This window comes from Sinohyriopsis cumingii, chromosome 8 (assembly GCF_028554795.1).
Source record: "Sinohyriopsis cumingii isolate HCF-2022 chromosome 8, ASM2855479v2, whole genome shotgun sequence".
Lineage (NCBI taxonomy): Eukaryota > Metazoa > Mollusca > Bivalvia > Unionida > Unionidae > Sinohyriopsis > Sinohyriopsis cumingii.
The window spans coordinates 66,439,481-66,727,838 of NC_142968.1; the positions used below are offsets into that span (position 1 = coordinate 66,439,481).

At 34.0% G+C, this 288,358-nt stretch overlaps 2 protein-coding genes across 2 annotated transcripts in view; both read right to left on the bottom strand.

Moving 5' to 3' along the window:
• Positions 1 to 13,177: 13,177 nt before the first annotated feature.
• On the bottom strand, positions 13,178 to 217,461 carry LOC149793724 (hemicentin-1-like). Its single transcript, XM_089969043.1, has 31 exons — positions 217,404 to 217,461; positions 216,636 to 216,929; positions 209,042 to 209,341; positions 204,776 to 205,111; positions 196,171 to 196,461; positions 192,459 to 192,755; positions 183,697 to 183,990; positions 181,518 to 181,814; positions 177,866 to 178,162; positions 168,138 to 168,431; positions 115,795 to 116,070; positions 112,162 to 112,449; positions 97,457 to 97,750; positions 94,297 to 94,584; positions 87,334 to 87,627; positions 82,071 to 82,358; positions 76,052 to 76,351; positions 74,387 to 74,638; positions 65,695 to 65,976; positions 63,207 to 63,332; positions 60,653 to 60,716; positions 58,683 to 58,727; positions 57,792 to 57,836; positions 53,258 to 53,314; positions 46,255 to 46,308; positions 43,291 to 43,341; positions 37,794 to 37,853; positions 35,605 to 35,664; positions 28,456 to 28,518; positions 26,733 to 26,801; positions 13,178 to 20,813 (listed from the first exon to the last, which is right to left on the bottom strand). Exons 1-31 carry the CDS (start codon positions 217,459 to 217,461, stop codon positions 20,468 to 20,470), a joined length of 6,360 nt encoding a protein of 2,119 aa, XP_089825169.1. The 3' UTR covers positions 13,178 to 20,467.
• Positions 217,462 to 276,206: 58,745 nt separating this feature from the next.
• The window catches only part of LOC149793725 (cell adhesion molecule CEACAM16-like), a 12,759-nt gene continuing 607 nt past the window's right edge, over positions 276,207 to 288,358 (bottom strand). Inside the window, exons 2-7 of the mRNA XM_089969044.1 lie at positions 284,965 to 285,036; positions 284,480 to 284,582; positions 281,768 to 281,898; positions 281,064 to 281,226; positions 278,150 to 278,292; positions 276,207 to 276,395 (exon numbers count right to left, since the gene is read on the bottom strand). Of these exons, the coding sequence (XP_089825170.1) occupies positions 276,207 to 276,395; positions 278,150 to 278,292; positions 281,064 to 281,226; positions 281,768 to 281,898; positions 284,480 to 284,582; positions 284,965 to 284,976 (741 nt within the window). The 5' untranslated portion in view covers positions 284,977 to 285,036. The remainder of the gene's footprint in view (positions 276,396 to 278,149; positions 278,293 to 281,063; positions 281,227 to 281,767; positions 281,899 to 284,479; positions 284,583 to 284,964; positions 285,037 to 288,358) is intronic.

Below are 288,358 nucleotides of genomic sequence, written 5' to 3' on the forward strand. Positions count from 1 at the left end.
CATCCTGTATGCAGAATTCGACAATACCATAGAAATCAACAGTTTGAGAGAAGTCATTCTAGACTATTAGAAGTCATGGAAGACTGTTATCCCTCTTTACCTAGTGGAGAAACTTTAGACATGGAATGTGAGGAGACCGTGGAAAAGGAAGAAGAAGTGATCATGATGAGGTCGAGATGGCCAGAACAAGAAGCCCATTTAGTCTCCTGTTTTGCCAAACACTTGGTCGACAAAATGATTGAATTGATCAAGAAAAATTGTTATGGATGGCAAAACGATCATCCCAGTCAAATTCAACACGATAAATGCCTAATGTTAAGTCAATAAGAAAAATTGGACGAGTATCTGGACGAAGCTTGGAGTCTCATCTCGAACAAAGACGTGTTGCACCAGTGGTATAAAGACTTGCGTGAACATTCTTGTCCACCATTAACCACTCAAGAAATCCATCGTATCGAAGCTCTCCTGAATCAGAGTGAGGAAACAGAACGAATAACCGTTTATTCTTCAGACATTTTCAAGCAAAAAGTCAGGATCGAATTGACGACTTATTATTACCTGTGAAGAAGAAGAAAAAAACACACACAAATCAATGGATACCTGGGAACTTTATTACCTTTTGAACCACAGTTCGTATACGGCTTCTTGGAATCCTGTCGTCTGTGCTAAAGATGAACTCCCTCATCGCAAACCTAAAGACCATCAAGCTTACGTGATCAACACGGACGACAGTCATCTCCCAGGAACCCACTGGGTAGCCGTCTACTTTCCTCAAGAAGGATGTGTGGAATATTTCGATTCGTACGGATTGCCACCTTTGGAAGACGATATCATCGACTTCATGAGAAGAAATGCTCAGACCACCCGATTCAATAACGTGAAATTACAAGGCACAGATTCCTTGGTGTGTGGACAGTACTGTGTGTATTTTCTGCATCATCGCAGCCTGGGCTATTCCTTAGAACATTTAGTGACTCATTTTGATCCTCGTTCTTCTGCTAGAAACGATGTGAAAGTAGATCGATGGTTTTGTGACCATTATGCTTATCTTTTGTCTCAAGCTAGGAAACGTAGTGTCCATCAATGGCCTAATGGTTTCCAACAGTGGAAATCACAATTTCATTCACAACGTTGTCAGCCCTGTTTAAAGTAAATTGTCAATTGAGAAAAAATGTTTGTGATTTGAAAAAAAATTGTTTGATGTTATAGTGTTGGATTATTGTTAAAAATGTTAGAGTTGTTGTTGGTTAGTGTTAAGTGATTTTTGAATAAAAAATGTTGTGTTTTGAAAAAATGCCTTTGTGGTTTGTTTAGCTATAAGAATGTTGGATAGATGCTCTTTCGTTTCTTACTATCCCTCTCATGACACTCACTAAACGTTGCGGCTCGAAAACCGTGTGGGGGATGTTTTCCTTCACGTCCGCGCTTTGACTTTAAGAACCGGGGTTGTTTCCAGTCTAACCATCCATTGTCGACTCATCCTCCTAAGAAGATGTGCTCCAAACTAGCTAAACTCAACGAAGCCTATGTGAATTTGCATAGGGTCAGACACAGTCTGATACCGAAGCCAGAACAAATAGAGAACGTGAGAATGTTAAAAATCACTGAAGACCTGATAGAAGAACTCTTCAGAGAAGAAATGAACAGGGAAAAAGAAGAATGGACAGAGAAGTACAGACTTCAGAGACAGCAGCAACAGCAGCAACAACAACAACAGCAGCAGCAGCAACCTGAAGCTGACAGAGGCTTTGTCGATTGTCGTATCGACACCAAAGAGTTCTTCTTCTCTTTCCGAAGAAGCAGACCTATCGCCAAAAAGTCTATCCTCAGAGGACATCGCATTCTTAGAAACTAAAAAAGAATGCCATAGCAAAAAAAAAAAGCAGCCCTTTTCAGGGCTACCCAATACTCTAGAAAAGAAATAACTATTAATTTGCCAATGTGTGTAGGTAGAGTAGTGTGAATATAAACACTAACTCTTTTATAAAAAATGTGAGGGTATGTGTTTGTGTGTTTATGTGTTTGTAAGTGCTCACGTAAGTTGGTGTGGATAGTAGATTAAAATGATGTCTTTTTTGGTGTTTGAGGTGTATATTTGGGGTTAGATTGGATTGGTTTTACGCATGTGGATAGTCTATTGAAGTGATTTATAAAATTTTTAAAATAGTGATGGGTAGCATAAAAAAGTGAGTCAGTGTTTCTTTTAGGTCCGCACGTTGTTTTTTGGTCATGATCTAGGTAAGATCAATTTTATGTTTTTAGGGGATGTTTTCCTTCACGTCAGAGCTTTCAGTATAAATTGAAACTCGTTCGGCAGTCCAGCTACCCTTGTTGATTGATCAACACCGCCAGAAGAATGAACACCAGAATTGTGAAACTGTTAGAACTCCAGATGCACCTGGAATATGCCAGGCGCATAGTAAACGAACTATCAACGGAGGCTATCGTAGAAGAAGCAAGAATAAAGAAAGAAGAGGAGGAAAGAAGAGAGAGGGAAGAAGAGGAAAAGAAAATAGGAGAGAGGATGTCATACAATATTCCCGAGACAGAGGATTGGGGTGCTGAAGCGAATCATCCCGCCTCTGCACTCTCAAGACAAAAAGTAAAAAGAGACTGGAGTCAAAGATGCGTGTGCGGCGCCAGACCTGGAAGGTGCAACCATTAGATAGCTGCATCTGGAGTTCAAAAAATAAAAACCAACAGCCCTTTTCAGGGCTACCCAATACTCTAGAAAAGAAATAACTATCCATTTGCCAATGTGTGTAGGTAGAGTAGTGTAAATATAAACACTAACTCTTTATTCATAGTGAGAGTGTATGTGTTTGTGTGTTTGTTTGTAACCGTTCACGTAAGTTTGTGTGAATAGTAGATTATGGGTTTCTTAGCGTATGTGGAGAGTATAGTTAGGGTTTTATTATATGAAATGAGAAAAGTAGGGGGATGTTTTCCTTCACGTCCGTGCAATGCTTGGTCATGATCGAGGTAAGATCAATTTTATGTTTTCAGGGGATGTTTTCCTTCACGTACGCGCTTTCACTACAAAACTAACAGTGTTGGTCATTGGAGCCCATTCTACGGAATAAGCGAACAAGAAGATGCCAGCAGCTTCAGCTTTATACAACGATCTTATGGGAAGTTGGTATTGGATGGTGGATGGATTGAGTGTAGTAGAAAGGGTTGAACAGGAATGGAGGTATGCAGTGACAAAAGACTTCGTCTCAAGACAAGTAACCAGCCTCCACTTATCCGTAAATATTGTAAAAGAAATGATAGAGGATGAGGAGAAGAGAATCAGAGGTTTAATTAACCCACCGTATGTGAAAGTGGGGAAGTTAAAAGAAGCAATAGATCATGTGATGAGTGCAAGGTGCTTTCTAGAAGACATTGTAGAATGGACAGATTGGTGTTTCGCGAAGTGGGGGTTAGAAAAACTTAAGAAAGTGGAAGAACTGATGAGGAATGTGCTGACCGAAGAGGTCAAGAAGATCAAAGAAAAGTGGTCAAAGGAAAGAAAAGAAGAAGAAAATAAAAAAAAAAAGGATGAATTGGAAAAACTGAACACAAACTGGATGAAAATCCAAGAGAAGTTCCGGGCCATGGGCCACCCGGACTGGCTGCCGGAAACAGAAAAGAAGAAGAAGGGGTTGATGGACAAAATAAGAGGATGGTGGAAGAAGTTAAGAAGTTAAAAGAAGAAGAAAAAAACGCAAAGGCCCTTTTCAGGGCCCCATATTTCTCGAAAAGAGATAGCCTTTCCATTGCCTACCCCTTTTTTATTTTTTTAATTTTTTTTAAAAAAAATATTTAAAAAAAAATCCCATGTTCAATTTCCCTTGACGCTATAAAGGCCCACTTTAGTGAAGGCCCTTGACGCTATAAAGGCCCACCCTGTTTAATTTCGTTTGACGCTAAACTGCCCCACGATTTTTTTTTTCTCCATGTTAATTTCCCTTGACGGTAATCTTACCCACGATTTTTCTCCATGTTAAATTTCCCTTGATGGTAATCTTGCCCAGGGGTGTTTTTAATGCTAATTCCCATTGACGGTAAAGTGCCCCCCTTCACTACTCATGATGTCCCACCCAGTCACATTATCTTGACACCAGGCCGACCAGTCCTAACACTAACCTCTTAATGATGAGCGCCAAGCAAGGTAGCTATTAGTACCATTTTTATAAGTCTTTGGTATGACTCGACCGGTTTTCTAACCAGGGACCTCCCACATTCGAAGCGGACGCTCTAACCACTTAGGCCACCGGAGCGGTCTCCGGCAATTAGACTTCACTGTGATATAGCAAGTTTCGAAGTAGTCCACTGCTATGGAGAACACACAAATCATCTTGATTTTAGCGTTTATAGCAAGAAACTGTCCTGATCGTCCATGACCTTTTGTGTTTAAAAAAGAGATTAGTGTTTTGTTGTATAATTCATATATGAATCCCTTTTCGCTCTGGTATGTTCAAATTTAATGTTGATAGTGGGAGCGATGATTTGTGTTTACCATACTTCGTCTTTTTCAAGCCGCTTTAGACGAATAAATCTCTCATACATGCAACATTGTTTATATTGTGATTTTTAGAGTGTTTAATATCATTTGTAGAGTGTTTTACATCCATCCCAACACAACGAATACTTGAATATAAAAAATCCCACACCATATCTATTTTACAATATGGGAAGTGTTTTCATATTTGTTTTGCTAGCTCGGGGTCTATGGGTAAGATTGTCTGGTCGTCCTAATACAAAATAGGGGTTTGGCTCAGAAATTCCTTTCATAAGACTAGTGTTGCAACGGACAGAGACCTTATTTACATATGTGAAAAATGATTGCATCCATGAAAAATAAAATACCAAATCTATACAATAATGTTATTTTAAATTAAAATACATAAACTATAGATAAATATTATTCAAAATAAAATACCAACATTTTATAATATTGTTATTTAAAATATAATACCAAAATTATAGAATAATGTTATTTAAACGTAAAATACATAAACTTTAGATAAATATTTTTTTCTACATTAAAATACCAAAGCTATAGAATAATGTTATTTTAATTAGAATACCAAAACTATTGAATAATGTTATTTTAAATTAAAACACCATAACAATAGAATAAAGTTAGTTTAAACTAAAAGTGTTCAGAAAATTGTCAGACTTAGATTCAGGATTCCGAAACCAAAAAGTGGGGTTTATGTAGACCTTTCTGGGGTTTGAAACTAACATTTGTCCATTAGCCAGAGATTACCTGTATGAAAACTTCCTCCCCAACTTTAACAAGATTCCAGGTGGAATTTTACAGAGGATTTCACCTAAAGCCTAGATTCCACTTAGTATCACTTTTAAGTTGATTGAGGGTAGAATATGGTACAAAATAGGCAAATTACTTGTTCTATTACTAGGAGGAATTTATTCCACCCACTAGGCGGATTTCGTTTATTCTGCCAAATTATCCTAGAGTCCACTAACATTATCACCTTTAGGTAGATTCATGGTGAGATATGGCTAAATATAATACAAGTTACTCCATCTGTTACTAGGCGGAATATGTTTATTCGACCTAAATAGGAGGAAATACTGGAAGGCATCAGAATATCAGTCCTGTCTATTGTTCTTTGGTACAACTGTGCTACATGGTGTATTAGGTCTTGAGAGATTTCTCATCTGCTACTTGTAAATGCTAAGCACATTTTTCTAAATTTGGTTAAAATGAAATTGAAATTAAAATAGCCGAACAGATGTTACTTGACTTTTGCACACATTTTAAAACTATATATGACACGTGTTTTGTGTGACTGAATGCGCACCAACTCCTACATCTTCCAGACAGTGTACACAACTTTTGACCCCTATATATGCACATTTGCTTTTTATTTGATGACAAAAATGGTGTTCTTCTCAGAAAGGGTACATATGATAAGAGGTACATAGAATATAGATAATCAGATTGTGACAGGAGCATCATTCATGTGAAGGTTACCTGAATTAAAGCAAAAATGCATCAGAAAAGGATCTTTTTGTGAAAAGTCATATAATTCACTTGAATTACCAAACCAACTAGCAAGAGGTGACACAAATGATAATGGTATTAATATTTTAGGTGGAGTGAAAGAAAGAGCTCTCACAAAGGAAGAAAATAAAGCACTACATTCACTTCTCGGTTTTGAACCCGTTTCATCTAAGTTTTAAGGCTTAAGCAGAGTAGGAATTAATGATAATGTGATCTAGCTTATTTACGAATGGTGAAACGGGACAAATGTACAGTTGAATAGCTTATTTACGAATGGTGAAACGGGACAAATGTACAGTTGAATAGCTTATTTACGAATGGTGAAACGGGACAAATGTACAGTTGAATAGCTTAATTATTTACGAATGGTGTAACGGGACAAATGTACAGTTGAATAGCTTATTTACGAATGGTGTAACCGGACAAATGTACAGTTGAATACAACATTAGACAGGGATTATCTCTTGTAAGATGTTTTTATTATAATTCCAGAAAATGGAGAACAAACAAAACTGACATTCATTGAAAAGTTTAAGTGTTTAAATTATGGAAAACACTAGCTGTAATAAAAACAAAGGATCTTCAGGTGTTACCTATTCAGAACCTTATTTCATGATATATGCTCATAAGATGTTCAGGAACAAAGAGACTTTACGTTTGCAGTTTTGCCAACAAGCTGGAATCTGATTAAAGTCTGCAACATATAAACTGTATTTTTATTACAAATGGTCAGTGTCTAGTTACAAGTCCAGATAAAACTGCTGCAGATTTGTAAAAGAATGATAGACACATACAAAATTATCTCATTTCATAAAGTGCAAAAAACTAAAAAATATGAAAATCTTTCAAGTTGACAGTTTTTGAAGCTTTTGCTTGACATACTGAGGAACTTGTTTCCATCACAAGAGTACAAGAGACTAAGTAAAATGTAGGACAGCCCTGGCACATTTTGAAAATAGTAAACAGTGTATCACTTTGTTTTATATTATTTGTTTACTATTCCCAGAAATTTAGTGAATATTATAACTTTCATATGGAATGGTTCAATTACATTATTCTAATTTGTTTTCAAGATAAATGACTGCTATGTAAAGACTTTATTTAGAGTGTTTTCTTAGGCAGCAATAAAGACTGAATAGGTACTTGTAGATGAACCACACAGGAATGCCCAGGTTTCTCTCATAATAGTGATCTTGATTATTTTATGCTTATTGAGTGTTGGTGCATTACTGACATTCATTGTGAAATGATACATCCTAGCTCAAATATAAATGTATACCACTCCATTGATTTATTGTGAAATGACACACCCTAGCTCAAATATAAATGTATACCACTCCATTCATTCATTGTGAGATGACACATCCTAGCTCAAATATAAATGTATACCACTCCATTCATTCATTGTAAAATGATACATCCTAGCTCAAATATAAATGTATACCACTCCATTCATTCATTGTGAGATGACACATCCTAGCTCAAATATAAATGTATACCACTCCATTCATTCATTGTAAAATGATACATCCTAGCTCAAATATAAATGTATACCACTCCATTCATTCATTGTAAAATGATACATCCTAGCTCAAATATAAATGTATACCACTCCATTCATTCTGTGTGAAATGACACATCCTAGCTCAAATATAAATGTAAACCACTCCATTCATTCATTGTGAAATGACACATCCTAGGTCAGATAAATATATACCATTCCATTCATTCATTGTGAGATGATTCCTTGTCTCAGAAATTCTTAAACTTGAAATGTTTTCAAATTTATACAGTCCTGTCATCCTAGCTTGAAAACAGTAAACAAAAATCTTGCAAAGTCATTTTTTCTACATGGACTTTTTTAAAATTTACATTGACTCATTGAAGTTATTTAATAAGAAGCATTAACTTTGCAATAAAAACAAAGTTAAAAGATTAAGTTAACCACTGCTGCACAAGTGACAAAGGTCCAAATTTACATCTGACTTTACTAACACAAAAACCAAACTCAAAATACTGCCTTTTGTTTAGTTAATGTGAATCACTAAGTTCTTCATTCCACCTAGGTTCCTCCTCTCATGTAATAGATGCAAGTGATTAAGTTCTTAATTCTGCCTTGATGTTGGTTGGAAAATATACCAAGTCCAAAATTATGCCCAAAGATGTACTATATAGAAGGAATTTTAACAAAAGTCCATCTTACAGTTAGATGGACTATAGATGGATTATCCTTTGACTTCTCCAATTTTCCATGTCCGCCTTTATATTTTGCATGGAGTCTGCTAAAGTCCCAGGTCCAATCCGCCTAATTATTTCATATGGGTAAGAGATTTCACTACAGACTAAAACCTGTACATTGGTATTAGTGCAATGGGAGTACGAAAAATTATATTTTAAATTTAAGCTCAACAGAGAGGGCGTTGACGGGCTTCTGCCTTCCGAGTCGGCAAGGATAGTGATTGCTTTTCCAATGATTTTAATTACAGTTTATTTAAACTACATACTTCTGAACATGCTTTGATAGCTAAACTGTATATACCACTAAACATGATTTGACATATATTATTAAAACTTAAAATGAACTTGCTTAAATTGGTTTAATGCAAAATAAGATAAAATACATTCTAAAACAAATTTTTAGAATAAAACAAATTTCTGTGAGAAATTGTTAATTTCCTTCACTGTGTGTGTTATTTATATTTTAATTGGGGAATATTATTATTACACTGTATTATTATTATTATTATTATCATATTCTGAAGGTTCATATTTGTTTTGTACATGTACATGATGTCATGATAATATTCAGAATTTCCAACATTGAACTCCACTTACAAGTCAATATCAAGAAAATTCACCCAGCAGTGATAGCCTCATTTTGATTTTTAGAGATCAGTATCAGGAATGGCAACTCATTTAAAATGCCTGGTGAAAGGGATCTATTGCAAAGCAGCTGTGGTGTGACAGTCCATTTTCTTATTGGAAAATATACTTCATCGTCGTCTTGGTCTAATGGCTCTGAGGCTCTTGGGTTTTTACGAGAATCCACCTTTTTCAGTTGCATTATTGTTTTGTAATTTCTTTGACAGCTTGTATGTCTCTGAGGGAAACTATATAAACCTTGGCCTTAATATGCTATTTGTATAAACCCTTGCGAGCATGGTTTATAATCTGAACCATTCAGTTTGTGAATAGTTATAAACATTGATCCCAAATAACTGTTTAAATGATTATAATGGTATTTTCAATACTGCATATCTCCTGTTTCTTGTGGATATTGTGAATAACGTATTTATTTGTTTGCTTGGTTGAAAGTTTCTTTTGTGAAACATTGAACGCATCCACATCATTAACTTTATCATCTCTACTTTCAAATGGACCAGGAAGCTTGTTTAGTTCATCTACAAATGCATCTTTTAAATAACAAACTACAGTGTCTGCTACATAAGAGTATGTTGTGTGTTTAAAATCAAAAGTAGTTCCAAACACATTATACCATTTTAGGCACACATGTCATGCAATATGAAGCCATGCACAATCGAAATGCAATGCATGATTACGACAATGTAAAGTTAATGGAGAAAACAAAATGAACACATAATAAGTGCCAATACCAGTTCAAGTAAAATAACAAATTATTTAAAGAGTACATATATGTTTATATAGAATATTGCACAGTTGTCTTAAAAGATGAAGTGGAAAACATTAAATGTTTTTCAAAATCTCTTCACAATGATTTGACTAAAGCAGAAATCATTTTACAAGTTACAAAGTAATGTTTCAAAACAAAATAGGTATCTGCATAATTATTAAATACTTTTAACTGACCTGGCGACAAAAAGAGTAAAATTTAAGTGCGGAATAAACACAAAACCCTGGAAGGACAGCCAGCAGTACATATTTCATGCATCAATAATTATACTGATTGCACAATAATTATATTGATTAGACAATAATTATATTGATTGGACAATAATTATATTGATTACACAATAATTATATTGATTACACAATAGTTATATATATTTATTACACAATAATTATACTGATTACACACTAATGATGAGGCCTCACATGAAAAGCATACAGTCTGCTCACCTAATTCCCATACACATTCACATGTACAGTACACAGATAATCTTCTTAGCTTAACAATTCATATAATACAAACTATAGTTACTGATATTAATAAACTTGTATTTCTAATTCCAACTACATTGGTCAGAAAGGTCTTTTAAGTAGGCTAGGGTATGTGGATGAATCAATGTGATCATGTACACAATTACTTAGTTCATGTTAGGAAAGTATAAAAAGTTCACCACAGTGACCTTCCCTAGTTTAAAGGTCATAGTAGTAAAGAAGATGCATCCAGTTATCAAGTTATATGATTGGCATATAAAATCCACCTAGAAAATGTTTGACAAAAAACTTCAAGTGACTGAGCATGAAATATAGGTCAGAGGGACTTTTTCTTGAAAAAAAGAAATAAAAAAAAACAACAATACATCCACTAACTGAGTTTCTTTATTTTAGGTAGGATAGTATGCATATAACAAACCAAAAACATTTTTGGTCATCCGTTTCATGAGTGAAGCATGGACAGTGTCCAAGAAAACACAAAAATTAAAGCAAACTTGTGAGGCATAAAATATGGCTAATATTGACCTACTATTGAACTGATTAAGTAGAGCTCATAAAGCTGGTTGGTTATCAGTTTTTTGATACCATTTTTCAGCACATGACAGACTATGCATGGCAGCCAATATATCTGGTGAATGATCAACATGGGAAATCTCCAGAAAAAACTACTGACCTACATGAAACCAATGGAAAGCTTTAACAGATACTCACATTTATGAAGGCCAAGATTTGTACCCATGCAGACAGAGCCATATGTTTTATAGGACAGTATGCACAGAGCAGGCCATAAACCTGTATGGTCATGTAATAAATGCAGCCTAAAACAATAATAGATAAATTTAGTATGCAGTGACCTCTTTGGGTATGGTTGTAATACTTAGAGATATGTATTATAGTCACTTGGCTTATTGATGTGAGCAATAAAAATGTTAAAGTGAACCAAGTCAGCAAAATAGGAAATTAGGGACACAGTGACATACTTTTAAGATAAAGATTAAGATGCATCATGTCACCAGATTTTATGATTCCTGGTATTATTTATACAGGTATTATACAGGTATTATGCTGTAGAAAAAACACCAATGTGGTCATGATGTAAATGCAAAAATTTAACATAAGCCAGTAAAATGTTAAATGTACATTACAATGATCTTCTTTTGTTGTCTGGTTGTGGTATCAATATAGATGCATACATGTATAATGACCCAGTTTGATGATCTTAGCATAAACAGTATTTGAGACTGAACCCAAGGCAGTGAAACATGCATCCCAGTGACCTTCTTTTGTGATGAGATATATCCTCTCACCAAATTTCATGAATCTTAATATAACTGTATGCATACAGGGTGCTAAAAATACTGATTTTTGAGGTAAACACAAAAACTTAATCTGAGCCAGTAAAAATGAGAAATGTAGGGCACAGTAAGATTCATTTTTGGAAGGATATGGTACCAACAGAGATGCATACAATCATCTAGATTGATGATTCTATCAAAAACAGAGCTTGAGAATCAAATTAAAATCCAAAATGTTTTCAAAATCAGTGAAGTGTGAAATATAGGCCACAGTGACCTACTGGTACTTGTGTGATGAGGGTGTACTCATCAGGAAACATCACTTCATCCTGGTATGACAGGATGCATACAGGGTGAAAAACAAGAGTCCCTCATCGGACATGCTTTACTGTCTGATAATTTCTAAGAATTCAAGATAAGATCATTTCTTCTTTTTAACTGTCGAATGTTGAGATTATCTCTGACATTCTTGCATGACAAGATTTTTTAATTAGCCACTGTGGCAGTCTGCCAAGGAGTTTAATTGTTTCCTGCTAACCACAATTGCTCGAGATTGGTACTATCTGGGTTGAATTTGGATAGTTCTTCTTAAAAGTGACTTTACAGGAATGGTGGAATGCATATTCATGTACTTTTGTGCTTGATTCCAACAACTGAAATTCCTGACATCATCCATTTTGTTTTGCTGCTGCCGTGGCCTAGTAGTCAGAGTACCCACCTCGGATGTGGGGAGTCGTGGGTTTGATACACAGCAGAGTCATATCAAAGACCTACAAAATTGGTACTAACATATGTCTCGCTTGGTACTCAGCATTAGCAGGTTAGTGTTAGGACTGGTTGGCCTGGTGTCAGGATAATGTGTCTCGGTGGGACATCATGCTACATGTCTGCGACATGATGCCCCAGTGCTAGGTATCACTATAAACTGCCACACTGCAGACATCATAGCGATATGACTGAAAAATTGTTAAGCTATGTTAAAAATCCAATTCACACACATACACATTCATCCATTATTTAATTTCCTGTTTATTTTGGTTGTTTAGATTTGGACCTATTAGCAAATGGAGATAATGCATGTTAACATATCTTCACAAACTCTAAGTATTATTACTAAATATAAAGCACCCTGTTGAGCTCTTAAATAATCCAGTGATAATCCATTAAAATCTTTAATCCTTTCCAACTTGTTTTTGATCACATGGAGTATAGTCCATTGCCACAAACTTTAAACACTGAATACAAAATCAACCCTGCCAAAAGATCCTGCAAGTATTTTTAATTGTTCTATGAAGCTCGAGTTCTTTAGTCATCCAACCATAATCCACTAATGTGTTTAATCCGTTTTTAGTTACTACTGATAACACATGGTATGATCAGTGATTACCTTTAGGTTATGGTCTGTTGAATTAGCAATTAAAATGGTATGTATAAGCCAGTTCATAGTCATGGAAACAAGATGCAAAGAAAAGAAACATTTCTGTTCCAGAATTGTTTACATTATAATTTCAGGTATGTGGGAAATTTCAATGAAAGATGTAAAGGATGGGAGAAACCCCTTATCTCATGAGGAAATCTCTTCTAGCAGGAAGGTTCACATGTATGCATCTGGTGAAAACCTAATGTCAATATGACGTTCCATTTAAGAGTCACAGGAACATGGTCCTTCAAGACTAGCAGATCTTGTTATAATCCAGCTTAAAGGGCAAGAAAGAATACTCAACCATTTTGTTTCTTAAAGCTATTTTATTTTCATAACTAATGCTTGGTGAAAAGGCAAAGTTAATAAAAAGATCTATCATATTACTATTATAAATAAGAAAAACAAAATCAATCACAGGCATGAAGTCAGGAGATTAGAAATGGTCATTCATTTTCCTGGTAAATACTTTATTTTCATGACTAATGAATGGTATAAAGGAAAAAAGAATAGAAATATATATTATATAAATTTTTGCAAAAAATTACAGTCATGAAGTATAACTACGAAGTAAAGAGATCTGAGATGGTATATTAAAACATTTTAATTTTAACAGAAGAGCTTGAATTTTAATGAAACAGCAACATATATGAAACAATTTTTTATTTTAAAAACATTTTGCAGTGTAACTCAACAATACACAATATGCATTTCTGGTGTACTGCAGAAGAACTAAGAGTGCTCCATTTTTGTATTCAAAATAGAATATATCAATGACCAACAAATGCATGGCTAGCTAGTTCATGACTCATATTCAATGGTCAAATTTAAATTGGATGCATCTGTGTAGCATAAAATGTTGAAATCAATTAAAATACCAGAAAGAAAATTGAAAAATATTGTTAAAAAGGCATGTTAGGTATGTTATAAGTTTATTGAAGAGCTCTTGAGATCAGATTTGAGCTCAAATGACGGGGTTTTGATATGGTACAAATCATTTTATTCTCCTAAATGCATGTAATTCGATTAGCTGTGTTAATTTTTATTCAGGTGATGGAAGACTTGCTGAATTCTTCTTGTACAGACTTTAATGAACTGTCTATAAAAGCAACAATAGATTAAAACCAAATCCTAAAACCAACAAAACCCATGTATTCCACAGGTCTCTTTTCAGATCTCTATAAACAAATTACACTAAACCTGATTAAGGTTCTAGACATTAATATATCTAAGTCCAACTTAGCAAGTTCATAGAACAAAGCAAGAATGACTATTTCTGTATAATAGTAGTCATTTATATCATATTAACACATTAACCCCTAGCGATGACTTTATGGGGCAGGAAGTAGTAGCCTACTGCCGAGCTCTGTAGCGTCATGGTCATGCATGATACACTAAAGTGGGTGGTATTATAGAAAGGTAGACAGATGTAGCTCTACAATGATACCAAATAATCTGGAATATCTAGTTGCACTACAAAATACAGATAGAAAAACCTCATTTTTTGGACCCGACTTGTTTTACCCAATATTTGCCCGTGGTCAGAATCTGATTTTGTGTCTGGATTTTAGACTTTTTGGTCTCAGATCTAAGGCAAACCAGTATGAACTGCAAACAGACAGATGAGCCTTTGCAAAAAGTAGGATAAGATGGGCATTTGGAATAAAGAGTGGTCTCCATACAAAAATAATGGCTCTGTTTAGCAAAAAAATAATAAAAAGAAGTCCAACTTTTACCCTTCTGCTCATAGGCGAGTCAAATAGCCAACGAAAATTGATGTTTCTAACACCACTAGGCAGTATGTTATTGAAAGATGACCAGGGATTTGGTGTTTTCGAGTCTATTCAGAAATAGCATTCAAAATGTGTTTCCTACTCGAATTTTAGGAAAAAATGACAAAAAGCTCCAGGGGTTAATGTGTTAAGAAAGACTAATTTCACTTTAGTAGATCTCTGAAATGGACACTTATACAAAGAAATTATCTTCACTAGCCACGGTTCCGATATTTTAACCCTTTCTACACCTTGGCAGATTGAGCAGATATTTCTGTCCTTCGCGTCTGTGAATTTAATTGGATGCAGTGGCAAGCCACCACATTCAATCAAAATTAACTTGTTCAAATCTGAACACTGTTCCTACATGATCGAGAAAAGGGGAGTACACAACTTGAATGGACTCATAAATAAGCAATTTTCCTCTGCCAGCCCATGTTTGTACAAATAAGTTTCACTCAAATACACCTGTAATGGTTTCTCTCTGGTACTTGGTCAAACTTTCAATGTCAAACTTATAAAGTATCTTTTTGAAATCAATTGCCTACACAATGTTTGGCTGACGTACAATGGACCGCTTTTACATGCTATTGATTAGTTGGCATTAGATACTAAGGGAGGCAACTCATGAAATTCAACAGATGTCGCTAGAACAAAGCACTAAAATATCTGCTCAATCCACCAATGTGTAGATAGGGTTAACCTATCAGAACCATGGCTAGTGAAGATGACAAACAAATATGGACTAAATATAATACAGTGCAAATAGTATACATTTGCAACCATATAAAAATAAACAGTAAACCAAAATGTGTATTAATATTAGCACTATCAGCTATGATCAATACTTTAAATGGAAACAAAACCTTTCAAAAATAATAGCTAAATATCATGGGACAATGCACCCAAATTAACATCATGTATGTGAATTTGCTCCAATTGAGGTGCTTCTGTCAAATTCCAAAGGGACACTGAATGTGAATTGGATACATTACCATGAACTTTTATTGGCAAAAGTTATATTCATTTCAAATATAAACAAAAGATGAAAAAAGAGAATCTCTTATTTCTACTAAAAGACAGCAAAATAGTTATGAAAAAATAGAAGTAGGGACTGTTCTGTTCACAAAGACTTTATTACTCCATAAACTTGTTTAACGTTTCTGGCTGCTAGGGTCACCATATATATCTGCAAAAAGTCTGCTCCAACTGCAACCAACACAGATCCTGATCTACCACTGGCAAATGTGCCAGATGATCAGGGGTTATGCTTGTTGTACTGATTGTTCCTAATAAACTGGCTAATGTGCCAGAAGATCAGGGGTTATGCTTGTTGTACTGATTGTTCCTAACAAACTGGCTAATGTGCCAGAAGATCAGGGGTTATGCTTGTTGTACTGATTGTTCCTAATAAACTGGCTAATGTGCCAGAAGATCAGGGGTTATGCTTGTTGTACTGATTGTTCCTAATAAACTGGCTAATGTGCCAGAAGATCAGGGGTTATGCTTGTTGTACTGATTCTTCCTAATAAACTGGCTAATGTGCCAGAAGATCAGGGGTAATGCTTGTTGTACTGATTGTTCCTAATAAACTGGCAAATGTGCCAGAAGATCAGGGGTTATGCTTGTTGTACTGATTGTTCCTAATAAACTGGCTAATGTGCCAGAAGATCAGGGGTAATGCTTGTTGTACTGATTGTTCCTAATAAACTGGCTAATGTGCCAGAAGATCAGGGGTTATGCTTGTTGTACTGATTGTTCCTAATAAACTGGCTAATGTGCCACAAGATCAGGGGTTATGCTTGTTGTACTGATTGTTCCTAATAAACTGGCAAATGTGCCAGAAGATCAGGGGTTATGCTTGTTGTACTGATTGTTCCTAACAAACTGCATAGACTCAGGTCTGCCAGTACGTTATGCAGCTGCAGCAGATCTAGTATTATGCAGTCTGCAGTTGGACTTTTGACTTATAAGTGAGTATATACATTATAGCTTGGGATGAAGTCTTGATATTTCACACCTTGTTCTAGAAATTCATGGAAGATTCTTATTTTCTTTAATAAAAAGATATATGAATGTGCAGCCAAATTTCAAGAAATATAAAGATTTGATGGATACATTTGTCATCCAACAATTTACAGTTTTCCTGTTAGGTCTGTAAACAAAGACACAGTAGATTGGAGATTGCTCAACTGGCTGACAGTTGCCTAATAGCAAATAAAACTTAGAAGAATGCTTCTGTAGAAATTTCCTCCAATACATTGGTTTCATATGTTTTGAAAATAAATTTTCAGTTTTCTCTGATTTTTTTAATCTTTATCCAAATCCGACAACTTCTGTGTCAGGATACTTTTTGTCCATTTCTGTTTTCTGTTCATAAAGTTGTGTCAATGGTTTTTTTCTATTTTCAGTAATGATGGCTATATTTGAGGCAGAGGTTCATCAATTGTTGAAACAGCAAAGGACTTCAAGCTAGAGTACTTTCAGTCAAATTTGCTTTTACTAGTGTAGAAGCTATTCTAATGTTATAAATAGAAGTCATGTGATGGCAAATTGGAATCATGTGTATAAACATAAAATAAATGCATGCTAACTGTGAAACTTGCTGAAATTCCATTGAACCGCCTCTGTGACAAAATCATTTAAATTATGTCCTAGTTGGAGTAATGGTAGCCATATTTAATGGCAGATTGGCATTCTTTAAAAAAAAAAAAATTGAAAGGACCTTATTATCAAATTCAAGTTCAGAGGTAGCTACAGGTTTGGATATTTTTGTAACAATGGTTATATCTGAAAACAGATCAGCAAACTTTGTACCAGCTTAAAACGTGCATGAATGGATGCCTGCTGTCAAATTCGTTCAAATTCTGTTGAGCACATTTGAAGAAGTTGCTTCAAGACTTTCAGAGCTTTCGTAAAGGCAGCTAGATTGGATAGTGGATCAGCACCATCTAAACAGATCTGAAAACCTAAGATGCTTTCTGTCAAATATGGTCAGATTCTGATGAGTGGTTTTGAGGGTTTTTCCAAGAGCCTTTACTATTATTTCAGTAATGGTGGCCTTATTGAATGGTCAATTTTATTTTAGAATCAGGATCACAGATATACTGTGTTTGTTTAATATGCTGTGTATGGGACATCACATTTCAGAATTGTATTATTCATCTGTCTACTGTACAAATAATATTTCTACATTATAATACATTCATTATACTTTCATGATGACTGTCATGGTGGCCATATTGGACGTTGAAACAGCACAATCTTCGTTAAGGACCAATTAAACTTTGGGGTGATTGTTTGTGTAAAATTTCATGGCAATCGCTGGAGTAGTTCAGAAGGGGAAGTAATAATAAACTGGATTTAACAGACAGATGGAAATCAGATGACAGACAACAGACCATCTCACAATGTTTTCTGGTCAATAACCAGTAGAGCTGAACATTATATCATGTAATTTATCATTACCATCAAACATGCATGCAAACTCCACTGAATAAATCTGAAAACTAAATAAATGCCAGAAACTTTTTCATTCAAATACATGCAGTTTCCAAATTTACCAATAATTACAATGACAATCAACAGCAAAACAGTTTGCGATAAATGGCACATTTCAATGCGAACAATCATGAACAATCTTACCATGTAGGAAACCTAAACATTAACATTTCACTGCATATTACTGGATTTGCAAGGAGCAATATTAATAAATAGGAAGCTCATTTGCAGATTGAACATCAGCATAAAACGACAGGAATAATCTCAACAATACACTGAACACAATCGCAGACTGCTGAGACAAAATTCACACATACAGTACTTCAAAATTTAAATCTACTTAAGACAAAATTAAGAATGAGAAGACAAACTTTAGAACTGTACATCATAATTTTTATAATTGTAAGACAAACTTTAGAACTGTACATCATAATGTTTATAATTGTAAGACAAAATTTAGAACTGTAGCACAAAATTTAGAATGGTAAATAAAAAAAAAGAACTGAAAGATACAAACCAGAGTATGGTAATGATAAAGTAAGCAAACATTTAGTCATCTATTTATAAAAATTAAAGTTCAGCAATTTTTTTTTAAAAAGCAGCAAAAGACCCTATTTTGTCCAGCATGCCTTTAATTTAGCTGTGTACAAAAAGTTAACATTGAGGTTAATCTGTGTGTGGATGGAAATAGAAATCTGTGTGTGGATGGAAATAGAAATCTGTGCGTGAATAGAAATATAAATCTGTGTGAAAAGAAATATAAATCTGTGTGTAAAAGAAATATAAATATGTGTGTGAAAAGAAATATAAATATGTGTGTGAAAAGAAATATAAATATGTGTGCGGATGGAAATATAAATATTGTGGCACACTAAACCAAATTCAGAATTCAAGATTTTTGACAGCTGCCACGCTAGTCATAATATCTAAAATTGTAAAAATAGACACCAAAACTTATTAGGTTTACACATCATCCAAAATTAAATAAGCAGCGTTATAAAAATCATGATTTATAATTCTATCATAAAAAAACAAATTATAACTTACAACAAAATTGAACATAAACCATCTTTTACTAAGAGTATTTTAATTAAGTATACAGAGTGCTGATGAAAATACAATCTCAAAAACACAATATGTTTAAAATAATGGCATCTCTTAATAGCTACAAGCTATAAGCAATTTAAATGTGTGAAAATTCTCACAGCTTCAAAACTATATATCAATTTTTTTTATATTCCCTTAGCTATTATTCTTAGTAATTAAGCCTATTTCTGAAAATTATTCTAAAATTGTAAATATTTAAGAAATATTAGCATTTTTAGTGGTAAAAATAGTTAAGTCCTCATATAATTGATATTATTTGCCGAAGACAAATCTAAAATTTTAGGATCATGGAGACATCAGAATAACTAAAACTATTTTATTTCCTTGATTTCAATCAGGGAGACAAAAATAGTTTTGCATGTAGGCTTATATATATTAATTATATAATTTTATACAGCAGTACTTGCAAGAAAGCAAAGGTTTATTTATTGGTAATAATAATGAAAAAACTTTACTGACATGAGAATTCAATACAGAACATACATAACTCCCTTGCTATAAGGCCATTCATTATAACAGAGTTCCTGTTAAAAAATCCATCATTATAAAAGTTCCTGTTATAAAGCTATTCATTATCACACAGCTCCTGTTATAAGACCCTTCATTATATCACAGCTTCTATTATAAGGCCCTTCATTACAACAGTTCCTATAATAAGGACATTCGATATAGCACAGTTCCTATTATAAGGCCTTTCATTATACCACAGTTCCTGTTATAAGGTCATTCATTATAACATAATTTGTGTTGTATGGTGAATATAGTCATGGATCCCATTTAATTACATGGTTGTAAACTTACAAGTACTTTATCAAAAAGCAGTCTTACTATAAGACATGATACTGTAAGACTCAGTGTTATAATGATTGTTATTACCACAAAAATTGACATGGGTGGTGCATACACCTAATAGAACTACAGCATACACCCAATAGAACTGCAGCATACAAACCAAATGCATTGTCAAATATCTAGAGCATAAATGTCATAAAAAAATAGGGGAATACATCTAGCAAGTTTATACAGTAGCAGTATATTTTTTTGCATACTATTTTGTACAAATATATTTTCTCTTATAAATATTTTATGAATATATCAAACATGAACAAGAAAATCTCCTATATTTATGTAATATTCTTCTTCAAACATCACAGTTAAAAATAAAATACTATCTTGTCAATCATGAATAATAAATAAACATCTCAAAATAGAATGTTTAAGCATCGGAGTATCTACTGTATGGATCAGCTGATCGACCTGGAACAACTTTGATTTCACCGTAATCTTTTATTTCTAAATATGGGTTTGTCCCAGGTGGTCCCTCTGGATATGGTTCCTCATCACCAAACTGCTCAGCTTCTTGATGATTGTGTTGGTGGTGATGCCTCTTTTTCTTCTTTTTCCTCTTTTTCTTCTTTTTATCCTCATCCTCATACAGGTTAGCTGTGTCCCGAACAGATGGTAAGGAGTTTTGAGTTAGTGGCTCTTCGTAGTCATACATCGCAGTTGATCTCGATGATGGAATCTGGAAGGCCTGTGGAGTTTCACCATTTGGAAAGGATCTGCCAGAGAAGAGAATGATTCAATAGGTTCATGATATCACCCTTTAAGTAACAGCGTATGCAGGCCTAGGATCACTGACTGACATTTAATTCTAAGTCAAATGTCATGGCAGTTGGCCAAGAAATCTAGGTTAATAAAATAAAACATCTCGAGAGACCACCCATTCTGCCAATAAAGGCATTCTCTAAAGGTAGGTAGCATCTTAAAACATGTCTGTGCAGTAGGGACCAGTTTTTGAGGAAGAAACAGAACCAGGTTTAGGGGAGGAAACATATCCTTAATGACCATACATGTATTTTAAACTTACACAAGTTCTTGTTAAAGTTATACATGCATTTATCTCAAAATAATTTTACGAGGAATTAAAGATACTCATTTATCATAAATATAACCATTTATCTCAAAACAATTTTACAAGACAACAAAGAAACTCATGTATTACAAAGATACCCATTTGTCATAAAATACCCATCTGTCATAAGATAATTTTACAATTGTAACAAGGTAACAAAGATACCCATTTACCTCAATATAATTTTACAAGGCAACAAGATACCCATTTATTTCAAAATAATTTTACAAAGCAACAAAGATACCCATTCATCTTAAAATGATCTTACAAGGCAATAAAGATACCCATTTATCTCAAAATAATTTTACAAGGCAACAAAGATACCCAATTATCTCAATATAAATTTATAAGACAATAAAGATACCTATTTATCTCAAAATAATTTTACAAGGCAATAAAGATATCCATTTACCATATAGATACCCATTCATCATAAAACATTTTATATCTATATTTGTGGAGATGATATCCATACTAGCTGTAATCAAAACTGTAATTGTTCTGATTGGGCTTTGAGAAATATGGAATATATACGTACCTTTTACATGAAAAATAAGAAATTAAATTATTCAAAAATTGAACAAATTTAGTTACAAAACTTAAAACTTAATTAGCCCATGATACATGTGGATCATTTCCATAACAAGGTGTATCACAGACAAAGACACTCTTGGCTCAGTGTTTGAAGTTTTCATAATTGCAATAAAGCAAGAAAGCAACAACAAAAAAAACCCCAAAAATGAAAGGAAACCTTTACAATGATTATAGAATTAACTCATCTAGAAAACTCTAGTAACTTATTAATAGCCAAATACCATATTCATCCCAAGCATTACATACTCACTCCATAAAGGGGGCCCCGAGTGGCCGAGTGGTCTAAAGCGCTCTTCGTTACGGATCACTGCCATCTCACCTCTGTCTGCGGCGGTTCGAGTCTAAGATTCAGCCAATGTGGGCATGTGAGAAAGCCTGCCAGTAGCTTCTCGTGGGTCGGTGGTTCTTTCCGGGGTTTTCCGGGTTCTTCCTCCACCAATAATACTGGCCGCCATGTATAGCCTATCGTGCTGAAAAATGGCGTTAAACCCCACAACAGCAACAACAACAACAACTCACTCCATAAAAAAGTTATACACTTGATTTGCTGCATTGAAAGGCAGATGAGAAGCTCTGTTAGTTACAATACTGGTATTGGGCTGGATTTTCACAATAATCAAAGAGGCAATATGAATATCCAAACTCAGTACATGCATGACTGCTTCTTTCAAAGTAGGAATAGTTAATTGTAAGTAGGATTTCAATCTGACCTATGTACATCCATGACTGCTTCTTTCAAAGTAGGAATAGTTAATTGTAAGTAGGATTTCAATCTGACCTATGTACATCCATGACTGCTTCTTTCAAAGTAGGAATAGTTAATTGTAATTAGGATTTCAATCTGACCTATGTACATCCATGACTGCTTCTTTCAAAGTAGGAATAGTTAATTGTAATTAGGATTTCAATTTGACCTATGTACATCCATGACTGCTTCTTTCAAAGTAGGAATAGTTAATTGTAATTAGGATTTAAATCTAACCTATGTACATCCATGACTGCTTCTTTCAAAGTAGGAATAGTTAATTGTAATTAGGATTTCAATCTGACCTATGTACATCCATGACTGCTTCTTTCAAAGTAGGAATAGTTAATTGTAATTAGGATTTCAATCTGACCTGTGTACATCCATGACTGCTTCTTTCAAAGTAGGAATAGTTAACTGTAATTAGGATTTCAATCTGACCTATGTACATCCATGACTGCTTCTTTCAAAGTAGGAATAGTTAATTGTAAGTAGCATTTCAATCTGACCTATGTACATCCATGACTGCTTCTTTCAATGTAGGAATAGTTAATTGTAATTAGGATTTCAATCTGACCTATGTACATCCATGACTGCTTCTTTCAAAGTAGGAATAGTTAATTGTAATTAGGATTTCAATCTGACCTATGTACATCCATGACTGCTTCTTTCAAAGTAGTAATAGTTAATTGTAAGTAGCATTTCAATCTGACCTGTGTACATCCATGACTGCTTCTTTCAATGTAGGGATAGTTAATTGTAATTAGGATTTCAATCTGACCTATGTACATCCATGACTGCTTCTTTCAAAGTAGGAATAGTTAATTGTAATTAGGATTTCAATCTGACCTATGTACATCCATGACTGCTTCTTTCAAAGTAGGAATAGTTAATTGTAATTAGGATTTCAATCTGACCTATTTACATCCATGACTGCTTCTTCTAAAGAAAGAATGGTTAATTGCGATAGGGAGTTATATGTCAGGTAATACAATGGCAGTTAGTGATGTCTGGTTTACAAATGGTAGCATACAATTCTACCTGTAGGCATAGAAAACCTTTAGTGGCACTTAGTGCATTCTTTGTTTCTTTTAATACATTTTATTTGGATTTATAGCAATCTTCACTTTTCCTACAGACATTCATCAGCTATCATGATTACAAATGAATAGATAATTGTCAGTAGAGTTTATATGTGATTATGTGATATCATGTGCCCTACTTATTAATGTTCAAGCAAATATTCTGCCTAAAGATCATGGTTTCTTGTCATGTTCTGCAGATGGTCACTCATGACTGTACATTTATATAATTGACTTTAATACAATGTTTTTGGCTGTAAATGACAGCTGGTCTCTCACAACTGAGATTTTGCTAAATCAAGTTTTACTATACTGTATTTATTGTCTGATAAGCCCATTCATGATCATAGGCCCATTTTAAAAACATTTATCAAGTTTTGACAAAATATTTACTGAATACTGGTCCAGGTCTGATAATACACCCACACACCACTTTTTCCTTTTCATTATGGAAAGTTAATGCATTAGCTTTCTGATACTGATGCCATTTTTTTGCAATAGCTGCCATATTGGATGGCAAATTGTAATCAGATGTGTAAAGCATAGAGTCCTTTATGCCATGATACATTCTGTCAGATTCGGTCAACTCTTAAAATTTGTCTACTTTAGTAAAGGCAGTCTACTTTGGTTAGCATCATTGATACAAGTCTGAATGACTTCAGTGTGCTAATTCTATTCAGTGGTCATTGAGAAGCTGACAGTTTAACTATTTTAGTAAATTTGACATTATTTGATAGCCTAAAGCACTTGCATCATTTGAACAAACCTCAAATGGGTTCATGCTTGCATGCTTTTTATCTAACTTTGTCAACATCTGTTCCAGGGTTTATGAAAAGTCATTTAAAAGTGTTTTTTTCTATCTTTGGCAATGGTTGCCATATTTTATTGCAGATTGAGTAATTGTGAAAGTCAAAAGACTTTCATGCCATGACGCCTTCTGTTGAATTTGGACATATTTTAGCTATTTTTGAACGAAAGTTGTTTGAAGAATTTTCTAATTTTAGTTAAAGAGGCTTATTTGTACAAATCTGAAAGGCATCTATGGTATACGCTTTCTTTCAAGTTTAGTTAAACTGTGTTGATGGAGGTTTTAAAAGTTACGAATCATCTTTGTGCTTGTAGCAGCAAAGACCATGTTTGATTGCAAATAATCATCAACATACACACACATGGATATATATATATATATATATATATATATATATATATATATATATATATCTATATATATATATCTATTAGAAAGGCTTTCATGTATTTATATATGTAAAAGGCATTTAAAATAAAACAAAACGTAGAAATAATTTTAACATTCCTCATTTGAAAAAATTCAAATTTGATCAGATTCTGTTCAGCTGATTTTGATACGTTAGATAAATATTTTCAATTTTTAAATTATGATGGCTTCAGGATAAACACCATTAGTACAATTTGAAAGACCTTTATGCCAGGATTATCTCTTCCAAGTTTTGTTGAATCTGATTATGTTTTGTTTGAGAAAATGATGTCAAAAAGGAAATGCTGATGGTTGTACTATGGATGCAGGGCCATACCATAAGTTCACTGTACCTTATTGCTAGGTGAGGTAAAAACACCAAGTCTTATCTTTGTAAATTACAGCCACAATACTGTGATTTCAATATTATTCAAAAATATTCAATAGATTAATTTTTTTCTAAATTTGGATGATTGCTACAAATTTTAAATTTTAAAATCCAATTAACATAGATAGACCTATGGAACCAGTGTGATACTTGTCTCAACATCATGAATTTAAATACCAATAATAATTTTATTTTTGCAGCATATAAACAGATGAAAAACCCCTTGATCAATTAAAAGCAATTTGATTGAAGTATGCATGTATTAAAGCATTTTATTTAAAGTTGTTATTTTGGTCCTAAAAAACAGAACCGGAGTTATTTTGATAAATTTTATTTTCTTCTCCATAATGTATAATTGTGTGTATGTATGTCTTTCCAAGTGACTGCAAATTACTCTCAAGCAATAAAATATTTACAAGAAGATTATGTGAAGTCTTCAATAAAATTATAATGTAAACTTAATGTCTTTTTTAAATTTGGAGTGTCCTTGACATTTGATCTATACATCAGACTCATTAAAGAAAACTGCCCTTCCTTGTAGTGCTTAGTGCGGGGACCCTAATTAAGACTTATCACAAGGACCCCAAAATGACAATTTGACCTTCTGTGACTCTGACCTCTGGGGTCAAGAATCAATGGGTCATTGCCTCTGTCCAACTGTCAACTACCAATTAAGTTTGATGGAAACTGGATCCCAGAAATGTGGCTCAAACAGAAACCCAAAGAATTACAATGTTGGATCCAGTGACTTTAACCTTTTATATCAACCTCAGAATTAGTGTAGAGCTGCCCATGCCCACATGTAGTTCACCTGTGATGCTACATGAAAATTAGTTAGGCCAAGGAAAATTCTCATGCAAAATGGAACATCACATATTCAACTCAAGTGACTTGACCTTGCATCTAGCAAAGTCAAAATTGATAAACTTCTGTTCTTATTTATAAGTGAACCACACACATAGTCTGACAAAAATAAATGAAGCAAACTAAAGTTATGTTACAGAAACAACTTTGTCTATAGATGGATGGATAACAGATAGTGCTACTTCTGTATTCTCCTGCACCTTCAGTCATAGAGATAAAACATGTAATCAGATTATATGAACACAAAAGCCAAGTAACATTTTCTCATGACTCTGTGGATGAAAAGAAATATTTAAATGTGGACATTAAACAAAGAGTTTAAACCTGTTGCACATTTTGATACACATAAATTGGCTAGAAACAAAAACTGTAAATTTCTTGAAAATAAATATAACTTAAATAAACTTATATACATGAATGGGAAAGTCAATTTCTAGATTGATAAAACACTAAAGAATAAACAAGAATTAGTCATTTTAAATCAACTCCAATTATTTGCACAACTGGTAAAATAAGTTCATTAAAAATTCAGAAGAAATCTTGAATTTTAATGAATGAAAAATTCTTTACTGTTAATTTTGTATTTATTTTCAAAATGTAAAAATGAATCTGCATCATACTTATTGAGTCCAAATTAATTAGAGTTATTGGTATTTAATTAATTTCCTAGTTCTTACATGATAGGTCCTGGATAATCAATCATCTTCAGGTATGGTAGATCTGTGTATCTTGGCTCCTCTTCAAAGCTAAAAGTAAAAAATATACACATAAGAACAGACACATATTAACATCCAGACAGTCGCAATATTCTTTTCACCATACGACCTTCACAATTTGGAAGCTCTGTAAATATAATATTCAAATTGCAAACAGTTGTCTCAGCTTTATAATGCTGTTCATGGGAGGACTGTATACTGCAAGGGTGTCAAACAAGTGACCCATGGGCCGCATGTAGCCTGCCAAGCCATATCCTGTGGCCTGCAAAATGAGTGGCATCATAAGGTGTCATAAGAGTTGTAGGTGTTGTGTGGCCTCTGGGCCATAAAAAAATGCCCTCATGTGGCCCTCAGGGTGGTTTGAGTTTGAAATCCCTGGTATACTAAATAAATTATGTAAGGCCACCTTATATTAAAAAACAATATAGGTCAGTTTAGAAAACCTTTAATAATTGTATACCTCCCTTCCTCAGTAATTATTTTTATCCAAAACAGAAATACGCCTATATGCACTCTTAAGATGGATATCAAACAAATATTTATCTTTGAAACTAACAAAATAAGAATGAATGCACTGAATGTGTCAACATTAACCGAGTTTTACTTTTCCTTCTATGATACAGAAGAAAGTGTGATAGTTTATAGTGATGTCTAGCACTGGGGAATCATGTCACAGACATGTAGCATGATGTCCTACCCAGTCCCATTATCCTGACACCAGGCAGACCAGTCCTAACATTAACCTCTTCATGCTGAGCACCTAGCAATTAGTCAGCTGTTAGTACCATTTTTATAAGTCTTTGGCATGACTCAGCCAGGGTTCAAACCTGCAGCCTCCTGCATCCAAAGTGGATGCTCTAATCACTTTGGTCTTCTGAAACAAGAATGAATGCACTGAGTATGCACTTTATTTTTAAAATAATATTTTTAATGTAGCTTTAACAATTTTAGTCATATTGCTAAGATATCTGCAGTGTGGCAATTTATAGTGACATCTAGCACTGGGGCATCATGCTGCAGACATGTAGCATCATGTCCCACCCAGAAATATTATCCTAACTCCAGGCCAACTAATCCTAACACTAATCTCTTAATGCTGAGTGCTAAGCGAGGCAACTCTGAGTACCATATTTTATGTCTTTGGTACAGCTCTACCAGAGTTCGAACCCTCAACCTCCTGCATCCAAGGCAGATGCTTTAACCACTTAGGTCACTGGAAAGGTCCAGATACAGAATAAGAATGTGTGTGTGTGATTTGATTCTTTAACATAGCTTTAACAATTGTTCAGTTATATTGCTACAATGTCTGCAGTGTAGCAGTTTACTGTCATGTCTAGCACTGAGGCATCATGTTCCACCCTGTCACATTATCCTGACACCAGGCCAAACAGTCCCAACACTAACCTCTTAATGTTGAGTAACAAGCAAGGCAGCTGCTAGTACCATTTTTTATAAGTCTTTGGTATGACTTGGCCAGGGTTCAAACCTGCAACCTCCCACATTCAAGGTGGAAGCTCTAACCACTTAGGCCATATGTGTGGTTTACAGAAGAAGAAATGAACCAGTCAGAGATTTTAATGATAGTGGCATACTAATTTTTGTTGATATGACAAACATATTTCAGGATTTGATTGATACATGATTACTAGAGTTAGAAATGTGACTAAACGTTCTACTGATATACCCATAATTAGGTCCCTTTTCTTCTAAGTCAACATGCTTTCTTGAGACAGCTGATACAACAGACCTGGAAAAAAATGTATACAACCTATCAATTCTGAATTAAGGCTCTCGCTTTAGAACATAAAAGTAGGGGACATGAGTATAAAAGTAGGGGACATGAGTAACCTGTGATCCGAAGGCAAATACAAGGTATGATAAACTAGATATTTATGTAAATATAACATGATCTTTCCACAAAACAGGGTACTAATCAGCGTAACTAAGACATATGGTAGTTATAATCATAAATCACTCTGGTAATTTCAAGTTTCTACAGAGTGCAGATGCCATTTATAATGCAATGGCTTTGTTTTTGATAAAATGAATTGTCTCTTTATTATTTTTTTGTTATAAATTGCATCCACTGTTTCAAAATACATCAATTCACCCATGATATTAATCTGCATACTGTTAAACATTATTATTGCCAGACTGTGCTAAAGAAAGCAAGAGGACCAAGCAGACATTATACTGCTCACCTGTCTTACAATGACCATCATGTAGGTGGTGTGAATAACTGTAACAAGTTTTTCAAGATGGCTACCATGCCAGTCATACTGTATGTCAAATGAGCATCATTTTCATTTATCACCACCAATCATGATAAGAAGTCTTCTGGTGAAAACACCATTCAGCTATGGCTTAGGCCATTGAGAAGTAGCAATAAAAAGGTTTGGGAGGCATGTTGTGGGGGGGGGGAGGGATTTACAACCACCATTTTCATTTAGGACAAAATAGACATCATAAATCATCTTGTGAAAACCCCAAACTTCCATTCATTAACTTTAGGAGAAGATTTTCAAGATCTCCATGCCGTGACAGCCATACTGGATTTATGAGGGTCACAATTATCATTTAGAACAAAGTGAACATTATAAGAAGTCTTTTTTTATCAAAATGCTATGTCAAAGATACCATTTACTGACAGCTGGAGTAGTGATAACAAGATCGTATATGACCAAAAGACAAAGTTAGGAGGAATAGTAATGACAAGATTTTCAAGAAGTCAGATTTTCATGTTGGACCAACACTGTATAAAGTCATTTATTCAGGCCACATGTTGATATGACCATCTGTTCTAGATGATATTAGTAATAAGATTTTCAAGATGGCTACTGTAACAGCCATATTTCATGTCTAAGGTCATGTCTGCTGGACATGTTTTCATCTAGGACCAGTTAGATACCATAGCAAATTCAAGAATAGTGATAAGATTTTCAAAATAGATGTCATTATTGTCATATTGTATGTCAGATTGGCACCTTTTAATTAGGACCAAGCAGACATCATGAGAGAACCTTTACTGAAGATATGGTTCTCCATTCAGAAGTAGTAAGGTGGCCATACATGCACCATTTTCATTTTGAAGTAACTGGACACCACAAGTATTTAAGTGAAGACCCAATATCAATAGGAAAATCCATTCAGGTGAGGTAGCATAAACAAAATTTCCATGATGGCATCCATGGTGGCCATACTGGATGTCAGATTGGCACCATTTTCATTTATGACAAACTTGACATCATAATAAGTCTCTAAGTGAAAACTATTTTGACATTAATAACAAGATTTTCAAGATGGCAACCATGACAGCCATATTGAATGTCTGAGTGGAACCATCATCATTCAGTACTAACTAGAGATCATTATAGTCTTTTAGTGAAATTCCCATGTCAATATAACCATTCAGGAGTAGAAATAATAAAAAAAAATTCAAGATGGACACCATGACAGTAATAATTGATGTCTGATTGGTACCATTTACATGGAAGACCAACCAGATCTTGGAATGAATTTGTTTCTAAAGTTTAATGAAAGTATTCACAATAACAAACTTGTCACTTGAAAATACCTTCAGGCCATCAAATGTGAAAACAAATATACATATATTTGATATGTTCTAACCCAAAGTGATTTTCCCTTTGTGCTATTAAGTTTTTGTCAAAAGTTTTAAAATAAAATTGCTGTAATGGCCAGGAAAACTAATCAGGTCATCTCGTCATGACCATAATAATGTGACCTGTGCAAAATATCAGGGCTCTGAGTCCAATAGTTTAGTGCAAATGCACTAAAGGTAGTTTTGGAACTTCAGCACATATGGGCAGACATCAGCAAAACATTATATGAAAAGATATATATATATATATATATATATATATATATATATATATATATATATATATATATATATATATATATATATATATATATGATAAAATTCACCATAAACATACAATTACTCCATTAACAGCTTTTAAAATGTTCAAGGTACTAATTTAAGAAAATTTTGTGGTGGGTGCAATAAGATGGTGTGCCAATTAGAAATCTCACTCAAAAATGTCTATATTTCACCTAGAAAGCAAAACCAATATTTAGAAATCTCACTCAAAAATGTCTGTATTTCAACTAGAAAGCAAAACCAATATTTAGAAATCTCACTCAAAAATGTCTATATTTCACCTAGAAAGCAAAGCCAATATTTAGAAATGTCACTCAAAAATGTCTGTATTCCACCTAGAAAACAAAACCAATGTTTCAAAATCTCACTCAGAAATGTTTATACATGTATTTCACTTAAAAAACAAAACCAATGTTTAGAAATATCACTCAAAAATGTTTATAATTCACTTAGAAAACAAAACCAATGTTTAGAAATCTCACTCAAAAATGTTTATAATTCACTTAGAAAGCAAAACCAATGTTAGTTTTATAAAGAAAATTCATCATGCAAGTGAATATCTAAGATTCTACCAGACTGCAAAAAGTTATACGTTTAAAACTCTCATGCAAAGAAGTGAATCTATGTTCAATTTTAAGAAAAATTTAGAAGAGTGATAGCTTGGGTAAAATGAACCACAGAAAACTTAAAAAACAGCTGAAAAAGTTAAATGTTCCTATATTAATTTTACCCAAGTAATCAAATCTCCCCTTTTTCCATTGTTTTTTAATCTTTATCCCATGAATCAATAATAGTGTTTTATTACAAACTGAACTACAATGTTTCTGCATATTTTTGCATTGTGGATCAGTGATGAATGCCTTACATATACAATTCTAATACAAATCAAGTATTATTTCAGTACAAAGTATGTATTATTCCTGCATAACTATTCCAGTACAAAGTATATATTATTCCTGCATAACTATTCCAGTGTAAAAAATGTATTATTCCAGCAAAACTATTCCAGTATAAAACATGTATTATTCCTGCATAACTATTCCATTATAAAACATGTATTGTTCCTGCATAAAATATGTACTATTCCAGTATTTATTATTCCAGCATAACTATTCCATTATAAAACATGTATTATTTCTGCATAACTATTCCAGTATAAAACACATATTATTCCTGCATAAAATATGTACTATTCCAGTGTTTATTATTCCAGCATAACTATTCCAGTATAAAACATGTAGTATTCCTGCATAACTATTCCAGTATAAAACACATATTATTCCAGCATAACTATTCCAGTATAAAACATGTATTGTTCCTGCATAAAATATGTACTATTCCAGTATTTATTATTCCAGCATAAAACATGTATTATTCCTGCATAACTATTCCAGCATAAAATATGTATTACTCCATATAAAACATGTATTATTCCTGCATAACTATTCCAGTATAAAACACATATTATTCCTGCATAAAATATGTACTATTCCAGTGTTTATTATTCCAGCATAACTATTCCAGTATAAAACATGTAGTATTCCTGCATAACTATTCCAGTATAAAACACATATTATTCCAGCATAACTATTCCAGTATAAAACATGTATTGTTCCTGCATAAAATATGTACTATTCCAGTATTTATTATTCCAGCATAAAACATGTATTATTCCTGCATAACTATTCCAGCATAAAATATGTATTACTCCATATAAAACATGTTTTATTCCTGCATAACTATTCAAGTAGAAAACATGTATTAATTCTGAATAAAAGGTATACTTTTCCAGTATTAAAACATGTATTAATTCCAGTAAAGCATGAATTATTCTAGTAGAAAACTTCCACTAACAAATAGTCTTCCCTGATAAAACTTCTTTCAGTATAAAACATGTACAATACTAAGAACTAGATAACACTAGATACATTACAGCTGAACCAGTCTTAAGAATCCATCATGTCACATCAGAAGGCAGGTGATCATGTGATTGTTCTATGGTGCTAATAAATGGATATGATCCAAATGTTTTGAAAGATTGACCTATAGGAAACAAAATACCATATGATCTGATGTACAGTATATTACTAAATTTGGAAGTCCTTCACAATTTTCATTGAAAAGGTATTATTGGTTCAGAAAGTGACTAATTACCAATTAAATCTCCAATGAAAACTATACATGTGCAATTTAGATCCACTCTCATTTACTCACTACACTGAATTCACAAACCATACACTGTATAATGACCTGAAGTGTTGTTCATAATTCATTTCAAATTCCTATCATGAGAAGTAAAACAATTACACCATGCCACCACAGTACTGACAGATTCATTTTTTAAATGTTCATAGGTTGTACATTTTTGCTAAGTTGTATGTTTGTCTTAAGGAACAATTAAGATTTCCACAAAAGCAGAACTATACAAGCACTGTAACATTCTCTATTAAGTAGTTACACTGGTAAAAATGAGTAAAATGTTGGCATTCCTCAGACACAAAAATTACATTTCCATCAGTTGGCAATGTGTACAATTATTAAAGAAAGAATCACATTTTTGTTTGCACCTTCTACAAGAGAATGGTTTGTTTTTAAAGGTTAAGCAATGTATTTTCTTAGGAATGTTATTCAAAGGAAAAATAACAAAGGATCTTGTGTACAATATGAACCATGAATTGCGAAAGTATATCAGTATTTCAAAGATACCAGTAATTCAAAGGCATACCAGTAATTCAAAGATACTAGTAACTCAAAGGCATACCAGTAATTCAAAGGCATACCAGTAATTCAAAGGCATACCAGTAACTAAAAGGCATACCAGTAATTCAAAGGCATAACAGTAATTCAAAGATACCAGTAATTTAAATGCATACCAGTAATTCAAAGATACCAGTAATTTAAATGCATACCAGTAATTCAAAGATACCAGTTCAAAGACATACCAGTAATTCAAAGACATGCCAGTAATTCAAAGACATACCAGTAATTCAAAGATACCAGTAATTAAAAGGCATACCAGTAATTCAAAGGCATACCAGTAATTCAAAGATACCAGTAATTAAAAGACATACCAGTAATTCAAATATACCAGTAATTCAAAGGCATACCAGTAATTCAAAGATACCAGTAATTCAAAGACATACCAGTAATTCAAAGATACTAGTAATTCAAAGGCATACATGTAATTCAAAGATACCAGTAATTCAAATATACCAGTAATTCAAAGATACCAGTAATTCAAATATACCAGTAATTCAAAGATACCAGTAATTCATATATACCAGCAATTCAAAGGCATACCAGTAATTCAAAGGCATACCAGTAATTCAAAGATACCAGTAATTCAAAGTAGTGTTGTTCCAATTATCGATTATAATCGATCATCAGTTGGTTGAGCGAACCAATAAGATAATTGATTGTGAAACTCCATAATCGATTATGTGTAAAGGGAGACTACTTTTTAGTTGTATGCAAAGCACAAAGGTTAGTAAAATTCCCAGTGACTAAAGTTGACCTGAAATTAATTAATTTATTAATTCCCTTCACAACTACAAATATAAAACCATATGATATTTCACAGGTGCAAAATTTCATAATTAGGAACATACAGCCATTATTACATGATCAAGTTGTTAAATAGTTGAGTTAATAAATTTAAACACATTTTGATGATTTGTTTCAGTTTTAAATGCAACATTATTTTTTTGTAGTATTTGTAAACAATGACAAATAAGAAAAACATGTTCTTCTACGCTTAAAATTATAGACACATCACCTATGAATGAAAGGATTTTGGGGGATTGTAGCAGTATTTCAGTTGCACATGACTTATCAGCCACAAAAAGTTGCATTCATTTAACAAAGATGTAGAACAAAAATAACACACAACACAATAGACAAAAATGTAATATTATTATCAGGTTTAAGTATACATGTCATTAAAAGAGATTACTTCCTGTACATTTACTAACATCTTGAACTATTGATCAAAGATATAACTGAATAACAAACAAAAATTAAAATTTGCTCTAAGTAACCGATTATAATCGATTATCAGTTGGTTAAATGGAACCGATTATCGATTATGAATTTCTGACCGATTTCCATCACTAATTCAAAGGCATACCAGTAATTCAAATATACCAGCAATTCAAAGGCATACCAGTAATTCAAAGGCATACCAGTAATTCAAAGGAATACCAGTAATTCAAAGGCATACAAGTAATTCAAAGGCATAACAGTAATTCAAAGGCATACAAGTAATTCAAAGGCATGCCAATAATTCAAATATACCAGTAATTCAAAGGCATACCAGTAATTCAAATATAGCAATAATTCAAAGGTATGCTAGTAATTAAAACACATCCCAGTAATTCAAAGGCATACTGATAACTCAAAGGCATACCACTAATTCAAATATACCAGTAATTCAAAAGTGTGCTAGTAATTCAGAGGCATGCTAATAATTCAAAGGCATATCAGTATTCAAAGATACACCAGTAATTCAAAGGCATACCAGGGTCTATGCTATTTGCAGGAAATAATACACAGAAATAACAGACTGGACCCTAATTTTTCTTCTACATTATGAGATGGGAAGTCAGTGTACACTGTATAACAAATAGTACATGTTGAGTCCCAATGCTTATTTTTACACTACTTTTGACAAAATGGCGAGTTGCAACCTGATTTTCACTCATTTTAGAAGGTCAAGTACACTCCTTATGCAGGCGAGAGAATCCTGATTTTGGAAATAAGAATACACTTGGGAGGGCTAAAACTAAGCAATAGAATTATAATTCTGATCCAGACTGAGAATACCCATGATCATCCTGGCTAGTAAGAGGCATTGTACAGAGTAATCCAGGTCACTGCAAATTAAACTACACAAATCAACAGCATGCAAAGAGCAAACTGGTCACACTGACATACCTGTAAGTCCGATCCTCAACACTGGATTTCTCCATAGACATTGGAATGTCCTGTCTTGGTCTATGCATTTAAAATATGGCTCAATTTCATATAGCTTCCATATGGAGAGATTTTGTTATGAAATGTAGTTGAGGTACAAAGGAAAGAAAATATATGCAGAATAATGTTATGAAATATGGACAATTTTCATTTGACATAATCAACGAGATTCCACAGAGCATGATATTATAAATGCAAGGTCACAAGACATGAAACTTCCAGATAATTTTTTTTTCCCATTTCCTCAAACCAAATGTTAAAACAATGCAAGATGCAGTACTTTGGGTAAATTTGCAACATCTATTATCTCTCTCTGCAATCAATCAATATTAGTCATCAGTTCTACATAAAAGTTTGATAAAAGCGGATATTTAACTTCCTATTTTAAAACAAATGCATTTATTTTTACAAATCTGATATGACATTTTTTGAATGTCTATGTAACACTAACTTTCAATTCTAGACTAAAAATTATTATTTATGCCTTTTGGAGTTCATAAAATGTTTAAGTTAATAATGCTAATTCTTTGTGCATAGAATATTATATGACTACTTTTGCAAATGATCTCTCATTTATCAAGCATGATCTTTTCAAACATGTACACGCCATCTAAAATATGACCTAACTTCATAATTTACATTAATCCTATGTAACATCATGATATATACATAGACTGTGACCTGATATCATAATTCATATTTATCCAGTGTGCCATAATTAAATATATATAGACAGTGACCTGATTTCATAATGTACATTTATACATTTTCCAATGTGCCTTCATTATATATATATATATATATATATATACTGTGTTTAAACTTGAGCAATAATTGCTACAACTCTTTGGTCTCGATGCTTAGAATTATATTATTTTTCATAATCTGTACATTATTTGTTTGCATAAAATATGCAAACATGCTGCTTGTCTCAAGATCTGAGTGCTCTCTTCTCTGTCTTGTTTTATTACATGCTTTCAGAATCTAATGCTGATATGGGTTCAATGAATGTCCTTTTTTCTTCAAATAGTCTTCTCACATTAGGATTATCCGATGCTAATTGTTCATAATTCTGTGTGGGATATTCCATTTTATCAAAGGCCACAAAAAATAAAAACAGCAATATTTTTATACAATGTTATACAATGATGATTTATACTATGTGTGGATCCTGTTAACCATCCCTACTTGCTTCAGATGAAGCTGTGGCAGAGATGAGTACATTACACACAAGACCATTTTGCACTTGGAACATTTTACATACAAGACCATTTTGCACTTGGAACATTACACACAAGACCATTTTGCACTTGGAACATTACTCACAAGACCATTTTGCACTTGGAACATTACATGCAAGACCATTTTGCACTTGGAACATTACATGCAAGACCATCTCACACTTGGTGTATAACATTGCAAGACTATCTTGTACTTGGTACATTACATCTAAGACTACCTTGTACTTGGTACATTACATCTAAGACTATCTTGTACTTGGTACATTACATGTAAGACCATCTTGCACTTGGTACATCTTACATGCAGGACCATCTTGCACTCCATAAAGTACTTGCAAGACCATCTCACACTTGGTACATAGCAGACATCTCTGACAGAAAAATAACAAGAAATATTTAGAAATGAAGATGATACTTCCATTAAGTGAGAAACTCACTAAATAGTGTGGGTAATACCACTAAATGATACTGGATATTTTTAAGTCTCACAAACAGCATGCTTCCCCATATCCAAAGGGAGATCACTCTTGTCTTATTCCAACCTAAGTGAGTATGCAGGCAATTAGCATGAGAGAGAATAGTAAAATCTGTTGTTGTTGTTGTTGCTGTTGTAGGGATTAATGCCATTTTTCAGCACACAATAGGCTATACATGGCGGCCAGTATTAATGGTGGAGGAAGAACCCGAGAATACCCCGGAAAGAACCACCGACCCTCGAGAAGCTACTGGCAAGCTTTTTCACATACCCACATTGGCCAAATCCAAGACTTGAACCTACGCAGACAGAGGTGAGATGGCAGTGATCTGTAACGGAGAGCACTTTAGACCACTTGGCCACTCGGGGCCCCCAGTAAAATCTGTAACCATCACCAATTGGCTACATGATGAATAACAGTGGTCTTAACCTACCCTGGTGTCTTGTTTTGTGGTCTTTGTCTATCATCCCTGTGTCTTGATATGGGCTCCAAACTAAAAGAAAAATTTACAAAAGAGATTACACAAATACTTCTGACAACAGCAACACAGTATGTAGAATTCTGAATGATATACTGTTGGACCTCTTTTCTGTGTAAGAATATGGTATTTTTGACTGCCAAACTAGTATGTAATTATTCTCATTTTAGATAAAGATCTGATAATTTTCTTCTATGAAAGGAATCTATTTACAGGAGTTCTTTAGAGTAGATGAAAGGCACCAACTATCAATACATCATTTTAATTTCAAAGAAAACATCTTTGAAAAAGGGTCACCTTGCAAGATTTTCTGATCAGGGAGTTGCTTATGCTCCCATCAACATGAAACTCAACCTGTTCACTTGGACAAAAACAAGCTTTCTTTGACCAATGCATACATGCCCCAACCATAGACTGAATAGTCTTTGTCTTGTAATTTAATTGATTAAATATAGTTTGAGTTTACAATGTCACAGTGCAATTCTTTCTCTGGCCCCTTGTTGGGCCCCTCTTTGTCTACTATGGTTGCTCTGCCAGTCATGATGTCATTGCAGCCAGTATATGTTTGTGTGTGTGTGTGTGTGTGTGTGTGTGTGTGTGTGATTTGGATTTTTAATGCAGCTTTGACAATTTTTCAGTCATATTGCTACGATGTCTGCAGTGTGGCAGTTTATAGTGATGTCTAGCACTGGGACATCATGCCACAGACATGTAGCATTATGTCCCATCCAGTCAAATTATCCTGACACTTAAGGCTGACTGGTCTTTAACACTAATCTCTTAATGCTGAGTGCCAAGTGAGGCAACTGTTAGTACCATTTCTGGAAGTCTTTGGTATGACTTGGCTGGGGAGTGATCATCAGTATATGTCAAGAAGCTGGCAACTAAATTAAGATATGTTGTTATGTTGAACCAGTCATATGACCAAGTTAGAGCACGTGATCAAACACTGTCAGTTGTTTGAGGCATTCAGACAGCAACTGGGATGCCTGTCGAGATGTGTATTTTTCAGAGTCAATGCTGCATAGACCTTAAAATTATTTGTGGTAAAAAGATACAATCCTTCTCTTTGCTGATACCACATGTTACTTACCATCTTTTGGGGATCATATGTTTATTCAGCCCACAATGGCATAGATCAAGACAAACTATTAATCGTTTGACCAGCATTCACAATACAGAACTTAACTTAGCCATCACTATGACAAATTCAGCTTGGGTAGTCATTTCAGAAAGTTGGACTGCATCAAAATTGGTTAAACAGTTAGCTGAGAAGAACATCAAGGTCTCAGTTTCAATTGGAAAGAAGCATCTTCTTCAACTGTACAGAGATAATGTATAGCAAACGGGTGATTCTTCTTTGTGTTCAAGAGCAAAATCACAGGACCAGACAGGTGTTTCATTTGTGTCTTCAACAGCATCGTCATGAGACCTGCAAGCAGCTGATACACCATGTGATCTAAATATGTTGGACATGGAAGCTATCAAACAACAGTTGGCCGAATTACAAGCATCTGTCACCGCATTGACATAATCTTCCACAACAACTACCATATCACCACAAAGTACAACAGCTTCACAATCTTCTTCCAAGGATACATGTCAATAACATAGTGACTTTAACTTTCAATCGGCCCTTGCTAGGCATGTGGTTGACAACATGAGATTCTCTCAAACACTGCATTATACTGTGCCGTTGAAAACTCTCACCAGTTGACATTGTGTCCAGCAACAGACATAAGGACATACTCAATGGTAAGCATGTTAGTCTTGCCCTACTGCTGATACCAGGAATGGACTATAGCTCAGAGACTAATGTTAGCAATCCTGGTGGCAACCAAATTGGAGTGAAAGGGAATGACCCATGTTTAGCAGGCACACTATTTCTGAATTTTGTATGGACCTCTCTAAATACAAAACATTCTCTGTGAGGTCTATCCAATTAGGAGGCCTGACTTAGACTCTTATGCTGACTTGATTGATGAACTGCATCAGAAATACAGTGAAACTGGTTTTTATCAGTATCATAATACATTTTCTTGCAAGGCTGCACAGTATTTAATACAATACAATGTTGTTGTAGATTAGTCTTCCTGGGATACCGAGTTGTTTCTAGCTATTTTCTTTGGTAGAAAGACAGAGGTTTGCATTCATTGCAACAGTACTCTGCACTCAAGTGGCTTCTGTCCAGCTAACCTCACAATGCCTTTGATTACTCAACAATCTAAGAGAAATAGCAAATATCTGAATTTCAACTCAGCTAATCATACTCCAATGGATCGGCATGGCCGTCCAGTAATTCTGTTCAATGGGAAACAAATAATGCAACAATTTCAATGAGACCTATTGTAACGGGCCTAACTGAGGTTTATTATATATATGTAAATTGTGCAATAATGACCACCCTTAGGCCACATGTGATCAGAATGACCACCCTCAGACCACATGAAATCAGAGAATCAAGAATGAGAACCCTCAGGCCACATGAAATCAGGGAATCAAGAATGACCACCCTCAGGCCACATGTGATCAGAATGACCACCCTCAGGTCACATGTAATCAGATAATCAAGAATGAGAACCCCATTAAAACTTTAAGTCATGCTAAAGAAAATAAGGACAGACTCTTTTCTGTTCACGGTGTGGCGCTAGATAAGATACAAGGAAATTATGTTTCTTCCATGCCTACAACTGCCACTACCCCTATAAATGTTGATGTGCTTCTTCAAGAGCTCCAAGCTCACCATGATGTTGATTTTGTAATAGATTTAATAAATGGTTTGCATGAGGGTTTTCGTGCTGGTATTCAGAAAGAATCTTCAGTAAGCTATGACTGTAAAAATTTAATGTTCATTAGATCCCAGCCACACAGAGTTCTAGATATTATAGAACAGGAGAAAAAAAAGGGATTTCTGATAGGACCTTTTGATTCTTCACCTTACCCAATTTACTGGGTAAATCCTATAGGCATCGTTGAGGGTAAATACTCCAGGAAAAAGAAACTAAATGTTGATCTCTCAGCCCTGCATGATAATCAAGAACACTAAAGTCTTAATATCTAGATTGACAGGTAGGAGTTTCCCTTTAAATATGTCATAGGTCAATGATGCCATAAAGACAATTAGAAAGGCAGGTACAGGGGTGTGGTTATGTAAATTTGACATTTGTGATGCATTTAAACTCATTTCCATCCACCCTAGTCTGTGGTCTTATCATGGCATTAAATGGAACAATCAGGGTTATTTCTATGTACATCTAGTGTTTTGTTCTCGGTCTTCACCAAAGATTTTCACCAAACTGTCATAGCTATCACAAACTGTCATAGCTATCACAAACTGTCATAGCTATCACAAACTGTCACATGTTGGATTGTAGTGAATAACTGTGGCATTGACAATCTGCTCTAGTTGATGGATGACTTCTTTACAATGGTGGAATGAAGGGAGGCGGGTGGTTGTTTCCAAAGATAATTTTAAGTTAAATGCAGCGTCAACACTGAACAGCATGCATCTCTACAGGCATCCTAGTAGCTGTATAAATGCCTCAAACAACTGACATAATGTTTCATCACATGCTCCAACTTGGTCATCTGATTGTTCAACATGACAACATATCTAAATTTAGTTACTAACTTATTAACATATACTGGCTGCAATGACATCATGTCTGGCAGAGCAGCCGTAGTAGACAAAGAGGTGCCCACCAACGGGTCAGAGAAGGATGCACTGTGTAATATTCAAACTATATTTAATCAATTAAATTACAATTAAAATAACACACAATACATAGGTTCAATATACACTTTATTGTACATATAAAATAATCTTGGCACAACGGGGGCAAGTCCTGTCACAGTACACTGCACCAGCCTAGCTCTGAATTGTTTGTTCTATAGGAATGACTCAGGAAGAGAGACTTGTGGGAGTTTGTAGGGTTGTGAAGAGTGTCCGACACCTGTATTTGGAGCCACAAGGAGCTGATACGAGGTATATAGGGACACTGATAACCAAAACTCAACAAGTCTGATCCTGAGGATGCCATGATAACAAATATCAGCCGATATTCCATACATGCACCGTAGGAAGTGGGTATGAAGTATATATGGGCATAATAATAGAGCACATTTAAGTACTGACACAAATTGGGTGTCAAAGGCAAAGTTGTTAACGCATGAAACTTGGCAATGGCCCAAATGAAGTGAAGGAAATGCTGTGACTATGGAACAGGTTGACTGTAACGAAGGCCTGGCCCCCACAATAATGGCATAAAAAATGTAATCAGGTCAATTATATATGCAAAAAATATTGCTAATTTTATTTTTTGTACTTCAGTAGGTTTCAACTTAATCATGTTTGGTGTTTTATAGCAAAGTAACACACTGAAGGTTATAGTTAAGTGCAATGTCCATTGATACACTCATTGTCCATGGATACACTCTGGTAGCCAATCCATGGATACACTCTGGTACCCAATCCAGGCTGATATGTAATTGGGAAATGAACCTGCAACCATCTGGCCACAACTCCATTCACCCAATACTTTTACCACTGGTCACTATTTCCAATGTCCAATGCCTTGACCACTGGTCACTATTCCAATTGTTCAAAGTCTTAACCATTGGGCCATTGCAGCTTCTTAATTATGCAAACAAGGATTTTACTTAAAACAGTCCAAGTTCAATGACCTCAAAAGCCTATGTAGCACTGGGATAAAATATCTAACTGGGTCAATGTATACATGTTAATAAAATTATGTTTGCTTCCATTTGTTGGCACTTTGTAGTTTCTGCACACTGACACCAGTTTAGTTTTCTAAGATGGACCTTAGTGAAAAGACAGGACCAAATCAAGAAAGCCCTTCCCCTGCCATCTATATCCCATTCATATCATCATGGATGTAACTACTTTATATACTTGCTTACAACTCAGTTCCAACTGCAAACAACATAGACAATGATCTGCCACTGCATAAAGTACCAGCAGATCAGAGTCTATATTGTTTGTTCTACTGATTACTCTTTTCAAACTGCATAGACCCAGGTCTCCCAGCACATAATGTGATGGCAGTTCTGGGTCTATGTAGTTTGCAGCTTGTCTTATTTTATAAAAGTGAATACATATGGTATAATAAAGCCACTTAAGATACGTCTTCAAACCATATTCCAAAGATGTATTCTCATTTCCTTGACCATCCTTTGGACCATGACTGTTTGGATATGGCTACCATGGCGTGGTTTATTTTAGACAATAAATGGTCAACATATCAGTGTTCAAAATGACAACAAAAATCTACAGTCACTGAAAGTAATGGTCTCAGGTTATGACCTGATTATTTGTATAAAAAGTACCTGCAGACAGACTAGCAGAATACGTAACAGTAAAGCTTTATAATTTATATCAAAAGGTGGATTATGCTGTGTTAAGCATACATGTGGGAAAAGAACGGTTACTTACTGGTGAGGTGGTTTACGAGCAGGAACTCTGGTTGAATCTTCATCTTCATGACTAAAGAAATTGTTATAAAAAGATATAATGGTTGTCCAATATGACTTACAGATAATGACTTTCAATTTGATGATTTTGAAAATATTTCAGGCATGGTTATTTCAAGATATTTTAGGAGACCAATTTATCATGCATTTAATGTGGCCTGGCCATTATATTCCCAAAGATCTAAACATTCATTTCTCACAATGTGGTGCTGTCCTACATCAGAACTAACATAGCATGAAGGTAGTGATGTCTTCATGATTAACACTGTATGAATATGGTACTGTCTTATTTCAGGATTAAATGTAGGAAGGTGGTGATTCCTTACATCATAATTAATACTGGATGAATGTGGTGCTGCCTTAAATCATAATTAGCACAGTATGAATGTGGTGTTGCCTTAAAACAGAAATAACAGTATCCATGAGGTGCCACTTTACATGAGAATTGACACAGTATCCATGTGATGCCAATTTAGATCAGAATTAATACAGTATAATTGTGGTGCCACCTTACACCTAAATTAAAAGTATCAGTGCAGTGCTGCCTTACATCAGAATTAACAGTATGAAAGTGGTGCTACCCTACAAAAGATTAATACAAACTTAACAATAGATAAATAGACATGTAGTAACAGGGGTCTTAAGAATAACTATTAACATGCAGTATTTTATACAAACAAATCACCAGATGATTGAGGTTGTTGAAGGAAACAATGCTACTAAAAACAGAACCACACAGGAAATCAAGATGGAAAATATTAAGGTGAGGTTGTTGAAGGAAACAATGCTATTAAAAACAGAACCACACAGGAAATCAAGATGGAAAATATTAAGGTGAGGTTGTTGAAGGAAACAATGCTATTAAAAACAGAACCACACAGGAAATCAAGATGGAAAATATTAAGGTGAGGTTGTTGAAGGAAACAATGCTATTAAAAACAGAACCACACAGGAAATCAAGATGGAAAATATTAAGGTGAGATTGTTGAAGGAAACAATGCTATTAAAAACAGAACCACACAGGAAATCAAGATGGAAAATATTAAGGTGAGATTGTTGAAGGAAACAATGCTACTAAAAACAGAACCACACAGGAAATCAAGATGGAAAATATTAAGGTGAGATTGTTGAAGGAAACAATGCTACTAAAAACAGAACCACACAGGAAATCAAGATGGAAAATATTAAGGTCATGCTTGTAAATAAGCTCAAACTTGAGAATTTTTTTTTCAACCATCATTACTGATGTACACAGCTCCAACAATGGTAATAAAGTTTCACAAAATGTTCTTTATTTATGGCCAAACTAAGATCAGCATAATCAGCATTGCATTTAATATTTTGCCAATGATTAGCCAAGAATTAGTTTTTTTATCCCACTCTGTGAAATATGGTTATTCACCTCATTAAGTACAGGGTATAAATCAGTTTCATCAGTTAGTTACATTTAGATGAGAAAAGCACGTTATATGCCCACCCAGTGTTAGTCTTATATGGGGATAACAAGAAAAGCACATTACATGTCCACCCAGTGTTTCATAGTCTTATATGGAGATAACAAGAAAAGCACATTACATGTCCACCCAGTGTTTCAAAGTCTTATATGGAGATAACAAGAAAAGTACATTACATGTCCACCCAGTGTTTCAAAGTCTTATATGGGGATAACAAGAAAAGCACATTACATGTCCACCCAGTGTTTGATAGTCTTATATGGGGATAACAAGAAAAGCACATTACATGTCCACCCAGTGTTTCAAAGTCTTATTTGGAGATAACAAGAAAAGTACATTACATGTCCACCCAATGTTTCAAAGTCTTATATGGGGATAACAAGAAAAGCACATTACATGTCCACCCAGTGTTTAATAGTCTTATATGGGGATAACAAGAAAAGCACATTACATGTCCACCCAGTGTTTAGTAGTCTTCAAAGAGGATAACAAGAAAAGTACAATACATGTCCACCCAGTCTTTCATAGTCTTATATGGGGATAACAAGAAAAGCACCCAGTGTTTAATTAGTCTTCATTGGGGAAAACAATAAAAGCGTTTTACATGTCTACCAAGTGTTCAATTAAGTCTTCAATGGGGATAAGAAGAAAAGCACTTTACATGTCTACCAAGTGTTCAATTAAGTCTTCAATGGGGATAACAAGAAAAGCACATTATAGGCTCACCGAGAATAAAAATGTGTGCACAAACCATTTTTCTTCTTTCAAGCAGTGACTTCAAAATTGGCCGGCTTTTACTAATCCCTAGTACCATTCACAAAATTTGGTCCAGGTCTGAGATGCTGAACTAATGTTACTCTGTGGAAATAATTTTTCTTCTGCCAGTGACCTTGGCCTTTGACCCTTTCATCCCAAACTTGATAGACATCTTCCTAACCCAATGTGCAAACCATTTACAGAGTTTAGTCCAGGTAAGTGATGCAACTCCATAAGTATGTAGAACTAATGTCATTGAGTGGACACCATATTTCTTCTTTCAATCACACATGCCATGTCCTTTGACCCCAATTGTTAGACCTCTTTTTTACTCCAGGTGCAAGCCATCTGTAAAGTTTGGTAACTGTAGATGGTCAAGTAAATCTGCAGAAACCCATTTTCCTTCTTTCCAGTCTATGACCTCAAACTTTGAGTTTTGACCCCATATCAATAGGATTTTTTTCCTACCCAAAGCAAATTAGGACAATGTTTGGTAACAGTAGATGGTGGACAAGTCAAGTTACTGTGTTGAATCAAAATTAGTAACAAAATGTTTCCACAGTAAAGCTACATGATTAAAACAATTATTTTTCACATGCCACAACCATATGCACCATTTTGAATCCAAGCTTAATACTTTTTAAAAAGTAAAGCCATTACTTAAAAGCCGACCATTACCATGGAAACAGTTAACACAGCAACCACATTTAACTTACTTGGATACTCTACCACCATTTAATTGCCTACTTGGAAGAGGTCTCAAGTGTGCACTGAAGTAATAATCAACATGCAGGAAAATAACATTTGTTTTTATTCCAAAAGAAAGTACATAATAAAATATTTCATTAGTTAATTATAACACTCACAAAGAAAAAGAAAGGCCCTGTTTAGGTTCCATCATACTTTATCACATAAAAACTGAATTTAGGATGATGTTAGCCCAAACACTTCAAATCAAACTTGTCCCATAAAAACAAACATTAGATCATCTTTTACAATTCTTGTAGCATAAACAGAATAGCTTGCAGCTATGTTCATGCAAAATTAAAGCCATTTCAATTCACACAATATTAAAGCTGTTTCAGTTCATGTAACATGTTAAAGCCATTTCAATTCATGTAACGTTAAAGCCGTTTCAATTCATGTAATGTTAAAGCCGTTTCAATTCATGTAATGTTAAATCCATTTCAATTCATGTAATGTTAAATCCATTTCAATTCATGTAATGTTAAAGCCATTTCAATTCATGTAATGTTAAAGCCGTTTCAATTCATGTAATGTTAAAGCTACTTCAATTCATGTAACGTTAAAGCCATTTCAATTCATGTAACGTTAAAGCCATTTCAATTCATGTAACGTTAAAGCCATTTCAATTCATGTAACGTTAAAGCCATTTCAATTCATGTAACGTTAAAGCCATTCAATTCATGTATCATTAAAGCCATTTCAATTCATGTAACATATTAAAGCCATTTCAAGTCAAACTGTCCACTGATGGTTCAAGAAGATCTTTATAGTATATCTTCATTCAAGGAATTTTCTATAATTTATCATCTGTGAACTGGAGATGGTCTGAATTTCATTCACATAACATGTCAGACTGACTTAAATGTACGTTTAGAATCTAGAAATTTGAAACTTAAATTTGACCAATGAGATGCCTTCCAATTGGGCTTAACTTATTACTTGTGATGGTAAAAGTAGTCTGGTATTTTGAGATAAATATATTCGTGGAAAATAAACACCATACAGCATTGTGCCTCAAAATGCACTTTAATAAATGTAAAATTATTAGATGGATAAATGGATGGACATTCAACATGGCTGTTAAGCATGCATGTAACAATAAATTCTGGGCCCTACAGCAAACCCTCCCAATAAAAGAGTTGTTTAAAAGGAAGATTTTGGCTGCCACACAAGTAGTTGGGCTGCATGGGTGGTTGCTTTACTACTGTGGGTATTTTGTTTGGTTTTGTCCTCTACAGCACATCAACACAAGTTGGTTATTTGGTGTTGAGGCAATTGGAGTAAAGTCTGTGGGCTATTAACAAATACATCACTGAGTAAACACTTAGGAAAACTTTCAGGCTATATGAATGAAGTATGCCATTAATAAACAAGGAATGTTAATTGAAAAAATGTGAAAAAGAGACCTAAGTTAGGCCTAAAATTGCTCACATGGCTTTACATGTTCTCTAAAAATTGGGTGGGTGGGGGTGGTACTTAAATTCCAATTGGACCTGAGATCACTCAAAACAATTGCCAGAGTAGAGGAGTTAGCCAAGAAATGTGGTTTAACATTTTGTTTTCTGGTGGGAGGTTTTATTTGCCAGGAAAGGCAGCCACAGTGGAAGGCAGAAAGGCATAATTGGTACAAACTTAAAATATATTATGTCCAAATATTTTTTGTAAAATTTGGACATTTTCTATTCATTTTTAAGCTTCTTTTGTTGGCAAATATTTGAAAGGACTTCATGCTAAAGATGCTTTTTTCTAAATTTCAGTCAATTTACGTTGTGAAGTCTTTGAGAAGTTATTAGGGTTTTTGGTTTAAAATGTGTTGGCCATATTAAAGGATACAGCAGCTTCAATTGTGCAACGTGAAAGATATTAATTCTAGATTAGTGTCAAAATTATCAATTTATGTTTAGCCATTCTTATGAGAATAATTTTACTAGGTGGCACTGCGCTAATTAGGTCAAGGTTTTGTTACACTAATTAAATCAATCAGCTACTATTGCATCCTGCTGTAGTTAATAAGAAAACCTTAATTATTTTTCCTCTCATTTTTCTTGGACATTTGCTGACTGTTGAAGAATGCTACTTGTATGGGATGGAAAGCAGATAAATAAAATATGTTTTAAAATATTTGTGGAGTACAGCCTTTTTAGTTTTTGTTTAGAATGACAAAGCAAACAGACATGATACGGAAATCTCTCTAAGGATCACAATAGCTACAAAATTCTAGTTATTTCATGCCAGTGCAGTTATTTCCACACAATACACTTTAGAAGAAGACTTTTGAAGCAGTGTTGGACCTTTATGTCTCCTGTAATTTCATTACAGATGGAATTTTGGGAAAACATATTTTGGAGAAATGCCAAACACACATGGAATGATGAGTCCAAAATCATGTATATGTATTATGTAATGCAATTTTGGCAATGTTCAAGTAGGAAATAGTTGAAAACTAAAACATATCCAAGGCAGAATTAGTTCTAGTTATTGGTAAAACCTGTTATAACGTGATGCTCAGGGTCCAAAGAATGACATCAATATATAAGCAGGATCGCATTAACAAATTCTCAGAAAATGTCAAACTAGCTACATGTTACTTCTTCCAAACATTAAACAGTGCTGACTGTATTCAAAAATCATTTAACTTGTCTGAACTTGATAGCTTTTCTTTATTTTTGTTAACAAATATAATGATGCAATATGTTTAACAAAAATTCAGAAGTTAAAGCAACATTAAATGCAGTGCTGGGATTAATAATCTGCTAGAGGTATGAATAATTGGCTTTTCCGAGAACATGTATTTAAGATATTAAAAAGAAGGTCACATTAAATTAAAATATGAGAGCCATGCTTCCATCATGTTATAAGCAGAAGCATGTAATAACAAATCATGTTACAATGGGTTTATCTGAAAACTTTTCTGACAATTTCATAAAGTGTGGTCATAAAAGTAGGTAATGGAGGTGGGGTGTGAATAAAGAGGATCTAAATATGTCCTTATCTGTTTATGGAAATGGAGTGGATTTTGATTGGAAACAGGAGTGTATGCATTTACAAGAATGCCTTAAACCAAAGTGGACTCTAATTAACTGAATCAGCTTAAGCTGCATTAGGAAAAGCTGTCATGATATCATTAATATCATGTATGTACATATCTCAAAAGGTTCATGTTATTTTACAACAACCATGATAACGCTACTAATCTATGCAAACACCTATATTTCCATGAGAAGAAAACCATATTCTGCATGATGACTTGTGAAATTTATCATTATCAAAATGAAAATCTTTTTATAGTTAGTACAATTTCAAAGTTTATATTATAAACTGAATGAGAAAACAATGGCCTACACGTAGTTACATCTCTCTTGTTCCTGTCTCCATCATCTTACAAGTTAAACTGAAAGATTGTTAGCTCACCATTTCTATTAGTGATTCAGCAAAAACTAAATCTTCATAAAATTTCAATTTTGCTCACAAATTATTAAGAGATACAGACCCTGCTGTATGATATTATAGATGAAAGGTACATTGTTATTTTTGCTATTATAGATGAAAGGTACATGGTTATTACTGCTATTATACTGGAATAGGAAAGGTACATGGATATTACTTCTATTGATGAAAGGTGCATGGTTATTACCATGATTATTGATGAAAGGTACATGGTTATTACCATGATTACTGATGAAAGGTACATGGTTATTACCATGATTATTGATGAAAGGTACATGATTATTACCATGATTTTTGATGAAAGGTACATGGTTATTGCTCTGATTATTGATGAAAGGTACATGGTTATTACCGTGATTATTGATGAAAGGTACATGGTTATTACCATGATTATTGATGACAGGTACATGGTTATTACTGTGATTATTGAGGAAAGGTACATGAGTATTAATGCAATTATAGCAGTAAATTAAAGGTACATGGTTATTACTGCTATTATACTGGTAGATGAAAGGTATGTAGATATTACTTCTATCATTGATGAAAGGTACATGGTTATTACTGTGATTATTGATGAAAGGTACATGGTTATTACTGTGATTATTGATGAAAGGTACATGGTTATTGCTGTGATTATTGATGAAAGGTACATGGTTATTGCTGTGATTATTGATGAAAGGTACATGGTTATTATTGTGATTATTGATGAAAGGTACATGGTTATTATTGTGATTATTGATGAAAGGTACATGGTTATTATTGTGATTATTGATGAAAGGTACATGGTTATTATTGTGATTATTGATGAAAGGTATATGGTTATTATTGTGATTATTGATGAAAGGTACATGGTTATTACCATGATTATTGATGAAAGGTACATGGTTATTGCTCTGATTATTGATGAAAGGTACATGGTTATTACCGTGATTATTGATGAAAGGTACATGGTTATTACTGTGATTATTGATGAAAGGTACATGGTTCTTCATGCAATCATAGCAGCAAATTAAAGGTACATGGTTATTACTGCTATTATACTGGTAGATGAAAGGTATGTAGATATTACTTCTATTATTGATGAAAGGTACATGGTTATTACTGTGATTATTGATGAAAGGTACATGGTTATTGCTGTGATTATTGATGAAAGTTACATGGTTATTATTGTGATTATTGATGAAAGGTACATGGTTATTATTGTGATTATTGATGAAAGGTACATGGTTATTATTGTGATTATTGATGAAAGGTACATGGTTATTATTGTGATTATTGATGAAAGGTACATGGTTATTAGTGTGATTATTGATGAAAGGTACATGGTTATTACTGTGATTATTGATGAAAGGTACATGGTTATTATTGTGATTATTGATGAAAGGTACATGGTTATTACTGTGATTATTGATGAAAGGTACATGGTTATTACCATGATTATTGATGAAAGGTACATGGTTATTGCTGTGATTATTGATGAAAGGTACATGGTTATTACCGAGATTATTGATGAAAGGTACATGATTATTGCTGTGATTATTGATGAAAGGTACATGGTTATTTCTGTGATTATTGATGAAAGGTACATGGTTATTGCTGTGATTATTGATGAAAGGTACATGGTTATTACTGTGATTATTGATGAAAGGTACATGGTTATTACTGTGATTATTGATGAAAGGTACATGGTTCTTCATGCAATCATAGCAGCAAATTAAAGGTACATGGTTATTACTGCTATTATACTGGTAGATGAAAGGTATGTAGATATTACTTCTATTATTGATGAAAGGTACATGGTTATTACTGTGATTATTGATGAAAGGTACATGGTTATTGCTGTGATTATTGATGAAAGGTACATGGTTATTATTGTGATTATTGATGAAAGGTACATGATTATTACTGTGATTATTGATGAAAGGTACATGGTTATTACTGTGATTATTGATGAAAGGTACATGGTTATTACTGTGATTATTGATGAAAGGTACATGGTTATTACCATGATTATTGATGAAAGGTACATGGTTATTTCTGTGATTATTGATGAAAGGTACATGGTTATTTCTGTGATTATTGATGAAAGGTACATGGTTATTACTGTGATTATTGATGAAAGGTACATGGTTATTATTGTGATTATTGATGAAAGGTACATGGTTATTATTGTGATTATTGATGAAAGGTACATGGTTATTACAATGATTATTGATTAAAGGTACATGGTTATTAATGCAATTATAGCAGTAAATTAAAGGTACATGGTTATTACTGCTATTATACTGGTAGATGAAAGGTATGTAGATATTACTTCTATTATTGATGAAAGATACATGGTTATTACCATGCTTATTGATGAAAGGTACATGGTTATTGCTGTGATTATTGATGAAAGGTACATGGTTATTTCTGTGATTATTGATGAAAGGTACATGGTTATTTCAGTGATTATTGATGAAAGGTACATGATTATTACCATGATTATTGATGAAAGGTACATGGTTATTGCTGTGATTATTGATGAAAGGTACATGGTTATTTCAGTGATTATTGATGAAAGGTACATGATTATTGCTGTGATTATTGATGAAAGGTACATGGTTATTTCAGTGATTATTGATGAAAGGTACATGATTATTACCATGATTATTGATGAAAGGTACATGGTTATTGCTGTGATTATTGATGAAAGGTACATGGTTATTGCTGTGATTATTGATGAAAGGTACATGGTTATTTCAGTGATTATTGATGAAAGGTACATGATTATTACCATGATTATTGATGAAAGGTACATGGGTAATAATGCAATTATAGCAGTAAAAGAAAGGTACATGGTTATTACTTATAGATGAAAGGTAATTGGTTATTACTGCTATTGTAGGTCAAAAATACAAGGCTATTAATGTTTCACAGCTGTTAAGATCACTGAACATTGAATCTCCCAGTGTAACTTGCAATCTTCAACACATCCAAACTTCTGATTATCCTGGGAATGAAAATTTGCCAAGTTTTGCAGTGCCATTTTTTTCATCTGCTGATAACAGTACTGTTGACATTATCTAAACACCAATAAATATCAGTTTGTGTATGTATGCCTTCCTCAGACTTATTCTCACACATTTTCTCTCCATCTACATTGTTTTTATTTTATAAAATAGTAAACAATAAATGTTTGCATATTTTATAGTTATGCTTCAAGCATGTAATACTGACTTGTTTAAAAGACATGCCCTTACATAATCATTGAAACAAGGGTTAGTCATAAAGTCTACCATACTAATATAACCACAGTGTAAGATAGTTACAGGGGTTTTGGCATGTAGTTTTGGATAGATGCACATAGATACGGTAGATGTGTATAAGATAACAAGTTACCTGAAGTTAGACTTTTTAAGCATTTTTATCAAATGACATAAGACAATGTACAAGAATTGTTAGAATAGATATGAGAGATATTGACAGAGTGAAGTTAATTATCACTCTGCAGTCAATCAACCTTTTCTCTACATAGTTCCTTACCTATTGATTCTGTAGCTATCAGGAGCTCTTTGGCGTACAGGACTTGTGTAGGCGGCACTGTGCAAAATTACATATTAAATTACTGACAATACAATCATCAAATGGAGTGTCAAAGTAATGACATGAAAATTAAAATTCATCATCTTACCTTGTGACAAAATAATGAATTGTACTGCCTTCACCTTTGACATCTGGCCTACCCATGAATCAAAGAATTTGGTAATAAATATTCTACCTGATAATTAATTTAACAATTAGTATTACAATACCTGTAGTCTTAATGACAATCATTGCTTTGCATGATGAATTTTAATTATGCCCTGTAAGCTATAGATTTCTGACACCTAACTGATTTTTTTCATGTTTGTCAATTTTAGGAGCATCAGAAAATAAAGACTATCTATGACAAAAGTTCAGGAACCATGACAATGCTGTGTTATAACTGAATTCATAATATGCCAATATATGTTATATCAGGGTTCCCCATAACATGTAGAAATGGCCAAAAAGCAAAGAAGCAAAGTGGAGAAAATGTTATTCTTATAAAAATATATGAAGAAAAGGACAAAAAGTTAAATTTGGCCAAAATATCATGTCTGAGAATATAGTTCAGACCGTGTCATCTTTGTGAACTTAGTTGCAAGTAGAAAAATGTAATAATACCTTTTTCATTAATGGGAATCAATTACAGTCCACCAAGAGTCAAATTTTTACCAGAAGCAATCTGAAATAATTAGGGAGTGAAGGGCTTTTGTCTACTTATCCCATGAGAATGGCTACTGTACTACCAATAAATCTGTACCGACGAGAATGGCTACTGTACTGCCAATAAATCAGTACCCATGAGAATGGCTACTGTACTGCCAATAAATCAGTACCCATGAGAATGGCTACTGTACTGCCAATAAATCAGTACCCACGAGAATGGCTACTGTACTGCCAATAAATCAGTATCCATGAGAATGGCTACTGTACTGCCAATAAATCAGTACCCACGAGAATGGCTCCTGTACTGCCAATAAATCAGTACCCATGAGAATGGCTACTGTACTGCCAATAAATCTGTACCCATGAGAATGGCTACTGTACTGCCAATAAATCAGTACCCATGAGAATGGCTACTCTACTGCCAATAAATCAGTACCCATGGGAATGGCTACTGTACTGCCAATAAATCAGTACCCATGAGAATGGCTACTGTACTGCCAATAAATCAGTACCCACAAGAATGGCTACTGTACTGCCAATAAATCAGTACCCACGAGAATGGCTACTGTACTGCCAATAAATCAGTACCCATGAGAATGGCTACTGTACTGCCAATAAATCAGTACCCATGAGAATGGCTACTGTACTGCCAATAAATCAGTACCCATGAGAATGGCTACTGTACTGCCAATAAATCAGTACCCATGAGAATGGCTACTGTACTGCCAATAAATCTGTACCCATGAGAATGGCTACTGTACTGCCAATAAATTAGTACCCATGAGAATGGCTACTCTACTGCCAATAAATCAGTACCCATGGGAATGGCTACTGTACTGCCAATAAATCAGTACCCATGAGAATGGCTACTGTACTGCCAATAAATCTGTACCCATGAGAATGGCTACTGTACTGCCAATAAATTAGTACCCATGAGAATGGCTACTCTACTGCCAATAAATCAGTACCCATGGGAATGGCTACTGTACTGCCAATAAATCAGTAACTGCATCAACAAACATGCAAGTGTTACATCGGAAGTTAGCTAATGTACATGTTCAGGCAGTATTTCTTATAACTGCATTATTGATTTTTCATTCATATATATATATATATATATATATATATATATATATATATATATATATATATATATATATATAATCAGTAAAAAAAACACCAGGATGTTTTTCTAAAATTGTCACTTGTGTTCAACAAAGACATGTTGCAAACTGGATGTTGTCACAGTATGAGGTAAAACATGTACAGCAAATGAACAAGAGTCCCAGTCATGCTTCAAATCACTCACCTGTCTAACATAACATAACCTTGACCATTTCACTAACCAGGCTTATGACTAGTACAGTAGAACCTGTCTTGAAAGACCACCTCTTTTGCCAAAATATTATGGTCTCTCAAGACAGGTGGTCTCTCATAACGGGTCACAATCCTATATAATCAATAAATTTGTGCACTGAGAATGTGGTCTCACAAGACAGGTGGTCTCACATAGCAGTGGTCTTTCAAGACAGGTTTTACTGTACCAGGTAGTGTAAGAAGACATTGTATGTAAACTATCTCCCAAGCTTTATATCATCTTGGGTTTACCTATTTAATTACAATGATGTGTGTGTGTGTGTGTGTGTGTGTGTGTGTGTGTGTGTGTGTGTGTGTGTGTGTGTGTGTGTGTGTGTGTGTGTGTGTGTGTGTGTGTGTGTGTGTGTGTGTGTGTGTGTGTGTGTGTGTGTGTGTGTGTGTGTGTGAGTGCGTGTTTGTGTGTGTGATTTGGATTTCTTACACATCTTTAACAATTTTTCAGTCATATGGCTATGATGTCTGCAGTGTGAAAGTTTATAGTGATGTCTAGCACTGGAGCATCATGTGGTATCATATCCCACCCAGTCACATGATCCTGACACCAGGATGAAAAGTCCTAAACTGAACCTCTTAATACAGTACTGAGCACCAAGCAAGGCAGCTGCCATTTTTATAAGTCTTTGGTATGATAAGGCTGGGGACTGAACCCATGACCTCACATTTGAAGCAGATGCTCTAACCTAAAGTGCAATCAAAATCTCATGAGAAATGTGGCTTACAGAAGGATAACAAGTTCAACATATCTGATCAAGATCACCCCATTTATATGTGTGGATCTCAAACTCTGTAAACTGGACAAAAGATTATCTCATTAATATGTGTGGATCTCAAATTCAGCCAATTGGATGCAAGTTTATCTCAATAATATGCATGGAACTTGTTCATTATCAAATCCATCCAATATCATGAACACATACTGCAAGTCAATGTATTAAAACCAATCAGAAATATGGCTTCCAGAGGGGAAAACAGCTAAGCCAATCAGATGCAAGATCACCTCATTAGTATGCATGGATCTTGCTTATTAGTGAACATGTGAGATTTTAATCACATAAACATATATTCCAATTTTGATAAGAACTGAATCAGTAATGCAGCTTCCTGAGTGGTAGCAACTAGCACCAATCAGATGCAGGATCATCTCATTATTATGCATGGATCTTACTTATTACTGAATCAAAAATGTGGCCTCCAGAGTGGTAACAATTTCACCCAATTAGATGCAAGATCTGAATCATATAAGCATATATTCCACATCTGATGAAAATCAGAGTGGTATCAATATTAGCCAATCAGGCGCAACATTCCCTCATCAACAGCCAATCATATGCAACATCACATCAACATGCATGGAGTTTGATGATTATTGAACTCATCCGAGATAAAGATGATACAAACCCATATTCCAACTCTGAAATTGGATCAGAGATATGGACTCCAGAGTGGTAACAAGCACTTGTTGACAAACAGACACAGGATCATACCATAAGCTGCCTGGATTTTACGGCCAGGTCAGCTAATACAAACTGGTAATGTGTTTATGGAACTCAAATGCCCTTCCACAGTGATCTATATATGTAACACTTTACTAGACGGACACACAGACAATTATTTAGTGTGCAAGTAAGAACTCCCTTTTCAACAAATAATTCTTGTAAGTATTATGTTATGTTATTTTTCTTTACTAATCCACTGTGTTTTTAAAAGTAAGACCTATTAGAAATCTGTTATTTTATAGTTTTCCTAAATTGTCATAACATAGTAGATGGAGTCACTTAACATGTTATATGCAGAACTATATTAAAGTAAGAACAGTGTTATATACTGAACCATGGCATAGCAAGAATTATTTTTATTTGTGAAATAATGGGTTTCTAAAAAGGAAATAAAGGCATAACAATAAGCTTTATGTTTTTTTTTAAAAATCCATGTTGTTGTATACCATTTTGATCATTGTCATATGTTTCATAGCATAAAGCATTACGTCCAGAATAACATAATTATAAATGAGAAAAAGCTGTATACTGTATTAAAGTGGACAGAAATATGCTGCAGCAAGTCAATTACTTCTGCAAATTTAAACAAAATATCAAGGCTTATATTTGGGGTGGATAAATGGCAGTATGTATACCTTATTTTTTATTTCACAAATTAAAGAAAAAAATGAAAAGTAATGCTGAGCAGTTTTGTGCATGAATTTAACAAGTCCACCAAGTGTTTTCTTGGTCTTTTAAAGATTTACATATAATTCTGATTACTTCTATGTTGAGCATGCTCCCTAAATTCATGCATTAGTTTAGGCAAGTTAATAAAATGTTGCTTCATAGCTCTATGTAACAATATAGTGGTTAATCAATAAGTAACATCCATTGCTTTCTGTTACCCTTATTACATACATTATTATTATTATTATTATATTATTATTATTACTACATGTATTGCAAATTACCTTTCTGGTTTGCTTTGGAAACGATTGGCCAGGAATGGATCAGATCTGAAAAGAATTGATTCAAGAGCTCAGTTAACATTTTTCAGAATAGAAAAAAAAAAGTTTTGGGAGTGTTTTTGTCTCATTTTATCAAAACAATACATTTAAAACTGAAGGTCATCATCAACTTTGAAACTTTCATGTTATATTTAAAATACACAATCAGGATGCATTGATGAACATATATCAACTGTATCTTAAAAAATAAATTGTAATACATTTTTTTCAAAATTGATGAGCAGTTTCAGAGATGTTTTTCTATTTTCAGTAACACCAGCCACATTTGATTATTTAACTGGTATTATTTGTAGAGACCTGAAAGATTGTGATGCAAGTATGCTTTCTGCCAAATTTTTGTCAAATTCATTTGAGTAGTTTTTTGAGCATTCATTTAAAAAAGAAAATATTTTAAGTAACAGAAATCATATTTGATGATGGATTGGCACTTCTTGTACAAATACAAAAGTTTTTTTTAAATTGTTGTTTTAGTAGAAAAAAACATCCTATTTATTCTGTTTTAAAAATTCAGTGTCATGAAGAAAACAGCCTGTCTAAAAACTATCATATCAGTGTCATGAAGAAAACAGCCTGTCTAAAAACTATCATATCAGTGTCATGAAGAAAACAGCCTGTCTAAAAACTATCATATCAGTGCACTAGACCATAACTGACCATCATAACCACTCTTCAAAAACAAGGCTCACTAAAGCTTTTGGCCTGCATTTGCAGCAAAGAAGACAAAAGGAATTCATGTAATGGATAATCAAGATTTCAAGTATTTCAAAGGTTCTGATTCAGCAAGAAAAGTCAGCTCTGTACAAAAACAAGGACCATTCAAAATATTAAACTTACCCTTGTTCTGATGTTTTCTTTGGCTGAGCCACAATTGGTTGATGCCTAAAGTGGAGAGAAGAATTTTGCTTCATTCATACAACTAACAACTGGAAAATGACAACGATGACAAAGTTCACATTATATCTTATAAATGTAGCACCAAACATAATTACAATACAAAGCCTAAGTTAATTCCTAAATAACGAATTAAATAAAAAAAAGAACATTGCAAACACAATTATTCTATCCTGATTCTTGTGGTTTGCTTTTGTGACATTGTCCCATTTGACCATTAACAGACTTCTTCCCCCCACCAAAAAAAAAAAAATTAGAATTCCAATACTGAAAGTGGCTAAGCTCATGAAATTGCAAGTAGTATCATAAACCAGTTACATTGTAGATCAGTGTAAAGAGTACCCAATCTTTGAAAACTGCATGACTAATGCCATGAAATCATATATAGTACCAAACACCAGCAACACCATGAAATCACATATAGTTCCAAACACTAGCAACACCATGAAATCACATATAGTACTATACACCAGCAACACCATGAAATCACATATAGTACCAAACACCAGTGACACCATAGATCTGGTGCAAGCTGATCTGATTATATATGCAACCAAAATTTCTGCTGACAAAGTGTGCAAGTGCTGCAGTCACAAAAAGTAGAGTAAAAATTGTACTTAAAAAAATAAAAATACAAAATTAGAAACACTCATTCAAGTAGCATACACTATTTTACCAGTTCATTTACCATATAGATCAACCAATTTCTGAGTAATTATACTAAAACATGATTCTAACCAAAGGGTAAATTTCATCAAATGCAAAAGACTGACGAAATATAAAATAAGAATTCCATAGATTATTGTGTCTTCCTTCTCTGCAGTGACAAAATCAACCAAATACAGCAACCTCTGAAGAAATTGAACAAAGCGTGTCAGAGTGATGAATGTAAGTATTATTCACTACTAAGTGAATGCCCTATTCAAATTTCATAACTAACAGAAATAGAGCTGATTACAATACATGACATTAGCAGTGCAACTCAATTAATAAATGCTAGTTGAACACAAATACATTAAAAGTAGGTCACTGTTAGCTACAATCATGTTTAACCAAAATGACTAGTGCCCCTCAACAGTACTCCAGATAAGTTTCAGGTGTTACTGACCTTGAACCTAAGAATGCAAAATTCAATAGGATTCTCCCATGACATGTGCAAGTCACATATGATGTCTGAAAAAAACCTAGAGGAATGGTCAGCAATTTTCTCATGTAAATATACTCCCACCTGCCCCACATTCCACCCCTAGCCACATGATGGTGAGGAGTCTGTTGTCAAAAAAGTCCATTAAAACTTGAAAATAGTTTGTTGAATAAACTTAATACAAGTCTTCTCATGATTACCATAATATGTACCAAGTTTCACAGCAATACACTGAAAACTGCACGTATAGTTGCATTCCCAAAATTTTTGTCACATATTGCATCCATGAATAAGTGTAAAAGGGCAATAACTCTTATAAGAATTTGATACATATTCATTGAAACTAAAATGCTACATATTTCCTAGGTTTCTTTTATAGCGAAATTCATCAATACTGTCTTGTTACAACCACAGTAAAAGATAGCAGGACTTTCACTTCCTGTGTTTGTCAGTATGAGTTTTGCAAATGACCATATATCTTCCCAAACACTTTATTCAGCAATGACAAAAAGTCTTACAAATTAATCCAAAAGGGCTGCAATGATTTGATATGGCACAAACGTAATGCTGAACCTGTTTTGGAGAAATTACAATTAAGAAGAAAAACATTCTTAGGGTCAGAGAGTTTTAATCAGGGTGAAATGATTGCATAAATACAAAGATATTTGCGTCTATTTTCCATGGGAAATCAGATATTTAAAAAATATTATCTCTAATTCTGCTACATTTAAATGAAAACACAATACAACAATAGTAATATTCAACTTACAAAATATCTGTCTTCTTCTCAGATGGTGCTATTTTTGTTTTTGCATCATCTTTACGACAAACACCTGAAATATACAAGTCAGATAAGATACCCGTCACTTACTATTTCTCCTATCATAAGCCCAGATGGACAAACTTATAGATCTTCCACAAAGTAGTTCACTGGTTTATCATTTTAGAGGGAAAAAAAGAAAATATCCTTACTTAAAATTTGTTTGAAAGTATGCAAAAAAGTAGTGCAGAGGGATCATTGCTTTATCATTGAAGGATTAGTGGTTGTAGCAGCTTATCAACCAGAAGTCTGCAGCCAAGACATTAAATCCTCTCTCACATCCTCACAATTTCTTCCCACCATCCTAACCTTGCCTAACCTCCAAGAAATCACACACCATAATTCTACCATCCTACCCCAGCCCAGCTTAAAGGGAATTACACGTCACAATTCTACCATCCTACCCCAGTCCAGCTGATACAAAATCACACATCAAGATTTGAACAGCCTACCCCAGATCAATTTCTAGGGAAGCAGATATCAAGGTTATATCACCCTACCCAAGCTTAACTTCCAGAGAATCACAAGTCAAGATTCTTCCATCCTACTTCAGCCCAGCTTCCAGAGAATCAATGATCAAAATTCTACTATCCTAAAAAAGCTCAACTTCCAGAGAAAATCACAAATCTACCTAGCTCATCTTCCAGGGAATCACACATCAAGATTCTAACATCTACCCAGCTCAACTTCCAGGGAATCACACATCAAGATTCCCAACTTCTAGGGAATCACACATGAAGAGGTGTCCAAATTACCCCAGCCTAATTTGCAGGGAATCACACATCATGATTCTTCTACCATGCTAACTCTGCCAAACCTCCCGTGAATCGTACATCATGATTCTGAACTTGAAAACCCTCCACAAAGTCATAGACAAAATTCATTTCAAGTTGACAACACTAAAATTTGCTGTTAACCTCATATAAAATAATTGCTCATTCGCTTCCACTGATTTAAAAGATTCTTATTATTCTGTTTGGATTTCACCTAAGCATGGAAATTATCTCAAGTTCATTTGGAAAGTTTAGATTCCAGTTAACTTGCTCACCAGTTTAGGTTCAGTGCCAAGAATTTTCACTAACTTTCAAAAGCCTATTTTCTCTACTCCAAGGATAACTGGACTCAATAATTTCACATATATGGAGGAAATATTTCTGCACTGTGATACCATCTAGGCTATATGAATAAAATTTAGGATCCTGCCACTCTTTCAGATGAATTAGGTTGAACTGACTGGGTGTTGAATAATGCTACTGAAGAGGAATTCGAACAAAGTTGCTTAAATTCATGGCTGAGTTTCCTAATTATGGTGATGGAAAGGGCAAAAGGGAGATAACTGGAATTTTTCTTCCTGCTTTATTCTGACCAACTTCCAAATATATTATTTTTTCTTGCAGCTGTCAGTGGTCATTGAGTCTTGTGAACAATGAAGTCTGGAATGCCAAGGAGTGGTTATTTAATACAATTAAAGGGGCACTCATAACTTAAATCAGCAAACTGACCAGTATCATGTCATGGCAGAATGATCAGCAAAAATGATGGTTGTGGCAGTGGGGTAAGATGACTGAGAAAAAAAATATCAAACAGTTCTCATTTTGGAATGAAATAAATAAAGAAACTGATTCCAAAAGGGCAACCAGTGTATGATGAATAAAGTAATATAGATAAATACAGTTAATCCAACACATATATCATCCAAAAGAAACCACAAAATTTCAGAAGTATCTGCCCCAAGCCTGTTAAGCATAGGCAGCCAAAATACCTACAAACATGGGAGCAAAAATAACTCAGCTAAATGATTTCTCAAAGACACTTTGGTTATGGCGTATTACCAGGAATATATTTCTCAGTGCCTCATACATTAATCCAGGCAAGTTGCATTTGACAAGCCAAGTTCATAGAAATATTTCAATACTTTATCCCTCTGAATTCTAGGCATTTCAATCAGTGCCTCTGGGAGTAGTTTATTCATATAGTAATGATTTAAGCTCACAATAAACTCACCAGAAGCACATCAGTGTATGGCATAGAAGAATTTAAATGGAACTACATGCAGTTTAAACAAACATTTGGGGAGATAACTCATGATAGGTAAAGCATCTGAACAATGTTAAATTCAAACCTGGAGTATGGGAGATAACTCACCAGAGGTACAGCATATGAACTACATAGAGCTTAAACCCACAGTTGGAGAGATAACTTACGACATGTACAGCATGTTAATTACATAGATTTTAAACCTACAGTAGAGGAGATAAATCAAAAATAGGTCAAGCAGTATTTGGTATGGGAGACTTAAAGTGAACTATATAGAAGTCAAAACCCGAGTTAGGGGAGATAACTCCAAATAGGTAAATAAGCATTTTGTATGGAAACGATAAGTGAGCTACATGAAGTTCAAAATTTGAAGATGGGGAGAGAACTCAAAATAGGTAAAGCAGCATTTGGTATGAAAGAATTAAAGTAAACAACATACAGTTCATAACCAGGAGAGATAACTTACCACAAGTACAACAGCATACGATGATGATGATGACAAGCAATATGAAGAATATAATGCCAAGAATTATCCCTGCAATGGCCGCCTGACTCAATGAAGACTTGTCATTTGTTGATGCTCCTGTCTGAACTGAAAATGCAAAAATAACGGTCATCTTATCCAAATGTACAATATAGTTGTGTGTGTGTGTGTGTGTGTGTGTGTATGCATGTGTGTGTGTCTGTGTGTTCAAATTTTTGGGACAAAATGGAGGACTTTTCTATATTTCCCCTCTACTGAAATGGACCTTGTGAAAAGAAACATTTTCCAGGTCTTCTCTTTGTTTTAGCTGTAATTGTTTTTTATCACCATCAATAAAAATTATGCTGAATAAACCAAAATATTGAGGTCCGTCACTTTCTCTCAAAACTTACATTTGCATGTGTGACTTTATACAAATAACTGCCATGCTGCAATTGACTTTTACACAAAACTTAACTGTCATGAAAGATTTATGATAATATAAAATAAGGAATTTGGTCCATCTTTCCTCTTTAAAGTAGGTACAATGTTAATTTACTAACAAAAATGAAGCATTTTTTCCTGCATATTAAATAAATGAAAACAGGAATGATGGGGCAAAATGTTTTCCATTTCAATTTTTTGATCAGAGGACAATGATTAGTGTTTCTTTTGGAAGCCATGTTGGTTTAAGCATGCCAGACTCATAATCATTGGGGTACAGGTTGGAATCCTGCCCATACCAGGCCCTATGTAGTGTATTGGGAATGTTTCTGGGCAAGGGACATTACTCCCATTGTCTTGGTACTAAATAGTCTTTCATGTGCTGCTGTGTCTAAAACTTTCATGATTCAAATCATGAGATATCTGTATTTTTTTTCAGATATGCAAGGATCTCATAAAAAAGTTTAGTAAAGTTTCACCAACATGCACTATTTAGTTAAACTGGAATAACATTTGCTCTGATAAGATAGAGTTTGGAAGAAAACAAAAATAATGTATGACAGATACAGTGAAATCCCACTATAATATGCTTTTTTTATAACATGAATTTAGATACAGCATATTTGTGAAGTGACTTTTATTTCACTAATTTCTTAATGACCTACAAAGTTTTAGTGCCAAAATAAACAAAAGTTTTATTTAACAATTTTGCAAAATGTTTGTTCTTGAAGAAAATAAATATTTGATCAATGATTCTTGCCTAAGTTTTGAAAGATATTAGTTCCTTAATAACTTGCTAATTTTTAATCTAATTATTAGTTAACCATCAAAACTAAAGCCATTAAGTCTTCTTTGTATTTGTCTTCATTGTATCCTGTGTACAGTTGTTGCTTAATCCAGGGTTTAAAAGTAGCCAATCTTATGGCACATGCAAACAAGCACTTAACAATGCATTAGTCTAGAATGTTTCTCGCTTGAATTTTGGATTCAGTTTATTTACTTACATATTCAAGGGAAAACAACAGACCAGTCCAAAGCCTGTCCATTCAACTGTCATACACACTGATTAAAACAACTTTATTGCCTGAATTATCAGGAACAGTTTTGGTTATTGCCACAATCATGTACTGCATCCCCCCTCTTCCATAATCCTTGTTATCTTCTAATCAGAAATGCAGATAGCAGCTTCAAATCCCTCCAATATGCACAGGCCACTTGTCATTGTATAGGTAAAGTTAGATGTACAGATAGATGTACAGTTGTCAAACACTTACTGGTCCAGGAATAGAAACATTTAAGCCAAAGGGGTGGATCAATTTGCTATTATAATCAACCATACAACTCCCTGTTGTGTAGGGTAAAATAATCGTGAGTTACAATTTATACAGGATTTATTTTATTCTTTTTCTCCTTTGTATTGAAAGAAATGATTTAACTAGTTTTGTGGAGATCATTCTGAAATGTTATGGTTTAATACCAAATAAAGAGATCATCTGTTAACTCTATACTTCAGTTGCCAATTTTCTTCTGTGTAACAATGAAGGATTTCTTGTTATATATTAACTATTTCAAGCATTACTTCAGTTGCCAATTTTCTTCTGTGTAACAGTGAAGGACTCATTATTATGTATTAACTGTTTCAAGAATTTTTTTGTTAAATATGCATTAAGCTGGTAACTGCATCACTATAGTCAGCAGTAAATTGCTCCCCCCTCCCAGGTTATTTATAACTTTGAGGATACTGACTTGTTTGGGTAATGCACGATACATTGCATAGCACAGTGGCACTTTGCAGATGATACATTGCATAGCACAGTGGCACTTTGCAGATGATACATTGCATAGCACAGTGGCACTTTGCAGATCCAACCATCATGTTATAGTGGGAACTTTCACTGTATAGTAAGTACAGACACACAAATAGACAGACAAGATAGATAGATTGATAGATACAGTATGTAGATAGATAAATAGATAGAGATAGATATAGAGATATAAGAAGAATTGAAGAAAATGTAGATAAAATGCATATAGATTTAATACTTACATGTACCAGTATCAGTGGCCTGTTTAACAGTGAAACGAACCTGTCCAGTGCCCACAGTATTAGCAGCTTGGCATCTGTACACCTTAAAATCGGACAAGTTGTTCATATCTACAAAATATGTATTGCTGGTGGATGGACCTTTCAGTATTGTCTGTGTGTCACCATCATACCATGTGTATGAGCAATTAGGTGGATTGGCATTCACTGTACAGTTTAAGGTCACTGAAACATTCAGTGTGGCTTCTATGCTGACGTCTTGACCACTGATGCCCACTGGTGCATCTGAAAGAATTTAAGTGAAAACTTTTATTATGAATAGGATGTTTATCTTTCCTTGCCAGTTTTTGTTAACTGCATGCCTGTAGAGGATAAAGAAAATTGGTCAATTAAAAAAAAAATAACCTCTCCCTTGAAAACACATTCACGGATAACTTTTGAACACACTTGTAATACATGATCAAGCATGGATCCCATTTTTTCCATCAAGAAAATACCAAGAGTAAAATGAAAATTTGATACAAGACTTATTTATCATTAAAAAAATGGCAGTTTGTGCCCAGAAATGGGATTCAACATCCTCAAATTCTTGTAGTAACAGGTAATATATTTTGTTACATTTTAAATGCACAAAAAAATTCTCAGTACACAATAAATAATAATATTCAATGATCCACAAAAATGGCAGTAATGTCATGTGGTGTCAATATGATAAGAAATAAATGCCAATTAAAAATGTATTGTAAATTGAAAATCTTGTTTTAGTTCTAACTCTTAATTCAGGTTCAGTGTAATCATCATAAATACTACATGTATATGAATGAGATCCTGTCCTCAGATGTGAAAAGTGTCAATCAACCATCACATATATGTCTGCAAGAGCATCTGAATATCTAATTAAGTGCTGACTCTGCTTTGATCTCCAATTTGCAGAAGTGTTTGTTGTATTGTTACATTCAGTTCTGGGTAAATCTGCTTTGTAATATTACATTTACTGAATCTTTTGCATCCAATCAAATAAAAAAAATAGAAAAAGGTAAATGGCATGAAAGTCCTACCTGTGTAATAGCTAGTCATCATGACTGTATGTCAGGTCAACTCATTTAAATTGACCAATTCCACACTCATAAGTATTATTATGTGGGAATCATAATTAAAGTACCTGATATTAATCATTTGTTTTTGGACTAATTTGCAAATGTGATCAATTATAGCAAGAGAAGCAAACAAAAGGAGTACCCGGTGCATGAAAAGCTCCATTTCAAAGAAGCTAGTTCCAAAGTTTGAAATTGACTTATAGTTCACAAATTGGTACTCGTAGGCTTGTTCAAGGATGAAGAGAAATTTACTTTTATTTGAAATCACAGCATGAATATTTTAGTAAGAGAACAATACTTTTTAAATACTTTTTAATACTCATCCCATTTCTGTGACCATACACTCATACAAAATCTTCATGACTTAAGAAATCTGAAGCACCACTCCTATCACTGACAGAAAAATGATGGCATGGGAATCTAAAGATATTTAAACAGGCACAATTTCTTCTAAGTTCTATGGTTGTATTGTCTCCATCTCACTTCATGCCAAGATACAAGTAAAAAAGATTATTTTCTGGAACTGTTCCATATATGATTTATCATATTTTTATCTGTGCAAATAATTACAATCATGAATTCTTGACTATTAATTTTAGCTCCTTCTCCCATACATTTTTCAAGAATTCAGAGAAGAATTTTTTTTCTCTTTGCAGAAAATTAAGTGAAATAATTATGACTTCCACGATTCTAAAATGAAGAAAAATGAGAGATTATGAAAACTTTTCTGATGATGAGAGATAAAACTTGAAAGAGGTACTTCTAAGTTAAAAGGGACTTAAAAAGTATAAACATGATTTATAAAACTGTATTTGTATTTTGTTCCAAGTTGATGCAAAGAATTCATTTTATATGGTGCATGAATATATCTTGGTCTGACAGCTTCATATCACATACTAAACTCATTCTTTTGGCCAAAGAACAAAGCACTTATATAGTTTTGTGTACTGTATATACAGTACTTTAAATATTCACTTAGAACTTGAGTCCAACTGTAAACTGCACAGATCCAGATCTTCTGTCACACATTGCACTGGCAGATCGAGGTCCATGCAGTTTGTTAGGTGCAATCAGTAAAACAAACAACACAGACCGTGATCTGCTGGTGCATTATTCTATGGCAAATCAGGGTCTATAATGTTTCCAGTTATAGCATAAATGAGTATGTACAATATATAATGAAGGCGATGGAATACCATATTTATCCACTTATAAGCCATACTCAAAAGATCTGATGTTCCATACAGGCTCTATTCTGATTGCAGTTAAAGTCTTTTACAACATGGTCATGTAGGTGCATTTACTCATCTTAAAATAAATTATAATTGTTTTTCTAAAATTTAATACTAAAATAGTTTACCCAAAGTTGATTCAATTCTGACTGTTGAATGCTCTAAATTGCCTTAAAAGTCATCAAGAAATTCCAAACAAAAATTGCTACAGACTTTAACGATCATGATCATATAAAATCTGGCTCAGAAAAAGAGGACATAGGGTCTAACCTTAACCAATAACAGGTTAGTATAATTCTGTTTCAGTATGTTCAGCTTTCATTGTGACATCATAATGCATGAGATTCAATCTGATTTGTACTGGATTACACCTTCATGCTGATTGCATCCAATGATTTTTGCCATATGAATTTCTTGGGACATGTATATAATAATCTTCCAAGGAATATTGATTTATAAGAATGCAAATAAAGTGAATAACTGCCATTTAAAGATATGTGCAATCAAATTCTAAAAAATGACACCCATAACTAAAATAGTCAGCACTGAAAGCCAACCTGTCCCCTATGGTCTGTACATTATTAGATGCATACGACACCATTATGAAAGTTAAACCCTACAACACAAAGATAACTTACACAATACATACCACACCATTATCAAATTTAAACCCTATAACACAAAGATAACTTACACAATACATACCACACCATTATCAAAGTTAAACCCTACAACACAAAGATAACTTACACAATACATACCACACCATTATGAAAGTTAAACCCTACAACACAAAGATAACTTACACAATACATACCACACCATTATCAAAGTTAAACCCTACAACACAAAGATAACTTACACAATACATACCACACCATTATCAAATTTAAACCCTATAACACAAAGATAACTTACACAATACATACCACACCATTATCAAATTTAAACCCTATAACACAAAGATAACTTACACAATACATACCACACCATTATCAAAGTTAAACCCTATAACACAAAGATAACTTACACAATACATACCACACCATTATCAAATTTAAACCCTATAACACAAAGATAACTTACACAATACATACCACACCATTATCAAATTTAAACCCTACAACACAAAGATAACTTACACAATACATACCACAAAATTATCAAAGTTAAACCCTACAACACAAAGATAACTTACACAATACATACCACACCATTATCAAATTTAAACCCTATAACACAAAGATAACTTACACAATACATACCACACCATTATCAAAGTTAAACCCTACAACACAAAGATAACTTACACAATACATACCACACCATTATCAAATTTAAACCCTACAACACAAAGATAACTTACACAATACATACCACACCATTATCAAAGTTAAACCCTACAACACAAAGATAACTTACACAATACATACCACACCATTATCAAATTTAAACCCTATAACACAAAGATAACTTACACAATACATACCACAAAATTATCAAAGTTAAACCCTACAACACAAAGATAACTTACACAATACATACCACACCATTATGAAAGTTAAACCCTACAACACAAAGATAACTTACACAATACATACCACACCATTATCAAAGTTAAACCCTACAACACAAAGATAACTTACACAATACATACCACACCATTATCAAAGTTAAACCCTACAACACAAAGATAACTTACACAATACATACCACACCATTATCAAAGTTAAACCCTACAACACAAAGATAACTTACACAATACATACCACACCATTATCAAAGTTAAACCCTACAACACAAAGATAACTTACACAATACATACCACACCATTATCAAAGTTAAACCCTACAACACAAAGATAACTTACACAATACATACCACACCATTATCAAAGTTAAACCCTACAACACAAAGATAACTTACACAATACATACCACACCATTATGAAAGTTAAACCCTACAACACAAAGATAACTTACACAATACATACCACACCATTATGAAAGTTAAACCCTACAACACAAAGATAACTTACACAATACATACCACACCATTATGAAAGTTAAACCCTACAACACAAAGATAACTTACACAATACATACCACACCATTATCAAAGTTAAACCCTACAACACAAAGATAACTTACACAATACATACCACACCATTATGAAAGTTAAACCCTACAACACAAAGATAACTTACACAATACATACCACACCATTATGAAAGTTAAACCCTACAACACAAAGATAACTTACACAATACATACCACACCATTATGAAAGTTAAACCCTACAACACAAAGATAACTTACACAATACATACCACACCATTATCAAATTTAAACCCTATAACACAAAGATAACTTACACAATACATACCACAAAATTATCAAAGTTAAACCCTACAACACAAAGATAACTTACACAATACATACCACACCATTATGAAAGTTAAACCCTACAACACAAAGATAACTTACACAATACATACCACACCATTATCAAAGTTAAACCCTACAACACAAAGATAACTTACACAATACATACCACACCATTATCAAAGTTAAACCCTACAACACAAAGATAACTTACACAATACATACCACACCATTATCAAAGTTAAACCCTACAACACAAAGATAACTTACACAATACATACCACACCATTATCAAAGTTAAACCCTACAACACAAAGATAACTTACACAATACATACCACACCATTATCAAAGTTAAACCCTACAACACAAAGATAACTTACACAATACATACCACACCATTATCAAAGTTAAACCCTACAACACAAAGATAACTTACACAATACATACCACACCATTATGAAAGTTAAACCCTACAACACAAAGATAACTTACACAATACATACCACACCATTATCAAAGTTAAACCCTACAACACAAAGATAACTTACACAATACATACCACACCATTATCAAAGTTAAACCCTACAACACAAAGATAACTTACACAATACATACCACACCATTATCAAAGTTAAACCCTACAACACAAAGATAACTTACACAATACATACCACACCATTATCAAAGTTAAACCCTACAACACAAAGATAACTTACACAATACATACCACACCATTATCAAATTTAAACCCTATAACACAAAGATAACTTACACAATACATACCACAAAATTATCAAAGTTAAACCCTACAACACAAAGATAACTTACACAATACATACCACACCATTATGAAAGTTAAACCCTACAACACAAAGATAACTTACACAATACATACCACACCATTATGAAAGTTAAACCCTACAACACAAAGATAACTTACACAATACATACCACACCATTATGAAAGTTAAACCCTACAACACAAAGATAACTTACACAATACATACCACACCATTATCAAAGTTAAACCCTACAACACAAAGATAACTTACACAATACATACCACACCATTATCAAAGTTAAACCCTACAACACAAAGATAACTTACACAATACATACCACACCATTATGAAAGTTAAACCCTACAACACAAAGATAACTTACACAATACATACCACACCATTATGAAAGTTAAACCCTACAACACAAAGATAACTTACACAATACATACCACACCATTATCAAAGTTAAACCCTACAACACAAAGATAACTTACACAATACATACCACACCATTATGAAAGTTAAACCCTACAACACAACGATAACTTACACAATACATACCACACCATTATCAAAGTTAAACCCTACAACACAAAGATAACTTACACAATACATACCACACCATTATGAAAGTTAAACCCTACAACACAAAGATAACTTACACAATACATACCACACCATTATCAAAGTTAAACCCTACAACACAAAGATAACTTACACAATACATACCACACAATTATCAAAGTTAAACCCTACAACACAAAGATAACTTACACAATACATACCACACCATTATCAAAGTTAAACCCTACAACACAAAGATAACTTACACAATACATACCACAAAATTATCAAAGTTAAACACAAAGATAACTTACACAATACATACCACACCATTATCAAAGTTAAACACAAAGATAACTTACACAATACATACCACACCATTATCAAAGTTAAACACAAAGATAACTTACACAATACATACCACACCATTATCAAAGTTAAACACAAAGATAACTTACACAATACATACCACACCATTATCAAAGTTAAACACAAAGATAACTTACACAATACATACCACACCATTATCAAAGTTAAACACAAAGATAACTTACACAATACATACCACACCATTATCAAAGTTAAACCCTACAACACAAAGATAACTTACACAATACATACCACACCATTATCAAATTTAAACCCTATAACACAAAGATAACTTACACAATACATACCACACCATTATCAAATTTAAACCCTATAACACAAAGATAACTTACACAATACATACCACACCATTATCAAAGTTAAACCCTATAACACAAAGATAACTTACACAATACATACCACACCATTATCAAATTTAAACCCTATAACACAAAGATAACTTACACAATACATACCACACCATTATCAAATTTAAACCCTACAACACAAAGATAACTTACACAATACATACCACAAAATTATCAAAGTTAAACCCTACAACACAAAGATAACTTACACAATACATACCACACCATTATCAAATTTAAACCCTATAACACAAAGATAACTTACACAATACATACCACACCATTATCAAAGTTAAACCCTACAACACAAAGATAACTTACACAATACATACCACACCATTATCAAATTTAAACCCTACAACACAAAGATAACTTACACAATACATACCACACCATTATCAAAGTTAAACCCTACAACACAAAGATAACTTACACAATACATACCACACCATTATCAAATTTAAACCCTATAACACAAAGATAACTTACACAATACATACCACAAAATTATCAAAGTTAAACCCTACAACACAAAGATAACTTACACAATACATACCACACCATTATCAAAGTTAAACCCTACAACACAAAGATAACTTACACAATACATACCACACCATTATCAAAGTTAAACCCTACAACACAAAGATAACTTACACAATACATACCACACCATTATCAAAGTTAAACCCTACAACACAAAGATAACTTACACAATACATACCACACCATTATGAAAGTTAAACCCTACAACACAAAGATAACTTACACAATACATACCACACCATTATCAAAGTTAAACCCTACAACACAAAGATAACTTACACAATACATACCACACCATTATGAAAGTTAAACCCTACAACACAAAGATAACTTACACAATACATACCACACCATTATGAAAGTTAAACCCTACAACACAAAGATAACTTACACAATACATACCACACCATTATCAAAGTTAAACCCTACAACACAAAGATAACTTACACAATACATACCACACCATTATGAAAGTTAAACCCTACAACACAAAGATAACTTACACAATACATACCACACCATTATCAAAGTTAAACCCTACAACACAAAGATAACTTACACAATACATACCACACCATTATCAAAGTTAAACCCTACAACACAAAGATAACTTACACAATACATACCACACCATTATCAAAGTTAAACCCTACAACACAAAGATAACTTACACAATACATACCACACCATTATCAAAGTTAAACCCTACAACACAAAGATAACTTACACAATACATACCACACCATTATCAAAGTTAAACCCTACAACACAAAGATAACTTACACAATACATACCACACCATTATGAAAGTTAAACCCTACAACACAAAGATAACTTACACAATACATACCACACCATTATCAAAGTTAAACCCTACAACACAAAGATAACTTACACAATACATACCACACCATTATCAAAGTTAAACCCTACAACACAAAGATAACTTACACAATACATACCACACCATTATCAAAGTTAAACCCTACAACACAAAGATAACTTACACAATACATGCCACAAAATTATCAAAGTTAAACACAAAGATAACTTACACAATACATACCACACCATTATCAAAGTTAAACACAAAGATAACTTACACAATACATACCACACCATTATCAAAGTTAAACACAAAGATAACTTACACAATACATACCACACCATTATCAAAGTTAAACACAAAGATAACTTACACAATACATACCACACCATTATCAAAGTTAAACACAAAGATAACTTACACAATACATACCACACCATTATCAAAGTTAAACACAAAGATAACTTACACAATACATACCACACCATTATCAAAGTTAAACCCTACAACACAAAGATAACTTACACAATACATCCACGAAGATGGCATTACTTCGCTTGCTGCCATACTCATTGTAGGCAGTACAGAAATAGTTCCCAGCTTGCAATTGGTTATTCACGTTGAGTGTGTAATAATTGGATGTGGAAACGTTCTGACTTCCAAACGTCCAGAAATATCTTGGATTACTGCCATCAGAACTGCAAGTTAATCTCAATGTCTGGCCTGTCTGAACCGATATAGATGAGCCCTCGGCAATGGTGACATTTGTTGGTGCACCTAAAGAAAAATGTATATACTGTGTTTGACATAATACTCAAATTACCCAAATAAATACGCATCACTGTTTGATCAAAACTTTAATAATGAGCAATGTTGGAGAGGGCCCAAAACCCCCACTCATATAGCAATGTTGGGGAGGACCCGAAAACTCCACTCATGTAGCAATGTTGGAGAGGGCCCCAAAACCCCACTCATGTAGCAGAGTCTTTAGATAATACATATATGCAACCAAAATGTTCTGTCTGTACTCAATTACAAGTCAGGTCCAAATGGAAACTGCACAGACCCAGATCTGCATTGACAAAATGCACCAGCAGATCTGGGTCCATGCAGTTTATCAGGAGTAATGCGTAGAACAAATGATATAGATCCTTACCTGCTGGCAGATGATTGACTGTGCAGTGGCAGATCAGGGTCTATGTTCTTTGCAGTTGGACTAGACTTATAAGGGAGTACAAATGGTACAGCAAACAATACCTCATCAGTTTGAAAGCAGTGTAACCATTGGTGCATATAGTGCCATCAAAAATATAACATTGTTTTATATATACTCCATTATGGGATGGACAAAGTCAAGTAAATAACTGTTGGTAACATTCACAGATTATTTTACTTGGAAATTTTGATGAAATACAAGAGACTTTGTGCTAATTATAAGTGTGAAAAGACTCTGGGAATAAAAATTTGTTCTGACAATTAATAAAGTGTTGAGAGAAGTTAAGGAAAACCTGAATTGCAGTAAAATCATTTCTCTTCTTTCTGATGGAAGTACAGATAACCTGACAATAAAATATTAAGCCCTTGGAAGAATAAATCTTTTGTACATTATTTCTTGTTTTTTTTTCTCTGAACTGAATTCATACATCTTATTAAATCTAGGCAAGATAGTGAAATTTTAAGGACACATAAAAGTGAAGGTGGGACAAGTAAATTTTCTGAAACCACTTGTCCTGGACAAGGGGGTGGGAAAAATAAATTTGATCAGCCCTGCACAAGTGTAAAATCACAGGCCACAGAGACTTTAATTTTGATGTGGGAGTTATTATTCCTAAAAAGCTTTTGTAGCCAATCCATAAAAGTGTGGGTCGAGAATATGAAGGATGTTAAGAATAAAGAAATTAAAAAAAACGATGAACAAACAAAATGGATCAAAGAGGACTGACCAAAAATGCTTTATATGCCTTAACTTTCTTGGCGAGAACAAAAGAGTAAAATGTAAGGGCTGGATTAATCAAGGGAATCATGGTAACTTTAACTGTGCAGAAACAGACTTGTGCACTATACTGGAGTATTCCATACTTATTCATGACAGTCTCTTTCCTTAAACATTTCCGTAACTTACAAGACATGCAAAATTGGTTGACTTAGAGTATTTGAAAAAAATCTGAAATGACTAATAACTGCACTCACTTTGAACGAACAATGTGATCTCCATGTAGTTCTCACGTAATTGTGAACCAGTGACCCCTGTGACAGTCAACGTGTTGGTTGCCTGGCATTGGTAGGTTCCAGCATCGGTCAAGGATATGCTTGTGATGACATAGTTGGTTGAATTTCCAGTTGAAATTGAGGTTAGCGGAGTGGCTAATCCAGCTTTAGTCCAAACCACAGAGGATTCCTTTGGATTAGCAGTCACTCGACACACTAAAATCACTTGCTGCCTAACTGGAATATTAGTGGCTATATTGTCTATTGTAACCACAGGACCATCTGAAGAAGATTTGATAAAATTAAACTATATTAAACTTGAGTCACTTGAGGAACTTGAATTGGGAAATAAAAGTGTGTGATGTGAGAGATAAAGGGGATGTCTTTAACAGTACAATCCTGAGTAAACTCGACTATTCAAAGTCCAAAGATTTTATTAGAAAAGCCCACACTCTATGAAAAAAGCCCACACTCTATGAAAAAAGCCCACACTCTATGAAAAAAGCCATAACCTTACAGATGGAGCATCATCTTAAGACTCCTCATATGGAAAAAGGGCTGCCACAATTAGTTGTTGTTGTTGGTGTTGTTTTTGTAGGGTTTAATGCCATTTTTCAGCACAAGATAGGCTATACGTGGTGGCCAGTATAAATGGTGCAGAAAGAACGCAGGTAAACCCCAGAAAGAACCATCAACCCACAAGAAGCTACTGGCAAGCTTTCTCACATACCCTCATTGGCCGAGCCTGAGACTCAAACCAACACAGAAAGAGGTGAGATAGCAGTGATCTATAATAATAATAATAATACTTTATTTATAGAGGGTGACTCATTAATGGTGAGTGTTTTAGACCACTCAGCCACTCAGTGCCTCTGCCACAATTAGTAACCACTTACAACATGAGAAGACATTTTCTACATCCCCAAGCCTGAGGGGGTAAAACCTGCCAACTTACAAGACAACAAAAAATTGTCTGTTTTGGGAAATATATCCTTTAAAAAAATTTAAAATATGTCAAGAATATACTTGCTGAACTCACTGACAACTGCACTGACCCAGGTCTGCCATCACATAATGCACCAGCAGACTAATCAGAAGAATACATAATAAAGACCCTGATCCAATAGCACATTATGCAACAGCAGATCAGGGTCTTTTACCACCACATCAGCACAATCTTGGCTTATCAGTGCCAAGTAAGCATAGGTATTCAAAGTCCAATTTTGTTTGCAATTGTTTAGGTATTCAAAGTCCAATTTTGTTTGCAGTTGTGTCCAACTTACATGCAGGTATAAATGTTAGGTAGACTTAAGACTGAGAGTTTTAAAAACATTCTTTATAAGCATGTGTCTTGTTTATAGATGTGTCTGTTAAGGCAATTGTCAATGTAATCTTTGATGTAATTTTCAGAGAAGAGTCAGAAAAAGTCTGTATGTAACTCTTGTATTTGAAGATCTTAAAGACTGACTGAGGAAATGTTACTGGCATTCTGTCTTAAACATACTGATTTCTGCCTACAGCAACATAATGAGAGTAGATTTGAATTAACTAAAACCAGGATGATGAGAGACTGCATTGTTGAGCAGACAATCAAGGCATTGATAAAAAGACTTACCAAAACCTTAACAAATTAGTTAATGATGATGACTAAGTCACTGTAGGAAAAGTGAAATATCTATATTTGATGGCACATAATGAAATGCATCTATGCCAGAATGCATTCTGAGTTAGCCTAATTCTATGGAGAAACTTTCTGAGATAAAAAGTTATTTAAATGTTGTTGTTTTTTCTTCTATTTTTAATACTGGTGACCATATTTGTTGGTGAGTTGGTACCAGCTATATATCAAGACCATTTTCATAGAGAACCAGCAACATTTTGTTTACTTGTGTTTTAGTGAAACTTTATTTAGATAAGACCATCCATTGAAGAGAAGCAGCCATATTAAGATTTGCAGGATGGCCCTCAGACTAGTCATTTCGGAGTTAGATCAGCATATTTTTAATGCATGATTGACTATATGCAGTCAAACCTGTTGTAACAGTCACGTGTAAACAACAGTCACCTGGTCCAAGCTGCCATTCTAATCATCCCCTGGCAAATTTTCTATATAAATATCATTTGTGTGATGGTCACCTGACTTCTGTGGTCAGCAACCATGAGTTTCCAATGAACAGTGGTTTCTCCTTTTCCTTAAGTAGTCACTGCTCCAAGTATGCTAATTAAATTTTTATTTGATGAGCAAGGCATTATTTAGATAAAGGCATATCATGTGAACAGATGTGCAAACATTTCATTTTTTCCTTGTACTCACCATATTCCAGTCACACTGTCAGTTAAACTCAAAGGTGTTAATATATCAGGTTTTCAAAATGGCCAACTTGGTTATAAGCTGCCAGATAAGTGAAAACAAGATTTTTGAGATGGCTATAATGGTGACCATATTGGACAAAGGATCTGCACCATCTTAACTTAGGACGAACTAGACGTTGTGAGAGTTTTTTTATTGAAAGCCTAATGTTGAAATGACCATCCATTCAAGAGGAGTAGTGATAACAAGATTTTCAAGCTGGTTACTGTGGAAACCATACTGGAGGTCATATCATCACCATTTTCATTTGGGGCCAATTAGACATTATACAATGCAGTGTGATTAAAACCCCATTTCAATATGACTATATGATCAGGTGGAGCAGTGACACAGACACTTTATAGCATGGTCATTATGGTAAACATACTGGATACAGTGATACAGACACTTTATAACATGGCCATTATGGTAGACATACTGGATACAGTGATACAGACACTTTATGACATGGCCATTATGGTAGACATACTGGATACAGTGATACAGACACTTTATAACATGGCTATTATGGTAGACATGCTGGATACATTGATACAGACACTTTATAACATGGCCATTATGGTAGACATACTGGATACAGTGATACAGACACTTTATAACATGGCCATTATGGTAGACATGCTAGATTACATTGATACAGACACTTTATAACATGGCCATTATGGTAGACATACTGGATACAGTGATACAGACACTTTATAACATGGCTATTATGGTAGACATGCTGGATACATTGATACAGACACTTTATACCATGGTCATTATGGTAGACATACTGGATACAGTGATACAGACAATTTGAAACATGGCCATTATGGTAGACATACTGGATACAGTGATACAGACACTTTATAACATGGACATTATGGTAGACATACTGGATACAGTGATACAGACACTTTATAACATGGCCATTATGGTAGACATGCTGGATACATTGATACAGACACTTTATAACATGGCCATTATGGTAGACATACTGGATACAGTGATACAGACACTTTATAACATGGCTATTATGGTAGACATGCTGGATACATTGATACAGACACTTTATACCATGGTCATTATGGTAGACATACTGGATACAGTGATACAGACAATTTAAAACATGGCCATTATGGTAGACATACTGGATACAGTGATACAGACACTTTATAACATGGCTATTATGGTAGACATGCTGGATACAGTGATACAGACACTTTATAACATGGCCATTATGGTAGACATACTGGATACAGTGATACAGACACTTTATAACATGGCTATTATGGTAGACATGCTGGATACATTGATACAGACACTTTATACCATGGTCATTATGGTAGACATACTGGATACAGTGATACAGACAATTTAAAACATGGCCATTATGGTAGACATACTGGATACAGTGATACAGACACTTTATAACATGGACATTATGGTAGACATACTACTGGATACAGTGATACAGACACTTTATAACATGGCCATTATGGTAGACATACTGGATACAGTGATACAGACACTTTATAACATGGCCATTATGGTAGGCATACTGGATACAGTGATACAGACACTTTATAACATGGCCATTATGGTAGGCATACTGGATACAGTGATACTGACACTTTATACCATAGTCATTATGGTAGACATACTGGATACAGTGATACAGACACTTTATACCATAGTCATTATGGTAGACATACTGGATACATACTGGATACAGTGTAACAGACACTTTATAACATGGCCATTATGGTAGACATACTGGATACAGTGATACAGACACTTTATAACATGGTCGTTATTGTAAACATACTGGATACAGTGTAACAGAAACTTTATAACATGGCCATTGTGGTAGACATACTGGATACAGTAATACAGACACTTTATAACATGGTTGTTATGGTAAACATACTGGATACAGTGTAACAGACACTTTATAACATGGCCATTATGGTAGACATATTGGATACAGTGATACAGACACTTTATAGCATGGTCATTATTGTAGACATACTGGATACAGTGATGCAGACACTTTATAACATGGCTATTATGGTAGACATGCTGGATACATTGATACAGACACTTTATACCATGGTCATTATGGTAGACATACTGGATACAGTGATACAAACAATTTAAAACATGGCCATTATGGTAGACATACTGGATACAGTGATACAGACACTTTATACCATGGTCATTATGGTAGACATACTGGATACAGTGATACAGACACTTTATAACATGGCCATTATGGTAGACATACTGGATACAGTGATACAGACACTTTATAACATGGCCATTATGATAGACATACTGAATACAGTGATACAGACACTTTATAACATGGCCATTATGGTAGACATGCTGGATACATTGATACAGACACTTTATACCATGGTCATTATGGTAGACATACTGGATACAGTGATACTGACACTTTATACCATGGCCATTATGGTAGACGTACTGGATACAGTGATACTGACACTTTATACCATGGTCATTATGGTAGACATGCTGGATACATTGATACAGACACTTTATACCATGGTCATTATGGTAGACATACTGGATACAGTGATACTGACACTTTATACCATGGTCATTATGGTAGACGTACTGGATACAGTGATACAGACAATTTAAAACATGGCCATTATGGTAGACATACTGGATACAGTGATACAGATGCTTTATACCATGGTCATTATGATAGACATACTGGATACAGTGATACAGACACTTTATAACATGGCCATTATGGTAGACATACTGGATGTCAGATAGGCATTTGAATTCTGAACCAACCAGACACCATGTGAAGTCTTTCAGTGAAAATCCCATACTTATTTTACCACCCATTAAGGAGGAATAGCAATACTAATCATTTCAAGTCATCTTGGATGTCAGATCAATACCATTTCATTTGGGATCAACCAGATATTATAAGACATCAACTCAAAGAATAGCAATATGATTTTTAAGACAACCTCTCTGGCAGCCACATTGTCTGTCCATGTGACACCATTTTCAATCAGACCAACTTTTAGTGAAAACCTCATGTCAGTATGACCATCCATTCAGCACAAGCAATGGTAACATTAAGATTTTCAAGTAAACTGCCACAGTGGCAATATTGGGTTTATGAGAGTCACCATTTTCATTTAGGGCCAACCATATGATCCTGCATGTAAAGTTTCTTGGCAATTCTCTTCCTGCTAATAAACTTGTGCTAATGCATGGATGGTGGATTGATGTCCAGTGGATGACTGATAATAGGCCATATGCCTGGATGATGGATGGATGACAGTTGGATGATGGACAATAGGCCATATGCATGGATGATGTATGGATGACAGCTGGATGATGGACAATAGGCCATATGATTGGATGATGTATGGATGACAGCTGGATGATGGACAATAGGCCATATGATTGGATGATGTATGGATGACAGCTGGATGATGGACAATAGGCCATATGATTGGATGATGGATGAATGACAGCTGGATGATGTACAATAGGCCACTGCATATGCTCTTCTGCACAGTATGACCAGTAGAGCTAAAAATTAGAGGGTACAAAATTTTGATTAAGTGTTAATTATTCCCTAAGTATACTTACACTGCACATCCAAATTGATGGGGGTGGGGGCAGTTGCAGTCCCTCTTGCAGAATTTGTAGCACTACACACATAACTGCCTGTGTCATTTTTGGCTATATTTATTATTCTGAGATGTGGGGAATTTCCAACAGTCCAGCTGTAATGACCACCATTTTGAAGTTGTGCGTTGTTATGTGTCCATGTTACCCCACTGATAAGAGACCCTTGTACATTACACTGGAGTGTCATGTTTCCAGCCTCTTCTGCATAGTACTGGGTCTGGGGGATTGTTATTATTGGCTGGGAAGCTGAAATAAATATCATACAAAGTAGTGAATAATATTAGTAGTTGTGTAGATGATAATAATAATAATAATAATAATAATAATAATAATAATAATAATAATGTTGATGATGAGATAATAATTATAATGACAATTGTAATAATTCACTCAACATTCAAGAATATTTACAAGTAACAAAAAGATGGATGCTACCAGTTAATAAAACTGTAATAAAACTTGTAAAATTTACTGGCACTGATTGCCATTAGTAATACAATTTTCATTTGTATACTTTCACACAAATTTCAAAGAAAATATATCAAAAGCATTTTAAAACTTCTCTAAAGATCCTTAACTTCAATTTTTTAAAATTAAAATTGGGTAGGCAATAGAAAGTTAACATTGCCTGAACATAACAGCTGTAACAGATTGGTAAAATCTCTTCAAGAAAAATGCGTTATGTCTGACAACTTTGAAAGAGCTCATTTAAAAAAGTGATTCACTTTTAAAGACATTACTGCAGTTAAAAATTGAAAGATGAAATCCATTTGTGTATGCTGATAAGTATTAAAAAAATGTCAACAAATATGGATGCCCCAGGCAAAAGGGTACATCAGAAAAGCCCAAGTTCACGATGTATAAGAGTCAGGTTCAGGCTCAAAAGTCCTTTAGTCCAGATTCAGTCCCAAAAAGTCCTTTAGGCCAAGTTCAGTCCCAAAAGTCCTTAAAACCAGGTTCAGTCCCCAAAACAGTTTTAGAGAGGAATCAAAATTCTTAAGGGCAGGGCAAACTGTGACTCACACAGGGCACATAACCTATTAACAATTTGACAACAACTAGTATCGTGTGTATGAAATTTGAATTATTTGCTATAAGTGTGCCTGAAAAGTGGCCTGATGGAAACCTTAATAGAACAGACATTGACAGAATGTACATATCTATGTGTGTTTGGGGAAAAAGGTAAAATAAAGACCAGGACTTGCATCCTGAGCCTACAATCTGAAACACATTAACATAAAAGCTACCAAACTGTTGACACTGTCCCGTAACCAGTGATAAAGTGTCTGCTATGATTCTCTTCCTGTGACCAAATATGGTTTTAACAAATGAAGCCCTTCAAAAGTTACTGAGCAGAAATTCAATTCATGATGTATGGGATATATGGATGTATGGGATTGAAGGACACTGGCAACACTTTAATACCCTTCTGTGCAATAATGTGGAGGGCATGCAAGTAAATAAAACAGCAGTGTAGATAAAGCAATGAAAATGTAATTGTGCCTTAAATCATCCAGGCCAGAAAAAGCTACACCAGTGCTGATGATGTACCAAGTGCCCAAGGCCACTTTAAGATGGTGGAAATGGCTCTAGGTATGTATTCACCCACACCATCCTATCTCATTGGTTGAATTTTTATTTACCAACCCATGAATACAACACTCCCACAGCAAACAGTGAAAGCTAGATCTAAAATGTACAATGTGCTAGTATGTCAGCATGTAGAACTGGGCTGAATTGCTTTGAAATTGTGAGCAAAACAAAAATGAAAGACTCAAATCTGCCAAATTGCAATGCATTATTTAATAGCCAGTCTGGCTGGGTATATCCTTTTTGCAGCTGTCTGTTGTTGTTGTTTTGGGGTTAGCGCCATTTCTCATTGCTAAGATAGGCTATGCATGGTGGCCTGGTGGAGGAAGATCCCTGCAGGAAGACCCTGGTAATTGAAAATGTGACTGAACATCAGGGAAGTCTCAGTGAAATTTCATTAACATTCGCTGAAATATCCTTGTTTCACCAAAATCTTGGTATTGCACCAAAGTTTAGTGAAATTTCACTGAGATTTTGTCAAAATTTCTGAAAATATTAGGGAAATTTTGTGACTGAGATTTCACTGTTTTTGCCAAAAGTATCACTAAGCAACGGTACTTTATTTATATAAACAAACAAACCTTTATTTCATTTTAAGATAATTTATTGTTTGCTTCTTGTACATTCTGAATGATTTTCATCAAAATTTATGTTTTCCATTTCTGATAGCACTAATTTGTATTGTTCATTTTTGAAATAATAACTTCTTTCCACATTTTTCTTTTGCTTCCATTGTTAGAACTTGAATTAAGTTTTTAACTGATCTTTGATGGTAACATTGTTTTCCATTTTAAAGCAGAATTCTGCTTTTCTCCTGTCCTGAATCAGACTTTTCTCAATATGGACCTTTTTGTTTGGTCTTCAATCCGGTTTTCTAATAATGGTCTGTTTGGGCCCATTCCGCAACTTGATCTTTATAATACTATTCCTTCCATATAGTATGTAACAAATGACCACTGTAAGAAGCTGTTTGATTTGTCAAAAGTTTGTAATTGTCCAATAAATTTTGAGTATCGGAAACTGATGGGAATGAGTATGGTTGCCATACATGGAGATTCAAATTTTCCAGTGGGGCACTGACAAAAAAAGTTTGAATAAAGTTTCAAAAGTGTGTGGAAATAAGAATGGCTTAAATACACATCTGATTTGAACATAATTGGTCAAATTGTAAGAAAACTGAATGCCAGGACAAACATTTTGCAATTTTTGCCATAAAGATTTGAATTATCCACAACTCTGCAGTAACATCTAACATACTAAAGAAGAAAGAATTGTGTCAGATATGGAAGTTGCACAGTTACAAATTGATTCCCAGGGCTAGAATTTAAGGAGGGATACGGCACAGATTACAGGTGGGGAAGTGATTATATTGTTGCCAGATGCCCATGACTATCAAAAAATGTCATATATTCACAGAGTTGTTTTCATCATGGCCTAGAATCATCCCTCAGTAACATGAGTGGCTTCAACTATTACTGTTTCTATTATTAAAATAGCCTAGTTGTTTTAGAATTCTGAGATAAATCACTGTAATTATATTTAAAAAACATTTGTTACAACTGCTTATGGATCAAGGGCTCTTTCAGCTTAAAGCAATCACAACAGCATCACACTTTGCACATTCAAAAGTCAAGTTTACAGTACAACTTCCATATCTCATGTATGTCATTAAGAGCTGTATAATTTGGTTTCATTTATACTAAAATATTACTGTGATTAATAAAGTACTATATAATTTGTACAAATTCTTTCATTTGAAAACTTTTGAAATGACAGTAAAAAATTTACTGAAGTTCAGTAAAAGTGTCTTTAGTAACTCTGATAATTCACTATTTCAGTTTAATTTCACTGGTAATTCAATGAAAATTCATTCAAAGTTTTGGCAAAAAGCTTCGTGAAATGTCACCAAACTTTAGGTGAAAGGTTCTGGTAAAATTTGTGTGAAATCTCAAGAAAATGTCAGTAAAACTTTAGCGAAATTTCACCAAAATGTAAATGAAAGGTTTGGTCGAAATTACAGTAAAATCTCCCAAAAAAATTCAGGGAAATTTTAGTTAAATCTTATCAAAATTTCAGTGAAAGCTTTCATCAAAATTGTAGTGAAATCTTTTCTAAATTTGAGCAAACTTTTAGTGCAATCTCACCAAAATTAATTTGAAATTTTAGTGAAATCTCATGCCCAAATTTATGTGAAATTTATTGAAAAACTAGTGAAATTTCAGTGAAATGTTAGTCACATTTTCACTAGGGAAGAACTATTGACCCACAGAACAGCTATTGGCATACTTAACCTTCTCACATACCCACATTAGCCGAGCCTGACACTCGAAACCTTTCAACAGTTGAATGTGGTCATACAAATATTAGTTTAATACATGACTGATTTTGTTTATGGTATGACATCAAGATGGAATTTAATGAAAATCATCCATTATAGCCTAATTTGTTTATATGGAATAGCTGGTTCTGAAAGTTTAAATTCAGTTAAAGAGGATGGCTAGACTTCATACAAATACAGATGGACAAGGATAACACCAGCATATCCCTACCATATCTGTATGATGCTAGGAGGGGAAAATGTAAAATGAAGGCCACATCTTGCATGCTGATCACATGATCAAAACATTTCTGAAAGCCTTTAACCCAAAGCTAACAAACTGTTGACACTAGTGGAAAAGTGACTTTGGTGTATCTGTTCCCACTGAAAAGGGGCTCAACAATTAAAAATCAAATTTAAGCACGGACGTCTTAGAACTGATTTGCTGATTAAATTTGGTTTTAATGCATGAAGTCCATCAAAAGTTATTGAACAGAAGTTAAATGAAATTGATATTTTTTATTCATCATCATGTACAATGTCATTACATATTTCAATTTTTATCCCAACTTTGCTTCATTCAATACATTGTTTCACTGAGGTGTGAGTTACAATCATTTACCTCCACTTCATTTCTGTTAATTTCAAATGAAAGTTCTGAAACTTGTTGAATAATTTCAATTTTTGCTGACTAAGGCTTGCAAAAGATAAATATTATTCTGAACATGTTTCAGAAAATACATTTGAAATGAGCGCTTATTTAAAACCTTCTAGTATAATGTTAAGCATAATTTACATACCAGGGTATAATAATGAATGAATTAGGCAGATGTTACATACCAGGGTATAATAATGAATGAATTAGGCAGATGTTACATACCAGGGTATAATAATGAATGAATTAGGCAGATGTTACATACCAGGGCATACTAATGAATGAATTAGGCAGATGTTACATACTAGGGCATACTAATGAATGAATTAGGCTGATGTTACATACCAGGGTATAATAATGAATGAATTAGGCAGATGTTACATACCAGGGTATAATAATGAATGAATTAGGCTGATGTTACATACCAGGGCATACTAATGAATGAATTAGGCAGATGTTACATACTAGGGCATTCTAATGAATGAATTAAGCAGATGTTACATACCAGGGTATAATAATGAATGAATTAGGCAGATGTTACATACCAGGGTATAATAATGAATGAATTACGCTGTTAAGGGGAAGATATAAGTATTATACAACACATGCATGACCACAATATTAATATAATGTATTAGCACTATTTCCATATGCCATACCGATGACGGTGAGTCTGATTGTTAACTGACTGGCTCCTGCTGCATTGCGAACTGTGCATACATAGGTACCCGTGTCACTCAGTGCAAGGTTCCTGATCATAAGGTTAATAGGACCAGTAGAATTTTGATTTGTCCATGAAAATCGACCATTGACATCATCATTTGTAAGGTTGGTGTCATTAAATGACCACATGATTGATGTAATAAGAGATCCAGTGACACTAGCCTGTAGTGTGATATTATTCCTTTCATTACCAGTGATGGTAGAAGTGGGTGCACTCACTGTAGGTTTATCTACAGGAAATTAGTAAAAGAAAGGTCTATGTTAAACTACAATTCAAACTAAACTAATATAACTAAATTTTCTACAAGGTTATCAATTTATATGTCTCTTAATATTTATATATAGTAAAATCTCCACTGTGACCACTGACAAGTCAAAACCAGTGCTTACTTAATCCTTAAGTCCCATTTACTATGCAAAACATGAGTCGTCTATAAATTTTCCATGGTCCCCTGCTTATGTACAGACTTACATTTCACTTAGTTTATATATCACTTTGATGATTCCATGAAATTTCATAGATATCTTATATGACTTTGGAGTTTTGACACAGAAACTTAACTGTTTATAAAGGATGGATGAATAAACAAACAGTTGAAAACAGTGGAATAAAAAGAAACTTGTTCTCCAAAATGAGACTACCTTCAGATTAAGACAACTCTTCTGAAAGTCTAATTGGAGGTCTTAATTGGAATATATCAAATGGGACAATGATGGGTCAAGGAAACATGATAAGATGGAAGTTCAAGTTATTACAGATAACATATACTGACTTGTTTGGTAATATAATTTTCCATTATCTTGTAAATGTAATGTCATCTTGCAAATATATCCTTTTTGTTACTCTACTAAAGTCAAGATAATTTTTATAAAAAAAAGTGTATTATAAAATGATCACCAATCAACAGTAACACAATAAAAGTAATTATTTCAATAATACCCATGCTCAAAATATTTACAACACCATGCCAAATTGCCAAAGTCATAAGCAAGATTTTCATAAAGGAAAGAACGAAAATGTGTTCATCTTTTTAAAATTCACTGCTCTTTTTCAAATGTTTAGTTATTTACTGTTTCACTATTTCATTGAAGTTAACTTCTCACTGTGAACATTACAAGACAAACATTCTAATCTCACTGATGTTGATTTTCTGATTGTGAACATTAAGAGACATACAATCTAATCTCAATGATGTTGACATTCTGTTTGTGAACATTAGGAGACGTGCAATCTAATCTCGCTGATCTTGATTTTCTGATTGTGAACATTAAGAGACATACAATCTAATCTCACTGATGTTGACATTCTGTTTGTGAACATTAAGAGACATCCAATATAATCTCACTGATGTTGACATTCTGTTTGTGAACATTAAGAGACATACAATATAATCTCACTGATGTTGACATTCTGTTTGTGAACATTAAGAGACATACAATATAATCTCACTGATGTTGACATTCTGTTTGTGAACATTAAGAGACATACAATATAATCTCACTGATGGTGACATTCTGTTTGTGAACATTAGGAGACGTGCAATCTAATCTCACTGATGTTGACATTCTGATTGTGAACATTAAGAGACATCCAATCTAATCTCATTGATGTTGACATTCTGTTTGTGAACATTAGGAGACATGCAAGCTAATCTCACTGATGTTGACATTCTGTTTGTGAACATTAATAGACATTCAATCTAATCCCATTTATCAGAAACAAATCATTGTCACTAAAGCATCTGATAAAGATTACTATCAGATAAATAAATTAAATTTATGAGGAAAAAAATCATTCCAATCTGTGACATCATTATTAAAACAAGTTGGATAAATGAGAAAAGACTATATAATGGTAAATGCTGATGACAAAATAAAATGCAAGATTAAATACAACTTTCTACAAAGATTACTATATTGTCAGCAATCTTTTATTATTATTTTTATTTATGCATGTATAAAATGTTTATTGGCTAAATGTAACCATTTATCATGTTTTCTCATACCTTTGACATGCATTAATCTAAGAAGTGAATGGATGGATGTACATATAGACCTATGGATGTACACATGGATCAACGGATGTACATATTGATCAATGAATGTACATATGGATCAATGGATGTACACATGGATCAACGGATGTACATATTGATCAATGGATGTATACATAAATCAATGGATGTACACATGGATCAGTGGATGTACACATGGATTAATGGATGTACATATTGATCAATGAATGTACATATGGATCAATGGATGTACACATGGATCAGTGGATATACATATGAAACAATGGATGTACACATGGATCAATGGATGTATGCATTGATCAATAGATTTACATATGGATCAATGGATGTACATATGGATCAATGGATGTACCTATAGATCAATGAATGTACACATGGATCAATGGATGTACACACTGATCAATGGATTTAATTATGGATCAATTGATGTACATATGGATCAATTGATGTACATATGGATCAATGGATGTACATATGGATCAAAGGATGTACACATGGATCATTGGATGGATATTTGGATCAATGGATGCATACATGGATCAATTGGATGTACATATGGACCACTAGATGTACATATGGATCAATGGGTGTACATATGGATCAATGGATGCATATGTGGATCAATAGATGTACATATGGATCAATGGGTGTAAATATGGATCAGTAGATGTGCATATGGATCAATGGATGCACATATGGATCAGTGGATGCATATATGGATCAATGGATGTATTCATGGATTAATGGATGTACATATGGATCAATGGATGCATATATGGATCAATAGATCTAAACATGGATCAATGGATGTACACATGGAACAGTGGATGTACACATGGATCAATGGACGTACACATGGATCAATAGATGTACATATGGATCAATGGATGTACACATGGATCAATGGATGTACATATGGATCAATGGATGTACACATGGATCAATAGATGTACACATGGAACAATGGATGTACATATGGATCAATGGATGTACATATGGATCAATGGATGTACATCAATGGATGCATATATGGATTCATGGATGCACATATAAATCAATGGATGTACACATGGATCAATGGATGTGCACATGGATCAATGGATATACATATGGATCAATGGATGTATACATGGATCAATGTATGTACACATGGATCAATGGATGCATATATAAATCAACGTATGTACACATGCATCAATGGATATATACAAGGATCAATGGATGTACATATGGATCAATGAATGTATATAAAAATCAACAGATGTACATATAAATCAGTGGATGTCCATATGGATCAATGGATGTACATATAAATCAATGGATTTACACATGGATCAAGGGACACACATATGGATCAATGGATATACAGATAGAGCAGTGAATGTTCAAACGGATCACTGGACGTACAGCTGGATGCACACATGGACACCAAATCATTAATACTGTCAAGCTTCTGAATGGTGGGATCCACACAAATAATTTGTTTAGATTAGTGCTGCTGTAGTTCTACCAGTCAGAACATTTTTAATTGCTCTATTTCTACTAATTTGCATCAGAATAGTTTTTGTACTTGCTATTTTAATACTGCAAATTGGTGTTTTTTGCTATTCTTTTATTTCCCATAATAGTGTAAACTATCTAATATTAATGCACTTGATGACTGCTAAAGCATGTTTTAAGGAGTTATGTTTAATGCAATTTATGCTCATTTAATTTAAAATAAGAAAATAGAAATTCAAAAGAAAAATATATTTCTCTGTTAATCATATTGATATCATGATCTTAACTGACTGCTTAGCAAGACACTGGCAATCTTTGAGCAACCAGTTCAAGATTCTTGCCTAAATACCAAGAACACATTCTCAGATGTTCTTAAATGTTCTCAAGTATACTTGCCCTAACAACGCAAGTTGATCTTGAAACAAAAGACATGGTGAATCAATGCTCAACATGTTTCATCATCTTTGTTCTTATCTACTCATGCCTCAGAGGTGGTCTGAGTTCTGAAACCAAGAACAAAGTTATTCACTCTTCTTGAACAAGGCTTTAGGCATTCAGGTGAGAAAAACCTCACGGTATCCCTCCCCCTCCTGAACTCACATATAATTGGATCCAAAATCATAGACTGCAGCATATAAGTTACCAAAGAACCTCTAACAAGGAACAGGGAACAGTTAGCAACAGTGAGAAGATTAGGAGGGTCAAAAGGCAGGTTTCAAGGATCAATACTTGTTTTATAATCATGTCACTTTTCTTAAAAGTTGTTCACTTTTCAGCATAAAATACCTTTATCTTCAAGATAATCAATCTTTGCAATATCTTTAAAAACATCCTTCCCTCCCAAACAATGAGTTGATCTTGGAACAAAGAACATGGCAGATCAAAAAGGAACATGTTTGGCAACCTCTGTTTTCACCCGCTCCCACTGCAGTGGTGATGTTGGTTCCCAACCCTTGAATATGGTTCTTGGCAACAGGGCAAGAAGAATCACAAGAACACTGTACACCTGTCCATCAGTAAATAATGCACACTGGGGTCCAAAAACACAGACCAATGAATAAACAAGGATGCAATTTATTATGGGACCTCTGAAAATTAATCAATGCGCATTGATAGTGAAGTTGGGAGCTGGAGTGGAGGCAGGATAGAAAGTTCAATTCACCGTTAATAATTGTGTTGGGAATAAATGCAAAAAAAAGCTTTTGCTAATGTGGATATTTGCTTTTCTGTATAAATTACGTTTATTTTCAGTATAACCAATCTTTGAAAGATCATTAAAACATTACTCCAAGATCTTTCAATACACATCACATGTGCACCAGTGACAATTGTGTGTTACATCACTGCTTTTTGCATGTGAATATAGATTCATTCAAGATATATACAGGTGTTATTGTTGATTCAGAAGAAAACTAGATTTTGTTTTTATTCAAAACAATGGAAATTTATTTATAGAAATAACAAAATCTAAACTCCATATTCTTAATGTCTTATCCATTAAATATACATCAGATTGTTTCATTACATGTAATCACAAAATTTCTGCTCATTCTTGTGCAAACCTCTGAGTGCCAATTTGGAAATATTAAGTTCACTAAAAACTTTGAAACTTTTGTTTTCAATAATGAACCTAATCAAGGAATCTATACTTTTATGTGAAATGTATTAGGCATGCTACATGTAAGATAGTAAATATTTAAAACATTAGTCAACTGAAATGAGTTGACCTGACACATTATAACACAAAGCAAATCTACTCTTAACAGACTGCAACAAAGCAACAAACACTTCTGCAAATAGATCAAAACAATTGGCACTTAGGTTCTCAAAGAAATGGTCGCTGTGATGGTGAAATGCCCCTTTCATGTCTGAATACATGAAGTCCTATAGCATTTTTGATGATAACACTAAAAACTTAATTAAAAGATAAAAGTGAAACACAAATTTCACTTGACAAGACATATTTATTGGTATTTATTTTTTAAAGCATTACTAACAATTAACTGATTGATACTCATCTTATATTGTTATTTACAGTGTACTGACAGTTTTTGCGAAAGAAAATATTAAACTGTTTATTAAAAATTATGAATAAATTTCTGAGCACTAACTACTGCTATCCATCATACAACAATTGACATATCAAGCTTTTATCTACAAATTTTGATTAAAATTTTAGTGTAGCTAATAGATCCACACCTCCCCACATCATTTGCAGGTTAATAAGTTATCCAGGTATGCTGTAATGAGTGGCTTACTCGGTCAAGTTTGTGTCCCACCCAATGACACATGTTTAACTATATTTGGGGGAACCTAGTGGTCTAATATAAATAAAACATATGTGATGACTAAATACTGAATGCCTGAAAATGAAAAATTTAGGAAAAAATCTGTTTCATAATTAAATGTTACTTTTAATCTACAATAATTCCACAAAAAAGCAAACAATCCTAAAACATTGCACTCTACTAGAAAAGCTATAAAAATCTTATGTGAGCTCCTGACAAATCCTCATCTTGAATCAATACAATTAAGAAACCAATTTTTTTTAGTAAAATATGTTTCTTTGAAAATACGTTACCCAATCATAATACCGTACCAGAACTACCACTACTTCGCAAATCCAGCCTTCCCAGATACTACTTTGGCTTAAGGGAGCTAAAAGTTGTCTGCCAACCCAATGGCAGTCAGCCAGAGTGATCTCCCATTATGTAGAAGACTTGGCAGCAATGGGTAAGGAGATGTTAGTTATTACTTCTGCTTGTGCCAAGAAGCATGTTCTATATGATAGAGATTATATTTCTTCATTCTTTTGTTACAGAAAGATGTAGTTGCTGAGGAAGCGATATACTCCTTGGTTCTACCTGTACACAACACTGACGGAGGCAAACTTTCAGTTTTAAAGGATAATCTTTGGTTTGCATTGGTGTTTTACAGCACAGCATCATTTCTAATGTTACATCATGACAATGCAGGTGTATTAGCAGGTAGATTAAAGACAGCATGACAACAAATCCGGGAATCATTTTGATTTGACAGTGGTAACTGACCCCACACAATTTTGGTTAGGAGTCCAATGTCCTTAAATGCCAAGTCACCATGGCTCCTTTTATAACAAACAACTTATGGCTCCCCCATATTACTGTTATATCCATTTTTGTTATGGCCACATTATTTTATATGCATAATGCTTAAACAGATACATGAATTCCATTCTTATCTGCCATACATTCATACCAAATATGTTTTTGTGCATTAAAAACCCAACTGCCAGACATTACATTTTTAAAGAGTAATCTTTAGGTTTTAGAGAGATGTAAATAAATATATTCATCCTTGCTTAGAATGGATGCAATTACTTACCAATGACAGTGAGAGTTGTCTCATCATAACCAGTCCCTGCTAAGCTTTCTGCTGAACATCGGTATGTCCCTGGGTGCTGATTAGCATCAAGATTCGAAATTTGTAGATTTGGGGTAGTTGTGTCTGACCAGGTATATGTGCTTCCCTTGGAAATGACAATACTGTTGCGATACCATACTATCGTAATACCAGAAATTGATATCACTTGCGTAATTAAGCAGTTAATAGTGACATTTTGCCCCACATACCCAGTCACTGGTTTTGGTGAAACAGTTACAACTGGAACAGCTGTAAAGATTATGATTAAAGAATATAAAATCACAAAAAAATACAAATAATACAAATTATGTAAGGATTTTCAAATAATTTTAATGGCAGTCTGGCCAGGAAATTAAATGAACTGCCGTAATTGTTCTTAGGAAACTTTTGCACATCATTTTTACGGTGCTGACCAAAACGTCTGATAAATTTAACATGTTCTTCAGGAACCTTTTGCGGAAAATTTGATTTCACTACAAAACTTTGAACAAGAAATACAAGCTGTATTACAGTTTTAATAACAGGAAAACAGAGAGTTTCTTTGAACCCATTTTCACTGTTTAATAAATATAAGAATATGACATTCTGTGTAATCAGTTAATTAGTTTGTCATTGTGCAAACATCTTTTTAATGAAACAGAACAATCTGGAGGATTGTTAGTATCATCAGACAGCCTCCATTCCATGGAATTTATACAAGTTATAAATTTTACAATTCGTTTTGTAATATGTGAACTTTTGTCATTGAATGTTGTCATCAAGTTCATTATCATGATTTATATTCAACATTATGTTATGTGCACCACAACATCATATTTGGCTTCAATGCCATTTTAACCTTTCTAAAAGGTGTCAAACAGCACAAATAAAACTGTGGAAATGAACACAACAAACGTTATAATCCTTTGTTAAAGTGAATATTGCTTTTTAAAAAATCATAAAAACAGATCACATTCAAACTTCCATTTTGTATTAGTCAATGATGTTTTTAACCATGATTAATTAATAAAACTTCTTTTGCATTCAACAACGTAAACAATTTGAAAGTTGTGTCAAACAAATTCATCATTTGTTTGTTAAACATTCATTTAGATTTAAAAACCTTCACTTATTTTGTTTGCATGTATGTATGTATGTATGTATGTATGTGTGTGTGTGTGCATGTCTGAGTGGGTGCATCCATGTGTGTGTGCATGCATGCATGCATGTGTGTGCATGTGCATATGTATATGTGTGTATATATGTGTGTGTATGTGTGTAAATTGAAAAATGAGGATTTGAGTAAGAATATGTACACTTACAGTGGAGACATCTTCAAACTGGGACGTTTTCAGCATGCAGCCCAAAATAATTTTTCTTTCATTTCATTTCAATAAATTATGTACCTTTTAATGAAATCATAGAAAATAATTTATTGCTTGATGCTGAAAACTTGACTGACATTGTTCGTTTTGGTGGATATGAATGGCATTACAACTATCCATCCGAGATGAGTTGCCATAAGAATATTTTCAAGATGACCAGCACTTTAGCACCCACATAGGTTGTCTATTGTTGCTGTTGTGCTGTTAGCACCATTTTTCAGCACATGATAGGTTATACATGACCGCCAGTATATTCAGTAGAGAAAGAACCCAGGAATACCTTGGGAAGAATCACAAACCCAAAGAAATTTGCTACTAACACGCTTTCTCACATATCCACATTAGCCAAGCCTGAGACTCGAACGCAAGTGGACAGAGGTGAGATGTCAGTCATGTAAAGGCAAGTGAGTTTGACCCAGCATTGACTGTCTGAGGATGAGCATGATCATTTATAAACAGCTAGACCAAGTGTGTAATAATCCAACAAGATGTTTAGGAGGAAAATTGAATAACAAATTTGTGTGGCCTGGCAGACATTAGATAATACATGACGGATGCAGGACAACAAACCCTTGCTAGCTCACATAAGCTCTTCTAGTTTATGACCAGTAGAGCTAATAATAAATACTACAGTGATATTTTCTTCTCTTTTTGTCCTCCTGCAGGTGGTTTCTGGATGTGTATAATAGTATAATGTCATACCACCTTTTCTGGTAACAGCTACAGTATACTGAATAGAAACTGCTAAACAACTGTAGCAAAATTAACATGAAAATGTTTTAAAATTTCTTTTCATGCAAAGTATAGAATTATGGAACTGAAGTCATATTAGTGTCAGCTGGCATAACTTTGTTGATGGATGGTTTATTACATGACAAGTGTGTTATTTATATTTTTAAACCTATTTCATATTTTTCCATATTGCACATGTGCATTAATTACACAAACATGTCATATTGTCTGTGTCACCTGAATGTACTTAAGTGTCATGTCACAACAATCAGCTTGCAGTTTTACTGAACAACTGTGACTTTCTTCATGGGATAAAATATTTTCTTACTTTCATAGCAAGAGTCCATTGATGGGACTAATGCGCTACTGTCTGAAAATGAATTTCCAGGCATTTCTTTGTTTCAACTGCTTAGTGTTGAAACCATCTCTGATATTCTTGAGCAAGGATATTTGTTTAATTAGCCACTGTGGCATACATAATGGATACAAGATCAGCACTATTTTCCTCTAGGATTGAACACCATTAGAAGACTTTTAGTAAAATCCCTGTATTGATATGACAATCAATAACTGAGAATCAGATGCAAGATTTTCAAATGTTTATTGTGGCAGCTATATTTGAAGTCATATGACATGTATTATTTTCCTCACAGTGATTTCAGCCCCATTCTTGTGTGGTGATATTTGTAGTACAAAGAATAAGCATTAAAAAACATTTATAGGCTTTGCTTCACTCAAAATATTGTTTTTATTGAGCTGTGGAATATAGATATTGGCCTCCAATTTATCTGTTTATTTCAAATTATATTTCTCAACTTGATGAAAGATTTCATTATATTGCTGACCAAGGTTTGCAAAAGACACATAAGTCTGAAATAATTTTAGAAAATTCATTTGAAATGAAAACCTAAGATTTTCATGTACATGTTTGGGTAGAAATTAATTAGGAATTAATTAGGTTACGAGGAATATATTCAATATAAAATATATATACATGACAAAGTATCAATATAAATATGACATACCATTGACATTGAGTGTGACTGTCAACTCATTTGATCCTGCTGCATTGCGAACTGTGCAAACATAGGTACCTGTGTCACTCAGTGCAAGATTTCTGATCGTAAGGTCAACAGGGCCAGTAGCATTTTGATTTGTCCATGAAAATCTACCATTGACACCATCGTTTGTTAAGCTGTTGCCATTAAATGACCACATGACTGATGTAATAAGAGATCCAGTGACAGTAGCCTGTACTGTGATGGTACTGCCTGCATTACCAGAGACAGAAGTAGTGGGTGCTCTCACTGTAGGTTTATCTACAGGAAATTAGTAGAAGAAATGTCTTTATTAAACTACAATTCAAAATAAACTAATATATCTAAATTTTCTACAAGGTTATCAATTGTAATGTCTCTTAATATTCATATATGGTAAAGGGACTACTGTGACCACTGCCAAATAAAAACCACTCCCAAAGCAAGCACTGTTTGTTAAGTTCCATTCCAAAATGAGGCCAAGAAATAAAGTCAGATTAGAAATCTTAATTGAAAGATATCATCTTAGACAGTAATTGTCCAAGGATGTCTGACTGAATGGATATTCACATTGATGTAGATTGATAAATTAACATATACTGTCCTTTGGTAATGATATTTCTATGATGTCAACAAATGCAATGTTATCTTGTATGTTACTCAACAAAATCTAGAAAGAAAACAAAATGTACTAAAATAATGTACCATCTATGGGCCAACACACTAAATGTAATATTTTCAATATTTGTATAAAACATGATCAAATAGCCAATTAAAGTCATAATTTTTTGGCTACATATTACAAAAAAAATTCTGTCTTCTTTTAAAAGACAGATAATGACTTATTGAGAACATTCTCTTTCCTCAAAATGAAAAGTGAAGAAAGTCTTCAAATGCAGTTAGAGGGGAGCTGATAGGATCAATGAATTTCCTACTGCACAAATTACAGATTCTATCATAGTTATTTTAATCTCAAGAAACAGACTGCCACCTAGCATGAGTGATACAGTTGGCAACCTTGCTAGTAATTCAGTCTTGATATAAAACAAGTGTGAATTTGAAGAATCTGTGAATTGTTATGCAGGAGAGACCACCTGTACTACAACTGCAGTTTCCTCCTCTTTGATGAGCTTTTTGTTTTGTTTAACAACTGGTCAAGGCTTAGTCTACCACAACCACTGGAACCACAAGATGTGCAAAGACATGGAGTTCCTGACTTGGTGAAAAACTTCAAATATTTTTGAAACTTGGGAAGCAATAAAGCAAACAGACAATCCCACTTCATCCAGCAATAGAGAGACATGAAGATGGAGCATGTTGTTCTGTCTTGTAGCAAGCAAGTAGAATCTGAAATTGAATATTCTCCTGGCCCAGACAAAACCAGGCATATTTCCTGAGTGATTGGAAGCTGGGGATGTGAACATATCAACCTGAAGATCTAAGGAGACTGCCCAGTAATTTTAGGACCTACTGTATTCCTGAATGAGACAGTTGTCTCCATTTTTAAATGTTCTTCGAGAAGAAACTTATGTAGGATGAAATTATCAAGAATGAGTCAAAACTTTCCACTTTTTCTACACTGACAAGATCTGGGAATAGAAACCTGGACTTTGGTTGTTACTACCCGTCTCTGCTGTACCCTTCCATAGAACATGTAAACCCACAGGTAATATTTTGAACAGGTGAAAAGAAATGGTGGTCCATGAGAGTAGAACATGTTGATGGAAACAAAGCCAGTAATTTTGCATTTTTGTGGATAGGATCAACATATCTTCTGTGATGTCCAAATGGAAGGAATCATCCTGAGACATAAGGAAGAAGTGGGACTCTTCTTCTTTCCTTTACAAGTGCAAAAACGTTCTGACAAGCCCAACATTATGTTGTCCAAGAGACAACAAATCAGAGAACCATGAAAGGACATGTACAATAAGTGAACAATTAAACAGATGGGGTCAGCACCTTCACATTTACCCATATATGTGTAATTATAGTCTGAAAGATAAAAAAACCCCAAAAAAACAATGAACCTCAACAAAATACTATGATAGGAAAAACTTAGCATGACTATGATTTCCAAAGGGTACAAATATACTGAAGCAACAATCTGTGAAGGAAGGTGAAAAACAGCTCTATCGCTGCTATTTTTGTATCTTAACAATGATTCTGTACTTATTAGTTTAACATAACAAATAATCAATTTTAGACACCTCATACTCAGCTTTTTTTCTTATCACAGTATAAACCCTCTAAATATAAAACACTTTAGGACTGTTACAGCTTGTTTTAAAATAAATGTTGTTTCATGCAATTTAGGCACGTTTCATGTAAAATAATAAAATTAAAATTAAAAACAGAAATATGTCCTAAAACATCGTTGAAATTCCCTGCTCAGTTATGTGCTTGTTAGTCATAGTGACAATACTGTGTTGCCTTAGTTAGCATGTCATTATCACTGTTGAGAGGGGGCAACTTGGGATGTCTGAAACACTAATGCTTATGCATGCACGTTTTAGATACAGCCAACATTTGGCTGGAAATGACAACACATTACATAACAGAGCTTTTGTAGATCAGCTTGTTGCTCCATAACTGTTCATTTGCAATACACTTGTTTTACATGGCAACTGTTTGTGTCATGTGATTTCCATACTATTTCTTGAGTCAAAGAGAGTGATGTTACCCCTGCTGATAAAATGGACTGTTCTGCAGCCCCATGTACTCCAATGACATCTTCAACCTCAAGGTCATAAAACATACCAATACAAGATATTGTTATAGTGGGTTTCCTACAAGAATGAAACCCATTGTTCATTTCTCAGTACTAGCCTTGCTGATCAAAATGACTGTTCTGCAGTACCATGAACCCGAATGACATCTTCAACCTCAAGTTCATGAAACATACCAATACAAGATATTGTTTTAGTGGGTTTCCTACAAGAATGAAACCCTTTGTTCACTTTTCATGCAAGAGCAGTACTTAGCCTTGCTGATCAAAATGACTGCTCTGTAGCTCCATGAACCATTGTTGACACCAAATATAGTTGCAGGGTTTCCTACAAGAACGAAACCCTAATTTCTTCATCTGTAACCATGCATGGTTGCAGGCCATAGTTTCTTGCAAAAATCGATGTGCAATGAAAACCTGGTGTTTAGTATTGCAGGGAGTGCATCATCACCATTATGGTAGCAATGCTGACCAGTGCAATAAAAACTGCTATAAGGAATCACTGTAAACTTGGTGCAAATATAAAGGAAACAGTAACCTAAGTGCAGTGGTCTTCTAAAGTAGTCTTCAAAAATGCTAGAAAAACCCGTTACTGATTAAAAAAACTACAAAACTTTGTTAGTAACTTAAAGCCATGAACTGATGATCACTTTTGACTTGTGTACTAACCAGTCACTGATCACTTTTGACTTGTGTACTGACCAGTCACATTACCATGGCATCATCTCATGGGGGTTCCGTATTTAATGAAATGAATTTTTTCCTGATCTCAGCTGACTCTTTAGCAAGACACTATATTTAATAATGTCATGGGAAACATTAGTGATCCATATATCCACGAAATCCAATTTAATCGAATGTGTGTGATGTCTGAGTAGGGAATGCTTAATTCAGAGAATTTTAAAAGCGGTTTTGCTTCATTATTAAATATTATACTTTTACTATTACTTCTACAACAATTCCACAAGAAGGCAAACAATCTTTAAACTTTGCATCACAAAAGACTACTAGAAAATCCAAACTAAAATAAAACCTGTATAAGCTACTGATTGATCACCTAATGTGATTTAAGAAACAATCTAAAATGTGATTAAGAAACAATCTCTAATGTGATTTAAGAAATAATCTAAAATGTGATTAAGAAACAATCTCTAATGTGATTAAGAAAAAATCTAAAATGTGATTAAGAAACAATCTCTATTGTGATTTAGAAACAATCTCTAATATGATTTAAGAAACAATCTAAAACGTGATTAAGAAAAATCTCTAATGTCATTTAGAAATAATGTCTAATGTGATGAAGAAACAATCTCTAATGTGATTCAAGAAACAATCTCTAATGTAATTAAGAAACAATCTCTAATGTGATTTAAGAAACAATCTAAAATGTGATTAAGAAACAATCTAAAATGTGATTAAGAAACAATCTAAAATGTGATTTAGAAACAATCTAAAATGTGATTAAGAAACAATCTCTAATGTGATTAAGAACAATCACTTATGTGATTAAGAAACAATCTAAAATCAGATTTTGTTATGGAAGGATATATATTTCCCGCTGTTGAGAAAGTGGAGTACTGCTGGGTTTTACTTGCACACAACACCCTGGGAGACCAAATTAAAATGTTGGAAGAGTAATCTTTGGTGTCTTGTTTGTACATGTACTAGGTGTTCTATAGCACAGCAACACTCTTATGGTTACGTCATGTAGAGTAAGATGCATTACACAAGGACAAACTATGCTTAAACAGTTACACGAAGTCAATTCTTACTAACTAAAGTGTTTTATCCACCCATGCATCATGTGTCAAATATACAAACTTTTCCGATTTGATGCACAAAAATTGTCACTGGTATGTAAATTGAAGCACCGCAATGTTTTTCTGATTAACACAAAACAAAGGTTTGGTCTAATTACTTTAATGGCTAGGTCACTCTTCCAAACAGAGAAAACAAGTGCACACCAGTTTCTTACATTAATGTTATCAAAAATAAACTGGGTTATAACTGAGTGTAGAGCCTGGAGCTGACCTTATGTGACCTGTAACTGTCAGATCATTTGTAGAAACAGGATGTTAGAACCGTATATTTCCACACCAAAGAAAGAGTCAGAAAATAAACATGTGGATTTTAAGTGATTCTCACGAGAAACTATTTTTTTATTCGTATCCTTGTCACGCAATGAAACAAGAATTTCCATTCACTCAATTGTATCACGCAATGAAACAAGAATTTCCATTCACTCGATTGTATTACCTTGTGCTGTTCCTAGTCTTAGTTTCCTCTGACCCTTGCCACCCCATTTTTGATATTTGGACATTTATGTTGGGCTGAAGGACTCTGACTCTACACATCCCCAGCATAAATGTCCAAGTATCAAAAATGGCATCAAAGGCAAAGAGAAATTAAAATAGATCTGAAACAAATGAAATTATCTTCAGACCCTGTTTAGATAAACCAATGATAACATTAATGTTATCGAACCAGTCGAGCCATCATCATCCTGGCTACATTTCTTAAATGTACAAGGTATAGTGGGAAAGATAGACCAGATCAAGTTAATGTTGTCTTCCATGGAAAATAATATACATGTTTTAGAACTCACTGAAACCAAATTAAATGCTAACCACAATGATGATCTATTTCACTGTCAAGGCTACAATAAACCATTTCGTAGGGACAGAGAGACGGCAGGGGGGGTCTTGTTGTATACATTAGGGAAGATGTAAATGTAAAAAGGCGACTTGACTTGGAGTCACATGAAATTGAGAGTATCTGGGTGGAAATCTTTCAAAATAATGCAAAATCTTTCCTAGCTGGTTTCATTTATAGACCACCTTCCTCCAAAGCATTTTGGAATGATAACTTTTTGAAACAAACAGAAAATGTTCTAGCACAGGAGAAAGAAACATATATACTCGGAGATATAAATAAGGACCTTCTCAATACTCAAATAAGGAACAACTGGATGGAATTTATTGAATCATTAGGCCTAGACCAGCTAGTAAATGAGCCTACAAGGGTAACAGAAAAATCAAGCACTCTTATTGATCACATTTATACTAACCTACCAGACAATGTGGCTTGTGTTAATGTACCGAATGTTGGTCTTAGTGACCACTATCCTACTTTTTTGACAAGAAAGGTTAAATGCAAGAAAAATAAGAAAAATACACATAAAACGATCACTTACAGATCGTTCAAAACTTTTAATGAAGAACAATTTCTCAATGACCTATATAAAGTTCCATGGAGTATGATCCAAAATTTGGATGACATAGATGAAGCCATGAGGGTGTGGACTGACTTGTTTATGGATGTAGTATCTAAGCATGCACCACTGAAAGTACATCGAGTAAAGACTGATATTCAACCTAATTGGCTTACTACTGAAATCCTAGATGCTATGAAAACACGAGACAAATTCAAGGCTATGGAAAACCATGCACAATATAAAGTATGGAGAAATAAAATAACAAGTATGATCAAAAAAGCTAAAAAAACTTATTATCAATCATTGCTTGAAAACAAAAAGAGCAACACAAACTCCATTTGGAAAGTCTTCAATGAACTCACTGGAGGAACGCACATAAAACAGACAAATAAAATTCACTCACTTCTGGTAAATGACACCATAGTCACTGATGAAACTGACATTGCAAATGTTTTCAATGATTTTTTCAACATTACCACAAAGTTAAAAGAGCCAGTGATAGAAAACAACTTTAATGAACTGAAAAAGTTCTGCAGCAGTAAAATCTCAAAGGAGGTATGTTTCTCTATCCCACCAGTGTCAAAAAACTTTGTTAAAAAATGTCTCAGTGAACTTGATACCAAGAAAGCTACAGGACTTGATCAGATTGGTCCACGACTCATTAAATCTTCTGCCTTTGCTATTGTAGATAGCATAACATTCATAATTAATTTAAGTATTGCAACCTTATCTGTCCCCAAAATATGGAAAACTGCAAAAGTAACTCCTATTCACAAATCTGGTTCTAAGGATGATGCTGATAACTACCAACCAATTTCAATACTACCAAACTTGTCAAAATTGATTGAAAAACATGTCCATGACTCATTCATGTCATATTTAACCAAACACTTGCTGTTACACCCTAATCAATCAGGCTTTAGACAGAACCATTCCTGTGAGACTGCCTTGATCTCCCTAACTGATAAATGGCTTCAAGCACTTGACCAAGGTAGAATAATAGGAACTGTATTTGTAGATTTCAGGAAAGCTTTTGACATGGTGGATCATGAAATCCTTTTGAAGAAACTGAAAATCTACCAGTGTGATGAAAGAACAATTAGATGGTTTACTTCGTACTTAAATGAGAGAACACAACATGTTTACATAAATAATGTTCTGTCTGAACCTGAAACAGTTAGATATGGAGTACCACAAGGCTCAATTCTAGGTCCACTACTATTCATTTTATTTATTAATGACCTACCACTTTTACTAAGAGACTCAATAACATCTACAGATCTCTATGCAGATGACACAACATTGTCAGACATCCAAAACACAAAGCATGAGCTCGAAATTTCTTTACAGAATGCCCTAAACAAACTGGAAAACTGGTGCACATGTAATGGCATGGTGGTAAATACTGGTAAAACTAAAATATTACTTATCTCAACACGGCAAAGAAGGACAAATCTTGATAGTGATGAACTATGTCTGACATGGAAGGATACAAATCTGCAAATAGTCTGTCATGATAGGCTACTTGGTGTTCTGGTAGATAATAACCTATCATGGACTGAACATATCAAACATACCAGTAAAAAAGTCAATTCAAGTTTATGGCTTCTCAGTAGGATAAGACATTTTCTCCCTGAAAGGCACAGGAAACTATTTTATAACAGTTACATACAACCCTATTTGGACTACTGTAGTACAGTATGGGGTAATTCAAATGATAAAAACATTGCAAAGCTGGCACATCTTCAAAAAAGAGCATTTGGGCTAATATCAATCCAGAAAGAAAGCAAGGAAAGTTTAGCTGGTAGGTTAAAAATATTACCTATTAAAGACCGAATCTGTTTGAGAAAAGCCAAATTAATGTACAGGATATCTCAGAATACCCAAACCAAAATGCATCCTTGCTGAAAGCTTGTGGCAAGCTTGCGGTAAGCTTGCGATAAGCTAGTTTGATGTTTATAAGCTAACATGGATGCTTGCGCAAGCTTGTACAAGCAAGTGCAGGCTTAGGCAAGATAGCTGGATATAACCGCAAGCTTGCACAAGCTTGCGCAAGCTTGTACAAGCTTTCTTGTTTGCTTCAGAAATTAAAACTAGCTTGCACAAGCTTTCTTGTTTGTTTCATAAAGTAAAACTAGCTTGCGCAAGCTTACTTGTTTTCTTCAGAAAGTAAAATTAGCTTGCGCAAGCTTGTTTTCTTCAGAAAGTAAAACTAGCTTGCGCAAGCTTTCTTGTATGTTTCAGAAAGTAAATTTAAACTAGCTTGCAACAAGTTTCTTCATATATATATATATATATATATATATATATATATATATATATATATATATATATATATATATATATATATATATATATATATATATATATATATATATATATATATATATATATATCTATATCTATATCCATTACTTGTGAAAGTTTGAGACCATGTATCCAAGTAGCAGGCACCATCACTGTCACGCCCCTACGAAAACAAAGTCATGACTTGATGAACAATCATGAAGTGTTCATGAAAGTTCCTCAAGTAAGTTCATGAACTTCAAGAATTTTGATGAATCATGTACTTGAAGTTCATGAACACACTGATGAACTTTTATGAACTATTATAATATCTTTGAAGTTCCTGAAATGTCATGAACTAATGGTTCATGAACAATTCAAGTACTTTGATGCAATACCGTGGTATTTCTTAAAAAAATGTATATTAAATATCTATATCATTATATTCATAAAATGTTCATGAAAATTTATCATACAAACTTCTCACAATATTAGTGAAATTTAAATAAAGGTGAATTTTTTCTTCTTTTTTTAAAATGATATACTGTATAAATGTTCATACAGATCTTTAATTCAATACTTGTTTACTTAACCTGAGTATTTCTGGATTAATATGGGAAAATATTTTCTGGCCAGCATCAACAAAATGTATTTGCTTTAAAAAGCTTTCAATGACTTTGTCCTAACGTTTTTTTTCTTCTCTCCATTACTGTTATAAACTGCATATTCTATTGACTTAGCCACTGGTTGCCAATTTGCAGTAAAAACCGAAATATATTAACAACGATTATTCTGATTGGATGACTTTGAAAAAAGACGTGATATGATTGGTTAATATACGCGCGCGATTTCAACAGTTAAGCTTCCTCAGAAACCAAAGATCATGCAGACCGTTAGGCAAAAACCTCGAACAAAAACCGTGGACTCCATGGAATGGACAGATGAGAATATTTTCTATATTATTTTTTTAAAGTAAGTAGAAGTGCAGAGAAGCGACTTTGAAGAATGTGAAGGAAATGATTTGGTGAGAGCAAAATTAGGCGGAAAAGCGTACCAAGCCCGGATGACCAGAATTACGGTGAGTATCTTTTTCTTGGTCATTCGTGATTATTTCAGTAGAAGTTATATGGATATTTTATTGGTTTATATATGTCATCATATTATTTATAACCAAGCTAATGACACGATTTTGTTCAGACCTAATTTAAACTTGCTCATCGAAGTTTTGAAAATCACTAAACATTATCACCCCCAACCCCCCAGTTCTCGATACCAGACGTGGTTCGATATCGATAGGAGTTGAGATGTTCGAGATCGTTTTCTTTTACATGACATCACTATTTCTATAATCTGATGTAATTTCGTAATTTAAAAAAAAAACCATAAGAAAATAGTTAATGCGTGAAACTGTTCACAATAAAAGTGCAAATAACAACGTGATGAAACCGGAAGCAGCTATACGCAACATGCGGAGTCGGAGTGGTTGCATTAGTGACATACTAAGGGCCTATACCACACAAGTCTGGCGTTTTATTAATAAAAAATGGCGAAAATATTTGAAAGCATGAAATAACCGTTATCTGTAATATATATGGTTATTTAGTGTAACGGTGTTGTCAAAAAAATGTCATATTTTACTGAATAAAACATATAAAACATCCGTCTCTTGTGACTATACCTATGGCTAGACAGATTCAGTTAATATAAAACAGTGACAAAATTCTGCAATAACATAAATGCTCAGTATTATGTGCAAGGGATTAGATCATTTTTGAGTTGGATCATATTATTCCAGTAAGTAAAGTGGGGTACAATGATAATGTGCTAAAAGCTAAAAACAATGTTGATCAGAGATTATCTGTAATTAACTAACTTTACCTTTTTTTCAGACCAGACAGCAGAAAAGTAAAATTGTTAGAGGATGAAGTTTGTAGGTTAAGGATGAAAATTTGAAAACTGGAGGATTCAAGATGGAAGAGACATTAAATTGTGACTGCTGCAACAATGTTAAAGATCCAAACAGTAATCAGATGGAACAGCTTAAGTTGCAGAAGGAGACATTCAGTAGTGACAATGGACAGGATTTGATTAAATTATAGACCCTGAACATCTTCACAAAAGAGTTATCAGACAGGTCAGTCTCTGGAAGAAGATTGGTCAGGAGAAACCCCAGCTGAAAGACAGCCCCATGACTATGAAATATGCTTCAACAGTTGATTGCAGGCAACTGCCCCAATATCTCTTGAACATTTTTCAAAGAAAAATTACAGAACATACAAAAAGTGTTGCTAAGGGTTAAAAAAAAAGAATATCACTTGTCAGTTTAAATTTATCTGAAATCAAATACAGTTTTTAAGATAATATGTTGCATTTTATACTGTATTAACCCCATCCCCTATCTAAGGTTATTGTATGATTCAGGATGAATAGGTATTTGTGACTTGTCAGGTTATCATATTTTGTTTTATAGGCACTGTTCGTGAAGTCATGAATCATTGAGAAACTTTGTTCATCATAGTTCATGAATATGTTCATGCACTTGTTCATGAATGATGATGATCCAGTTTGTGGACTGTTTTCAATTCATGCACATTCTATAATAATTCATGAACCTTTTGATGAACTTTCATGAATGGTTCTTGAACCAAGTTCATGAACAGTTCATTCATTATTCATGATCATTTCATAGGGGCGTGACACTTGCAGCTAGGGGAACACATAAAGCTTCTGCAGCCTTGGGTAAGCTTGCAGTAAATGAATAAACTTGAACAATGGAATTAAACTTAATGTTTTGGCAGAACAGATTTGTTTTCCACTGCATCGTAACTATAAGATTGCATTATTTAATCATTAAATATGCAGATTACTTCATTGGAATGAAGTAAAACTTTGCAATATATTATGATAATTTGGTCCACCAGGAGCAGTTGAGTCTAAAATGCATTTTTGGACAGGGGCCTTCGGACTCCCAGACCCCCACCCCCCCCCTTTCACATTTTCAGGGGTTTTTTTGGAAGGGGGGAAAACACAATCATGTCTGATTTTTGAAAGCCCAGATGCTTGTAGCAAGAAATCTCTGCAAGCTTGCAACAAGCTAGTAACAAGCTTGCGCAAGCTAGTAACAAGCTTGCACAAGCTTGTGTATACTTATTGTACTAGGTAAATAAATAACAAGCTTGCGCATGCTTGTGCAAGCTTAAGCTTTCGCAAGCTTGTGCATGCTTATGACACTTTTGTTAAATAAGCTTGCGCAAGCTTGCTGCAATGTTCCAAATACAAGCTTGCCGCAAGCTTGCTGCAATGTTCCAAATACAAGCTTGCCGCAAGCTTTATAAATAAGCTTGCGCAAGCTTGCTGCAATGTTCCAAATACAAGCTTGCCGCAAGCTTGCTGCAATGTTCCAAATACAAGCTTACCGCAAGCTTTATAAATAAGCTTGCGCAAGCTTGCTGCAATGTTCCAAATACAAGCTTGCCGCAAGCTTTATAAATAAGCTTGTGGCAAGCTTGCTGCAAGCTTTAAAACAAGCTTGCAGTTTTGGTTTGGGTAGTGCTCCTGAATATTTACAATCACTATTCCAGTATAGGCTACCTGGTAATACTCCCCACCTGCGATCCATGTCAACCAAACAGTATAAAATTCCCAAACCAAATAAGGAGTTATTTAAAAAAAGTTTCCAATACTCTGGAACTCTGCTCTGGAATAGTATTCCAGCTGAGATTAGAAATGCCCACTCTATTTCCTTCTTCCAAACCCAATATATCCAGTGGCTTCAGAGATGCAGCTTAAATAAATGAATTCCTTTGTATGAGGGCCTCAAGGTAGATTAGTTTTTAGCTAATTGTGTTACCCTCTTTAAATAAGGTCATTATTATTATTATTATTATTATTATTATTTACAAAAAGAAGTTAAGGCGATTCTCTGTCCAGAACAGGATCTTAACTACCTTTAGGAATAGGCTTGGGATTGAGAAACAGAGAAATCTGATGCTTATCAAAATTGATGGGGAAGACAGAAGTACCTTAAATTTTGAGGAATCTTTGAATAAATGGAAGAAAAGAGAAGAAAGAAGAATCTATGAACTTAAAAACATGAAATGATTTGTTATATTGTGAACAGTTTACTGAGTCAGAGTTAGATTCAGGAGACTTCCTCATTGAAAACACGGCATGATGGGATAAGCTCTTCTCTGCCTGCTAGTCAGATTAATACATTCTAGTCACCTCGACCTAGTGTAACGTTTTCTTGTATAAAGATATTTAAAAACATTCCTTGGCTTTAGTTACATTATATAACTAATATTTTTGTCATGTATTTAAATAATATAATTGATTGTAAAAACTACTGAAGACTAATCATTGGCTTGAATAAGACTCATAGGTTTGGATTTTGACTCACTGTTTTTTGCATTGATGAGTCAAATGATTTACATTAAGCCATTTGTAGATAAAACGCTGTAACTATATACACTGTAACTATATACACTGTAACTATATATTCTTTACATTCATCTGCACTCATTCTGACTGCATTTTAGACTGTTGAACATAAAACAAGAAGCAGGCATAATTATAACAGTAATCTTATATATATATATATATATATATATATATATATATATATATATATATATATATATATATATATATATATATATATATATATATATATATATATATATACACAGTGGAACCCCACTGTAACACGATAATTGGTGTCCCAAAAATTGGATCACATTAACAGCAGGGTTGCATCAATGTGGAGTTTTACAGTATTGTACTTTTTTCAGAGAACAACTCATTGGCACATATACGTGTATTCATGTCTAATGTATATGATGAATAGGGTATCAACACCGTTTGCTATCGTGCTGTTGTGGCATGCAGTTCATCCATAATGCATGTCATTCCATTTAAAAATTGCACACAGATTTAAAATATTCAATAATTTTGTCCCAGATCATTGTGTCTGAAATCAGCGTCTAATATATAGCATGAACAGAGTATCAACACTGTTTACTTGCCGTCTTATATCATACTGTCAGGGCTTGCTATTAATCCATAATACATATTTAAACTATTCAATAATTTTGTCACAGATGATTGTGTCTGAATTCAGTGAGAAAAATTAACAGCAAAATTAGGTTAAGAAAGACGACGCACGCGAATGGATCATAACATTCCAGGGTCTATGAACGGTGTCTGTACAAATTTCATACTGCTAAAATTTTCCTATATGAGTTTCTGTGTACATTTATCCATTGTAAATTTCCAATAACTAATTCTTGTACGCCTATTCGTTTGAATGACTAAAGCAAAACTAATTAACAATCAACACATGCTTTCAACATGCATATACCTTTTACTTTAGATTTTGTGAATATCGAAAGAAATGTGTGAAAACTACTACACTAATCATTGTGCAAAGTGCAGACAATGACTTGCATTTGTGAACTTGCTTTTCCATTATGGTAAAATATTTTTACAACAAGTAGGAAATTAATAACAAGTTCATAAGCAAACACCATAATATGTAAAACCAGAGAATTAAGTGCAGTAGGCCTGCAATGGTCACAAGTCACTTTTATAAAAAAAATAATTAAGCTGAATGCATGATTATACAATTTTATTCCCCTTCTATTTCCAGCTAATGAAGTGGACATTATTTAGTGGTCAACTGATTGTGTCTAATAACACTGCCAAACCCAGCAAACATGTTGGCAGATTTTTTTATTTTTTTTATGTTGATTAAATTGTGAGAATCTTTTATCAACCACTTCATTGTCTGCTGCTTGGTTGTGTATGCAGTCAAAGAAGAAACACATGTGGCTATTATTTGAGCAACGATTGTATACACAATTAATTGAAGACAATCACAAAGACGACTTACTAGCTTTACTCATGGATCAGTAATAAGTAACATTTCTGATAATGTTTATTTTGGAAAAACATTTCAAGAACCTGGTGAAATTGTTACATTTCAGAAGCTATGCCACGATCATATTATATTAAAATTCATATGCGAACTCTTCACTGAAATGATAATAAACATTTTACACACTATTTCTCGTACATAAAAAATAAATATTGTTCCTGGTATGAGAAAAATACACGTACATGTATTTAAAATTTCAGGAACCACACTACGTTTGTATTATATTCAAATTCATACGTGATCTCTTCCCCAAAATGATAGTAAATTTTTTATACACTATTTCACATACTTTGAACAAAGCTTTTTTTCGTGTGCGAATGAATATACAAAATTTTGGGAGCCATGCCACATCTGCATTATATCCAAATTCACATTATCGCGGGGTACGTTATGGTGGGGTCACACTGTATATATATATATATATATATATATATATATATATATATATATATATATATATATATATATATATGCATGCATACATACACATTCATCCTTGCTAAAAATGGAAGCATGTGACAGCATTTACTTACCAATGACACTGAGAGTTGTCTCATCATAACCAGTCCCTGCGGAACTTGTTGCTGAACATCGGTATGTCCCTGGGTGCTGATTAGCATCAAGATTCGAAATTTGTAGATTTGGGGTAGTGGTGTCTGACCAGGTATATGTGCTTCCCTTGGATATGGCGATACTGTTGCGATACCATGCTATCGTAATATTGGAAACAGACGTCACTTGAGTTAATATGCAGTTAATTGTGACACTTTGCCCCACATATCCAGTCACTGGTTTTGGTGAAACAGTTACAACTGGAACAGCTGTAAAGACAGTGGTTATAGAATCTAAAATCACATAATGAAAATTAATGTGATGATGATGCAACTGGCAAATCAGTTTTATGGCACTGACCAGGAAGTTATATCAACTGAAATATGTTTCATGGCACTGACCAGGAAGTTATATCAACTGAAATATCTTTCATGGCACTGACCAGGAAGTTATATCAAGTGAAATATGTTTTATGGCACTGACCTGCTGAGGAAGTTATATCAACTGAAATATGTGGCACTGACCAGGAAGTTATATCAACTGAAATATGTTTTATGGCACTAACCAGGACAAATAATAAACTGTCACATGTTCTTCAGGAAACATTTTGAGCTAGATTAGTTTCACAAAATATTTTGAACTTTCATGAGTTACATTAAAATGTTTATAAACAGAAAACACAAAAACGTCATTGTCTTTGAAGGTAGTTTCACTGTGTGACAAAAGTATGAATCAGACATTCTGTGCTATCAGTGTATGTGTATGTGTGTGTATGACCTCCTGCATCCAATGCGGATGCTCTAATCACTAAGCCACCAGAGCGGTCCTATCAGTGAATGAATTCTTCATTGTGCAAACATTTTTATATATGAAATGGGACTATCTATAGGACTGTTAGTTTCATCATACAGTCTCCAGTCACCTAAATTTATAAAAAGTATTACATCTTTGAGAACTCTTGGATGCGATAACTCTTTGAACTACAGGACCATGGTTTAGACTAATGCATGATGTCATATTTGTGGCATCATGCATCTGCAACATATTTTAACTTTTCTAAAATATGTCAAACTGCAAGAATAACAAATAAAAGAACATAAAAACCTTAGCTGGGATCAATATGACATTTTATTAACCTGTAATTACATCATGTTCAGCACCTCTTTTACATTGGTCAGTACAAAGTTATTAACACTGATTACTACAACTTCCTAAATTCACTAACCTTCAACTTTGTTGTGTCACTACATTTGTATTTATATACGCAATGTACATGTACCTAGCATGGAGAATGTTCATTTACATTTCTGTTTATTATGTCCATATATACATATAACTTGTTATCAATGTGTGTGTGTGTGTGTGTGTGTGTGTGTGTGTGTGTGTGTGTGTGTGTGAGAGAGAGAGAGAGAGAGACTATGTAGATATATTCTGGATGTAAAGATGCATATAATAGAGGGCCACAAGGAGGATTAGTCCCATGCAACTAATTATGTCCCCCTCTTTAAATAAAGTCTTTATTATTATTATTAACATTATTATAATGATTATGATTATTATTATTATTATTATTATTATTATTATTTAAATAATTTCCTCAACAAAGGTCTATAATTATAGTATATAAACAACTTCAAATATATCAGCACATAGACATATGTACAATTATTCGCATCACATATTTATTTAATAATGAATAATGTTACAGTTCTGTTTTGGACTTCAAAATATCTTGAATACTTTTTGTAACATTGGCCATATTTCTTGTATCATGTACAAAAATACATTAAACACATTCCTATTTGGTTGTTTTTTCAAAAATAAGAATAAATTTGAGCACATTTTTGAGAGGATTTTTAAAGCTGTTATGATATACATGTATACATTGGTCAAATATGGTATTGGATTAGCAGCATTTGTAAAACTGGGAAGACCCTAATTACAGAATAAATGCTCTCTGTAAATTGGATTAAAATTAACTAAACAGGCTAAGACAATGTAATGTTAAGTTTTCCTATTTTAAAATGTCATAATTGACAGTGGCTTAAATTGGAATCATTTGTGCAAACTTTATAGACACTGATGCCTAGTAATGCTCTTTTGCAAACTTGCCAGAATGGGTATCTCTTGCAAGCTTGTCAAAATAAGTTTCTCTTGCAAACTTGTCAAAATGGGTATCTCTTGCAAGCTTGTCAAAATAAGTTTCTCTTGCAAACTTGTCAAAATGGGCATCTCTTGCAAGCTTGTCAAAATAAGTTTCTCTTGCAAACTTTCCAGAATGGGTCTCTCTTGCAAGCTTGTCAAAATAAGTTTCTCTTGCAAACTTGTCAAAATGGGTATCTCTTGCAAACATGTCAAAATGGGTCTCTTGCAAACTTGTTAAAATGGCAATGCAAACTTGTCAAAATGGGTCTCAATTACTCATATCTTTAATTCAACACTGATATAAAAATGATTTTCCCTTAATAAAAAATTAGTTACAACTATAACAATGCCTTTTTGAGGCAACACTAGACCAAAGAATCTGTACTTATAACTAGATTGATCCGTCCACAGTGTTCTTTTTTACAGGACAATAACTTCAAGTACTGCATATTTTAGGATATTATATTGCTTTCGTTTTACCTAACCCTGATTGTGAATGAATGTTCAAAAGATGATGGAAAGTTTTTGCCAGATTCTGTGCACTATGACTGCAACAGTCATATGATGAAAGACAGTGGTCACATGATGAATGACAGAAATATTCATCATCATAGGCACCACACTGGAAAATATGATAAAACATATGTAGGAATATAAGAAAGCATATTCATTTTAAATTTAAATATTTATGGATTTTATCAAATTAATTTAAGCAATTAAGTCTTCTTTTCCTGTATTATTTTCTTAAGCTATAATAACATTGAGGAGTGCATGTGTGTGTGATTTGGATTTTTAACATAGCTTTAACAATTTTTCAGTCATATTGCAACAATGTCTGCAGTGTGGCAGTTTATAGTGATGTCTAGCAATGGGGCATCATGCTGCAGACAACTAAGGATACATACTAGTATGCTGCATTATAAATGAAGTCAAATAATACTAAGCTATGGTTACTATAAAAAATACAGTCATAAAAAAAAGTCACATTATGATGGAATCACACTATACTGAGGTGATTTAAGTTCAATGTTACCGTATATACTTTCGCTTATAAGTCAAGTCCAACTGCAAACTGCACTGACCCAGCACTGCCATCATGCCAGCAGATCTGGTTCTGTGCAGTTTCTTAGGAGCAATCTTTAGAACAAACAAGGCATGTAACAGCATTAAAAGAAAAGTTCCACCCCTGAGATCAAAATATCTAGAATAAAACCAGCCCAATCCAGACTGATGTGGTAAATTAACTTTAATGGCTATTATCTCTTGTTCTTTTGCAAAACAACAAATTTGTTTATGCTTGAATTGTGGACATAACTCTGACAAAACAGCAGACAAAGTTACTAAACAGGTGGGTGATTTTCTATGTATTCTTTAAATTTGTTGTCGTGGCAACCAAAATATCAGTGAAAATTGCTAACATGAAAACAATCTAAAAGTGATGTAATGGGATTTCAAGAACTTTAACTTACCTGTCACTGACAGAGTGATGGGAGGACTTTGGGATGATCCTCCAGTGTTTGATGCAGTGAAGATGTATGTACCAGCATGAGAGACACTCGCACTGAATATTACCAAATTAGGAGAGTTTGCAGAGAACAAATTGTAACCACTCTGACCAGGGATTATGATACCTCCATTGCGAGTCCAACTTACAGTGGCAGCAGAGTTCACAATAACATTCAGCGTCACAGATTTCCCTTCATCCACTTGATATGATTGTTGTAAGACTGAAATTATTGGAGGAGCTGCAAAACAAAACAGATTATTACCATTAATTTATAGAGTATTTTTGGACAGGCCTAGAGAGAAGTTTATTCTTTCGATGAGAGTTTTATGACGTTAATTTCAAAGGCATTAATGTTTTTTCTTCATTACATTTGAGGTGAATCTATTATCTGGCAAACAATTGTTCCAACTTTTAGCAGTTATGAATTACAATGATAAGCATTATCAGTACCACATATACTTGCTTATTAGACAAGTACAGCTGCAAACTGCATAGATCCAGATCTGCCATCACATAATGCACCAGCAAATCTGGGTTATGTCCTGTTTTCTTGGAGTAATCAGTAGAACAAACAACACAGACCCTGATCTGCAGGCACATAATATAATGGCAGATTAGGATCTTTGGTGTTTGCAATTTGACTCGACTTATAAGCAAGTTTATATGGTATATAACAGTATAAGGTCATCTAGAGATGATATATTACCATAGTTCCATGGTCACGTAAAGACTTCTAGAAAAGTACTTCATCATTCTTAGTTTTCATAATACTTAAATAAATGTACCAAATTAAAGAGAGACCTGGAGTTTTGTCCCAGGGACTAAAATGTGGATAATGGATTCATGGACAAACGAAACTGATGAAACATTAAATTTAATGAAGAATTGTGCCAATAATATGTGTACCATATTTAAGATATTTGGACCACTAGCCTAATATGTGAACCATGCTTCATATATCTGGACCACTAGTCTAATACATGTACCAAATTTCAGATACATGGATAACTAGTCTAATATGAGTACTGAATTTAAAATAGTAGGACCACTAGTCTAATATGGGAGCCAAATTTCATATAATTGGACCACCAGTCATTTCACTATTTGGACCATGCATGCACCGGTGTAATATATGAACCAAGCTTCATTTATCTGGACCACTAGTCTAATATGTGTACCAAATTTAAAATATTTGGACCACTAGTTTAAAATGTGTGTCAAATTTCATATAATTGGACTACTAGTCATCTCACTATCTTGACCACCAGTGTAATATATGGACAAAGCTTCATTTATTTGGACCACTAGTCAAATATATATACTAAATTTAATATATCTGGGCCACAAACCATATATGTGTAAATGTTTCATATAGATATTTTGAATGTTTTTTGAGCTAAGCTTCAGATGAATGACAGATGGATAAAGAAATGGATGAAAATGTTACAAATATTAAAACCTGAAGAATTGTTAATAGCATAAGACATATCGTTACAACCAATGTACCAAATTTCATCAAATGGTCGTGGAGTTTGCATCTCAAAACAAAAAAATTGATGGCTGGATGGACGGAAGGATGGATGAATCAATGAATGAATGCATGAACGAACGAACGAACAAATGAATGAAAAGAAGAAGTATTCTTTGTAGGGACAGATGCTCTACTGGGTGAAAAGAATTTCCAGGAATTCAAGATAAGACTATTTCTTCCTTTCAACTGCCATCTCTCATATTCTTCAATGATAACAAGAGTTTTAGATTAGCTGCTGTGTTGACGTACTGGATCATCCATTTAGGTGTACAAACAGCAATATTGTCATGATGGCCAATGTAGAAACCATATTGATGGTCAGTTTGCATCAATTTCATTTCAAACCATATGATCTCTTGTGATCAAAACTCCATGTCAAATTGGCTTTCCATTTAAGAGAAGTAGCGATAACAAGAAATTTAAGAAGGCTACGCCATGGTGGTCTTAATGGATATCAGATCAGCACTATTTTAATTTTTATCTTAATTTAGGACCAACAAGACTTGTAAGAAGCCTACCAGTAAAACCCATATTGATTTGACTTTCCGTTTTGGAGGATTAACAATAACAAGATTTTCAAGATGGCTGCTTTAATGAAAATCCCACACTGATGTGGCCATTCATTCAGGAGTACTGGCAACATGATATCCAAGACGGCCACTGTGGTGTCCTTACTATATGTCCTAACAACCCCATTTTTATTAACTAGACATCATAAGAAGTAAAATCTCCATGGTGATACAACCAACCATCCAGGAGGAGCAGCCATAACAAGATTCACAATATGGCCAATGTGGAAGTCATACAGGACATGCTAGACATTACAAGGCACAATCTGGTGACAACCCCCATGTTATCAGCAGCTAGACATCATACGACTAGTCTTTTAATGGGAACTAGATGTCTGCATGACATCATTTTCATTATGGACCAAAAGCCTATGTCAATACAACTTTTATTTCAGGAGTAGCAGTAGCACAATGTTTTCAAGATAGTTGATGTAGTGTTCATATTGGACCTCAGACTACCACTATTTTCTTTAGGTCCAACTAGACAATGGGATGAATGTATGTATTAAATTTCAGAACAGTCCTTTATGTGTGTAAAATTTCAAGGCAGTCCTTTCAGTAGTTTAGGAGAAGCAGTGATAACAAAAATGTGCTAACAGATGAATGGACAAGGGAAAGTAGAAATTTCCATAATGTCTTCTGGTAAATTAGGTGTACACATTTTCTGGACCAATGGAACAATGTGTACAAAGTTTTTGGACCACTGGTACATTATGTGTACACATTTTCTGGACCACTGGAACAATATACATGTATGTACAAAGTTTCAGAGTGCTACCTTTAATGGTTTGAGAGTGAAGGTCTGGAAATTAACATGTTTATGGTCAGACAGACATAGCAATATCTCCCAGCATTATTGAGTGGGGGAGGGGCAGAGGATGACAAGCTACAACAATGATGTTTTGAAACAATCATAGTTCTGATCAAGTTCAATAGTAACTTCAACAGGAAAAAAACTTATTGGGAAATATTAATTGAAAACATTTATTTTCAAGTTCTGCACATTGTGTTGGTGCAAATAATGGGGACTTTATGAAGTCATGACAACTTTGAGTATGAAAGTGTTGAGGGACACTTTGTTTTTTGTCGTGGTTGGGAAGGAAATCGGCACTAAAAATTCATGAAACAAACATACAATTTGTATAACAATACAAAAAAATACACAACTAACAGTGATAACTGTATTGTCTTCATGCATACTAAATTGCATATTTTTCCCAAGAATTATTTCTCTTAATTATCATTATAGATTTTTCTTAATTATTATACATGTATACATTACACCACCTGAAAAAGAACAGGTTGAATGATTTGTTAGTATTCCATAAAGAATATAGGGCCAAGACACATAACCACCTTTAATAAAGCAAGATATGCCAAGACACATAACCACCTTTAATAAAGCAAGATATGCTATTTGTTAAAAAGTAAGTGTGTTTAGTACTTAACCATTGTACTAAAAGATGTTGTCCATTAGTAAATATCTAAATATATAAATAATTGGTCAGTGCTGTACAAATTTCCATGACCCAAGAAAATGCTTTGCATGCTGAAAAGTGATGGAAAATTATTAATGGTTGAATACTGCAGCAGTTCTGCAGCTACTTAAATCATGCTAGAAACAGCATACATTATTCTATAAGATGGCTGTCTCCAGTTTCACAAAAATGCTCACAATCTCCCACAATTGGAGATTTTTGTTGTTGTTGATGCCTTGCATTTAATAATTTACAGTATCAAACATTTTGCTGGCAAAAGAGATTATGGGAAACAATACAGAAACAAACTTTCAGCATCATACAAAATGGAATTATGTTCCTGGAAATTTGGGAGTTGATGAATTCCTCAAATTTGAAGCTATCTATCAATCTTATACCAAAATTATAAAGCAAACAACCATTCAAATGAATGTAAATATAATGACTTTATTTTAATAGTAATTTTTTACTGGATATTTAGCACAGATTTTATCAATCAGAAAAACTAACAATATATATTTTTAAATCTCATCATATGGAAGAGAATATAGAGTTTTTAAGTGAACATGGAGACAGATTCCTTAATATCTACAGTGAATGTTCACATATGCATGACACTGGTAGAGTGAATGTCCATATATGCATGACACTGGTAGAGTGAATGTCCATATATGCATGACACTGATACAGTGAATGCCCATATATTCATGACACTGATACAGTGAATGTCCACATATGCATGAGACTGGTACAGTGAATGCCCATATATGCATGGCACTGGTACAGTGAATGTCCATATATGCATGGCACTGGTACAGTGAATGCCCATATATGCATGGCATTGGTACAGTGAATGCCCATATATGCATGACACTGGTACAGTGAATGTTCATATACAGATGACGTTGGCATTACAAAGCAGTGAAAAATTCAATACTGCAGGGGAAAAATTCTTGCATTAAAATTTAGAAATGGCTCATAAATGTTTAAATTGGATCCTAGTAAATTATATCAACTAGTGTGAAATATGCAGACAACTTTGAATAGCAAAGAACTATATCTTCCATCAAATAATGGATAGGCTGATCAGAGTCCATGCTGTTAAATGTATTTATAACTTGAAACAGTTTAAAATGTGATGCAATGAATAATGGCAGATTTAGATGTATGCTGGTCATAGTCCAATACACATCAAATACAGATTAATATAGTATCTGTACTTGATGCAACTTCTATTTTTATAAAAAATGAAATACCTGATGAGGATATGCACATATACACCAGGAATACACACACATGCACAATACATAATGCAACAAAATCAAATTATGTTTAAGTTTTAAAGTAAGCCCAACCCCACCCACCATGACAGTACCTATAATGAACATTGCCTAGCTACACCCCAGATATATATTCCGAAAATGCATCATTTTACCCATGCACATTGTTCATTTTTTTGTCATGTTAAACATGTAACCTTTTTAAATCTAACTGGTATAACATATTTCAAACTTGAATTTGAATCATTTACATAAGAATGTACTCTGCTTAAATCTCTCATGGAATTTCACTCTATTTGCCAAAAAATAAAAAGAAAGCAGGGATATACAGTTCAACAATTATTTTTTTCCAGACTAGGTCTATCTGAAAAAGAAATAATTTATACTATAATTGAGAAAAGTAAGACAGACAAATAATTATTGTATTGCTAATGCATGATCATAGGTCCCAAAATATATGGTGAATGATGAAGAAAAAGAAATGTAATGGAAAAGCTCAAAAGAATATATATATATATATATATATATATATATATATATATATATATATATATATATATATATATATATATATATATATATATATATATATATATATATATATATATATGACTTCAATTATATAATCAATTATGGGTATGGTTAAGTAACTGAAAGTATATAATGCTACACAAGTAATGTATTTGTGGTATAAATATGCAAGATACACATACAATATATACATGCAATATAGAAATACAATATATACAAATAATATACACATAGATACATACATGCAATATACACATACACTATATACATGTAATATATACATACAATATACATATACAATATATAGATGCAAATATAGATATACAATAGGAGAAATGAGGTAACCTTACTCTCCAACAATACATCAAGTGTGATAAAAGAACTATTTGTCGATCCTGCAGAATTTGTCAGCTCACACTGATACATTCCTTCATCACTGGGAGTGACGCCGGATATTGTGAGATCAGGTTTGCTGGCATCTCCATTAACATAATGGAAATTATTTGAGAAAATGATGAGTTGCCCATTAAAGAACCATCGAACTCCCTGAAGGGGTCCCAAGCCACTTGAATATGTACAATCTAGAGTAATGGTTGTGGAAACATTAGCACGATAGCAAGTGCTGGCAACTGTTATGCTAGGAGCATTTCCAATTCCCTGTACGAATGCTGAACTTGCGCCATCACCTATATATAGAAATATACAAAACAATTTGCAAAACTGGCATACAACAATGAAGAATTACTTGGGTAAAAGCTGGCTAAAAATTAAAGGAGAACTTATTTTAAAGGGCTACAATGACTAGCAATGACTCAAAGCAGGGAATCTGGATTTATTCTGAACTGCAGCAAGTACTGCAGATTCCTGGACAATTTAAATTGAAATAGACTTTATCAGACTGTCACATGGTTTCAAACTTTATGCATGTGACATGTACAGTTCTTCTAATAAATGGTTCAAACAAGTTTTGTGCGTTTGTATGTGTGGTGAGTGGGGTGGGGGTAGTCAGTTGCAACTATTTTGATAGTTTGGTCAAAGGACAGCATTCAAAGAACTTTCAAAGGATAGCCTTACTTGTCTAAATCACAAAAGATCCATGCCTCTACACCCCTTTGTGATCACTTGGATAAGCTGTGTTTAAATTATTTAAAGAGACCCATTTCTTTCTGGCTGCAGGGTTTCCCAGGCAAAATTCAAAATGATAAATTTAGAAGCATGCTATGAGCAATAAAATGATGTGATATTTAAATTGTTCATTGACAAATCATAAGAACAAGCCAGCATACATGTAGTCAATATGGCTTACTCTTTAAAGTCTAATATGCATTGATGAATAGGGCAAATTTGTAACTGCAACAGCAAACACTTAATAAACCACATGATTAAAGTTAATGAAAGACTTCTATATGTAACATATTTCTGCAGAATTTGTGAAGCAGGATTAGGCAAAATGTGTGTGCAATATTGTGAGGGTAAATTCTGCCAAAAAGAAAAGCATTAAAAAGCAAAATGTTCAAAAGACTGACAGGAAAGTTTCTAGTGCACCACCTTTTACTGATATTCTATATTCCAAAATCAGTCTAGGAAATTCTGAAATTTATTGATAGAGCCAATTAGGTAAAATGTGAAAGAACATTACAATGACTAGTTTTAAAGTGAAATTCTAACAAATCTTCTTTTACAAGAAAACAAGAAATAAATTTGTTAAAATCCGTTTATAAAATTTAAAAGTAAGATGGCTGAAGGAAAAGGTAAAACAAAGAAAAGAGTGTTTGTGCTTGGATCGGTGTGATTAGTAATGTTTTATAGCTGTTAAATGAAGAATCAGGCCAGTAAAGTGTTTTTCTTTTAAAAACTGTATCAATTCATTTTTCAGAGAAGTTTTGACTCTCTTGTATGTATCAACTTACATTTTTAAAAATAAGCAATACTGTATAATATTCTCTTATAAATTGTAAAGAACTTAAACAAATGTGCAAATAAAGGTTTGACAAAATTGACATTAGAAATTTTTTTCAATGACTTTTCAAAAAAAAGAACATTATAATTAAAATTATATAAGGAGCTTTCAGAAATAAGTATATGCCCCATTTCATCACCAGGACACGTTCCACTGCCTAAAAATTTCCCAATTACAGGATGAATAGCAACCCTTGCCAGAAAGGCAACCTAGCTTGCATGCCTGCCAGTTTTTATATAATGTCTTAGTATAATAAAAATAGGTCACTATGGACTACTTTTCCTTGTTGGAGGGGCACTGTGATGCACAAGAAACAGTCTGAATATTAAAGTACCATGTAAATACCATGTATGTACCTAGAGATTTATCAGGAGAACAAAACATTTATGTTCTATTTTAACCAGTAAACAAGGTCATATTCATGTAAGAAAAGTATGCTACTGTGACCAATTTTCACCTGGGAAGGTTATAAATGATGTACCAAGAGCTTTAACCAAGTTCATAAACACAGCATCAATGTTACACCTAGGATACCAAGGGCAGGGGACACTTATCCCACCATCCAAATTTGGGACAAAGGAAAACTGAAGTACATAAGTCATAGCAGTTCAAAACCAATGTGATAATCTTATTTACATTGACAGTTTTGCCACCTTAACTATGTCATCTGCACCATGCTATCATATTTTCCTTGGACACTTTATATTATTGCAATAAACATTTTATTGTGTACTCATGTTACTCATGGTGTTTTAGAGCACATCAGCACATCAAAGTAATAGCATGCTGAAGCAAGCATAGCAAAGTGCCTTGCTAAGAAACCCACTATGGCCACTGACCAGTGGTGGGACTTGAACTTTCTGAGTCATGGTCACAAGTCCAGCAAACTAACCACCAAGATACTGCAGCTCCATCAGGAAGACAAAAATATTAAATAGTGTTAACTTTAATAATAAGGTCACTTGTATAAAATAAGATCATTGTGACCTGCTTTCCACTGGAGTGGTTTAGAATTATGCCAGGAACAGGCTGGTCTCTTTTAAATTTGTTATGAGACATAATTTGGAATCCAAAGCTTGGTTTATTGTCTATGTATGTAGAGCACCACAATATCACATTTCAAGCATTTACAACAAAATCATTTCAGGCTGAGCTCTTGGTATTGTAAATCTGTCAAACTTACATAATGCTGGATTAACTGAAAAAGAAAAGAAAAAAAACATCAATATTAGCATAATTGCTTGGAGAAAAATGGATGAATGCATAATTAGTATTTTTAATGTACTGCAAGTAGTTATGTATTTTTTTAAAAAAAAATTTATTTAGATCTTTCAAAACTAGAAATGAATTCAATGAACATGACTGGCATTTCAAGCCCTGTTTTGTATGACCCACAGTCAAATATGCACAAGAAATTAAATAAAATACATTATCCTGACACCAGGCTGACCAGTCCTAATACATAACTTAACCTCTTGTTGCTGAGCACCTAGCAAGGCAGATGCTAGCACTGACTCAGCAGGTGTTCAAACCCATGACGTCCCTCATCTGAGACAGATAATCGAACCACTAGGCCACCAGAGCAGTCTTCTTTTTATGTAACACTGTCTTCTTGCCTGCACATGGCACATAACAGTTGTTGAAAATTTTTAGAACTTTAAAGACAACGATCTGAAGCAAAATCTTAACAATTAATGAAAATAATGACAATGTCCAAAATTGAAAATCACTGTCTGTGCTTTACAATTGATTTTTCCTATGCATCCTTATCTGCAAATGAAGATCATAGAAAGAACCCACAAGTTCTATTTCTTATTTCTTCCTTGTACTTACAACACAAAAAAGATACAAACCTTCTACTGTAAGTTGAACTGTATCTGAACCAGTCCCATAGCTGTTTTGTGCCTGACACCTGTACATGCCTGTATCTGACACAACTGCTCTTGAGATGGTCAAACTGGGAACTAAAGAGTTCTGCCACAAAAATCGGCTGCTCGGAGAGGTAACAGCATTGGTGAGGGCTGTGTTATTGACATACCAAGTGACTGTGACAGATTCAGGACTGGTTACTGTACAGTTAACTCTGATATCCTGTCCTGAGAATCCAGACAAGGTTGTAAGGCCAATAGTTACAAGTGGTCTTGCTGAAATGTAAAAATAAGAATGTATTTTCATGTCAACTTCATATACTGACCAAAATGGATTTAATATGGAAAATGTAAGAAAATATTATCAAGTGTGTCCATCATTTAAATACTGAAATCTGAATTTCTAAACAAGAGATTCCCTGTTGTCTGCCTCTCATTTACCCTAAAAAGTACATAAAAATGTACATGTACATGGATGCCAAAATGTTTAGCATGTGAAGTTTATGCCAGCAGTCTTGACAAGGTCTAGAATGTAATCAGAAACTACACAGCCCGATTCTACAAAGTTTTGTAGTGATCACCTGCAGTCATTCAAAATGTTAATTATCACACAGGAAATCAATTAGTCAATAAATTTTAGCGCCTTGCAACAGGGTAAAAAACCTCATAAAACAATAAACCAGAATAATATTTTCTATCATATCAAAGCAGAATTATTTTAATGAATTGATGACAAGAGGCCCAAGCAGACCTAGGATTGCTCTCCTGACTGACATCTGCAAGACAGTCAAATATGACCAAATCAACACAAAATCTGGATCAGTAGGATGCTTTCTGAAGAAATTTCTTCTGATGTTGTTGATTGTATTATCTATTTGTCTATCTTCATCCAAATGTGATGATAAATCAGCATTATGTATCCAATACTGAAAGGCCAGGATTTTAAAAGTTCAGCCAAAAAGTGGTCAAATTCTGATGAGCATCTTTTTGAAATAAAGCGTATTTAAATATTTTTACTTTTTAAGTAATGGTGGCTACATTGGGTAGAAGATCAACAACATTTGTATATAATGTTAGGCCTAAAATTTAGCATGTTTTATGTTAAATTTGCTCAAATCTTTTGAGCAGTTTTTGAAATAACTTTTCAAAGGTTTTTCTGTTTTTTGTAACAGCAGCCATTTTTGATGGCATATTGGCATCATTTATGCAAATGTGAAAGACCTTTATGCCAGCATGTCTTTCCATCAAATTTGGTCAAATTCTTTTGAGCATTATTTTTAAAAAGAAGTCATTTAAATTATTCTCTATTTAAAGTAACGGCAGCCATATCTGATGGCAGAGTGTGTGTGTGTTTGTGTGTGTGTATGTGTGTGTGTGTGATTTAGATTTTTAAAGTAGCTTTAACAATTTTAGTCCTGTTGTTATGATATCTGCAGTGTGGCAGTTTATAATGATGTCTAGAAATGCAGCATCGCACAACAGACATGTAGCATGATGTCCAACCCAGTCACATTATCCTGACTCCAGGCTGACAAATCCTAACACTAACCTTTTAATACTGAGCACCAAGCATGGTAACTGCTAGTACCACTTTGGTATGACTTGGTTTGGGTTAGAACTGGCAACCTCATGCATCTGACGCAGATGCTCTAAAAACTTAGGCCACTGTAATGGTTGATGGCAGATTGCAAGTTTTGTAAAATTAAAAGCCTTTGATGCTAAATGTTTCATTTCAAGTTTGGTTGAATACTATTGAGTGGTTTTTGGGAAGACTTTTAATAATCATTTTTATATTTTTGGCAACAGTGATCATGTTTCATGGTAGATATAGGCATAACGGGTACACATGCGAAAAACCTCTGTGTGACAAAGCTTTTCATTAAAAATTGGTTAAATTCTGGAGAGCAGTTTTTGAGAAGGAATTTAAAGGTTTTCATTTTTATGCTATGGCAAACTTCAGTGGCAAATCTGCATCATTTGTAAAAGTATGAAACATGTCTGACTCAGAGAGCTTTCTTTTAAATTTGGTCAAATCCTTCTGAGTGGTATTTGAGAAAAAGTTGCTTAAAGAATATGCAGACTTTTAGAAACATCACACATAACTGATGGCTGATCAACACTGTTCAAACAACTGTTCAAATAATTCTGAAAACTATTTATGCCAGGATACTTCCATTAAAATTGGTAAATTTCTTTTGAGTGTTTTTGAGAAGCTGATTACAGGATTTTCTCTCTTTAGTAACAGTAACCATGGTAACTGATGGCAGATCAACATCTTTTGTGTAAAAATGTAAAGCTATCAATATCAGGATGACAAGTTGTTAAGTTTGGTAAAGTATTTTTTGAGAAGTTGTTTTCAAGTTTCCAAGTTTTCATGGGAAATATTTCATAGCAAAATGAATAGGCATCATTTGTATAAACTTAAAAGGCCTCTATCTGAGGAACATTTTCTGTCAAATATGGCTAACATGCCTTTTGAGAAGTTGTATCCTAAAGGTGTCGTTTTAGCGATGGGAGCCATATCTTATGGCAGATCATCAACTGTACCATTAAAAAAAAGTCAAGTGACCAAATTGGCAATATTTCTAACAAAACTTCACAATTCCAGGTAGAACATCAATGATAGGGCATGTTAGATAAGCACAGAAACAAACTAAAGCCAGTGAAAGATGAGCTCATTTTGTTGTAAGGGTGTGGAACTGAGATGCATGTCAACAAGTACATGATTTTAGCAAACATCAAATACATCTGTCATTGAAGCACCAAATGTGACCTGCCATAGCTAATGAGTTGTTCTCATCAGGATGCATCACCACACAAAGTTTTAAGATTCAAGGCAAGGCAGTATATAAAAGACAGTTAAATATGATTCATTGGTCATAGTGACCTACTTTGTGATGAGGGTGTAGTACTCATCATGATGCATCCCCTCCCTAAGTTTCATTATTCCATGTTTAACAGTATGTATACAAGGTGCAGAAAGCATGTGGTCATGAGCTAAATACAAAACATTAACCAAGGCCAGTCAATGTAAAATGTGGGTCACAGTGACCATTCTGTGTTGTAAAGGTGTGATACTAACATATTATTTATTCTGATCATTATGACATGAACAGTGTTTGAGAAATAAATTTTACTTACAAAATGTAACCAAAGTCAGTGAATCATGAAATATGGTTTGCAGTGAACTACTTTTTTTTAATGAAGCCATAGAACTCATCAAAATTCACGTATGACACCTGAAGTCCTGGCATGTTAGGGTACATACTATGTGGATACAGTAATATTGAACTCTCAGTCCTGGAATTTTAGGGTACAAACTTTAGGGATACAGTAATACTGTACAGAGTCCTGGAATTTTAGGGTACAAACTTTGGGGATACAGTATTACTGTACCAAATCATTACCCATTTGAGACCGGTGCTGCACCTTTCAATTGTTGTGCATACAAAATAGTCCCAAACAAAGCTGAACTAGTACAAGCAGATTGCACTTTTTTGACAAACTATCAATCAAAGAACAAGTGTCCATCCAAATAAACAGAACATTTTATAAAGACAAAATCATTTTTCAACACAGAATGTCCAATGCTTGTGATGTCACATTGTTTGAAACAGTATACAGTACTGGTTAGAGTTCACTCTAAAATGTCACTTTCACAACTAAACATTACAGTGTTGTGCTATTTATGTGAAAAGAAGATTACTGGATGCAGAAATTCACATATTAACTGTAATGTATTTGTGACCAGATATTTGCACTATTTGATTTTGATCATTAGACTGTACAGAAGATGTGATAAACAAATTTCTTAATGAGTCAGATTTGCATCACATATTAAATATGCCATAAAGTTTTGTCAGTTGGGTGACTGGTCTATGTCTGCATTCTTCTGTGAACAGATGTGAGTTTATTTACTTCTGTAAGTTAACATTTAAACTACTGTTGTATGATAGGGTGGATTTGATGTTACAGGAATTACCGCCCCCTCCATCCCCACCCTACACTCCCACTATCCAATGAGCAATACCCTTAGTTTTACTTCTTCTTCTTGTTCTTGTCTTGGGATTTTACTCCATTTGTCATATGATGATATTGTTATACTTGACATAACAAAGCCCTGTGGGGGTAAATTCACCATATTTCAGACAGACAAAACCATTTTTCCCCAATTCCCTTTCATGAGTCAAACTGAAAAATGGTGAACAAAATGTTCATTGAAAACAAAAAATTCCAGAAGGTGGGGTTAAAAAGGTTTCCCACAGTTGCAGCCAATCATTAAGGAGAATAATGCACAATAATTTCATAGGCCTTTTTGGACCAATGAGAATCATAAAGTGATATGTAACACATTGTGATATAAAAAGCAAAACACTATACCCAAACTTATAGGAAAACTCTACTAACTATATGATAAACAGTAATATAGTTTCATTCAAAGCATATATATGTGACAGAAGAAGCAAGACTTCACAAAAAGAGACCTAAACAACAAAGCTGTTACTGTCAGAAAAATAATTCCTATGTCTCAAGACAATTACTTGTGTAAATATATTATTTATTTGTTCTGTGGTACTTGGTCATTTTGGTCAGCTAAAAGTAAAATATAGGATATATCTGACAATAATCTTAAGAGGAGTAATTATTATGTATACGCAAGAGAAATTGACCAGATTCTTTTTTCTTTTCCTGATCCATGAATCAGAAATGTATGCACAATCTAAATCTATTACAAATAAGTGAAAGAATTTTGTAACAATCTATTTTTAGTTATACTACAGTGTGCATCAAACACATTCTGACGAATTTGAATAAATGTCAAAATTATCAACTTTTTCTATATCGTCTGTCACAATGACATTCACATTGAAACAAATATGATTGTATATGTTATGAAAGTTATTTAAAGGTTATTTACTAATTATTTATTAATTATTAAAAGTCTAACATACAGACCAGAAAATGTCCATACATAAACTATTCTACATTTCTCTTCTATGCAACAGTCTAAACTAATGAATTGTTACTCATGTTTCAATTAAGCATCATGGGTAATAAATAACTTCCTGTTTGTCTCATTTAACCATAGAGGTCAACAGAAGTAAGGCATTTGATGAAAGTCATATGTACTCTTTGTTACCTTATTTTATGGTAAGTCTCACCAATAATTTTATAATAAAACAGTATCATCTAAACCTACATGACAAAATTATCAAACTTCAAGCACAGCTGTATTAGCATTTACCTGATGTGTTAATCTTGTGCTAACAAAAAAAGGAAAAGAAACAAAAAAGGGACATAACTGTTATATATATAGGCAAACTAAAAAGACTATCTCTAATTGCTCGCATAGACCATTGGTTCAGGAATGAATAATAATAACAAAATTTTCAACAGCTCAGATCCCCACTGTGGTCATACTAGATGCCAAGAGTATGTCTGATGGACACCATTTTCATTTACAACTAGACCTTACAATGAATGTGTTTGTGGAGTTTCATGAGAACCCTCCCAACTGATTTGGAAGAATTGCAATAAATTGTGATAACCAACACTGGATAATGGACACTGGAAAAAAAAAGTGTGTCACAGGACACTGGATGACAGATGGTGAAAAACCCCCATCACATAATCTCTTTTGGTCTATGACCACAAGAACTAATAATCTTTCTGCATAAAAGGTTGGATGGGTGGGGGTTGATAAGGTTGGATGGGTGGGGGTTGATAAGGTTGGATGGGTGAGGGTTGATAAGGCTGGATGGGTGAAAGTTGATAAGGTTGGATGGGTGGGAGTTGATAAGGTTGAATGGGTGTGGGTTGATACGGTTGGATGGGTGAGGGTTGATAAGGTTGGATGGGTGAGGGTTGATAAGGCTGGATGGGTGAAAGTTGATAAGGCTGGATGGGTGAGAGTTGATAAGGTTGGATGGGTGGGAGTTGATAAGGTTGGATGGGTGGGGGTTAATAAGGTTGGATGGGTGGGATTGATCCTTGAGTGTCAAAGGTAAATGGACATTAAAGCAGTACAAGCAAAATGCCACTCTGCATCTGATTCTTCTATGCTCATTATCTTCATGATAAAAGTCCCTATTCCTATCATCAGTATTATATTTAATAATAAGGTTATGAGAAGCATCATTTACCATTGGTCAGGCACTTTCTATAGGATTTTCACATTGTCAAATTTGTGCAAATTTCTAATCTGGACAATTTATTTTTCTGACGTTTGCAATATTATAAGCGCACTCCAGTGGCCTAGTGGTTAGAGCATCCGCCTCAGATGCAGGAGGTCATGGATTCGAACCAAGGCCAAGTCACACAATAGACTTTTAAAAATGGTACCAACAGCTGTCTTGCTAGGTGCTCAACATTAAGAGGTTGGTGTTAGGACTGGTCAGCCTGGTGTCAGGATAATGTGACTGGGTGGGACACAATGCTACGTGTCTGCAGCATGATGCCTCAGTGCTTGACATCAGTATTAACTGCCACTCTGTCAACATCATATCAATGTGACTAAAAATTGTTAACGCTATATTAAAAATCCAAATCACAAACACACAGACATACACAAATACACTCAAACATGCACACATACACATGCATACAGACACACACACACTCACCCACACATATGCACACAGACACAGACAATTTTTAAATATGCACCAGGCTACAAAACTTGCAAAATTTAAATCATGTGGAAATGACCCAAAAACAGTATGTCACTATTGACTTTGGATGTGGTTGCTAAGCAGTAAGAAAACATATCCAAAGCAATCCCTCATTTGTACTCACATGCAAATCTTAAGCATGGATCTTTAAAGAGGTTTTACTGATTTTACTGACCATCTGGTATATGTGTGTGCAGGGGGGGGATATTTTTTCTTTTTAATATCGCCCTCCATTACTGGGGACAATATTTTTAAACGATCTCTTCCCAGTCTAATCATATGTCCCTTATTATCAGTAATCTATTGGTGGAAAATGAGATATACCTTTATTAGATCAGCAATTTATAAAAACTTTTGGAACAACATTTATATAAGAATGCTTTTTGGATCAAGTAACACAGACGTTCTGATGGTAAATTTCAAAGCTGACCAAAGGTCTTTAAGTAAAATATTCAAGTTCCTAGTTAATCAATTTCAAAATCCTTCTCCACTACAACTGTTATTTAAACTGAAAGGTAGAAATCTTGTGATTTATGTGCAAAGATGCAGAGTGACATGACCTAGTTGTATGTAGAAAAAAAGCTAAACAAAAAAGGATCAATGTATGAAACGATTACCACTCATGCCTAAAAACAAAAGAATAGCATTTTATTATTATAATTGATTAAGTCCTGATTTAGTTCATCTTCTGGATATAAATATATCTATGAAATACTAATTGCTGATCACACAGACACATTTGTGCTCCAAATTGGGAGATACTATGGACATAATATCAGTCTCTAATGAGCCATGACTTGAGAGATACTACTGACATAATATCATTTTCTAGATAGACATGACTCGAGAGATACTATTGATATAATGTAATTTTCTAAATAGACATGACTTGAGAGATACTACTGACATAATATCATTTTCTAAATAGACATGACTTGAGAGATACTATTGATATAATGTAATTTTCTAAATAGACATGACTTGAGAGATACTACTGACATAATATCATTTTCTAAATAGACATGACTTGAGAGATACTATTGATATAATGTTATTTTCTAGGGAGACATGACTTGAGAGATACTATTGATATAATGTCATTTTCTAGGGAGACATGACTTGAGAGATACTATTGATATAATGTTATTTTCTAGGGAGACATGACTTGAGAGATACTATTGATATAATGTCATTTTCTAGATAGACATGACTTGAGAGATACTATTGATATAATGTCATTTTCTAGGGAGACATGACTTGAGAGATACTATTGATATAATGTCATTTTCTAGGGAGACATGACTTGAGAGATACTATTGATATAATGTCATTTTCTAGATAGACATGACTTGAGAGATACTATTGATATAATGTCATTTTCTAGGGAGACATGACTTGAGAGATACTATTGATATAATGTCATTTTCTAGGGAGACATGACTTGAGAGATACTATTGATATAATGTCATTTTCTAGGGAGACATGACTTGAGAGATACTATTGATATAATGTCATTTTCTAGATAGACATGACTTGAGAGATACTATTGATATAATGTCATTTTCTAGATAGACATGACTTGAGAGATACTATTGATATAATGTCATTTTCTAGGGAGACATGACTTGAGAGATACTATTGATATAATGTCATTTTCTAGGGAGACATGACTTGAGAGATACTATTGATATAATGTTATTTTCTAGGGAGACATGACTTGAGAGATACTATTGATATAATGTTATTTTCTAGGGAGACATGACTTGAGAGATACTACTGACATGTAATTTTCTAGTGAGACATGACTTGAGAGACACTACTGACATAATAATAATGATAATAATAATAATAATAATAATAATAATAATAATAATAATAATAATGATGATGATCTATTTAAAGAGGGTAACACAATTAGCTAAGAACTAATCTACCTTGAAGCCCTCATACAAAGGAATTTATTTATTTTAGCTGCATTTCTGAAGCCACTGGATATATTGGGTTTGGAAGAAGGAAATAGAGTGGGCACTTCTAATCTCAACAGGAATACAGACATCATAGCGACATGACTGAAAAATTGTTAAAGCTACACTGAAATCACTAAATCATCTGAATTTTATAATTTATAAAAACTAATTGATGCCTACATCAACATCAGAGCCTTTACTTAAGTTAATGACACTTTCATAGTCATGAAAAGTAAATACTGAACGAAATCCGTGGCCTCCATTTTGGAGAGTGGAGAATATGACCCAATTACTTTAAATAGCAGATTTCAACCAGATCTTAAGCAGTGACCTTGTGATCTGACATAATGGTCGTTCACACCATTGAATGTAGAATCTAATAGGGGGTTTTCCCTGATGGTGGCGCTATGAAATCCTGCACAAAATGGCTGCCGTTTACAGCAGGCATTGAGAGTTGCTTCCACGAGAATGGAGTAGATGCATTAAAAGACGCTGGCATCAGGTAAAGAGTTAAAGTACTTTTTTATAATATTCAAACATTACAGTACATGCATGTTAAGTTATAATATAAATATAACACTATAAGGTGTTTCAAAGGTAACATACATAAATGTATATTATAAAGAAATACATTTCAAATTTGATTCTTTGGGGTAATTTCACTTATATATGTATAATTTTCATTCTGTAAACTAAGATCTAACACAATTAAAATCTTTATAATTTTGAAATTTTGAAACCCAACATATACAGGATGGGAAAATTCAGTCTACCATCATAATTTGTAAACTGAATATATAAAAAGGAAATCTTACCTCCAACTGAGAGAGTAACAGAGTCAGACACAATTGTAACACCATCTATAGAGCTGACTGCCTGACACACATATAGAGTAGCGTCACTGTACTGCACATTAAATATAGTGAGACTGGACAGAGTTGAACCGCCACTGGTTGAATGGATTATCTGGTATTTCTGTCCATTTGACACGAGGGTATTTCCTAGGTACCAGTTTATGCTCTGGTATGAACCTGTCACACTGCAATTTATTACTTTGTTATCTCCAACGCTGGCAAACAGTACTGCCTCATTGATCACTGCTGTCAATACTAAAAGAAAACCAACATTAAAAATGTTACTAACTTGAGAATATAAGAATACCTAGTATAGCTGTATGTTCATTCTATTCTCCCCCACCCCACTTTATCCCCACCTCAATGTACCTAAATTAAATGGAATCAGGCAGTTGTGTAACATTATTCCCAGGCAGGCATACACCTATGTATAGACCAATTACCTGCCAAACTCCCAAGGGAGTATGTGTAGGGATTTAGACTTTAAAAGTGTCTTGTAGTTGCAATGGGGGTCAGTGCACATGACTCAAAAAGTGATTTTGTACCAATAAGATTCATATAAACCTATAGAAAATGGCTGGAAATTCAAAATTTGAATCAAAGATATTTTCCTTGAAGACTTTAATAATGTAATTTTCCAGCCACTAAATAGTGAAAGGAACGTGGAAGAAAAAAAATAACTAATTATATCCATCACATCAGTTTAAGAAACAAAAAATGAGTCCTCCCTCCCCTCCATAAGTATTTGACAGGTTCCTCAAAATCCACTGGATAGTCTAATTCAGTTTAACTAGATGCATGCACTGCTGATCTCAACAGTTCAGTGAGGGATTTTAAGGGAATGCTGATCTCAACAGTTCAGTGAGCCCGGTTTTAAGGTGATGAAAGTATCATTAGTGTTCATCTAATTGCACTCCTTAGAGACTGGATGATACTACTGTTTTGATGTATGTTTTACACTCCAGAATGAATTAAATAAATATCAATATGGTGTTTCCAAAGCTTCTGCAAAGTCTAAAATGTGTCTCCTTGCTGCAGCACTTCACACAGAAAAACTCAGTCAACCAGTTCTTCTGAAATTTAGTTTTACTTGACTCTGCTCACTTTGCAGATGGCTCATCCTTCCCTAAATCATAGCCTTGATTTTTTGCCTCTTAAACAATCTTGCTTATATGCTATTTGATTTCAGAAATAGTTATGTGCTAGACTTTATACATGGAATAAAATTTTACTTCAAAGAAATGTTACTGCTGATCACAAGCCAGCCAGAAATCTTTTAACAATGATGGAGTATTTATTCTCTTTCAAGGAAATTAAGTAATAATTGCTTCAATTTATTTCCATGTCTTTCATTTACTTAACTTTAACCAAATTGGTTTGTTCCACTTTGTGTACTTACACCTATGCAAATTAACTTAAAGAGCTCTTCCACATTGGTGTACAAGAAAACTGTACACAAAATCACTAAATATATTGGTAGTTCATCTGTAATGCCTTTTGCCACATAATTGGTTCTATGACAATCAAATGTATGAACTGCCCTATGATGTTGGTTTTCGCAGAGCATTAAGCATTGACTTTTGAATGTTTATTCAGGTTATGGGCATGTATCGTCATGTCAAGAAAGTGCTCTAACATTATTTTTTCATTATTTTTTATTACTGAAAATCATGTCCTTATAAAGAATGATTTGTAAATAAAAGATCTTGTTTTTCACGACATATCATGTCAAAGAATGTATGATATACCATATATACTTGGTTACCATATATATCTAGTTACCATATATACTTGGTTACTCTTTAGGTCAAACTGCAAACAACATAGACCTTTATCTAACATTGCATAATACACCAGCATGTCAGAGTTTAAGTTGTTCGTTCTACTGATTACTGCCAACAATCTGCATATCACCACTACAGTCCCTAATATCTAAGACAAACACTTTTAAAACTTAAGGAAGTTTTTGAAAAATTGCTTTACTGACATGAAAAATCTTATTATGTGATCTAAATAACTGCATACTAAACTTGTCTTCGAGATCTCAACTGCCAACTTTAAGTGGTTTTTGCCAAATAAAGGCTTCATCAAAAGGTTTGAAAATGCATAAAAAAGACAATGATGGTCATATATCTACCTTGAGTATAAATTTTTCTACCTTGAGTTATATTTTTCTACCTTGAGTATATATTTTTCTACCTTGCGTTATATTTTTCTATCTTGAGTAAATATATATATATATATTTGAGTATATATAGTTCATAACCATGCTAAGAAGGTTTTCAGGTAAAAATTATGTAGAATATTTTTGAATAGCTATAATATGGGCTGAAAATATAACCAGTTCATATTGATATGTAAATAAATACACCTATAAAATGCTATTTGTCTACACAAAGCAGACCTATATAATCTTGCAAACCTGCTTTACAGTACAGACAGGACCAAATCAAGATGCCTTGCTTCAAGCCATAGTGGCATACAATTAATATTATCAAAAGAGATGGGCTATTCGGTAACAAAATAAGTCCTTACTAGCTGTTGTTACATATATGGACCTCTCAAGTTGGGTACCACTACTGTCAGATGCTCGGCAGGTGTAATTTCCAACATCATTCGTACTCAGTGACTGGATTGTCAAACTGGTTTTTCCAGTGTTGTAATTGTATGAAGATATTGTGTATTTTGGCCCACTACTGATAATATTCCTAAGATGATCGACCCATGCGACATTTATGGTTCCTGTGCCTGACACAGAACAGGTAATTGTTATGGATCCTCCACTGACACCAGTGACACTGTTCCCATTGTCGATGGACACTGATAAAGGCACTAAAATGATAAAAGAGTCCATTGCAATTCGTACATCATCATGCAGCTTGACAAATAATATAATTATTAAGTTACAAATGGAAATGTGAGGGGAACTTACAATATTCCATGTACCATGTTTAGTCCAAAATAATCTTAATAAATTTGTGTGAAAGTCAAAAAGAGTGAAAATTTCCATATAAATTAAAAAAAAACAGAAATGTACTGGTCCACCAAGAATCCTGACATTGTCCAGACGCCAATGTCCAGAACTCCTTTGAATAATTCACCATAGTTCCAAGATAATGTTATATTTTGCATATTTATTTCCATTTTGTTTAACTGTTAAACAAATGTAAAAGCCACTTAATCAAACATTATTCAGCATGCATACACACTTTATTTTCGTATTTGTATGGACTTTTCATGCCAAGCTAGTATAGGAATGCATTTCATCAGTTTATTAAGATAACATTGGTGTCATCTTCTATGGTTTACCCGTAACTGATACGTTTTTTTTTCTCATTTTCGTCAGTGTACGGCCATACAACCGTAATATATGTTTTTTCATTCAATTTTTTTCTTCCGTTTTTTGTGCATCTGAGACTCTGGACATAAATCAGGGTGGCCTGAAACAACCAATCAAATCATACTCAAAATCGCATTTTTCCTTTGATAATGAAACAAGTTTCATTTCATGGTTCAACTCCTGTGTGTGAAGATCTTGTTGTTTATCGCTCTGATATTGGCGCTCACTTGGACTTCTAATACTAACTAAGTACCTGTGTAGTAAGTATGTTTTCTTATCTTATACATTATTATTTTATTATTTATACTTATTACTATCAAATGGATAAAATTTACATCAATTATCATATTTTACATAGTGTGGCAGTAATGTTGGTGTCAAAGGGGCTCATATCGTTGCTTACAATTTATCTGTCATACATGTACTATATAATAACTATTATTATTATGGTTATTATATAGTACATGTATGACAGGTAATTGTAAGCAATGATATGAGCCCCTGTGGTTGGTGTAACCATAATCCGTCCAACTTTTCTGTGAGGAGATAAAGTCAATTTATTAAACTTTTTAATAATATACTAATTAAAAATAAATAGTCTGATGAATTTAGCACTGTCATTTTATTGTGCTGTCATAGTTTTGAATTAAGTTTGTCAGATACATAATGCAAACAGGAAGATGCATTGCCAAAATGATGGAAGTAGTACAGATACTGAGGGATGTCATTCTCGTGGCTCGAAAATATGTAACACTGTCAATTTATATCAAGTTTTTGACCAAAATCGGCACACCATATAGAAAATTCATAACTTTTCAAACACCAGATACGCAATTTTAATAGAAACAATTAACAGGTTATGAGATATAAACTTCTGGACTGCTACTTTGTCAAATTTTTTATTTTTAGATTTCAATTTTTGAAAAGCTCCTGGCGTAATATCTTGAGGTTTATGAGGAAAAATATAAATTTGTAACACATTTGTAATTGGGAGATCTTTCTCTATCACATGTCAAATCTAACTTTTTAATTTTCTTTTGTATTTCTTTTATCTAGCTGAAATATTCCATGCATCAAATGGCTCAGCCTAACTCAAAGAAATGGAAGCTTGAAGACACTGACCGAGGTCGTGACAAGTTTCAGGCTGATTGGATTAAAGTCTTCCCTGGCAATGTAGATGTATCCAAGTTAGGATCTTCCCATGCTTTTTGTAAACAATGCAGTAAAGACAATCAAGTGGTGGCATTGGGCATATATGATCTGGAGGAACACTAAAGGACAAAACTGCATGAAAGAAATTTTGAAAAGAAGAAGGGAGATTCCATCAAAAGCTTCTTTGCTCAGCCAATAAGCAAGAAGATGATAGTGTTATAAGTAAAAAGAATGAAATAAAGTTTCAAAAATGTAAATAATTATAAAAATATGTGTAAAAATATTTTGTGTATAGCATTTGTTGTTTTAAAACTGTTGATCTTATATAATATATGAATACATTTTTTCATGTAAGGTTTTTATTGGTCTCCTGGGGAACAGGTTTTCATCTCAAGGGGTTGACACATATGAGATAATAATTCCTCTTAATCTTAGAGCTACACTTATATTGTTTCTAGTAATAATATCATAAATTTATACTGTATTATTCCTAGTAATAATATATTACACTGATATTATTCGTAGTAATAATATATTAAATTTACACTGTATTATTCCTAGTAATAATATATTAAATTTATACTGTATTATTCCTAGTAATAATATATTAAATGTATACTGTATTATTCCTAGTAACAATATATTACATTTATACTGTATTTTTCCTAGTAATAATATATTAAATTTATACTGTATTATTCACAGTAATACTATATTGCACTTATATTATTAATAGTAATATTTTATTACACTTATATTATTCATAATAATAACATATTACACATTTATTATTAATAATATTCAGTTATAAAAATATATTACATCTATATGGTATTATTCATAGTAATAATATATTACATTTATACAGTATTATTCATAGTAAAAATGTATTACATTTATATGGTATTATTCATAGCAAAATATATTTATTTATACAGTATTATTCACAGTAAAAATATATTACATTTATATGGTATTATTCATAGTAAAAATATATTATATTTATACAGTATTATTCATAATAATAATATATTAAATTTACATTATTCATAGTAATAATATACTACACTAACATTATTCATAGTAATAATATACTACACTGATATTATTCATAATAATAACATATTACTTATATTCTACATACTATTGACATCTACATACTATTCACATGTAATAGTGTCCAAGCCAATGACTAAAACATAAAGACTACACTATAAAAACTATGAAATATGCAAACATTTACCAATATCATTGGACTATAAAATATAGCTCACAATGACATAGTTTCTTCATAGTGTCTGTAGTATTCATAATGCAATTACATGCCAAACTGTATGACGCTAAAGTCAATAATGTCTGAGAAAATTAGCAAAATGCAAAGGTTAACCAAACTCACTGAACAAAATTTTACTTAAAGTTATATCAGTAAGGATTCCACATAATTCTTCTACATATCACATGATTCCTCTAAAGGTGCATGTAATACTATCTTAGAAAATCCATCTCATTTGTTCATGATGTTTAAGATGGCTCATAAAAATGCCCTACTCAGTTAGCATTGTGGAATCACACCATCAATCTTATGTAACACATGGTTCAGACTTGATCTTAGCAAGCTACCATTTTGCTAATTACATATCTGACATGTCAGCAAATCAGCTAGCTTGCGACCTGAGACACATTAACTAGGAATGCCTTGCTAGTGCTCTTTTGTATTAAAAGTATAAAATATGCTAGAGGACAGTGAAAGTAGCCTAATTTATGCTTGCTTAATGTTTCAACTATGAAAATGCTGCTAGGACTGAAATTGATGTTATTATTTCCAGCCCTGACACACTAAGATAGTGTCAACTGTTATGAAACACACCAATATAATATCTAAAGTGACACACATAATGTTCTTACATAACAACTGATATAATACCAAACTATTGTGTCACACACCCGATGACCTATTACCAAAATGTTGCATCACACACCCACTGACCAATTACATAAAAATATTATATGACATGCTAAATGGCATATTACTGAGGTGTTATGTCACACTCATTGACATATTACCTAAATGCTGTGTCACATAATCACTGACATATTACTGAAATGTCATGTCACACACTCACTGACATATTACCAGAATGTTATGTCACACACTCACTGACATATTGTCTAAATGCTATGTCATGCATTCACTGACATATTAACTAATAAAATGTGAACATTGCAATATGTTAAACAATTCCAAAAAGTGAGAAATAAACTAAATTAATTTTTGATCATTGCATAAAAAATGTTTGATATTTGTTTATCTGCTACTTTTTGTAGTTGCATACAAAATGTTAAGCAATATTGAACTTTATTCTATATATCTTTAGTCCTCAGAATAGGTTAAAAAAAAGATAAAAGCTAACAAATGGAAACAAATCAAGTCAATTTAGTAAACAAATTTATTGGATGTACATTTACTCTAACAATAGTCAGTTTCTACAATATAAGATTTCAAAATATTTCATTCCCCAAAATCAACTGTATTGTTTATATTTATGATTTTATGTCCTATATGTTGAATAATACAGAAACAGGTCATACCACAGCATATTATTCTAACTGATTCAGTCCCTAATTTAAATATGCTGAATATGACAAAAGATACTCTAATTACCATATGCTGTGAGTGCGATGGAATCCTGCACTGTAGATCCAAATCCATCTGTTGCTCGACAAATATATGATCCACTGTCACTCGTTGATAATACAAAAATAGTGAGAACACTTTTCCCAGTGTTGATGTTGTATGAAGTTACAGTATACTTTGTGTTACTTGTTAATATGTTCCCAAAGAGTCCAATCCAAACTACGCTTATGGTTCCAGATCCAGAAACAGAGCATGTTATTGTTGCATCGCTGCCAACAGGTCTAGATAATGTATCACCATTATCAATGGAAACTGTTAATGGAACTGTAAACAAATAGTAAAATACAGTATGAATACCAATTTGCCTTCTCGTTTTTATTCTTGTATAATTATTATAATTTTAATTGCACAACAAAGAGCAGAAGAACTGTATATTTACATCATTCATCAATATAACTTCTTAAAAAATTGGCTTAGTAATTATAAGTTACTGCTTCTGTATGGGAGAATATGAACAAGTTCTTTTGAGTAATACTGCATGAACCTGGAAGTGCAGTATTAGTTTGAAAAAAATGAGATTATATTTTTCCATACAAATGTAGAAACCTTTTTATTACATACTCATGTTCTTTTTCTAACTAAGGCTTAATAATGAAAAAACAATTTACTACAAGAAACAAAGTATTTGAATTAATATTGTATTCTAAAATAAATAAACAGCAACAATATTAATGCATGCATAATACTGCCCAATGACCTTTGAACTCTGTCCTGCACACATTTAGGTATTTTTAAACAAATTATCAATTTGGTTAACTTGAAATTGAAATTTAGAGTCATATTGTGAATGAATACATATTAAAACAACTTTTCCAGTTTGTCTGTAATGGACAGATTTGTTTTCCTGTTGATCCAACTCAATTATGTTTTTCTGCTTGTGATGAACTGAATTTAATGGGTCAATTCCATATGATGTACATGTGATTTGAACAGCTGAATCAGTTGCACCTGTGTATCTCTTCTTTAACTGATTGTTTAGAATCATAACATGGGGAAAATATGAATTCTTATAATTTGAATTATCACAAAAGTACATTTGAATGAAATTCAAGATGCCTAAATGCAAGTACAGTCAAACCAATGTATCTCAACCTCAGTTATCTTGAGAACCAGTGTACGTCAAGGTTTCGGTCCAGTCCTGAAAAAATCCTTCTTTGTTATGCTAATTTTTCCCCACTTATTTCAACCCCTCCCATTAAGTCAATAACCCATTAAGTTTCACTTTGAGGTAACATGTAGACCCACTTAATTCAGTAAAGTGCAACTTTTAATGTTCATCACAAAGAAATTTTACCAGAAATGATCCAGTGTTTCCACTACTATCAGGATCTCATACTGGTAAGGATGGAAAAAGCTGGTACAAGACCAAATTTTACCAGTACAAATGCTAATCATCCAGTAATGCATGGTTGATCACTTGTATAGAGTGGTTAAAATATTACATTGTACACAATACTTAAAGAGTTAGAAAATTAAATGAATGCATTTCTGACCATTGCATGAGCTGCATTCATAATGGACAGCACCACAAGTCAATACCATGACAATTTAGTTCATTCCACACAGCATCGTGAATTTGATCTTATCTTTATCTCAGTAAATTATCAGGTCATCATCATCAAATATAGATAATAATACCTAATTCTTTTCACACAAAGTATTAAACATAAATTAGCTATATTTAATGATGCTGACCTGAATATTTATAGGTTTCAGATAGGATAAAATTAACGATTCAGTGAACTCATCCACATCATTAACTTTATCATCTCTATTTTCAAATGAATGAAACAGCTTTAATGTTTATTTCATCCACAAACAAAACTAAGAAAACAAAAGCTAAAGTATCTACCACATGAGTGTACATTGTTTGTTTACAAAGTTATATAGTTCCTAATATACAGTACTATTTTTAGACATGTGTCATGCAGTATGAAGCCATGTAGTAATGGAAATACTGCATGATTCTGACAATGTAAAATTAATGGAGAAAAGAATGAGTATAAAATGATACAAAATTTTGATCACAACAAGCAGCTCAGATCACAGTATATTATTCAAACTGCTTCACTGATTTCTATATGGCAAATATTGATAATTGATTATCAAGTTACCATATGCTGTGAGTGCAATGGAATCCTGCACTGTAGATCCAAATCCATCTGTAGCTCGACAAATATATGATCCACTGTCACTCGTTGATAATACGAAAATAGTGAGAACACTTTTCCCAGTGTTGATGTTGTATGAAGTTACAGTATACTTTGTGTTACTTGTTAATGTGTTCCCAAAAGGTCCAATCCAAACTACGCTTATGGTTCCAGATCCAGAAACAGAGCATGTTATTGTTGCATCGCTGCCTACAGCTCTAGAAAATGTATCCCCTTCATCAATGGAAACTGTTAATGGAACTGAAAAAGTAAAGTAAAAGATAGTATGAATAAAAATTTGCTTTCTTGTTTTCAAACTTGTATAATATTACTGCATTTTTAATTGCATAACAAAACAAAAAAAACAATAAACATAAATGATTTAATTTGTAAAGAACCTGTATGGTCCTTGCCATACCAGGTAGTATGCATAGTAATCTCCATCAGTTGAATATCAGATTGTATTCATCCCAGGTAGTGTGCAAATAATTTCCATTTGCTTAATATCAGGCTGTATTCATCCCAGGTCATATACAAATAATTTCCATTTGCTTAATATCAGGCTGTATTCATCCCAGGTAGTGTGCAAATAATTTCCATTTGCTTAATATCAGACTGTATTCATCCCAGGTCATATACAAATAATTTCCATTTGCTTAATATCAGACTGTATTCATCCCAGGTAGTATGCGAATAATTTCCATTTCTATAATATCAGACTATTCATCCCAGGTAGTGTGCAAATAATTTCCATTTCTTTAATATCAGACTGTATTCATCCCAGGTAGTGTGCAAATAATTTCCATTTGCTTAATATCAGACTGTATTCATCCCAGGTAGTATGCAAATAATTTCCATTTCTATAATATCAGACTGTATTCATCCCAGGTAGTGTGCAAATAATTTCCATTTGCTTAATATCAGGCTGTATTCATCCCAGGTCATATACAAATAATTTCCATTTGCTTAATATCAGGCTGTATTCATCCCAGGTAGTATGCAAATAATTTCCATTTCTTTAATATCAGACTGTATTCATCCCAGGTAGTGTGCAAATAATTTCCATTTCTTTAATATCAGACTGTATTCATCCCAGGTAGTGTGCAAATAATTTCCATTTGCTTAATATCAGACTGTATTCATCCCAGGTCGTATACAAATAACTTCCATTTGCTTAATATCAGACTGTATTCATCCCAGGTAGTATGCAAATAATTTCCATTTCTTTAATATCAGACTGTATTCATCCCAGGTAGTGTGCAAATAATTTCCATTTGCTTAATATCAGGCTGTATTCATCCCAGGTAGTATGCAAATAATTTCCATTTCTTTAATATCAGGCTGTTTTCATCCCAGGTAGTGTGCAAATAATGTCCATTTCTTTAATATCAGACTGTATTCATCCCAGGTAGTGTGCAAATAATGTCCATTTCTTTAATATCAGACTGTATTCATCCCAGGTAGTATGCAAATAATTTCCATTTGCTTAATATCAGACTGTATTCATCCCAGGTAGTATGCGAATAATTTCCATTTCTATAATATCAGACTATTCATCCCAGGTAGTGTGCAAATAATTTCCATTTCTTTAATATCAGACTGTATTCATCCCAGGTAGTGTGCAAATAATTTCCATTTGCTTAATATCAGACTGTATTCATCCCAGGTAGTATGCAAATAATTTCCATTTCTATAATATCAGACTGTATTCATCCCAGGTAGTGTGCAAATAATTTCCATTTGCTTAATATCAGGCTGTATTCATCCCAGGTCATATACAAATAATTTCCATTTGCTTAATATCAGGCTGTATTCATCCCAGGTAGTATGCAAATAATTTCCATTTCTTTAATATCAGACTGTATTCATCCCAGGTAGTGTGCAAATAATTTCCATTTCTTTAATATCAGACTGTATTCATCCCAGGTAGTGTGCAAATAATTTCCATTTGCTTAATATCAGACTGTATTCATCCCAGGTCGTATACAAATAACTTCCATTTGCTTAATATCAGACTGTATTCATCCCAGGTAGTATGCAAATAATTTCCATTTCTTTAATATCAGACTGTATTCATCCCAGGTAGTGTGCAAATAATTTCCATTTGCTTAATATCAGGCTGTATTCATCCCAGGTAGTATGCAAATAATTTCCATTTCTTTAATATCAGGCTGTTTTCATCCCAGGTAGTGTGCAAATAATGTCCATTTCTTTAATATCAGACTGTATTCATCCCAGGTAGTGTGCAAATAATGTCCATTTCTTTAATATCAGACTGTATTCATCCCAGGTAGTGTGCAAATAATTTCCATTTGCTTAATATCAGACTGTATTCATCCCAGGTAGTGTGCAAATAATTTCCATTTCTATAATATCAGACTGTATTCATCCCAGGTAGTATGCAAATAATTTCCATTTGCTTAATATCAGACTGTATTCATCCCAGGTAGTGTGCAAATAATTTCCATTTGCTTAATATCAGACTGTATTCATCCCAGGTCGTATACAAATAACTTCCATTTGCTTAATATCAGGCTGTATTCATCCCAGGTCATATACAAATAATTTCCATTTGCTTAATATCAGACTGTATTCATCCCAGGTAGTGTGCAAATAATGTCCATTTCTTTAATATCAGACTGTATTCATCCCAGGTAGTGTGCAAATAATTTCCATTTGCTTAATATCAGACTGTATTCATCCCAGGTAGTATGCAAATAATTTCCATTTCTATAATATCAGACTGTATTCATCCCAGGTAGTATACAAATAACTTCCATTTGCTTAATATCAGACTATTCATCCCAGGTAGTGTGCAAATAATTTCCATTTCTTTAATATCAGACTGTATTCATCCCAGGTAGTGTGCAAATAATTTCCATTTGCTTAATATCAGACTGTATTCATCCCAGGTAGTATGCAAATAATTTCCATTTCTATAATATCAGACTGTATTCATCCCAGGTAGTATGCAAATAATTTCCATTTGCTTAATATCAGGCTGTATACATCCCAGGTAGTGTGCAAATAATTTCCATTTCTTTAATGTCAGACTGTATTCATCCCAGGTAGTGTGCAAATAATTTCCATTTGCTTAATATCAGGCTGTATTCATCCCAGGTCATATACAAATAATTTCCATTTGCTTAATATCAGGTTGTATTCATCCCAGGTAGTATGCAAATAATGTCCATTTCTTTAATATCAGACTGTATTCATCCCAGGTAGTATGCAAATAATTTCCATTTGCTTAATATCAGGCTGTATTCATCCCAGGTAGTATGCAAATAATTTCCATTTCTTTAATATCAGACTGTATTCATCCCAGGTAGTATGCAAATAATTTCCATTTCTTTAATATCAGACTGTATTCATCCCAGGTAGTGTGCAAATAATTTCCATTTGCTTAATATCAGACTGTATTCATCCCAGGTAGTATGCAAATAATTTCCATTTCTTTAATATCAGGCTGTTTTCATCCCAGGTAGTGTGCAAATAATGTCCATTTCTTTAATATCAGACTGTATTCATCCCAGGTAGTGTGCAAATAATGTCCATTTCTTTAATATCAGACTGTATTCATCCCAGGTAGTGTGCAAATAATTTCCATTTGCTTAATATCAGACTGTATTCATCCCAGGTAGTATGCAAATAATTTCCATTTCTATAATATCAGACTGTATTCATCCCAGGTAGTATGCAAATAATTTCCATCATTTTAATATCAGACTGTATTCATCCCAGGTAGTGTGCAAATAATTTCCATTTGCTTAATATCAGACTGTATTCATCCCAGGTCGTATACAAATAACTTCCATTTGCTTAATATCAGGCTGTATTCATCCCAGGTCATATACAAATAATTTCCATTTGCTTAATATCAGACTGTATTCATCCCAGGTAGTGTGCAAATAATGTCCATTTCTTTAATATCAGACTGTATTCATCCCAGGTAGTGTGCAAATAATTTCCATTTGCTTAATATCAGACTGTATTCATCCGAGGTAGTATGCAAATAATTTCCATTTCTATAATATCAGACTGTATTCATCCCAGGTAGTATACAAATAACTTCCATTTGCTTAATATCAGACTATTCATCCCAGGTAGTGTGCAAATAATTTCCATTTCTTTAATATCAGACTGTATTCATCCCAGGTAGTGTGCAAATAATTTCCATTTGCTTAATATCAGGCTGTATTCATCCCAGGTCATATACAAATAATTTCCATTTGCTTAATATCAGGTTGTATTCATCCCAGGTAGTATGCAAATAATGTCCATTTCTTTAATATCAGACTGTATTCATCCCAGGTAGTATGCAAATAATTTCCATTTGCTTAATATTAGGCTGTATTCATCCCAGGTAGTATGCAAATAATTTCCATTTCTTTAATATCAGACTGTATTCATCCCAGGTAGTATGCAAATAATTTCCATTTCTTTAATATCAGACTGTATTCATCCCAGGTAGTGTGCAAATAATTTCCATTTGCTTAATATCAGGCTGTATTCATCCCAGGTAGTATGCAAATAATTTCCATTTCTTTAACATCAGTCTGTTTTCATCCCAGGTAGTGTGCAAATAATGTCCATTTCTTTAATATCAGACTGTATTCATCCCAGGTAGTGTGCAAATAATGTCCATTTCTTTAATATCAGACTGTATTCATCCCAGGTAGTGTGCAAATAATTTCCATTTGCTTAATATCAGACTGTATTCATCCCAGGTAGTATGCAAATAATTTCCATTTCTATAATATCAGACTGTATTCATCCCAGGTAGTATGCAAATAATTTCCATTTGCTTAATATCAGACTGTATTCATCCCAGGTAGTGTGCAAATAATTTCCATTTGCTTAATATCAGACTGTATTCATCCCAGGTCGTATACAAATAACTTCCATTTGCTTAATATCAGGCTGTATTCATCCCAGGTCATATACAAATAATTTCCATTTGCTTAATATCAGACTGTATTCATCCCAGGTAGTGTGCAAATAATGTCCATTTCTTTAATATCAGACTGTATTCATCCCAGGTAGTATGCAAATAATTTCCATTTCTATAATATCAGACTGTATTCATCCCAGGTAGTATACAAATAACTTCCATTTGCTTAATATCAGACTATTCATCCCAGGTAGTGTGCAAATAATTTCCATTTCTTTAATATCAGACTGTATTCATCCCAGGTAGTGTGCAAATAATTTCCATTTGCTTAATATCAGACTGTATTCATCCCAGGTAGTATGCAAATAATTTCCATTTCTATAATATCAGACTGTATTCATCCCAGGTAGTATGCAAATAATTTCCATTTGCTTAATATCAGGCTGTATACATCCCAGGTAGTGTGCAAATAATTTCCATTTCTTTAATGTCAGACTGTATTCATCCCAGGTAGTGTGCAAATAATTTCCATTTGCTTAATATCAGGCTGTATTCATCCCAGGTCATATACAAATAATTTCCATTTGCTTAATATCAGGTTGTATTCATCCCAGGTAGTATGCAAATAATGTCCATTTCTTTAATATCAGACTGTATTCATCCCAGGTAGTATGCAAATAATTTCCATTTGCTTAATATCAGGCTGTATTCATCCCAGGTAGTATGCAAATAATTTCCATTTCTTTAATATCAGACTGTATTCATCCCAGGTAGTATGCAAATAATTTCCATTTCTTTAATATCAGACTGTATTCATCCCAGGTAGTGTGCAAATAATTTCCATTTGCTTAATATCAGGCTGTATTCATCCCAGGTAGTATGCAAATAATTTCCATTTCTTTAATATCAGGCTGTTTTCATCCCAGGTAGTGTGCAAATAATGTCCATTTCTTTAATATCAGACTGTATTCATCCCAGGTAGTGTGCAAATAATGTCCATTTCTTTAATATCAGACTGTATTCATCCCAGGTAGTGTGCAAATAATTTCCATTTGCTTAATATCAGACTGTATTCATCCCAGGTAGTATGCAAATAATTTCCATTTCTATAATATCAGACTGTATTCATCCCAGGTAGTATGCAAATAATTTCCATCATTTTAATATCAGACTGTATTCATCCCAGGTAGTGTGCAAATAATTTCCATTTGCTTAATATCAGACTGTATTCATCCCAGGTCGTATACAAATAACTTCCATTTGCTTAATATCAGGCTGTATTCATCCCAGGTCATATACAAATAATTTCCATTTGCTTAATATCAGACTGTATTCATCCCAGGTAGTGTGCAAATAATGTCCATTTCTTTAATATCAGACTGTATTCATCCCAGGTAGTGTGCAAATAATTTCCATTTGCTTAATATCAGACTGTATTCATCCGAGGTAGTATGCAAATAATTTCCATTTCTATAATATCAGACTGTATTCATCCCAGGTAGTATACAAATAACTTCCATTTGCTTAATATCAGACTATTCATCCCAGGTAGTGTGCAAATAATTTCCATTTCTTTAATATCAGACTGTATTCATCCCAGGTAGTGTGCAAATAATTTCCATTTGCTTAATATCAGGCTGTATTCATCCCAGGTCATATACAAATAATTTCCATTTGCTTAATATCAGGTTGTATTCATCCCAGGTAGTATGCAAATAATGTCCATTTCTTTAATATCAGACTGTATTCATCCCAGGTAGTATGCAAATAATTTCCATTTGCTTAATATTAGGCTGTATTCATCCCAGGTAGTATGCAAATAATTTCCATTTCTTTAATATCAGACTGTATTCATCCCAGGTAGTATGCAAATAATTTCCATTTCTTTAATATCAGACTGTATTCATCCCAGGTAGTGTGCAAATAATTTCCATTTGCTTAATATCAGGCTGTATTCATCCCAGGTAGTATGCAAATAATTTCCATTTCTTTAACATCAGTCTGTTTTCATCCCAGGTAGTGTGCAAATAATGTCCATTTCTTTAATATCAGACTGTATTCATCCCAGGTAGTGTGCAAATAATGTCCATTTCTTTAATATCAGACTGTATTCATCCCAGGTAGTGTGCAAATAATTTCCATTTGCTTAATATCAGACTGTATTCATCCCAGGTAGTATGCAAATAATTTCCATTTCTATAATATCAGACTGTATTCATCCCAGGTAGTATGCAAATAATTTCCATTTGCTTAATATCAGACTGCATTCATCCCAGGTAGTGTGCAAATAATTTCCATTTGCTTAATATCAGACTGTATTCATCCCAGGTCGTATACAAATAACTTCCATTTGCTTAATATCAGGCTGTATTCATCCCAGGTCATATACAAATAATTTCCATTTGCTTAATATCAGACTGTATTCATCCCAGGTAGTGTGCAAATAATGTCCATTTCTTTAATATCAGACTGTATTCATCCCAGGTAGTATGCAAATAATTTCCATTTCTATAATATCAGACTGTATTCATCCCAGGTAGTATACAAATAACTTCCATTTGCTTAATATCAGACTATTCATCCCAGGTAGTGTGCAAATAATTTCCATTTCTTTAATATCAGACTGTATTCATCCCAGGTAGTGTGCAAATAATTTCCATTTGCTTAATATCAGACTGTATTCATCCCAGGTAGTATGCAAATAATTTCCATTTCTATAATATCAGACTGTATTCATCCCAGGTAGTATGCAAATAATTTCCATTTGCTTAATATCAGGCTGTATACATCCCAGGTAGTGTGCAAATAATTTCCATTTCTTTAATGTCAGACTGTATTCATCCCAGGTAGTGTGCAAATAATTTCCATTTGCTTAATATCAGGCTGTATTCATCCCAGGTCATATACAAATAATTTCCATTTGCTTAATATCAGGTTGTATTCATCCCAGGTAGTATGCAAATAATTTCCATTTCTTTAATATCAGACTGTATTCATCCCAGGTAGTATGCAAATAATTTCCATTTGCTTAATATCAGGCTGTATTCATCCCAGGTAGTATGCAAATAATTTCCATTTCTTTAATATCAGACTGTATTCATCCCAGGTAGTATGCAAATAATTTCCATTTCTTTAATATCAGACTGTATTCATCCCAGGTAGTGTGCAAATAATTTCCATTTGCTTAATATCAGGCTGTATTCATCCCAGGTAGTATGCAAATAATTTCTATTTCTTTAATATCAGGCTGTTTTCATCCCAGGTAGTGTGCAAATAATGTCCATTTCTTTAATATCAGACTGTATTCATCCCAGGTAGTGTGCAAATAATTTCCATTTGCTTAATATCAGACTGTATTCATCCCAGGTCGTATACAAATAACTTCCATTTGCTTAATATCAGACTGTATTCATCCCAGGTAGTATGCGAATAATTTCCATTTCTATAATATCAGACTATTCATCCCAGGTAGTGTGCAAATAATTTCCATTTCTTTAATATCAGACTGTATTCATCCCAGGTAGTGTGCAAATAATTTCCATTTCTTTAATATCAGACTGTATTCATCCCAGGTAGTGTGCAAATAATTTCCATTTGCTTAATATCAGACTGTATTCATCCCAGGTCGTATACAAATAACTTCCATTTGCTTAATATCAGACTGTATTCATCCCAGGTAGTATGCGAATAATTTCCATTTCTATAATATCAGACTATTCATCCCAGGTAGTGTGCAAATAATTTCCATTTCTTTAATATCAGACTGTATTCATCCCAGGTAGTGTGCAAATAATTTCCATTTGCTTAATATCAGGCTGTATACATCCCAGGTAGTGTGCAAATAATTTCCATTTCTTTAATGTCAGACTGTATTCATCCCAGGTAGTGTGCAAATAATTTCCATTTGCTTAATATCAGGCTGTATACATCCCAGGTAGTGTGCAAGTAATTTCCATCATTTTAATATCAGATTGTATTCAACCCAGGTAATGTGCAAATAATTTCCATCATTTTAATATCAGACTGTATTCATCCCAGGTAGTATGCAAATAATTTCCATCAGTTTAATATCAGATTGTATTCATCCCAGGTAGTATATAATTTCCAAAGTATCAACATCATCAATGATGATTTTTACCATATCAACCATCTAACGAATTAAATAAGAATGACAATATAAATCTATACAGTATCATATGAACCATCCAAAGCATTGACATCATTAACAATGACAATACAAGTTTTCATTTTTTTGGTAATATGATAAAGTAACTAAAATGGGTAATGATATGAATGTATTATTTACACATGCATCTTCTTCTAATTTATTATTTTTTTACTATTTTAATTAATGAAATAAAGTAATACAGTGTTGTGTCATATTATATCATAACTGAGCATACTAAACAATACTATAGCATCACCAGGATTATTATGTAACCCATCACAAATGTCCTTGATATTTAAGATGGTTTATCCAATGCCCTACTCAGTTATCATTATGGAATCTCACCATGATGTTTAGGTAATACACTCACAGATATCATCAAATGCCACACTCTATTAGCACTGTGCAATCACACCATCAATCTTATGCAACACACAGGGTTCAGACTTGACACTAGCAAACTAACATTTTGCTAATTACAATACTGACATGCCAGCCAATCAACTCATTACTACCTGTGACATGTAGACTAGAAGTTTCTTGCTAATACTATTCTATATTAAAAATATGAAATATACCTGGGAACAATCAAAGTAGTCTAAATAATGCTTGCTAATACCATTCTATATTACAAAATATGAAATATACCTGGGAACAATCAAAGTAGTCTAATTAATACTTGCTAATACTATTCTATATTACAAAATATGAAATATACCTGAGAACAATCAAAGTAGTCTAATTAATTCTTGCTAATACTATTCTATATTACAAAATATGAAATATATCTGAGAACAGTCAAAGTAGTCTAATTTATGCTTGCTTAATGTTACAACAATCAAAATGCTGCTAGGACTGAACAAAATTTATTTTCCCCAACTCTGATACACTAACATATCACCTAAATGTTATGTAACACACTGACATATTAGGTACCTATATGTTGTGTCATACATATTAAATAAGCATTATGTCACACACTCACTGACATATCACATTACCTAGATGTTGTGTCACACACTCACTGACATATTACCTAATGCTGTGTCACACACTTGCTACATTACAGTAAGTAATTATGTTATATGACATGATAATTAATGACATATCACTTAACTGTTGCTTTAAACAATCATTGACATATTAATGTTATGGTGGATGGAACTTTAATGTGTAATTTACTTGAAGTAGTTCTTTAATATATGATCTGGTTAATTTAGGACTTATTTACACTGAAATTCACAGTTTACCCCCACCCCATTTTCTTTTCTATAGGAAGAGTTTACTTAGGCTCTGTATGTGTCGGACCATATTTACCAGTCAGTGCATGCGTCCAGTCTCTGTGCATGTCAGATAGTTCGGTCGCAGCACGTGTATATTTCATTTTATATATGCTTTCTGACCAGTCCAGCATTAGGTCAGGCAGAATCACTGTTTGTTGTTGTTGATACTGATTTAGTGCAGTTGCCATTGTCTGGTGTTAGATCAGACTTGTTCGTCTGAAGAGTTACCCTAACAAGATGATATAATCATTTGTTTGGTGTACAAGATGGTAAGAAATTCAGTATGGCCCCATTGATTACATCATTTATCAAATTATTTTATACTTTCCTAATTTCCCAAATAAAGTTTTGTCTCCATCCATCAAAACATATCCTTCATTGTAACTTTTTATTAACTAATTATTTACTTTAAATAAATCTTGTAAAAAAAACATTCATTGGAATTTAATCTTTGCCTCTTGATTTCCATAAATAATACCTTCAATTTAGGGAAATGAGCTATCTTTCTTTTCTTCTTTCTGTCATTCTACTTTCAGACCTTTCTGTCTTACTTTCTCTCTCTCCATTTCTTAAAGAACATCACCAAATACCCTTTCAACAGAAAGAAACCTGGGTTAGAATGACTGAAATATGCAGGGACTATTTGAAGGCTTCACTCCATCCATTCATCCACTAACTTTGCTGATGTGCATCAGCCTCCCCCCCACCATGGTCCATCAATCACATCAACTAATTATTGAGGTCTAAAAATCGGACAAAACCCCACTTAGGTTTTGTAAAGAATTTTCCCCATTACATTACCTAGATGTTGTATTACACACTCACTGATATATTTCCTGAATGTTATGTCACACACCCAATGGAATATTACCTAGATGTTGTGTTACACACTCACTGACATATTTCCTGAATGTTATGTCACACACCCAATGGAATATTACCTAGATGTTGTGTTACACACTCACTGACATATTTCCTGAATGTAATGTCACACATCCAATGGAATATTACCTAGATGTTGTGTTACACACTCACTGACATATTTCCTGAATGTTATGTCACACACCCAATGGAATATTACCTAGATGTTGTGTTACACACTCACTGACATATTTCCTGAATGTTATGTCACACACCCAATGGAATATTACCTAGATGTTGTGTTACACACTCACTGACATATTTCCTGAATGTTATGTCACACACCCAATGCAATATTACCTAGATGTTGTGTTACACACTCACTGACATATTTCCTGAATGTTATGTCACACACCCAATGCAATATTACCTAAATGTTGTGCCGCAAAGTCACTGATATATTACTTTAATGAGATGTCATGCAATTATGGAGAGATGGAAACAAATACATGAAGTACTCACTTGCTATACTTATTTATTAGATGTACATTTAATCTTATAATTGTTGATTTCTACAATATAAGATTTCAAATTATTTAATCCCCCAAATTAACTGTACTGTATATATTAATGTTGTTATGTTTCATTTATGTTTACATTACTGATCAATATAATTTTTAAAACTTCCTTAATTATACAAAATCCCAATCACCTCAAGCAGCTCTGATATCATAGAATATTATTCAAACTGCTTCACTGATTTCTATATGGCAAATATTGATAAAATATTCTCTAGTTACCATATGCTGTGAGTGTGATGGAATCCTGTACTGTAGATCCAAATCCATCAGTAGCTCGACAAATATACGATCCACTGTCACTCGTGGTTAAGCCTAAAATAGTGACAGCACCTTTCCCAGTGTTGATGTTGTATGAAGTTACAGTATACTTTCCATTACTTGTCAGAGTATTCCCAAAGGGTCCAATCCAAACTACGCTTATGGTTCCAGATCCAGAAACAGAGCATGTTATTGTTGCATCACTGCCAACAGGTCTATATAATGTTTCACCATTATCAATGGAAACTGTTAATGGAACTGGAAACAAAAAGTAAAATAGAGCATGAATAACAATTTACTTGTTTGTTTTCATACTTGTGAAATTATTTGAATTGCATAGCAAAGAAACTGAAAAAAATACAATTAAAACAATGATTGAAATTGTATACAAACTTTATTCATATTTGTTTAGTACCTGCATCATCTTTGCCATCATGCCTAGAATGGAAACAATTTACATCAGTTTAATAGTGTCAGACTGTATTCACTGTATACCTGCACACACACTCCATCTTAATGCATTACACTTGTATCATTCATTTCTGGTGATACATAAAATGAATTCATCAGAAGAGTTGGAAAAGTACAGAAAAAGTACCATCAATGGTACATTAATTACAGAAATAGGACCATCAATGGTACATTAAGTACAGAAAGAGTACCATCAGTGGTACATTAAGTACAGAAAGAGTACCATCAATGGTACATTAATTACAGAAAGAGTACCATCAATGGTATATTAGGCACAGAAAGAGTACCATCAATGGTACATTAATTACCCATCCTGGGGATTACTGACCACTGGGTCTCAATGAGCTGTACTTTTTAGGTCAAGGAATGTGATCTTGAACTATTACTGTGCAGAAACCACTATTTTATGTTATTAGACTTACTACAACCATGACTTCTTACCTTTAGACCCCAGAATCCACAGGTTCCCTAAGTGCAAGCCATCCATAAATTTTAATCAAGGATCTTACTCTGGAACAATGTTATTTTTTCAAACACATTTGTCCTTGACATTTGATCTTTAGACCATACCTTAAGTGTAAGCTCTCTACACACTGTCAGTGAGGTATGTAGTCTACACCTGAAGTTATGCAGAAACTTTTTCTTCTTCCAGAGTAAGCTTGACTTTTGACCTTTGCTGACAACATCAATAGATCTCTTTCTTTCCCATTGTTTAAAGCATTCATAAACTCTAGTCAAGGTCAAGAACTGAAATTCGTGTTCAGAACCCATTACTCTTCTATAAGTGACCTTGACCTCTGATTCCACAACATAACATACAGTCTTCTTTAACATAAGTGCACATATTTGTACAGTTTGGTCTAGGTGTGTGATGTAAAAACAACTTTATGGATGCAGAAACCATTTTGCTTTAGTCAATCACACTGAGATTGACCTTTGAATACTACATCTGTAAGTTTCTTCATTGCCTCAAGCGATGTAAGAACAACTTTTACTGTGCATAAATCATTTTTCTTCAGTCAATCAGCAACCTTGACCTATGACCCCTAAATCAATAAGCCTCAAGCGCAGGTCTATCACAGAGTTTGCTAACTGGAGTTAGTGGAGAACTTGAATGGTTGTGTTGAAAAGGAATCGGTAACAGATGATAAACAACATGATAGCATATGGTATCAATTGTCAAATGTCAAATGTTTATATATAATTTCCTGTGGCTGCAATAGTCAAGAATCAGTTTCAGGAAATCAGGATTTTTTTAAATAGAAAAATGCCTTGCAAAACAGTACACTGTTTAAGACAAGTTCATTTAATTTCCAGTGTAACTTCAACTGTACATTGAGAATTTGGCTGATTTAGGCCAGGTGACTGTTTAAGAGAGGTTATCTTGTGAAGCAGTCTTGACTGTGTATGTAGAAATATAAATGGCTGAATTGGGTGAATTCTGTTAAGGCAATGCCTGTCATAGATAAATGACTATTTCAGACTGTCTAAAAATGGTTATACTATGTTGTAATACAAAAATACTTTATAACTACTGCTTATCCTCATATCCTCATCATCACTGGCGATTCAGTCTCGAGAGACCATGCGAATAGCACCCTTGGTGTGTTGTCTGTCTCTGGGGTGTTGGCATCGTCTACTGTGGCTGTGCAGGCCTATATGTGAGTGACTGTCCCTGTTGCAGTAGGTGCAGACATACTGGGAAGTCTGAGTTACTGTGGTTGCTGTCGCATTTTTCTTTCTCTCATGTTTCTCTGCCTCCAACTGGCCTCTCCTCGCATCAGTGACTGATATGCCCTTGTTTACCATCAGTCTCCAAGTGCCTCAGTCCTCAGCCAGCACTTCCCAGCCATCGAGTTAAACGTCACATGCCTTCATGTCCGTCTTGCATACATCCTTGAAATGGAGTGAGGGGCAGCTGACTCTTCTCATGCCAGTGGTCAGCTGTCCATATAATATGGCCTTTGGCAGCCTTCCATCCTCCATGCATTGGATGTGTCCCAGCCATCAAAGGCAATGTTTGCTCAGTAGGGAGTACATGCTGGGGGGTACTTGCATGCTGCAGGATCTCGCTGTGTGGAACATGGTCTTGCCAGCTGATTTTCAGGATGCGTTTCAGGCACTGTATATGGAAGGAGTTGAGCCGGCACTCTTGCCTCATGTAGGTACTCCAGGTCTCACTTCCATATAGAATGGTGCTGAGAATGCAGGCCTGGTAGACTTGGACTTTGGTGTGTCTGTCAGCGCATTGTTTTCCCACAACCTCTTTGTTAGTCGTGCCATGATGGTGTCTGCATTTCCAAGCCTTCTGTCCAGCTCCATATCAAGCGAGAGAGTGTTGCTTATGGTCGACCCCAGGTAGGTAAAGTTGTTGACTGCTTCCAGGGTGACACCATCGAAATTGATGGAAGGGGCAATGGTGGTATCTTGCACACTGACATTTGTTTTTTCCAGGCTGATGGTGAGACCAAACTGCATGCAGGCATCAGCAAATTGGTCTCCCAGTCTCTGGAGGGCTACCTCGGTGTGGGTCACAAGAGTTCTGTCATCTGCAAAAAGCATCTCCCTGATGAGCACAGCTCTCACTTTGGTCTTTGAGTGCAGTCATGTCAGGTTGAACAGCCTCCCGTCGGACCTGGTGTGTAGATATATGCCATCAGTGGACGAGTTGAAGGCATAGGACAGGAGCAGGGAGAAGAAGATCCCAAAAAGGGTTGGTGCCAGCACGCAACCCGGCTTTACGCTGCTGTCAATTGGGAAGGTGGTTGAGGAGGATCCATCATACAGGACTGTTCCCTTCATATCTGCATGGAAAGAGATTATCATGCTGCGGAGTTTTGAGGGGCAACTGATCTTAACTAAGAATTTCAAAAAGGCCCTTCCTGCTGACCAAGTCAAAAGCCTTGGTGAGGTCAATGAACATCAGGTTGACCTTGCTCTCTGCTCTTCTCTTGGAGTTGTCGTAGGAAGAAAATCATGTCTGTCATTGACCTGCCTGTTCTGAAGCCGCACTGGGATTCCGGGTACACACGGTCCGCCAGAAACTGCATCCTGTTGAGTATGATGCGGGCGTACACTTTACCAACGATGCTCAGGAGTGAGATCCCTCTGTAATTATTACAGTCACTGCAGTCACATATCCTCATATATCCTCATATGTGTATATATATATATAACAAAACTGCATCATAATTTATTTTAATAAATCAAATGTTTTTCTTGTAAATAAATGCAGTCCCTAACTAGCGCTGACCTCTATCTTACAATTAAATGCAAGGGCAGTACACCTAAAACCATGAATCTATATTATTTTTTTCAGATTATAGCAGTTTGTAAAGGCTTTTGTACAGTCCAACCTGGCTTAAGCAGCCACCTGTGGGAAAAGCCAACCTGACCTGTTAAAACTGGTGACTTCTGAATGGAGGACAAACATCAAACTTGATTTTTAAACAAATATCATATCAAACACTATTACTGTTATTTATTATTATTATCATTATTATTATTATTATTATTATTATTATTATATTTGCTATTATATTTGCTATTACTTTGACATAATTTGGATCTAAAGAATTCACAAAATACATTCATAATTAAAAGATTTCTGGTGTAAAAGGTTTAATTCATATATTCCTTCAAGTCATCCCTCTGTTGATTATTCATGCTTACTAATAAAAATTAATATATGATGAGGATACAGCTAACACAGCAGCTTGTACATTACAGCTGGATACAGCTGTCACAGCTGTAACAGACCTAGGCCACATACAGAATATATGTCAAACCAGTGACTGACAAGTCACGTTTGTTCAAAGATTTGTGATGCCTTTTACATTAAAACACTGTTTCATTAATGTATTTACTATCATCTGTGCATAAGTTTTGTCGGCAACCTTTGTGTATCATTCTGGAAATGGCACATTGTTCCAATTATCTCAATACTAAAATAACCAACTTCTGTTGCTGTGTCGTAAAATACCAAACAAAATCAGCTCTGTTTTCTTTCAGAATTTGCCACAGCATTCCTTGAACATTTTAAACCAGAATATCTTAGATAACAAAGTGGCTGTAATGCTGGACCATTGCCAATTCATGGAATAGAAAGAGCAGACTTATGACAGCAATCAGCAAAAACTTGTATCAGACCAAAAAGCCAACATGTAAATATGCTTCCATTCAGAGATGTGAATCCTAGAGAATAAATAGTCTGAGTACAGCAGAGTTGAAGGGCCCAAATGCCTGCAGAAGGCACATCAAGCTTTGCAGGTGCTTAAGGGCATGCCCCCCTCCCCCTTGAAAGTTTGGGAAAAGATATACTTAAAAGGTGTCAATTATGGTGCATTGTTTATATTCTGGGGTACACAAAGGTAATGGAAATGCATATTTCTTTTACTTACCCTCATAACCATTTGTCCCACACCACGTGCAAAACATAAACTTATCACCAAGTATAGATTTTGTTGTGCCAGGAAAATCTTCAGCATCCTTCTCACAAATTTTTGTTTGTCCATTCTGTTTTTTTTCTTCATTTTTGTCGCAGATTCAACTAAGGATATGGCATCTGAGAAAAATCCACGCATTCACGGCAAACTGACGACTATTTGACACGAACAGCGGATGAGAATGACAGAACAAAAATGCCAGCTAATGAAAAGCACAGTAATAATTGTGATGAATGAAAATGCAAGAATTAACAAATATTCACCTGATATAATTCAGGGCTTTCCATTTGATCCATGGCTCTGATTTTTTCCAAAATGGTGAGTGTATTACAAAACTAAAGGTCTGCTTCATGAAACAAAAAAGCCAAAAGCCAAATGATTTCATACATTTCTGAAAAGCATATGTGTTTCATGTTTTCATTGGAGTTTGGATTTTTCTCAAAGCTTTTCTGATCAAATTGGAGGAGTTGGCAATTCCATATTTAGTTCTATTCTGCAAAGCTTTGTCTTATGAAGAAGTCATTTAAATGTTTTAATGGTATTTTTGTATAAGTTTATGAATTGGCATCATTGATATATAATTGAAAACCCCTCATTTGTTCAAATTTGGGCAAGTTATGTTTAATAGATTTTGAGAAGCCATGTGAAGGATTTTTTTCCATTTCTAGTAATACCATTTTTGCTAGCCAAGGTTCTAATATGTCAACCCTATCTACGCCTTGGCAGAGTGATTAAATATTTTAGTGCCTTGTCCTAGTGACATCTACTGGATTTCATGAGTTGCCTCCCTTACCATCTGATGCCAACAAACCAACAGCATGTAACAGTGGTTCATTGTACATAATTTGGCCGAAAATGGCGAAGGCAATTGACTTTATAAGGATAATTTTTAAGTTAAAAATCAAAAGTATGACTACCTACCAGAAATAACCCATTACATGTTTACTTGAGTGAAAGGTATTTTACAAACACTGACTGGCAGTGGAAAATTGCTTATTTATGAGTCCATTCAATTTGTGTGCTCCCCTTGTCTTGTTCAAGTAGGAACAGTGTTCAAATTTGAACAACTTAATTTTGACTGGATGTGGTGGCTTGCCACTGCATCCAATAAAGTTCACAGACCCAAAGCACAGAAATATCTGCTCATTACACCAAGGTGTAGATAGGGATAACATATCGGAACCTTGGCTAGCAAAGATGTAGTAATTCTGGCTATATTTCTTCACAGATTGACATAATTTCTGTACAATTCAATGGTCTTCATGATGAATACTTTCTGTTAAATGTGGTCATATTCGTCTGCAATTTTTGATGAAGTTACCTAAACGTGTTCTATAATTAGTACTGATGCCCATATCTAATGGTGGATTAGTGCAAATCAGTAAAAAATTTAAGGGTCTAGTTTATTCCAGGATGCTTCCTCCCAAATTTGTTCAGATTCTGTTCAGTGATTTAAGAACAGTTTTAAAAAGGTTTTCTATTCTCAGTACACCTATCCCTAGATAACTCAGTTCAATGGTGTCCAAAAACGTATACTGCACTAAAGGTAAGGGCATGAGTTACAGTGAGACATCGGAAAAATAAAGTTGGTGTCATTCAGGCTAGACACTGAGAAGAATGTTGAAGGGGGGATAGCAGCACTCAATGCTCATTTCATACTGACACTGGGAATAATTTTCAATAAACAGTTTTTTCTAATAAAATTGTTGGCTTCTTGGTATAAATTACCTTTATTTTCAAGTTAATCAGTCTCTAAAAGATCATGAAAAACAACTCCAATATGAATCATTGTGTACCTGCAAAACATTGTGTATTACATCACTGCTTTTTGCTCAAAAATAAGGTTTCTTTTGTTAAAAAAGTAGAGACATTTGTTCCCTGAAAAACATGCCAACATTGAAACATTTTTAAAATTGTTTTATTAGAAAACTATTATAACTGATCCATGAGCAATTCTCTGAGCACAAAATCTGGAATTTCAAGAGGGATAGAAGGGATATTTAGGCTCTAGATGGCGTACCTTAAGACGAATGTGATTTGTGCTTGTCCAAAAAGTTCCAACATGTGTAAAAATATTTGGAAAAATGTGATATAAATAGTTAAGACATCATTCATGGGGATTTCAGTTATGGGACTTCATTTATGGGGACTTCATTCATTAGGGACTTCTGGTTAAGTTCTCAGAGAGCAAAGCTCTATTTGTTCATATTCTCAAACAAGTGGACAGTCATTTGTCATACATAAACACTGTAGCAATATGGGACATTCCAATGTCATCAATCAGACAAAGGTCATCACATCAGACAAAGGTAATCACATCAGAGGGCAATGTATGGAAAAGAAAGGTGAAGGAGTTGATCAAAATATGATAGTGGAGGCCAACACTAAACAGGGAGGAGGAACTCGAATTAGCAACCATCTACAGCAATCTCCTCATATCACATGACCAAGTTGTAAGTCACATGATCAACATTAAGTCACTAATGAAGACAGTGTGATATTGCCAAAAATTTTGAACTCTTAAGATATTTATGCTCTGAGTATAGAAAATGATTAATGATCAGGTTTGTTGTTATTAGTATCCTTATTCTTATTAATTATGGCCTTAGTTACACATATTTACTTCTAATGTTCAGATTTTACTCACACACCACCACTGTTAAAAATCATGTGGTATGAGGAACTGATTTTTTAATGTTTATAGGATAGACCCTATGTCAATTGTTCAATTATAGGATTTTTATCACTGTTCTATTTGCACAGTTAACGGTGAGAGACTTTTACTTAGAAGCTGTTCTTTGAAATTTGCTGCAATCTCTAATTGTTCCTGGAAGAATCAAGTTGCCCAGTTTCTACCACTGTTTAACGAGGTGACTGACCAGTAAACTAAGCCCTCAAGCAAATGGACCTGAGAAGTCTCATACAAATAATTGAAAATATCCAATGGTCAATTCTTTTGCAGCAACACCCTCATTACAAACCTCCCCCCCCCCCAGCACACTTTGCAAAGGTTAGAGATGTACAAAACACACAAATTTTAAGTGTGACAATAATTTGTAAGTCATATACAAACAGGTAATTTGTTAGAAGTTGCCTAACACTGTATATCTCATTTTTTATTCATTCATAATAACAGTTAATTTGTTAAAAGTTACCTAACACTGTTTATCACATTACATGTATTTATTCATAAATAAAAATATTATGTGGGCACCTATATGTTAATTACATAAGAAATGATTTTTAAGTGCATTTTTACCACAACCTTTTAGCAAATTGACTGGATAGAGAGAGAGAGGGGGGGAGAGAGAAAGAGTTGTTATACAAGCATTTTGGTACACAATACCTGCTATTCAAGCATATTTGTACACAATGACTCTTACTCAATCATTTTTGTATACGGTGACTCTTACTCAAGCATTTTTGTACACAATGATTCTTACTCAAGCATTTTTGGACACAATGACTCTTACTCAAGCATTTTTTTTACACAATGACTCTTACTCAAGCATTTTTGTACACAATGACTCTTACTCAAGCATTTTTGTACACAATGACTCTTACTCAAGCATTTTTGTATACTGTGACTCTTACTCAAGAATTTTTGTATACTGTGACTCTTACTCAAGCATTTTTGTATACTGTGACTCATACTCAAGCATTTTTGTACACAATGACTCTTACTCAAGCATTTTTGTATACTGTGACTCTTACTCAAGCATTTTTGTATACTGTGACTCTTACTCAAGCATTTTTGTATACTGTGACTCTTACTCAAGCATTTTTGTACAAAGAAAACCCATGAAAATATAGGAATGCAATACTTATAACATCAATCTGCTCCTAAACTTATGAGTTATTTCTGAGCATGTATCTACTACTTAACTTAAAGAGAGAAGTCCAAGGTGCGATGATTTCATGAATAGTTTAAATAAAATCAGATCTCTATGCACTTACACTGACAACTTATTTATTGACTGTGTGCCCTTTAAAGTTCACAGTGATAACACTCTACTTTCAATAATCAGTCATTTGAAATCTTGTGTAATATGAGTGCTTGAATTCATATTTCAATAAAACAATGGTATCCTTCATGCACATAAATGGTGAATCCATAAGAGTTTAATTTCTTTTCAGGTTTACTTAAAGATATTTAACATGTGGTAACCCAGCTGCCAATTTCGCTCCACAGCTATGAGAGGTCAAGGAAAAGTTATGAGTGGGGATGAGCATTTGAGTTATGATTCACACTGGAAATCACTCACACATCATGAGTGACAAACAATAGTAAGATTTTCCTCTATGCACTCATACTATTTTTTCACACACAACTCTAAGTGAAACTTTGCTCTGTTGTAAAGTACAACTCACATAGGTCATGTATGCGCTTTGAGTAATTTTTGCAGCTATAAGTGTCATTTTGGAGAATTTGATTACACATACCTTAAAATGGCATTTATTCACTTTATTTCACTCCATATCCATCAAAATTCCATTGAAGATTATTATATAAATTCCTCGAGACATGCTAAATGGCAAATTCAGTGATAATGTAAGTAGACATTTTTAGACGCAGTCAACCAAGAGAGGTGATCCCGTTTAAACCGGTTTCTGTTGCATGTTATGATGTAACAGGGAAAGAGCCTGCTCTTGGGAAGAAGTTGAACTACAAACATAAACAGAGATGTGACAATGTCACCATTTATAAGCAAAGCCTGGGAAAATACCGGCAGAAAAAAAAAGGCACAGAAGTCCAATAAATTGTAGACAATTATGTAACTTTGTATATATCTCATGTATATATCTCATGTATGATATGTTGTGTCTTATATACCTCTCCCTCGATAACTTGCGCACAATGGGATCCACAAACATAGACCATACTATAAGCGAGGTGTGACTTACCGAAATGTTTAAAAAATCGATTTGACATCAAGAAAACCATGTGGGGGGGGAGTGGCATTAGGGAACTGGGCTGTTTATTGACTGAATCCTCATTTTACAATCATGTCAATAATAATTTTTAATAACGCACTTTTTCTAATGAAGTTGTTCATTATTCTCTTTAAATAATATTTATTTTCAAAATGTCCAACATATGAAAGATCGTTCCAAGTGGTTTCAACAAGCATCATGTGTACGTGAAAAAAATCTGTGTATTACATCACTGCTTTTTGTTTTCTTGATGAGTCTGCATTTATTTCGTGAGATAATCGTCTACTTCGAAACTCAATTTTTGTATTGTTCAATTTGTACAATATTGATGTTGTGATTTCATTGGAAGTAATAATGAAACTTCTTATCATCCTTGAGGATATCTCTAAGTGCCAGTTTAGAAATTCTCAGAAAATCGCTTGCCCATAGTGGTCTGTATCTGTGAAATCAAGCTCTTTATTTTACAAAGTATTCATTTCGCTTGGTTGCCATTTTATTTTTTATCACAGTTACGAAATAGTCAATTAATTTAAGTTAATGTTACATACACAATAACATTTATAAGTGTTCGATTGATCAAATGAAGTGAGTTCACCCGACATATGACTGGGGCCGCTAGATTTTAAGTTTGTAGGATTTTCGTGCCTTTTATCTTTTCTTTTATTCCACCTGCTTTATTTGATTCAAAAGACATAATTAACATGATAATACAATGGAGGCCAGCTTTTAATTCAGTGCAACAATACAACAAATACTTCCGGAAGTCAGTTATCAAAACATGGTTGGCACTTAATTGAGTTCTCAGAGAAACATTCGCGGACATAGCTATTATGGTAGATTGATGCATTTTATGTTTAATTGCAAGAGGACACATTGCATTCATGATGACTGCACTTAAAAGGAACTAAAAGATAGAACTAGATCACAAATTTCAGTAGATAAAAAATTATTTAATTTGTATTTATTGATTAAAGTGCCTCCACGCTTCATAAATGACATTTTCATTGATCAAAATTTCCTTACATAACGTTAATTGCGGTGTACTAGGACTGTTGTTTGGAAAGAAAATGTAAAAAATTGTATGACCTATTTTTAAATTTGATATTTCATAGTACTGATTAAAATTTCTAGGTCCTATCTACTGTTTTCAATGATAAAATGAGCGATACATCAAAGTTTCCGTTACCAATTTTGATCGCGATTCAACAAAGAGAGATCAATTTTTGGGGTATCTCTGGTTTAAAAAATGGGATCCACGCCTGACCCCACATTATAAGTGGGTTCGTGAGTTATCAGGGTGCAAGTTACCAAGGGACTGGTGTATTACAATTTGTACATAATAATACCATATTTTTTTCCATAGTTAAATAGTTTCATATAAAAGACAGCAGTCCATTCAGATTTTAGTGAAATTTTGCATGATGCTAAATTGTAATTTTGAAGAAATGTCACATGTACAAGTTAAAAGTAAAATGTACTTACAAAACATGTATGTTATTCCACTATCCCATTCATAGTTCAACATCCATACAGGAGATAAATGAAAATGCTCATGACTGCTTGTTTGTGCAACTGTAGCTTTATTCCCCACCCCATTCCCGCACTAGTAATAGTTCAATCCAATATCAGCTTTCTTGAACTGCCATTGTAAAAGTCCATAGTAATCGATAATTTTCATCTGGAAATTTTGTTTTGACAATTATTGTGCAGATCACTCAAAAATCATGACTGAATAAACTTTGTTAGAACTATATTACGATTAAAGTTTAAAACTAAAATTAATTTTTAAATTTATATCATTGGCTTGGCTGGTAGAGCATTAGATTCTTAATCCAAGGGTAGTGGGTTCAATACCAACGCAGGCCAGCCTGGTCAGCTGCCTTGGTGAGTTAATGGAAAATACACTTAGCTCCATTTCCTTGGCATAGCCAATAATGTGTTAAAAGTGTCATTAAAACTAACAAAAACAAAATATATAAAACTAACAAAAACAAAATAAAATAAAAATAATGAATAATGAATAACAGAATGTACATTATGTAATGGTGGTCACGTGTTACATGTTATAACTGTCTTTTTCATGTTCTACAGTCATCTCATCCTACAGCTGGAGACTATATCATCAAGGATTCTAATTCACTAAGTTTCTCTCATCTGGGGTTCCATCTGACACAATATTATATATGCATTTGTTATTTATAAGCCTGAACACAAAAGACAGACATATACACAATCAGCTGCACACAGACATAGATGAAGTGAATCCCAAATACAGTCCCTTCCCAGAAGTTGGAATATTTTTTCTGAGGAGATCAAAACTTGTATAAACCCATAAAACTGTTTGAATTAAACAAGACACTTACCAATAAATGTGAGCTGAGTTGAATCTTCTTGGGTTCCAGAACTGTCTGAGCCACGACACTTGTATGTGCCAGCATCACTTGTTGTTCCACTATTTATTGTTAGAGTGGACTGTCTGGTATTGGAATTGTAGGTGCCAACATTATATTTGAAGTTGGTAAACAACTGACCTCCGGTTGGACCAAACCACATCACGCTGATGGTTCCTGAACCTGTGACTTCACATGTCACTGTAACTGACTGTCCCTGTGTAGCTGTCATTGTGGGACCATTTGTTATGCGCACAGAAAGTGGTGCTAAAATGAAAAAGAAACTAAATTATTAGGCCCTACAGCTCACAAAGCAAAAAATGTTTTTTTTAGCCATTTCTGAAAAAGTGACTTTATTAATGCAAAGGAAAGCAATGCAGAATTGATAAGACAGAATAAGATCCTATTCAAAGACTAAAACTCTATTCATAAAACACATATGCCCCATGACATCTAAAAAGATACAAGTCCAAAGAGTTCAAATCTTTTTTATTTTAAAACAATGGAAAGAATCCTCCTTCACCCCCAACACCTGCCAAAGCTAAACAGAAAACTTGAATAATTTTTATCTGATTTTGGAACATAACAACCAAACTATTCCAACCAGTTATTTTGATTACACAACTACTAAAATCTAATTAGGCTATTCTCACTTGCATATAAACATCACATTTTACTTATTTGTGTCAAGTTACCTTTGACCTCTCAAGATAACTAGGTTTATACCAAAAAAGTCTCATTGACAAAAGTTCGAAATTTATTTAAAAAATGAAACATTGTTTAGGTAGCATGAAAAACTGTTAATGTTATCCAAGTATGTATGCAAACATACCTACAAAGTTTCTTTTATGTGTGTGTGTGTGGGACAGCTGTTGGTACTATTTTTATAAGGCTTTTGGTATGACTCAGCCAGGGTTCGAACCTGCAACCTCCCACATCCGAGACAGATGCTTTAACCACTAGGCCACTGGAGCGGTCAGTTTCTTTTACGTATTTCATGTCATACTTTGTGTTAAACCATGCTTATGATTTTCACATAAAAGTCCAGGTGGTTAAAACATTTTGTTTAAAAGTGGAAAAATTGCTGACTTTAAATTTTAATCAAGTTGTCTGCATATGCATACAGACATGCCTACCACATTTAATTTGTTTACATCCAACAGTTTTGCACAGTCATGCTGATGAACTTCTTGGAACAAGCAGACAAAAAGATAGAACCAGATAAGGGAATCATATTCTACAGGCCAAAAAGAATTTTCTGGAATTCAAGACCATTTTAGATTTAACTGCTTAGTACTGAAACCATCTCGAATATCCTAGAGAACCAAATTTAGACATAAATTTAATTTTCATGTTCATAAGATTATTATTTACCGCAATACAAAATTCTTTGTCTTTGACCCTGAACTTGATTTCATGGATAGGAGAAGATCACTAGTATTCACATACGATGCCTAGATATAACCACAAGCTAAGATGGTTAAATCGATAAGTAATAGTTCAAATGAAGAAAACAAGTCCCTTGATGCTCTAAAAAAATTTTCAGGAATTATAGATAAAACTTCTCTTATTTTCAACTACTGAGTGTTCAAACAGTCTCCATTATTCTTGAGCAACAAGATTTTAAATTAGCCACTGTGGCAGCCATATTGAATGAAAAATCAGCACCATTTTCATCTAGGACAATCTAAGACACCAGTAGAAGACTTTTGCTGAAAGCCTCATGTTGATACAACCATCCATTTAACAGAATTATTAACAGAGTTGTCAATATGTCTTTAAAGCCTTGTTGTAGCTGTTGACCAATTATCTAGGTTGTCTAAAGACCACCTCATCTTGTAAAGATTCAATATCATCTGCTTGTACATATGTAATTGTAGAAGGCCTCATGGAAGATTGTTTGGTGCATAAAGGCTTCTTTTTTAAATAAAGTCATTATCATTATCATTATTATTACTATTATTATTATGTTCATTGTGGCAGTTATATTTGAGGTCAAGCCAGCACTGCTTTTATTCAGAACCAAGTCCTCTGGTGAAAACACCATGTCAATATGACTTTCCATGTAGGAGTAGCAGTAGCAAGATTTTCAAGGTGACTGCCATGGTAACCATACTGGACATCAGATTGGCATCAATTTTCTTTTACAGAGATGCTCCCAGGATTTCATCATAAGGGGAAATAATCCCCCCATGTCAAAAATAAGGTTGTAGTAGAACAAAAAGGGGTGGGTGGGGTGGCCATAGTTCAATGTCCATCTCTCTTTCTTCCTTGATCAAATCTGTAACAGCCCTATTGAAATCAAAATCTTTAAAAGATGTTGCCTCTAGCTGTATAAGCATTAACATGTTCACTGTTTCTCAGCATAATCTTTCCTATCTGTGTACGAGTACTATTCTGTTTTGAGAACACCCTTTCACAGCTCACAGGTATTGTCTTGCTCACAGGTATTGTCTTTTGGATAATTCTGCTCCAACATAAGATTTTTCAATAACATAAGTTCTGCCAAAGTTTAACTTTCTTGAATTAGTATTCTACTGACTACAGTGCCAGATTTACTATTCCATAATGGTGTATTAGGATTTCAAGCCCATTAATATGCCATAGTCTACTTGTTCAAACAGAGATATTTATATCAAATATTAATAAGTTTCAATTTCAATTTTAGATTCTCATTTATTAAATTTATCGTAATTTTTATGCTAGAGCTATATTGTTTTGTAACACATGATCCCACATGCCTAAATTGTGGTGATGAAAGAAATGGAAAGTGCACTTAACTTTTAAACTATCATTATTTTAATTTGGCATGTTTGTCTGCCTTTTCTACATTTAATTTCAATATACTGCTCAAATGTAGGGGTGAACAGCATGCCGTCTGTTTTTGTCCATCCAACATGTACAATGGATTCATATTTAATGCCATTTTAGTTCAAAATCACTCTCTGGTATCTCCATTAACATTTTCCTAGCTTCTATAATCTGATATGTTTCCTAACTTTAAAAATAAAATGCCTTCATTACTATGACAGTCAGTATTTGCGGATCTAAATCATCACCTAAAGATGAACAATGCTGGGAATCAGCCATTTTGGGTCTTCTAGATAGCCTGCATTATAAATGCACATTTTGTAAAACTTCCTTGATGTAAGGTTCAAATTTCAACACAATGTTTGTTACAGGACCCAATGTGCCAGTAAAATTTAGTTTAACAACCATTCGTACCAGGCCAATGAAACCAGATGTGTCAACCATTATGAAAAAATACATGTCGTGACAAGCACTATAATATTTCTACCATTTCTACAAGCACTTTAAGATTGAATGACTGAATATAGTTGTATACTGCACAGAGTACATTTTCATATGTGTGACTTGAAATTAATTAGTGGGATCTCTCATGCATCGCCACTTTCCAAGTATGTAAATTCGCACAAATTTGGCATGAATCATGCAATCATGAACCCTTGGTACATCTCTGCATTTATTACCAACAATAAGAAGTCTACTTGTGAAAACCCAAATGTTGATATGAGTTTCTATCTACAAGGAGTAGCTATACAATTTTAAAGGTGTTCACTATGATTTTAAAGGTGTCCACTACGATTTTAAAGGTGTCCACTGTGGTGGCCATAATCAGATCAGCACAATTTTTATTTATATCCAGCAAGAGAACACAAGTCTTCCAGTGTTAGCTCAAAGCTGATGCAACTTTTGTTCAGGAGGAGTAGCAATAAAAAGATTTAAAGATGGCTGCTGAGGTGGCCATATTGGATGTCAGATTTGTAATATTTTCATTTTGGATCAAAATAAATCCCATGCTGACATGACCATCCCTTCAGGTGGAGTAGCAATAATTACTTCTTGGTTTTAGCCCATTAAAAAAGAGTAAAGATGGTAGAATACTTTAATTACAAGTCTGATCTTTTCAGGAATAAGGGCCATTTTTGAATCATATGTTGATATCAGACTTTGAAATAAAACTGGCGAAAGACCTTAATGGAAAAAGCTTTCATGCTAAATTTTATTAAAATCTGCTTTGACCTATGACCTCTTGGAGGGTCATTTTGTCTGCACATGTTTTGATAAGAAGTAAGGTCCCTTGTAAATAAGATGCAAGGAATAATTAAAAGGTCACAATCTAGAATAAGAAATTCAGTTCAGGGTTTGCACTTGCATCATCAGTAAGCAATGATAATTTTATTTAGACTTGTCTCTAAATAAACTGGTTATCTGGGGTTTAATATTGAGATATTAACCTTTTATTTTGACATTATAGATTATAAAAATTGTAATGAAGGAGAACATTTTGAGTAGACAATGCAATCAGAGTGAGAAGTTTAATGAAAGCGAGACCTGAATGTACAGACTACATTAAAATGGTCTATTTTAATGTGTAATGACATGATAATGTGTGCCTGTTCTGACAACTCAGACTTTATGGCTCCAACGTGCCTCCATCACTAAAGCAATGCTAATTTTGATTGAAGTCTATATTTAAATTAGGCCTTTAGGATAAAGCAAGCTGTGTGAAACAGACATCAGGCAACATGATCACAAAATCTGAGTACATATTTCACTTGGACAATAATTGCCAAAATGAAAAATCTAACTCATACCATTTCAATATCACTGAAAACTTGTGTGCATTTAGGATTCTAACCTAGGTTCATGCAAAATGTTTCTTTTTGTCACAGAATAAGGCAAGAAATAAATTGGTTTTGCCTTAGAATGATTTGATCATTTTCATCATAACATTACCTAGTGTGGATAATTATTTTTTGTAGGTAAGCAACTGAACTAGCATGTATCTAGTCGTAGATCACTTGTGGCAAGAGACACTACAAGCATGGTAGGCATGGGTATTTTACCCTTACCAATACTCACTCTCATATTTAAGGCAAGTTTCTTTCCTAATTGACACTAGTCTTTTGGATCTTGTCAAGGAGTGCACATTCTCCATTTTTGTTCTCCAGCCATAGGGTTAAGTGTTACATTTGTATTTTATTTGATATGTGAAGTCAATTCAGTTTTTAATGTCATATCATGAAATGATGCCTTTACTACTATGCAGATTTGAAATGTTGTGAGCTTTTGAATTGTTACAAGTTGCTATCAGGGGTTTAATTTAGTAGCATGAATCTACAGAATAAGATTTTAATTCTGTACCTGTTATTATGACCAGTTTGGTTTACTGTATGCTGTCTGTATGTATGTATGTATGTATGTGCAGGTATATCAGGCTGTCTGTCTGGCCATCTGTGTGTCTATATGGATATGGAAGATGATGTAACCATCAAGGCCATACAAAGACGAAACTGCTAATTTGTAAACTTGTGTGCATGGTGGATCCATGAAGGGTGTGTGCAGCTGATACAAGTGTGGGCCAACCCAAGAATTTGGGAGAACTGTGTGGTTTGTCAGTGGACACATTTGCAAGTGTTTACAAATATTTATGAATCATATGGCTGTACAAATGACCGAGTCATATGTTTGTTCCAAATGATTGTTGTTTCAATTGAGTACAATTGAATCACTTTGATTGCATGAGATTATTTGAATCTTATTTTCATTCCATGAGATTATTTTAATCTTATTTTCATTCCCTGAGATTATTTGAATCTCACTTTCATTACATGAGATTACATGAGATTATTTCAATCTTACTGTCATACATTTGAATATATGAATCATTTTTTTTGTTTCTAATTGTGAATGTATGGATAGAGTAATTGAATGAGACGTATGTTTAGAGCATGAAAGAATCACTCTATTTGTAGAATATATATATTTGTATTAATTTCATAAATTTTTATATTTCATCACAATGTATTGTTGGCATTTGATCCAAGTATCCATTCAGGTCTATCCTGTAACACTTATCTTTAACCCAACTAGATTTAACAAAGATCAAAGTTTTGAGCATGAGTTAAATTTTTGTACTCAAGAAGTTCCTTGACTTTGTGACCAGAATGCATCATCAATAATACCATATTTTAACCATGTACAGCATATTCAAAACCAGGGACTGTGATTGTAGGTGCATAATGAACAAATGAACAACAATGTGCTTTCTATTTTCACACCCTGCCATTATTTCATCAAATTGTTGCTGTGTGCTTTGCTTTAGCAGAGTTTATACACAACAATTTATGACCCAATCACTATCATTCCTCTGTAGATCTAAATGCTAAAAATAGTAATCATTAATATTAATAAGCTTTTATTTTTTGATAAATTGTCAACCAATCAAAGCAGCTTCAGCTGTCACATGCAGCATCCTTGTCCAATGGTTCATTGTAGTTGTGGTTGTTAGGTGCTAGGCACTCAGCATTAAGAGGTAAGTGTTAGGACTGGTTGGCCTGGTGTCAGGATAATGTGACTGGGTGGGAAATCATGTTACATGTCTGCAGCATGATGCTCCAGTGCTAGACATTACTATAAACTTTCACACTGCAGACATCATAGTGATATGATTGAAAAATTATTAATACTGTATTAAAATTCCAAATCACACACACACTCTTTGTAGTAGTGAGAGACAGCATGCCAAATGTATAAATGCCTATATTGTTCAATATTCCATTGGACATGGAATTGTCATTAGTGTAACATGTTGTTTCCTAAAAAAGCTGACCATTTGCTTCATTCCAAGCCATTCCAACTTAATTACCCAATCAGTGAAGTTCACACTAGTCGGTCATTCTCAACTTCTGTTGCCAGACCAGTTTTAGCTGGGCTCCTCCAGTTACAAGTAAGAATATTTAAACTCAGTGTTGTCCATACAAGTGTCAGAGTTTCAAATTCCTGCAGTGACTTTATCACAATCCTTTTGTTCCCAGGCCCCCTTGGCCCCCTTGGCCAAATATTCATGTTTATTATGAATAAAAAGCGAACATAAGGTGTGGGGGTTTTTTTTGTTGCTCATGAATCCCTCTTTTAGTCAGAAAACACTGGACAACAAATTTTTACAAAAGTCATGTTACTGAAATAAAATTAGTCAATTCTTATCAATTTTTATGTGCTGAACACGAATATGACAGTCAAATTGCAAAATTGGCTCTAGTTTTTTTTGTAATCTGCAAGAAATTAATGTTTACATAACGAAATGCATTCCAATAGTAAAAGGTCAACTGTAATAGCCTACCTATAAAAAATCAAGTCATTGACTACATCTTAGATTTCTTCGCCTGTCTCTTGTACAGTTGTTCGGGAGCATCTCTGAGGAGTGTCCAGCAGTAGTCAGCCAGCATTGTAGTGGACCATTTTCCCTGGTATCTTTGTTCCATTGTTGCGATATCTTGATGAAAACATTCGCCGTGTTCATCACTAACAATACCACAGTTGCTAGGAAAGAAATCCAAATGGGAATGAAGGAAGTGAATCTTTAGAGACATATTGCAGCCAAGTTTCTTATACTTCATCAACATGTCTTCTACTAGTTCCTTATAGTTTTCTGCCCTAACATTTCCGAGGAAGTTTGTAGAAACTAGGCGAAAAGCATTCCATGCTTGTTTCGCGTCACCTTCCAGCAAGTTGTTGAACCGGTCATCTTTGAAAAGCTCTCGAATCTGAGGACCCACAAAAACTCCCTCTTTAATCTTTGCTTCGCTGAGTCGAGGGAATTTTTCATGCAGGTATCGGAATGCTGGCAAAGTCCGGTCAATGGCTTTCACGAAGTTCTTCATCAAACCTAGTTTGATGTGAAGGGGTGGTAGCAAGATTTTCTGAGCCTCAACCAGAGCTGGGTGTTGGATATTCTTCTCTCCAATGGCTACATTCTGCCTGTGAGTCCATTCCTTCCTCATGTAGTGCATTTCCCTTGCTCGGCTATCCCACTCGCATAAGAAACACATGTATTTTGTATATCCTTGCTGCAGTCCCATTAAAAGGGCAACTACCTTCAAATCACCACAGAGGTGCCAGCTGTACTTGTTATACTCAATGGAATTCAGTAGCTGCCTTAAGTTATCGTATGTCTCTTTCATGTGGACAGCATACGCTACTGGAATAGATGGAAGAATGTTTCCATTGTGCAAAAGCACAGCCTTGAGACTCAGTTTCGAAGAGTCCACAAATAGTCTCCATTCTTGTGGGTCATGAGTGATTTTTAAAGCATTCATGAGGCCCTCAATATCGGAACAGAATATCAGATTACTTTCCTTTCTGAAGAAAGGCTCCAATTGCTGGTGGCGCTTTCGATATGCAGTAATTGTGACATCTTCTTCTAGAAGATTCCATTGTTGGAGTCTTGATCCTAGCAATTCTGCCTTGTTCTTTGATAAGTCCAAATCACGAATCAGGTCATTTAGTTCTTCCTGTGTTATTCTGTGTGGGGTTGATGATGCACCACAGTGAAAATCTGGATCACTGCATGCTGATGGACCAGGAGAAGAACAGGTCGACTCACCTTTGTCTTCGTCAGATGAATCAAGAGAATATTCTGCTGGAGGTTCTGGAATAGGAAGTCCCTCACCATGTGGAACTGGTCTCAATGCAGACGGAATGTTTGGGTAGACTATTCTCGACTTCTTTCGCTTCGTTATTCCGCCGGAAAGAGGAGGAACCAAGCAGAAGTAACAGTCATTTAGGTGGTTGCTTGGCTCTCTCCACACCATTGGGACTGCAAACGGCATTGATGACCTTTTGCAATTCAACCACTGTGAAAGCTGTGTTGTACATGTAGCACAGCATATATGCGGAGCCCAAGGCTTGTCTTGGTCACCAACCTTGCATCCGAAGTAAAGATGATATGCCTTCTTCACTTGAGAATTGATACTTTTCTTCTGGTTGGCAAATGTCACTTCCCCACAAATATAGCAAAAATTGTCCGCGGTATTAACACACTTTCGAGGCATTACTGTTCTTTATTGTATGTAAATGGATAAAATAATAAGTTTTATGTAACAGTAGCTTGAACTGTCTCGCACAACGTCTAAAATATTTTAAATGCTGAACCTATCTGATTGGGCTTTATATAGTACACTGCTTACGTCAGCTTCAGCAGCCGCCTGGCATTAGTATAATAGGCCTACACATGTATAGTACACTGCTGACGTCAACTTACTTCAGCAGCCGCATGGCATTAGTATTGCATTGCATCAGAAAATGATGCAATCAACTGTGGATGATGTGAGCATGATGGTATTATGCAATGTTACATCATTATTCCGGATGTTGCTGCAGTCCTACTGGAGGAATTTACACAGTGAAACATAGAAAATGAGGTATATGAATATCTTCAAAACGAGAGCCAATACAAATTTTTCACGGTTATATTCGTGTTCGGCACACCAAAATACTACAGATTAGGGCCTTTTCAAGTCAGTAATGATTTCACTGTTGACCAGTGAAATTCAAGCATTTTTTTTCAAATGGGGAGAGGTCCTCCTCAATTTTCAGATCTAAATTCATCCTGCATAACTGTACACAGTAAAGACCAGTTGTCCCCCTTTGTATAATGCACTTGTAGTACAATAGAGCTTACGTTGTATACTTAAAATTATATGCAGAAAAAAATGGCACAGACCCTAATCTACCAGTTCACAATGTAAAACCAAATCATGATCAACACTATTTGGAAGTTAATTTGCTATAGATTAATACTGTATCTACATATTTATTAAGAAGCCAAAGACAGCAATAAATTCAAAGGCAGCATCATGATTCATCATTATGTATGGTTAAATATTAATACCTACCAGTTACTATTAACTGTACCGTGTCTAGCAGGGTGCTTCCAGAGCTGTCTGAGCCACGACACGTGTATGTGCCAGCATCACTTGTTGTCAGGCTGTTTATTGTAAGATTGGACTGTCTGGAATTTGTATCATATGCCCCCACAGTGTATTTGATGTTGGTAAACAGCTGAGCACCAGTCAGACCAATCCAGATCACATTAATAGTTCCTGAACCTGTGACCATGCACGTAAGCGTTATTGACTGTCCTGGTGTGCCAGTCACTGTAAGACCATTGGTAATGTCCACTGAGAGTGGTGCTAAAAATTGCAAAAATGAGTTTCAATTAAAGATTCAGTTAAAAGTTTGCAATCCAATGGAAAATATATGCTTTACTTTACTCTTTCAAGAAAAAAATAGACTGCTGAAGTTTACAGATTTTAAAACAGTACAAGTATACCATTGTATCGTGTGTCGAATCTGAATATGTGTTATGATTTAACTTTCATCCATGTCATAATGTGTACCCTACCCTTCTATCATGGACTTCCAAAATCTTTAACACAAAACTATTTTTGATGCTGCTGCCATTTCTGCTGTAAGAAAGCTAATACCTATGTTTCACCATTCTTATGCAGGTGAGTTCAAAAACAATACATCCTGTGTTGAATAGCCTAGTGGATCCCTGGTTATAGCAGACACTTATTTCTAAAACAAGATGTAAAATAAATAGTCTATTTTGATGTCATTGGTTAAGTGTGATGATTTTGAATATTAGCTTTTGAAAAGAATTAGTCATTGCATTCAATATTTAATGTATTATTTTCATTTGTATGTTTTGCCACTTGACATGTTATATAAAACCTTTATTAAGACTGGTTTGCCTTAAAGATTTAATTAACTAATTAACAAGAATTCATGACAATAATGTGTATAAATGACAACTCCACAAATGTGATGTGACTGATACGGCTTCATTATATGAAAGGTCAAAGTTTTTAAGTTAATCAGGCCATAATTAAGTCATATTTTGTCAGAAAATAATTATTCTCTAATTTAACCAAAGTCCACTTTATTTAAATCAGCATACCAATCATGATCATTAGCAATATCACACTGATTTCATCAACAACTAATTTTGATCACTTGATTTATAATGGTCACATGATAAACGGAGACTGGTATAGATAGGTGATAATTCAAGCCCCTCGTCCCTGTTTAGTGTTGGCCTTCACAGTCATATTTCAGCTGCCAGCCAATATTAGTCACTGATGAAAGCAGTGTGATATTGCCAATAAAACATGTAACAAGAGTACAATCGATTGTACATTGTATGTCAATGACCTTTTGGTAGGCATTGTTTTTGACTCTAGGATTACTGACCAAAGGTAGGGCATTACTAATGAACAGGTCTGGATTATCTGCACACTTGGTCAAGGTATGCAGTCTTGAACTACAATTACTGTGCAGAAACCATTATTTTCTGTAAGAACCATCCAAAACATCAAATTCATCATGGATGACCAAAACAATTTTTACATTATTATAAGAACCATGCAAAGTATCAAAATTTTAACAATGATGTTATTATAAGAACAATGCAAAATGTCAACATTTTAACAATGATATTATTATAAGAACCAAGCAAAGTGTCAAAATTTTAACAATGATGTTATTATAAGAACCATGTAAAGTGTCAAAATTTTGACAATGATGTTATTATAAGAACCATGCAAAGTGTCAAAATTTTAACAATGATGTTATTATAAGAACCATCCAAAGCATCAACATCATTAATGATGATATTGTTATCAAATGAACCATTAAAATATTTACAGTATCATCTGAACCATCCAAATATTCAACATCGTTCAGGATGATGTTTTCATATCAACCACACAGAACATTAATTTCATTAGCGATGATGTTATCATTTGAACCAGTGTAAGTAGACACGTTTCTGCTAGTTAAATTTTTTTACGACAATTAAAATCATGCTAGGCCTGAAAAAAAATTTTTTTTTGCCAGCCCTGACACACTATCAATGTACCTAATTAAATGTACTATATTATGTCACATTACATACATGTTATGCCACACAATCACTGATATACTACCAAAATGTTATGCCACACACTCGCTTATATATTCCCTAAATGTTATGGCACACATGCACTGATATACTAGCTAAATATTATCTCACCCACTCACTGACATATTCCCTAAATGTTATGCCACACACACACTGATATATTACCAAAATGTTATATCATACACCCATTATAATATTACCAAAATTAAATGTGTCACAAAATCAATAAAATATTACATAAATTTTGCATTATATATTCCCTGAAAAATTACCAAAATGGTGTCTCACCCTCACTGACACATTCCTACTGTAAATGTCACACACTCACTGACATGCAGTCTAAATCTTGTGTCACACTGTCACAGATATATTAGCTAAATGTTGTATCACCTACTCATTGACATATTAGATAAATGTTGTCACACACTCACAGACATATTAGCTAGATGTTGTCACACACAGACATATTAGCTAGATGTTGTGTCACCTACTCACTGACATATTAGCTAAATGTTATGTCACCTACACACTGACATATTAGCTAAATGTTATGTCACCTACTCGCTGACATATTAGCTAAATGTTGAGTCACCTACTCGCTAACATATTAGCTAAATGTTGCCACACACAGACATATTAGCTAGATGTTGTGTCACCTACTCACTGACATATTAGCTAAATGTTATGTCACCTACTCACTGACATATTAGCTAAATGTTGTGTCACACACTCACAGACATATTAGCTAGATGTTGTGTCACCTACTCACTGACATATTAGCTAAATGTTGTGTCACACACTCACTGACATTAGCTAAATGTTGTGTCACACTGTCACTGATATATTTTCTACTGTAAATGTCATACACTCATTGACATGCAACCTAAATGTTGTGGCACACACTCGCTGATATTTACCTAAATTTTGTCACCCACTCAATGACATATTAACTAATAATATTACACACAATCATTGACATATTACCTGAATGTCATGTTATGCTATCACTCACATATTGCCTACATATTACATCTCACACCTACTGACATATTACATTATAAAATGTGTACACTGCAATAATGTTCAAGAACTCTAGTAGTGTGATAAATTGAATCTAAAATTATTTGTGTTCATTAGAAACAAAATATTTGAAACTTGTTTAATTCCTACTTTTAATAGTTGCATATAAAATGCTAAGCTGTACAAAACATGCTGAGCTTTATTCAATATATAGTTATTCTTCAGCAAAGACAGAAAAAATAAGAAACAAATGGAAGCAAATAATTGCAGAACTTATTTTGTGAACACTTTTATTGGAAGTACATTTAATCTTATAACTGTATGTTTCTACAATATAATACTTCAAAATCATTTTCATTCCCCGAAATCAACTGTATTGGATATATTTATGCTGTTATCTTTCCTGTATATTACATTATCGATCCATATAATTTTGTTCTAAAATTCTACATTAATGATATAAAATTCTAGTCACAGTAAGAAGTTCATATCATATAATATTATTCACACTGCTTCACTGTTTTCTATATTGGCAAAAATTCATTAAAAGATTCTCCAGTTACCATATGCTGTAAGTGCGATGGAATCCTGTGCTGTAGATCCAAATCCATCAGTTGCTCGACAAATATATGATCCACTGTCACTCGTGGTTAAGCCTAAAATAGTGACAGCACCTTTCCCAGTGTTGATGTTGTACGAAGTTACAGTATACTTTCCATTACTTGTCAGTGTATTCCCAAAGGGTCCAATCCAAACTACGCTTATGGTTCCAGATCCAGAAACAGAGCATGTTATTGTTGCATTGCTGCCCACAGCTCTAGATAATGTATCACCTTCATCAATGGAAACTGTTAATGGAACTGAAAAAGTAAAGTAAAATACAGTATGAATTATAATCTACCTTCTCATTTGTAAATTTGTAAAATTATTGCACTTTCAAGTGCAAAACAAAACAATGAATAAAAAGTTATTCAACTTGTATAGTACCCACTTTATCTGAATTTCTTTCATACCTGCGTCATCTTTGCCATCATGGCTAGTACGCTATACATCAGTTTAATATCTAACTGTATTTATTGCACACCCATGCAATCAACTCATCATAACTGTATGCTTTCACTTGTATCATTCATTTCTGGTGATGCACAAACTGAATTCGTCAATAGGGTTGGAAAAATACAAGAGTACTGACCATGGCACATTATGTCCACACCCTGTTTTTTAATATCCTCCTTGTAGGCATGGTTGAAATGGTGAATTACTGACCAATGAGTCTCAATAAACTGTATGTTTGGTCAAGTATGTGATCTTGAACCTGTATGTTAATTACATATGCAAGGACTTTTAAGTATATTTTCCCCCACCCTTTATAGCAGACTTTCTGGCTAGAGAGAGAAAGAGACAAAGAAAGATGACTGTTTTCCAAGCATTTGTACACAATGGCTGTTATCCAATGATTTGTGCACACAATTACTGTTATCTGAGCATTTTTGTATACAATGACTGTTATAGAAGGATTTTTTTACACAATGACTGTTATCCAAGTCTTTATGTACACAATGACTGTTATCCAAGCATTTTTGTACACAGGAAACTCTTCAAAATATTGGAATGCAATACTTGTAACATTAATCAACTCCAAAGCTTGTGATTTATTTCCAAGCATGAAATAATCTGCTGCTTAACTTAAAGAAAGAAGCTCAAGGTGAAATGATTTTATGAATAGTTTAAACAAAATCAGATCTCGATGTGTTTATACTGATGACTTACTTATTGACTGTGTACCTTTTATAATTCACACCAATACAACCCTGCTTTCAATAACCAGTAATTTCTAATCCAATGTAAAATGAGTACTTGAACTCCTAACTCAGTAAATACATAGTATCCTCCACTACATTATGTGCAGAAAGAGTTTAATTGGTGTTCAGGTTTATTCAAAGATATTGAAACAAAATGGAAACTCTGTCAACAATTTTTCTTTGCAGTTGCAATGGTCAAAGAGGCATTATGCATGAAGGTTGATCATTCGTAGAGTTACAGTCCAAGCATGAAATGACACAAAACTTACAACTGTTTGAAAAACAGTGACTTAATGATCCATGCATTCATACTATCTTCTTACACATAAGCTTCTGTGAATAGTCCAAACCTATCCCAATTATCCAATGTCTTCCTGAACACAGATGCCATATTGCCATATTGGCTCACCTGGTTACAGCATTAGACCCATTATCCTAGAGTACTAGATTCAATACCCAGCCAGGTCAACCTGGTCAGCTGTCTCACTGAATCCTTTGTAAAGACACTTAGCTCCATTTCCCTAGCATGACATAACCAATAATTGGTTCAATGTGTGATTACAACTAACAAAAACAAAATAAAATACAAATAACAGAATGTACATTATGTAATGGTGGTCACGTGTTACATGTTATAACTGTCTTTTTCATGTTCTACAGCCATCTCATCCTACAGCTGGATAATATATCATCAAGGATTCTAATTCACTAAGTTTCTGTCATCTGGGGTTCCATCTGACACAATGTTATATTTGTATTAAAAAAGAAAAGAGTTAATATAAGCCAGGTCATAGAGGAGCATATATACAATCAACTGCACACAGACATAGATAAAGTGAATCCCAAATACAGTCCCTTCCCAGAAGTTAGAATATTGGTTCTGAGGAAATCGAAACCTGTATAAACCCATACAACTGTTTGAATTAAACAAGACACTTACCAATAAATGTGAGCTGAGTTGAATCTTCTTGGGATCCAGAACTGTCTGAGCCACGACATTTGTATGTGCCAGCATCACTTGTTGTTCCACTATTTATTGTTAGAGTGGACTGTCTGGTATTGGAATTGTAAGCGCCAACATTATATTTGAAGTTGGTAAACAACTGACCTCCGGTTGGACCAAACCACATCACGCTGATGGTTCCTGAACCTGTGACTTCACATGTCACTGTAACTGACTGTCCCTGTGTAGCTGTCACTGTCGGACCATTTGTTATACGCACAGAGAGTGGAGCTAAAATGAAAAGGAAACAAAATTATTGTAACTTATAAAACAAAAAAGGACTTTATTAAGAAAGGCAATGCAGAATTGTTAAAACAGAACAAGATCCTATTCACAACAGATAGTTTTGTTAAAAACTATATGCCCTATTGCTAAAAGGATAGAAGTCCAGAGCATTAAAAAAGTTATTTCCAATAATGGAAAGACTCTCCTTCCAAAGCTAAATTTTATTAAAAAAAACAAGAATAATTTTTATCTTATTTTTGGAAAATCACAATCAAACTGTTCTCCATATGGCTTTTCCAACCAATTGTGTGTTATTCTGATTAACGGCAACACCACTACAATTAAGACGGGCCTCTCACTTGCATGTGATCATCAAATTATATTTGTGTATCAGCCTAAGTAGGTTTTCACCAAAACACTGCTTAGGAAGCAAGAAATAATATTTATGTTATTAACATATGTATGCAAACTTTCCTGCAAAGTTTATTTTATGTATTTCAAGTCACAATTTGTCCACTGTGCTAGCCTTATTGTTTTATCCAAAAACAATTATGGGTAGTTTTAAATAAATGTTGTAAAATGGAACAATTGTTGACTTAAAATTTGACTGGGTTATCTACGCATGCCTACCACATTTAAATTGTTTACATCCAAGAATGTTTGCACAATCATGCTAGCAAGCTTTAGGAACTAGCAGACAGACAGACAGACAGAACTAAATAAGTGAATGATATTCTACAGTTCATAAAGAATTTCTTGTAATCCCAACAAAAATAATGCTGCTGAGTATTGAAGTCACATCTGATATTCTTGACAAACATGCCATTAATTTAGTCATAAAACTACTTTTTATGCTGGGGTCCTGAGTGGTCAAGTTGTTTAAAGCACTTACCATTATGTATCACTCCCATCTCACCTCTGACTGCATGGGTTTAAGTCTTGGGCTTGGCCAATGTGGGCATGTGAGAAAGCTTGGCAGTAGCTTTTTGTGGGTCGGTGGTTCTTTCCGGGGTTTTCCCGGGTTCTTCCTCCACCATTATACTGGCCACCATGTGTAGCCTATTTTGTGCTGAAAAATGATGTTAAACCCTAAAACAACAACAACAACTTTTTATGCCATGTTAACATGTTCATAATATTATTTTACCAGTTAGTACAATACAACATTTTTTAAAAACAAGAGTCCCTTGATGGGACTAATGCTCTACAAGAATTTGCAGGAATTCAAGATGAAACATTTCTCATTTTTAATTGCTGAGTATTCAAACCATGTTTGATATTCTTGAAAGTTATGATTTTTAAATTAGCCACTGCAGCAGCCATATTAGATAAAAATTTAGCACCATCTTCATCTAGGACAAACAAAACACCACTAGAAGACTTTTGTTGAAAACTCTATGCTGATACAATCATCTATTCTGGAGAATTAATTACAAGACTGTCAATATATTTATTCTGGCTGTTAAATTAGGACCCCAAGTTGTCTGGTCAATACCTCATGTCAAATGTGACTTTCCATTTTGGAAGATTTTCAAGATGGCTGCCATGGTGACCATATTGATGTCTCAGTGGCATCAGTTTAATTTATTACCAAACAAGCATAAAAAGGCACATGAAAACCCCACATAAATAAAAGTTTCCATCTAGCAGGAGTAATGTGACCACTGTGGTGTTTTTATTTATAACCAACTAGGCACTGCAAGAAGTCTCCCACTGAAAACTCCCTGCTGATGTGACTTTTTGCTAAGGTATGGAGCAATAGAAGATTTTCAAGATGGCTGCTGTGGTGGCCATATTTGTATAAAATTGGTACCATTTTCATTCAGGACCAAGTAGACATCATAAGAAGTTTTTCAGGGACCACCCATTCAGGTGGAGGAGAGATAATTACATTTTAGTTTCAGAAACAAAGTGTATAGATGGTAGAATACTTTAATTACATGTTTGATTAGATTTCTATTTAGGAATAAGGGACATTTTTTAATAATATGTTGATATCAGGGTTTGAAATAAAACTGGAGAAAGACCTGAATGAAAAATGCTTTCATACCATGTTTCATAAAATATGCTTTGACCTATGGCCTCTTGGAGGGTCATTATGTCTGCACATGTTTTAATAAAAAACAAGGTCCCTTTTAAATAAGATTCAAGGAATAATGAAAATGTCATGCTCTACAACAAGAAATTCAGTTCAGGTTCTGACTTGCATTATTGGTAAGCAATGATAATTTTATTTAGCCTTGTCTCTAGAGAAACTGGTTATCTGAGGTTCACTACTGAGATATTTACTTTTGACATTTTGTTATGTATATTTAATTTGCTTAATTTGTTTGTTAGTTAGTTTTATTTTATTTTATTTCATTACATGCTATTGTAATGTAACATTATATGTTGGACTTGACCTTGTCCAAAACTGAGTTCATATCTGCTTGACTCAAATTGACTCTTTTTATTTTATTCATTGTAAACAATTAATACATAGCTTAATTATTATTATTTTAAATCAGTATTGTTATTAATAGAAGAAGTAAATATGTTTATTTGGGTCTATGTTTTGGAATTTCCTAAGTGAATTATACATAATCCAGGTTTTGCACCTCCATTATTTGTACTTAATGACACGTTCATTTAGCCTTGAGTGTGGAGGTGTGTGTTTGTGTGCGTGTTTTGGATTTTTAATGTAGCTTTAAGAATTTTTCAGTCATATCACTATGATGTCTGAGTGTGACATTTTACAGTGCTGTCTAGCACTGGGGCATCATGTTGCAGACATGTAGCATGACATCCCACCCAGCCACATTATCCTGACATCAGGCCGACCAGTACTATCACTAACCTCTTAATGCTGAGTAAAGCGAGGCAGCAGTTAGTACAATTTTTATAAGTCATTGGTATGACTCAGCTGGGGTTCAAATCCATGTCCTCCCACATAAGGGGCAGATGCTCTAACCACTAGGCCACCAGAGTGGTTAGCCTTGTCTCTAGTTAAACTGGTTCAATATTGAGATATTTACCTTTGACATTTTATATTATAGAAATTGTAATGAAGGAGTACATTCTGAGTTGAGCGTGCAATCAAATTGATTAGTTTAATAATGAAAGACTTGAATGTACAGACTACAATGATACAATGACATGGGGCCCCGAGTGGCCAAGCAGTCTAAAGCGCTCTCCATTATGGATCACTGCCATCTCACCTCTGTCTGCGTGGGTTCAAATCTAGGATTCAGCCAATGTGGGTATGTGAGAAAGCTTGCCAGTAGCTTCTCGTGGGTCGGTGGTTCTTTACGGGGTTTTCCCGGGTTCTTCCTCCACCATTAATACTGGCCGCCATGTATAGCCTATCATGTGCTAAAAAATGGCGTTAAACCCTACAACAACAACAACAACTACTATAATGACATGGTCTAATATAATACATCATGACATGCCTATTCTGACTTCAGAGCTCAGACGTGACATATGCATCACTAAAAGTATTAAAATGTTTCACAAAATAAATTCATTATCAATTTTGATTAAAGTGTATTTTGAAATTAGGCCTTCTGAAGAAAGCAAACTCTGTTAATATGATGCCAGGCAGGATGGTCACAAAAACAATCCAAGTACAAAAATTTAATTTGGTCACATAATGCCAAACTGGCAAATCATAATAGACAAAATCTTATGCTGGAAAAGGGTCATTAAAACAGTTAACTCACTGATTTATATTTTGAAAAGAATCAAATCTTATTTTCTCCAAGAGCAGAGAAAGATATTCTATAATGCATATATCATGCCATACTTAGAATATTGTTGTTCTATTTTGGGTAATAGTGATACAGAAAATCAGGAAAGATTACTGAAATTTCAAAAAAGAGCAGCTAGAGTTATTCTTTTTATTCTGATTTAGATACACTATCAACAATTCTGTTTAAAACCCTGAAGTGGCTTCCATTTCAACAAAGAACTCAGTTTCAAAAGGGTTTACTAGTCTATAAATCATTACATGGTTTGGCTCCTGAAGACTTAAATGTAATTTTTAATTTGTTAAAAATGTAGATATGTATGAACTAAGATCCAATTTAAACAACAATTTATATTTACTTAAACGAATCTTGGAGCTTTGCAAGAAGAGGTTTGCTTTTCTTGGAGCCAACCTATGGCATTCCATAGCATTTCTTAGTCAACATCTACAGAAACAATCATTTGTGTGATTCTGTTTACTTCAGTACTATTTTTGTTTGCCATATTATCATGTACTCACCTATAGTGTTTTACACATGTTCACTACATCAATCTGTATGAATCCTGTATGTGTAACTCATCTTTAAAGCCTTGTATATATTTTATTGTAGCAGTAGGTCAGTTATCTAGTTTTACTAGCATTTGCTGTCAAAAGACACCTCATCTTGTAAAATGTTTGCATTATATATATATATATATATATATATATATATATATATATATATATATATATATATATATATATATATATATATATATATATATATATATGACCAATTGAGCTTTTTTGAAGAAAGTTATTATTATTATTATTATTATTATTATTATATTATTATTATTTTACAATGCCTATAGTGTTCATTGGGATTGATTGCTACGACATATTGCTTTCTCCAAGAAAAGCTGACCATTCACTTCATTTGATTCCGTGTTGTTCAGCCATCTTAGGAAAGCTCAATATATTGCATTATTCAAACATAGCCCAATGAGAAGTCCACTCCAGTCCATCATCCACAACTGTTTTTGGCCAGCCTTGTTTTAGCTTGACACCTCCAGTTACCACTAACTTACTGTGGTCTTTCTGCTGTTGTTTTTGTGGGGTTTAATTCCATTTTTCAGCACATGATAGGTTATACATCCTGTACGAAATAATTAGGCAGATTCCACCTGGAACTTAAGCAGACTCCAGCGGAATCTGCCTAAAATGTTAAAAATCTGGTTAATACAAAGGCGGACATGGAAAATTTGAGAAGTCAAAGATGAATCCATCTAGAGTCCGTCTAACTCTAAGATGGACTTTTGTCAAATTCCTGCTATAAATACATCTTTAGGCATAATTTTGGACTTGGTTGATTTTCCACCCACCATCTACGTGGAATTAGGAACTTAGTCACTGGCATCTATTATATGAAAGAAGGAATCTGGACTTAGTTTATTTTCTAACCAACATCTAGGCAGAATGAAGAACTTACATCAGTTAAATAAGGCATAATTAGGACTTGGCTTTTGTGTGTCTGTAATTTGTTAAATGACTGAAAATATAGTGATATTTTGTGATTGTAATATCACTGACAGTTCAACAAAAATATCAATAAGATATAATAAAATTTATTGTTTCTTGTACAATTTGAATGATTTTCAGCAGCATTTATATTTCCTGTTTCTGATAGCTGTAATTTTATTGTTTATTTTGGGCACAATTTATAACTTCTTTCCACAGCTTTCCTTGTTAAATTTCTTTTTCAAATTTGTTGTTGTTGTTGTTGTATTTTTGTTTAACTTCAATTGGATTTAAGTGCCCTCAAACAAGTTTTCATATTGTTTTCCATTTTAAAACATAATTTCGCTTTTCTCCTGACCTGTATTTCCTCAATATGGACCCATTTTTTTAATATCATCTCCGAAACTTTTTTTAAAAATAATGCTCTATCCGGTCCCATTCCACAACGAGCTTTCAAATAAGTATTTGTTCCGTTTATTGTTTAACAGAGGATCGTTGTATAAAGCTTTCTGATTGGTCAAAATTTTGTAATTGCCCAATGAATCGTCGCATAACAGAAACTTGTGGGAAAGAGCATGTTTGCTAAACCTGGTGATTCGAATTTTCAAGCGGGATGAGAGATTGAATAACCATTTGAAAAATGTGTGGCAATGAGAATACCCTGAACGCAAATTTGATGGGAACATAACTGCTCAGTCTGTATGAAAACTGAATGCCAGGACAAGCATTTTGCTTTTTGTGCCATAAAGAGCTTTACAGTAGTGGCTAACGTGCTAAATAGGACAAGGAATTGAATCAGGATGATTTCTAAGTAATATACAACTCCAAACTGATTAACTTCAGAATTTAAGGAGGGACAACGTGTAGATCACTGGTGGGAATTGTTGCCAGCTATCCATGTCTATCAATGATAGTCATATCTTTGCGGAATTTTCTTGGCTGAAAAGTAGAATCTACTTTCAATCTCGTGAGGCATTGTTGTGTATATTATCTAAATATTCTTGGTGTGTTGGAATTCAGTGTAAAATAAGAGTAATTATATCATGATAAACGTTTGTCATGGCTGCTTATGGAACAAGGACTAATGCGAGAGACCACAACATCATCATAGTTTAGTGTGCAATCAAAAATCCAGTCTACAGTACAAGTGACGTAAGGCAGGCTCCTAGCTTTTCTTCTTCTCATAATAAAATTGTCTCAAATGGATGCCTTTCTGTAATTTTGCATTATTTTCATGGCTGAATTTTTCAATGCAGATTAATATTTTATATTTTATATATGTTTATGTGTTCACAGATGCCTGTGCATATGTTCCAGGCTTGATACTTTGATTTTTAAAACCACTTAATTATTTAGTGTCAGATACTTCATATCATGTTGTATATACTGTATATGTTGTACATCACAGATAGAAGGCCTCACGGTAGATTAGTTCTGTAACTAATTGAATTACCTTCTCTAAATAAAGTCATTATTATTATTATCGTTATTATTATTATTATTATTATTATTATTATTATTATTAACTCCCATTTTTCTTGCCTTGGATGTCATATAATTACAACATCAGTATAATTGTTTTCATGCACACTTAAATATCATCTTGGTTAATAAAGTCCTGTTTAATTCATATCCATTATTTCTTTGAAACCTGCTGAAATGTCTGAAACACTAAAAAAAAATTAAGTAAAATACTGCTGTATATAATGATCAAAATTTTACTGATATCTTACAAAAGTTTTAGTCAATTTTTTTGTGAAACCTCACAAATATTTCAAAGAAATTTGAGTGAGACCTCAACATAATTTCAATGAAAGTTTTGGTCAAAATATGTATGAAATCTCACCAAACTTTAAAGTGAAATGAAAAATACTAAGTGATGCCATGTTGGATTAGATTTTTTATGCAAGAAAAAAAATGGCATTGCCCCTTAGGACAAGAAAAACCTAAGTCTTATTTGATAATGTCTGTCAAAATAAAATTTATGATCCATTTTAAATATTACTGTGAATATTTATCATTGATTCCCATTAATGTCTAAAAATCATTAGGCAGTTTAATGCATAATAGAAATCTGAAGTATATTTTTTATGGTTTAGGCAGAAAATGCTTCAAAAACCCATCTGAAATCTGCCTTGACATTTTCATTATTGGATGGGGTTTCTGCAGGTATTTCCATGTAATTAGGCAGAAGTAAAGATTCTGCCTAGTAACAGTAATTTCAAGCAATATATATATATATATTCCACCCTGAATCTGCCTAAAAGTGATAATATGGGGAATCTATGCTAAATAAGCGGAATAAACAGATTCTGCCTAGTAGACGGAATAAACAAATTCGCACCTAGTAGTCAGAATAAACTAATTCCGCCTAGTAGGCAGAATAAACAAATTCCGCTTAGTAATAGATGGATTAATTTGCATATTTCGGGCTGTATTCCACCCTGAATCTGCCCTGAACCCACCTAAAATTTATAATAAGTGGAATCTAGGCTTTAACTGAAATTCGCTTTAAAATTCCACCTGGAATGTGGTTAAAGTCAGGGTGGAAGTTTTCGTACAGGATGGCGGCCAGTATTAATGGTGGAGGAAGAACAGGGAAAACCCCGGGAAGAACCACTGACCCATGAGAAGCTACTGGCAAGCTTTCTCACATACCCACATTGGCTGAATCTGAGACTCAAACTGGCACAGACAGAGGTTAGATGGCAGTGATCCATAACGGAGAGCGCTTTAGACCACTTGGCCACTCTGGGCCCCTGATCTTTCTGCAACTATTTGTTCCTTGTACTCCTTGGCCAAACAAACATGTTTTATTATGAATAAAAAGTGAATTTGACCCTTTTTTCTGTTGTTCATAATTCAGTCTTGTATTCAGAAAATTCCAGTATCTTTTCAATTGCAGCAGTGGTGGGGTGTCCTTCTCAATTTTCTGTTTTAGAATTATACCACCCTGCATAACTGTACATAGTAATGATGCAGTTGTCTCCCTTTGAATAATGTACCTATACAAGAGTTATTATGTAGTATACTTAAAATTATAAGCAGAAAAAAAACCAGTACAGACCCTAATCTACCAGTGCACAATGCAAAACCAGATCATGATCAAACACTGTTTGGAAGCTTGGTGTTTGGTGTAGATTAATACTGTATATACAGATATATTAAGAAGATGAAAATATCAATAAATTCAAAGGCATAATGTTTTGATGCATATGGTTATGTGTCCTTAAATATTAATACCTACCAGTAACTATTAACTGTACCGTGTCTTGCAGGTTGTTTCCAGAGCTGTCTGAGCCACGACATGTGTATGTGCCAGCATCACTTGTTGTCAGGCTGTTTATTGTAAGATTGGACTGTCTGGAATTTGTATCATATGACCCCACAGTGTATTTGAAATTGGTAAGCAGCTGAGCACCAGTCAGACCAGTCCAGATGACAGTAATGGTTCCTGAACCTGTGACTCTGCATGTAAGCGTTACTGACTGTCCTGGTATACCAGTCACCGTAAGACCATTGGTAATGTCCACTGAGAGTGGTGCTAAAAATGCAAAAATGGGTTTCAATTCATGATACAAGTAACATTTTGCAATCCAATGGAAAATAAATGCCTTAAATTACTCTTACATGACACAAAAATTGATTGCTGAAGTTTACAGATTTTAAACAGAACAAGTTTTCCATGGAACATGTTACAAAAAATTATATTAAGAATGGTTTGCCCAAAAGATTTAATTAACTAATTAATAACAAAACTTGCAAATAATGTGTACACAAGTGTTATCACAACTGTGATGTGACTGATAAAGCTTGGTTACCTGCAAGAACAAAGTTTTAATATAATAGGGCCATAATTAGGTCACATTCTGTCAAATAATTAGGACAATCTAATTTGAGCAAACTTTTATTTATATAAAGTTTCATATCAATATTGGATTTAATCTGAGAAGAACTTCCAAAGTTAATGAGTGAAATGAAATATTGTGATGGACAGTGTGCATATCTGTGTGTGTGTGTGTCTGTGTGTGTGTGTGTGTGATTTTGATTTTTAATGTAGCTCTAACAATATTTCAGTCATATCACTATGATGTCTGCAGTGTGACAGTTTATAATGGTGTCTAGCACAACAGCATCATGCCACAGACATGTAGCACTATGTCCCACCCAGTCAAATTATCCTGACACAAGTCTGAACAGTCCTAATACTAACCTCTTAATGCTGAGTGCCTAGCGAAGCAGCTGTTTGTACCATTTTTATAACTCTTTGGTATAAATTGATTGAGGTTCAAACCCGCAACCTCCCATGTCCATTAGGCAGACACTCAAACAGGTAGAGTGGAAAGACAGACAGGATAGGACAAAACAGGTAACACAATAAAAACACAGCATTTGCTACGAAATTCCTCTAAAAGAATCTGTCACAAGAGTATAAAAAATGGGTGTAAAAGAACTGCTTCTACCCTATGCATGTGCAAATCAAAACTGAAAATTACCATTCAAAAAATCATGCCATACATATTTGCTTATAAGCTGAATTGAAATGCAAACTGCTTGGATCTTCCAGCAAATAATCTCTGTAGTTTGTTAGGAGTAATCAACAGAACAAACAATACAGACCCTAATCTGATAGTGCATTGTGCTACAGCAGATCAGAGTCCAAACTTTTTGCACTTGGACCGGACGTATAAGCTAATATATTTGGTTCACTTACACACACACAGAAACACACATACATACACAGACACATACACACACAAACAGCGACAAGTACAAGTGTACATACATTTACAAAACATTTTACATACATTGTGAGTATGAATGAATCAAACAAATGCAACTTGCTAATGTCAAGCTTTATATTTGTGGAAATCGTGAGTTTTTATATTTGCTTTCAAGGTGCCAAAAAAGTGCAAGACTTGAAAATAAAGCCAATACTAGCTGGCTAATAAAGACTACAAGTAATTAATACTAACAACATTTCCTGAATTATGCTCAACAGTGTTACAGAAGCAGTCACTGCAGAATAAATTTACTTACATGCTTTAAACTGTGACAGGGCATCCATCCCATCATTAATATTTGCTTCAATGCTAAAATGTTACATTAAATCTTACTAAGTTGTATTCTTGAATTCCCACAAGTGCAAGAATCTGCAAAGACTGGAAACCACTTATGATGGAGAACTCATTTATTGTGCAGAAACACTTTTGCTTCTGTCAGTCAGATTGAAATTCAACCTTGACCTTTTGTCCCTGAAATCAATAGGGTTCTTCCTTACCCCAAGTGCAAGCCATCTGCAAAGCTTGCTATCTGATGATAATACAAAACTTGAGTTAATATGCAAAATCCATTTTTCTTCTTTCAGTTCTTTACCTATTGATCCAAAAATGAACAGGGTTCCATCTTCTTTCCCCAAATGTAAGGAATTCATGATGTTTGGTAAACACAAGGTGATCTTGAGTTATTTTGCATAAACCATTTTACTTCTTTCAATGAGAGTGACCTTAACCCTTGTGCTTTTTAACCTTGTACTGATGGGTTTATCCTCCTTACATAAGTGCAAGTCATCCACAAAATATGCTAACTGTAGATGGTAGATGATTAAATGTATTTAGTAAAACAAAATTGTGGACAGACAGGTGGACAGACATTATAACATAATATACTCTGATTTATCAAGGACTTATAAATTAGGTCACAAGGCAAGTAATTAGCAAAATCAATCGGACACATTTTAGTTCCAGGAGTCTGCCTCAATACTTACCAAGATAAAGTAGATCATGAATACTAAATCCATTTTTTAATAATGTGAGTTCAACTATCTTCTCTAAATTTCCCTACAAAATCATGCCATAATGTAATTAAGTTGGTTGATAACTTTCACAAAACTTCTAATGAAGTCTTAGTAATGATGCCGCTGCTAAACAGATCATGCAGCCATCATCAAAAGATCAGATCCACTCTGGTTATAGCATTGTGTTTTTGTTTGTTTTTTATTATTATTTTTACATAGCTTTAACAGTTTTTCAGTCATATCACTATGATATCTGCAGTGTGATAGTTGATACTGATGTCTAGCACTGGGGCATCATGCCACAGACATGCAACTTGATGTCCCACTCAGTCACATTCTCCCGACACCAGGCTACCAGTCCTAACACTAACCTCTTAATGTTGAGCACTAAACAAGGCAGCTGCTAGTACCATTTTTATAAGTCTTTGGTATGACTTGGCCAGGGTTTAAACCCACGACCTCCCACATCCTAGGCGAACTCTCTAACAACTAGGCCATCGGAGTGGTCAGATATACCTTTAAATATATTCACAGTCCACTCAAAGTATTTGTTAGTAGGAGGTGCTCATCATTAAACTGACTTCCAGTCTGATTCATATCATTTGTAAGGGTTATGAAAATGTGAAAATGGATACAACAGGTCCTTTTTTGTTTTTGCTTTTGGTTTAGAGCAATGAACCAGAGGTCAAAACATCTGCATCAAACAGATTATAAGGCAAATTTCATTAAAATCTGAAAAGCTAGGAGATTAATGAACAAATCATATTAAAATCCAAATAATTCAAGGGTTCTACAATTTAATTGGTTACTGAATGAATTTTCATGGTTTTACAGAAATGAATTTTTCATCTATACCTAAATTCAATGACTGAGGAAGGGATTCTAGAGTTTCCACAGACAGATGACTTAATTGGTCTTGAAATTTGTGGTTGGTAGCAAACACAAAATCCATGAAAACTGGTACCCTGTGAAATCTGGTACACTACAAAAAATAATTTATGCACAAAATTGTAAAGTCTTAAACTTTTGGGGCTTGGAGCTGGACTACTGACTCCAACTTTTTGGGGGAGTAGAGCACCTTTAAATTTATTAGAAACAATTTGTTTTAGATTGGACATTAAAGTTTCAGTGGTAATCTCAAGATTTTTAACCAAGTTCTCACCTGTTACTGCCAGGGTGACAGAATCTGAGAAATCGGATGATGAAGCACCACTTCTGGCTAGGCACATGTACGTCCCTGCATCTGCGGAGTCTAGATTACTAATGGTCAGTGTCGACTGACTTGAATTAGAACTATATGGAATGATTGTATATTTTGATCCTGAGAGTACCTTTGGACCAAACCAGGTCACACTGATGCTACCTGTGCCCAATACCCTACATGTCAAAGTAATGGGCTGTCCTTCAGTTGCGCTGACTGAATCCCCATTTAATATTTCCACTGTTAAAGTAACTGAAAAGTAAATCATACTTTCAAAACACCACATGTGAACTTTAATATGATATTTAGACTGGAGATAGAGTTTGCAAGTATCAGTGAAGTGCTAACAAAGCTGACTGAGAGCCATAGATATCATTTTGATACATATACCTGCCATATTACAAAGTTTTTCTTTAAAACTAATACATGTACTATTAATCTGTAAAAGATCTGGTTCACAAAGAATAATTCATGAATTATGGATAAAATAAGTTATGATAATTTGCATGTACCATAGGCTGGTGTTGAATCTGACTAAACATCTATCAAATGCATCTCTGCTCATAATCAGACAGTTTAAACCATAAAGGTGTAATTAGAAAAAGAATCGCATACAACCTGGATAAAGATGTCAGTTCTACTGAAATTTAAGATATCCATTATTTGACTGTTTGACAAATTGGTTGGGCCAGGCATTTCATCAATTGGTCTCCTAGACAGCTGAGTGGGATAATTAAAAATAAAGAAAGTCTAGATGTGAGTACCCCTGTTCCTGGCATTAGGATCAAAGAGTACCTGCAGTTGCAGAATGCCATGTGACCAATCAGTTAATTATCCTTACTATGATATCTATCGCTTTAACAATTAAAAAAAAGCATGCTTATGCAAATTAAATGTTGAAACTGTACAACTTCACAGTAACAGACACATGCATCGGATTCCTACCAATTATGCAGAATACTGCTAAAGTTTTATATATTGGGAGCTAAATAATTATACAAAGACAGAGATTCTGACACAAAAATATTTGGAACATGGTATTAAAATACAATGTGTATTGAATGGCAAAATACAATAAGGTGTTGAAGTTTGACACTTGTACAATTTGAATGACATATTATTTGGTATCAGAATGATCTAATTCTATGAAATCATTCTAGATTGTACTGTAATTGCCTTGTTATATTATCTTCAGCATGATCTAGTTATATGAAGTCAATCTAAATTGTACTGTAATTGCTTTGTTATATTACCATCAGCATAATTTAGTTATATGAAGTCAATCTAAATTGTACTGTAATTGCTTTGTCGTATTACCATCAGCATGATCTAATTCTATGAAATCATTCTACTGCACTGTAATTGCTTTGTTATATGAACACTGCATGCTCTAGTTCTATGAATCCCATCTAACTGTACTGTAATTACATTGTTACATTAGCATCTACATGATCTAGTTCTATGAAATCAATGTTAGTTGTACTGTAATTGCTTTGCCATGCTAACATCAGCATATAAATGGAGGACCACAACAGTCAAAAGATGAAAAAGATGACAAATTTGATTAAAATTATACCCAGAAAAATGAACATTTTTAGTCTAATAAACTTGTGAATTTGTCAAGTAAATAAATTAAATGCAGCATTTACTAGACTCACTTTTATATCAAATACCATATTTTTCCAAAAACAAGCCCACATTTAATGAGATGACCAACCCTACTTTAAGTAATTCTCTATCCAAAGTTTGTGCAGAAAAATAATATATGGCAATAAGCCCATCATCCATTTTCCACCAATTTATTAGACCAATGAGCCCTGGGCTTATCAAGGAAGATATACCATATTTGCTATTTGCATAGATTTTTCATAAAACTCTCTCAAATTACACTCTTTCTGTAATGTTTAAAAGCTAAGGAAAAAGATATCTAAGTGTATTTTACTCAAAAGCAAAATACAATAAAAACATGAATAAAACATCAACATCATAAGGCAAGATATTTAAATACATAAAAATGTTAAGATATGTGGATGTAGAATTAATTATACCATATGTAGAATAATTTGCATGCATGCATTCCTCCTTAGCTTAGTTAGTGTAGAGTTAAGGTTTAATTTATTCTAACTTCTGTTTAGGGGAGTTGACAATGGATTGCAAGTACATTGATAAATAAACACAAGCTATTCTTGAAAGTGAAATGTATTGCATAACAACCATTCATAAAGTCTCAATTTTGATATGTTTTCTTAGCAATCACATTAAAAGACATATATTGCACATTAAAAATGGTTGATTAAAGAAAGGAAATGAGAAAAGGCAGAATTAGAACAAGGCAAGCAGATAAATACAGTCAAAAACTAAACATCCAAACACTTTTATCCAAGCATATCAGTCATATGGATTAATTGGAGTGCCACCAGCATACAAATTTTTGTGCACATCACAAAAAGGAGAAGGCAAAATAAGAACTGGATAAATAGATAAATACAGTCAAACACTGATCATCCAAGAACTGGTTATCCAGGAGTATTAATTATTCAGATTAATGGAGTGCCACTGGCAAAAAGGAAAAGGCATAATCAGACCAATATTAAACAGATAAATAAAGTAAAATATTCATCATCCGAACACTGGTTATCCAGGTAATCATGTACAAGTTGGATCCAACTACAAACTGGGTCAACCCAGATCTGTCATCACATGACTTGCTGGCAGATTTGGGTCTATGCAGTTTGTCAGGAGTAATCATTAATACAAACAACATAGATCCTGATGTGCATAACCAGATCAGGGTCTATGCTGTTTGCAACTGAACCTGACTTATATGAATGGAGTGTTTCTGGCATAAAAATTGATTATCAGGACCAAATCCATTACTCCCTAGGGGTCTGGAAAATTGAGTGGGTGCTTATTTTCCATATTTGATAACTACCCTTACACTTTCAAAGCTGCACAAGAGACTGTCATACAGGGGACTAATTTATATGCAAAAAGGGGACTGAGTTGAGCACATTAAATGAATTGGATAATTATGCAGTTGTAATAAAAGAGTGCATATTTTGTTTTAAAATCAGATATTTAAAAATCAGTTTTATAGCAATAATAATTTACTATTAATGTGACAGAAAATTTAAACTAATTTAGTGATATTACTGTAGAACTGAATGCAAATTAATATAATTGGAATATTCTATTATCTAATGGAAACAAGTGTTATTTATTTAGTTAGTTAATATAAAAGAAGATTGGAAACTCACCTTCCACAATAATAGCATATGCAATTCAAAAATATCTGCCAAATACATATGTACAGCATTCCCATCATGATTCCCATTTCTAAAGATATCTTACCCATCCTCATTCATAACAACAGCTGAATATTTTCAATCTTTTTATTCATTCTTCTTCATGAAAGGGACTTATTTTTACCACCGTCATCGTATGCATGTACCTGATGCTACATTTTAAAAATGAAGTGTATTTCAGTTAATCATTTTTCTTTCATACAGACTGCATATCTTAGAAGAGAACATTCCAAGAAGAGGTACACTATTGTCTACTCAAGTACTGTATTGAACAATTAGAAGATTTTTTATAGCTTATTCACATATTTCTGAAGATATCAATTTTTGGTTGTATTGCCAAAAATTCAAATGTCTGAATTATAGTTAAAAGTATGCTTCTAGCAAGCAACACAGTCATATGGTAGTTACAGACAGGGTCATCAATTGTGTAGTTTTTAGCAACTATGGTTATCCACCAACAAGGGCAGTAATCCATGAATATTAGTGACTTAATTCATAGTACAGTCAATCCAATAGATAGGAAAGAAACAGTACATTATACTGTGTTTGCAACTTATAACCTTTTTTGTGACTCAAAAAATGTGAAAACAAGTTTAAAAAATGAAAAGAATATAGACAAGACATGCATTTTAAATATGGCAGATAGTTTGAAAAGCATACTCATTCAATATAAACAATGTAGAATAAAAAATATATCCCTCTAACCAAATACATTGTAATGCAGGGAAAGTGCCAGGATGCATGTTAGGAAAAACAACTAGAACTAAATTACCAAAGTTCCTACCTGTAAAAACATAATCAAATTTTAATAACAGATATTATTTTAAATTAAACAAATTACCATAAGTAAATACATGTTAATACACAAGCCTGTAAATTAAGGAAATTACCACCTGTACATGTAAACATTTGAATACACATACCTGTAAATCAAGGAAATTATTACCTATACATATAAACTTGTAGTACACAAGCCTTTAAACCATGGAAAGTATTACCTACACATATAAATCTGTTATACACAAACCTGTAAATCAAAAAAATTATCACCTGCACAAATAAGCATATAATACACATACTTTAATTAACAGTTTTTGACATCAGTCAAGTGCTGAAAAAAAAAACACATTTTTATTCATTTATGAAAACTTGTCTCAACATGCCTGTGAATTTAAAAAAAAAAGTTTCGCAATTAATTTGCATAACATCATTGACTCAAAAATTATCACAGCATCCCTGAAATTAAAATAAAATATTAATATCACTCACTCTTTAAATTAAAAAACCTACAAAAATTCAGTGGATACAAATTAGCTTTAGTTAATTAATATTATACCAAACATTATGGATTATGACATGTTAAAATATGTGTAAAAAAGACCATAATCAACGATTGCATAGCTTTAGTTAATTAATATTATACCAAACATTATGGATTATGACATGTTAAAATATGTGTAAACCAGACCGTAATCAACGATTGCATAGCTTTACTTTTATTAGACCTTATTAGTCACGGTATGTATCAACATGCAGAAAATAAGTGATATCAGTCTCTTTTCAAAATTATCATTGCATTTCAATCTTTTTTCTTTGTATTAGAATTTTTAGTCATTTAAAAAGGTACATTTAAACTTTTAATTGGCACTATACTATATGTATTGTACTGATATATTGTGAAACCATCTACCTACCCATCCACCAACCTCCCTTTATCTACCAACTTACTGTAGCAGGCCATCACGGATATAAAATTATAAAAAGAACATTTTTTACTATGATATCAACGTAATGGTGCTGCCAAGACTTTACAAAAGTCAGATATGAATGTTGCTCATGGATATTTTCTAAAATCATTATTTTTAAGATCAGCTAGTTATTATCATTATTAACCCATAGTAGCCAGATTCAACTGGCTGCTACTGACAGAAATGTGAGTAACCTTGAAGCAACAGCTACCAGAACATGCATCAATAATTGCCATGAAAGACATCTTGGTCCCTATTCTAACTAATGATTGTTTTTTTTTAAATCTTACTTCCTTAGAACTTTCAGGCATTTTAATATGCACATTTTTAACTCATCATTCACACTATATAGTCTGTATTGTGCTGACATATCATGCATCTATCTATCTATTCTGCCTACTCACCAATCCACTCACCTATCTACCTACTGTGACAGGGTATAACATGCATACAACAATAAAAAAGATCTGTTTAACAAGATCAAAAAGAGGCACTATAATGAGTTGATAATTAATGTTATAATTGTATCAATTTTTAATTGTTCTTAAAATCTGCTTAATAAGCTGTTCTCTGGCTACCCCATAACACCACATTTTTCTGGGTGAAAGTCACAGTTTTTGAGTAATCTTGGAGTGACAACCAGCAGTATGAACTTTGTTCATGCATCAGTAATTATGTTAATTAACTATGACAGGTGAAGTCTCACATGAAATGCATGATGCATGCAGTCAACTCATCTAATTACATATCCCTTCACACATATAACAGGTAGTTAACCTCCTGAAATAACATTAATTTACACTGACACATTTTAGAATTGAATAAACATACTGATCAATCCTTTTATTAGCACTGGTCAAGCATGGATGAATAAATGCACATACAACTAAACGTAGATCACAGTGATCTTTGATTTTAAGGCTGTACTAGTAATAAGCATATGCAACCAACTATAAACTTTTATGATCAGAACACAAACAGCACCAAACAAATTAACTTTCAACACAAAATGCTAACAAAGTTATTGAAGCATGAAATACAACTTATGAGACCTCATTTTGCAAAATAGATGTAGCACTTAACAATATACATCCACTCACCAAATTTCATGATTATGGGTAGGATAGTATTTTCGTGGTCATGAGTTAAATGCAAAAAATGTTACCCCAACCCAGCAAAAGATGAAATATAGGTCACAATGCCTATTATTCAAAGGTTATTACAGTAACATAGAGGTATATCTTAACCAACTTGTAAATTTTTAAAACTAAACAGTGTCTGAAAAATGAACATAAAACACAAAGTTTGGCCCAAAGTCAATGAAGAATAAAATATGGGTCATTTGGTCATGCTCTCAATGCAAAGACTTTATAAAGACAGTCAAATGTAGGTCATAGTGACCATCTTTTGTGGGAAGAGTGTGGCAGTAAAAGAGTTGCACGTAATCAGATAGTGTGATGATTTTATCATGAGCAAAGCTTGATAAATAAACAACAAATTTAAACCAAAGTCAGTGAAGCATGAAATACAGGTTGTTGTGACCTCCTTTTTGAAGGTGTAGGACTCATAATGATGCATCTCTCACTAAGTTTCATGATTCCAGATATAAAAGTATTTTTGCAGTGTTTAAAAAGCTTCAGTTGTAAACAAAAGATTAACTAAGAATGTGCAACTAATTTTCACAGTATACCCAAACTTAGCCACCTCAACCCACTGACAGAAGGTGCCATGAAACCCACTCCAAGCTGTTGAAAAAAGAATTTTTGAAATTCAATGAGGGCATATGTATGTATAAGATGTGTGGATGCCAATTCTGATGTCTGGGTTAGCACAGTATTTTACCTTTACTTCATCGAGGTGAGCTAACAATTAGTAAATTGTTGAGTTTCAAAACAAACACTATAATTACTATCATTGATACCAGTGGCTGTAAGGCATGCTTCAATTTCAAAACATATTAACTTTACTCTGTAAGATGGATCAACCAATATTTTAGAACTATATTGAATCAAATTATCTTAGAAAGATTGGTAACGGTTTACATGCCTGTTTTGATCATTACAGTGTATGTTAGGACCATTACAACTTTGAATGAATACAGCAGACATTATACACAGTGTGATAAACTGATAATCCTATCAAAATTACATCATTCTTATTATTGTTTAAACTCTGATAATCCTATCTAGATTACATTATTGTTATTACTGTAATAAACTCTGATAATTCAATCTAGATTACATTATTGTTATTACTGTAATAAACTCTGATAATGCTATCTAGATTACATTATTGTTATTACTGTAATAAACTCTGATAATGCTATCTAGATTACATTATTGTTATTACTGTAACAAACTCTGATAATGCTATCTAGATTACATTATTGTTATTACTGTAATAAACTCTGATAATCCAATCTAGATATTTATTACTGTTGTAATCAACTGATAATCCTATATAGATTACATTATTGTTACTACTGTAATAAAATGATAATCCTATATAGATTACATTATTGTTATTACAAATTAAAGTAAAATCATTTAATCAAATGCCATTAGAAGCACATCTAAGACAGGTTTTTCATTTCCAGAAACAAATAATGAATACTTAAAAGCTTTGTTATATATCTGACACTATCTGAGACAAATGTGACACTATCAGAGACATATATTACACTATCAAAGACAAATCTGACACTATCTGATACAAATCTGACACTGATACAAATCTGACACTATCTGATACATATCTGATACTATAAGTCACACATTCATCACTATCAGAAATGTACCATTAGACAACTCTAAGATCAAAACTCCAAATGGTAGAGATTCATCTAGTTATAGCAAAAGATCCATGATTTTTTTACCCCACTGCTGTCCTCAGTCATTTATTTGGACACTGCTGTTCTGTATTCTGTACTCAATCATTTATTTGGACACATACTCTGTACACAATATTCAATAATTTGTTTGGACACTGAAGCTCTGTAATCTGTACTCAATCATTTATTCAGTCATTTATTTGGACACTGATGCTCTGTACTCAATCATTTATTTGGACACTATATTCTCGCTGTCTCAGCACTAAATAACCTTTAAACTGCTAATGCGAAGTTAGATAGCACTCACTCACTTACCCACCTACCCACGCACTCAATCACTCACTCACTCACTTAAAAGTACTTTTCTACTAGGATGTTAAATGGTGCACTTTAAGTTCCCTAATATAACACATAGACAAAATTAATAAATGGATGCACAAGATGGAACACATGTCTTCCATTTTTCCAACGGTTTTGTGGAACACTTTTCTCCTCTTTGAAACCCCTGCTGTTAATGAAAATGATAATTAATGAACATTTAAGGAAGTTATGCTTAACTAAAGGTAATCCCAGACATGCTGATGCCACCACTGAAATTACTATCTATACTAGTGATATCTTTGTACTATGATGAGCTTGTACCAGCAAAAATATAGGGAAGACATGGAGTTTGTTACAATTACCTGTTGTTGATGTCCTGATAACCAGACTTGCTACAGCATTTGATGGCAGTGGCACACTAATGACTTTACAGTACAAGAGTTTTCCAATATCTTGTGAGTCCAGCATCCAGGAAATTGTGCTGGTTACAGTGTAAGTAGTGTATCCATTTACAGTTTGCTCTGTCACAGTGGATGCTGGGATGTTGTAGGAGCCACCATTGCTGACTTGGGTTAAGTCCAGTTGCCAGATTAAGGTAGGAGTGGGATTGCCACCACTTGTTGTACATGACCAAGATGCTGTCGATCCTGCCTGAACTGTTGGTGAAGTCTGTGTTATAACTGGATTGGTTGGGCGAACTGGAAAGATGTAAAATAAGGGCTATTGTTGGAAATACATCAGTTTGTGATTCAAATATTCATAATGTGTCAGCAGATCAGGGTCTATGTTTGTTCCACTAAACTGAAATAATATCTCCAAAATACAATAAAGACATTTCCAAAAAAATGCAAAGATAATTGTAATCTGTAAAAACTTCGTTGCAATTTCCTTTGATGTAAGTGACCTTAAACCCCATTTACACAGCTGTGGTAATCATGCTATTTTATGAACTAAATGATAATTACACATCAAAGTACCAGCAAAGCTACTGGACAAAAACTTCCCTCTTAAGCCAAGCCATTTTTGGGATTTAAACAATTAACTGGCCCGGATTGCATATTATCAATGAAGGAGACACCAACACCACCAGGTTTCCAATTTGTGGAAATTATGATTTTGTTCAGCCAAAACACAATACCCAAAATAGTTGATCTATATTCAGAATTTTTAGCTTTTACTATTGTGTTTGATTTTTTTTGAAAATTCTTTCTTGAACATGTGATAGCTATGAGAATATATGCTGGTTATGTGCACTGTACCATTAAATGTGTGTACATTGTACAATTAAATGTGTGTACATTGTACAATTAAATGTGTGTACATTGTACAATTAAAGGTATGTACATTTTCATAAAGATGACCTCAGTTTGTAGGATAACTTAAACAATTTAAAAACAGTGAATCAAGAGAGCATTGACCAAAGTGCAACAGCTATGTATGTCTCGCTAAAATGTAATCTGAAAGAATATGATTTAGTGAAAACAATTACAAATAAAGCAAAATCTACTAATTTTGTGAATAAACAAGGATATAAGCAATGCTAAGAGCAATGTGCACTGTGAAATCTTTATTTACCTTATTTCATTTCATGTTAGAGAAATCATAATATATACATATGAAAAATAATTACAATAATAGCAAAATCTAGCATAATAGTTTATTGAAGTGGTCGCTGAAAGAGCTGATAGCTGCTGTGTGACATGTTGATCATGCCAATTTTGTCTTGACACTTTTTGTGTCTACAAGTGTTGAGATACCACATGTTATATTTTTGACATATGTATAAGTTTTGGGGATGTAAAAAAAATAATTATTTCTTCATGTCCCAAGATTTACAGCCATTATTGTAGTGTCTTTAAACAACAGTGATTTATAAAGAAAAAAAGATATAACCCCAATTTTGACACTGTTTTCTTTCAACCCATATTGTTATAACTTGCTATGAATCTGGTCATTGGGTCCATAATGGTACTGTAATAATGTGGTGCACTATAATGACGGTATTTATACTATATAAACTAATTTCTCTTTGACTACTCTATAAGTCAGGGTGTATTCAGCAAGTCAAATCCATCTAATGGGGTAAATAATGTAAAAACAGAAGAACAAAATTTCATACATCTCACAATTAAACAATGAAGTTTAACTTCACACTTTTATGATTCACAGTATCTTAAATGTCTAAATTTAAATGTCTTCTGGTACAAAGCCCAATAATTCCTCCTTGTCATATGAGTGACCAAATATAGTACTGAAATCCTCCATCATTTTCTAATCATCTTAAATATTGTCCGATACCGATTCCTCAACTTTACTGTTATCTGTGAATGCTTATGAAGAGACTGAGCTTGGGCTCTGTAAGTGACACTTTAATCATCTAGTCTGTGAAATCTATTAAAATATGCAACTGAACCAATGTCAAAAGTTCAAATAACCACCCTGTTACTTGGCACTGAACAAAAGCATACAATTTGTGGCTTAATCAAAGGGGTGTCACATGGGGGAAGAAAAAGAGAGTGCTAAGGGATTATGGTCAAATGCACATAGGTAGTAGTAGGACTTTACTTGGCACTGAACAAGTATCAAATTCATGGATTGATCAAAAGGATTGTCAACTTGAAAACAATGTCTGTCCATTCGAAAACAATGCTGGTGCTGTCTATATAAGCCAAGGACTTATCAGCTCACATGTACTTGCAAACAACTTGGAACTATTACTTGGAAATTAGATCTGGCTGATTGAAAAAGAAAATATAAGTCACGCCCAAACTTTTATTGCAAATAAACACGAACAGTGTTTATACAGTGAAACACATAATATAACACAAATACAGGTTGTTAGGACTTGCATGAAAATGGAATCAATATAATGGCTAGGAAACACCCATGGTTAACAACACTGACAGACCTTTCACTTTGCAACAGATAAATTTAATTTATCCGCACTACTGTATTTTGAAATGGATAAAATTCAAAATAACTGTCGATAAAAGTATTGTGCAATGAATACCATCATGAAAATGTTAATGGTGCATACCATGTGTGCATTTCTAAATGGGAACAGTGGCATGGAAACATACAAATAATTTGAATTAACAGTATTTGCGCATATTGCAAACATTAAGATTTTCAAATATTACCCTATATTTATCAAATTTTTTGTATCTTGCACTTATGAGGTGAACCTTACTGTTCATGAATCAAATTTTCGGTTTATCCCACATGGCAGAGTTTAATACCAAAATATATTGTCAGATCCCACAAGAGTTTCATCCCACAAGATATAGTCTTATTCCACAAGATAAATAATTATTGTACATAAGAGAATCTCACCCCACATGATAGTCAGTTACCTACATGATAGTCTTAACCCACAAGATAGACTTATTACACAAGATAGTGTTAGTACACAAGATAGTCTTATCACACAAGATAGTCTTAGTACACAAGATAGTCTTATCACAAATGATAGTCTTAGTACACATGATAGTCTTATCCCACAAGATAGTCATATCACACAATATAGTCATATCCCACAAATCTTATCCCACAAGATAGTCATATCACACAATATAGTCATATCCCACAAATCTTATCCCACAATATAGTCATATCCCACATGATAGTCCTATCCCACAAGATAGTCCTATCCCACAAGGCAGTCTTATCTCACAAGATAGTCTTATCCCACAAGATAGTCTTATCCCACAATATAGTCATATCCCACATGATAGTCTTATCACACAAGATAGTCATATCCCACAAGATAGTCTTATCACTCAAGATAATCTTACCACACAAGATAGTCTTATCCAACAATATAGTCATATCCCACATAATAGTCTTATCCCACAAGATAGTCATATCCCACAAGATAGTCATATCCCACATGATAGTCTTATCCCACAAGATAGTCCTATCCCACAATATAGTCCTATCCCACAAGATAGTCTTATCTCACAAGATAGTCTTATCCCTCAAGATAGTCATATCCCACATGATAGTCTTATCCCACAAGATAGTCCTATCCCACAAGATAGTCTTATCCCACAAGATAGTCCTATCCCACAAGATAGTCTTATCCCACAAGATAGTCATATCCCACAAGATAGTCATATCCCACATGATAGTCTTATCCCACAAGATAGTCATATCCCACAAGATAGTCATATCCCACATGATAGTCTTATCCCACAAGATAGTCCTATCCCACAATATAGTCCTATCCCACAAGATAGTCATATCTCACAAAATAGTCTTATCCCTCAAGATAGTCATATCCCACATGATAGTCTTATCCCACAAGATAGTCCTATCCCACAAGATAGTCTTATCCCACAAGATAGTCCTATCCCACAAGATAGTCTTATCCCACAAGATAGTCCAATCCCACAAGATAGTCTTATCCCACAAGATAGTCTTATCACACAAGATAGTCTTATCACACAAGATAGTCTTATGTCACAAGATAGACTGATTCTTACACCACTGCCTAATAATTATTCTGCAATCTGAACATCCAGCTTCAAAATATAGATCTAGCAAACCATTTGACTGCATGGTGTACATTAGAAAATCTGGTATTCTTCAAGATAAACTTGTATCATTTAAATATTATAAAATGCTACCTGTAACAGACATGGTCCATTTCTTCTGTTTATCTGTCCCAGGAACACTTGAAAGGCAGTAGAACACCTTGTTGTTATCAGACCTTTGTACATTAGTACGTGTGTATGGACAAGTTTTGGTGTACTGGGTCCCAAAAAAAACACCAAGAGTACAGCTGGTGGTCAATCTTTGTCCATCCAATGTCCAGTAAACCTCAGCTTCAGTATACATGGATGAAACAATGCAAACAAGGGTGAAATTATCCCCCTCAATGGCATAGAGGGAGTCAGATTGTACTGAAGGTTCAAATAAAGCTGCAGCTGAAATGCAACAAAATAACGACCATAAAATAATTGAAAATAGTTGTAAATACAAATTTATTTATTTGTAAAGTTTTAAACATTAGAGTCCCTCAAAGGGACTGGTCCTGTTAAAGGCTAAAAAACATTACTGGGCTTCCAAAAGAAGTCTGTTTCTACCCTCCTTTTATTCACTTTAACTGTCAAGTATTTAAACCATCTCAGATATTCTTGAGAAACTCCAACCTATTAAATTATGTAGCACAGACATGAAAGTTTCTTATATGTCTGAATTAAGTGCAGTACAGAAACTTTTAATTTGTTATCGCCTTTGACACTGAACCGGACACCATATATATATGTCACTGCACCTGTCTGAGGCAGATAATGACTAAATATAACCACACGCTAACTTTACTTAAATCCATAACCCATGGTTTCTTCCGTTTTTAAAAATTAATATTATTAGGACTGTAATGATGACCAGATGACCACTAGCAATAGGAGTGATCAATTATGACCAGATGACCACTAGCAATAGGAGTGATAAATTATGACCAGATGACCACTAGCAGTAGGAGTTATATATTAGGGGTGATCAATTACAAATTTTCATAACTGTTCAATGACACACCACCTTGCCTCATAATATGATCAAATTATATAAGCTTAAAAAATGTAAATTAAAACAAATAAAAAAAATGTGAATAGAATGTCTCAAACCTAGCCTTTCTTCAAAAATCAGCATTAAACATGAACTGAAAAAAGCGACTCATCCATCCTGGATGCAGTCAAATATTATGCATGTAATGTAATTGACATCATTCTTGGGTATGATACAGGCAACTCTTAATAACAGTCTTAAGTCAGAGTCATTAAGCAAACACAAGAGTGGCAAATGAAGCCATTTACATTATTAAATGCTGTGTAATATTCAGTTTGACCAATTTTAAGCAAACACAAGAGTGGCAAATGAAACCAATATTCATAATGATCAATTTTCAATAACATTCACAAATACACTATGTCTAATACACTAACCCTGTCTTCTTGTTTTGACAGATCTATGAAGCAATTCTTGCAGGTTTGTAAGTCATTTTAATGCTTGCAATACACAAGTTCAACAAGAGGCTCTTCAAAGATCCCAACAATCAGCCCAATTGGTACTGATTACTGCATAAATTGGCAGAGAATAGACAAATTAAAGGTTGAATATACACATGTAGTTCATGCTAAAGCATGTTGGAAATGGGTTTGTTTCAGGTAGACTAAGTCTAATCTAAAGATTTTTTAAACTGGAAACTTATCACAGTTTTTATTGTTGCAGTTCACTCCGTACATGAAGTATTTCTGACTGCAATTAACTGGTTACAGCTCAGGCAATGTATTCAGGAAACTAGTTAAAGAATTTAGTAATCATTCCAGCCCTACAAGTTATTAAAATGATACTATTCAAGGTCATCCTCAAGTAGATCCGAAGACTGGGTCTGATCTTTTCATCCCAAAATCAACTTGCTCTTCCTTAAACTAAGACTAGTGTAAGTCATTCACAAAGTATTGATCCTGCTGGATCATGTAGAACTATTCTTATTAACTGGAAACCATTCTAATTCTTACAATGACCTTGACCTTTGACCTTTTAGTTCCAAAATTAATAGGCATTATCCTTAACCCAAGCGCAAGCCATCTATAAAGTTTGGTAACTGTAAATAATGGAGAATTCAAGTTGCTGTTTTCACATTTTCTCATTTCAGTGGCAGTGATCTTTACCTTTGATCATTCTTAGAACAATTATTATTGTTGTTTAATATTTCTACATATGTCTACATGATGAAAAATCAACAATACAACTGGATGTACATATCACTGTGAAAATGTGAAAAGCTGTTGATGCACATGAACATATTATGATTTTGTAGGCTATAAAATGACTAAGAAATGGCAGTGGCTCACAACCTTGAATTTTATTTTCTCTTTCAGATAAAATAGTTAATCAGCAAATTAAATGATTGTGTTGTTCAAAAGGTAAATGATGTAATAATTATAAAGAAACTGTTGTTGGCAGCACTAGTAATCAGCTTGATGTTTTATTGCTGTGTAATATATTATACATTATGACCAATTCTCAACAACTTTTCACTTTTCATAGTGATACAACATTCGGTGTGAAAATCATCTACATTTTTAAAAAAAAGAATTAACAAACTGTTTACTAAAGAGTCATGTTAGTGTAGATGTGGAAATGCGTTTACCAATTTTCCAAATGTTTAAGAGTGGCCAATGAAACTAAGCCATTCACATGATTAAATCTGCAACCATACATTTTGCATTTTCTTAAAAATGCATTCATCGTTTGTAATCATTTGCATTCACTGTACAATCCATTTGCATTCTCTTTTCATTTCACGAGCAAAATTGTCAAATTCAAGGGACCCTAAAGCAGGTGATTCTACCTAAACTGCACTTTGTTTGCATTTCATTTCAATTGTTTGAATTCTGCTTACATTCAGTTTACATTTTATTCACATTTGATTTTCATCCATTTTTTCATCCTGTTTGGTTTATGGTGCCAAAAATGCATTCAGAGACTTAACTTTCCCTCAATTTGACACAGAATGGCAGTACTGCATTTGACAAGGTCTGAAAGACATGTTTTCTGTTTTGAAGAAGGGTTAAAGGGAGAAAGCTATTGCTTCCATATCTTGTCTTGTTAAAAGTGTGCTTTAGGGAAATAGCATTAGCATAAAATATAATAGACAACACTGAATTTATTCATGATTTAAATATATATTCAACTGCAGTAGTGTAAACATACAATTATAAAGTATCTGTCAGCAAACTGTATTATTTGTTTCATTCAAATTAAGACTGTACAGCTTTTCAGATACAAGATTTTATCATTAATATGCATGAATAATTCTCTTTATCAAATTCAACCCACATCTTGATGATATAAACCAATATATCACGTTTTATTAAAATTGGATCAGAAATTATATCACTTCCAGAGTGGTAGCAAGCTCATTAATTATTTAACCCATCCAAGCTTGATGATAAAAGCACACATTCCAAGCTTGATCAAAACTGGATCAGAACTCTGGCCTCCAGAAAGATAACAAGGTCAGTCAATCAAAAGCAAGAATATCTAATATACATATGTCTTGCTCTTTACTAACTCCATCAAAGATCTTGATGACATAAGTTTATATTTCAAGTTTGATCAAAATCAGATGAGAAATATGGCTTCTATAGGGTAACAACTGCAGCCAATTAGATTCAAGATATATATGTACCTGGATCTAGCTCATTACTGAACTCATCTGAGATCTTAATGAGAAAAACATATATTCCAAGTCTGATGCAAGATTATATCATTAATATTTATTGATCTTGCTCATTAAATCATTCAAAGACCTTGATGACAGAAACCATACTGCAAGTTTTATGAAAATCAGAGTAGCAATATAGCTTCCAGAGGTGTAACAAGCTTAGCCAGTCATATGCAAGATCACCTGATTTGTATACATGGATCTCACTCATTATCAAACTCATCTGAGACCTGAATGATATAAAGATGTATTTCAGTTATGATCAAACCTGGGTCAGAAATACAGCCTCCAGAATGGTATCAAATGACTGCTGATGGACAGATGAACGATGCACAATGGATTTTTGTTGTTGTTGTTTTAGGGTTTAACGCCATTTTTCAGCACACGATAGGCTATACATGGCGGCCAGTATTAATGGTAGAGGAAGAACCCGGGAAAACCCCGGAAAGAACCACCAACCCAGAAGAAGCTACTGGCAAGCTTTCTCACATACCCACAATGGCTGAATCCGAGACTCGAACCCATGCAGAGAGGTGAGATGGCAGTGATCCATAACGGACAGCGCTTTAGACCACTCAGGGCTCCTGCACAATGGATACAGTCCATACCATATGATATCTTGTTCTTATGGCCAGGTGAGCTAAAAATCATTTCGTTTTAGTATTAACTTGTTTAAATCATTCTTCTAAAAGTCTGCTTGAAAAGTTATAATCTGTGTTGACTCAAGAAGCCAAATTGTACTGGATGAATATCACAGGCTTTGAGTAACCTTGGTTGACAACCAGAAGGACATAATTCATACATCAGTAATTATCTGGATTAACCACTACAGCTGAAGTCTCATTTGAAAAGTATGCAACATGCACTCAGCTCATCTAATTCCTATACTCATAGTAAGGTTAGCACAAGATACAATGTATAGTCACAAACTTTAACCATTTTTCATAAACATATTTATTCCTACTTCCTATTGCACTGGCCAGAAAGGACCTTCTGAGTTGTCTAGCTTGAATATATCAATGTCATCATAAACACATATACTAAACACATGTTAGTATAATCATAAAATGTAGGTTGCAATGACCTTTGATTTTAAGGGCATTGTATTAACTGAGATGCATCCAATTATCACATTTCATGATTTGGCATTCAACAGCATCTATGAAGTGAACTATTGACACAAAATTTGAAGGAAATAACTGAGCATGAAATATGGGTCACAGAGACCTCTTTTCACCAAAAAGGATGTAGAACTTAACAAGACGCATCCACTCACAATGTTTCATGATTCTAGATAAGATAGTATGCATATTACATGCCCAAAATTCATGTGGTCCTCATCTAAATGCAAACACGTGACCATATCAGTATAAGATGAAAACAAAGGCCATCATCATAACCCTTGTGTTGTATTGGTGTGGTATACCTCTGATACAGATGTGTATCATCATCAATTTCATAATTCTAGCATGAAAAGTGACTGACTCAAGACATAAGTCAAGCATAAAATATGCATCACATCGACCTACTACTGAAGTAAAGTAGTCCTCATCAAGATACATCTGCATGTTTCAGGGTTCTACTATATAGCAGAGTATGCACAGAGCTGATGTGGTCGTCATGAGCTAAATGCAACAACTTATCCTATTAAGCCAGTAAAATGCAAAATATGTCATGGAGCCTTTTATATGTGGATGTATAACTAGTTTGACTGAAGCATGAACTGAAAAATGTAAAATTGAACCAAAGTCAGTGAAATGTGAAACATGGGAAATGTGAAACATGGGTCACAGTGACCTACTTATAAGATGAGGGTGTAGCACTCATTAAAATGTATCTCCTCACCAAGCTGCATTAATCTAGGTATCACAGTATATATAAGGTGCAAAAATTACTAGTTTGTCATAAACTAAATGTAAAAACATAACCTAAGCCAGTGAAATCTCGAAAATATAGAATACAGTGACCTTTCTTTGTGGGAAGGACCATGACACTAATAAAGATACATACACTCATTTAGCTTGATGATTCTATCAAGAAGAGAGATTGAGAAATAAACTTAAACCACAAAATTAATGTCAGTGAAACATGAAATACATGTCACAGTGACCTAATGTTATGATGCAGGTGTAGCATTCATCAAGACACATTATCTCATTAATTAATTATATGTATGTACAAATTTATCTCCCTAAGCCCCATTCCCTGGGTATAGGTGCCATGAAAACAATTCCAAACTGCTGAATAAGACCTAGGAAGAAACAATAGCTGGCATTCAGTGAGGGTCTGTGCATATGTAATGGGTGATACAATACATATATTCAGAGCAGTGAGTTAAAACTCCACCCACTGAGTCATGCGAGTATTAAAACTTTTACTCGCCTGGAATAAACTTGTACTCAACCACGCAAAAATTATATAAACATAAATGCTGGAGATGTTAATGACCTAAATTTGATATGTGAAAGGTTGTTTTTTGAAATTTATCGGTGACCCTTTTAACACCAGTTGAAAGCAACAACAAATTTAGACCAGTCTTCACTCCCTCTGCTGAGTGTTCATTTATGATCTAGATCAAAACAAAAAATTGATCCAACAAATGTATGGTAGAAAGTATGGATTTTCAATTAACAAAGTTGGCAATATACTTGACAAAACATCCTTGTCATAAAGAGAATACTGGTTAGCCCTAAATCTCATTACCCAATTAATTGGCAAGTGATTGGAAAATTTGCTCAATTGCTATTAATTTTCACTTTTCTGCTTAAGCTTTCCATCATTATTTTTAACTCTTCAATTTAACTAATCAAATCAAATTTTTAAATGATGAACATGCATCAAGACCACCTTAAATCATATCCCAATATTTTAAACTCATCTAAAATGGTAATAGGAGTTTTGCAAAATAATGTACATACTTTCACATGATTCACCCTAAGCAACAGGTACAGATTATGAAGTCTGGTTCAGGTCATAAGTTGTCACTGTCACTGTCATTTTTAAAAACTCAAATTCTTATTATTATCAAAGGTAAATCAATTCTAGATCAAAGCTGAATTGGCAGTGTCATTGATTTTTAGTTTTTGTGTGTGTGTGTGTGTGTGTGTGTGTGTGTGTGTGAGTTGGATTTTTAACATAGCTTTAACAATATTTCAGTCATATCACTAGGATGTCTGCATCATAGCAGTTTATAGTGATATCTATAAGCACTGGGGCATCATGCCACAGAAATAAAGAAAGATGTATCACCCAGTCATATTATCCTGACACCAGGCCAACCAGTCCTAAGACTAACTTCTTAATACTGAGTGCATAGTGAGGCAGCTGTTAGTACCATTATTATAAGTCTTTGGTATCACTTGGCCGGGGTTTAAAACTGTGACCTCCCACATCCGAGGCAGATGCTCTAATCACTAGGCCACTGGATCAGTCAGTGGTTTTTTACTATCTCGTTATACTATAACTAGTGGACATTATTAATACAACCTATTATCATTTATATCAATTTGCCCAAGTTAGCATCATCAGACAATTCTAACTCTTTGTATTGCCACAACTCTGATTGTCTCAACTGCAATTATTTGAATCCCGATATTTTTGTTTAAGCAAATCTTGAAGTATACACTGAATATTTCTTGTAATACCAACTTTATATGCTCAATCTTAAGAAGAAACAAATTGCCAAATTTTCAAAGTTGCATCAGTATTCACAGTATGCCATCGACCCTATTTCTGGTACAGGAGTGTTAGAAAAAAATTATCCTTAATATATTCATTGGTATTAGATGAGAAAATTCCACACATGTGATCTGACACTTAGCAAAAGCTTTGTGTCTGACATAAAATTATGAGGCACAAGTTTTCTATCCCTTACCAATTCATCTGACTCAGGCTGAAAAGTGACTGTTGATGGGAAAATATGGTAACTATCATGGGGACAGGTCTCAGAGGGGTTCACTATTATGAGGCAAACATCCTTTACTTACTGACTGCTGAAAGCTGGATGGAATCACTCAGTGACTGTGCAAGGCTGTTTGCTGCACGGCATGTGTATGACCCGCTATCACTGGTTGCAATCGAGATTATTGTAAGAGTGGAAGTCCCCGTGATGCTGTTGAAGTTGATGGAGTACTTGGATGCTGCCAGTGCAGGATTAATCGTGAAACCATTTGGTGCAAGCCATGTCACACTCGTAGCACCAGTTGTAGAACAAGTAACTGTTGTATTTAAACCAATCACTCCGTTTATAAGATCACCTTCATTGATTGAAACAGAAAGACCTGAAAATATACATATATAGATATGATATTGTTTAACAATAACAAGATTTTCAAATAAGTGACTGTATCTACAATATTGGATGCCAAATCAGCACCATGTTAGTTATGAACAATGAGATGTGTTTAGAAACACAATATGAATATGACCATCCATTTAGGAACAAGATTTTCAAGATGGCTGCTGTGATGGTCTATGAGGCACTATTTTAATTTAGAACCAACAAAATATCACAAAGAGTCTTCCGGTGGAAATCCCATGTCATCAATATAACTTTCTATTGAGGAGAGTGTATGCAATAACAAGATTTAAGACAACAGCCATATTAGATGTTATTAAGCACTATGTTCTAGTACTAGAAACCAAAAGAAGTCTTTAAATTGTGAAAAGCCCATGTCATCTATCTAGAAGAAGTAATAGCAAGATTTCCAAGATGACCACTAGTGTGGCAGCCCTATTGGAGGCCAGATCAATACCATTTTCATTTGGGACCAACTTGACATCACGACACTTGTCTTTGAGTGAAAACTCCATCTAGATATTTATGTCCATCTATTTAGGAAAATAGCTATTACAAGATTTTCAAGATGCCCAAAGTGTCAGCCATATTGGCTGTCTAAATGGTACCATTTTCATTTCAGACCAACTAGACAAAGTACGAAGCCTTCCCCTGAAAACTCCATGTTGATATGGCTTTCTGTTTAGGATGAGGGATAACAAGGTTTTCAACATGGCTGCTGTGGTGACCATACTAGATATCAGAACCATACTTTATTCATTTTAGGAACTAGACAGTATAAGAAGTCTTCTGGTGAAAACCCCTTGCCTGTATGAATAGCAAGAACAAGATTTTAGAGATGGCTGCCATGGTGGCCATACTGGATATTAGATCACCACCATATTCATTTTAGACCAACCAGACTTCATTAGAAGTCTTTCAGTGAAAACTCCATATTGATACGACTGTTGATTCAGGGTCAGCAATGACAAGATTTTGAACATGGTCACAGAGTTGGCCATATCAGGTATCCAAGCAACATAATTTTTATTTAGGACCAACAGACATGATATGAATTCTAGTGAAAACCCATGTTGAAATGATCACCCATTTAGAATGAGTGTTGATGACATTTTCAGAGATGTCTACTTGAAAACTACATGCCCATCAATGTCCATGCAGCACCATTGACCAGATTAGACCATAGAATGCAAATCTGTAATCACTGGTAGAGGTGAAAATTGCTTTAGCTGCATGAAAATACAACCAGTCAACTATATAAGAATACTAATGTGCCCACTAAATTAATCATGTGTTTAGAAAATGGAAAATTGCTTTCATGGTTCAAACTTCTCATCTGTTCATCAATATATATTTATAAACATGTCTAAAAAATTCACAAACTGTTTTTTGAATACCTGTGCTAACAAGGTTTACTCCATAAAGGTCTATATTCAGCATGTTAAGACAAGAATTCCTCAAAAGAAAGGATGTTCTACAGGCTGAAAACAATCTTACAATACAAGACCATTTTTTCTTCTTTTTAACTGCTGAATGATGAATCCATGATATTTTAGCAATAGCAACATTTTAAAATTAACCACTGTGGTTGGCATATCTAATGTAAGAATGTCATCAGTTTCAATCAGGACCAATTAGAGATCATTAGAACTCTGTTTTGCAAAAAAACCAATATGAATCAGACAATCCTTCCCAAAGAAGTAGCAAAAAACAGTAGAACCTGTCTTGAAAGACTGTCACATTTGCCAAAACCTTATGGTCTCTCAAGACAGGTGGCCTCACATAATAGGTTACAATGCTATATAACCAATAAATGTGTGCATTGAGAATTTGTTCTCTCAACACAGGTGGTCTCACATAGCAGTGATCTTTCAAGACAGGTTTTACTGTAAAAAAGATTTTTAAGATGGCTGCCATGGTGGTCATATTGAATGTCAGATCAGTACCATTTTTATTTAATCAAAAGAAGTCTTTTGGTGAAAACTCAATGTAGACATGACCATCCATTCTAGGAGTAACAATCAGAATTTTGAAATGGTCACCATGCAGAATTTGCATTAACAAGCTTGTGCTGATGGATGGATGACAGACAACAGGCCTACCATAAGAAGGATGGTAGACAACAGGCCTACCATAAGATGGATGGATGACAGACAACAGGCCTACCATAAGATGGATGGTAGACAACAGGCCTACCATAAGATGGATGGTAGACAACAGGCCTACCATAAGATGGATGGTAGACAACAGGCCTACCATAAGATGGATGGTAGACAACAGGCCTACCATAAGATAGATGACAGACCACAGGCCTACCATAAGATGGATGGATGATAGACAACAAGCCTACCATAAGATGGATGGATGATAGACAACAAGCCTACCATAAGATGGGTGGATGATAGACAACATGCCTACCATAAGATAGATGACAGACCACAGGCCTACCGTAAGATGCATGGATGATAGACAACAAGCCTACCATAAGATGGATGGATGATAGACAACAAGCCTACCATAAGATGGGTGGATGATAGACAACATGCCTACCATAAGATAGATAGATGACTGACAACAAGCCTGCTATAAGATGGATAGATGATAGACAACATGCCTACCATAAGATAGATGGATGATAGACAACAGGCATACCATAAGTTCTTACGATCTATGACCAGTAGAGCTAAAACTGACAAATAAATGGAACATTTTTAAAGTGATCTGAAACACTGATGTCACTTAAATATGCATTCAATTTGCCTGCCAAACTTTATTTGTCTCTTTCAAGTAGGTTTTGTGTAATCCTGCTAACAAGTAAAAGACACACACACACACACACACACACACACACACATATATATATATATATATATATATATATATATATATATATATATATATATATATATATATATATATATATACACACACAGGGCACAGTGCATGCACTGGATTTCAGATTGTTCACATTATACCATTATCACTGACAGAGAGCACAGTACATGCATAGTGGATTTCAGATTGTCAACTCTATGATTATGGACATAGAGCTCTACAGTACATGCACAGTGGATTTCAGATTGTCAGCTCCATACCATGATCATGGACATAGAGATCTACAGTACATGCATAGTGGATTTCAGATTGTCAACTCTGTGATTATGGACATAGAGATCTACAGTACATGCACAGTGGATTTCGGATTGTCAACTCTATGATTATGGACATAGAGATCTACAGTACATGCATAGTGGATTTCAGATTGTCAACTCTATACCATGATCATGGACATAGAGATCTACAGTACATGCATAGTGGATTTCAGATTGTCAACTCTATGATTATGGACATAGAGATCTACAGTACATGCATAGTGGATTTCAGATTGTCAACTCTATGATTATGGACATAGAGATCTACAGTACATGCACAGTGGATTTCAGATTGTCAGCTCCATACCTGATCATGGACATAGAGATCTACAGCACATGCATAGTGGATTTCAGATTGTCAACTCTATGGTTATGGACATAGAGATCTACAGTACATGCATAGTGGATTTCAGATTGTCAACTCTATGATTATGGACATAGAGATCTACAGTACATGTATAGTGGATTTCAGATTGTCAACTCTATGATTATGGACATAGAGATCTACAGCAGTACATGCACAGTGGATTTCAGATTGTCAACTCTATACCATGATCATGGACATAGAGATCTACAGTACATGCATAGTGGATTTAAGATTGTTAACTCTATACCATGATCATGGTAACTGGAGGCAAGAAATTTAGAAGATTTGAATGTCTCTTACATCTCATGGGCAACCATTCTATATCATGGGATTCTGTCATTAAATATAATGCAACTGTAGCACATTTTATGGCACACCTCACTGAATCGATTGTATGTTCCAGGGAGGTCTACACACCAAGCAAACAGATGTCAGACACATTGATGCCATAAACATTTATTTATTACACTCAATTGGCTTTAAAAATTGACAACATAAGTATTCCAGTATAACCATTAAATTTCTTGAAATTTGTAAGGAGCAAAAAAACTTGGTTACAATGGTAACGGTTTAAAATGCAGGAATGACATTAGTTTATTAATCTTTTTGTTGTGTTCATATGAATGCCTATATTGAAACTGAAAAAAAGTTGAAAGAAAGTAAACAAAATGATAGAAAGAAAGTCAAGGAATGATAGAAAGAAAGTCAAGGAATGATAGAAAGAAAGCCAAGGAATGAGAGAAAGAAAGTCAAGGAATGATAGAAAGAAAGCCAAGGAATGATAGAAAGAAAGCCAAGGAATGATAGAAAGAAAGTCAAGGAATGATAGAAAGAAAGCCAAGGAATGATAGAAAGAAAGCCAAGGAATGATAGAAAGAAAGTCAAGGAATGATAGAAAGAAAGCCAAGGAATGATAGAAAGAAAGCCAAGGAATGATAGAAAGAAAGTCAAGGAATGATAGAAAGAAAGCCAAGGAATGATAGAAAGAAAGCCAAGGAATGATAGAAAGAAAGTCAAGGAATGATAGAAAGAAAGCCAAGGAATAATAGAAAGAAAGTCAAGGAATGATAGAAAGAAAGCCAAGGAATGATAGAAAGAAAGTCAAGGAATGATTGATAGAAAGAAAACTAAGGAATGATAGAATGAAATTACAGGAGTGATATCAAATTCATGAAAAGCAATATATTCAGTCATATAGGTGTACTTTCATTACTGCATTATTTTTAATAAGATGAGTGGAAGATACTATGATTAACCACTGTTGATGATGTAAGCTCTTCAAATGTAAGATCAGAATTGTATCTACAGGAACTGACATTAAAATGTGTTATAAACATTTCCTGTTGATGCCAAATTTAAACAAGTGGGAATTATTGTACATAAGCATGGATTTAATGTCTCATTCCTTAGAAGAATACATTTTAAGGTGGCTGTCTGAAGTTAACCAACAAAAACAAATTTAAGTTCTTTCAAAAATAATCAATTTAATCCAAATTTAGATATCGTTTATTCTTTTAAAAAATGACATGATTTACTTCAAGCAACCAAATCCACAAAAAGAAAGATTAAAAAAGCTTTAACGTACAATTATAACATTAACTCTAATGCCACCATCACTGCCCGAAAAATGATACTGATGTTTCACCATACAAATGTGAGACAATAAAGTACCTTGGGCATCTACTGTTGGTACTCCAATGGAGAGAAACACATAGAAAATTGAAGCTATGGCCACCAGCATGGCTGAATGTCTTAGCACCATAATATATATCAATAAAGAAAACCAAATCCACAGATGACTGGAGAAGGCTGGACTCTTTTACTGATCCAGAATATAAACTATATCCATGTTCCAAGATCAGGAAATATGACTTGCTCTCTCATCTTCAAGCTAAAAATATAAACAGATACAATATGACAAATTAATCCAGAATGTTTCACTTCTGAAAAAGGAATCATTATGAGAAACAAATAATATATACAATGCAAAACATTAAGACATTATTATTATTATTATTATTATTATTATTATTATTATTATTATTATCCCCATACAATTCAACAAAATACCTTGGGGATATTGTGATACACTCCATCTTTCTGTCCAACTGTGGGTCTGTCAATATGTCTACCTGTCTATTGCATATTCTCCCAAAGTAATATTAGTTAAATTTAATAAACTTTGCAGCTATTATTTCACCTGTGGTGACCATGTGCAGAAGTGGTAATATTATAAGCCCTCTACCTGAGTTTTTTCAAATGAGGTGAAAAGTCCACTTTGCCAAAATTTAAAATACAATTACACTATCAAATATTTTCAGATCCAAACTCAATATATGCTGCCACAGCACAAAGCTGAATCATGTATGTGACAGATTTTGCACCATTGCAGTTCTTCCAGTTACTATTATTATTATTATTATTATCAAAAAATTACCAAGTGAATATCAGATATATTGTAGCTAATGGGTCATGGGTGAAGCCAAAATATGATACAATGACAAAATATATATTCCCATGTAAACAGGAATAGTTTCTCTTTTAAAGGGTACTTTCTTCTAGTCTAGGGACATACTTAAAAATTTAATTGCACTGCCAGCTATCAACTGCATTGTGAGAATGCAAACAAATTTGGGGCAACCATGGCAGCCCCAGTTGCCCTAAATTCTGATAGCCCTCAATGCCTTTGGATAATTTTACCCATGTTGGATATGCATTGCAGAGTGAAACATGAGAAAAAGAGTTATATATGGGACCCTGCATCTTGGCCAATATTCCAAATAATGGATATTCTCAATAAATCAAAGAACAAAAGATGTGGGATGAAAATGAAATAAAAACAATGTTGGCTAAATCTGTTGAATGATGGACACTGCTGAGTGAAGGTGACACCAGGATAAAGTATATATATGATTGGCAACTAGGTACTGTGCGACAAGTTGAATCAAGGCTTGGATCCTTAGGGGCACTAAAACTATTTAAGGTCTGGCACCATAGGGGCAGTAAGACCAGTTGAGTCAAGGCCAGGATCCCATGGGACAGTAAAGCCTTTGAAGGGTTGGCACCATAGTGACAGTTACAAACAAATTTAGTCAAAGCCTGGATCCTTAGGGGCAGTAAGAACAGTTTAGTCAAAGCCAACGTCCTTAGAGACAGTAATACTATTCAAGGTCTGGCACCATAGAGACAGTAAGACCAGATTGGACAAGGCCTGGTTCTTTTGGAGCAGTAAGATTAATCAAGGCCTGGATCCTCAGGGGCAGTAAGACCAGTTTAGACAAGGCATTGCCCCATATGAATGAAAAAGACTAGCTTAGTCAAGACCTGGTCTTGTAAGAGCAGTAAGGCCAGTTAAATTATGGCCTAGTCCCCTCAGACATGAGAAGACCAGTTAATTAGTGAAGACCAGGTCCCATATTCTTAATAGTATGCAGAAATTGTCATTTTCGAATTAAAATTTGGAACCAATAATTCTTTATTAAAGTAAAATAAGCTATGTTTTATATTGGAAACCCCTGATGGCATCATTCCATACCTCTAAATCCTACTTCATTCTAATTGACCCTGCCTCAACATACCTCTAAACTGCACTTCATTCTAACTGATCCTGCCTTAACATACCTCTAATCCTACATCATTTTAAATGACTCTGCCTCAACTAACTTAAAATCCTACTTCATTCTAATGGACCTTTCCTTAACATACCTCTAAATCCTACTTCATTCTAATTTGCCCTGCCTCAACATACCTCTGAATCCTACTTCATTCTAATAGACCCTGCCTCAACATACTTCTAATCTTAATTCATTCTAATTGATCCAGCCTCACCATACCTCTAAATTCTACTTCATTATAATTTGTCCTGCCTTAATAACATACTTCTAAATTCTACTTCATTCTAATTGACCCTGCCTCAACATACCTCTAAATCATACTTCATTCTAATTGACCTTAAAAATGTACCTCTAACTTCCTCTACTTCATTCTAATTGACCCTGCCACAAAGTATCTCTGACTCCCCCTACTTCATTCTAATTGACCCTACCATAGAGTACTTCTAAATCCTACTTCATTCTAATTACCCTACCACAAGTACCTCTAACTTCCCCATCTTTATTCTAATTGACCCTGCCACAAAGTATCTCTAACTCCCCCTACTTCATTCAAACTGACCCTACCACAAAGTACTTCTAAATCCTACTTCATTTTAATTGACCCTATCACAAAGTACCTCTAACTCCCCCTACTTCATTCTAATTGATGCTTCCACCAAGTACCTCTAACTCCCCCAACTTTATTCTAATTGACCCTTCTACAAAGTACCTCTAACTCCTCTTCCTTTATTAGCACATATATTTTTCTTGACTTGTAAGAGTTTGTTAGTTAAATTGTCAAAGAAGATAATGATGATAATAATCCAAAATTTACATCCCATAATATTTTTAGCTTTTTACAGTCAAAGATACTAACATCTAGCCTGGTGGCAAAAAATAAATATCTTTTTTAATGTCCAAAAACTTCCAACAAAACTCTAAAAAAAACTTTTGGGCTGATGTGATGGTGGAGCATTGAGTCTTAAGTCTTTTTTTCTTTGCATGATCTTTTGGCAGGCTAAGAATAGACTAATGAAAACTTCATGCAAAAAAAACTCATAATGCCTACTTTATTCAAATTTCCTTTGTAATGGTCAAGAGTGTGACATTAGCTGTGAAGTGTGCTGTCATATTCATATCAACTGAACAATTAACCAATTAGTGATCAGACTGTACTGAATCAATCATAAAGTAGCATGCAGTGTTAGCATGAGGTGCAATTATTATTGCAGTGTCTGATTACCATTACCATGTCAAACATCACGATGACATCTGAATGAGCTGTAGGGTTTGCATCTCTCTCTCTCTCTCGCTCATAAATTTAAATTTTAAGAAAGTGATTTCAATGATCAATTTTTAAGACTAATGTCATTTTCCTGAATACAAAGTAGCAGTATATGAACTCAATGAACAGGCCTGAATGGAATTTTAAAACACCTAACTTTCAGGTCTATTTAAAGGTAAATACTACACAAATGTAGTAACCTATTAAACAATACTCTTGGAATCATTATTACTATCTTTTACCATCTAAAAAACTTATATAAATCATAATTTTCAGACACTTTTCCACCAGACAGATGTGCAAAACTAAGGTTGAAAATCATAAATGGCAACATCTGACAGGCAGTGTATGTCACTGTGGATTTTGTTTTTCAAATAACAAGTGCTGTATTGAATAAAATTACCTTCCTGCATGGTCTCTCAGGAAAAGTGTGTGTGTGTGATTTGGATTTTTAATTGAGCTTTAATAATTTTTCACTCATATCGCTATGATGTCTGCAATGTGGCAGTTTATTGTGATGTTTAGCACTGGGGCATCATGCCTCAGACATGTAGCATGATGTCCCACCAGTCACATTATCCTGACCAGTCCTAACACTAACCTCTTAATGCTGAGCACCAACCGAGGCAGCTGTTAGTACCATTTTTGTAAGTCTTTTGGTATGACTTGTCCAGGGATCGAACTTATGACCTCCTGCATCCAGTATGGAACATGCTCTAACCACTAGGCCACCAGAGTGGTTAAGAGAGGACCAAGAATCAAATTAACAATCATGACTGTCCAAAAATGCATGGTGGATACAAAATATTTTTTTTAATGTACAGTGTCTGAAATGCTGTCCATAAAAGAAGGGTGTCTCAAAACAGTGTCCAAAAAGAGAGGATGTCTGAAAACAGTGTCCAAAACCGCAGAGTACATATAGTATATACCAGTAATTCAACTTAAAAATTGTCAGTTACCTAAGATTCCATGGCTTACATACTAAATTAAGTCTTATCTGCATCACTTCTGACGTGTGATTGGTCAGTTCAATCATGGTTGACAGGTGGTTGGGGTAATTAAAGTAATAAAAATTCAAGTTTCAGGCCTTTGGACTAGAGCTTGAGTTTTGTGCTTCCAAAGTTTCAAGAATATGGGATCTAGATTCCACTACCTATGTTTTCTTTCAACTGATTATTGTCTCATTAAAATTTCACCCAAAAATACTTTCTTACATTACGCTAGCATTCCATACATATTTCAAGGGCACATGGACATGCTCAGTGGTATAATAGGCCAAAATACAAGAAATAAAAATGTTGCTTTCTGGGTAGAATTAAAAGCCTTTTGAGGTTCAGTACAAAAAACACCCCTTCCCTCTTTAGTCAAAAGAGTATGCTTTTCATAAAAAACAATTTTATACAATGGTCATTCCTCTTCTAAAAAATAAACTCCTGTTGTTCCACCCATGTTTAAAGTGTACAACCAGAAAAAATATACAACTGTAAAACTACCTTGAAGATACCTGAATGACAAATTTTGATAACTGACTCACAATCATTATGGAACATGACACAAGCTTCATGTTATACCAGTGTATGTCTGCCACCCAGCAACCCTGCTACTGACAGACACCAAACAAACATACCTGTCAGAAACAAAACTTCAGTTCATGTGAAACCACAGTATCCAATACAACTATATAAAATCTTCTAGAGAACTGAATAAAATCAAACTACATGTATGTCCACTCACCTGTTCTAACATGATGGTAAAAATGAATTTTACTCCTAGCAATACAATTAAGTAACGGTGATGAAATTGTATAACCCCAGTTCAAGCAATGCTAGTCACTCAAATATAACGGAATTATATGCATTCCCTTACCTGTACACACCTTCTGTTCATTTACCTGTAACCAACGATCACCAAAGACCATTTATTCAACGGTTGTAAACATTACTGGGGACCTGCTAAGGGTAAACTTACAAGAACAAACAGCAAAGAAAGTCAAGAATAGATGTGTTTTGTAGTCATTGTAAGGTTGAACAGTTTAGGAAAGTCAATAATTCAGAAAGCTACACAATGGGTTCAATAATTTCAAATAATCATTGGAGTAGGACTGTTTCCATTATGGATAAATTGGCTATAATGGCTACTTATGACAGTCATAGGTTCTTTGTTCACTGTGCAGCACATTTTTTCACAAAGTGTGTCACCTGTGGACTAGACACAAGTTGAACATTATTCCAGTCAATGCCTGCATTTAGGTCAAAACAGGATTTTGTATCTTACATTCGTTCAGTTACTTTCAGTTTGATATTATTTGTGTACTGATTTATAAATCATGAGAAAACTAACATTATGTATTTTACATGGCATATTTAAACCATCAAAATTATGGAATTACTTCATATTATTGAATTAAAGGATTATGGAAGAGCACACTGTCAGCATGTTAAGAAGTGTAGTGTCAATCAAGATCATGTCAATCGTAATCAAACAAATATATCCCTTCCCAATTAGTAGAACATAATAACAGAGAATAATTTAGATAACAAAATAATTAGTAATAATAATAATAATTACTACTACTACTAATTATCATTATCATTGTTATTATTATTATTATTATTATTACTACAACTACTATTATTATTATTATTATTATTACTACTATTATTATTATTATCATTACTACTACTACTACTATTATTATTATTATCATTATTACAACTACTATTATTATTATTACCACTACTGCTATTATTATTATTATTACTACTACCATTATTATTATTATTATCATTACTACTACTACTATTATTATTATTATTATTATTACTACTATTATTATTATTATCATTACTACTACTACTACTACTATTATTATTATCATTATTACAACTACTATTATTATTATTACTACTACTGCTATTATTATTATTATTACTACTACTATTATCATTATTATTATTATTATTATTATTATTATTATTATTATTATTATTTGTTGTTGGTAGTAGAAGTAGTCCAGAACATCATGATATACACCACTTCTGAGATGTATTGTTTGGGGCAAATTTTTTTCTTTCTGAAAGGTATATATTTTTCTGTCCCATCGGAATAGTACCAGATAATCAGAAATATGCTAGTAATGCATGCTTGATAAATAAATATGTAAATATGGTGACTCGCGTCAAGATCACACAATAAGAATAGATTTCAACAATCATGTGCCACCTCAAATCACATATTTCCAAAAGAGCCTCTCTGCATAGGTTAAAATAAGAAATGGTATTGTACTGAACCAAATTCCATTATTCTCATTTCAAAAGAAATCAGGAAAATAAGGGCTTTGTGCTAATTATGATACACAATATGTATATCTTCCAAACTGCACCTTCTGGACATGCATGTGTATATAACACCCCAAACAGCATTTAACACAGGTCAAGGAATAACATGCTGACGATTCATTATTTGCAGTATGTATTGTAATTATGACAGTACAAACACCAATCTGATGTGTGCCAGGAAATCTGTTAATTATGCTGGTTGCTTACCAGAATGAAGGTCATGTATAGATAAATACAGTATTGCATGTAATCAGAAATTGTACTCATAAAAATACCTACATGATCCTCTTGTATTCTCTGTCTGACTAGATAGGTACAAAAGCACAAATAATATACCCCAACATTTATGTTGTCCTCTGGCTGCACTGAAATACTGTCGTATGGTTCCTGTTGAAAAACATTCACTGAATGTTACAGTCACCTGAAATTATGTATTTTATATTTATTGGACCAAAGCAGCCAAAATAACTGACCCAAAACACTGCTGTCCAACTTAATGATTCATCATTTCAATAATAAATATATTCCATTGTACAATCTTGACAAAATCGATTTACGATTAATATCTTTAAAAAATCTTTTTTTTTTTCCACTACACATCTGGAATAACAAGGGACTCAATAAAAGGGACTTAACTAGAGCTTTTATTTGGTTATAATTTTTATTATAACAGTTAATCAATTACACCAATTCCCTCAGATTGCATATAAACAATGAACAATTCTATACATGTGGATATACATGGTAAAACACATCCGGAAGAAATAGAAATCATGTCCAAGCCTGACACAGGACTGTATTGATGAGAGAAGGATATAATTTTTTTGAGATCAATATGGGTCATTGTGGGAATGGATAAAGCAGTCATGCAGAAAAGGACTAAGAATGGCCTAAACAGCTGATGTTTAATATTTCATTTGAATGAATAGAGTGCACTACATTTATTTAGGTAATGTGGGTATGTGAGAAAGCTTGCCAGTAGCTTCTCGTGGGTTGATGGTTCTTTCTGGGGTTTTCCTTGGTTCTTTCTCCACCATTAATACTGGTCGCCGTGTATAGCCTATCATGTGCTGAAAAATGGCATTAAACTCTGCAACAACAACAACAACAACAACAATATTTATTTAGGAAATATAACAGCAAGGTGACCAAAGTCATTGCTCTAATAGTGTATTATAGTGAACCAGAATGAAAATTTTAGTAACAATTATTATGGGATGGTAATGCTGCTAGATGCATAAGCTTGGCTTCAAATGGTACACTTCAGGTATAGTATCCAAAAATATCCATAAAGAGGTTTCAGAAATATAATTAACAAATAACATTTTGCCAAGACCTTAATTAAGTCTTGAACCCTTTTGATATTGACCCCAAGTTCACAGGAAGAGTGAGTTTGGCACAGAATGAACTGTCTTGGCTTTATAACGATTAATTATTCCAAATGGGTTATGAATTTATCAAGGGCTTTAGGAGGCAAAGAAATTAAAACCTTGCAGACAATGACAATGGCATTACACCACCAATGGAAAAGTGACTGTTATATCTCCCTTACTGTTAATGTGATATCAACAATGGGATAACCCAATCCAAAATTGTCACGAAATCTTGAAAACATATTTAGTTAGATTTCTGTCTAACCACTTGGGTTTAAAAAAATTTGAAATCACTTTTCTAAGTCTGTTTGGACTAGATTATAATATATATTACTAAATGATTATTTTCACAAGGCTAACAGTTTTGTATCATTAGTCATATGTATTTTTACAGAAACCGTGTTTTAAAAATGTGAGAAGCTCAAAATTCTTTTTGCATACCCTGATATTTAAGAACCCTTCCCAATGGAATAAGCGATTATTACATTTAAGCACAAAATGGATTTGTATATGATTTATTTGTGCCAGCTCCCACAGCCAGTATACATACTAGAGAAATGGCTATATGATGCCTCAAAATTCAGATCCTTATTATGGGATACATAAACAACAGTCACATGCAAAAGCTATGAAAAACAGCCATGTGTTATAATGCAGGAGCAATGTTGACACAAATGTAATAATTGATTATTACAGGAATGGTGAAAATGGCCATAAGAGCCAAAGTATAAACTACTTGGTTAAAGAATTATCAATTTGGTTCACTTCAGTATGAATCATAGTCTGAATGGTGGCTAGTGAATGCTGTCCTGAATGGTGGCTAGTGAATGCTGTCCTGAATGGTTGCTAGTGAATGCTGTCCTGAATGGTTGTTAGTGATTGCTGTCCTGAATGGTTGCTAGTGAATGCTGTCCTGAATGGTGGCTAGTGAATACTGTCTTAACCCTTTTATCACTATGGACAGGTTTTCCGGTCATGGGGAAGTAAGTCCGTAAACACTATGGACCGCTTTACTGGTCTGTGGCTGTGTTCTTCTCTAATGTTATAATACCTGACTATATAAATTTTGGGGTACCTCCAATAACTTTCTACTTGTAATGTAGATATTATATTTTGATTATCTTGTGAGTTTAGCTTGTATGCAACTAGAAATATCGAACAAAGTAGGCACTTTTAATGAGTTTTCCGAATGTTGAAATTTGTATCCAAAATGGCAGAGTTCAAAGAAAGATCAATGAGAGTGAAGTGTCAGATTTTTAATTATCAGAGGATTTTTACTAATTTCAACCTAGTAAAATGAAAGAAGGCATCTGGAGAGGCAATGGAATGAGCTTGTGGGTGATAGTGATGACGATGAAGAGGACTCTGAAGGTTTTGAACCAGAGGAAGTGTACGTTCCACGTAATTTTGTTTGGAAGAAGTTGGAAAACCAAAGAGATTTGTTTCAGTTTTCTGAGAGAGTTGGACCCACCCAAGTGTTAGATGGCTCCATTAAAGCTTTGGAATATTTTCAAATATTCTATTCAGATGAAGTTTTTGAAAACATTGTCTGTCTAACGAATTTGAATGCGACGATCAAACGTGACAGAGTCGATACAGGTGTGTGGACAGATCTCACCTTGGATGAAATCAAGGCATTTTATGGAATTTTAATTTCTACCTGTCAAATACCTGAAAGAATGACTTGTGCTGCTACTGGATTTATTCATGAGTACATCTTGAGTCAACTGATCTAACCAGATATCTTTAAAATTGGCAAAGTTATGTTATTGCAAAATCCACAAGTCATTTTGCTTTACAACTCCAAAGTTACTTAGTGTTGAGGACTCTAAGCCCCCAAAGTTACTTGGTGATGAAAGCGTTAAATGCTGGCTCAAAGTGAATACTATCATGAATGTTGGCTAGTGAATATTGCCCTAAATGCTGCCTAGTAAATATTGCCCTGAATGCTGGCTAGTAAATACTGTCCTGAATGCTGGCTAATAAACTGTCCTGAATGCTGGCTAGTAAACACTGTCCTGAATGCTGGCTAGTAAACACTGTCCTGAATACTGGCTAGTAAACACTGTTCTGAATGCTGGCTAGTAAACTGTCCTGAATGCTGGCTAGTAAATACTGTCCTGAATGCTGGCTAGTAATAACTGTTCTGAATGCTGGCTAGTAAACTGTCCTGAATGCTCAGGCTAGCAAACACTGTCCTGAATGCTGGCTAGTAAACACTGTCCTGAATGCTGGCTAGTAAACACTGTCCTGAATACTGGTTAGTAAAGTGTCCTGAATGCTCAGGCTAGTAAATACTGTCCTGAATGCTCAGGCTAGCAAACACTGTCCTGAATGCTGCCTAGTAAACACTGTCCTGAATGCTCAGGCTAGCAAACACTGTCCTGAATGCTGGCTAGTAAACACTGTCCTGAATGCTGGCTAGTAAACTGTCCTGAATGCTCAGGCTAGCAAACACTGTCCTGAATGCTGGCTAGTAAACACTGTCCTGAATGCTGGCTAGTAAATACTGTCCTGAATGCTGGCTAGCAAACACTGTCCTGAATGCTGCTAATAAACACTGTCCTGAATGCTGGCTAGTAAATACTGTCCTGAATGCTGGCTAGTAAACACTGTCCTGAATGCTGCTAATAAACACTGTCCTGAATGCTCGCTAGTAAACACTGTCCTGAATGCTGGCTAGTAAATACTGTCCTGATGCTGGCTAGTAAATACTGTCCTGAATGCTGGCTAGTAAACACTGTCCTGAATGCTGCCTAGTAAACACTGTCCTGAATGCTGGCAAGTAAACACTGTCCTGAATGCTGGCTAGTAAATACTGTCCTGAATGCTGGCTAGTAAACACTGTCCTGAATGCTGGCTAGTAAATACTGTCCTCAATGCTGGCTAGTAAATACTGTCCTGATGCTGGCTAAGTAAACACTGTCCTGAATGCTGGCTAGTAAACACTGTCCTGAATGCTGGCTAGTAAACACTGTCAGTAAATACTGTCCTGAATGCTGGTTAGTAAAGTGTCCTGAATGCTGGCTAGTAAACGCTGTCTTGAATGCTGGTTAGTAAAGTGTCCTGAATGCTCAGGCTAGTAAATACTGTCCTGAATGCTCAGGCTAGTAAACACCATCCTGAATGCTGCCTAGTAAACACTGTCCTGAATGCTGGCTAGTAAATACTGTCCTGAATGCTGGCTAGTAAATACTGTCCTGAATGCTGGCTAGTAAATACTGTCCTGATGCTGGCTAGTAAACACTGTCCTGAATGCTGGCTAGTAAACACTGTCCTGAATGCTGGCTAGTAAATACTGTCCTGATGCTGGCTAGTAAATACTGTCCTGATGCTGGCTAGTAAATACTGTCCTGATGCTGGCTAGTAAACACTGTCCTGAATGCTGGCTAGTAAACACTGTCCTGAATGCTGGCTAGTAAACACTGTCCTGATGCTGGCTAGTAAATACTGTCCTGATGCTGGCTAGTAAACACTGTCCTGAATGCTGCTAATAAACACTGTCCTGAATGCTGGCTAGTAAATACTGTCCTGAATGCTGGCTAGTAAACACTGTCCTGAATGCTGGCTAGTAAATACTGTCCTGAATGCTGGCTAGTAAACACTGTCCTGAATGCTGGCTAGTAAACACTGTCCTGAATGCTGGCAAGTAAACACTGTCCTGAATGCTGGCTAGTAAATACTGTCCTGAATGCTGGCTAGTAAACACTGTCCTGAATGCTGGCTAGTAAATACTGTCCTCAATGCTGGCTAGTAAATACTGTCCTGATGCTGACTAAGTAAACACTGTCCTGAATGCTGGCTAGTAAACACTGTCAGTAAATACTGTCCTGAATGCTGGTTAGTAAAGTGTCCTGAATGCTGGCTAGTAAACATTGTCTTGAATGCTGGTTAGTAAAGTGTCCTGAATGCTCAGGCTAGTAAATACTGTCCTGAATGCTCAGGCTAGTAAACACCGTCCTGAATGCTGCCTAGTAAACACTGTCCTGAATGCTGGCTAGTAAATAATGTCCTGAATGCTGGCTAGTAAATACTGTCCTGATGCTGGCTAGTAAATACTGTCCTGATGCTGGCTAGTAAATACTGTCCTGATGCTGGCTAGTAAACACTGTCCTGAATGCTGGCTAGTAAACACTGTCCTGAATGCTGGCTAGTAAACACTGTCCTGAATGCTGGCTAGTAAATACTGTCCTGACGCTGGCTAGTAAATACTGTCCTGATGCTGGCTAGTAAACACTGTCCTGAATGCTGGCTAGTAAACACTGTCAGTAAATACTGTCCTGAATGCTGGTTAGTAAAGTGTCCTGAATGCTGGCTAGTAAACGCTGTCTTGAATGCTGGTTAGTAGTGTCCTGAATGCTCAGGCTAGTAAATACTGTCCTGAATGCTCAGGCTAGTAAACACCGTCCTGAATGCTGCCTAGTAAACACTGTCCTGAATGCTGGCTAGTAAATACTGTCCTGAATGCTGGCTAGTAAATACTGTCCTGATGCTGGCTAGTAAACACTGTCCTGAATGCTGGCTAGTAAACACTGTCCTGAATGCTGGCTAGTAAATACTGTCCTGATGCTGGCTAGTAAATACTGTCCTGATGCTGGCTAGTAAATACTGTCCTGATGCTGGTTAGTAAACACTGTCCTGAATGCTGGCTATTAAACACTGTCCTGAATGCTGGCTAGTAAACACTGTCCTGATGCTGGCTAGTAAATACTGTCCTGATGCTGGCTAGTAAACACTGTCCTGAATGCTGCTAATAAACACTGTCCTGAATGCTGGCTAGTAAATACTGTCCTGATGCTGGCTAGTAAATACTGTCCTGAATGCTGGCTAGTAAACACTGTCCTGAATGCTGGCTAGTAAATACTGTCCTGAATGCTGGCTAGTAAACACTGTCCTGAATGCTGGCTAGTAAACACTGTCCTGAATGCTGGCAAGTAAACACTGTCCTGAATGCTGGCTAGTAAATACTGTCCTGAATGCTGGCTAGTAAACACTGTCCTGAATGCTGGCTAGTAAATACTGTCCTCAATGCTGGCTAGTAAATACTGTCCTGATGCTGGCTAGTAAATACTGTCCTGATGCTGGCTAGTAAACACTGTCCTGAATGCTGGCTAGTAAACACTGTCCTGAATGCTGGCTAGTAAACACTGTCCTGATGCTGGCTAGTAAATACTGTCCTGATGCTGGCTAGTAAATACTGTCCTGAATGCTGGCTAGTAAATACTGTCCTGAATGCTGGCTAGTAAACACTGTCCTGAATGCTGGCTAGTAAATACTGTCCTCAATGCTGGCTAGTAAATACTGTCCTGATGCTGACTAAGTAAACACTGTCCTGAATGCTGGCTAGTAAACACTGTCAGTAAATACTGTCCTGAATGCTGGTTAGTAAAGTGTCCTGAATGCTGGCTAGTAAACACTGTCTTGAATGCTGGTTAGTAAAGTGTCCTGAATGCTCAGGCTAGTAAATACTGTCCTGAATGCTCAGGCTAGTAAACACCGTCCTGAATGCTGCCTAGTAAACACTGTCCTGAATGCTGGCTAGTAAACACTGTCCTGAATGCTGGCTAGTAAATACTGTCCTGATGCTGGCTAGTAAATACTGTCCTGATGCTGGCTAGTAAATACTGTCCTGAATGCTGGCTAGTAAATACTGTCCTGATGCTGGCTAGTAAATACTGTCCTGATGCTGGCTAGTAAATACTGTCCTGATGCTGGCTAGTAAACACTGTCCTGAATGCTGGCTAGTAAACACTGTCCTGAATGCTGGCTAGTAAATACTGTCCTGACGCTGGCTAGTAAATACTGTCCTGATGCTGGCTAGTAAATACTGTCCTGAATGCTGGCTAGTAAACACTGTCCTGAATGCTGGCTAGTAAATACTGTCCTAAATGCTGGCTAGTAAATACTGTCCTGATGCTGGCTAGTAAATACTGTCCTGATGCTGGCTAGTAAATACTGTCCTGATGCTGGCTAGTAAATACTGTCCTGATGCTGGCTAGTAAACACTGTCCTGAATGCTGGCTAGTAAACACTGTCCTGAATGCTGGCTAGTAAACACTCCTGAATGCTGGCTAGTAAACACTGTCCTGAATGCTGGCTAGTAAATACTGTCCTGAATGCTGGCTAGTAAATACTGTCCTGATGCTGGCTAGTAAACACTGTCCTGAATGCTGGCTAGTAAACACTGTCCTGAATGCTGGCTAGTAAACACTCCTGAATGCTGGCTAGTAAATACTGTCCTGATGCTGGGTAGTAAATACTGTCCTGAATGCTGGCTAGTAAATACTGTCCTGATGCTGGCTAGTAAATACTGTCCTGATGCTGGCTAGTAAACACTGTCCTGAATGCTGGCTAGTAAATACTGTCCTGATGCTGGCTAGTAAATACTGTCCTGATGCTGGCTAGTAAACACTGTCCTGAATGCTGGCTAGTACATACTGTCCTGATGCTGGCTAGTAAATACTGTCCTGACACTGGCTAGTAAATACTGTCCTGATGCTGGCTAGTAAACACTGTCCTGAATGCTGGCTAGTAAATACTGTCCTGATGCTGGCTAGTAAATACTGTCCTCAATGCTGGCTAGTAAACACTGTCCTGAATGCTGGTTAGTAAAGTGTCCTGAATGCTGGCTAGTAAATACTGTCCTGAATGCTCAGGCTAGTAAATACTGTCCTGAATGCTCAGACTAGTAAATACTGTCCTGAATGCTGGCTAGCAAATACTGTCCTGAATGCTCAGGCTAGTAAATACTGTCCTGAATGCTGGCTAGTAAACACTGTCCTGATGCTGGCTAGTAAATACTGTCCTGAATGCTGGCTAGTAAATACTGTCCTGAATGCTCAGGCTAGTAAATACTGTCCTGAATGCTGGCTAGTAAATACTGTCCTGATGCTGGCTAGTAAATACGGTCCTGATGCTGGCTAGTAAACACTGTCCTGAATGCTGGCTAGTAAACACTGTCCTGAATGCTGGCTAGTAAACACTGTCCTGAATGCTGGCTAGTAAACACTGTCCTGAATGCTGGCTAGTAAATACTGTCCTGATGCTGGCTAGTAAACACTGTCCTGAATGCTGGCTAGTAAATACTGTCCTGATGCTGGCTAGTAAATACTGTCCTGAATGCTCAGGCTAGTAAATACTGTCATGAATGCTGGCTAGTAAATACTGTCCTGATGCTGGCTAGTAAATACTGTCCTGATGCTGTCTAGTAAACACTGTCCTGAATGCTGGCTAGTAAACACTGTCCTGAATGCTGGCTAGTAAACACTGTCCTGAATGCTGGCTAGTAAACACTGTCCTGAATGCTGGCTAGTAAATACTGTCCTGACGCTGGCTAGTAAACACTGTCCTGAATGCTGGCTAGTAAATACTGTTATGAATGCTGGCTAGTTGTTGTTGTTGTTGTTGTGGGGTTTAACGCCATTTTTCAGCACATGATAGGCTATGCATGGCGGTCAGTATTAATGGCGGAGGAAGAACCCAGGAAAACCCTAGAAAGAACCACCGACACACGAGAAACTTTAACTGACAAGCTTTCTCACATACCCACACTGACTGAATCCGAGACTCGAACCGGCACAGACAGAGATGAGACAGCAGTGATCTGTAACGGAAAGCGCTTTAGACCACTTGGCCACTCGGGGCCCCTGCTGGCTAGTAAATACTGTCCTGAATGCTGGCTAATAAACACTGTCCTGAATCCTCAGCCTGACAAATGAAAACTGTCTTGAATACTGTCTAGTGAATACTGTCCAAGAGACCTTAAACTTTCCATATGTGTGTGTGTGTTTGTATTTTTAACATAGCTTTAACAATTTTAGTCATATCTTTACAATGTATGCAGTATGGCAGTTTTATAGCACTGGGTCATTATGCCACATACATGTATCATCAAGTCCCACCTAGCCACATTATCCTGCCACTAGTCCTAACACTAATCTCTTAATGCTGAGTTATAACCAAGTGAGGCAGTACCATTGGTTTAAGTCTTTGTTAAGACTCAGCCAGGGTTCAAACCTGTGATCTCTTACATCCAAGATGGACTCTCTAACCACTCCATCAACCTGAGCAGTCATTCTGCAGAGGTGAAAACTTTTTCTTCTCATAAGATTAATAAAATCTAGACATAGCAGCAGTAATAATTGTATGAAATGAGACCAACAAAATTTTAATTAGGCAATAAGCATAAACTATTTTGAACTTGAACGGTATATATATATATATATATATATATATATATATATATATATATATATATATATATATATATATATATATATATTACATAAGCAACACTTTTCACTGAATCAACTATCTGACTTTTAGGTCAAGAATATTTCCTTTGGGCTAAGTGGACCTGACTTTTAGACCAAGAAGTCTTACAATGAGGACATGACTTTTGGGCCAAGAATGTTTCCTTTTGGGCCAAGTGGACTGGACTTTTAGGCCACAAAGACTTCCTTTGGGCCAAGTGGACTGGAATTTTATGCCATGCCTTCCTTTGGGCCAAGTGGACCAGACTTTTAGGACATGCCTTCTATTGGACCAAGTGGACCAAATTAAATTTGGTCTGGGTGGTCTCAGATCTGAACAGAAGTGATTGGTCCATGGTCGTATTTTGCGTCAAGTGTACTGTGAACCCTTTTTTATACACTTAATTGGCAAAGACTGACCTGAAGCCAATTTGCTTTTTTCAACAAAATATGTGAACTAGTCTTACATCTTTGAATTTTAGTTCCTACATTTACATGTATATAGTGTCAATATTTTAAAGGTATATCAATCAGATATTTTTGAAGCAAATTTTTTGTATTTAATTCTGTTTCTCCTAGAGTGGGAATATCAGTGATTCTTTTCATGACAGCAGAAATTCATCTTTCTTAAAGTACAAAGTATTGATCCAGTGTAATTTATTCAAAATTATATGTACATAATGTAATCATGGAAAGTGAAAAGTCCAAAGTTCATCTTTTGCTGACAAGACATTCATAAATAAATGCAAAATTCTTTTTGATTCACACAGTCCAAAATAAATACAAAATTCATATTGATTCAGACAGTCTTACATAAATACAAAATTCTTATTGTTTCAGACAGTCCTGCAGACTGCAGACATGCAGCATGATGTCCCACCCGGTCACATTATCCTGACACCAGGCCAACCAGTCCTAACCCTAACATCTCAATGCTGAGCACCAAGCCAGGCATTCTGTTAGTATAATTTTTGAAAGTCTTTGGTATGACTTGACTGGGTATTGAACCCACAACCTCCCACATCCGTGGTGGATGCTTTAACCACTAGGCCACCGGAGCAGTTACCTATTCATTGTTTAGTGTATCATAGTAGGATCTGGGGCACAGAACATTACTGAATATCAGTTAATATTTAAATCAAAGTGCTTAAAGGATTTTACTAGGATGACCACGTGGCAATAGTCTGACAATGCCAAGATGACCAAATGGCAATAGTCTGACAATGCCAAGATAGCCAAATGGCAATGATCTGACAATGCCAAGATGACCAAATGGCAATAGTCTGATAATGCCAAGATGACCAAATGGCAATAGTCTGACAATGCCAAGATAGCCAAATGGCAATAGTCTGACAATGCCAAGATGATAGTCTCACAATGCCAAGATGACCAAATGGAAATACATGTAGTCTGAACTTTACTCTTTCTCTCTCCCCAGAGGCACCTGCAACATTTTTTAGGGGCAGGGGGGCAAACATGTATTGGTCCAAGCTATTAGTTTCATGGATGTAGGCCTAAACATGTTTAGAGATGAAATCTGAGGGAGTGGGGCAGTCCAAGTGCCCCACTTGTCCCTATGTGCAGGTACCCATGTTTCTTTTTATATGTTTACAGCACATAAGCCCATAAAGGCTATATCGTGCCAAGTGCCTTTCGCAGGGACACACCATAACAGACAACTCAAGTAAATTTGATAGCAGAATTCAAAAGAATTTTTACAATTATTCATATGGTAATTTGGACAGGACTAAAGTAATAAAATTATACAGACTGACAATTTAATCTATAAGTGTTTGAGATGCTATTAAAAATGTAAATAAAAGTCACCAAGCATCATTAAAATTGGAATATTTGCTTCTAAAATTGGTCCATAGGATGACCATTGTTAATGTGTATGATAATAATACATGATGTTCAATTGAAATATGGATTTAATATCCTGCAATTATAAGTTGTTCAAATCTGATGCTGCCTTATTAAAAATTGTATAATGCTTTCTACCATATCAAATTGTAGATGCTTTCTACCATATCAAATTGTATAATGCTTTTTACCTTGTCAAATTTCAAAATGCTTTAAACCTTAACCAGTTGTATAATGCTTTATACCTACCATTTCAAAGAAGAATGGCTTGAAATTAAAGCTCATTTTTTGAGAGTGTAATATCTGACAAAGAAGAACTGTAAGCCATATGATTGGAAATCTAGTTAGGATATGACAGTGAAAAAAAGGGTGACATAACTTATAACATGCAATATATATATATATATATATATATATATATATATATATATATATATATATATATATATGAGGCTATGGCATGTGACTATATGGTCATTAAATTACTACATGATGATTGCAATTTACAATATCAGGTATATAGTCATTAAATTACTACATGATGATTGCAATTTACAATATCAGGTATACAGTCATTAAATTACTACATGATGATTGCAATTTACAATATCAGGTATATAGTCATTAAATTACTACATGATGATTGCAATTTACAATATCAGGTATATAGTCATTAAATTACTACATGATGATTGCAATTTACAATATCAGGTATATAGTCATTAAATTACTACATGATGATTGCAATTTACAATATCAGGTATACAGTCATTAAATTACTACATGATGATTGCAATTTACAATATCAGGTATATAGTCATTAAATTACTACATGATGATTGCAATTTACAATATCAGGTATATAGTCATTAAATTACTACATGATGATTGCAATTTACAATATCAGGTATATAGTCATTAAATTACTACATGATGATTGCAATTTACAATATCAGGTATATAGTCATTAAATTACTACATGATGATTGCAATTTACAATATCAGGTATATAGTCATTAAATTACTACATGATGATTGCAATTTACAATATCAGGTATATAGTCATTAAATTACTACATGATGATTGTCATTTATTACAATGATCAGGTAGTAATTTAATATATCAGGGTATATGGTCATTCAATTAATATACGATAGTTGTCATTTACAATATCATGTAAATGGCCATTAAATTACTGTCGTCAAAACAAAGGACCATCAAAATGAGCCAATATCTGTCATTCAGCATTACTGGTAAATATACACATAACACTAGAACATGATTTTCAAGCTAAATAGACCAAAGAAATTACAACACTTCAAGATCACGGAATGCTTGTCTAGATCATGCAATACACTTCAAAAGCAACAAAACAATTACATTAAGTTATCTAACGAGTTTGCCCGTTGATAATATATGACAATTATTGATCAACTTAACCTGAGAGAAATCAATGAAGTTATTAGATGTTATGAGATTGGTAGCTTAGCAACAGATTAAATACAAGCTCCAGAGCTCATTACTTAAATAGTTCCATAATTTATTGATTCCATTTTTATGTCATTATAGTATCTTAAAGTTTACAATCCAAAACATCACATCAAACAGCCATGTTGACCACATATCTGTGTGCACAACTTGTGAAATATTTCCATCTAGACCCTCACTATAATGTGTCCTCCATAGCAGCCACAGAGTAGACTGCTTTATAGCAAGGTAGTCTTATAATTAGGTACATGATACATTACTCCCTCGCTATTGTTTCTCAACATATATACAAACCATTCAAGGTTTTTGAAAAAATGAAACTGGAACATTTGCAGACAAGTGACTTGACATGTATGACTATTTAGTGCAGTAAGTTCCTAGAGCGAGTTCATCTTGAATAAATAAATAAATAAAGTAATTATGTTTAAAAAGAGTACATTCGAAAGAAATGTAATTATTGTTTATTTACCTACAAAAAGCATTTTCAGGAACTGAAAGCAAAGGCAGATTGCTATGTGAAGCTCTGCGTAGGTCAGTATTTTAATACAATGTCCATTGGCATAGGCCATCTATTTAATACAGTGTGAAATGAATCCACTGGTATTGGTCATCCATTTAATACAATGTAAAATGAGTCCATTATAGGTCACCCATTTAATACAAAGTAAAATGAGTCCACTGGTATTGGTCACCCATTTAATACAATGTAAAATGAGTCCATTATAGGTCACCCATTTAATACAATGTAAAATGAGTCCACTGGTATTGGTCACCTTTTTAATACAATGCAGAATGAGTCCATTATAGGTCACCCATTTAATACAATGTAAAATGAGTCAACTGGTATTGGTCACCCATTTAATACAATGTAAAATGAGTCCATTATAGGTCACCCATTTAATACAATGTAAAATGAGTCCACTGGTATTGGTCATCCATTTAATACAATGTAAAATGAGTCAACTGGTATTGGTCACCTTTTTAATACAATGTAAAATGAGTCCATTATAGGTCACCCATTTAATATAATGTAAAATGAATCCACTGGTATTGGTCACCCATTTAATACAATGTAAAATGAGCCAACTGGTATTGGTCACCCATTTAATACAATGTAAAATGAGTCCACTGGTATTGGTCATCCATTTAATACAATGTAAAATGAGTCCACTGATATTGGTCATCCATTTAATACAATGTAAAATGAGTCCACTGATATTGGTCACCCATTTAATACAATGTAAAATGAGTCCATTATAGGTAACCCATTTAATACAATGTAAAATGAGTCCACTGGTATTGGTCACCCATTTAATACAATGTAAAATGAGTCCACTGGTATTGGTCATCCATCTAATACAATGTAAAATTAGTCAACTGGTACTGGTCACCTTTTAATACAATGTAGAATGAGTCCATTATAGGTCACCCATTTAATACAATGTAAAATGAGTCCATTATAGGTCACCCATTTAATACAATGTAAAATGAGTCAACTGGTATTGGTCACTCATTTAAAACAATGTAAAATGAGTCCATTATAGGTCACCCATTTAATACAATGCAAAATGAGTCAACTGGTATAGGTCACCCATTTAATACAATGTAGAATGAGTCCATTATAGGTCACCCATTTAATACAATGTAAAATGAGTCCATTATAGGTCACCCATTTAATACAATGTAAAATGAGTCCATTATAGGTCACCCATTTAATACAATGTAAAATGAGTCAACTGGTATTGGTCACCCATTTAATACAATGTAAAATGAGTCCATTATAGGTCACCCATTTAATACAATGTAAAATGAGTCTACTGGTATTGGTCACCCATTTAATACAATGCAAAATGAGTCAACTGGTATTGGTCACCCATTTAATACAATGTAAAATGAGTCCACGGGTATTGGTCATCCATTTAATACAATGTAAAATGAGTCCACTGGTATTGGTCATCCATTTAATACAATGTAAAATGAGTCCATTATAGGTAACCCATTTAATACAATGTAAAATGAGTCCACTGGTATTGGTCACCCATTTAATACAATGTAAAATGAGTCCACTGGTATTGGTCATCCATTTAATACAATGTAAAATGGGTCAACTGGTACTGGTCACCTTTTTAATACAATGTAGAATGAGTCCATTATAGGTCACCCATTTAATACAATGTAAAATGAGCTCCACTGGTATAGGTCACCCATTTAATACAATGTAAAATGAGTCCATTATAGGTCACCCATTTAATGCAATGCAAAATGAGTCCACTGGTATTGGTCACCCATTTAATACAATGTAAAATGAGTCCATTATAGGTCACCCATTTAATACAATGCAAAATGAGTCAACTGGTATAGGTCACCCATTTAATACAATGTAAAATGAGTCCACTGGTATAGGTCACCCATTTAATACAATGTAAAATGAGTCCATTATAGGTCACCCATTTAATGCAATGCAAAATGAGTCCACTGGTATTGGTCACCCATTTAATACAATGTAAAATGAGTCCATTATAGGTCACCCATTTAATACAATGCAAAATGAGTCAACTGGTATAGGTCACCCATTTAATACAATGTAAAATGAGTCCACTGGTATTGGTCACCTTTTTAATACAATGCAGAATGAGTCCATTATAGGTCACCCATTTAATACAATGTAAAATGAGTCAACTGGTATTGGTCACCCATTTAATACAATGTAAAATGAGTCCATTATAGGTCACCCATTTAATACAATGTAAAATGAGTCCACTGGTATTGGTCATCCATTTAATACAATGTAAAATGAGTCAACTGGTATTGGTCACCTTTTTAATACAATGTAAAATGAGTCCATTATAGGTCACCCATTTAATATAATGTAAAATGAATCCACTGGTATTGGTCACCCATTTAATACAATGTAAAATGAGCCAACTGGTATTGGTCACCCATTTAATACAATGTAAAATGAGTCCACTGGTATTGGTCATCCATTTAATACAATGTAAAATGAGTCCACTGATATTGGTCATCCATTTAATACAATGTAAAATGAGTCCACTGATATTGGTCACCCATTTAATACAATGTAAAATGAGTCCATTATAGGTAACCCATTTAATACAATGTAAAATGAGTCCACTGGTATTGGTCACCCATTTAATACAATGTAAAATGAGTCCACTGGTATTGGTCATCCATCTAATACAATGTAAAATTAGTCAACTGGTACTGGTCACCTTTTAATACAATGTAGAATGAGTCCATTATAGGTCACCCATTTAATACAATGTAAAATGAGTCCATTATAGGTCACCCATTTAATACAATGTAAAATGAGTCAACTGGTATTGGTCACTCATTTAAAACAATGTAAAATGAGTCCATTATAGGTCACCCATTTAATACAATGCAAAATGAGTCAACTGGTATAGGTCACCCATTTAATACAATGTAGAATGAGTCCATTATAGGTCACCCATTTAATACAATGTAAAATGAGTCCATTATAGGTCACCCATTTAATACAATGTAAAATGAGTCCATTATAGGTCACCCATTTAATACAATGTAAAATGAGTCAACTGGTATTGGTCACCCATTTAATACAATGTAAAATGAGTCCATTATAGGTCACCCATTTAATACAATGTAAAATGAGTCTACTGGTATTGGTCACCCATTTAATACAATGCAAAATGAGTCAACTGGTATTGGTCACCCATTTAATACAATGTAAAATGAGTCCACGGGTATTGGTCATCCATTTAATACAATGTAAAATGAGTCCACTGGTATTGGTCATCCATTTAATACAATGTAAAATGAGTCCATTATAGGTAACCCATTTAATACAATGTAAAATGAGTCCACTGGTATTGGTCACCCATTTAATACAATGTAAAATGAGTCCACTGGTATTGGTCACCCATTTAATACAATGTAAAATGAGTCCATTATAGGTCACCCATTTAATACAATGTAAAATGAGTCAACTGGTATTGGTCACTCATTTAATACAATGTAAAATGAGTCCATTATAGGTCACCCATTTAATACAATGTAAAATGAGTCCATTATAGGTCACCCATTTAATACAATGTAAAATGAGTCAACTGGTATTGGTCACCCATTTAATACAATGTAAAATGAGTCCATTATAGGTCACCCATTTAATACAGTGCAAAATGAGTCAACTGGTATAGGTCACCCATTTAATACAATGTAAAATGAGTCCATTATAGGTCACCCATTTAATACAATGTAAAATGAGTCCACTGGTATTGGTCACCCATTTAATACAATGTAAAATGAGTCCATTATAGGTCACCCATTTAATACAATGTAAAATGAGTCCATTATAGATCACCCATTTAATACAATGTAAAATGAGTCCACTGGTATTGGTCACCCATTTAATACAATGCAAAATGAGTCAACTGGTATTGGTCACCCATTTAATACAATGTAAAATGAGTCCACGGGTATTGGTCATCCATTTAATACAATGTAAAATGAGTCCACTGGTATTGGTCATCTATTTAATACAATGTAAAATTAGTCAACTGGTACTGGTCACCTTTTTAATACAATGTAGAATGAGTCCATTATAGGTCACCCATTTAATACAATGTAAAATGAGCTCCACTGGTAATGGTCACTCATTTAAAACAATGTAAAATGAGTCCATTATAGGTCACCCATTTAATACAATGCAAAATGAGTCCACTGGTATTGGTCACCCATTTAATACAATGTAAAATGAGTCCATTATAGGTCACCCATTTAATACAATGTAAAATGAGTCCACTGGTATTGGTCACCCATTTAATACAATGTAAAATGAGTCCATTATAGGTCACCCATTTAATACAATGCAAAATGAGTCAACTGGTATAGGTCACCCATTTAATACAATGTAAAATGAGTCCATTATAGGTCACCCATTTAATACAATGTAAAATGAGTCCACTGGTATTGGTCACCCATTTAATACAATGTAAAATGAGTCCATTATAGGTCACCCATTTAATACAATGTAAAATGAGTCCATTATAGGTCACCCATTTAATACAATGTAAAATGAGTCCACTGGTATTGGTCACCCATTTAATACAATGCAAAATGAGTCAACTGGTATTGGTCACCCATTTAATACAATGTAAAATGAGTCCATTATAGGTCACCCATTTAATACAATGTAAAATGAGTCCATTATAGGTCACCCATTTAATTAATAAAATGTATACTAAAACCATAGAAACAAAATACATCATGGAGACAAGCATATTTTTCAGAGATTTAAAATTTTTTGAAAGCTCCAACAAAGGTTTAAAATATTTATGATAACTGCATGTCTTAATTATTTCGTCCATTCAATTACGATAAAAAATTCACTCCCAAACTCATTGCTATGAACAGTCTTTTGTGTCTAGTCAGTTGTCTGCAAACTTTCCAGTCAGCAATTGGTTTTATTTTTGAAATATGCCTGACTTTTTTGTATAAAGTGGCTGTCTGACATAGAAGGAAATATGTCAACTGAATGAAATGTACTGTTACTACATCAAGAAAATGAATCAAAATGGGCAAAATATTCTTGGACACAAGTGATATGCTTACTCTTGCCATAAGAATACACTGATGATAGTTACTAACACCATCCACTGTATGTTATATCCATGACAGTTACCACAAAAGTGTGAAACATGAAGCAATTGTTCTTCACCTGATAAATGTTCAATTCTCACAGTGAAAGATGTGCAATGCATTTCTTTTTTAAAATTCTTACTGAAAGTAATTTGTTGCAAAAATGTATAAAGTTAAATGACAAAGATTTTTTTCTTCTGTTTTCCTTCTCAGTGAAAGAATTCTTTTGAAAAATATCTCAGTACAGTGGAACCTGTCTTGAAAGACCACCTCTTCTGCCAAAACATAATGGTCTCTCATGACAGGTGGTCTCTCATAACAGGTTATAACACTATATAATCTCTAAATCTGTACATGGAGAACCTGGTCTCTCAAGACAGGTGGTCTCTTATAGCAGTGGTCTCTCAAGACAGGTTTTACTGTATATCAATAATGTGATGGATTTTACATTATGGCACCTGGAACACTGTCCTGAGGCTGATGCTCAGTTTGGAAATAAGAGAGGTGTTTGAGAATGGTCAATGAAAGTTGTAGGGATCTGAGATTGCATTGTAATGTTTTTCCAATCATTTTATTTTCAACTTCATTTTTTTAAATTATAAATACCCATTCATATGCAACTCATTAAAAAATAAATTTTTCACATTTTATTTTACAAAAGATTTTAAATATTCCCTATTGTGGTATTTATAGTCGATATTAATATTTATGTGCTTACATAGCTCTCTTACAAGTTGTAACCATAGAAACACAGAAGCATAGATTTAAATGATTTCCATGGTAACCATATTATCAACTTAGAGATGCTGCTGTGTGTTTGATGAATGCAGAACTGAACTTTTTCTTCACCAATGGTTCATTTTCTTCATGTGATATATGTTAATATGAGTTTGTATGGTGTAAGAGTATATTAAATATATTTATTTGTGAGTTTGCATGGTGTAAGAGTATCAAATATATTTATTTGTGAGTTTGCAAAGTGTAAGAGTATGAAATATATTTTTTTTGTGAGTTTGCATGGTGTAAGAGTATATTAAATATATTTATTTGCGAGTTTGCATTGTGTAAGAGTATCAAATATATTTATTTGTGAGTTTGTATGGTGAAAGTGATTTTGATTTTTAACGTAGCTTTAACATTTTTTCAGTCATATCGCTACGATGTCTGCAATGTGGCAGTTTATAGTGATGTCTAGCACTGGGGCATCATGCCGCAGAATGTAGCATGATGTCCCACCCAGTCACATTATCCTGACACCAGGCCGACCAGTCCTAACACTAACCTGAACGCCAAGTGAGGCAGCTGTTAGTACTATTTTTGTAAGTCTCTGGTATGACTCGGCCATGGATTGAACCCACTACCTCCCGCATCCGAGGCGGACGCTCTAACCACTAGGCCACCGGAGCGGTTGTATGGTGAAAGAGTATTGAATATATTTAATGATATAAGAGTATAAAATATATATATTTAAATTTGCATGGTGTAAGAGTATGAAACTTAAATTTGGAAGACTGTATCATGTAAGACTATGAAATATATTTATTTTTGAGTTTGCATGGTGTAAGATTATGAAATACATTAATGAGTTTGCATAGTGTAAGATAATGAAATATATTTATTTGTGAGTTTTCATGCTGTAAGACTATGAAATATATTCATGAGTTCGCATGGTGGAAGAGTATATTAAATATATTTGTGAGTTTGCATGGTGTAAGAGTATGAAATATATCTATTTGTGAGTTTTCATGCCGTAAGACTATGAAATATATTTATTTGTGAGTGTGTATGGTGTAAGAGTATGCAATATTTATTTGTGAGTTTGTATGGTGTATTAACAACTATGAAATATATTTATTTTTGAGTTTGCATGGTGTAAGATTACGAAATATATTTATGAGTTTGCATAGTGTAAGATTATGAAATATATTTATTTGTGAGTTTTCATGCTGTAAGACTATGAAATATATTTATGAGTTTGCATCGTGTAAGATTATGAAATATATTTATTTGTGAGTTTGCATGGTGTAAGAATACGAAATATATTTATCTGTGAGTTTGCATTGTGTAAGAGTATGAAATATATTTATTTGTGAGTTTGCATGTTGTAAGAGTATATTAAATATATTTATTTGTGAGTTTGCATTGTGTAAGAGTACATTAATATATTTATCTGTGAGTTTGCATGGTGTAAGAGTATGAAATATATTTATTTGTGAGTGTGCATGGTGTAAGAGTATGAAATATATTTATTTGTGAGTTTGTATGGTGTATAAATGACTATGAAATATATTTGTTTTTGAGTTTTGCATGGTGTAAGATTATGAAATATATTTATGAGTTTGCATGGTGTAAGACTATGAAATATATTTATGAGTTTGCATGGTGTAAGACTATGAAATATATTTATTTGTGAGTTTTCATGCTGTAAGATTATGAAATATATTTATTTGTGAGTTTTCATGCTGTAAGACTATGGAATATTTTATTTGTGAGTTTTCATGCTCTAAGATTATGAAATATATTTATGAGTTTTGCATGGTGTAAGATTATGAAATATATTTATTTGTGAGTTTTCATGCTGTAAGATTATGAAATATATTTATGAGTTTGCATGGTGTAAGATTATGAAATATATTTATGAGTTTGCATGGTGTAAGATTATGAAATATATTTATTTGTGAGTTTTCATGCTGTAAGACTAAGAAATATATTTGTGAGTTTACATGGTGTACGAGTATGAAATATATTTATCTGTGAGTTTGCATGGTGTAAGAATATGAGATATATTTATTTGTGAGTTTATATGGTTCAAGAGTATGAAATAATGTTTACTACTAAGGTTAATGATACTGAAAAATAAATACATCCATATCAATTCATATGGTGTCTGCTTATTGTTTGGCATTATCTTGCATACATTCACATGTGCAGTGAAGACATGTAAACTCAGTTATTGAATATGTGTCATGTGTGTCCATTACAAAAATATAAAGTAGCCATTTTGACATCTTGTTGATTTCATATTTACACTTGCAAAATGTATCCACTCATGGTGAATGAATGAATCAGGAATGAATAATTTACTGTATTTTCCCCAAAACTGGTATCTACAAATTCTCTCCAAATTTCTCCATGCAGAATCATAGAGCCATAGCAGGCAGAATGTAATAACTACAGACACACCTATCTCCATACATAATTAATAAAAATGGTAAAACACATTTTGTCTAACCAAGTGGAATTAAACACACAGAATCTTAAATTGTGATTTCTATAATTTGTTATTGATGATATAAATTTATTTTAATGAAAAAGTAAACAAATCTTTTTTAAAATTTATTATGAAAATTTACTTTGCATGATTATTTTCAAAACCCTGAAGATTCATTGAGAAATTCTACCCCTGAAAGTTTCACCTAATTTAACAAATATAAGTAAAATCAGTATAAAAGGTAAAAGTCTGACCCATTTAGGTAAATCCTACATCATGTAGACATACGTGTATGACCTAGATCCTCATAGCATAATGCTTGATTATCAAGTCAAACTTGGGGCCTAATTCGGTCTTCATGGGATTAATAACAACTCCAAAACCGGTTTTTACTCTCTATAGACATGTTTATCACAAATCTATTTGGGGACACCAACACTTAATCCACAAATGAAAGTTAGCTTTGTAAAGAGCAGAACCAAATATTCCTACAACAGTACTAAATGCCGTATATGTCTGTATGGGGCTATGGGGGTGTGGGTAACAATAATAATAAATAACTTTCAGCTAATTCTAAAATACAAATGTCTGCATAACTTGAAAGGATATCAAAGTTAACAATATTAAAGGAGAAACTATATTAATTTTGTGTTTGTAAAGCATATGTGCCCCTAATGCAAGCCAAAAAGTCTGAATGCAAATAGTACACAAATTATGGGGGAAAATGTGAAACAATGCTATAACAGCTTGATAACCTAATTAGCTCATATTTATATGCATATAGAAACTTGTCCAACAAATTTAATTTGTTTACCTCAATTTGTTTGATTAATTGTGACACCTGTAACAATGTTTTTGTCAAAAAATCCATTAAATTCAGATAAATTTAAAAATCGCTTTAAATGTTGGAGAATCAAAATCAAGTAAATAAATATACATATAAATACGAATATGTCTACCATATTTAATTTGTACACCTCAAGTATTAGTTGCCTCTTAGGACATACAGTACAACACACTGAGCCAAAATGTACATCCCCAATCCCTTGCAGGATCCATTTTATGTGGCCCATATAAGATAATATTTGTATGGCAATTAGAAAATAGAGATGAATCATGCCAAGTTTATTATGAAAATGCATATCATGAATATATGATGTTCATTAAATATCCCTAGAATAAAGGTAGGGCAGTTCTCACAGAGGAAGGGTATACTTTCCAGGGACAGCATGGTATACCCGAGAGGACATGGAATAACCCTGAGAGGACAGGATATAACCCAGAGAGGGCAGACTACACACCAGAGAGGGCAGGGCATACATATCCAGAGAGGGCAGGATATACCTCAGAGAGGTCAAAGTATATCCCCCAAGAGAGGACAGGGTATACCCTAGGGAGGACAGGATATAACATGGAGACTGGGCAGGACAGGGTAATTACCCCATCAAGGGCATGATATATCTAAAAATAGACCAAAAACAACACTGACATTGAAATATTTCAATTAAATTTCTTTCTTATTTTACAAAAAAGCAATAAGAAAATAATTAAAAACACACTGCCATAGAACTGTCTCAGTCACCACGAACACCCATGTATTGCTTGCATACAATATGAATTGCATAAACCCAGATTTCCACTCACATAATGTACAGGTAGACCATAGTCTTGATGATTCACTTGACAAATCATAAAGTGAATAGAGTAGTTTTCTGTGCTGGCAGGTATGAATATTTTCTGAGCTGATCTGTCTAGGCGTTCTATTCATTGATCATTCTATGAGACATCACTAGTGTTAATCAATACTGCTGTCATTGTCCCATGTATAGGTGAAAACTAAACATCAATTAGGAAGAAAGTTGTCCATAACCACAGTGTGTGATAAACAGATTAAATCTTGGATAGACATCATGTATTGTGTGGAAGCATTTTAATGAGCACTGAGATCTCAATCAACAACTGACATGAAATACTGATAGTTATACTATTTCCACTTTGTCAGTTAAAGTAGCACCCTTTCTGATGGGTCATCTTATCTACAACATACATGTAGTAAGTACTATTGATACCATTGTGATACCATGATGTTCTCTAAGCTGCATTGTTAATGTAACAATAATATACATTCTCAGCTATTATTTTGAATAAAATGTTTCCTACTGCATCAGAATAATGACTGTGTTATGTTAACTATTATAAATATATAACAGTTATATTATTGCATGGGCAGCAATTTCAAGTAGCCCCAACAACTAAAAATCATTATCTGTCTGATAAAATTTCACTTAACAAGCCCATTTTAAGCCCAATTAGCCACTGACAACTAAGAAGAATTATTGGACTTAATATAAACTTTCATGTCAGTATCCCTATATATTGCCAAACTAGACCTGACAACAATGTGTGTGTGTGTGTGTGTGTTTGTGGAGTGTGTGATTTGGATTTTTTATGTAGCTTTAAAAAATATTCAGTCATATTGCTACGATGTCTGCAGTGTGGCAGTTTATAGTGATGTCTAGCACTGGGGCATCATGATGCAGACATGTAGCATTATGTCCCACCCAGTCACATCATCCTGACACCATGTCAACCAATCCTAGCACTAACCTCTTAATGCTGAGAGAAAAATGAAGCAGCTTATAGTACCATTATTATAAGCCTTTTGTATGACTTGGCCGGGGTTCAAACCCATCAGTTCACTAATCCAAGGTGGACACTCTAACCATTTAAATCAGGCCAATGGAGCAGTCTGCCCTGACAAGAAAAAGCATTATCTGGCTGATCATAAAACTTTCATGTAACTAGCCCATTTTATGAATGGAAAAGAAGAAGAAAAATTAAATATTGTGCTGTCATTTCATGCATATCCCATGCTTGACTACAAGGTCAATAATGAAATTGTCACCCCTTGTTATATTGTTGCAAATTTATAATTTTATCAGATTTGCTAATGTACTATTCAGCCCCCAAAGCAGGTCAATATTGAAATTGTCACACACACCCATTACTGAAAATATTGTTTACATATTTGACCTTATCTGAGCTGTACAGACCCAAATCTGCCAGTGTATTATGCAATGATAGCTCTGGGTCTGTGCAATTTGCAGCTGACTCGACTTATCATGCAAGTATCAATGGTAATTTAATTTGAAGTGCATTTATTGAGCCACAATCTGGTTAAATAAGTTTTAATGCTTTTCCCATCAAAGGGAACTTAGAGATTCATATCTGCTTTTGAAATAAATGTTTTCTATTGATCTTCAAAGGTAATGAAATCTATGAAATTGCAAAAGTAATTTAAGTATCAAAATCTGAGCTTTTAGAAGACCACAACAAGAACTGGTTTCTCAGACAAGAAGTGGTAGGATGCCAGTATGATACATGTACTTGGAAGATAAATGAAGAAGAAAAGAAATTTGATAGAATGTAATCAATACAAATGAACAATAGATGGATGGATGGATGGATGGACAGACAGACCAATCGATCGATAGATAGATAGATAAACATACAAATGACAGGCAAAAAGTGTACTAAGCATGTAAAAAAACTGTATTTTCATGATCATAAAATTTTGATGGAAACGATTTGAAAAATATTAGATGCAATATAGTATACAAGTCCAAGATTATATCAGGAAATAAACAAAATGCTTCAGAATGTACTATTTAATTGGAAATAAATGATCAAATGATTAAAATTTAAATCAGAGATATAATATAACACTTTCCAGGAAACATGTACTAGTATGGATCCAAAATGTTATAATATTACGGTAGAGTTCTTCTTTAATGTTTTCTTTTAACCAAAAAAATTATGAAGAAGAAAACCTGTATTAAAATGGAAGTGCAGACAAACAACCATCCACAAACCGTAGATACATCCCCACCCCCCACCCCTGGCCTTACACCAAAAAAGAATCTATGCAGATGACTGAACTTGCAAAATGTTATGCAACACTGCACTATGAAAATGTTCAAACAAGTCTAAGCATTTATCTGATTTTTTGTGTGAATCATTGTAGTTATAATATAAAAACAATATTCATTTCCTGATGGCAACTGGCTTTCATTTATGAAATCTGATCACATTGATGCTGTTTATCTGTTTTATCCATGCATGCATTCAAAATGAGAAACTGACACTAACTTGGTACAGTCACATTCATAAATGTTTCATGAAACCAACATCACTTGCCAATTTTACCACTTCCAATCAATATGACAGCAATATACACTAAGCTGAATATCTACATGGCAGAAATGTTACTTCATATTAGTGTTGTTCCGATTATCGATTATAATCAATCATCAGTTGGTTGAGCGAACCATCACTACTTCATATTACATGAAACCAATATCCTGTTAAACTAGTGTGTTGATCTTGAGGGTAGGCATAATATTCATTTGGCATCAAAGTTAATATATTTATTAATGATCTTCACTGGATATAATTGTGCAAATTATCAATTATCATTCTAAATAATAGCCATTCTAAACATTAATTATCATGCAGAAAATAAATCCAGATTAAAATGATATTGATAGCAAAATACTGGCACTTTCTGATTAAAGATTTTGGGGAATCTTTAACTTTAACTTTTTTAAGTCTTTAAAAAAAATTTAAACTTTAAATTTTTAGCAGCTCTCAATGGTCCATTCTGTGCTAACATACCATTAAACCTACATACCTACATCCATGCATGTATGCATACTGTGACAGTGCATAACTGAAAAAACAATAAGTAAGAACATTCCGTGCTAGCAAAGTAGTGGCCAAATAATGAGTTGATGCAAAACAGATTAATATTGTTTTTGTATTAATATTTTTATTAACTTTTCTTAAAATTGTTATCCCCAAGAAACCAGATTTTACTGGGTGAAAGAGTAATCTTGGAGTGTTTAAATATTGCATATGCAGTTATTTCTTCTGAAATTACATTAATTAGCCTCCCCAGCTGAGGTTTCACATGATAAATCTGACATGAAATCCACATTTGTAACTACCATACTCATTCACATGTAACCGCTCTGGTGGACTAGTGGTTAGAGCATCCGCCTCGGATCCGGGAGGTCATGGGTTCGATCACAGCCAAGTCATACCAAAGACTTACAAAAACGGTACTAACAGCTGCCATGCTTGGCACTCAGCATTAAGAGATTAGTGTTAGGACTGGTCGGCCTGGTGTCAGGATAATGTGACTGGGTGGGACATCATGCTACATGTCTGCAGCATGATGCCCCAGCGCTAGACATCACTATAAACTGCCACACTGCAGACATCATAACGATATAACTGAAACATTGTTAAAGCTTTGTTAGAAATCCAAATCACACACACATTCACATGTAGAATTCACAAGCACCTGCTTAGGGTACCATATATACTGACTTATAAGTAGTAGAGTCCAAATGCATGCAAACTACACAGAACCAGATCTGATGGCACATCAGCAGATCTGGTTCTGTGCAGTTTGTCAGAAGTAATCAGTAGAACAAACAACACAGACCCTGATTTGCAGGTCCATTATACTACTGCAGATCTCTGTTGTATGCACTTATAAATAAGTATATATGGTAACCTAGCACACTATACAATGCATAAATATTAATATGAGTGGGTGTGTGTGATGTAGATTTTTTAATGTAGCTAATGAGGCAGCTGTAAGTACCATTTTGTATAAATCTCTGGTATGGCTCCACTGTGGTTTGAACCTGCAACCTCCTGCATCTAAGAAGGACTCTCTAACCACTAGGCCACTGGAGCAGTCCCAATGTATTGACAGTACAGTATAATGAAGAAATGAGCAAAGACATCCATGACTATAGTAAAACTAATAGAAAATTCTAAATGATATATAAATATATTCTTTCATTCAAGGCACATAAGCAAAGAGTTAATTTCCTTAGTAATTCTCAAGAGTAATTAATTTTTTTAAATTTCAATCCATGGATAAATCTTTTAAATTAATCCAAATGTCACACTCATTCAAATACCAGTACTACATGGTGATTTACACAGCACTGTTGAGTTTCTATGTAGAGAACTTTTTAAGTTTTTAAGGACTTCCAAAGTTTCCATGGTTTTATTTTTCCACAAAAATGTGGATCACACTCCTGTTTAAAGTAAACACGGTTCATTCCTAGTCAGGTTATATTAAATCAGTAATCTATTTTCAAATGTGATTAGAACAGACACATAGCAGATAGAAATCAGTCCATTTGTAACAAGTGGTTTTGTGTCAATAAATCCATCCACTTATTTCCCATTTTATGTACCTATTCATAAGTTTTTAAGATATGTAAATAACAACAAAAATTAATTTTAAAAAGTGATATATTTCATTCAGATTTAATGTTTTGAACCCCCTCCCATAAATGTAAGTAACAAACAAATGGATAAAACCAACGTATCTGAAATCAACAAGTTTTCAAAAATGCTCCTCAAATTCAGTAACTTTTCAAGTTTGTACAAACCATGCACCAAATATCGATCTCTATAGTGTATATCCAACACCCACACATAAAAAGCAAATGCCCACATATAAAAAGCAAATACCCACAATGAAAAAGCAAATACCCACAATTAAAAAGCAAATACCCAAAATTAAAAAGCAAATAACCACATATTAAAAACAAACACTTGAACAGCACTTTATAATACTGATGACAAACATTAACAAAAGACCCAAGTCTATGTTGACCTAAGGCTCATTCCATATTATCATTGTCCATCTGAATTCCTAATCCACTTCAATACAAATCCAAAAGCCAATTCATTATGACATTATGCTAAAATGAGGACCAATTACTTTGACAACTTAACTGTGAATATCATGATCATATCTAGTTCACCTTACTTGAGACATGGCACCTGTTTCACACACATGGTATTACAGAGCCTTGGGGTCTAATTTGTACTTCAGTCATTTGTAATACTTCTCTGGATTAATAATAATAATAATAATAATAATAATAATATTAATAATAAGGAGGGCATATCAATGCCCATTATATGAAGATAGCAATAATTACTGTTTATTTTAACATGTTTAGTATTAAAATATGAAATTCCATTATCTATTAGAAACACATACATGTTCATGATATCTCTTCTTAAATACTCATATTTTCAGCAGATTTTACATGTAGTGGAAGCTTATTCCACAGAACTGTAATAATATAATATAATATAATATAATATAATATAATATAATATAATATAATATAATATAATATAATATAATATAATAATGCATATCTAGTATCTAGTTGCGGGTGTGTATTCCATTTACCTTGATTGTCACCATAAACATAATGAAACATTCCTCTAAAATAGGGATAATAATAATAATAATGGTCATGAACAATATGATATGGACTCAGTTGTAGATGAAATAGCTATTACCAGGCAAACCAACTGCAATAATTAAAATCTTCGAAAAGTGTATACATACATCAATCCTTTATTTTGGCATGTGGGGATAGATGTGGGTCACTTTTATTTTTTTTATACCAAAAGAATAGGCCCCTGTTTTCTGAACGTGAATAAAATGGTGACCATTTTAAAATGAAAGTTTTGATATATGCTCACTTTACCATTGAAAATGGGGTTTAGTGCTTGGAAATGCAATCTCAACATCATGAAATTAGCAACCTTTTGTTTTCTTAAACTGTCCTTTAAAAAAATTATCACCTGTGTCCACTGCATAAATACAATACAAGATGAGAAATGTTGATTTATTAAAATAGTGATAAAGCCTAGTGGTGGCACCACTTTAAGAATTAATTACCAATTAAATAAGTCTTGCAACTGAAATTCATGTTTTCATTTTATGCTTCAGTATAAATGCGATATGCCATGGAAAGCATCAACCGATCATCAAAAGCAATGCCCATGACTGTTTCATGAAAACCCAATTAAGGACCAATTTTGTTTCATTTTGTGACTTGTGGAAGTATTTGTTGCATTACATCAGTTAAAAACAGACCTGCTTTGTTTTTATTATCAAGTCAAGGGGGTTGAATAATAAAGAAAGTTGAAAGGCATGAAGATTCTACAAACATGCAGGCAAGCCGTAATGGTCATGCATAAGGTCAACTCAAATCGCTTGACCAGTCCAAAACAGTTTTAAATATTATGTAAAATCATTAAAGTATATTGAATATTACTCAGTGGTTTATATACAAATTATTCACAAATGTATTGAAGAAAATCAAGGGAACAAAGTGAAAGGTTACTATGTGCACAAAAAGCTCAATTGCATAGATTAAAGAGTTCATTATGGAATTTACTCTGTGCATGTAAAACCTCAGTTTCATAGACTTATAATCATTAGGGAGAATTGTTGTTGTTGTTGTTGTTGTTGTTGTTGTAGGGTTTAATGCCATTTTTCAGTACCTTAGGATAGGCTATACATGGCAGCCAGTATAAATGGTGGAGGAAGAACCTAGGTAAATCCCAGAAAGAACCACCAACCCATGAGAAGTTACTGGCAAGCTTCCTCATATACCCACACTGGCTGAACCCAAGACTCGAACCCACGCAGAGAGAGATAGGATAGCAGTGATCCGTGATGGTGAGTGATTTAGACCACTTGACCACTTTGGGCCCCATCATTAGGAAGAAGCTAAAGGCAAACGTCTGTGGACTTAAAATCCCAAATTGGCACTCTTAGGTCTGCTCAAAGATGAGCAGATATCTCATTATTACTTCCAAATGTCTATTTTTGTAAAGGAAAACAAAATTGCTATGTTCTGATTCAACAATAACACAAGAATGTGTCCACATTCACATGCAAAATGGTGTCATGCAATACATGGCAATTCTGGTGGCACACATGTGATGTATCTTGATGGCACACATGTGATGTATCTTGATGGCACACATGTGATGTATCTTCTGCTGGCACACATATGATGTATCTTGATGGCACATATGTGATGTATCTTGATGGCACACATGTGATGTATCTTCTGATGTCACACATGTGATGTATCTTCTGATGGCACACATGTGATGTATCTTGATGGCACATATGTGATGTATCTTGATGGCACACATGTTATGTATCTTCTGATGGCACACATGTGATGTATCTTGATGACACACATGTGATTATCTTCTGATGGCACACATTTGATGTATCTTCTGATGGCACACATGTGATGTATCTTGATGGCACATATGTGATGTATCTTGATGGCACATATGTGATGTATCTTGATGGCACACATGTGATGTATCTTGATGGCACGCATGTGATGTATCTTGATGGCACACATGTGATGTATCTTGAAACACTGTGGAATAATGTTATTAATGATCTTAAAAATAAATGTAACTTATAGAGAAAGGTGAACAACTTCAGTAGAAAAATCTAGCTACTGACAATTATTCTCAACATGATTATAAAACAAGTATTCAGCCTTCTAACACCATGACCACCCACCCATCCCAACATTCACATCACTTCCTCTTGTCATATTCAATGTTAATCCTTTTCTTAGTTTTTCAGAGGTACATTAGTATATTACTTTTATCCTTGGTTATGCTACGGTCTACATTTTTGGACCCTGCATGTTATCAATAGTGAGATAGAGTCAGATAGAGACAAACAGTCATTCCATATTACCCTGATCCATTTTGGTTGATTCTACATTTGACCGCTCCAGTGGCCTAGTGGTTAGAGAGTCTGCCTCAGATGCAGAAGATTATGGGTTCAAACCCCAGCCGAGTCATACCAAAGACTTACGAAACTGGTATTTTACAGCTGCCTCACTAGGTTAGTGTTAGGACTGGTCAGACTGGGGTCAGAATTATTTAACTGGGTGGGACATCATGCTACATGTCTGCGACATGATGCCCCAATGCTAGACATCACTTTAAACTGCCACATGGCAGACATCATAGCGTTTTGACTGGAAACTTTTTAAAGCTATGTTAAAAATCCAAATTACACACACACACTTTCAATATTTTTCATAGCCAAGTCAACAGTAGTTACTTGGTGAGTAAATATACTTAATGAAAGTAGTGAAAATAACTATATGTGCTACAATTATTTTTCCATTGAAAATTATATATATATATATATATATATATATATATATATATATATATATATATATATATATATATATATATATATATATATATATATATATATATATATATATATATAATGTGCAACAAGGATTTGATCATGATTTATGAATTGTAAAAATTTATACAAATTTTTAATCAAATTTACAGTGAAAATATTTACAAAAATTAAGGATTCTTCCGTCTGCTTGCAAACAATCTGTGATGTGCAGTAATTAATTTTTATGAACTGTATAAGTGGAGTTTGATTTGCATATCTGTGTACATTTTAATCTCAATTATAGTGAGGTATAACTTGAATGTCAATTAAGCCAGGTGTTAATTTTATTTCATTAGTAGCACTTATCAAGATCAAAATAATGATTTTTTTCCCCTCAGGTAAGTATTCCCTTTACCTTGACTAATGCAATATATATAATTAACCTTTCCACTCCAACTGTCACTGTGGGTACCTAACACTGAACAACAGCAGCAGCAGCAACAACAACAACAACAATAATAATAATAATAATAATAATAATGATAATAATAATAATAATAATAATAATTACAACAATATTCAACATGACAGCTAACCAGTTGTAGATAACACCACTATGGCAAATAAAACAACTTACCTTGATAATATGATGTACTTCACACAGGTAAATATTCCTCTAATCTTGACTGAAATGACAGGTTTCACACAGGTAATTCTAGTTATAATTCCACCCACATCAAGTTCCTTTCTGATGATTACACCATGGTAAACAGTCACCTGGTGACAACAAATATCTGTAAAGAGAGTTTGCCAGGTTACAATTCATGCATAGAAGAAAACTGTCAATATTCAGGAGAATCAATCCAGAAGCCTTTTAGAACAGACTGTTGATTACTTTTCTCCAGCTGATGCATAAAGCTACTGCCATGTGGGGAAAATTAATATGGCTCTGATGGAATAGGCAGAGTATATGTGATTAGTCTCAACTGTCAACACTTACACAATCTAAAGCAGGTGAAAAGGAACCCATGTGATGGAAACCTTCATACATTTTATTTGAAATATAAACATCAATCAACAAAACATCACAAATGTTTCCAAGCAATGTGGAAGATTTGCTTTAGCTCTTTCACACATTGCATATACCAGTTATATGACTAACCATTTGGTACATCGCCTTAATGGTAGAATAGCACAAACTTAGTGATTGCTTATTTTTATCAAACCAATTCTCAAAAGAACTGAAAAGGTGCATGAACTTTCTAATTTAATGTAATGATAATAAATATGCAAAGTTTTTAAAGATTTAATTATTTTTTAATTACTTTGTATTTATTCTTGATTTACTAACCACTATAAAGGTTCCATGTATTTTTCCTTCCTTTCAGTAAGCAATGAGATGTCACCATCACTGACCTGGTCATCTCTACATTTATATCTATAATGTAATTCTGAAGAAGTGGATTTTCAATGAAAATGAGAACATAATTTGTTCTTCAGCTTCTCCGTCTCTTTATCATTATTTTTATTATTATTATTATTATTAGTAGTAGTAGTAGTAGAAGTAGTAGTATTTTTTAATTACTGACAAGCTTTTGCATAGTATCAGATACTGGGACACTGTCTATTCATATGTAAGTTTGTTTAATGCTCTCATCCATTTTCTACAGTGTTAAAGTCTGAAACAAGGAAATTGGAGCAATTATTTTCTATGGGTACAAACTTCAATAACATACATTTACCACAGAGTCCATCCCTACCCCAAGGGACTTAGCCCATGGGTCATAACTTGGAATTTACTATTAAGATCCCCATCCTATAATTATATATACACTTACTGGGCACGAAGAAACAAATTAATAAATGCAACTGATACTGACCCTGGGGTCCAACTTTTCTTTGAATAAAACTCAGCCCCCAGATCATAGCTTAATTTATGCTATCAAGACCCACACAATGTAACAGTTGAAATCAGGCCCGGCCCTAGGGCAAGGCGAATGAGGCAACTGCTTTGGGCCCCGAGTTTTCAAGAAAATCAACTCTGTTATGCAATTTTTTTGCATAGGCCCCACTCATCACTTGCTGCCTTGGGGCCTAGCAGGCTGCCTTGGGCCCCACACATCCTAGGGCCAACCCTGGTAGAAATTAATAACCACCGCTTAATAGTGTATTTAGGTGATGTAACAGTTGAAATTGATAATCACTGCTTAATAAATACATCTATTTTTACGTTGGTAAATGGCTGAGCTGGTACTTGAACCACTTAGGTGAGACATCAGTGATCTGCAAAAACAAACACCTTCAACCACTTGGTCACTTTTGTCCCCTACTGTGTAACATATTCATAAAACATGTGACTGTAAGGAAAAAGAAGCTTTAGAATTGCGATACATGCCTTCAGTTATCAAGAACCTAAAAATTACAATGTGCAACAGACACTGTGCACAATCTTCAATCCTAACTTGCAGGGACTTGCCCGGCTTTAAGCTGCAATATGTAAGTAGCTGTGATGACCACTTCCAGTCTAAGTATATACGTAGTTAGTAAGTCTTCTTCATCCCATCTGTGACATAATAGGGTGCATCTACCTTCTGCCATCGTGGTTGGTCTTGAGCTATGGCTTGTGCCTCACCCTAGGAAAGTCCCAATGATCTCATCCAGCTCTTGCACTACACTTATTTTCAGTACTCAGGATTATTGACAATCCAAATGAACTGAAGGGATTACTTCTACAGATTACAACTACTCATATATCTTCATATATCTTGACTGATCATTTCACAATTATTAATATTTTCTTTAATTTAGCCACAATCATGCTTTGCAGGAAATACCTTCTCATAAACTAGAGGAAGCACATCCGATAGCTACAATAATTCCCATACTTACTAGCAAAATCAATATATATATATATATATATATATATATATATATATATATATATATATATATATATATATATATATATATATATATATATATATATATATATATATATATATATATATATATATATATATGTGTGTGTGTGTGTGTGTGTGTATTATATATATTTTTATATATATATATATATATATATATATATATATATATATATATATATATATATATATATATATATATATATAATTTGTGAGTAAAAAAAGGTATAATTAGTATATTTAGCTCATGTGAATTACTTTTCACCATCTTTACATGATAGATGGGTATTAAAAACACTAGACTGATAATACAGGAATATACGAAGTTTGGCCAGATTAATGTTTACAAACCTACATGCAGAGAAATGAGAGAATGCAAAATGTAAAAAACAAAGAAACAAGTCTTTTGATAGTAATGAATGCTTAGCAATTTTCTTCAAAATTGAAAGTATTGACCACAACTGAATTATATACAAATGAACATGATGTTATGCCACCATTTCATACCTAAAATTTAATGATAAAACTGAGTCCATGCTAGCAAGTGATTTAGGATATTGCTTTTGTCTATTTTGCCCTAATTTGAAAGATTGGGAGAAATTACTTCAACTAAAAAAAATGCATCCAGCATGGATCTTGCACATCCCTGCTTCCATTAATTCAATAAGTACTCCCAACAAAACATCCTTCTTCTGGTGTCGATCAAAGTAATTACAATTAACTCCATTTATCACAGGAATGGAGTCTGGGACCATCAACCCCACCCAGGTGAACTATCTCCTGAGCTATCAAACAGGAGTACTACCTCCTTATTATGATGATATCGAATGTGGAATGTTTATAGCTAAACCCCTTCATCATGAAGTATGTGATCCAGTACTCTTATTAACACCCTATCTTACTCTGTGTGTGTGTGTATGTATGTGATTTGGATTTTTAAGGTAGCTTTAAAAATGTTCGGTATATAGCTATGATGTCTGCAATGTGGCAGTTTATCGTGATGTCTAGCACTGTGGCATCATACTGCAGATATTTGGCATCATATCCCACCCAGTCACATTATCCTGACACCAGGCTGACCAGTCTAAACACTGACCTCTTAATGCTGAGTGCCAAATGAGGCAGCTGCTAGTACCATTTTTTTTATAAGTCTTTGGCGTGAGCCGACTAGGGTTCGAACCCATGACCTCCCACGTCCGAGGCAGACACTCTAACCACTTTGGCCACAAGAACAGTCCTCTCTTATAAGTACATGAGACATAATTTTACAACCACTTCATGAATCAGATCAATCACCATATTAACCTTATGGCAGGAGCTGTGTTATAATGGTTGGCCTTATAACAGGAACTGTGTTATAATGAATAACCTTATAATAGGAGCTGTGTTATAATGGTCTTATAACAGGAACTGTGTTATAATGGTTGGCCTTATAGCATGAACTGTGTTATAATGAATAGCCTTATAACAGGAGCTGTGTTATAATGGTTGGTCTTATAACAGAAGCTGTGTTATAATGGTTGGCCTTATAACAGGAACTGTGTTATAATGGTTGGCCTTATAGCATGAACTGTGTTATAATGAATAGCCTTATAACAGGAGCTGTGTTATAATGGTTGGTCTTATAACAGAAGCTGTGTTATAATGGTTGGCCTTATAACAGGAGCTGTGTTATAATGGTTGGCCTTATAGCATGAACTGTGTTATAATGAACAGCCTTATAACAGGAGCTGTGTTATAATGGTTGGTCTTATAACAGAAGCTGTGTTATAATGGTTGGCATTATAACAGTTGGTGTGTTATAATGGTTGGCCTTATAGCATGAACTGTGTTATAATGAATAGCCTTATAACAGGAACTGCGTTATAATGAATGACCTTTAAACATTAACGGTCTTATAATGAAGGCCTTATAGTAAAGGAGTACTGTACAAAAATTTACAGAAATGTTTATGTACTTTTACTCTGATAAACATGGTAGTCAGGTTATTGCACACTGAAGATTTATATTCATTTAACTCGCAGGCAATACGTAATTATTTATTAAATATCCTGAAACTTGAATGATATCGAAGATAAATAGTAACTCATAAATAGGACAGTAAATAAGGAACAACAAGATTAACAATGATTGAATGAGAATTTTGCACGTGATAAATAAATATTTATTTGATTCAAGTTTAATAATGATTTCATGTTTCTAAACATGAACACATGATTTCAAACATGAACAAATGTTATAAACATATTAAAAACAAAATTTTTGCAATTCACTACTTTGAGAGCTTAAGTTAGACCAATGGTGCTTTTACAAATAGCAATAAATTTGAGAGTGCCAGAAGTGACTAAACACATGGTTTGGTCTTCTAACCCTATTCATCATAATTTGTATCTATATTAGTAGGATTTTGGGCTCAGAATATTTACTGAATATCAGTTAATATTAAAATCAATGTGCTGAAAGGATTTTACTAAGATAACCAAATGGCAATAGTTTAAACTTTACACACTCTCTCTCTCTCTACATATGTAGCCATCTACAATCATTTTTAGTTTTATGAACACTGATGTTTTTTTATTGTTGTTTTTTTAAAATTAAATTTTTGTTTTATTTTGATAGGGTAATATCTTTGATCAAACAGACTCAGCTAGGTACTACTTACCTACACAAGGCATCTCCTCTGAATCTACCCAATACAAAACATGCACAGTACCAAATTACTAGTCCTTCAGGAAGGCACTAGTACAATATGATTGAGTCTGACCAATGTGTCTCGATGACCTGGACTTCAGTCAAAGTGTAGTCTTGAACAAAACTTACTGTGGGAAACCATCGTTTTCTTATTAGAGTTACTATCACGATTCTATCTGACCTACAGAGCACATAATCGATTTTTTTATTTATTATCCCAAGTGTAAGTCACCCATAAGGATGATCATTGCAGAAACCTACTCAAGAACAAAAATGCAAACCCCATTTTGCTTCGAGTCACAATGATCCTGACCTCTAATTGTTGGACCCACAGTCTATAGACCTTGCCCATATCCAAAATTCAAGCACTCTACAAACTTTGGTAAAAGTATGTGATCCAAAACTAATTTTCATGTACAAAATGTTCTTTTTTCAGTAACATTAACCTAGATTTTTGACCTTTCAATGTGGTAACGTTATTAGACTTATTTTTCCCCATACTAAAAATTGTCCAGAAACTAAAAAGAGGATATTATCCAAAACTGAAAACTTTGCTCAGCAACCATATTTCTTTCTTCGGCTAAAGTGACCTTAACCATTGACCTTTTGACCATGAAATCGACAGGTATCATACTTTCCCCAAGTGCCATCTATCCACAATGTTTAGTAACTGTAGATAGTAGAGTACAGGAATGGAAAATAATAATAATAATAATACATTTGTTCAAATTCTTTATTGAAATTAAAGTTTTCGATTTTGAGTAATTTATGAATTAGGAGGAGTGCAGCTCCCCATACAAAACCACAAATAGATATGGCACAGTAGTCAATTTAATTTTATCATGAGCTGTATAAAAGATGATACTGTTAATTTAATCTACCAAGAAAATGAAATTTTTGATAAAGAACCACGCATATTTGCTTTCAAATGAATATATTACTCGGAACTGACAGAACTGTCTTTGATTATGCATTAAATTAAAATTAATTATTAAAACTGACTTAATATTATATTCATACTTATGGCATATTTTCCACTTTTTGTATGATTTTGGGTCCTAACAAATTTAAGTCAAGGAAAATCGTACGCTTTTGAGACTAGGAAAATGTCATTATCAACAATGGTGTAGAGGTGATTGGTTCATCATCAGTAAACATGAAAGCTTTCCTTTGAAAAAGTCTAACGGATTGGCAAAGAGTGTTGGAACAAAATGACCCAGGACAATTATGCTTTGAAAAAATGGATCATGATGACAAGGGAAATAACCTAAGAATATAATCTCACCTTAGCCATCATCTGTCAAATTTACCTCCCTTAGATTATTAGACCCAACACTTCCATTCATAACTTTGCGGTAAATCTTGGAATCAAAACTCGAATATATACGGAAAGCAAACTTCACACATTCCAGCGTTTTTTTTTTTTTTAAAACCGAGCACTTCTGTTAAATTATTATGGTCTTGAGGACCACATGCAAGGTTTACCTCCGAAACTGAGGTACTAAACATCGTGCAAAACTACGCACCTATGAAAATGAAAATTTGACAACGGCTAGGACTCACGGTACTATGTCAGTTCCTATAGTAAACCAATGCAAACACCATAATATTAAAAATTCAATAACTTAAAATTTTTGAGTGCTCATGATCAATCCTGTATGTATCAGTATAGATGAAACCTGGATGTCAGCTTCATTGTAGAGGAAAAGATATGAGCCACGGCATTTTCTGGACCTGCATCTTATTGAAACGTGCGCTTTCAATTCCGAAGGGTCCTGGGGTAGCTGAGAGTTCTAAAATGCCGATCTACGCATATCACTCACATATCTCGTTTCTGCCCTTGTGCGGTCGAGTTTTGGCTCGACCAACATGGGCAACTGAGAAATCATGCAATTGATCGGTGGCTTCTTCCGCTTTCATCCCGAGTTCTTCCTCTATAAAACGTACTAGCAGTAATATATAGCCTATATCGTGCGGAAAATGTCTTTGAAACTCACACTCCAAATCTATGAGGAATTTTGAACTGCTAACATACTTATGTTATTTTTGCATATCTGAATCAAATGATACATAACTATTTAACTCAAGTCTTCAGAGTTATGACTTTATCCAGGAAGGAATCTTGTATCAAGGCGATATGATACATTACGTATCCCAATTATTTAATTTTTTTTCAATTCGAGAAACAAATGTTTCAAGAGATCGGTTAATATTATCATTAACGTTTTCCTTTCATAAGTGGAACATACAAAAACAAACGAAATGCACGCTGCTCTATAACGGACATTAGACAGAAACAACAATCCATCCTACAGTATTAACGCGTCTTTCATATTATGTTTTTAGCTGATAATTTGAACAGCTAACTGGGCTAAGCGGTTTCTAACTGTACATACTAGACCACTTAAGAGAGGTTGTTCTCTATTTAGTTTTTTTATCGGGGGTGGGGGTGGGGTAATCGCCCCATAATTAAATCTTGATAAAACGACTATAGTATACATTATTATTTCCAAACTCAGCGGTTCGTAAAGACTACGCGAATGCCAGCAAATTATTTCTTCATTTTCAAAAATTTTTCACCGTACCCAAGATGATACATTCGACATATTTCTTCTCTTGCTCTTTTGAACACATGATCATAATACAATGAGACGATACAATAGGCAGATTGGCTGCACAAGTTGTAAGCTCGAACAGTGGAGACTGCCAGACTGGAAATATTTTTCAGCCAAGAAATGTAGACAAGAATAAATAAAACTAATACTAAGCAAAAGAATCAAAAGATTACACAAGAGTAGTGGCAGGTAACAAAGTTGTAACTGAGGTTAATTTGTGCTAATTTTTTTCTCGTTCACCTTACATTGTCAGGTTCGAAAGGAATTGCACACAAACCGGGACAGCGACAACATCCCGTGAACGAAAGGACAAAAGAGCGATGATTGTGTTTTTTGAGACTTCATCATAAATGATACCAAAAAGGAAAATCAACAATGAGAAATGTACTCAATATCTAATATAAATGGAAGAAGAAAAGAAAGACAGAAAAAGAACAAACAAAAAACGAAAAACATCAACAAACAAAAGAAGAAAAAAAAAGAAAAAAGAAGAGCATCAATAAAATGGGCCATGAAAAAAGAGCGCCTTCTCGTGGTATGGCGTGGATACATATGAATAAATGAAAATAAAATGAGCATTTAATTACTTTGCTGTGAACTTGTTATTCATTTATCCGTATATAACAGAAAGCTCTTATTCAGTACTTAGAACCAGATGCACGAACGATACTCTTCGCCACTTTGGTGGACTATGCCAGCTTAAACCAATTTTTGGATATTTTATTTTTAATTTTGGGGTATTTAAGATTAAATTAAACTATTTCTTTGGTCAATGTATAAAGAATATCAACTGTAAAACATGATTGTAGGTGTATTTTGGTGTTTTCTAGTCTTTGGGTGTCTTGGGGGTCTTTCCTTTGGCGATGACCGACATGGGTAAAAACTATTGATGTTAAACGATAATATACAATGCATAATTATACTTTTTACTTTTTATTTGACTTTTTTTAAAAATTATATATATATATATATATATATATATATATATATATATATATATATATATATATATATATATATATATATACTTGGTAGGTGAGAGTGTTTTGGGACAGTCTTGAGGTAGTCTTGGGGCGTCTTGTGGTAGTCTTAGAGTGTCTTGCGGTTTTTAGTAGGACCGGTCAGAATCGTGCAGTATTTTACGATATTGAACTCGCATTCACTTCATACTGAACTCACGCGAATAAAGGCACTACTTTCTATTGTGAGCAAACAATGAACGCAGACGCCAGCACTTTTGATTTATTTTTCATTTGAAGTAAACCAGCTGAATGAACTAAAGCAGATTTTTCGTGCACTGCCACATACCAGTTGCTTGGGCATATTCCGTGTTAAGCTTCTTGATACAATGTTTTGGAATTAGGCTATCTATAGACGCCAGACAGGGTCCTTACAAATAACATGCAAAGTGACAAGCCATAAACTGTATTATTTAGCCGGTAATAAGAACGGCAAACAAATATACTTACAGTTTTACATTCTGAATTCCCTCAAAATGTACTTTCTTAGTTCTGCTTATCCGAATTACACGAGCTATGTCATGGGTTTTCAAGCTTGATTACATATTTCGAAATTGTACTGCAATTCCTACTATATTGCAAGTACAACTGCATCCTCCTAACTGCACTCAAAATGAAATAAACATTATATTTCGGAGCGTTTTTTTGATAATTGCAAATGAAAGACTTCATATTTTCCCCACATTATGATCTCAAACATTCAATGGCAGAACAGAAACAAACTTGCAAATGTCAACACGCTGCTCGGTCGCCACTGAAATCTGATGTAAATCATATAGAAATGGCTCATAAATTCAGTCCATAAAAACAAAATTTCGTAGAAACGACTAAAAATATCAAAATCTGATCATTTCAGATCAAATGGAAACGTTGTTGCAATGCGCATTCATGCACAATATGACTTCAAATTTCAAATTTAAGTACACCAAAATGCCATTTTCTTTTGAAAGTTATGTCTAGCGCGTGACTAAGTTCAAATTTATCTGGGCGGAATTATGTGCGCCTTAATAATGCTGTTGTTTACTGATGAATCTGCGCTTGTGTTTTTAGTTCGGATTACCGCATACATTCAGTTACTTTGTTTCGTGTAGTGTAGTTTGTTTCCATAATTAAACTTTAGGAAGAATAAGAAAAGAAGCATATTATTAAAAGGTTACTGCATTTGTATGGGAAAATATGAACTCGTTTTGTCGGATGTATATACTGTACTCCCAAGGTCGTGCAGTATTTCCATCCGAAATAACTCGTTCATATTTTCCCATACAAAAGCAGTACCCTATAATTACTATGCAAGAAGTGTGTGAAAATACAGGTATAATTTTCGCTGCATGCAATATTTTCTTGCATGATTTTTTTGTGAGAGTAATGTTGAACATATTAAGAGATTCCGTATCACAGACCCCTGCCCTACTATTTTACGTCCACCTACCCACCCACCTAAATATTTCTGGATCCGTCAGTGATTTTTCCAGGATCCTCAAGTGGTTTATTGTTTGATCGGCTTTAGTAAAGTGCCCAGCCCAAGGATACACCACAGTAGCTGACTCGGGTTGGTTCGAATGTAAGATTTGAACAAGTATCTTTCGGTCATGTGTCTGGCACGCTAACCACTGAGCCACTTCAGTTTCCCAAATTGTCTTTATAAACTAACATATTAAACCAATACGCTTTTCAGGAAATAGATCCTATTTGTCCCGGTCCTCCAATTTGGGGATTTCTTTCTGACAGATATGTGTCAACCTTATTTTTTAGTTATATGTTAAAAATACCGGGGTTTTCCCGGGTTCTTCCTCCACTATTAATACTGTCCGCCATGTATAACCTATCGTGTGCTGAAAAATGGCGTTAAACCCTACAACAACAACAGCAACAACATCTGTCTACAGTCATTCCGGATTCCTATAAAAGAAATCAAGGCATATAGGATTAATTATAGAGAATTATAAATATGCACCAGACAGAACGTAAAGGTGCTATCCGTGGATTCTATAAATATACACCAGACAGAACGGAAAGAGCTATCCCTGGATTCTATAGAATTCAGGGATAGGACTTTCCGTTCTGTCTAGCATATATTTATAATTCATATAGAATACAAGTCATATGACCAATAACAGTCCTTTCACGCTGGATCCAGCAAAGGATTACGTGTGTCAGGGATTGATTAAGATAAATGCAATAAACTGACAACGAACAATGCAAAATGAGTCTCTAATAAACCTGAACGCTTTTCTCTTAATGAATCTTTTTCAAAGGCAAATACAAAACATAGACAAGACAAATAAATAAAACAGAAAAACAGCTGTGGTTGCAAAACTTTACCTAACTTTTTCAACAGGAATGAAACATTTAAATTTAATATTTTAATATGTTTCGATTAGCTTATTTCATCTTGTTGCGAATATATATATATATATATATATATATATATATATATATATATATATATATATATATATATATATATATATATATATATATATATATATATCAGTGCTCCAAACAACTAATACAACTAAGGAGGGTAAGAAAAAGGGTTAAAAACGAAAAAGATGCCGGATGAATATCTTTATTTCTGAATTTTAAATTGTTATTTCATTGGTTGGTATGTAAAGTTATACAAAGTCTATTCTTACAAGACGGTTTCTATTGTTATGACATTTGTTCAAAAAAGATATTGTACAACTTTTCTGGGAAATTTGCAAGCAGTTGTATTAAACCTCGAGTCAAGATATTAATTTCATATTGTCAGTTCTATATTTCTTCACTGAGGTCTTAATTTTAGTTTATATTTGTATGGACATTTGGTCAACACCCAAGGAGTTCCGAGCCATACATGTCCATGTACCACTGTGAAGGGAGGGCTGGAAGTTCTCTATGTGAACCTTATCGGGAGTTAGGTTAGATGAACCTGGCGGCATATAACTCTGTCCCATTGGCTGAAATGTATTCGATACAAAATAATTACTACCGTGCAAAATCGAATAAAGTCAGATAATTTTTTTTTTACAAATGAATCGAAACAAACCATTGTTTTGTTTTTTCGGCATATTTTGACAACGTTGGGAAAGTAAAGCAGGCCGAACAAAATACAAAAGCAATGCTATACATTCAAGAAAGGAACTTTAGGAGATATATGCTTGTGTGATTAAATTCTACTATTTGTCATATATAAGCTCGATAATATCTTTGATATCTACGCAGTAAACGATATGCAACTGAACTTGATAGATATTTACAGCAGAACCATGAAAACATTGACAAATCTTATTCGAATTCATTTGCAGATTATGTGCGCTAATATCTGTGAAAGTCAATCACATATTACTGTCTGCCATACTCACATCCCTAAAGTTCCAAAGGATAGTCGGCTCCGGGAACCCCTTGACATGGCAGACGACATCCAGTCGGTGGTTTGTCCCAGGGTGGGTTGGGGAAGCAGTTAATTGGGTTACACGAGGTTTTTCTGCAAATGATATGTATTTAAAGGAGAAGAAAGAGTGTTGTATTTTCAAAAGTGTTTAAACCTAGGGCTACTTCCTACTTGTGACATCATGTTTTCCTTTAGCTACTGACGGGGGATATCAATGATAAAATCTTGTTCTCTGCCAGACATACAAGTTGTGACATTTTAAAATTAAAAACGTCGTGTTCAGTACAGAAGGTGACGCAGTCTAATCAAGCATCTGATTGGCCTTTCACTATTACAAACTAAACCAATAATGTGCTTTTGCATCCTGATGCAGTCCCTAAAAACAAAATTTAGTCTCGCATGCTCTCCAGAGATTTTCTTACCAGTGAAGAATGTTACTTGCACAGATAAACAGATAATACATTATTATTTGAGATAAACCTAGTGGCTTTTACCAGGGACGATAATGCAAAGAAGCGTGAATTGGCGGGTTCTGTAAAACTCATTTCTTGTCATTGCGTTTGAATTTGGTGGCCAATATTGTATGTCAGTTTTTAAAATATAAATTGCAAATTGTCTGAAAAACAAGAACGAAACAGACTAACTTGTATTGACTAGACTTCTGTCTGTATACTACAGCCAAAATCGTATGAAGGTTACTGATAATTTTAACTCATCCTTTTCCCAATATTTCCCTATTGCTGTAATGCCTTTGAGATAATGCCATGAATTTTTATATCAACATGTGATATGTATTACAGTCAAAGTCATTTTACATGGTCTGGATCAACTGTCTTAATCACTTTTTATCTGTACTCATACTCGAGAGCTCTTTGTTATAGAGGAATAAATCTAAGTAATAAAACTATTGCCAAAATAAATGCTATCAAAGTCAGAATCACATTTTTATGGTCAAGGTCTGCTATCAATATATTTTTTTTCTGCAATGCAATTTTGAAAACTAGCAATGTAAATATTGATTTCTTCTCTTGTAACTATAAGACAATCAGAACCGAAACCTATTGTGTCATTCAAATGACTGGCTACATTTACTTTAGAATAAAACCGCATTAATACTAAATGTGATTTGTAAATACTGACTTATATTTTTCATATGTAAACAACCCAGCAAGCAACAGGTGGATCTTGAAGAGAACCCTCATACAGAAGAATATATGCTGCTAAAACTTGTGTTCTATATCTCACTGATTAGACAATCATTTTAATTGGTTAGGTTACAGAAGTTGTAATCTCAGAGATAGCACTTGAACTTTACAAAATTAAATAATTTAAAGTGTCACTAAGATCATTTAGATTCTTGAGAACAAATTTCAAGAATACCATATATATGTATACTTAGTGAATCCTTCAAGAATAAACACCCCTGACAGTAAAAAGACTGACTAAAGAGGGATCTTTTTTGTTAAACTAAACATTGTGTTATGAACAAGAAATTACTGCATCCACTGGCATTTTTCTTTATATGATGCAGGAACACATACTTTTGACAGATTCAATGGAATCATCCCTCCGAAAATTAAGACTTTTATCTTGTTTGTGTATATATTATGCAAATGTTTAAACAAATCTTGATTTTAAGATTTCCCTACGTGTAATTAAAGTGTTTTCTCGCCAAAATAACTCATATATAGTGTAAATAAACTTCTCGCCTCATTATCAGTGTTTTTCATATATATCGTATGTTTTTCAGTTTAATTTGTATTTACAATATACATTCTTTAAGTTATGTGTTAGGTGTACAAATAAATATATAGTGAATTTAAAGACTTGTATTAAAACTCTAGGTTCCATGCATACCATTAGCTATAATTGCTTTTACTGCCTTGAGTCTTACGTGTATGATATGAACATGGACATTGCAATGGCCAGCCAAATTTGGCTAAAAGATACATTTAGGCAAGTCTGGGTTTCTAAGAATCATACCTGTAGGTTATACTAAACGGTATTGCAGACACTAGCCAAATCTTGTCTAAGCATACATGTGCATTATGAAAAGAGAAAGCGAGATGAATAGCCAGATTTGGCTAATCATATACTACATAGATTTGGGTTTCTAATAGCATGGATGTAAGCTATACAAACTGACATTGCGGACACAAGCCAGATTTTGGCTAAGAATACATTTAGCTAAAATTGGGTTTCCTCCTAAGAGGTAAAATTAATATTAAACTATAAAATAAATGGCTAAATGTTGTAATGCCAGTAGACATCTGGAGACATTTAAAAATGATTAATTCCATCTATTTTTGTTTCTTGCTTTCAAAATTTATTAGTACCCATATATTTCTTGATGGATTGGATGTCAATAATCTCTGACTGAGAGAATCGATTTCATTTGTCCAAACACGTTGTGTATTGGATAGGTAAAGTGTTCTGTGAACTATTCCTTTTGATCTGCTTCGCATCACAGTAAAATAACTCAAACACGTTTCTTTTTTATCGGTATTTCTGATTGCAAATTACTTTACTCGCGTATTGTCACTTTACTGAATTCTTTCTGCTTGTTGATTATAAACTTTAAACCAACACAAAATCCGCATTATCATGTCTCGAAATCTATGAAAATATCTAAAATTTGAAATTAAATGACTGTCATAATATAAATATAACGGAGACATGAATGTTGACGAATAAAACACACATGTAATTTAGCAAGCTTTAGTGAAATACATAGGTACAATGATTAAGCTATATTATTTGTATTTATATATGAATCAGTCTTTTTTCTTACTTCGAAAATACATAATTGGTTATGCACATTCAACGTGAATTTTATCAAAATAAATTTAGTCAATGATAACACAAATCTTTTCTTTTCAACAGGATTCTGTAGAAAGATTTACAGGTATCAATTTAATAAAACATACATGGCTCGTCAAAATGACTCACCGCCAATATCGTCTCTTTCAATCAAATATATTTAACAATGTTGTGTCATTATTGTGGGTCACAGCACAGTTCTTGACATCTATAGTTACCTTCTTTAACGGTCACCCAAACAGAAGCTGATGACGCTAAACCATTTTTTGATGTAATGCAAGTGTAACTGCCCACCTGCGCTCCTTCCATAAATGTAATATGTAAATTTGCACCTGTCGTTTGGACACTTGGAGGCAAGGTTGAACTCTGGAATGATAATAATTATAACTTTTCCTGTAAGTCCTCTGCGAAATTTAGACTTGGAACAAAACATGATGAGGTTTTGTGTATTGGTATAACGTCATCATATATTGTAGAGAAAGTATGTACTCTTGATAAAAGAAGATAAAAGAATCGATTAATTAAAATTTGTAGCGGAAAGAAAGTTAATTATTTTGAATATCTTAGAGTTACCAATTTAGAAGTGTGTATACATTTTAGCACTTGTTATGGAGGTGTGTCATTATTCTGATTCAGTATATGATGTGATACGTTAAGGTGATTGCAGTGTATAAAGGTATACTGGAATCTTATCGATCGAATTTCTATATTTGTCATATATTTACCTACATATATGCATTTATGTATGCACTTAAGATGAGGGTCCTGAGGGAAAATAAAGAAACGCACTTAGAAATTATATTTTATTCGGGCAGTTGAATATATGCTGTGACATTACAAATAACAGGCTAATCCCCATTACATAGTCAAATTTCTAAATGAAGCTTATGTATTTGTTTCTGCCAATTTTTGGGGTAAATTTAGTTATTTTTCGTATAAATGTTCTAACACTACTGCGTATCCTTCGTGACGCTGTTTTTAGCTCGCATCTTGCAAAATGGAAATATTTGCAAAAGTGTGTCTAGTGTTAAATAAATAGAATTTTATGCAAGCAGTTTGGGATGACTTCCTAGTTATTTGTGAATTCTGGTGACGTGTTTAGTTTGTTTCCGTTTTGCTCTATGTTAATGTCACTGCATCCCCAGTCATGTAGTAAATCAAAGGAAAAGAGTTGCACTTCTAATCTAGTCTGCATCTAATTATGTTACGATTTTCTTGAAATATTATATGCAAATGCTGTGTATAATGCAATGTCTCATTTATATTTACTGTATTATCTAGCATGCCCTATTCGACACGCTACAAGGTACATATATGGGTAGAAGAACTATTAGTTTCGTATGATCTTGTTCTCTATCGTTTAAAACTAGAATATTATATGCAAGTTGATGTACTTAATTTAAACAACAACGCATAATAACTGCAGTAGGAACATCACTTAAGGTCTTCAATACTACTACTACTACTACTACTACTACTACTAATAATAATAACAGAAATGTTGATGGTCATGAGGGTGATAATAGCAATTATTATTATCATTATTATTATTATTATTATTATGACTGATATTATTATTATTGGAATAGGTACTAAAATTAGTGAATGTAATTGTGACATATCAGTGATTATCACAAAAAAATTCGAAAATAATAGACGATTACCAGATTTAACGGCTTTCTAGTAGGTGATTGCCCCATTCATTAGTAGGTAGTTATCTCAGCAAATGACCAAATAGAAGTTGCCACATAGTGGTCGATTACCCCATTAAATTGCAATATAGGAGGTTATTACCGAATAAATCCACGCATATGTGATATCATTTCTCTTACCCATTAAATTGCCACCCATGGACATTTTCATTTCTTTGACCCAATTAAATTTCCACCCATAGGTATCATCATATCTCTTTTCCCCCATTAAATTGCCACGCATAGTTGACATCCTTCCTCTTACCCCATTAAATTGTCATACATAGTTGACATCATTCCTCTTACCCCATTAAATTGTCATACATAGTTGATATCATTCCTCTTACCCCATGAAATTGCCACGCATAGTTGACACCATTCTTCTTACCCCATTAAATTGTCATGCATAAGTGACATCAGTCCTCTTACCCCATTAAATTGCCACGCAAAGGTAACGTCATTCCTCTGTGAATGACAATATATCAATGCTGAATCGTGGAGGGCCAGTACCATTTTCCCATTAGTTATCGGGCGGTTTGCGTCAAACGTAATAATTCCCATGGGTGAATTTGCTGAAAAACAAATCAGAATGTTGCTCAGACATGTCTGGTTTACTTAAATCCCTTGGAGCAGCTAACGTTGAGGGATGTCTATGTTTCTTACCAGTAACGAAAGCGACTTGCAATAGAGTTGTACGTATGCTATGTAAGCAATTTACCAATTTGTTCTTACTTTTGGTATGCTTGTACATTTGTGTGTCGCACTCTCAGGTTCCTAGGCAAGAGAGTACGCATGCCTTAAATATATATGTATGCCTGTCCGTCCATCCATTCATCTCTCTCTCTCTCTATCTATGTATCTATCCATCAGAACAACGAGTTATAGTTCCAACCAGAAATAAAACTCCTGCCACGTGTAACGGTACATACCACATAGCCCTCAAACAACAGCACTACCATTACCAGTAAAGCAACTGTGACGAAGACTATACACGAAAGATTGCCAGCTGACTCTTTCTATACTGAATGCATGATTAACAGAAAAGAAGTTGAATTGTATCTCTGATTCAAACAACTGTTCAGGCCCACTATTTGGCATGTTTTCTGCAACTAAATATCTGAACCAGCCGATATATATGATCATCTTTAAAGACATCAAAATCAAAGGAAATTAACTGCTATCATCCAAATGGGTCAGGATAGCGTGTACATGAGTGTGCGTGCGTGTGTATGTGTGTGTGTGTGTGTGTGTGTGTGTGTGTGTATGTGTGTGTTGTTACGTTTTAGGCTCTTTGAAACAGTAACAACAAAAGAGTGAAGACAACAAACTTTGTAAAATATAAGAAATAATTTATTTCCCTAGAAAAAAGGTAAAATTAAGAAAAATAACTTGCGGTTCTACGAATCAAATCCAAAAATAATCCAAGAATAATACAATAATTAAAAAAAAGTCCTAGTAATAAAAGGTCTTAATGAAACTGAGTTCGAATCCCGGTGAAATCCAAAAGGGAAGGCAATGACGTATGCTGTAATCAGGGTTGTACTGACGTGTAAACAGTTCTTTGTTGAATCACAAAAAATAATATTCCAGTGTTTGAGTTCTTTGTACATTGCGATAACTGTCTTCGTCCAAGAATTAAGTTAGAGCACAAGTATTTCCAGGAAAAAAATAATCTCTTGGAATCCAAATAATTTGAAGAAAATTCAAAAATTCAGCTCAAACTGGTCACAACAAAACATCTTCAAGTGTCAATTATTTAAAGCCTAACTGACTACATTCTCTATACAAAATAGTTATACACTAATTTAAGATGCAAACCCGAATGAGGGTCTCATACTAATTTTTCTAGAACAACATAAAAGCTTTTTACATCCCAGTATGGCCTTGACTGAAACCAATAATGTTTACTCTGGGAAAGGATAATTCTTTTTTTAAAAAGCTGTTTACAAGAACCATATACTGATTCTGAACCAAGGTCAGGAACTAGGTCAACAATAGATACAATGCCTCTATAAAGTTGTTTATTTCAATAACAAAAAACTCTGAACACTATTCTAGACAATTTTTCAAAAGCATGTAATGGATTTTTTTTTATAAAACTAACAAACAAACAATTAAATTAAATCAAATATATACATGACAGTGTGTGTGTGCGTGTTTGTATGTATGTGTGTGTGTGTGTGTGTGTGTGTGTGTGGTGGGTGTTGTCTTTTTTGTTGGGTAGTGATCTGCTTGTTTATCCACTTAATTTATACATTCCGTTGCGAATGTGGTACAGTCATTTAAGGCATCAAAATTATGTATTTCCTATTACTGCTTGTTTACCTTGTTTACCCATGTGTGTGTGTGTGTGTGTGTGTGTTTGTGTGTTTGTATGTGCTTGATTTAAAGTTTTCAGTCATATCGGTGTCTGCAGTGCCGTAGACATGTAGCATGATGTCCCACCCAGTAACATTATTCTGACACTAGGCCGACCAGTCCTAACAGTAATCTCTTAATGCTGAGTGAGGCAGCTGTTGGTACCATTTTTATGTCTTTGGTATGACTCGGCTGGGGTTCGATCCCGAGACCACCCGTATACGAGGCGGACGCTCTAACCACTTGTCGACCAGATCGGTCAATAGGTATTAAATTAAGTTTCGATTTTCATTGAAATGGACGCAGTGATTCTCTTAAAAAATACAGAATGAAAGACCTGTACTAAAATACAGAATAAAAGACCTGGGGTGATTGCTATTATTATGGTGTAAAACGTTGGTAAAGACAAAGTTTCATCAATGGTGACATGGAAACTGATTCGGAACCGATAGTAGTCCCCGGAATTTGCCTATATGTTCAAAATTCTAATTCTGTATCACATGACCGTTTGTAATCAATCACACCAAAGAAAACTCATTATCTTTGTCACTACAAGACATCTATTGCGGTGCATTAATCACTTCTAGTTTTACATCTCGCATAACTATCGCTACAAGAAACTAAGATGAAATATTTACATCATATGTGAAGTTGGCGAAAAGTATGCATGTTTGTATGTATGGATGGGTAGATGTACAACGGATCAACGTCACATTAACACAAACAAGGCCACATGGTGCTGGTTGAAGTAAAATTCTAAATATTTAAAGAAACGAACGATTTGGATAGTTTTAAAGGATTCACAAGTAAGCAGTTGAACATTGTAATATAAATCCTACCAACAAAACACATGTAAAGAGAAATGAAAGAAAATAAACAACGTAAAAGCAAACAGAAAACGAAACAAGAAATAAAAAACAAAACAAAACCTAAAACAAGGCAAATAATTCTTCGAACCAAACTTAAACAGTAGACTAGATAATACCTTCTATAACAGAGACCATCACCGAAGCACTCGCTGTAACTCCATCTTTGGATATGATGCATGTGTAGTTTCCGACCTCTGACCTCGTTATATCTCTAATTTCCAAATAGGCACCGTTAGATGAAATATTGTGTGCAGAAGCATGCGGGGGTAGCGTTGAACCCTGGAATGATATTATCGATGGTGGCACAATTTGCAGTTGAAGCAGCCGTAGTTAAATTAGCAGCAGCAGTAGAGGAGAGCATCTGAACGAAACACTGCTTATACATACATACGTATGATTATTGTACGTCGGTAATCTAAAGTTTGTTTTCAATGTATCACACACGGGGTAAGACCAGCTTACTCACTGTTATGAGCTTGGCAATGGCTATTGGGGGTGGAGTTGAAATTATATGCAATTAAAATAAGAGCACGTGAATGGATGTGAACATTAAGCCCTTGCATTGCTTAATACAAATACATTAATGTACTAATATTTCTACTTGATATTCGTTATTATTATTATTATTATTATTATTATTATTATTAGTAGTAGTAGTAGTAGTAGCAGTAGTACAATAAGGAATTGTAGTATAAATATAAATTATTATTATTGTTATCATTATCATCATCATTGATACTTTGTTTGTTGTTATCGATGATGTGGTTTGTACTGTGCTGAATATGGTGTTTGTACTGTTACAGGTGTCTAAGATTCTTACCCCATTATAAAGCCATGCGTGATTGACATATATCGATGAATTGCCATAACAAGAAAGATATGTGGTACTGTGAAGTTCCAGTAACGTGCTACCTTGGATTATCGGAGGATCAAGGTGTGTAACTTTTGGAGCTGAAAAATACATCTCTTGTTGCTTAAACAGTGTCATGATTCTTTTAAAATATTTTCAGTTAAGTTCTGCAGTTGTAAGTCATCCCAAGCTCTATATACATACATGAAAAACAGAATTATTAAAATCAGCCATGTGGTGATATAATTACGTGATTCTATCGCATATAGAAACTTACGTCAAAATAGAACATTAATTGCTGGACTTGGTAATTTCGTCTAATTTCTTCAATTTGTTTGAATTCATATAAAATTTCTGTATGAATTTTCTTCTTTAGTTAGGTTTTAGAAATGCTATGTTAATATTAGGCAATATTTGCTATGACTTCTTCTTTATGTCTGTACAATCTTTAAATGGCTATTGCCTAATATGCTTCCATTTTAGTTATGTCGAAACTTGTCCTATACTATCCCACCCTGTTTCATTTTCCATGTCCCTCAATAGTCCCATCCTGTTCAAGTCCCCTAGTCCCTATACAGGTCCACCATGTTAAATTCCTCGTGTCCCCCGATGGGTCCACCATGTTCATTTCCCATTGTCCCTATATTCCTTATTTACTTTTTCCTTTGTATAGTCCCATTGTCCCACACGTCCCCCATAACTACTTATGTACTAGGACAAAGCGAACAGCATAAATGCGTTATTGCGATAAAATGTTTGGACATCAAAAGTCTTGTTTTCACTATTTGCTTATTACCTTTTACAATTTTGTGATAATCGATAGCAATCATTACAGTGATACATTGAGGCAAACTCCATATAAGACTTTAAATAATTTGTTTCTCGAAAATCCAGAGAGACAGACAGGCAGACAGATAGAGAAGCAGAAGTAGTATCAGTAGTAGAGAAGAAGTTGAAAGAGCTTGAGCACTCAATATATTAAACTGAACTGTACCAGATTACAACAAATTATTTTGAAAACGAAAGATTCACATGTTCCTAAAGTCATATATGCATATGTATATTTATCAATTTAAATATATAATATCCAGTCTGCTCAAACTATGACGACAATTAGCAAACCACAACATCAATTAGAAAGTTTCTACACAACACAAATTATGGCGCAAAGGAACATTGTATTGACTTAACCATTTGTAGGGAAGTGTAAAAAATTTAAATGGTTTACAAGTATGAGCAAAGCTAGTTGTGCTACACAATAACATAAGATGATGCAAATGTTGGCCTTTATTTTCAGCGTTAAAAATATGTTATAATTCTTTAGAAAATACGTTGAATTGTTTATTATATTAAATCATCAACATCGAGATATGCATCAAAAACTCCGAAAGCACTATGTGTATGAGAAAGAGACACGTTATTTCTGGCTTGTAAATGAAACCTAAAGATAATTTACCAAGCATAAAGTATTCTCTGGATGTTTAACATTGTTTTAAATATTGTGCCAACATAACACTTCTCCCAGGCGATAGACAGACAACAAAAAATAAAACAGATTTACTATGATCATGAATACAGAGTTCCTAACATAAAAGAAATCCATTATTGAAACAAATAAAGCAAGACATAAAGAAAAAATATACGTTAATTTGAATGAATGGTTAATCGAGCAAACTACATGCGTGCAGGTGAAAAATATTTCTTCAGAAAAAGTTTACATCAGTCACGTGGATGTCCATTGGCAAGAACATTATCTCGAAATCAAAGCATATGCAAAACGATATAATCGATAAAAAAAAATACATTTTGGCAGTGGTCGAGATTTTTTCAAAACATCTTGGATTAGAAAAGAAAAACCCCAAAAACCAAAAAAAAAAAATGACAGGCCAATCTTTAAAAGAAATATCTAAAGGCAGAACTATATACTTGGACAAGGAAAAGAGTTTATAATCAGAACGTAAATATTTTTGGAATACGATGCATAAAATACTTTTCAACTGATTCATATGAAAGGCATCGGTGATATAAAGATTTGATACCACCTTATAAACAATATGTGTGGAATAATTTTGCTCACACTTAAACTAGAAAATGGCATAAGTTTCTTGGAGGGATACAATAATTTACAAATAACGACTGTTGAAGCATGCAATACAGCAGACAAATCAAAAGTATTAATCAATCTATCCAGTTAAATATTAAGAGATACAAGTTCCCTCCAGTCGAGAGCAATATAATTATAGGTCAAAAATTGTTTTGGTCTCTGCTTTCTTGGCGATTTGAACTGTTTTACGAAAAGATTTTATATCATTATATGTTTTCGTTTGTTTTCTAAATTTTATGTTTCTCCATATAATATTGAAAATTATTTTACAACTAGGTCTTCATTATTACATTCTTGAACAAGTCGAGAACTTTGCATTGATATTTGTGTATTATCTTGATAGCATGAGCGGTCTATTAATTATGATGATTGGTTCAGACATATTGTCAAATCCATACACAAGTTATATGAGCATTCGATCAAATTTAAATACGGGAGTTTCGGAAACGTAAGCCTGAGTGTCTTGTTTAATCTGGTCTAATTCTGTTTAATACTTTTTAATCCTTTGCTGGTAGAGCTTTCTCAGTTTTCCTACGGGGGGGGGGGGGTAGGGGGTAGGGGCGGGTTCCGAAACTTACGAAATAATTCTGGCATACGTAAAACACAAACGTCTCCGTCGTCACAGCACCCGGTGAAATAGAGTCCAAATCCTGACGTGAAGGCAGGCCGAGATGGACAATGCTGTATATACATGTAATATATATTTAGCAGGTCATTGATGTAAATAAATGTATTACGAAATTACTCGCATATTGCATATTGTAAATGCATAAATATTTTGGCTGCAACAGAAAATCAGATGAAAATGGTGATATTTCACTAATATTTATAAAGACCTACTAAATTTAAAATGAGCTGCCATGATTATAAAAATTCTCGCATATTAGCTAAACGCAATTCCTCTCATAGAGAGCAAAATCAAGTAATTAAAATGCGAATTAAAAATGACTTAAACCACTGCAGAAGGGTATATAACAACATACTTTATAAAGCCTAGATTAACTTTGTTGTTTAGGTTGTTCAAAACAATTTTTTGCTAATGTTAAATTTTAGAAGCACTCACCGATCTTGGCATGCATGAGAGGTCATATAAGCCAGGGATTCCAAAGGTATTTTGATAATAAGCATGACATATCTGGAAATTAAGAAAGGAATTAATTGAAAATACTGTTCTCAAGTGGCAGCATGAAAAATTAAATAATGAATAAAATATTTATCTAAAATATAAGAAAAATAAATAAATGAGATTAATTGTTTTAAATTATTAAGACCTAGCAGATAAAAAAACACTATAGATAAAATTTATTTGAATTTGTGAACTTGATCGAGTTTCATTAAATTTGTGTTTTCGATAAAATTTAATTGAATTTTTGTACTGGATATAATTTAATTGAATTTATGTAACAGCATATACTTAACGCCTTTAAAATCGTACCCTAGTTAAGAAGGTAATAGTTCTGTCAGGAATGCATTAAATGTCTACAGAAAATATGAAATACGATACCACAGCCCGTTTATCATGTTAAGTTTACAGCGAAGCGTTTAATATTATTAGTTCTAATCGGTCTTCTTTTATGTCCATTTCGTCTAGTAATGTCTAACTCAGGACGAAACCTTTAGGATAATAACAGCTAGATCTAATATTAATTTAACCTAGTAGAGAAAAAGTCCAACGAGAATACATTATGAACGAAACCTATTTCGTAATTATATTTTAGCACCAAAAGTATAACTGGATATATAGTCTAGAGCCTGGTGATTACGTTGGATTAATTTATTCCTTAAAATAAAAGGAGGATTCTTGCTGGAGAATCGTTTGTGTGACATAAAGTATTGGGTTGACGGAATAATGTTTCCAAAGACTTCGAGTCAAAACCTTAAAAAAATTGGTAGAAAGCAGTCAGTTTGTCAGAATTAGGATCAACATTATACATACAATATAAATACAGAAAATGAAGCAAAACTTTAAGTGATTCCCGATTTCTTTACACTCTGTTTATATCACAGGAAAGACCCATTGAGCAACGAGTATGCATGATACAGGTATAGAAAGTATTAACATTTTGGGAAGAGAACATACATTAATTCAAGAAGTATATGATACAGGGATAATGTAGAAATGCAAGCCAACATCACTAACGAAAGTTCTTTATTTCATGAATAATTTGCTAATCTTTCAAAATTAGAATCAACTGCATGAAATTACTTGCTCATTTAGCTAATAAAAGAACGATTGCAAACAGAAATGTGTCGAGACACAATCTATAGATTCGTCGGACGCTTAATTATCAACTTTGAAGTTAAATTAGTGTTGATAATAACATATTTGACGACATAAAATATATAATCTACACTGGAAGACATACAAGTTTTAAGGTGAACAAGACAATTAAATAAATAGGAAAATAACATTTTACGTTCCGACTTCTTGCAAAACTGACATGCCAATTTAAAACTCTAGTTACTCATTTTGCGAGAGAGTGCAACTCTCCCATACCAAGCAAACAGACCAAAACAAAAATAAAATAGGAACTGATGTGTGTGTGTGTGTGTGTGTGTGTGTGTGTGTGTGTGTGTGTGTGATTAGGATGTTTAACGTAGCTTTAACACTTTTTCAGTCATATTGCTACGATGTCTGCAGTGTGGCAGTTTATAGTGATGTCTAGCACTGGGTATGTTGCATGATGTCCCACCCAGTCACATTATCCTGACACCAGGCCGACCAGTCCTAACACTAACCTCTTAATGCTGAGCGTCTAGCGAGGTTGCTGTTAGTACCATATTTGTAAGTTTTTGGTATTACTCGGCCGGGGTTCGAGCCCATGACCTCCTGCTACGGAGGCGGACGCTCTAACCACTAGGCCACCGGAGCGGTCGGAACTGATTTGTAAAATATTTATGCAGTAGGTAGTTAGTATATGAAATAGATGGACAACTGATACGTTTGTCCATTCTGTTTATGGATATAAAAAAACACAATAGAAACATAACGATTGCTGATATTTTACCATTACTATTAAAATGGATGATTAAATAGTATTAAACCAGTCTGAATGTAAGGACAATTAGCAGCCACTAATTACAAACGTTTAAACATCATACATAATGGCACAGTGTTGCATTGCCCTGATCTCAACAGCTGTAAGAGCTGTAATATGTATAGTTATGGCATAACACCTGACCAACGTATGCTCTATTACAAATTAGCATATTAGAGCATACAAATGTTAATGTCTAGTTTTCAAATATCAAAGAGACATCCCGCAATGTCTAAGGAACGATGCAGATTTTAAACCATATTTTAATAATAATACGATTCAAACATTGAGCATCAAGCATGATAGCAAGATTAATAAAACTATACAGTATGAGGAACGAATGTTGATTTATATATGCAATTGTCTTTGGGTAAATTTACATTACAACTTTATAATGTTACAGTATATTGAGTCCACGAAAACAGAATATATTCGAGAGAAGAAAAAAATTGTATATTTATACATTTTAACAGTGATACATATATAGTTGAATATATTCTTGTGCTACAAAAGTGGCAAGGAAAAATGAAAAGATACCGTTTAAGGAGGGAAACTAGTTTTCCTAAATAAGATAAACGGATTTGTTCCATCATACTAAAATACAATTATCATTTTAACATGTATGTATCTATCTGTCTGAGGTATTGTATCAGGGTTGATGAAGCCTTTTAGTTAGCCGTCGCTTTTTTACTCCTTAGTTTGAATATTTATTTAATTATTTAATAAATTGCGTGTGTATGTGTAGGGATATGTGTATAGCTATTTAGTATTTATTACATCACAAATACATCAATATATAATGTAACTTTATCGCATTTGTAATTATGTTTCCATCATTGGCACTAATTACAATTCTTTGCGAAATACTCACATCGCTGTCTACAGGATATCACTGCATCAAACCATTTACCAAGTGCATCCGCAACCTGATTTTTGTTCTCAGGAGCCTGTCATTCTTAACACATTTATATTCGTGCTGTAATCGTGTCAATCGGCTATTATGCATTAAGATCCATATGAGACCAGTTTCACATTAGAATCTTCTGGCTTCCAAGGTTGCCTCATGCGCCCAATGGTATATTTTGTTTCTTTGTCTTAGTTTGTTTCTTTCGTATTTATTTTATTTACACCAATGAATCATGAGACTCATGTACGAATCCAATAGGAAAATGAAAACCGTAAATTGTAGATTTGAGAAAGATTTCATCACGAGATTTGATACTATTACTTAGAGTGTTTTGAACTCGAACAGAGAGTGATCGACAGAGAATGATTAACAGGCAATGATAAACAAGGAAATATGAACAGAGAATGATTAGCAGAGAATGATTAACAGAACGATTAAAAGAGAATGATTAACAGAGAATAAACATGAATATTCTGTATCCGCAACTTTGAAATATACTACATCAAAAATGA

Excerpts from the sequence above, each read along its gene's own strand:
- LOC149793724 (XM_089969043.1), bottom strand. The coding sequence starts at position 217,461 with ATGGAGTTTTCACTCAAAGACAAGTGTCGTGATGTCAAGTTGGTCCCA. Across the intron at positions 76,352-82,070 it reads CATCAATTTGGATGTGCAGT|ATGGTCCTGTGGTTACAATA; the intron begins GTAAGTATACTT and ends AATCTTCTTCAG. Across the intron at positions 74,639-76,051 it reads GATCACATTGTTCGTTCAAA|GTGCACCAACAAATGTCACC; the intron begins GTGAGTGCAGTT and ends ATTTTTCTTTAG.